The 288,358-nt window shown below is 40.5% G+C and overlaps 2 long non-coding RNA genes and 1 other non-coding gene across 3 annotated transcripts; 1 reads left to right on the top strand and 2 right to left on the bottom strand.

Annotated features, from left to right (window-relative positions):
* The first annotated feature begins 99,141 nt into the window (after positions 1-99,141).
* LOC119618395 (U8 small nucleolar RNA) lies at positions 99,142-99,274 on the top strand. The gene has a single exon (XR_005234707.1). It is a non-coding gene; the product is annotated as a U8 small nucleolar RNA (small nucleolar RNA).
* Positions 99,275-110,240: 10,966 nt separating this feature from the next.
* Positions 110,241-235,863, bottom strand: LOC103222616 (uncharacterized). Its single transcript, XR_012092847.1, has 3 exons — positions 235,448-235,863; positions 182,587-182,892; positions 110,241-110,289 (listed from the first exon to the last, which is right to left on the bottom strand). It is a non-coding gene; the product is annotated as an uncharacterized lncRNA (long non-coding RNA).
* A 21,610-nt stretch (positions 235,864-257,473) lies between these two features.
* LOC140711569 (uncharacterized) lies at positions 257,474-266,780 on the bottom strand. Its single transcript, XR_012092846.1, has 2 exons — positions 266,723-266,780; positions 257,474-258,312 (listed from the first exon to the last, which is right to left on the bottom strand). It is a non-coding gene; the product is annotated as an uncharacterized lncRNA (long non-coding RNA).
* Between the last annotated feature and the right edge of the window lie 21,578 nt (positions 266,781-288,358).

Genomic DNA, 288,358 nt, shown 5'->3' with positions numbered 1-288,358 from the left:
GAGATTTCAAGGAGACATCCAAACTATATCATCTGTTCATAAATTTGAGCTTTGGAATTCTAATTTCAGCCCCGCCAACCTATTACTTGTGTGACAGTGGGCAACATATTCAATCTTTCAAACTTAAATTTCCTGGCCAGGCATGGTGTCTCATGCCTGTAATCCCAGCATTTTGGGAGGCCAAGGTAGATGGATCACCTGAGGTCAGGAGTTCAAGACTAGCCTGGCCAACATGGTGAAAAATACAAAAATTAGCTGGGTGTGGGGGTACATGCCTGTACTTCCAGCTACTTGGGAGGCTGAGGCAGGAAAATCCCTTGAACCTGGGAGGCAGAAGTTGTAGTGAGATGAGATCACGACACTGCACTCCAGCCTGGGCGACAGAGAGAGACTCCGCCTCAAAAAAATTTGTTCTTATTTAGAAAACACAGATATTTCTGCTTCATTGAGTTTTGGGGAATTGAACAGGAGACAGCTCTAAAGCACTTAGCACAGGGACACTCTCTGTCTGGTATGCTCATCCCAGATATCTTCAACTGAGAGTTCCTAGCTCAAATGTCACCTTCCGTGACCACCTGATGGAAATCGGCCTCCCTGGTTATTCTCTATCACACCAGCTTGTTTTCTTCCTTTATTATAAAAGTCACAATTTTTAATTACCTTGAATGTTTGTTTATTTTTCTCACTCCAACCAGAATGTAAGGTCCATGAGGTTAGTGATTTTATTTGTTGTGCTCACCACTCTGTCTCACCCCTAACACAGTGGCAAGCTCACAAAAATTTGTTGAATGAATAAATTTTAAAAATACTGTGTTAACTACTAGCTGCTGTTGATCCTCTCAATAGCTCCATGCCGGGGAGACTAATGATATCACTCTCCTAGAGTGGTTGTGAGGATTACTAATCCCACTTTATGGAAGCTCAGAGCACTTAAGCAGTATGCCCAAAGTTATCTAGTTCATAAGTGGCAGAGCCAACATAGAAACCCATCCATTTCTTTAAATTCTGTTCCCTTAAACAGTGGACTATTCTAAGACAGAAATCTCTCGACTGGAGTTCATACTTACAACTCCTGCCTGGTTCCTAATGACATGCCTCAAATGACAATCATGTTCAGCCTTTCAATTCTACATTGCCTGAAACAGCACTAATGGGAAATCCTGTAATGAATGGGAAATCTCACTAATCTACGCCATAACACATTTCTCCCCTGCAGTCCCCTCCTGCCAACACTTTAAAGATCTTTGCTGGAGGCAGAAAACCGAAGATATTCTTGAGCCATTCAACAACACTTTGAAACATCCCCGTTGAAACTCAGAATTATTCACAATCACCAAAGAGCAAAAGTGGCTAGTTGTCATCTGAATATCACCAAAGTCAAAAGAAGCAGTCACACAGAAAGTCTTATTACATTTGGAGAAGGCAACAGAAGCAACTGAAAAGAAACGTTAACATCTTAGAGGCTGATTAATGGCTCACTATGTTGTCATTTTGAGGTTATGTAAAGTTTATGAGCAATGCTTGCCTTAATGCTGTTATTGTTATTGAGCTATTCAGCAATTGTAAAATTCCTGGCTATAAAGCACACAAAAATACAAGTAGCTGTAAATAACTCCTTTGTTTTTAGATAGAAGCTCTACCATTGTTTAGCAGAAAAAATCTTTTAGACACAAAGCTTTGGAGAGAAAGAGAGAGATGTAAACATTGTCTTGGCCAAGGCACCAGTAATAGGTAACATTGCCCCGAGAAGAGCAAATCACAGAATAAACATGCACCTTTTTTGATTAACCAGTTACACACATGTTTAGAGGTAGATGGCTTTGAATCCTAGGTTGAAACCATTCAATTAGAAAAAGCTTCCACATTTCTGTTTTGCTCTTTTACAAGGGAATGGGAAAATAATCATGTCTGTATGTGTATATATAGATAGGTTGGTGCACAAGTAACTGCAGTTTTTGCTGTTACTTTCATGGCAAAAACCGCAATTACTTGGGCACCAACCTAATACTTCCATTCTCCGGTGAACAAGAACTATGGCTTTGTCTTTACAAGTCAATGCATTTAAAATCTGTACTTAGGCCAAACATGGTAGCTCATGCCTGTAATCTCAACACTTTGAGAAGCTGAGGCAGGATGATCACTTGAGCCCAGGCATTCGAGGCTACAGGGAGCCATGATTGCACCACTGCACTCCAGCTAGGTGACAGAGTGAGACCCCATTTCTAAAAAAAATAAACTCACACACACACAATAAGAACAGCCAAATCTGTACCTAATTCCATCTCCAAAGAAATCAAACTGGTTTTGATTTTTTTTTTTTTTTTTTTTTTTTCCGGACAGGGTCTGGCTCTGTCATCAAGGCTGGAGTACAATGGCACAATCTCAGCTCACTGCAACTGCCACCTCCTGGGCTCAAGAGATCCTCCCACCTCAGCCTCCTAAGTAGCTGTGACCACAAGCACACACCACCATGCCTGGCTAATTTTTTGTATTTTTGGTAGAGATGGGGCTTTGCCATGTCGCCCAGGCTGGTCTTGAACTCTTGAGCTGAAGCAAGCCACCTGCCTCGGCCTCCCAAAATGTTGGGATTACAGGCATAAGCCACCACACCCAGCTTGGTTTTTACTTCTGTAGATTTTTCATCCTATTAAAAAAAAAACAGCTCAATGGGATGTTATTTTGTACACATGGAAATATGGTCACCAGTAGGAGCCATACATACAAATTATACAGATTCAAGCCACAAAATACACTGGCATCTCAATTAAATGGGTCTTTCAAGGACAGAGATCTTTAGTAACTAAAGAAAATGTCAAACAGCAACTAGTAGCTAAAATATACTATGATAGTGTTTTTCAAAATGTGGTCTGTGAACCACTTTTCTCACAAATGTCTGGAAAGCATCTGAAAGCACAAATTTCCAAGCCATGCCCTAGTCCTAGAATTCCAAGGAAGGCATCCATTACTACTATGGTACAAAAACAGGAACAAACAAAAACCCCTTCCCAGAGGGTGAATCTTTTACCCTCTAAGGTTTGAGAACTATGGGATTGTAAAAATGAGGATACCTGTTCAGGCCAAGGGAACTAGGCTTTTCACATCACACAATGTAAAGCAGGTTGTAGACGAAAGCAAAGAAGGGGATTATTTCTACTTTGGTGAAAGCAAAAAGAGAAAATTACATGGAGAATTATCAAAACTATAGCTTAAAGACATCTCATTCCACCTTTTCTTTCTCTTTCTTCGATAACACAGAGGGGTACTTTTTCAAAAGAGCAGAAAGCCTCACGCCTTATGCTATAGGAAATACATGGTCATTTCATGTACATAAAAACTAGTAAACAGTAAAAAAAAAAAAAAAAAAAAAAAAAAAAAAGCAGAATTGAATACATAGAAAAACAAACAAGTTCTGGACATTGATTTATAAAACAATAATTTATTAGTAATCATTTTCAGTTTGAACCGTATAGGGTCATCCAAGTAGAGTTTTCCTGTGGGCAGCTAAATATCCTGATCTCAAGCTCAAGGAGTCGTCTGGAGTAAACAGCATGAAAGTGACACTAGAAGCCTTGAATATAGAGGATATAGAACGGCAGAAGAATGAGCACAGAACCTTTGGAAACATCAGAAAGAAAAGTCTGCAAGTTCAAATAATGGATAATGAAGATGACTTAGGAAGAAGAGCTGAGAAAGTGACATGATGAAAACCAAAGAAAAAATGTAAATAAAAAGGAATGGTCAACAGTGTAAAATACAAAAGAGAGAACATGTAATATAAATCCAAAACGTCACTGCTGCATTTGACAACTGGGTCACTGGTAATCTCTGTAAGAGATGCTTTCATATACTACTATAGTATGAAGCCACATTGCAGAGAATTGAGGAGCAGCAGAGAGATGAAAGAGTCAAGACAGCTGGTGGGAACAATACTTTGAAGATATTTGGCTGGAAAGGAAGAAGGTGTAGTGTTAGGAGAGGGATTTTTAAGAAAAAATAGAAAGGCACTTATACACCAAGAGAAACAATTAGTGAAGAGGAAAAAAAAAAAAGATATAGAATGAAATGAGAATCATTTGTGGACAAGCTCTTAGAGAAAAAAGAAGTGTATTAGCCAGCTTGGGCTACTAACAAAAATCCAGAGACGATGTGGTTTAAACAATAGATGTTTATTTCTCACAGTTCTGGAAGCTAGCAAGTCCAAGATCAAGTTGCTGGCAGATTCAGTTCCTGGTGAGGGCTCTCTTTCTGGCTTTCAAATGGCTGGCTTCTTGCTGTATCCTCACATGAAGAAGAAAAAGAGGGCTTTGGCCTCCTCCTGTTCTTAAAAGGACACGAATCACTACTGCCCAAAGTGATCTACAGATTCGATGTAATTCTTATCAAAATACCTATGACATTCTTCACAGAAATAGAAAAAAAGATCTAAAATTCATACGGAACCACAAAAAAAAAAAAAAAAAAAAAAAAACACAAATAGCCAAAGTTATCCTGAACAAAAGGAACAAAGCTAGAGGCATCACACTACCTGACTTCAAAATACACTACAAATTAGAGTAACCAAAACAGTACAGTGTTGACATAAAGACACATAGACCAATGGAACAGAATAGAAAATCCAGATACGAATCCACATATTTACAGCTGACTGATTTTCAACGCAGGCACCAAAAATGTACATTGGAGAAAGAACAGTGTCCTCGATAAATGGTGATGGGAAAACTAAATGTTCATATGCAGAAGAATGAAACTAGATCCCGTCTCTTTCATGTATACAAAGGTTAACTCAAAGTGGATTAAATACTCAAATGTAAGACCCAAAACTATGAAACTACTAGAACAGAGGAAATTCTTCAGAACATTGTTCTGGACAAAGATTTTTTTGATAAGACCTCAAATGCATAGGCAACAAAAGCAAAAATAAACAGGATTATATCAAGCTAAAAATCTCCTGCACAGCAAAGGAAACAATCAACAGATCGAAAAGACAGCCTACAGAATGGGAGAAAATATTTGCAGACTATCCACTCAACAAGGGATTAAAATCCAGAATATGCAAGAAACACAAACAACTCAACAGCAAAACACACACACAAATAATTTGATTTAAAAATGGGCAAAAGACCTGAATAGACATTTCTCAAGAGAAGACATACAAATGGCCAACAGGTATATGAAAAAATTTTCAGCATCACTAATCATCAGGGAAATGCACATCAAAATCATAATAAGATATCATTTCACCCCAGTTAAAATAGTTATTATCAAAAAGAAAAAATAAATTCTGGTAAGAATGCAGACAGGGGAAATTCTTACATTCTGTTGATGGGAATGCAAATTAGTACAGCCATTATGGAAAAATACATGGGGGTTCCTAAAAATACATCTATCAGATTAACCAGCTATTCTACTACTGGGTGTATATCCAAAGGAAAGTAAATCTGTATGTAGAAGACATATTTACACTCCCATATTTATATTGCAGCGCTATTCACAATAATGAAGATATGAAATCAACATAACTGTCCATCAACAAATGAATGCATAAAGAAAATGTGGTACATATACACAATGGAATTCTATTCAGCCACTAAAAAGAAAGAAATCCTGTCGTTTGCAACAACATGGATGGAACTATACATCATTATGTTAAGTGAAATAAGCCAGCCACAAAAAAACAAATACTACATATGTTCAATCATATGTGGGAGCTAAAAGAATTAATCTCATAGAATTAGAGAGTAGAATAGTGGCTACCAGAGACTGGGAAGGGTGGGGGGAAGGAGAATAGGGAAATGTTTGTTAACAGGTACAAAATTACAATTAGACTGGAGAAATAAATTCTAATGTTCTTTAGCACGATGGCATGACTATAGTTCACAATAATTTATTATGTTTCAAATAGCAGAAGAGAAGATTTCAAAAGTTTCCAACACCAAAAAATGATAAATACTTAAGGTGGTGAATATCCCAATTACTCTAATTTGATCATTACACATTGTATGCATGTATCAAATTATCTCATGTATACCATAAATATGCACATTTATGTATCAATTAAATTTTTTAATAAAAAATCTTTTAAAAGGACACTAATTTCATCATGGAGGCCCCACCCTCATCATCTCTTCTAAACCTAATCACCTCGCTAAGGTCCCATCTCCAAATACACTGGAGATGCATGCTGAAGCCCTAAACATTAGAGTTTAGGGATTCGACAAATGAATTTTGGAGGAGCACAAACATTAGTCCATAACAAGGAGGATGTGTGATATAAAACATGAGGGAAGAATTGCCTTTAAACAGGAAAGGCAAATTTTGCTTGTATACTAGATTCAAGGCTACAGGAAAGTCAGGAGCAGATAACTGCAGGTTAAGAGGGAAGGAGAGAAATGGGTAAGGTCACAATTAATAATGTCAATGTCCCCTATGAAATAGAAAAAATAAGGTGTCTATTTAGACATAAAGTGGTGGGATTAGAATAGAACTGCTTGAGCAGATTAGAGGACTGAGAATGGCTATCATAGGACATGGAAACAAAAACTTACCTGGGCAAGAGAAAGGACTGATAAGCTGAGTTGAGATCCACTTAAAGTCTGAGATCACAAACTATTAGCAGGACCAAATGACAAGGTTATTCCATTTTCTCCAGCAGTACTTAGTATCCTGGCAATAGAAGTAGAGAAGGTCCTGACAGCAAGCACCTTAAGTAGGATAGAGGTGAAGGTCATAAAATACAAAAAGGCTAAATAATTCTAGGAGGCAATGTTAAATAGAAATTGAAATAAATCAAGACTTGGAGCAAAAAAATAACCCATAAGCCAAGTTGCACAGTCCTCATAAGTGTTTGATACAAAGTCTTCATAAAACCAACATTTATGATAAGGAGTGGGGAAAGTGGAATAGCTAGACTGCATAAAATCCAAAGGAAAAGAAATGTTTGCATGGGGAACTAAGAGAAATGGTTTAGTACAACACATAGAAATACAAACCCCTTCCTTGGCCCAGTAATGTGCAGTATATGAAGGAATGGCCTTCCTGGCCTCAAAAGGGCCACTAGGAATCAGGTTCCAAGGAGGAATAAATTTTAGTTAAAGCAAGGAGTGAAGAAAATGTTCTGTAAGAAACCTGGAATATAGGAAAGTTAATTTAAAATACAATGAGGCTCAGCTGGGGCAGTAGAGGGCTAGGGAGGGAAGAAACAAGATGAGTTAGTGAGGAGGGAGTCCATGTCAATGGGCAAGTGACTGAAAGTTCAAAAGGATGTTCTTGTTCTCAGCCCCCACTCCATTTGATTCTGGCCAACTTCTAAGCCTATGGTGTGCCCCTCCCTATCTGGCTTTAGCCCTACCATTGCCCCTTCATCATGACTGACCTTAGCTTCCTAGCTTAGATGGGAAGGCTTTTTTTCCTGCATGTTCCTGGCTACCCAGTCCAGCCTTGACCCACCAGGGTGCCCTGTTTCCAACAATCTCAGGATCTGAGTCCTGTTCTTTGTCCACCATACTTCCTTGACTTTTTAAAAATTATTATTACAATCTACGCTCCAAATTTTATCTTGTCCTCCCTGAAATATAATCCTTATCTCTGACCAAATTTCCCTGGAACACACCACATTCAACTCAACAGAGGCCTGCCTCAGAATGGCTTCCCACAAGTGTATCCTTAGGACTGTTGGCACAACCCCACACACATTCAAAGGACCATAAATGATGCCCTTTCCTGTATCCTGTTGAGCTGTAGCTCATTGCCTTACATCCAATACCCTTCAAGGATTTTTTTTTTCTCTCCTTTATTCGGCCTTCTAGCACCCATGGGGCAAAGATGTGAATCCCATGCTAACTATGACATTGAAGGAACCAGAGTAAGTCACTGCAATATAATCGATCAGGTATTGGAGACAAAATGAAACTCAAGAGATGTGGCCAGCACATTGAACTGTGTCAGGAATTGGGTAAGGAAGGTAATAAGTGGGTATAGTCAGATATGTGCCACAGGCTTTAGGAAGGCAGATTTCAAATCCTAAGATACCAACGTGATCACATTGTCTGAGACTCTTGATAGACAAGAATGAGCAAGAGGATTAGGAAACTTCTAAAAAACTAAATTCCAACAAGATAATTACCGATGCATGTCAACACACAAACAAGCAACTTGTGAAAGAAAAATACAAATGGCCACAAACATGAAAAGTGTTAAAAATTATTAGCAAAGAAAAAATGCAGATTATAACAAGACATGATTTTTTTTACCTAGAAAATTGACTGAACATTTTAAATTGTTGTGTTGAGAAGAATGCCAGGAAATCAGCAATGGTACTCTTAAATACTACTGATGGAAGTGTGCACTGTCATCTCCTTTTTGGAAAGCAAATTAGTGCCAGGCACGGTGGCTCACACCTGTAATCCCAGCACTTTGGGAGGCTGAATCAGGTGGATCACTTGAGATCAGGAGTTCGAGACCATCCTGGCCAGTATGGCGAAACCCCATCTTTATTTAAAATACAAAAAATAAAAAAAATCAGCCAGGCATGGTGGCATGCACCCGTAGTCCCAGCTACTTGGGAGTCTGAGGCAGGAAAACACTTGAGCCCGGGGGGCAGAGGTTGCAGTGAGCCGAGATCGTGCCATTGCACTCCAGCCTGGGCAACAGAGCAAGACTCCATCAAAGAAAAGAAAAAAAAGAAGAAGGAAGGAAGGAAGGAAGGAAGGAAGGAAGGAAGGAAGGAAGGAAGGAAGGAAGGAGGGAGGGAGGGAGGGAGGGAGGGAGGGAGGGAGGGAGGGAAGGAAGGAGCAAGCAAGCAAATTAGCAATATCTGTCAAAAGCTTGAAAATAATTTGTAGTCATTAAGAATAATGTTCTAAAAGAAAAAACAACATGAGAAACAATCAGAGTATATTTATAGGTGAAAAAAGTTTACAAAATGTCATATGTGGTATGATCCCAAATTGGTAATGACAGTGTATACTTACATAGATCCATGCACACATATACATAAACACATATAATGTTTGTACAGATATGCATAGAAAAATTAAAGACACCAAGCAAAGTGTTAATATTAATTATCTCGGAATCATGGAATTTTGGTAATTTTTTTCTCCTGGATGAGTCTCTCTACTTTCAAATTTTCTACAATGTAAATTGAATACCTTTGCATTCAGAGGAAAAAAATGTTTAAGTTGATATTTTAGTAAAGAAAGAATAAGAAAGACAAGTTTACATCCTGATAGAAAAAAGCGGGGGCAGGGGAGAGAAAAGATACCTCCAGAGGACAATACGGATACGAAGGGAACTTACTAATATACTGAGGCCTTTAAAAATAATTCAAAAGTTGGCCGGGCGCGGTGGCTCAAGCCTGTAATCCCAGCACTTTGGGAGGCCGAGACGGGTGGATCACGAGGTCAGGAGATCGAGACCATGCTGGCTAACACGATGAAACCCCGTCTCTACTAAAAAATACAAAAAACTAGCCGGGCGATGTGGCAGACGCCTGTAGTCCCAGCTACTCGGGAGGCTGAGGCGGGAGAATGGCGTGAACCCGGGAGGCGGAGCTTGCAGTGAGCTGAGATCCGGCCACTGCACTCCAGCCTGGGCGACAGAGCAAGACTCCGTCTCAAAAAAAAAAAAAAAATAATAATAATAATAATAATAATAATAATAATTCAAAAGTTGAAGAAAAGAGGACACACCCAGAGATGATTATAAAATGCTGAAACACAGGGTCAGGAGGTGGAAGCCCAAAGTAAGCTCAGGCTTGCACTGAATGGAATGACAACAAAAAGGACTATTTTACTTACGTTTAGTCTAAGAAGAACAAAAATGGTCTAAGTGCTGTTGGGACAAATGCAGTGAAACTAATAACAACTTGTATTTCCCACCCCATGCAAACATGATAATAACAATAAACACAAAATAGTATTCCCTTGGCTTCAACTGTACCCATTCTGCAGAATTTCAAACACATGCGCGCGCACGCGCGCACACACACACACACACACACACACACACTCACCCTTCACAAAGTTCCTTTCATATGGCTTTAGGAATGAATCCCTAAGGGTAAATAAAGATAATACCAAATCATCCAGGTTTCCTTGCTGTACTTACCATCTTTTTTCTTTCTTATTCTAACTCCATGTTTCGAATTCTCAAGTCATGGTCAACAACACCCAAGGTGAGAGCTACTACTGTTGCTAAAAGAGCAACCACCACTGTGGAGCTCTCTCCTGACAACACTAATGCCTACTCGCAGTTTGCATTCTCAAAGTCCCACAACATCTACTGAGAAATAGTCCTTTCGGCATTTACCTGCTTTTGTAATGGCCTCCTCACCCCTGGACGCTGGTGTGATCTCCCGGGGTCTAGATCAGAGGACAGTTGCAGTGACACATATTAGGCTGTGCTCAGAATCGCCGTTCCTTCTGATAACTGGCCGTTCTCCTGGACCAACTTCTTGGCCTCCACTCTCATTTCTTTCTGTTCTTTCTGGTAATTCTATCCCTGAAAAGTCCTCAGATCTTCAAGTCAAACAGCCCTGTCAGACTGGCCCCACGTTACTCTGGGCAAACAGGCTCACCTCTGACTTCTAGGACAACTGCTCTTTGGGCTACAGCCGGGATTCTTGCTATGCTAATGGAGAATAGTAGAAACAATGACATTTCTGCTCCAATTTTGCTTCTAGCTTCTTTGTCAAAAAAGAGCTTCTGGAATTGGTGGGATAAATCTCACTCAGAGGGAATTAGAACCCAAGGTAAGTGAAGAGATCATGAGATGTTACCTAGCTGTTCAGAATGGACCCTGGCTCCGACACATCACAAACTTCTTTTGTGAAAATCTGCAGATAAAATGACCATGATCAATAACCAGTGAGGAACCTCAGAGAACCACAGAAGAGGTGCTAGGGATAGCCAGTCCCATTTCTGACCAGGGAAAAGAAAAAGAATCTACAAATGAGAAACGGTGAATTTGTTCACCACACAGGCAATCGTCTAGATTGTTTTTTAATGTAGTAGCTATGCATCTCAGTCCACTGACTAAAGAGCACAAGAAATATAACTTCCTTGATTTTCTATAACAACTTAATTTCTCAGTCTGCGCCCTTATTTCCAGGCTAATGGAAAACCTTAACCTCAGTCCCTCTGGGGACTGCTCCATGATCCCTGAATCTTCTGCAGAGCCAAGATGTGAGCAACAGGGGAATCAGATCCTCTAGTTTCCTCTGAGACATCCCTTGTCCCTGTCCTTGTGGCTTCTTTGGATCCAAAAATGCTCATCTCTCAAGAGAAAAAAAAAGCACTGGTCACCAAAAATTACTCCTGCTGCACTAGCTTCATTGCATGTTTTCTGATAGGATTATGATCATGGTATCTCCAGTGTACCAAGATTTCAACAGAATAATTAAAAAGGTTATTTTGATGTTCCTGAAAAAAAAATGGATAAATGATATCTGGATGCTGGTATAGTCAATATATTTATAACCTAGTGAACCATGATAAAAGATAAGACACAGTCTAGTGCAGTTGCTAAGAGCCCAGATTCTAAAGCCTGACTGTCTAGATTCAAATACCATCTATTTCACTGCTACATAGGCCCAAGGAAAAGTCCTTAAACTTTCTGCACCTCAGTTTTCTTATATATAAAAATGCGAATAATGATTTTAACATAGTGACAGGGATTATTAGTGTTCACTAAATATTTGCTCTATCGGCTCTGGTACATTTAGATGAGGTCATGTGACTGATACACGCCAACGGAATGTGCGTTGAAGTGATGGGAGCCAATTCCCATCTTGGTCCTTAAAAACATCCACCAGGTTCTTCCTCCATCTCTCTCTCTCTCTCTCTCACTCTCACTCACACACACTTTGCAAAGGCAGCCTTGCCAGCCACATGTACCACATAACCTAGTTACAAGATGGAAGGAGCCTAGATTCCCACATCACCACTTAGAGGACACTGCCACACTGGAAAGCCATCCGACCCTGAAATACGATGTGAATGAGAAATAAATGTTTATTGTGTGAAGCCACTGAGATTCTGAGGTTTATCTACTGAGGTTGGTAGAGCTAATTATTCTGCCCAATAGGATAGTACAGAACTCACATCAATGCCTGCCACATGAAGTACACTCAATAAATGCAAGTAATATTTGGCATCATCTTCATCATCATTAGTTGAAAAGAACATTTAGGTTTCAGAATATTTGGGATTAAATGCTAATTTGTGTTGATGAAAAGAGTCAAACTCTGTAAAATATTTGCAGACATTTATTCTGGGCCAAATGTGAGTGACCATGGCCCGTAAACACAACCCCCAGGAGGTCCTGAGAACACGTGCCCAAGGTGATCAGGGTGCAGCTTGGATTTATGTACATTTAGGGAAACATGAGACTTCAATCAAATACATTTAAAACATACATTGGTTAGGTCCAGAAAGGCGGGACAACTCAAAGCTGGTGGGGGGTGTGGGGGCACAGCGGAAGTTCTTTCAAGTTATATTTCAGGTTATAGGTGTATTTAGATTTTTTCTGGTTGGCAATTGGTTGAGTTTATCTAAAGACCTGAGCTCAATAGAAAGGAAATGTCTGGGTTGCAATAAGAGGCTGTGGAGACCAAAGTCTTATCATGCAGACAAAGCCTCCAGGTAGCAGGCTTCAGCAAAAATAGATGATAAAGGCTTCTTATCAAACGTAAGGTCTATGTTGATGTTAATGCCAGAGAGGTGTGATGTGGCATGTTCAACCCCCACTTCCCAACATGGCCTGAACCAATGTCTCAGGTTAAATTTTAAGAGCTCCCTGGCCAAGGAGGAGGAAGTTCATTCAGATGGCTGGGGGACCTTAGAATTTTATTTGTGGTTTATACTTGCCACTTGCTAGTGATGAGATGACACTTCATGTCTCAGGATTTAATTTGGTAAATAGAGAAAGCAACACTTTTCTCTCAAGGTTGTGGCAATTGACACAGAAAGATGTGAAGACACTTTGGGAACTGTTACACAAATGATAAATACTTTTACCACATGACTTAGTGTTTCTAATTATTCACTGCCACTCATTCCATGTGAGTTCTGGAGTGTTCCTGCACACGTATGCACCCTCCTCCCATTGATGCTGGGATGGGTCACGTGACTTGCTTTGGCCAACAGGGGGTGAGGGGACTTGTATATTTGAGCGGAAGCTTACGAACCATTGTGTGTGTATGAATTAGTGAAACAGGAGAGTTCCCTGACCCCCTCGCAGGACGTGTGATGGGGTGTGGCTCATATGTTCAGCTGCTGCACACTCAAACCCCTTATGGGACGGGGAGCACACAGACGGGCAGATGCAAGAGCCAGGGTGAGCACTTTTGGGCTCCGGCCCTATGGTAGCATCTACAGGTGGGTGCCTGCAATTCCTGAAGCCCCAATGGGAATGTTACAGTCCTCCTTTAGCTCTTCCGATGGCTAAAGTGTTAATCAGTTTAGCGCCTTCTTCTACCCAGGCCCTTGTCCAGTGTCTGGAAAGAATTAGGTCACACACAGACTCAAAGGATGGTAAATGCAGGGGTTTTATTGAGTGGTAGAGGTAGCTCTCAGTGGGATGGATTGGGGATCTGGAAAGGGGATGGAGTGGAAACATAATCTTCTCCTGGAGTTTGGCTATCCCACAACCAATCTCCTCTCTGACCATTTCTAGTCGAACTCCTCTCAACGTTCAGATGCTCCTTCTCTTCTCTCCTTCTCTGCTGCGCCCTTCTTCTGCTCTTCTCCTCTGTTCATCTGCTCATCTGCTCACAGCACCTGAGGTTTGGGGTTTAAATGGGTACAGGATAGGGGGGTGTGGTGGGCCAAACATTCGGATGCAAAAACAGGAATGCCTGTTCCCATTTATAGGGCCATAGGTTTCCAGGCTTGAGGGTGGGGCCTTTGCTGGTGAACCACCCTCTTCTACCCAGTATTTCCTTGCCTCCTGTCCATACCATTAGCAATATCTCTTTTTCTCCCTTTAACATGAGGAAAGCATATCCCAGATTGGGACCTCTCCTTGCTGGCCCTGAAATGAAGACAAATGGAGCAGTGACAGCAGAACCACAGTCAGCACAAATTGCAAGAAATAAACTCTTGTTGTTGGAAGCCACTAAGATGTGGCAATTGTTTGTTACTGCAGCATAATGTAACTTAACTTTAGCTACGTTACATATTAACCAAACGGAATTGACTAATAGAATAATGTTAATGTAGACACAGGCACCTGGCAATTTGCTCCAGTTTTCCTTCCTCAACATTTTTTTCTAAAGAGCTTTTATTAAATATGAAGAGGAAATCATGCTAAGGTGTGCATATGACAAGCTCTTGAGGTTAATAGCTAATAGTTTGCATAACAGAATCGAGAGCCAAAAAGAGAGAAACAAACTGGAACAATGGTTTCCCAAGATGCCATTTAACTGGGAGAAATATAACATCTTCCACAGAACTGCAGGATAAGGAAGACAGCTGTTCTCATGAAAATAATGTAAATTTTATTTTATAACCAACAGAATATAAGGCAAGAGTGTGAAGTTGTTGCCCCCCCCAAAAAAATGGACTTCAGGCTATATTGACAGAAATGTGGTACCCCAAATAGTTAGTTTTAAGTATCTTCACAACTGCAGTCACTTTAATTTGTTGAATTCCCTCTTGGTTGTAGAACCTAAAGTGAAAATAATCGGATTTGGTTTAACTCCAAAAAAACAGTGACTAAATTGTATAAGGCATGTGTAAATCCTGTAGGAGAGGAAAGTAGGAAAACTTGAGAGGAAAAAGAGGAGGCTACCACCTTAGGAGAGTTTAAATAAATGAATTTAAGCATTTGAAAGCCTGTCTTTTAGAATAAGTATTAGAATTAGTCTGCATGACTTTGAAGTACAAAACAGACATGGCAGGGAAAAGAAAGGGATTTTCAACAAATAGATCCCAAATTGAAGGGGCTGCTTGGGATGTGTTGGAGAGGAGACCCACGTGTGAGTATGAATAACAATTAAGTCTCAATGAGAGCAGAAGTCTCTTCTAAATGTGAAGAATCCAAACCAATTTGCAGAGGGCAAGACAGGATTAGGCCAGTGGAATACCTTGGGGAGGCTATTAATAATTCACAATTTGCAGTTCATGTTGGAAAATGAATTTCACTTACGAAGGAGAAGTGCAAAATTGGTATTATTTAAGATAGTTCTACCCTCACAAAGCAGGGAATCACCTTCACTCCCCCACAGCCAGGACAGCCAATGTGCATTCGAATTGGAAATGGGCTGGTCTGTCACACGGGCACTTTCTTCCTCTTGTCAGCAAAAGAAAGACACATCTTTGGCAAACCCTCTGTTTTAAACCTGGCATTTCCATTTTTCATTTGTCTAAAACAGAGGGAGGGAAAATAGCTATGAGAATACAACTAGTCTCAACTGGTGAAAAGAAAGGCAAGTAGCCAACATAAATATTATAGCATAAGGCTGAAGCAGAGAAGAAATGAGAAGAAAAGATCAGCCCCTCTGAAAAGGTTCTCTCAAAATAAAAGGCCATGCCAAGAAAAGCCACAGGGGCAACACCACAAGCCCAAGGATAGCTTTAATCAGGAAAACCTGGCCTCAGGAACGCGCATGCAGCTTCCTACCTGCCTTTCTGTGTGCCATTTTCTGAAAATTAGGAGACAGGAGGTTTGTTCGTGGCCAGATGAAAAAGCAATGCACGCTTTCAATGGCAGCACTGGTAGGAATCATGTTTCTACAGGTTTTTTTCCTCTACCTCCCGTATATCTCATGCTATATAATCTCCCAGGGCCATCTCACCTGATCTTACGGTTTCAGTCATAAGCTATCCACCCCTAAATCTAAACCTGCACATTGAATCGACCAAAGGAATCAAAGATATTTATATCCTGTTGTTTATTAAGTAACTGTCCCTTGGATTTCCTACTGACACTCCACATTTACAAGGTCCCAAACTCCCATATTTATCCTCCTACTGATGCAAGACTTTTCCTTGACCCACTTGCAGAATAGGGGTGCCCTGTTTACTCAGCCCATCATGCCCAGCCCCTCGCAGGAGGGAGCATGCAAGTGAGTGAGTGCAGGAACCTGCTGGCCACTTTGGTGCCAGCAGAAACAAACTCTGTGCAGGCCCCGTGACAGTGTCCAGGTGGGGGTGCCTGTGACCCCAAGGCCTCAGAGGGCGTGTTACAATGTTCTCTTAGCTCAACCATCCATGGACAGCAGTGTGCTATCAGCTCAGTGGCCCCTTTGCCTCATCAAAGTGGGTGGCTACCTCCCGCCAGCAAGAGCAACGAGCCAGTGTGATAGCCTTTTTGTGTACCCACACTTGGTGGGTCCCAAACTCTTGTCCAGTACCCAAGAATAATGAGGTCATGCAGATAAATTGGAGGATGGTGAATGTGCAGAATTTTATTGAGTGATAAAAGCAGCTCTCAGCAGAGAGCGGAGCTGGAACGGGGACGGGAACTGTAGGTTGCTCTCCCCTGAAGCCAAGTTGCCTCTCTGCCTCTTCTTCTGAAGTCAAGTTGCCTCTCTCTGATGTCCCCTATCTGCACATCAGCAGAGAGGGAAGCTGAAACAGGGATGGGAAGGGTAGATTGCTCTCCCCTGAAGCCAAGTTGCCTCTCTGTCTCTTCCTCTGAAGTCAAGTTGCCTGTCTCTGATGTCCCCTATCTGCCTAGAGTTTCTCCTCCTCCTGCCTCTATCTCTACTCTATTTCTATCTCAGGGAATAATAGACAGTAGGGTCAGGAGCATGGAAGTAATATTCCTTATTTTCCTCTCTGCCTCATCATCTCCCCCATTTATATTCCACCTTTCCTCACCTCCCATCTGCCCATTCCCATGCAAGTCCTGTTAATTACAACTCCCAAGCATTTCTTCCATCCTGGTGAGCACTGTCTTGGTTCACCACCATCATCTCTAACTTGGATTGCTGAGACAATCTCCTGGCTGGTTTTCATGATTCTAATCTTACCACCCTCTAATCTGTTTTTCACATAACATCCAGAATAGTCTTCCTAAAAGTGTAAATTGATATTACTCTCCTATTTAAAACCCTTCAAAAATTCCCTTTGGCCATCAGGATAAAGTTCAAAATTGCTAATGTTGAATAGAAGACCTTTGTATTTCATCCCATGTGTCTTCCCTGACCTCTCTCTAGCCTTGTAGCCCTCTTCCCACACACACCCAAAACAGCTTCATCATGTCACTGAATTTATCATACTCTCTTTTAATCTTCATACATTCTACTCCTTTTGTCTGGAAAGGTCTATCTCTTTAGTGGTCACATACAACCAGTAAACTCTTACTCAAACTTCAGCTCCATTGAAAAGCCTAGCAGACCTCGTTAATGCTCCCCTCTTCCCCTACCCCCATACAGTACCATTATCATCTGAGCCCTCTGTAGACTGTACCCCCCCAGACACACCAATAGTTTCTTGCCTGTCTCACTGCCTAAAGGAACATTCTGATCAGGAGGTGGTGCTCCACCCACTTGTCAGGGAGCTACCCCAGGAGTGACCCTCAACTAATGAGGGTTAGAAGTTGCTGGATAACTTGCTCACCCCTCCATAGGACAGCTCTGAGATGTGCTCTATACGGTTTCTTAAAGGGTCCCTAGTTGGGCCAAGTCCTTTTTACCCATAGCAGAAACCGGCTCATTAATTCACCCAGTACTGGCTTCTCTTCCTTTCCCCTCTTACTTTCCCATTCACTCAACCATGCTTTTTGGACTCTTCCCTCAAATAAATTCCCATAACATTAGGGGAAACTGGATGAGACGTCTACAGGAATGCCCTGTACTATCTTTGAAACTCTTCTGTTAGTCTATAACTGTTTCAATATCAAAAAGAAAAAGAAAAAGAAAGTCACCTTTTTCCTGTAAATACCAGAATTGTAGTAGCATGCACCCCTGCTGGTTTTATTTGAAAACTCTGGCCCCTGGCCAGGCACAGGGGTTCACACCTGTGAATTTTGGGAGGCCAAGGTGGGAGGATCGTTGGAGCCCAGAAGTTCAAAATTTGCTTGGCAACATAGCAAGACCCTGTCTCTACAAATAAAAAATAAAAAGTTAGGACATGGCAGCATGTGGCCATAATCCAAACTACTTAGGAGGCTGAGGCAGGAGGATCAGTAGAGCCCGGGAGTTTGAAGTTACAGTAAGCTATGATCATACCACTGCACTCCAGCCTGGACGACAGAGAGAGACCATGTCTCTCAATATATGTATTAGGTCCCCAAAAATGTCCTCCAGCTTTTTCCAGGATTTCCTTCAGTTTTCTCTCACATGTACTCAGCACTGCTGCTGCCTCTACTGTAAATAATTCGTAATAAGTCTTTGCTTCACAGGACGCAACTACCATTCACCACCACCTGTTGCTATCACACCGTCGACCCTGGAAGAAAGAGAAGCTCTTCCCTTGGCTACGCCATCTCAAGGGTGCCACAAGATTTTTGCTTAATTTATCACAGCAAATTAGAGAGTAGGCTGTTTTCTTCTAGAAGACTTAAGGCCTTGAGTTTTATTTTTCACTAAATTTTTTCTCACTTCATATATTAACAATAATTTTTTAATGGGTCATAGGCCTAAATATAAAGCCCAGAACCAATAGTCTTGCAGAAAAAATAATAATAATAAGAGAATATCTTTGTGACCTTGGCACAGGCAAAGCTTTGTGGACAGAATGCAAAAAGTCATACAAGAAAAAATTGATATGTTGGACTTCAACAAGACGGAAAATTTCTACTCATTAAAGTATGCCATTAAGAAAATGAATTAAGCCATAGACCAAGAAATAATATTTGCAGCACACATATGTGACAAAGGCCTTGTTTACAGAATATGTTTTAAAATATCCTGCAAATCAACAATAAAATTATGTACAATTTAATAAAAAATTGGCAAAAGACATAACAGACATTTCATAAAAGAAGATATACGAATGGTCAATAACCACATGAAAAGGTGCTCAACGTCATTAGTCATCAGATAGATGCAAATTAACATATGTAAAATACCATTTCAACTCCCACTAGAATACCTAAAATTTAAAAAAATACTTGAAACACAAAATGTTGATAAAGATGGAGAGCAACAGGAACTTTGATAAGAAGGTAGAGTGGTACGGGTTTGGAGAACTGTTTGATAGTTTCCAATAAAATGAAGTGCATGTCTTAACTTTATTAGTAGTAGACAATTCTACTCCTAGGTATTTACTCTGGGTTGGTGGGTCAGGGAGGGACATGTCCACAGAAAGATTTGTGAAAGAATATTCATTCATAATAGCCCAAATTAGAAACAACTCAATGTCCATCGAGAAGAAAATGAACAAACAAATTGTGGCATATTCATGCATTGGACTCCTACTCAGCAATAAAAAAGAATAAACTACAGGGCAGGTGCAGTGGCTCACGCTTTAATGCCAGCACTTTGGGAGGCTGAGGTAGGTGGATCACTTAAGGTCAGGAGTTCGAGACCAGCCTGGCCAACACAGCGAAACCCTGTCTCTACTAAAAATACAAAAATTAGTCCGGGTATGGTGGTGCACAGTCGCTGTAGTCCCAGCTACTCGGGAAGTCCCAACTACTCAGGGGACTGAGGCAGGAGAATCACTTGGACCCAGGAGGCAGAGGTTGTAGTGAGCCGAGATTGCGCCTCTGCATTCCAGCCTGGGCAATAGAGCAAGACTCGCCCTCAACAACAACAACAAAAAAAATGAACTACTGATTCATGCAACAAGACGGATGAACCTCAAATATATTATGCTAAATGAAACAAGAAGAAAGAAAGACAATCAGTTGTGGAAGGCAGTGTTAGGGCACTACTTTATTTCTGAGCTTCTATCCTTGATTAACCCCAAGGCCAAAATAAGTGAAGTGAATTCATTAGCAAGCATGGCTAACACCCAACCAATACCATGTGTTCCACCCATTCAGAGCTTTGGACTGTCAGGAATTAACCCCCAGTGGGCATCATTCATCAAGTATTAATTACAATTGCTGCTTGCTCAGATTTTTCTGGAGATAGGATAGGACAGTCCAGATTTCATTCAAATCCCAGAGGAACATTTCCTCTAGAAACTGGACCCTGCCACATCAGACATGACAAAACTTCCAAGCAGTGGACAAGGCAACCATCCAGGAGACTGGCAGTCACTGGCTGGCTCTGCCAACACCCCACGCGGCTGTCAGCATGACAGGACAGAAAGGGGCAGCCCTCCCACAGCCCCCAGCAGAAGCCACACATTGTACGGTGGGGCAGGAACCACTGGAAGCAGGAGAGGACTATTTCAAACTATGAAGTGGGAGCAAACATGGCAAACTGTGGCCTCATTCCTAAGCAGGAGCAAAGTCATTCTGGCTACCAACAGTGCCCAGCCCCACTGCCAAGACTGCATAGGCTTTCAGTGGGAAGAGCCTTCTGCTTGGGGTTTTAATGGCCCCTAAGAAGGAGAAGGAAATACGCTAAGAGAATGGTCAGCAGGTTTTTTCCTGGCTGTCCAGGGAACACAAACAATGCCATTACTAGACTTCTTGAAAGGGAAATGGCCACCCAGGCACCCCTTCCTGAACCCAGGCCTGGGGCCTCAGGCCTGCTGGCCAGTGGGCGGCCTGCTCAGTGTGCTGCTTCCAAAGCAGTTTCCAAAAGCAACTGAAAGCTACAGCATGGGTGAGCCTGGAAGACACAGGACTCAGTGAAACGTGCTAGTCACAGAAAAGGACATATGCTGCATGATTCCACTTATACAAGGTACCGAGGATAGTCCAATTCTTAGAGACAGAAAACAGCATGGTGCTTGCCAGGGATTAGGGGTAAGGGTGGAAGGGGATGGGGAGTTATAGTTTATTGCCTATGGGGTTTCAGTTGGGAAGATGAAAAAAAATTCCCAGAGATGGGTGTTGGTTGTATAATAATGTGAATATATTTTATGCCACTCAACTGTATACTTAAGAATAGTTTAAATAGTAAATTTTATGTTATATATATTTTATCATAATTTTCTTTTAAAAAGTAGCTGGGGAAGGGATGTTCCCAATCATGTCTCCCATGCTATGAAGTCGTGTTGTCCATCAGTTCTGCTCCTTGGACTATGTCCTGACTCAGGTCTACCAGTAAGCAAAACTCTTAATTTTTCCAGAATGTGCATTTGGGCTTCGAAAGGCCTTTCCTCCTCATCCTTCCCCCAGCATAGCGCCTCACCACATACCTATCAGGGAGGTGAGTTGGTCAGTAGAATTATACTGAAGGATCAAGTCAAAATATTAAAAAAAAAAAAAAAATTCAGAAAGATGATCCTGACCAAGATGGCAGGAAGAGGGAGGTAGGAAGCCATCCCTGGGTGGTATAGCCAATAATGTTTTCTTACAGGATTCCTCATTCCACTACCTCCTTTCCTCACCAGATACCTCTTCCCCAAACCTGGCCTCAGGTCTCCTGCTCAAGAAAAACAAATCCTATTTTTAGGAAAGAAGCTCAAGACTCATTCCATGGAAATATAAAGTAAAAGTTTTAACTTATTACCTCTAGCAGGGCTATTGTATCTGTGAACATGGTGTTGGTAGGAGAAATCTAGCTGTGGGATTTTAGGGAGTAAACAAGAGGGTGGTAGGGCAGGAGGTACAAGAAGGTCTTCGGAAACTCCTGAAGGAGTATTTAAAGGCCGTCTACTCATCAACTACAGGCAGCCGTCAGCTTTTCCTCTGTAAAGATTTATCTCTATTGGGGCCCACTCCCAGATTCCTGCATAGGAAGAAGAAAAAGCAAAAACTCAGGAAAAGTAAATATGATAGCTACTTTTTGTTAAGCATTTAGTATATAAAATACATTATCTTATTTAATCCTTCCAGCTGCCTTGTGAGAACGTTATTATTCACATTTGACAAATATGGAAACAGACTTTGAAAGAGAAAACAACTGCCTTTTTAAAATATCTATATAAACACATGGACAGTCTTGGAATTGTTTATTTTCATTTTTGGGGGGGTTTGCCACATTTTCACATTTCCCTTTTCCTCCATTGACAACTCCTTCTCTTGGACCCAAAATACCAGCACCACAGGCAGGAGACTATAGAAGTCAAGAGCACAGTTTGGAGTGAGAGAACCCCATGTTTGAACTCATTACTTACTTGTTGAATTGTGTGTGTGTGTGTGCGCGTGCTCACACGCGCGCAACATCAGCTCATGTCTGAGAGAGCACGCATAAGTGTAAATCAACCCTATCTAAGGACCAGTCTTTATGTAACAAAATTGATCATCTTCAGAATAAAAATCTTTAAAAAGATATCTGAAAACATACATCAGAACTGAGCGCTATGAACACACTCGATCTGGTTAGGTCTTCATCAAAGAACATGTTTTTGCAATCCAGTTGTATATACCCCTCCAATATTTATGATTCTGTAAGCATTCATTTAACAACAAATACGTTAGGCACCCCCGTGGGAGAGCAGATAAAAAAATGAATAAGATTCCACCCTCATCCTCAAGTAGTCCATAGTCCCATAAAGGATATAGACAGGAGACATGTAAATGAATGGCACAATAATTGATAATACAGAGATGGACGCAGTGCTGTCAGGTCACAAAGAAAAGGATGCCTCAAATAAGTAGGAATATGCCAAGGGAAAAAGATGGGAGAAGCACTCCAAGCAGGAGGAAGATTGTGTGCAAGGATACAAAGGCTTCAAAAATATGTCACTCCCAGAGAACTGCAAGTAGTTCACAGCTGGGACACAGGTAAGGGCTGGGGCAGGTGACAGGACCCGTCCAGTAGGCCAGGGCAGCTGGAGTGCCTCTTCAGTCTCGAATGAGTTTGAATTTCACCCTACAGGCGACAGGAGGCTGTTGAAGATTTTTAACCCAGTGGTAACATGATGAAATGTTCACATCACAAAGATAGCTTAGGCCATCGCTGTGTGGAAAATGGACTGGAAGGAAGTGGAAACATGGAGACCCATGAAATCTCCTGCAGTCATTCAAGTGAGAGAATATTGGAGCTTGAACAACAAATTCAAGAGGCTCTGTCAGGGACATTGGGCAGAATTTGGTGGAGAGGGGTATTAAACAGGAAATTATTTAAAATGATTCCAGTGTTTTGGGCTCATACATTAGTCAACTGTCCGACAAAGAGAGGGACACACCTTCTCCACTGAGCTTAAGAGCACATCATGGAAGCACACAGATCACCTAAAGCCCCACGAGTCCCCCTCTACAAGGTTAGGGCACCACATAAAAGCAAACTTTCATTCCTGTCATCTGCTCCCCTTGCTACCTTGTCTCCCATCCTGCTTACAAGGGTTCATATACAAAAACCCATCTTGAAAGCTGGTCCTTCTGCACACCCTGCCGCCCATGCCAACCTGAAGGCACAGACACAAGTTTGGCCCAATTCATTTTTGTGTGCTTCTGTAGAATTCTTTTCTTTGGGTTTCTAAAATATAATTTCAAGCAACCTGTCATCATGGAGCAGCACACCTTTATTTTTAAAGCCACAGTGAGTGCATCTGGGCCTCTAAAGAATCCTGAAACCCATACATGTCCTTAATTGATCCAGCAATCAAGTGCTGCCAGGCAGCCCACATGGGTCAGCTGAAACACCCACATGTGGTTTGCCTGCCCCAACCTAAGCCGTGCAGTTAGCCAAGTCTGTCAGTGATACCCTCTGGGCTCAAGTGTCTTTGGGACTAATTGCCTGCCAGTCACAGTCAGACAGAGCACATTTATTCCTCCTACCTGGGGGAACATTGAGTTTTATGAATTTTTCATTACAACCTTTATCTCTAATAAAGATGTACATGAATATTAGCTATAAAAATGTTCAGCAAATCATTGTAATAGCAAAAAGTTGCAACTCATCCTGTTAGAAACAATAGGATACCATTAAATTAAAACCTATCAATACTAGGGAATAGTATGTGACTCCTAAAAATGTTGTTTCATAAAATGATCTACTAATATGAAAAGATGCTCACTACAGAATGCTTTTACTAGAACATAAGTTCCATGTAGGCAAGAGCTTTGTTTCCAACAGTGTACTCTCTGTGCCCAGAACAGGGCCAGGTACATCATAGGCATTCGTTAAATATCTACTGACTGAATCAATATAAGTGGAAAAGCAGATGACAAAAGAATATGGTTTCATTTCTGTAAAAAGAAATATACACGCACAGAAAAAAATCTAGAAACAGATACATCAAAATGTTAGCAGTAGTTTTCTCTGCGTGGGTGGGCCATTTTATCCTGTTTTGTCCCTTCTTTCCCCCTGTGAGCAGTACAAGGTACTATTACAACAAGGGTCAAAATACAAAAGAAACTAGCTGGGGGGTTAAAATGCCATTACAAACTCAATGCTAACTTTCCAAGGTCATCTATGAACCCATTGCCCCTTGCATGCCCGAATAACATTACGTTATCTATCCATAATCCCACATGTAACCCAAAGCACTCATTTGCACTCACACAGAACAGAATCCCTGTATCCTGCATCCGAGTTGACCCCTTAGCTTTAGCCTCATTCTTAACCTGGGTTCCACCCACTGCCCTCAGGACTCCCATCACTCTTGCTAGAGCCCCATCCTAGCCTCTCCTTACTGAGCTCTGCAAAAGCATCCAATTCCTCTCAAACAGGAAAAGGACATTTTACCACTCTCTTCGTATAAACAGCTTGCCCATGTTTGCAGTTGGACTCCTCTCCTTATTACACCAAGCATGAGAGTGTGAACACTTTTCACCCAGTTTCTCCACAGGCAATTTTAAAAGTACCCGAAGACGTCACCTGCTGGGGCCTAGCCCCAGTTAAACTGTGACTGCCCTGGAGGAAAATAGGGCGGCAAAAACACTGCAACTTCATAAAATCAGCTTATATCAATTGCCTGGTATCAACATCAGTGCACATAATCCTCTCCTGGCTGCGCTAATTGGCTTAGCTTGCTGATGATTTTACAGCACCAGAAGCTGTTCTCTGATTCTAGGAATGAAAGTTGCCAAATGATCTTAAACCACAGCCCAGACGGCCCAGCGCCACCAGAGGCATATCTGGGAAAAGAGCTATTTTAAACGAATGCTCCTGTGGGTATAAGGATCCTTTTCTGTCTAGACTCCTGCTAACACCTGTTGCTCACTCATCCTGCCCCAGTTCACCTCCTTTTCAACAGCCATGTGGCCAAGACAAGCCATGGCCACCTGACAGGGCCTGAAATGCGGCCACGTGAACAGCAGATCCAGGCAGCCCAGGCACCACATGCTCTGGCATGGTCTGCTGGGCCCCAACAGCTCTGCTGCCAGGTGTCAAGGAGCCATTTGCAGGCAGAGAGCAGACCTGGCAAGGCAATATTTTAAACTTTCAGTGTGGCCAGGGAAAGGAGACTTCTTCCAGAGACTCTGCCATGCAAATCAGCATCAAGCAAGCAGAAGGAGAGGATGGCTGCATTTTGGTTCAACCGAACCGTGCATACCTAAGGCCCCTTTACCACATCCCCAGTAGGTAGTTGTCTAGCCTATCCTTGAATCCTCCTGGTAACCAAGAAGCTCAGTACCTCATAAATAGCTCATGAGACAGTCTTCCTTACACAGTGCTGAATTCCTTCCTGTGGCCTTTGCTCCTCTTGTTACACTTTAGAAAGTTATATAGAATGAACCTCATATGTCACTCATGCAATTCCATTCAAATCAATCTATGTTTCTGCATAAAACAGTTCAGATTCATAGGAGTAAGTGAGCACTGGAACCCTGGGGGAGTTTTTCAATTCCTGGAAGCTTAAAGCCTGGGTTTTAATAAGACCTAGGGATAAGAGACTAAGCCTGGGCAGGGTTGGAGGTCAGATCTGAGATCACTGCATAAAGCCAGGATTCCAAAAGGGCAATCCTCAGAAGGATGAAAAAACAGTTTCATATCAAAATTCAGTAAAGATCCTGTTTGATCCAACCTAGATTCTGGACAGAACAGGGAAAAAAATATTTTCCCAAGCTTCCTAAACACAAGTTCATATTCTTTGAAGAAAGTATTCACACTACATATGTAGACTGAAAAACTCAAGCTGAATCTTCATTTAAAATGGTCCTGAGTTAGCCATGGAAAAGCAAAGCAAATCCACTCTGAAGGAACACACTTTAATCCCAAGCCTTAAAGAATTATGAAAGATAAAGTTTCAAGTAACATCAGCTCAAAATCAAAAACCACTAAACATACGAGGAATGTTAAAGAGTAAAAAGTATCTACCACAATACAGAGTAAAAAGAAAGAAAAAAAATGTAGAATCAGAACCATGCAGATTTCAGACATTATAATTATCAGATACAGAGAATAAAATGTGTTTAATGTGTTTCTTTTTAAGTTTTTTAAAGTTTTGGGTGTATGACAAAGGAAAAAAGAATGCTCATCAAAATTAACAATTCAAACTGGAAAAATAACAAAATAGAACTTCTACAAATTTTTTTAACATAAGAATTGAAATTATAAACTCAGTTGATGAGTGAGACTACAAAACTGGAAAGAGAATGAGTAAATCGGAAGACAGGTTTGAAAAAATCCACAAAATGAAGCACAGAGACCAAAAAGAATTGCAAAAGATGTTAAGAGATATGGATAAAATGAGAAGGTCCAACATATGTCCTATCTGAAATCTATAAAGAGATCACAGAAATAATGAGGTAGAAGCAATATGACTGGGAATGTTTCCAAGGAGAAATTCACAGATTCGAGAAGCCCAATAAACACCAAGGAACATAAGAAAGAAAGGAGAAAAAACAAACAATCTCAACCCATCATAGTGGAACTGCAGAACATCAAAAGCAAAGAGATATTTAAAACAACTAGAGACAAATGAAAACAGATTATCTATAAATAATTTATATTACACTGAGAGCTAATTTCTCAGTAACAACAGTGTAAGCCAGAAACCAGTAAAATAAGCTTAAAACACTGAGGAAAAAAAAAAGTCAACCTTGTACTGTATTTTCTACCAAATGAAATTCACTTTAATGAATGATGGTAAAATAAAGATATTTACAAATAAATCAAAACTAAGAGAGTATAGTATGAGCAAAAACTTACTAATGAATTTTCTAAAGGAGGTACTTAAGAAAGAAAATTATCCTAGGAAGTAGCTCTTAGATACAAGAAGTGGTGGGCAAAGAAAATGGTAAACACAGAGGTAAGCCTAAACAGTGACTATGTAAATAATAACAATTACAGTAACTAGAGGAACTAAAAATCAATGCATAACTAAATTTATGACCATAATAATTTATGATAAAAGAAAAAGAAGGAAATTAAAGTTAAGGCATTTGATTTCTTGTATAGAAAAAGAATGAAAATATTAATTACCTTTAGACATTGTTAAATTAAATGTACCTCTTAACATTTCTAGGCTAACCATTCAAACTATTGAAATAGTATATGAATTTCCAAACTAGGGTTAAACAATTTTGATCACTAGTGTTAATAAAAAATAAAAGTCAATAAAGGAGAAATAAACATTGAAAAAGTGGAGGGAAGTATGAAATAAGATAACATGAATTCAAATCAAGCAGTAATCATTATTTAATGTATACAGATTAAATTCACCCACTAAAAACAAATATTGTCAGTTTTTTTAAATCCAGCTATATGTGAACTATAAAAATAGAAAAGCATAAGGATGCAGAAATATAGAAAGTAAAAAGATAAAATATGCCAGCAAATAGTTAAAAGAAACCTGAGATTGCCAAAATACATTTTAAGCTAAAAAAAAATTATTTAGAAGCTAAAATGATCATTGCATATTGATACAAAGTTCTATTCACTAGAAAGATATAACAATTTTAAACCTGGAAACCCAGGATTATCATATTTATATCACATGAAATATATTTTGAGGCAAAAGGTACTATTTAGAAGCTAAAATAATTGTTGCATATTGATACAAGGTTCTATTCACTAAGAAGACACAACAATTATGAACCTGCATGCCCCTAAAAGGCAAAGGTTTGAAGGAAATACAAGAAGAAATTGATAGGTTCGCTATCATAGAAGGAAATTTTAATACATCCCTCTCAGTGATTGGTAGAGCAAATGGACAAGATTGTCTCTAAGGACATGTGGATTTTCTCACTCAACATCTACTCTAACCTCTCTCTGGTATGTCCTTGTGTACTGTGGGGCAAGAACACTCAGAAACTACATTTTCCAGTCTTCTTTGGACAACCCAGTTTTTCTGAGACAACCCTGGTTGATGCTCATTGCCCTGCCATAATTACTAACAGCATTCCCCTTTACCTTTGAAAATGTCTGGTATAGAATATAAATTTTATTATTACTCTACCTGTATGTAGAAACACCATAAATGCAAAAGGTTCTTGCAAGTGTGCCATATTGGTGATTCAAATATCAAAGCCACATTACCTTCAGTGGTGTAATTTTTCCAAACAAGTGAACAACCTTTCAAAACAAAACAAACTAGACTTCTCTTGGATTTACATGAGAGTGAGATTCCTGGAAAATTCAGTGTATGTTAAAAATATGCAAAAAATACTCAAGGTTTATACAGAAAAAGGAGATCAAGTCTAGTCTTCGATTATTTTAAACAGGTTTTCCACCTAAGTTTAGGTTCCACCTCGGTTTAGGTTTTCTAAAGTATAGAAACACTTTAGGAAATCATGCAGGCTGGGTGCAGTGGCTCACTCCTGTAATCCAGCACTTTGGGCGGCAAAGGCAGGCAGACCACTTGACCTCAGGAGTTTGAGACCAGCCTGGCCAACACGGCGAAACCCCCACCTCTACTAAAAATACAAAGATTATCCAGGTTTGGTAGCATGCACTTGTAGTTCCTGCTACTTGGGAGCTAAGGTGGGAGAATCACTTGAGCCTGGGAAGCAGAGATTGCAGTGAGCCGAGATGGCACCACTGCACTCCAGCCCGGGCAACAGAGGGAGAACTTGTTGAAAGGAAAGGAAGGGGAAGGGGAAGGAAAAAGGGAAGGGGAAGGGAAAGGGGAAGGGAAAAGGGGAAGGGAAGGGGAGGGGGAAGGGAAGGGAGGGGTAAGGGAAGGGGAAAAGAAGGGAAGAAGTGGGAGGGAGGGAAAGAAGGAAGGAAGGACGGGAGGGAGGGAGGGAGGGAGAGAGGTAGGAAGGGAGGGAGGGAGGAAGGAAGGAAGGGAGGGAAGGAGGAAGAAAGAACATCACACAGGATGAAAGCATAAGGGTGATATAATGGACTTTGGGGACTTGGGGTGGGAGAAGTTGGGAGGGGGTGATGGGTAGAAGACTACATATTGGGTGCAGTGTGCATTGTACCCAGTGTGCACTCAGTGACAGGTGCACTAAAATCTCAGAAGTCACCCTGAAGAACTTATCCATGTAACAAACAAACCACCCATATCCCTAAAACTATTGAAATAAAAAGAAAGAAAATTATGCAGGATGTATGACATGCCTTCACTGTATGCTGCTGTTCCACACCTTGCAGGACACTGAGCATTTACTGCTGTTTGCCCACAAGGCCCATTATGCATCCCCCAGTTGTTCTGACAAAATCAAAACACCGCCTATATTTCATATTATAGGTGAACATCAAGAACCTGAATAATAACATGCCAGGGGCTCTTAGGCCTTTCAGTACATACTGTCTTCCTACGAGTAAACTGCCTCCCCTCAGGCTCCAAAGTAAGTTAGACAGTGTCTGTGGGCCTGGATTTACCATATCTCAACCCCAACAGGCACTTCCAAAAGTTTCCTTTCTAAAATAAAAATACACTTCATTTTAGAACCATTTTAGGTTGACGGAAAAACATGGTAAAGGTGGTTCAGAAAGTTCCCATAAACACCATGCCAAATTTTCCCTATTACTAACTTCTCACATGAGTGTGGTACATGTCTTGCAATTGATGAACCCATATTGGCACATTATCATTAACCAAAGGCACAATTTCTTCACATTTCCTTAGTTTTACCTAATGTGCTTTTTCTGTCCCAGGATGCCACATTATATTTCATAGTTATGCCTCCTTAAGCTTCTCTTGTTGATGAATTTCTTAGAATGTCCTTGTTTTTGACGACCTTAACAGCTTTGTAGAGTCCTAGTCAGGTATTTTGTACTGAATCCCTCAACTGGGATTTGTCTGATGATTAGACTGGAGTTCTAAGATTTGGAAGGAAGACCCCGGAGGTAAAGCACCATTGTCAACGCGTTATATGAAGGATACGCACCATCAACATGAATGAATGCTGTTGATGTTCATCTTGATCATCTGGCCGAGTTAGTGTTTGTCAGGTTTCTCTGCTAGAAAGTTACCCTTTACTCCCCTTTTCTATGCTGTGCTTCTTTTTCTACTCTCACCCATTTGTTTATTTATCCAATTATTTATTTTTTATACCAGTATGGCGTCACATTCATGGATATTCATTTTATATTGTGTGTTATCATCCAATGCTGTTTTGTTGTTATTATTGTATGGTTTTCGTTTGGTTAATTGGTTGGGTTTTTTGTTTTGGGAGCTTGAGTATTTCCTTACTTTCTGGCACTACAAGATGTTCCAAGATCATATATCCTGCCCCAGTCCTGGAATCAGCTATTTTTCATTTTTTTTAATAGAAGATGGTGTTAGAAACCAAGACTTGGGTGCTACATGTGCTTGTTGCTACAGGGGTGTTGTTCCAGGTCCCTTCAATTAACAGAGTGAGGAAACATGTGTGTGTATACTAACCCATGTATACAAACATATCTAAAAAATGTCTACATGTATTCATCTGTGTCTATATTAGGCTAACCATGAGTTCATATTGATATCCTCAACTCTAATCTGTAACTACAGAGAATCATTCTAGCCTCTTCCCCTTGCTTATCAAAAATGTCCCACTGCAGAAGGGAGAAATCTGGCTCCCACCAGCCATCATTCGTTTACTTAATTATTCCATGTCAGCCAGGTGTGGCAGCTCATGCCTGTAATCCCAGCACTTTGGGAGGCCAAGATGAGAGGATCACTTGAGCCCAAGAGTTCGAGACCAGCCTGCAAAACTTGGTGAAACCCCGTATCCACAAAAAATACAAAAATTAGCTGGACATGGTGAAACGTGCCTGCGATCCCAGCTATTTGAGACACAGAGGTGGGAGGACTACTTGAGACTGGGAGGTTGAGGCTGCAGTGAGCCATGACCATGCCACTGCACTCCAGCCTAGGTGACAGAGTAAGATCCTATTTCAAAAAAAAAATGATTCCTTTTCAGTATACATGTGGTTTAATCATTGTTAAGCCATGCTCCTACAGGAAACACCTTTCTTAACTGGAGTACAGTGCTTATGTACACTTCCATTTGTCTTTACTTCTGCAGACTCATTTCTAGCATTACTTAGGTCAGTACCTTTTTTCTCCATCTCATTCATTGAGGTTGTTTCATACTTTCATAATGCAGCTAGTTTTATCACATCTGCATTGCATCTGGGGATCCTCTGACTTTCTAAATGATGTTTTGATTTGGACACATTGAGGTTCACTCCTTGTACTATAAAGTACTGTGGATTTTGACAAATGCTTAATGTCATGTATTCACCATTACATGATTACAATATCCTACAGAATAATTCAACCACTCAAAAAAGTAATAATAATTCCCCGTGCTTCACCTAGTCAACCCTCTCTCCACCTATAAATCCTTAGCAACCCCTGATCTTTCACCATCTGTATAGTTTTGCCTCTTCCAGAATGTCATATAATAGGAATTACAGTGTGTAGCCTTTTCAGACTGGCTTCTTTCATGGCAATATATGTAAGATTCACGCATGGCTTTTTGTGACTTGATAGCCCATTTATTTTTATCATTGAATAATATTATACCGTGTGGATATACCACAGTCTCCTTATCCATTCATCTATTAAGGACATCTTGGTTATTTCCAGTTTGGGGTGATTATGAATAAAGCTGTTATCAACATTCACATGTAGGTTTTTGTGTGAGTATAAATTTTCAAATCAGTTGTGTAAATACCTAGATGCATGCTTATTGGATCATATGGCATGACTATCACTAGATCAGTAAGAAATTATCATTCCAGCCTGGTGCCATGGCTCATGCCTGTAATCCTAGCACTTTGGGAGGCCAAGGCGGGCGGATCACCTGAAGTCAGGAGTTCAAGGCCAGCCTGGCCAACATGGTGAAACCTCCATCTCTAAAAAAATACAAAACTTAGCCAGGCATGATGGCAGGTGCCTGTAATCCCAGCTACTCGGGAGGCTGAAGCAGGAGAATCGCTTGAACCCAGGAGCCGAAGGTTACAGTGAGCTGAGATTGCGCCACTGCACTCCATCCTGGGCGACAGATTGAGACTCCATCTCAAAAATAAATAAATAAAATAGAAAGCATCATTCTATCTTCTAAAGCAGCTGTATCATTTTGTATCGTTTATCTTTCCAAAGTAGCTATATCAAGTGGAATAAGAGTTACCCTTGCTCTGCATCCTTGCCAGCAACTGTTATTGTTCATTTTTTTTATTCTGTCTATTCTATTAGGTGTGGAGTGCTATCTGGTTGTTGTTTTAATTTGCAATTCCCTCAGGACAAACGTTTACCATATTTTCATATGCTTATTTGCCATCTGTATATCTTTTTTGGTGAGATGGCTGTTCAGATCTTTTTTCCATTTTTTTGGTTGAGTTGTTTTTTATTGTTGGTTTTGAACAGTTTTTTGTATATTTTGGATACAAATCCTTTATCTGGTATGTGTTTTGCAAGACGTGTTTCATCAGGTATGTGTTCTGCCAGTCTGGTTTGTCTTGTCTTTCTCTTAATAGTATCCCTTTCACGAGCAGAATTATTGATAAAAAGTTCATGTCTTAGTCTATTTTCTGCTGCTTTAACAGTAGTACAGGCTGGATAATTTATAAAGAATAAAGTATTATTCAGCTCACAGTTCTGGGAGCTAAGAAGTCCAAGATTAAGGGGCTGTATCCTGTGTGGACTTTCTTACTAAATCATAACATGGCAAAAGACAGATGGGTAAGCACGTATGCAAGACAGAGAACACACACTCCCAAAGCCCCTTTTTAAAGCCATTAAACCCAGCCGTTAGTACAGAGCCCTCACAGACTAATCACCTCTTAAAGGTGCCACGTCTTAATGCTGTTACAACAGCAATTAAATTTCTTATGAGGCCGGGCACGGTGGCTCATGCTTGTAATCCCAGCACTTCGGGAGGCCGAGGCGAGTGGATCACCTGAGGTTAAAAGTCCGATACAAACCTGGTCAACATGGTGAAACCCCACCTCTACTAAAAATACAAAAATTAGGTGGGCGTGTTGGCACAAGCCTGTAGTCCAGGCTACTCAGGAGACCAAGGCAGGAGAATTGCTTGAACCCGGAGGCAGAGGTTGCAGTGAGCTGAGATTGTGCCATTGCACTTCAGCCCGGGTGAAAAGACCGAAACTCCATCTCAAAAATAAATAAATACATACATTTTATATAAGTTTTGGAAGGGACATTTAAACCATAGAAGTTCAATTTATCAATTTTTTTCTTTAATTGTGCTTTTGATGTTGTATTAAAAACTTATAACCAAAGACAAGGTCATCTAGATTTTCTCCCATTTTTCTTCTAGAAGTTTTACCATTTTGTGCTTTAAAATTAGGTATACAATACATTTCAAGTTAATTGTTGTGAAAGGTGTAAGGTCTGTGTCTAGGTTCAGGTTTTTGCATTTGGATATCCAGTTGTTCCAGCACTGTTTGTTGAAAAGATTATCCTTTCTCTATTAGGTTGTCTTTGCTTCTTTGTGAGAAATCAGTTGACTATATTTGTGTTGTTCTATTTCAGGGCTCCAATTTATTGATCTCTGTGTCAACCTTTTAGTATCATGTTAGCTATTCCATACAAATTCTAGAATCGGTTTGGCAATATATATAAAATAGCTTGCTGGAGTTTTGATTGAGTCTGCTTTGAGTCTATAGATCAAGTTGGGAAAAACTGATGTCTTAACAATACTGAATCTTCCAATCCGCAAACACACAGTATCTCTCCACTCATTCAGATCTTTTTTTATATCAGTCTTATAGTTTTCTGAATATAGTTCCTGTATGTATTTTGTTCAATTTTTGCCTTAGTATTTATTTTTGTGCTTTTGTAAGTGGTATTTTTATATTTTAAATTCAAATTGTTTTTATGTATGTAGGAGTACAGGTACCTCATAACAGAGAATTTCTAATTGCTCCCTTTTATCCCTTATGACATTGTAGCCATTCATTTTACTTATCCATGCTATGATTATCCAATACATTGTTACTACTAATACTTTAAATAGGTGGATATTTTAAATCAATTAAGAAAAATAAAAATATTATCTTTATTTCTTTTCCAGCACTCTTTATTTCTTTATATAGATCTGAGTTTCTGACCTATATCACTTTCTGCCTGAAGAACTTAATATTTTTGGCAAAGAAGATCTGGCAGTCATAAATTTCCTCAGTTTTTATTTCTAATGACTTTATTTCTTCTTCACTTTTGAAGGATAATTTCAGTGTATATAGAATTCCACGTTTGTGGGGTTTTATTTTCTTTCAACACTTGGAGATAGATATTTCATTCCACATTCTTCTTGCTTGCATTATTTCTGATGAGAAGTCCACTGCAATTCTTATCCTTGTTCCTCTCTACGTAAGGTGTTTTGCCCTCTGCTTTCTTTCAATACTTTATCCTTGCCTTTTGTTTTCTGCAGTTTAAATATGATACGCAAAGCAAGTATTTATCCTGCTTGGCATTTTCTGAGCTTCCTGGATCTGTTCTTAGGTGCCTGTCATTAATTGTGGGAAGTTCTTGGCCATTATTACTCCAAATTTTTTTTTTTCTTCTGATTTTTTTTCTTTTCCTGGTATTCCAATTACACACATGTTATACCTTTTGAAATTTTACCTACAGATCTTGGGTAATCAGTTCTAGGTTTTGTGTGAGTTTTTCTTTTCTTTGTTTTTTCACTTTGCTCTTCAGTTTGGAAAGTTTCTATTGCGCTATCTTCAAATTCAATGACTCTTTCCTTGGTTATGTCCAGCCCACTGATGAACCCATTGAAGCCATTCTTCATCACTGTAACATCTCTGTTACAGTGTTTTTAGTTTCTAGCATTTCCTTTGATTCTTAGAACTTCTATTTCTCTTGTTATATTATCCATATGTACATGCATGCTGTCTACTTTTTCCCTTAGAGTCCTTAATTATAATCATATTTATTCTTTTAAATTCTGTATCTGATAACTCTTAACATCTGTGTCATATCTGAGTCTGGTCCTGATGCTTGCTTTTTGTCTTCAGACTATTTTATTCTTGCCTTTGGCAAGCTTTGTAATTTTCTGCTTAAAGCTGGACATGCTGTATTAGGTAACAGAAACTGGAGGAAATAGGCTTTTAATGTGAGGATTTATGTTACTATGACTGGGAGTTTGATTGTGTTTAATGCTTGGTACAACTGTAGTAGCCAGAAGCTTCAATTTCTCCAGTGTCCTTGTTTTTGCCTCCCCTCTAGACTTGGGGCTTCCTTAAGTATTACTCTCAGAGGAGTACGTGAATCTTGCATTTATTTCAGCTGTAGTCCATTCTTATTATACTGGAGCCCTATTGGTGTAGTAGCAAGGTATGGGGGGAAGGGGTATATGGTTAAATCTCAGTTTTTCAATTGGCCTGTGTCTTTGGGCTGTGACCTTCACAAGCTCCAGTGGTATAGCTTCACCACCCCTACTTAGACAAGAAAGGAAGGCTGAAAAAGGCTAGAGTGGGAAGGATGTCCTTTCACTAGTGAGATAAGGTTCTGGTATTTTCCCTGGACAGTGGGCCTTTGTTAGGGAGAACGCTCTTGGTGTATATCACAATGAGTACGCCTCCCCTCCCCCTGCCAAGGCCACAGAGAATCTTTCTTGGATCTTTACCATGAGAACCTGGTGGACTTCCTGGAGGTAAAACCCACAAAAGTGTGAGTGTCCCCTGTAATGGTTAATACTGACTACCAACTTATTTGGATTGAAGGATTAAAAGTATTGATCCTGGCTGTATCTGTGAAGATGTTGCCAAAGATTAACATTTGAGTCAGCGGGCTGGGAAAGGCAGACCCACCCTTAATCTGGGTGGCCACTATCAGCTGCTAGTGCAGCTAGAATATAAAGCAGGCAGAAAAATGTGAAAAGACGAGACTGGCCTAGACTCCCAACCTACATCTTTCTCTTAGGCTGGATGCTTCCTGCCCTCGAACATCAGACTCCAAGTTCTTCAGTTTTGGGACTCTGACCGGCTCTCCTTGCTGCTTAGCTTGCAGATGGCCTATTGTGGGACCTTGTGATCATGTGAGTTAACACTTAATAAACCCCCCTTTATTAATATATACAATTTTTTTTTCTTCTATTAGTTCTGTCCCTCTAGAGAACCCTGACTAATACATCCCCTAAGACAACATAATACTGTGGCCCTACAGGTTACTCACTCTCGGCTAGCCCACAGTCCACCTCTAGCACTTCATCAAAATTATCATTTAATTACCAAAGTTATCAGTGGCTTCTAATCCAGGTAAGCAGGTTTCAGCTGCGGCTCTTTGCATTCACCTGTCTCTCTAGATTTCAGGGTGGTGATTTGTCCTGAAACTTCATTTCTCTAATGGGTCTGAGAAAAGTCCTTGATTTTCCATTTTTTCAGGTTTCTTCTTGTTGTAAGAATGGGGGTGATGACTTCCAATCTAAAGAATTTTCAGAGCTGAAATTGAAAGTCCAAAAATTATCTTTTTTAATTCGAAAAATTTAAAAACAAGATTGGAAATAGCTGGATGATAAACTCATAGGGGTTCTTTATAAAATGTCTACTTTTAGGTATATTTGAAATTTTCTATAATAAAAAATTATGGTTAAGAATCTGAAACAGGGTAGTTTTAAACAATAGGGACAGCAGATAAAAAAATTAGTCAGCAATATTTGAGTATCTAATATGGACCAGGGACTTTGCCAAGATAATTTGGATATAAGAATGAACACTACTATTTCCTGCCCTCGTGGAGCTGTCAGCTTTTGGGGAGAGAATGACATTCAATAAATAGTTATGACTTAATTACTTAGGATAAGGACTACAGCAGAGGCAAAAATGGTGCTGTGGGAGCAGATAACAGAGACTAGAGAATCTAACCTCATCTGGAGAGTTGGGGGAAGACAATCAAAGACCACCAGGGGACTGGGTACAGAAGGACTGCTGTGCCTATTTCCAGGAGACCCAGCAACCTAGATCAATGGTATAACCTGAACTTAGTCAGGCTAGACCCAGAGGCTGGCCTCCAAAGTTTACACATAATAACAATAATGTTAAAAGTAAGAAGAGAGAGAATGTTTCAGAAGAAAGCAAGTCTACGGAATCCCCCATAGACTCTTAAAACCCTGACCACCTGAATTTAGGTGAAACAACCAAGTGGGATTTTCACAATTCATTCTTACTTTCTATAATATTGACCATTTTCATGAATCCTTCTTCCCCACTCATTCGAATTCTCTTTGGATACCAGTAAACTCTGCACTTGTCATTTTGTTCCTGGAGTGACACCATAGGAGAAGGATTATAATTTATTGACAGAGCAAAAGAAACAGGGACCAGGCAGAAGGAAAAAAAGATGATCTTTTGGAGGTCTGCACTCAGATATGCCATGATTTCAACATATCAGTTCATGCGAATCACATGACTCTTGTAACATTTTTGCCATCAGGAAAACAGAAATGCCACTTACCAACTCTAGTGCAGATTGTTACTAAGCAAATTTCACAGTTATATCTACATAAATGTTTACTACTGATTTATTACACAGCTAATGATAATTAATGATGGTAATTATTAAAATACAGATTGATATTAGCATTTAGAGCAACATCTAAACTTTCCAAATTATCATCAATTTATAATTTTTAAAATAACAGCAATTAATCATTATGGTTAAATGATAATACTTTGTAATATATTATCATGTTTTCTACAAATAAGAAAAGCACTAGTCTATTATGGTGAAGATAATAACACTAACAATGGTAGAGTAATGATTGCTAATCATTTCCCATTATTGTTATTAAGATGTACAAATCACTCAAAATCACTGAAAATCTGTGAAATAGAAACCTAGTAAAGGCATATGATAAAACAAGCAATCTATAGTTACCAAGCCTACCAAATCAAGATTCTGGGTCCTGGTCACAACAGTGGCTCCCCATCAGAAAAGACTGGGGAATGTTCAAAAAATCCCAAAGCCCACCACCCTACCCAGAAAATCTTATTTAATCAGACTGGGTGTGTCTAATTTTGTTCTGAAAGTTCTCTAAGTCTAATGTGCATCCAGAGTTGAGAACCACTGCTCCAGGTGTCTCATTTTTATGCTTGAGAATAAAGACGTATTCGGTCCTGGGGCAAAACTGAATTGGGAAACCCACTTGCCCAGCCTCTGTCAATCAGTGCTGTGTGTAGCAGAGGAAAGAGTTGTTAGTTTTCGTTGTCAGGGAATTTTCTTCATAGAAAAGTACATTAAAATACCAAATTACAGTATTTACATATTTCATGTATTTTTCCCAACTGCGTTCCCATAGCAACTAAATCCATTTGCTCCCTACTTTCCTCTGAGTTATTTTCCATCATGAGCCATGCTTTATTAGTGAGGCAAGCAGTTTGCCCTCTGAAATGACTGTTTTGCTCTTTACTATTTCTTTGCCAGGGAATGCAACTCTGTTGTGTCTTTCTAACTCCTGTACTCCCTGAATTTGATAAAGTTGGCTTTGCTAGTTTGGGCAGAGACAGTGTCCCTGACTACTTTCCTCAGTCTGGAGCAGTCCCTGATTTTTCCGATGAGCTTACCAAAACCAAAAAGCAAATGGCGAGGAAAGGTTCCCTCAAGGAACCTGTGACTGGGAAAGGATGCGAGGAAGGGAATTGCTGAAATCCCAAACTGTGACGAGTTCACCTAAATCAGCAGTGGACAAAGGATAACCCGGCTCTCTGGGACCTCACTAGGCTTATCAGGTAGGGTCAGTGGTTAGACATCACGGCTTTGGAGATAGTCACCCACTAGCAAGCAGGAAGAAAGTCAGTCCTCTTGTAGCCTCTGAATCCCCAGAGAGCCCAAAAGAGCCACAGGACACTGAGATTTCTTTGTGATTTCACCCAGACAACTTGGCAGACTTTAGGGCTTGTTTGTTTGTTTGAAACTATGACATTTCACTTGCTAATGAGGCTCTGCCTTGCAAGGGGACAGGGATGCCAAAGAAGACTGCAGGAGGGAGGCAGCAGGCCCAGTGCTTCAGGGCAGCTCTCCTTGTGGCTGCCTGACGCCAGGATGGACTCGGGCCGCCAGTGCCAGAGGAGAGAGAAGCGGCACCAGAGACAAGGCAATGCTTCAAAATCATCTGTTCTCAGTTGCTGACTCAGACGCCTCCTTCTGTGCCAGCAGCACTAATGAAGAGGACTTGCTTCCTCCTCCCTCTCAGGCTCCAAATAAAAACCAGAGCTATGGTGCAACAGCTCCCAGGCCAGGGGGCAAGTGATCCAGGCAGTATCTCAAAATGCAGCAACAGAAACCACACGCAGCGAGAGTGTCCCTCCCATCCGCAAGATCTGGTGCAACTTACATAGGTACATCTGTGGCACTGCTTGCTGCTGGGTTCTGGGGGTCATGGCGAAGTCCTTCAGTACTCTTCCACCAATAGCATTTATTCAAGAACAACGTCTATCAGTTAGGGTTCCAGCAGGAAACAGATGGTACTCTCAAATTGGGTTATTTGAGGAGAGTTCAATTAAGGGACTATTTACAAAGGTATGGGCAGGATGTAGGAAAGACCATAAGACATAGTGTATTATCTCAGTGCTAGGAAAGCAGGGCACTGCTCCTACACTAGGCCTAAGCAGTGGAATCCAGAGACAAAACTGTGTGGAATGACAGGAGCTGAGACCTTCAGTTGTGGGAGAGAGCCAGCACACCACGACCACGCAGGGAGGAAGCCAGGAAATAAACACCTGGACCTCATTCTCCTCCCCGCCTTCGATCTGCTGCCAGTGCTTCCTGGTGCCAAACTCAACCAGAAACTGATGGCCTGAGAGCCCTCACTGCTGCAGTCCATACAGGTCAGCCTCCTGGGGCACAAAACAAGATGGAGAAGTGGGGACCTAGGAAGGCAGATAAAGACATCAAGCACCCTCTCTTACACATCAGAGCAGGTGAGATACTTCATGACTAGGGATATATTTATTCTGCCACTGCCAGAGCCCTCCCAAATGCAGCAAATTCTGAGATAATAGCGTCCAGGGGTTGGAAGATAACATTGAGAGCTTGCAATATGTTTAACCACAGAGAAGGCAAGTAGAAGCCCAACCTCCTCAAGAGCAGAGAGGTGATACTGAGGACACAGACAAACAACAAACATCCTAGCTCTGATTCAATGATACATCCCAGCCATGGATCACACGGTTGCTCTCCTGCTCAAAAGGAAATTGTGAGCACCATGAAATGCTCCCTTCACATGGAACATTTTGCCTGGTTACCTATTTGCACAGGCGAATGGAAAAGGAAACCTCCATTATTCTGCAGTTTGGCATCATTTGTGCTGAGAATGTGCAGAATTAGAAATAGACATACTGGCCAGGTGTGGTGGCTCACACCTGTAATCCCAAAGCTTTGGAAGGCCAAGGTAGGAAGATCACTTGGGGTCAGGAGTTCAAGACCAGCCTTGGCAACATAGTGAGACCCTATCTCAAGGAAGGCAAAAAAAATTAGCTGGGTATTATGGTTCTCACCTGTAGTCATATCTACTCAAGAGGCTGAGGCAGGAGGATTGCTTGATCCCAGAAGTTCAAGGTTGTAGTGAGCCATGATCATGCCACTGCACTGCAGCCTGGGCAGCAGAGCAAGAATCTGAGGAAAGAAGGAAGGAAGGAGGGAGGGAGGGAGGAAAGGAAGGAAGGAAGGAAGGAAGGAAGGAAGGAAGGAAGGAAGGAAGGAAGGAAGGAAGGAAGGAAGGAGGGAGGGAGGGAGGGAGGGAGGGAGGGAGGGAGAGGGGGGAGGGTGGGGAGGGAGGGAAGGAAGGAAGGAAGGAAGGAAGGAAGGAAGGAAGGAAGGAAGGAAGGAAGGAAAGAAGGAGAGAAAGAAAGAAGAAAGAAAGAAAGAGAGAGAGAGAGAAAGAAAGAAGGAAAGAAAGAAAGAAAGAAAGAAAGAAAGAAAGAAAGAAAGAAAGAAAGAAAGAAAGAAAGAAAGAAAGAGAAAGAAAGAAAGAAAGAAAGAAAGGAAGGAAGGAAGGAAGGAAGGAAGGAAGGAAGGAAGGAAGGAAGGAAGGAAGGAAGGAAGGAAGGAAAGAAAGAAAGAGAAAGAAAGAAAAAGAAAGAAAGAGTTTTAAGAGTCTGACAGGATATACTTGGTTATCAAAAGTTCAATGTTTGAGGAAAATCAGCAGGGTTGGTTTTCATTCTGATGGAGCTGGGAGAAGAGCAGATATGTGAAATGGATGCACAGAAGGCTAGGTGAGATAATAGCAAGATGCTCTTCTGCTACCTTTATGGGGTGGTGGAAGTTGAGAGGCAATACTAATTATAACATCTGTCCTACCTGATTTAAGAGTCTCTGTCACTTGGGAGGCCGAGACAGGCGGATCACGAGGTCAGGAGATCGAGACCATCCTGGCTAATATGGTGAAACCCTGTCTCTACTAAAAAATACAAAAAACTAGCCGAGCAAGGTGGCGGGCGCCTGTAGTCCCAGCTACCTGGGAGGCTGAGGCAGGAGAATGGCGTAAACCCGGGAGGCGGAGCTTGCAGTGAGCTGAGATCCAGCCGCTGCACTCCAGCCTGGGCAACAGAGAGAGACTCCACCTCAAAAAAAAAATAAATAAATAAGAGTCTCTGTCACACATTCTATATGTGGCATCTGCTTGTATTATAAGGAACCTGAAGAGTAAGTGCTACGTACAACTCAAAAAACAGATGATCTGACCAAATATTTATGGTGATGGTGGGAAGTATCACAGATTTTTAATCCAAGTTCATATGTAAACTTGATGGATCATTCTCTACTGCAATTTGTTCATAAAAATTCAAAATTTCATATACTAGATTCTAAAACCAACCCAAAGATTTATGCTTATATCAGTTCAACTCTAGAATTGTTCCACTCTAAGGTTATTAAAAAGAAGACAAAATTTACCAAACTGCTCAAAAGAACTGAGGTGGTAGCATTAATTTAACATCTCTGTGCTTTGCACTGCCTTTATTCAGTATATTAAATTTTTCCTAATTGTTTGCTTAATAAGGTACCCCATGCACTTGAATAACTTCCTTTAAGAATCATTTTCTTTGTAGTCTATAGCTGTGGTGATCATGTCAATATTTTCCCAAATCGACATTAAGTATTTTACCAAGTAAATATTACAACTTATCACCTTGACACATGTGAACCTTGAAAGCATATGGTCACTGTGGTTATAATACACATAGTGGCATGCTAGGGGTAACAGCATCCACAATAATAGCCAAAAATAGTCTCTCAAAAGCCTTTCTTTCACCCATGAACCTGTTCTCCACGAAACTTGATTCTTCTGATGACAGCGGTTCAGAGTAAATTTAGACAAATGGAGGCATTTGTCATTTCCCTTGCACTTTCACCCTTTCGCCTCCTCCTATCCAACAACCACCCCCTCCCGCTGCAAAAACAACATAGTAAACATGCAGAACACCAGCCAGTATGCTCCACTTTGCTCTTGAGCCATGGAATTTCTCCACTGTGCTCATTGTACACAAGCAACAGGATTCTTTTCAGAGTGATACAACACTTTGCCCAGACAGCTGAGGCCACAATTGTTCAGAAAGGCCCTTCAGTTTTCAGTCTTTCATCTGTTCTCTACAATAATTGATGTGCAGGTCCTCAGAGCTATAGTCTCCTTCTAAGACCCAAATTAGTAATAGGGGGCACTTGGAGAGCTCCCTGTTGTCTCCTGTGGCTGTAGAGCAGGTTTCAGGAAGGAAAAATAAGACTGGTCCTAGTTGAGAGGGAGAGAATCGATCATCCTCCATCCACTGGGTTTGTGGTTGATTCAAAGCCAAGAATTTTTTAACCTCTCCTATAGAAAATAGGGAGCTATCACAGTTTTGTAAGCGGGATGTGAATTAATCAATAATAACTGTGTTGACAATGTGAATGATGAAATGGGAAGGGTAGAGAGATAAAACTGCAGTAGAGACAGCAGATAACAGGAGTTTAGCTCAGACAACTAAAGCAGTGGTAGTAGCGAAGAAGACAAAAATAGAGAATATCTAAAAAGAAAGCCTTTCAACATAGTCAAATGCTATGGAGAAGTTAAAGGGAGTAAAGGATTAATAAGATTTCTTTGAATTTGGCTATTTGTCTTTGTGGTTGCTATTATGAAAGCTCCAAGGACATAACCCCTTTTCTCAGAAAACCTTCACTCTAATTGAGGGGCCCAAAATGTCATTGAAAAGTTAAAGTATCTAGAACACAGTTTATGCCCACGAAATATTTGTTAAGTGACTAAGAAGGTATTCTTCCATCTTTTCCTTCCACCTTTCCTTTCCTCTCTTCTTTACTTCCTAGAGAGTTGTTTTTTTCCCAGATGACAAAAAGTTGCCACAAAAACAGTATTTTAGCTTATGGGTTCCTAATTTAAAGTTATTTTTCTTTCTTTGAGCTAGTTCTGACCTCACCTGCCATGTTAAGTAGTGGGTTTGACTGTATTTCTTAAACAGATCATTCCACTATAGAAAAGATGACAGACTAGAGACAAAAGAATAAGGTAAGAGAGATTCTTCTTTCTGGTCATTCAAGATGGCATCTCATCTTCCAGGTGCCAAAGGATAAATATTATTCCTTACAAGGCAAACTCAAACTCCACTGGGTCAAAAACACAAATATGCAGCTACAGACAAAATCCTTTCCCCAAAATACAAGGCTTAGAACCAGGCAGTCAGTTTAATTCTTAGAAGGACAGAGTTCCTCAAAGGTGATCCCAAGGCTGCCACAGAAAGCAATAATAAAGCTCAACACATGCTCTGGCTTAAACAATTTGCAATTAAGTTCAAAATTCAGGTGCTCAGAGTGCAAAGACATTAAACTTCGATATTGATTCTACAGAACACACAGGAACAACGAAGAAAGAAACAAATCCTTTGTGATATTATGAAATAACTATCCCAATCTCATAAAATCCTCACAGTCTTCTGTTTTCTGCCATGAGCTTCATTTTACTAAAATACACCCCCAACCACTTTGTGGACATGTTTTACATGTCAACAAAGCAGCAAACAGTAACTAGAGTAGACAAAGACACATTTATCTCAGACTTACAGGTTTATATATAGTGTGGCCAGACATTCTTTTATTTTGCCCTTTGCACTTGCATTCTCTAGATGGTGTGTCTAATTGCTATGTTGCATGCTCAAGTGCCTCTGAATACAATATATTACCTTCTGTTGAAACCCACATTGTTCTCCCCCTGGTTTTTTGGTCATCTCCCATCCTCTATGACTAGTGTAGTGGTGGGGTTTGCTTTAATTCCAATCGGCTACATACCCTAAATTCCATCCAGAGAACTTATTCGCCTGGCTTTTTGGCATCTTCCCATGTGCGTCTGCATTCCTTTAAGGGTAACATCTTCATCCTTTTCCATTTCCCCTCTTTTCCATTTCCTATGGTTTTCTCTGTTTCTGTTCTTTGGCCAACTCTCCCTGCAGCTACATGTGTTTTTGAATCTTCCCTGTGTTTTTAAATTATCTTGGTATTCTTAGCCTTTGGGCTTTCAGGACTTATTCAAACTCTCTCATCTTTCCTCTGCCGCCTTTCCAATTATTTCTGGGTCTCATTTTGCCTGGCCTACCCATAGCTTCTTTGTAAGTAAAATTTACTTTGTAGGCAGTGAAATGCTTTACTAGGGTAGGTTTCTGTAACCTCTCCTTGCAACACAAACTTCAAAGTCTTTGAGATGAGTGATTCACATACCCATCTTGCTTCCAGTCTCACTTGTTCAGTGTTCTAGCTTCTCCTCTGTCATTCCTCTATTAGAAAATGTCCCAGGATTGGGAAACATGCTAAGAGTGAGATGGTGCCAATGGCCAATAACTTGGATGTCTTCTCCTAATGTCCTACATAATCTCATTATCCTTCCCCAAAGGATTTTCTAAACCTTGCACTAGGCACAGACACACACCACACAGATTCACATTAGAAGCTTGTTAATAAAAATTGCTGCTATAAAGACACATGCACACGTATATTTATTGCGGCACTATTCACAATAGCAAAGACTTGGAACCAACCCAAATGTCCATCAGTGACAGACTGGATTAAGAAAATGTGGCACATATACACATGGAATACTATGCAGCCATAAAAATGGATGAGTTCATGTCCTTTGTAGGGACATGGATGCAGCTGGAAACCATCATTCTCAGCAAACTATTGCAAGAAGAGAAAACCAAACACTGCATGTTCTCACTCATAGGTGGGAATTGAACAATGAGATCACTTGGACACAGGAAGGGGAACATCACACACCAGGGCCTGTCATGGGGTGGGCGGATGGGGGAGGGATAGCGTTAGGAGATATACCTAATGTAAATGACGAGTTAATGGGTGCAGCACACCAACATGGCACATGTATAGATATGTAACAAACCTGCACGTTGTGCACATGTACCCTAGAACTTAAAGTATAATAAAAAAAAAAAAAAGGAAGCTTGTGAATGAAAATTAACCAGTAATTATCCTACAATCCACGTGGTTTTCATTGTCTTCCTATTAGACTTGCTGATCATTAGTCAGTTATGTGAGTCAGCTACTTAGGATTCATCTTCCTTCTCCCCTTTGTGGGCTGACACATCTTGATGAAGGGCCTCATTTAGAAGGGACAGTCTACACATTTCTATGAGTACAAGATCATATTTATTTTTAGTCCAAAACACGATTTTTAAATGCCACAAAAAGCAAATGTATGGATCACTCCGCCTAATGCTCTGCTTATGATAATGAACTATGGGCATATTCTAGGATATTCCTACTTTAAAAAGAGACTATGAGAAAATTCACTGTAAGATGCCAATTTGAATATATGCATTAAATTTTCTTCCCTCCCACATTCCCTCTGAAATGCCCAAAATATTAAAATGGGGGAGAAAACATTCACATCAGCCCATGAAAACAGGAAAGTTATACAAATAATACGAAAACAGAAAGGAAGTTTTTCAAGATATGGCATAGGTGGACTGGATTTAAATACCAATATAGAATTATGGTTAATATTCTGAGAGGATAATAGTATTAGTCTTATGCTAAGAAATACATGCTGAAGTATTTAGGAGTGAAGTGTCATGATATCAACATACTCTCAAATAATTCAGGGTGAAAGAAGATGTATGTAGAGAGAGATAAGCCGAGTAGAGCAAAATGCTGATTTTTTGAAACTTGGGTTATATATGGATGTTTAATATACTACTCATTCTCTTTTCTGTATACTTGAAATTTTTCATAATTAAAATTTGCATAAAAAATTGAAGGAAGTACGGACATTCCTGTGACTCAATCCATGCCAAAGGAAAGCTACTCTGACAATATTTAGGCATGATCTATCCTGAAAACTATCACTCTCTCTCCCCGAATAAATAAACAAACAAACTCAGGGAGTCTGGAAGTTTGGGGAGGGACATATTGCAAATACAAAGACCTGGATCAAATGAGAACAGGTAACGAAAAAAAAAATCAGTTTTCCATCCTACTTTTACATATATGTTAAATATAAAAGATAATGAAGCAATTTATATAGAATTTTGAGGATAAGTTAAACATTGAAGACCACAATTATATAAGGAGCTAATCAAACATATAAGAACTCAGAAAGAAAATTAATCACATGGTCTTTTGACAAATTTATTTGGAAGAATATTCCAGCATGCTAGGAAATAAATTCAATAAACAGAATTCAAATATAAGTATGTTCCAATATAAAAATTGTGACAGTGGACAATGAAGCCAAATTCTATTAATTTACCATTAATATCTACTTAACCAATCTGCAGAAGATTTTGAAACTTAATACAAATGCTAAAAATAATTATTTTAGAAAGATTTGTTAATGTAGAAAAGAAGTTAATAAAATAATCTGCATCTAAAGGGTTTAACATAGTCAAATGCTATGGAGAAATTAAAGAGAATAAAGGATTAACAAGATTTATTTGAATTTGGCTGTTTGGATCTAAAGGGTTGCTGGGGTGAAAGCAAGAAGGAAGAAGGAATGAAGATGTGATGAATCATTCATTTTACATGGGGAATGTCATTTCACTCCTGATAGACAAATATGAGTTTATACTCTTTAAATAATTAAGAATAACTACTGGGAGACTAGAAATAAGTAACTTTCAGACAATGTACAGGAGGGGGGCAGGAAAAAGACCAGGGTTAAGTAGAACAATGTTAGGGAAAAAGAAAAAGAGAGCAGGAGAGAAAAAAGTCAAAAAATATATAAAATAAAATGACAGAAATAAGACCAATACATGTGAATGGGATAAAATCTACTGATAAAAGATAAAGACATACTGGATCAACAAATAAAATTCAACTATATACTGTTTGCAAGGCGCACATTTGAAGCAAAATGATATGAAACAGTTAAAAAAAAAGAGAGATGAGCAAGGATATACCAGGGAAATGCAAACAAAACAAGAATAATATTAATGAACAAAACAGCATTGAAGCCAAGAAGAATGATTAAATTAGACAAATTTGTCAAACAGAAAAAAGTAAAATCTACAATGAATATATAAAAGCTAAGTATAGCACTGAAATATTTTAAAACTATTAAAAATGCAAGAGAAAATTAACAGAACTATCAGCAGAGCAGAAGATTTTACATTCCACTGGAAGATCAAATAGTCAAAAGTAAATAAGAATATTTTAAAAATTGAATAATACAATTATAATTCCAGAAATTAAAAACAAAATAATAGACCAAAAAATCAAGATACTTAGAAATTAAAAAGTACTCTTCTAAACTCTTTGGTCAGTAAAACGGTACAAATTCGAAAGAAAATACTATTAGTATGACATCATATTTTCCATGGTTTATGTGACGTTTGGTCAAAGATACACTCAGTGGAAAATCTATAACACAAATATTTTCTTATTAAGCAAGAAACAGTAACACTTAAGCATTAAAACTTAAGATGTAAAAAACTGAGCATTATATAGAACTCTAAGCTATTTAATTTGAAAACTTTTTTAAATTGACCTTTTTTACTAGAAAAAAAATAAAATAACAAAATTGACTTAAGAAGTTTCCAACACTTTTTTGGGGGATATGTGGAACAGAGTCTCACTCTGTTGAGGGAGTAGACTGGAGTGGAGTGCAGTGGCACTATCTCAGCTCACTGCAACCTCCACCTCCCAGGTTCAGGTATTTCTCATGCCTCAGCCTCCCAAGTTGCTGGGATTACAGGCGTGCACCACCACACCCGGTTAATTTTTGTATTTTTAGTAGACACAAGGTTTTGCCATGTTGCCCAGGCCGGTCTCTAGCCCCAGGCTTCAAGGAATCTGCCCACCTCGGCCTTCCAAAGCACTGGGATTATAAGTGTGAGCCACCGTGCCTGGCAATTACTAATATTATACCTAAAGATATAATAATAAAGTCATCCCCATTAGAATGAGAAACAAGACAGGCATACACCTAATATATAGTATCATTCTAGAAATGTGTGACAATTAAAATGTACCCAGAAACAAAATAAGAGTATCAATATTGAAAAAGAAGAGGAAAATTATCATTATTTCTTGATGATTTTATTGGTTAAACTGGAAAACCTAAGAGAAACAATGGAAAAAAAGCTAGAATCAGTAAGAAAGTTTGTTAGGGAGACCACTTCAAACAATAAAATATTTTAAAAGCAATAATTTTCTTAGATGCCCTAAATAAGCAGCTAGAATAATGGGAGAAACCATTCACAATAGGAATAAAAAGTAATAATAATAATGCTGTAAACATAATCAAGTTAATAAGAAATGTGCAGAACAAATATTCATAAAATAAGAAAATTTTAATGAGACACATAAAGACTTGAAAAATGAAAAGATACACTGTTTCTAGATAAAATCACTGCCTATTGTAAAGATTTCCTCAAATTAATCTATAAACTTAATGTAATTACATTTAAGATCCAATGGGACATTTTTAAGTTGAGAAAAGTATTATAAACATAGAAGATAAACATATAGAAAAACAGAATTCTTTTAGCAGCATGGAATTAGTCAAGGAAATTATAGGATATCAATACAAAGCAACACGTAGCAGTCATTTGAAACGTTTGTGTAGCTCTAAATTTACAGACATGGAAAGAATATCACGAAATATCAAGTTGAAAAAGCAAATTGTAACTTTGCTTATCTTAGTTTGAGCCCATTTGGATACGTTAAATACATAAGCAAAAAAAAAAATAAAGGCTTGAAGACATACATCAAAATATCAAAAGTTATTTTTAAGAAATTATAGGTTTTTACGGGCGACAGAGCAAGACTCCGTCTCAAAAAAAAAAAAAAAATTATAGGTTTTTAAACTATTTTAAATTTTGCTTATATAATTTTTCTAATTTTTCTACAATATATGTTATTATTCTGATTTAAAACAAAAAGTGTGGCCTATTTCTTACACATGCCCACTACGATCCCTGCACCCTTGAGTTTATCTAAGCCCTTCTTAAATTCTACCATATTTTGACCCATCTCTTAGAATAATATATAAAGCCACACTTTTTCTTTTGTCTTAAAACTACCCTCAGTATGTGTCCCTTGCTCTTATTTTTCTGAGCTGTTTTTTACTAGGAAAATATTCTCACCTGATTCATTTCCTTCATGACACTGTAAATTTTTATCACATCCTACTCCACCTTCATCCTTCCAGATTGAGAGCATTAAGTAGTCAGCCCATCCTCATAAAGAAGCATTCATTTGCTCTGTCTCTATTTTTACTACATCATTAAAATGACCACATGGCCAGAACTGTGCAGTACATTCCCAATTTATTTTTCCCTAACTTCCACTGTGTAAGAGTTATTCTCCCAAATGTAAAATACCATCTTCAATACTATTTATAACAATATTCATTGAGTCAATTATGTCTATGGATTACTTCTGACTGTCCACTGGGAAAGCAGAATCTCTTAGGTCAATTTCAGCGACAACATCTATAATACTATAGCTTTTTACCTCCCAAATAGACATAGATTTGTCTAGACTACACAGATGAATTTGCATCCACATTCACAAGGAAGGCCTTTTGTGAATCAATAAGTGCGATCCTCATGTCATTTTTCTTGCTGTCAAAATGCTACAGTAAAGGAAAAAAGGTCCCAACTCAGCCCGTGTAAATTGTTAGTTTTAGGCTCTTCCCAAATTACTCTGTGTGGCCGTGTACTCACAGAATGCCTGAAATGGTCTGATTAAATGTGCAGCATCACCAGGAAGAAATGGAAAATCTGCTGTTTAAATTTGGATAAAAGAGACTGAGAGTGGGAAGGGAAAAGGGTAAGACCAGGTAGTGGGCAAACATGGAGAGCCGAGGGAAAGAGTAGAGGCCAGGATTCATCTGCTCATCAAGTCAATATAACAGTGCACCTGTATGGAGGAGGTCAGCTACACAGCAGTGAGCCATTTTGATTATCATTATGAGGCTGCTCACACAGACCATTTATATGTTCACTCTTTTGCGTCCACCATTTATTGTCACATGGAAAGGGAATATTGATATCACACTTCCCCTTCATTTCTTCTCACCCAAACTGTCACAGCCTCCCAGTACAGTTCCATTCCTCTCCACTTCATCTTACACATTGGTGTCAGAGTGATATGTTTAAAGAAAGTTCTTAGGTTGTCACTTTTCTGGTTAAAAAAAAGAAAAGAAAAAAGAAAGCTGTCTCTTGGTCCCTATTGCTTCCTCTGAAAACCTTTCCGAATAGAGGAAAATCCCATCATGTGGAACATGAAGCTCCTCTAAGCCAAGCCCAGCCTCTTTTCCGAAATGCACCTTATCCCAGCTCCCAAATTCTTCCCTCCTCAGTGAAGCCCTCCCATTTGCCTTTGCTGGCCAGTCCTTCTGTATGGATTCTCTGGCTTCCACTTCTACCTGTCCAAATATCACCCATTTTCAAGATCCTCCACAATTACACTAGCTGGCAACTACATCATTACCTTCTTCCTCCTTTCCTTTCTATTCTCCAAGGACTTTTGGTGAATCTCAATAAACCCCTTAGCACAATAAGAAAACAACAAGCACAGGAAGAGAACTCACTAAATACTGGGTAGGGTGCTAAGTGTTTGAAATAGGGGATCCTTTGATTGTAAGAAATAGAAATTTTCTGGAAAAAAGCAAAAGGGATTTTATTATTAAAACTCAAGGAACCCTGGGCAAAATGTATAATCAGGAAATCAAGGAGGCACTGTCTTCTCTCTCTCTTTCTCCCTTTCACTCCCTTGCTGTCTTCCAGCAGTGCCTCTTCCTTGTTGCTAGACAGTACAGTGGAGACACTGTGAAGACACTCCCTCCCTTCCTCCACCAGCCACTACAAAACCATAGAAATGACTCAACCTCTAATTTATGAATGTTGAGTGGATATTCTTTATATGTGCAGATTATTATGTATAAAAATGATTACTAGCAAAGAACAAAAGAAGATTATTTGTATTAGGTAAATATACCCTATTTAATCAAGTCTAAGACACCACTGATTGTGGGATACCTCTCTATTTTAGGTACCATCAAGAAAGAAAAAAAAAATGCCACCTTTCATAATGGTTAAGAAGCTGTCAATTGTAAGATATATCTTTATTTTTAGAGATGTTAAAATGTAAAACAATATGATTTTTTTTACATTTCCCATTTAATTATATTTTATAGGTCTCCCCAATTTTTCTCCCTATCAAACATGCAGATAACCCATCATTCTCCAATTTCTTTTAATCTCTAGCTGTTTTGTCTTGATCAACTAACTGTGTTTTTTTCTTTTATTGATATACAATAGTTGTACATATTTTGGGGTACATGTCACATTTTGATACAATGTATAATGATCAAGTCAGTGTAACTGGGATATCCATCATCACAAGCATTTTTGCTTTGTGCTGAGAGCATGACAATTCTTCTCAAATACTAGAACTTATTCTTTCCATTTAACTGTATTTTTGTACTCCTTAACCAACTTCTCTTCATCCCCTTCCACAATGTGATACTTGATGAAATGTTAAATGTTGAAAATAAATTCTAAACTTGCCTTTGTGCTTTACCTAAGATCACAAAAGGAGAGGTTGTTTAAACCACTTTCCAATGAGAAGCCCAAAATGACCAGCTTGCTACTACATAGACCCCCAAATGGACCCAGCAGGGAGGGCTCCTACCAGAAGCTCTCAGAAACTACTTTAACTCATCTCAAAGATGGTATCAATGACAGTAAATCAGTCATTAAAAGCCTTTTGGGTCAGACCATATACACTACACAGATAAGAACTGCAAAGAGCTGGTCATAGGTTTCCAGTCCTGAAGCAAAAGAAAAATTCCTCACTGTCTACTCCCTAGCCCTCTGAGCCAACTCAGTTCAGGAGTCCAGATGTTCAGGCAAAGCGTAGCTCTCAACCTCATCACCAAGATGAATATTTTTACTCTGCACTGCTCTCCCTTCCCTAGGGTGACTAATATGGTGGGTCTGGAACAGTGACTACTACTGCCCAGCTCAGCTTCTGCTCCCTGCTTGTACAGTGGCCTAAAAGTAGGCTGCTGTCAGGGCCAGTTATTGATCTAAAGTCCAAGAGGACAGCATACAAAAGTCTCCACAGAGTCCAACTGTTCCTGAAAATAGTTTATTCTTCCTCAATATTGCCTCTAAAATCTGTTCCCACTGTTGAATGTACCTGTGGCTCCTCCATATCCACTCCTGCATACTACTCTGCCGTGTGAATGCACAACGTAGTCACCTATCCTCCTATCAATAACACTTGGCTTACTTTCTTTTTTTTCCTTCCTCATCAAGAGAGACTCTGCAAGTCATTGTAAACGTCTGCACAGCACGTGAGCAAATGTTTTTCCAGCGCATATACCTAGACATGGAATTGCAAAATCTTAGGCTACATTCATATTCAGCTTGGCAAGATAATGCCAGATTATTTATCCAGAGTTGTTCTCTTAATTTACATTTCTATAGGAGATATGAGTTCCCATTACTTCAGACTTCACCAACAACTTGAGATAGTCAGAATTCTTAATTTTTTTGTCCATGTAGTGGAATGAAGAAGACAACATAGAGTATATTATTTATAAAGTTCATAAAACTGCTCAAAAATAAATTGTTGAGGTATATCTATACTTGTGATAAGAAATGATAAACACAAAATTCAGGATAGTAATCACCTCTAAAGAATGGTCAAGGAATGGGGTTATTGTGTTTATACATAGACATGTACATATATGTTGATTTTATTATTTCAAATAATGCATAATAAAATATTTTTCAACTGCTTTACTCTCTATTCCCATGACACTGAAACAATGGCTGCAGGCACCCTTGAAATTACTTGCTTAAAGCCTCATCATCCAAAAGAAAAAACGTTCTTCCCTTCTAGCTCCAGATAGAAAGAGATAAAATCTCAGAGAAGGAATCTGATTGGCCCAGATTAGATTCTGTGTCCCTCTCTGAACCAATCACTGTGACCAGAGGTAATAAACACTAACTGACCTATCTTGGGCCCACTTCTGTGGCCACAGGGATAGAATCTGTTGCCATAAAGTGTGAGGTGGCATGGAGCAGTGTGAAAAGGCAACGCATGACAAAATCTTATGAAGTGTCATTATCATCATCTTCTGAAGATCATGGAAATGATAGATGGCAGGGCTGGATTCAAACCCAGATCTGCATGACTCCAAAGCCTAGTCACTTCAGTTCCAGCTTCTGCTGGATGAAAATATTGAGTTTTCCTTAGTGTTATGCCAAGATTTCCTTAAAGGCCAGGATCCTGTCTTATTTATCTGTGTCCTTCCACCTGGCACTTTTTAGGTGTCTTGTAGAATTAATTAAATCACCAAACCACAGATTGCTTACTCGAACATATTCTTGTATCAATGTGGATGTGACCATGTCTGAGACCAGCTGTGTGGGTCTTGTGCTCACAAGAGAACAGATGGGGATTTGAAGAGTGGGAAGGGGTGGAACATTTTAATTTCAAGAACATTTTAGCATCACAAAATTCAAAAGAGAAATAGCAATACTAGAAATTTTATATTCAAAGTTGCCTGATAATCAAAAGTGAGCATAATAAGAGTAGCAAGGCATAGCTAGCATATATTTTTCTTATGGAGAAAATTATAACCTTCCAGATTGTTATTTCCAGTATGTTTTTTGATTAACTCTTTGGACAGGAAAGTGGGATTTGGTGGGGCCAAAGGAGGAACTTTTTCTTTGACTGCATCATTTCAATTGTTATTTTTAAAAAATGTATTCATGAGATACTTGCAAAATTAAAAATAAAGAAATAAAATGATTAAAAGTTTACTGCCTAAATATGTATTTTAAGTCTGTTGGCAATAATTACCAGTTTTCCGTCTCTTTCCACTTTGCCCAGCCATGATGTGAAGATATTGTTCAAGAAATGATCTTTATCATCATCTGTTTTCATTTGGGTAATGTTAGTTTCTATCTTTTTTCTTCCATAGAATTACATCTTTTCCTGAGACTTGTCTTTTACATTCGTTGTGAAGCCTAAAATAAGACAAACAAACACAAAAACATTTCTTTAAGTGCATTCTTCTCACTTCTCGTTGCTCATTCTGTCTTGCTTTGGAATGCTTCTAGCCTCCTCAGGATTTTGGATGCACATATCTAAACTTTTTATCTTCATTTTAGTCTTTCAACCCTTTTGTTCTCTTTTCTTTGTTCCAGAAAAAATTATGCCTTATTTTAAGTGACTCACCATTGTATTGCTTCCTTGGCTTGCATAGCCATTAAGTTGAACATAGTCTATTAATTCAGAGTTGTGTGTTGTGTTGGTTCAGGCTGCTTCTAATTTTGCTAAAGGATCTGTTATGTGGCTGCAATTAATTTATTTTTAAACATTTTCTTTCTTTTCTTCTGTCCTCTTCTCTGTATTATCCAATCTGATATCTACCAGAGCATTATACTCTGATCCAAATTTTGGCCCATTCCAAATTTCAAATTTTCCTTTTTTACGCCCTCCCATTAGACTCATTTTGTTTCTAATTATAATCCGACTACCCACAGGCTTGTTTCACCAGAGGCCATAACACCAGTGTTTATTCAAGGAATTTCTGAAGTGAGTTTTATCCTGCATTTACTAGGAAAAAGGAGAGGGGAAGGGAGTATAAAAATAGAAAATAATAATTGTTTCAATCTTGAATTCAAATATCCCCTATTGACTGTGTACACTGCTAGGATTCTCTGAGCCCTTATTTAATCCTACTATTGCTTTGCCTTTATTGACTTGTACATCTAGTGGGCTCAAAATAAGCAACGAAGACCCAAGAACCCTGACTCAAGACTTCTCATCCTTCCCCTAGTCCTTTTCCCTTATCTCTCATTTAACAAACACTAGGTCCAAATTTACTCTTGTTCTCTGGACAAAAGAAACGTTTCCTTTCACCTTCCTCTCCAGTCTAGAAGTGGTAGGCAAAAAGGGTATGGTCTAGCTGGACCTAGGACAATTTTTGACATAACATTACTGTCATGGCCCAAGAGCGAGATCTTAGCATACTTAACTCATGGAAAGCCACCGTGCAGGGAACAGAAAATAGTTATTTTGTGGGGTTAATTAAATCTCCAAACTACAGATTCCTTATTTGAACACATTCTTATATCAACATGGATGTGATCATGTCTGAAACCAGCTGTGTTGGTCTTGTGCTCACACAGAACAGATGGGAATGAGAGCTCCTTTCCTGGAATATCAGAAAGAATGGGACCTTCAGTAGAGTCCATGCTCAACATGGTCCTCTCAGGGCTACCTGCCAGATGTGGGGTTCATGTGACTACAGTCATGGGCAAAATGACTCTGCCTCCAAGATGAGATCGGTAGCACTGTGCATCTACCCTAACTATGAATCCAGTACGGTGCCTTCTCTGCTTCAGGTATCAGACTAAGAGAAAATTTGGGATTAAAAGCTTGCACAAATGTTTCCCTCATGTCTTGTGGAGACACACAAAGGCCTGTGGAAAAACAGAAACTTGACATCAGAGAGAAGTTGGGTCCTAATGAAAGGGCTCTGGCCATGTAGGCCTGGTTCACTGGGAGAGCCCCGACTGCGACACACATCTGCCTGTCTTGCTGGGCACCAGACGTCAGTGGAGGCTGGAGTAAGCAGATGCACTCAGTCTGTCTCCTAGTCACAAAAGTTTCCACCATCACCCCCACCATGATTCACTAACCCAAGTCTGGAAACCCCCAGTACAGGACCAAACCTCACAGAAAAGCATGAAGATGTCCCCAAGTCTTTTCCAGGCAAAGTTAACGCTTCCTGTTGGTTAGAACAGATGCCAGTGAGGCCAAGACTTAAGCAATACATGAAACAGTTCCTCACAGGGAAACATGCCGCTCCAGAGTCAGAAACTAAACCTGTAAGCCTAGCCAGCCAAACATTTTGCAACCATGACCATAATGAAGTCAGTTAATTTTCTTTTCAATTTTCTACTGTTTGAAGGGATATTGTCACTTTAAATTCTATGTCAGAGGCAGTCTCTAAAGAAGTTGGTTCCTGGAAAAAAGTAGCCAAGGGCTGTAGATGAAGAGCAAGATGGAAAAAGATTCCTTCTGAGAAAGCAGAAAAAAATATAAGTAGCAGAATCAGAAAAGCCTCCTATGATTACAGCAAGCCAGACACAGACGTATTTGAATATGTGTTCTATAGATGCAAAGGAAAATATATGTGCTTCATGGTAGATTCTAAATTCAGAAATGAGAAACTGAATTAAAGATATACCAAAAACGATTGATTGTTCTCCTCTCACTGAAAACCATCTCCCTCACAACCAGCTCAGGACATCTTCGCATGGATAAAGAAAGTAGGATACATAAGAGAAACTACCAGTGAGTTGAAGCCAAGATAAGGAGGGGCGACAGGTTAAGAATAGAAAATGCTCTCATTCACTGTTGATGGGAGGGTAAATTGGTACATTTCTGGAAAAGAGTTTGGTAACATATTTATCAAAATCCTTCAAAATATATATCACCTTTGACTTAGTATCCCTACTCCCAGGCATCTGCCCTAAGAAAATCATAAGAAAGGTAAGGAAATACGCATGTCACAGAATTATTTACAATGGTGAATAGTTAGACATCTATATACACAACAGGAGAATTCACACTATAGAAAATTATGCAGGTATTTAAATTGCCACCTTTTAGAGTAGTCAGTAATCTGTAACATGTTATGAGTAACATGCTCATAACATTTTAATGGAAAAGAATAGATGCAAAATAAAACAAGTAGAACTATCACAGGTTTTTACTTATTTTTGGAAGGAAATACAATATTAATAGTGGCTATCTCTAGGCAGCAGAATCACAGTTCATATTACCAATTTGCAGCATCAAACCAGTACTACTTTTACAATCACCGAAAACTTATTTTTAAAAGAAAATTTAAAGGTTTATGCTATAAACTTTTAGGGTAGGAAAGGGAGGTAGAATATAAAATTCTATAGAAAAAAAAGGCCTGAAAAAATACTTAAAATATTAATGTTTGTTATTTTTACATTATAGGTCACTGTATAACTTTTCGCTTTCTACTTTTTCATATTTTCACATTTTTCCTTGAAGAGAATATACCCCTTTTATACTGAAAGAAATTTTTTAAAGAAAAACATAATATAATAAACAAGAGCATGTAGAGATTCTCATCAAGAAGAACTAAACATCTAAGAAGTATAGAAGGGACTTGTTCTTTTATTGAAAGATAAATAGGATGAGAGGACCTTTTCATGTTGCTCCAAAAATTGGTTACCAAACCCAAAGCTAGTAACAAAGAACCATAATGACACCACATTTTAAAGAAAGCCAAAAATAAGGTGAGGGGGGTGCCTCTGATGAGAGAGGCTGAACTTGCTCAGCTACCCCATCAAGCCCCCCACCTCTCTCCAGTTTAAATACACAGACAACTATGAGGTATAGGGGTTTTAAGGAGAATCTTTGTAATCATGAGTCATTGGTGTAGCCCATGGAAGAGCCCTAGAGTTTGCAGGTGTGGTGGCCATGAAAATGTGCTCTCAGATCTCCTACTGCAGAGAACATAACAGCCCAGTTGCTGCAGACTGCCATCTACCACCGCACTGGAACCAAGATCATGCTTTCCTTTGGCTGAGGGACACGAAGGCAGGCTCATTCCTGGCAGCCTTGATGGAACTATCTTAGAACCATACTGTTGTCTAATACCATGCTTCTTTTTTCTTCCCTGTCTCCTTCACAGGGTTCTGATCAACATCACGACCTGGTAGTGCTCTCAACCTCCTCCATCTCCTGCTCTTTCTCCTTCACAAGCATTTTTCCCCCAATAAATCCCTTGCACATCTAATCCCATTTTGGCATCTGTGTCTCTAAAGACCTGGATGAATACAGGAGTACTCCACTCGCTAATATAGAGCCGACAGCAACAGAGAGTTTTCTCTGACTGGCAACAGAAGAGGAAGTCAGATTTGAGCATAATGGGGATGTACACTAAGGAATTTTGCTTCCAGCTTCGATGTTGCAAATGGGTCTGTGGATAGCCTGTGAGAAGGCCCTTGGCAATAGACCGTGAGAAGCTTCTAGAAGATGACAACACCCCCCCACTGACAACCAGGAAACTGGAACCTCAGTCCTACAGCCACAATGTTGTCCTGCCCACAGCCTGAATGATCTTGGAGGTAGGCTCTTCCAAGATCCTTTGGTAAGTACCCAGTTAGCTGACTCCTAGAGTGTGAGACCCTTAGCAGAGAACTCATTTAAGCCATGCCAGACTTCTGACCTACAGAAACTGTGATGTAAGAAATGGGTATTGTTTTAAGCTGATAATGTGTGGTAATTTGTAACACAGCAACAGAGAAGTAATACAAGGAGATTTGACAGCATGTATTTGATAACAGTAACTGAAAAAGAGTAAACCACTTGTGCCACCAGCAAGTTAAGAATGCTTAATAAACTGAGGACAAAGCTTTATTATTAATCTTGTATTGTTAAATGAATACATTCAAGTGTTTCATAAACAAATTATATCAATCATTGTATAATGCAGTGGCTTTAAAACTCATCGTAATCTCTTTCCTCAGATCATAACTGTTTAGAACCAACCTGATCATTCCCTATTGTGTTATTTTTAAATTACCATGTACATGCTACATACCTAAATTAATGGCATGATATTTAAAGTAATCCGCAATCTCCATACCACTGAATCTAAAATCTCTGTCCGTATCACATCATGGCTTGCGATATTGTATGGATTGCTCATTGAAGGCATACCCATTCCCGTGAGTGGGGAAGCAGGATTAGTAACTCCACTGTGATATATAATGAGCTGAAAAAGATTCTTGTCTTACCCCGGGTTTCTTAGAAAATCAAGCCTGTGAAGTAGAGCTTGTGTGCTGATGCTTTATTAAGGAGTGCAGTCTCAAGACAGCAAGAGTAAGGGGGAAAGGGAAGGGAGGCAAGAAAGGAGGGAAAACATGTAAGTGTGGTTCATCACTGGGCTGGCCACAGCATCACTAGAAAACACAACTCGTTCCTTTTTTATGCAGGACATCTCCAGAGAGGCCATGTGCTTTTCACAATAGTCCATTGTGGGGACAGAGGGGACAGAATGTATCTGCCAGGTCTTTCCTGTCTCCTGTCTGTCACTGCTCAAAGGATGCCTGACACTTCTAGAAGCATGAACCCCCCCAACACTTCTGGGTGTGTCAGTCCTGAGCTCTCCAGTCAGCCACTAGGGAGGTCAGATCTCATGCCACTTCCCAACACTCCTGAGCCTAGGCGTGGTTGAAAGGTCAGGGGTGGGCTTGCTACAGTTCTGCCCAGTGAGCATAGTGAAGTCATACAAAAGCAGGGTCCTGGCTGGACACGGTTGCTCAGGTCTCTAATTTCAGCACTTTGGAAGGCCAAGGCAGGTGGATCACTTGAGGTCAGGAGTTTGAGAGCGGCCTGGGCAACATGGCGAAACCCCATCTCTACTAAAAATACAAAACTTAGCCTGTGCATGGTGGTGCATACCTATAGTCCCAGCTACTTGGGAGGCTGAGGTGGGAGGATCGCTTGAACCTGGGAGGCAGAGGTTTCAGTGAGCCAAGATCACACCACTACACTCCAGCTTAAGTGGCAGGGCGAGACTTTGTCTCAAAAAAAAAAAAAAAAAAGTCAGGATCCTCACCTTGGGGAGGCTGGGACAGCTGACAATGTTAAGAGATGGGGGAAAGGGAGTGGTCAAGACTTCTCTGCTGAGCAAGTGGCCAGCGCCCAGAGGCAGCTGGAGCAAGCAACTCTGGAGAAGAACAGTAACACAGATCACACAGTCCCAAATCTTATGTCGTTTGCACTGCACCACCCTTCCTCTCATACTAGTTTCTTGACAACTAGGTAACAGAGAATGGACGCATCTTCCCCCACCTCCCTGCCCCACTGCTTCTAAGAAACAACTACTTCTTTCCTTTCATCATCATTCTTAATTTTGGGTTCTTCCATCTGGTTCACATTTCTTCCCAGAAAGCTCTTGATGCCCTTATTTCCAAATCCTTTTCTGTACATGAAGCTATTTCTTTCCCACCAATTTTTGTAATCCATTCTGGAAAACACACCCAAAGCCCCTGGGCTTCTGCCCATTCTGCTTTTCATTATTGCAATTGCAATGTGGTTAGACCAGTAATGTCAAAACCGTGTGTGTGTGCGCGTGTGTGTGTGTGTTTGCAAAGAAGTCTCCTCCAAAGCTGATAAGAGCGGACTTAAACACACACACACACAGGCACACACACACACTTTTCTCCTGGGTAGTGCACTATTTGGACAGAGATAAGATTACATCTCTTGGAAAGGAGAAAGGCCTTGGTCTGAGGGATAAGTCTTCCAATTTTAAAATGGGAAATATTTCAAAACTGGTTGCATTAAGCCCTTACATTCAGGAGACCAAAACCTTACGAAGGGCATGAAAAATTTAAAAATAGTCCATTAATAAAGAAAAGCATTTTTCCCACAGATTAATTGGGCTTTGAGTTCTTTATCCAAGGCCTTCTTTTGACATTTCAGGGATTCTTGTATTTATATTCCAACTCATCAGAAATGGTCTTCAGGTGACCAATCACTTCTTGTGATTTTTCTTCCTCCCTCTTGTTTAGTTTTTCTCTTCTTCGGGCCTTTGGCTCACTTCTTTGCTACTGTTACCAGGACTGAAGTTCCTACCAGGGTTAAAAGAAAGACCTGTGAGTAGCAATGCTGTGTTCTCACACTTTTTCATCCAGAGCAGGAAAGGACCATTTATGGATTGATCTTCAATCAGAGAACCATGTCACCCAATCTCCCTGCTCTGCAACTTGCCACAAGATTGATGGTAAATATAATACATATGAAAATGAAGGAGAAAAATGTATGCAAAGCCTCGGTGCTGGTGCAGGGGCTGGAAACGATGTTGTGCAGTACATCATTTCATCGGAATTTCTCATTTTCAGGACATTGACTCTAAAATTACTGCAGCCGTAGTGTTTAAAGTTCCTGTATTGAGATTCCAGGGTTTAAGAAAAAAGATTTGAAGCCAGAAAAGCAAGCCTGACTTATTTGGACCCATGATGTAATGTGACCAGAAAAATTGCAAGGAAATTTTTAAATGCTATAAACACAGATACACACATACAGACACACAAAGATTGATGGGGGGGGGGCGGGGGCTCAGTGAACTTAATACTGTGTCCAATACAGCATCAAGCAGGTTGCCAATAAAAGAAGGAACACAACATAATAGTAAACTAATGAAACTTAAGTTCACGTCCCTGAGAGGGGACCCAGCAATGGCCTAGCAACATGGTCAATATTTTTACAAGTTTTTGTAAAATTTAAGCTATTTTAACCAAAATGCTTAAGATTGCTATCTCTCTCCACTCCAATTTTCCTTCTGTATTGGGTGACATTAGACAGGCCATGAGCATTTGGGGGATCCAGCTAACAGAAGGTGAGTTGAGGATATTTCATTAGGGTTTAGTGGAAATCTAGGCTATATTTAGGTGGATCTCAGTCGCTTCTGTGTCAGTTACATGATTACCAGCGTTCTGGTAGAACACTGGCTTCTAGGAGTGCTCCTCCGGCTCCTGAGCCACACAGAGGTGCAGGGCAAGAGTCCACATCTCAGCATGAATATGAACTTCAGGGCCCAGCACCAGGAGTATGTTACGTAGTGGAGGAGAAACCAGAAGACAGCCAGAAGCTAATCATCTATGGGAAATTCTTGTAATCATCAGAGCCATTGATCTAGAGAATTCAAGTTTCACTGATGCCTCAAAAAGACAGAAGTTTTCTCCTCAATAAAGTCTTTTCCAAATTTGACATCAATCCTAAAAATTTATGTGACATTAATCTAACTTGGGACACTGGAAAAAAAATTACTGTAAACTATCAGTAATTTTTAAAAAATTCAGTCAACCATGCTAGAACAACTGAGTTATCTCTCTATTCTCTGTATGAAAAACGTATTACAAAATTGTTGTCCTATGAAGGGGCAATCAAAGATTATGAAACCAAAGAATGTATTTTTAATGTTCGTGATATTTGTTAGCTTTTTCAGATTTGTAATTGGTTGCAACTGTTTTCTCATTCTAAATACATGTTCTTTCATAACTTATTTAGTATTCATAACTGGTTACATATAATCTCATATTTTCTTCTGAAATATTTATTATCTTCTTGTTTACATTTAAATCTTCAGGGCATCTGGAATACACATATATATATATATATATTTTTTTTTTTTTTTTTTTTGTAGACAGTCTCACTCTGTCACCCAGGCTAGAGTGCAGTGGCACCATCTTAGCTCACTGTAACCTTCGCCTCCCAGGTTCAAGCGATTCTCATGTCTCAGCCTCCTGAGTAGCTAGGACAACAGGCCTGTGCCACTCTGCCCAGCCTGGAATTTATATTTGCATGTTTTGTGTAGTAGATCCATCTTCACTTTCTTCAAGAAAGATAGTTACACTGACAATATTTATTAATGATTTATAATGTTACTGTTTATTAATGAAATATTTAATAACTATATAATTTATTTCCTACTGCACTGAGGTACTACCTTTATCATATAGTTTTTCATATATACTGAGATATATTCTTTTATTGTAATTTTAACTTTTATTTTAGATTCAGGGAGTACATGTACATGTTTGCTATCTGGGTATCTTGTGTGATGCTGAGGTTTGAGGTACAATAGATCCTGTCATCCAGGTACTGAGCATAGTAACCAATACTTAGTTTTTCAATCCTTGTCCCACTCCCTCTCCCTCTACTCTAGTAATCCTCAGTGTCTATTGTTGCCATTGAGATATATTCTTGATTCTATATTCTATTCTACTGATTTGTTTATTCTGTGTCTATAACATATTGATTTTTATCATAGTAGTTTCATTGAATATACTGATCTAATAAGAAAAGTATCTATTTTTAGATACTTTTATTATTATTTTGAGGTGTTTACTTTTCTATATGAAATTTGAGATTATTTTATCCACTTAAAAATGGCTGAGAGTCTATTGGCATTATACTAAACATATGTAATAGTTTGGGGTAATTTGACATTTTTATGATATAATGTCTCCCCTTCTAAGAATGTGGTATGACCTTCTAGTTGTTGAGATTTATTTCAGGTTTCTTCATATAGCTTCTTCACTTTTTTTGCTAAATTTATTTCTAAATATTTCATAGTTTTATGTCAGTATCTTAAATTGAATACTTTTCCCACTTTCATTTCCACATTGTATTGATAGTATGAAAAACGTGCTTATGTTTTTTAAATTATTATTGATACAATTATCTTTCAAAATTATATTCTTATACATTTTTATTAGTGTCTCCTGGGTTTTCTGGGAATACTATTATATAATCAGCAAAAAAGGAGATAGCGTGATTTATCTCAATTTCTCTAGCACTGAGCACAGCGTCTACTACTGCTCAGGCACACCATAAATGTTAAGAACGAATGAACAAATGAATTAATGAATGAACAAAAATGTGGGTCAGAGATTATTCACATGGAACATCAAGTTCCTCACCATTGTAGTTCTCCAGTGAATTCTCCATCTTCCTTTTGAATGCCAGCACCATTTCTTTGATTGAAACTGCAGAAGTTTCCAAATCTAGTAAAGTAGAAGATGAATAAATATGATGACCAAAGGGAACACGTTCCTGAAGAGTGAAGGATCTTCCTGAGTGAATTGCAGGGTGTGTTCTTTGAGTTTCCCTTTTCATTCGAGCTGAGACAGAGAACACAAGGGAGGCTTTTTTATTCCACCCAGGAAAAAAGCAATGGACTGCCACTGCACTTTTGAATGAATTGGAAGGCATAAGGAGGAAAACAAAAAAAACATTTCTTTTAAAAAGAAAATGAGGCCGGGTGCGGTGGCTCACACCTGTAATCCCAACACTTAGGAGGCCGAAGCAGGTCGATCAACTGAGGTCAGGAGTTCGAGACCAGCCTGGCCAACATGGTGAAACCCCATCTCTACTAAAAATATGGAAATCAGCCAGGTGTGGTGGCATGCACCTGTAATCCCAGCTACTCAGGAGGCTGAGGCAGGAGAAGTGGCTTGAACCAGGGAGAAGGAGGTTACAGTGAGCGGAGATCACGCCAATGCACTCCAGGCCTGAGCAATAGAATGAGACTCCATCTAAAAAAAATAATTAAGAAAAGAAACAGGGAGCCAGTCAGAGGTTTGCCAGCAGAAGCATTTCAGAAAAGGGTCCAGGAGCACAGATAACAAAAATCAAGGCAGCCTGGGTAGCTTTCTAAAGTTCAGAGGAGAGTTTTTTTAAAACAAAGTCTGTAGGTGGTGATGAGGAGAAAACCAAAGTAATGCCAACTTATACATAGGTATTCATGTCCATTTTGGTCTTGATCCATATATTATATCCATACTTAAGCCTCACAAATGCTGTCTAATTGAACTAAAAGCGTGTGTTCACCAATCTAACCTCTCTAAGTCTCACATATGGTTATATGTGAGAAGAGCCAAGCCACTAGGCCTAAAATTACAACCACGGCCATTCACCTTATGGGAGCTATTAGAGTTTGTAGAATTGTAGGCATAATTTATTACTGAGGGAATTAGCCATTATGTTGCATACTTGAAATTCCAACTCAACTGAGTGTCAATCTGAGTCATAATAAATAATAAATAGGCCCCAAATGCTAGAAGCTTCTGACTTGGCGTCATAAGAGTATCACTTAATCCTGCAAGAGGTTTTCCAACAAACCACAATAGCTCCCTGCTTTTCTGCAAAATTAAAATACACATTTACAACAAATTTATGAGTGCACATGAAGAATTTTCCACTGTAAGAAACACCTTTGTTTTCAAAAACAGAAAATGATGATCGCCAAGCTGGAGAGCATGATGCAAAGTGCTCCCCATAAATTAGCAGCAAGAACACCATGTCCTAAGACAACCAGGAGAAAAGGGTTATGTTCGAGTTGTGGAAATAAATCCAAACTCTGGCACAGATTACAAAGGATGGTTATCTGAAGGATATCCAAACTGTTCTTCTAGGGAAAACAAAATGTTTCTATTAGGGAGTCCCTAATAGGGAAATCACTTGAGAAGGCAGCTAGAACACCAGCGTAGTAATTGGCTAGATAATCCCAAATACTGCACTTGAGCTGACAGCACAAGGCCAAATGAGGAGCAGCAGCTTTCACGCACATACCAGGCTACTAGGTAGGCTGATGCTTTGAAGCATCCCTTCGTGTTTTTTGTTGGTGAAAGGTTTGTAAAGAAAATGTGTCCCTCTAAATAAGCCTAGCCCTGCAAACACATTGAGTGCACTGGTGATGTGAGTGCATTGGTGATGTGACTTGGGTCTCTAATTTGCCTTGGATAGCAGCTGGCACCCTGCTGTTAGGCCTTTGCTCACAGCCTGGTCCTGATGGAAGTGCTCTTGCCCTTCCTCTCTGAGGATCTGCATGTTTCTCATCTACTGTGCATCTGCCAGACTTAGAATCACTCCCTTCCCTGAGACAGGCCATACTTCAATTCTTTTGATCACAAGATAGACTTTGAAGACATTAAGAGACAGACTTCTGAAAGAGTTTCCTATGACCTTAATTCCCTATCAAAGGCAATGCTAGGAAGATCCTGAGTGTTACCCACATTGTCACGCAGCCTGTGCCCAGCAGTGAAAATCTTCAATCATCCAAGTGGCCGTGATCCCTGGAGCCGGCCTTCTTCACTCAGTGGTTGGGATAGACAATAATGAGATTTTTCCCTGCAGCCCAAAACAGGGCCCCTGAAGATGACCAGAAAGGTAGACTTAGCAAGCAGAAGGAGTGCTCTTTATTTTCTCTGAGGCAGAATTATAAGTTAAGATTAATTGAAACCAAATTATAACATCACTTAATTTGTCTATAGAGTGACCATTAAGTCATGTTGCCTCCAACAATCCTGGTTTATACCTATTGTCCCTGAGTCATTATTTATGATGCTCTCCCTTGCATTCTCAAAATTGTTCCACTTTGAAAAATAAATGATATTGTCAACCCACTTATTTAGAATACCAAGGGCAAGTTCCTCCTTGATCCATACAAGGTAACATATGTATCAACAAGGACAAGTAAGCAGGATGCCAAAGTCAAGGGACTTTAAGCAGATTTAGAAACTGGGGATTTAGAAACGTTACTCATTCTCCTTTGGCACAGATATCAAGTTTATCTTTCTGTAAAGGGTGCAGCAACTTTGCATATCTTGCTGGAGAAAATCATAATCTGTTGGTTTCATCTCTTCCATTAAAATGAAAATGTGTTACACAGCTGTGTTGTAGCTTCCCAACAGAGAGCAGATGACCCACCTGAACGAGCATAATTCAAAGAGGACTTGTTTACAATAGTGTGGATGTAAGGGGACCACCATGAATAGTGCAGAAACCTGACAGTTAGTGCCAACCAAACTGGTATCACTGCAGGCCAAAGCAAGGAGGAGATGCAAGGCATCTTGTAAATTGGCTTCTGGAGAACAGGACAGTCTCCTCTCATGATACAACTCAAGTTTCCCTTCTTTTATAAACCAAACCCCACAATCTCAGCCCATAAGGATCCTACCCCAAAGCTCTATCACAAACTGCACTATGCATCTGGCACTCACAGAGATGAATGTGTGTTCTTACACCTTTTCACCGTACAGGTTGAGTATCCCTTATCCAAACCACTTGGGACCAGAAGTGTTTTACATGTCAGACTTATTTAAACTTTGGGATATTTGCATTATTCTTACCAGTTGAGCATCCCAAATCCAAAAATCTGAAATCCAAAATGCTCCAATGAACATTTTATTTGAGCATCATGTCCGCACTTAAAAACTTCTTATTCTGGAGCATTTCAGCTTTCAGATTTTCAGGTTTGGGATGCTCAACCTGTATTGTCTTTTAACTGAGATCATAAACGCCATGAAGGAAGGTAGAGACCACATTTCTTACCTCTAGATCTCAAGCATCACAGCACCAGTGTTTCTAAACCATTTGTTTTCTGGCTACAACACATGAAACCAATCACGTTCATATGCAAGACGTTCCCCAAAGGCATCCACTGGGTTATGCATCATTCCTACCAGGCTCCCTCATTTATCTCCCACTCAAGAAGGCATACCAGAATGCAGATAAGTGAGGTCAGGTTATTGTATAGGTAATGTCGAATCTACTCCAACTTTTTAATGTACATTGTATACAAACTATGTTGTTACTATTAACTGGTGTCTGACAACACATCTCACAACCTCCCTCGCACACTGTGTGTCATAATGGCACAAACACATGAAGTACTTGATGATAAGGAAAAAGGATTCACAAAGTGGATAAGAAATGTGGAGGAAAAGGCTGTCTCAGTCACTGTGGACACAGGCGTAGACCTATAGGAGAGACCCCAAGAACCAGCATCCCAGCATGCTATTGCTGGATCTCAGCAGATATTCCACTTTTACAGTCCCAGAAGAATGCAGCCAACTTGCCTTACACGCTACCTAGCGCAACTCTGAGTTTTATAGATGAAGAAATTGGGATATGGGATCTGAGCCTGATCATACAAAGTACTGATCAAAGTGATGTTGGAGCCCATAACTAAATCAAAGACATTCAAGGAAAAATAACAACAACAACACTTTTTTCTTACCTGGAAACCAATGAATTCATTTGTATTTACTGGTTCCAAATATTTTCTGATTGTTACCTTGTCCAAAGCAATGACACTGTTCTAGGTAATGATGATACATAGTAAACAAAACCAAAAATGGTCTGCTCTCATTTCTGTGGGTCAGGAAAAGCTTTCTAATGTGGTCACATTTGAACCGAGAGGTAAAGGGAGTGAGGGAGTCACGTGGTTCTTTAGGGTAAGAGTGTCCCAGGCAGACAAACGAACCAGAGCAGCATGTACTTGGCATGTTGCAAGTGAGGAGACCATGGTGGCCAGACTGGAAGGGGAATAAGGGGAGAGTGGCTGCAGGTGAGATCAGAGATATGGAAGGGGGTAGATCATGTAGGGTCTTGGGTTTTACCCTGGGTAAGATGGGAAATCACTGAAGGATTTTCATCAGAGGAGACCCGTGACAATATGTTTTTAAAACATCACTCTGGCTAGCTTGTGGAGAAGAGACTGGGAGAGCAAGAGAAGAACCAAGTGGGAAACTATTGCACAAATCTAGGAGAGAGACAGGCAGTTTGGACAAGGAAAATGGGCCTGAAGCAGAGTGGTCAGATTCTTAACATATTGTAAAGGAATCACTGACATATGAGGATTGATTGGATTTGAGCTGTGAGAGGAAGACGGGAGTAAAAATGAGGCCTAGGCTTTTGACCTAGGAAACTGAAAAATTAAAGTGGACATTTACCAAGAGAGAGGAGAATGAGGGAAGAGCGGGTTTGGAGAGGAAAGTCAGGAGTCTGGTTGTTTTGCCAAGTTAGATCTGCCTTTTACAAGGCTAAATGGAATATCCAGCAGGCAACTGCACACAGAGTGTACAGTTCACAAGAGAGGCTGGGGTTGTCTGCACAGAGGCGGTATTTTAACTCATAAGCCAGGATATGAGGGCAGACAGAGAAGAGGGCCCAGGACCAAGCTCAGGTTCAAAAACTGTGCTGCCCTTCCCATACATCACATTTGCACTTTAACTTAGATTTTCTGCCGATGTTGCCTCTTACTCTCCTTCAACAATCAGCTGAAGGACGATTTACTGCTAGAATGTCAACGAGCGTCACCGTCCTATTCAAGGAAGCAGCACTTCCCTTTTGGGCTGTTCACCCTTAGCAAGCAGCCAGTGGTCTTTCACAGAAGCGACACCAACAGAAGGAGTTGTGAAGGGGCGAAAGAAACCACGCTGGATGTGGGGGTGCTGGGAATGCAGGGAAAGAGAACAGGAGCACTGCCACTGTCAGAAGGTACATAAAAGAGAGAGATGCCACCTCATGGGCCCCTCCCAGACATCGCTCATGAAGCCATCCCAAAACAGAATGAGCAAGGAGAGAAATGGGCAAACCAAGTGGACAGCTGAGCAAGCTTTTGATGAATGGCACATCCGGGTGAGGGTGGGACTCTGACCACAGCCCTGAGTTGTGGTGATTATGTCCTTTGGGCTAGAGGGAACGAAGACTGGCTATGAGTAGAATGCAGGGCTGGGAGTCACAGACCTTGTGGGATTGAATCATTTTTGTGGCCAAGGAGAGAGGGAGGACAGCAGGTCCTACCATTCAGCTGAGGCAGGAGCTTGGCACTGGGAAACCTCTTACAGATTATTTGACTTCTCTGAGACTCGGTTTCTCTCCACCATGAATTGGGACTGGTGAACTAGACCACCTTTACAGGGAAAGTTTTTCAGAAATAACTTATGGAGAATTATTTTCCAAGTAAAAATAGCAAGCACCACCACATTAAGTTTTAGACAGTTAAAAATAGGTAAACTCCCATTGTGTTGAACTCAGGGAACTTGCCAATTATTTTAATGAAGTAAAATGGTTCTAAAATTAACACATTGTTAGAAACCATGTTCCAAGATGAGGAATCTGGAAAAGAAAGAATGCCAGCATCCGGCTTCTGCTTAATAAATCCATGAGCTAAGGAAACTCAGGCCAGCAGGAGGAAACAAAGGTCACAGATGCACAAGCACATATATTCCCCCTTACCCTCCTTAGGTACGGGACTTTTGTGATATGTGGGGTTTTTTAATCAATCATTTGAAACATGAGATGGCACCAAATTAGATGGCTAGCTCTTCCATGTGAAAAATAAGAGTTACTGAAAAAAATCTTTATGATTTTTTGAGACAGAATCTTGCTCTGCTGCCCAAGCTGGAGTGCAGTGGCACAATCTAGGCTCACTGCAACCTCCGCCTTCCATGTTCAAACAATTCTCCTGCCTCAGCCTCCCGAGTAGCTGAGATGACTGGCACACACCACCATGTCCAGGTAACTTGCAAAATGACTTCTACTGAAAAAAACTAACCTACTAGGAAGAGTTGAGCTATCTTCTCTAACCCACAATGCAGGAAACATACAATCATTTCTTTTTCTATTGGAGTGGCTACAATGTAGACAGGCATTCCATCAGATTGTTATTAACCTTAATTGACTGAAGCCAGACCAACAAAGCCTTGTTTGCAGAGTATAACACAATGACCATGAGCAATAATTTTGGAATCAGACAGAGATATGGGTCCATATCCCAGCTCTATAAATTTTCAGCTATGTGACCTTGGGCAAGTTACTTTGCCTCCCCCATGTGTTGGTTCTCTGTTCTGTAAAATGGAAATTACTCACCATCTCATATGGGTATAAGGGTTGAATAAGTGTACATCACTTAGCACATTCCTAAATGTGGCTATTAACCATCAATATTCATATAATGGATTATTTAGAACATGGACTTGACTTTATTGTCCAGAAAGCTTTTCTATAATAGTATTTCTTGTGATGGGATTTAAATGAAAAGGACAAGCAAGAAACATCTAAAAAGCCAATGCAGCTACCCAGGGAGTTCTCTGATAAGTGTTATTCTCTAACAGGCTTTTATAAAAGGAAAGAAGGATACAGAACTACAGCAAGCTGATTTTAGTAGCATTAACCTAGTGCTTGGCAAGATAACATAAAAATGAACTGAGGTTTATAAGGGAAAAGTGACAAAGACAACAGAAAAATAATGTTTAAAATTCTCTCTTTGAGAGAAAGAAGTATATGAGATTAATGAAGTACTCTAGGACACTATTAATATTCTAATTAAAGCTTACAACTTGAAATTTCAGAGATAAAATGATATAAAAGTACAAACAACAAGAATTGGAAAAAATGGTTCAGTGGCAGAAGTTGGACACATTTGTCCTCAAAATCCTGGAGAATAGTGAGGTCTTCCAGTCTAGAAAGGCTTGACGGTGCCTATTTCTTTTTCACATTCCAGCAAAGAAGGTCTGCTGGCTGCTGGGGAGAGGCTTGCATGGCAGGCAAAAGGATCAGTGCACTATGATGCATGCAGCTAAGATATGAGGATTTTTTTTTTGGTCATTGTGCAGCAAAATTATTATAGTGGGGAATCCATTCACTATTTTGTTATGAATTCTGTGTTGATTAGATTTGCCATATTTAGCAAATAAAGATAGAGGACAACCAGCTAAATTTGAATTTCAGATAATCAGGGAAATAACTTTTAGCTTAAATATATCCCATGCAATATTTGGCAATCCTAACTTTGGGCTATCAGTAATTTGTCACTTCAGCAAGGCTTGAATTTAGGAAAGAAGTGACTCTATTCAACTTTTGCAAAAAGCACATGTTCTCTTTTCCCCCTTGCTTTTGAGAAAGATATTCATCATTGATCATTTTTATTAATCTAATCCAGTGGTTTTTAAACATACACACATACAAAAAAAAAAAAAAAAAAAACCCCTCTTTTTTTGAGAATTTGTCAGAAAACAAATTCTCAAGTGGAATCCTAATACAGTTGACTGTTGAATAACATGGGTTTAAATTTCTTGGGTCCACTTATAGGCAGATTTTTTTCAATAAGTATATTGGAAAATTTTTTGGAGATTTGTAACAATTTGGAAAAACTGATGCATGAACCACATAGCCTAGAAATATCAAAAAAAAATTAAGAAAAAGTCATGTCGTGCATGCATAAAATATATCCATATACTAGCCTATTTTATCATTTACTACCATATAATATACACAAATCTACTATAAAAAGCTAAAATTTATCAAAACTTAGACATAAAAACACCATATATGGTGCCATTAGCAGTCAAGAGAAATGTAAACAAATGTAAAAATGAAGGATTAAATCATAAACTGCATAAAATGAACTATAATACACACTGTACTACTGTAATAATTTTGTAGCCACCTTCATTGCTATTGCAGTGAGCTCATGTGTTGCAAAATGTCTGCTTAAAATGCTGTGTGATGCTAATCATCTCCACATGAGCAGTTCCTCTCTCTAGTAAATTGCGTATCACAGTAAAAAGTGATCTCTTGCAGTTCTCACATATTTTTCATCATGTTTGGTGCAATACCGTAAACCCTGAATAACACCATGGGACCCATTTGAAGTGCTGCTAGGGGTGCTGGAAGCGCTCCCAGGAAGCAGAGAAAAGTCATGACATTACAAGAGAAAGTTAAATTGCTTGATACGTTCCATAGATTGAGGTCTGCAGCTGTGGTTGCCCACCATTTCAAGATAAATGAATCCATCGTAAGGATCACTGTTAAAAAAATAACATGAAATAAAATAAAATAAGAAGAAAATTCATGAAGCTGTCACTGCAGCTACACCATCAGGTGCAAAAAGCTTACAGTTTTTTTGTTATTATACTTTAAGTTCTAGGGTACACATGTACAATGTGCAGGTTTGTCACATAGGTATACATGTGCCATGTTGGATTGCTGCACCCATTAACTCATCATTTACATTAGGTAATTCTCCTAATGCTATCCCTCCTCTTGCCCCCCACCCCATGACAGGCCCCCATGTGATGTTCCCGCCCTGTCTCCAAGTATTCTCATTGTTCAATTCCCACCTATGAGTGAGAACATGCAGTGTTTAAACCTTACACTTTTTGTGAAATATCTTTTATCTCAGACTGAAAATGTGGGTATAAGATTGCTATAAGGAAAGCATGCCTATAGACTCTAATACAATTCAAGAAAAATAAAAAAGGTCATTATGTGACAACTTAAAGGAAAAGGGAGGTGAAGGATCTAAAGTTGGAGAATTTAATGCCAGCAAAGGATGGTTTGATAATTTTAGAAAGAGGTTTGGCTTTTAAATTGTCAGGATAACAGGAGAAGCAGCTTCTGCTGACCAAGAGACAGCAGATACCATTAGTTCTGAGTTCAAGAGTTCCCAGACACCATTAAGAAAATAATTGAGGAGAAAGGGTATCTGGCTGAACCGATATTTAATGCAGAAGTGCCCTATTCTGGGAAGGAAAATGCCACCAAGGACATTTATTAGTAAGGAATAAAAGTAAGCACCAGGATTAAGGCAGAAAGGGATAGGTTAACTCTTACTACTTTGTACAAATGCAGTTGGATTTGTGATCAGGACTGACATTATCTATAAAACCACTAACCTCTGAGCTTTGAAAAGAAAAGATAAACACTAGTCTTTTGGTGTTTATCTGGTGCCAGTCTTTTGGTTTACAACAAGAAGGCCTGGACAATGAAAACTCCTTTTCTGGATTGGTTCCATCGGTGGCTTTGTCTCTCAAGTCAGGAAGTACCTTGCCAATGAGGGACTGCCTTTTAGTGTTCTTTTGATGTTGGACAATGCCCCTGTCCACTCAGAACCCCATTAGTTCAACACCAAAGACAAAAAGTGGTCTATTTTTCTCCAAACAGAAAGTCTCTAATTCAACCTTTGTATCAGGAGGTTAAGGAGTTTTAAAGCTCATGACACACAGCATTCTGTGGAAAGGATTGTCAATACCATGGAAGAAAACCCCAATAGGGACAACATCATGAAAGTCTGGAAGGATTACACCATTGAAGATGATATCATTGTTATAGAAAGGGCCATGAAAGCCATCCAACCCAAAACAATAAATTCCTGCTGAAGAAACTGTGCCCAGATGTTGTGCATGACTTCTCAAGATTTATGACAGAGCCAATCAAGGAAATCATGGAAAAAACAGGTAGAGGTGAAGGGTTTCAAGATAGAGATCTCGGAGAAATTCAGGAGCTAAAGACACCACATCCAAGGAATTTACAGAAGGCAACTTGATGGAGATGAGTGTTTCCAAACCAGTGCCAGGGGATGAGGAAGATGTAGAAGAGGCAGTGCCAGGAAACAAATTGACATGAGACAATCTGGCAGAAGGGCTCCAATTATTCAAGACTGCTTTTAACTTATTTTACAACACGGACGTTTCTATGATATAAGCACCGAAACTAAAGCAAAAGGTGGATGAAAGATTAGTACCATATAGAAACATTTTTAGAGAAATGAAAAAGCAGGAAAGTCAGACGGAAATTATAATGTATTTCCATAAAGTTATACCAAGTGTGCCTGCCTCCACCTCTTCCACATCTTCCACCTCTGCCATCCCTGAGACAGCAAGACCAACCCCTTCCTCCTCTTCCTCCTCCTCAGCCTACTCAAGTTGAAGACAATAATAAAGACCTTATGATGATCCACTTATACTTACTGAATAGTAAATACATTTTCTCTTGCTTATAATTTTCTTAATAATTTTTGTCTAGCTTACTTTACTGTAAGAATACAGTATATAATAAATATGACATATAAAATACATGTTAATCAACCATTCATGTTATCAGTAAGGCTTCCATCAACAGAAGGCTATTAGTAGTAAAGTTTTGTGGAGTCACAAGTTATACATGGATTTGTGATGGTGGGGAGTGTTGGTGCTCTTAATCTCCATATTGTTCAAGAGTCAACTGTATATGATGGAATTGTATTGCAGTTCAGAGATATTATGACTCAGTTTTAGACCACCATAATAAAATGAATATTGCAATAAAGCAAGTCACACTAATTTTTTTGTTTTCCCAGTGCAAATGAAAGTTTTGCTTATACTGTACTGTAGCCTATTAAGTGTGCAATAACGTGTCTGAAAAAATGCACATACCTTAATTTAAATTTTTTTATCACTAAAAAATGCTAATGATCATCTGAAGCTTCAGTGAGTTGTAATCTTTTTGCTGATGGAGGGCCTAGCCTCGATGGTGAAAGCTGCTAACTAATCAAGGTGGTGGTTGCTGAAAGTTGATGTGACTGTGGTCATTTTTTTAAACTTTTATTTTAGGTTCAGGGGTACATGTGTAGGTTTGTTATATGGGTAAACTCATGTCATGGGGGGTTGTTGTACAGATTATTTCATCACCCAGGTACTAAGCCTACTAACCATTAGTTATTTTTCCTGATTTTCTCCCTCCTCCCACCATCACCTCTACAGTAGGCCCCTATGTCTGTTGTTCCCCTCTTTGTGTCCATGTGTTCTCATTATTTAGCTCTCACTTATAAGAAAGAACATGTGGGATTTGGTTTTCTGTTCCTGCGTTAGATTGCTAGGGATAATAGCCTCCTGCTCCATCCATGTTTCCACAAAGGACATGATGTAATTCTTTTTGATGACTGCACAATATTCCATGGTGATATGTACCACATTTTATTTATCCAATCAGCCATTGATGGGCATTTAGGTTAATTACATGCCTTTGTGATTGTGAATAGTGCTGCAATGAACATATGCATGCATGTGTGTTTATGTTAGAATGATTTATATTCCTTTGGGTATATACCCAATAATGGGATTGCTAGGTCAAATGGTAATTCTGTTTTTGGCTCTTTGAGGAATTGCCACACTCCTTCCACAATGGTTGAACTAATTTACACTCTCACCAACAGTGTATAAGCATTCTGTTTTTCTCTGCAACCTTGCCAGTATCTAGTTTGTGTGTGTGTGTGTGTGTGTGTGTGTGTCTTTTTCATTATAGTAATCCTGACTGGTGTTAGACGGTATCTCATTGTGGTTTTGATTTGCATTTCTCTTTTTTTCCCCCTGAGTATCTACTTTATTTTATTTTATTTTATTTTATTTTATTTTATTTTATTTTATTATACTTTAAGTTCTAGGGTACATGTGCACAACGTACAGGTTTGTTACACATGTATACATGTGCCATGTTGGTGTGCTGCACCCATTTTCTCATCATTTACATTAGGTATATCTCCTAATGCTATCTCTCCCCGCTGCCCCCACCCCATGACAGGCCCCAGTGTGTGATGTTCCACTTCCTGTGTCCAAGTGTTCTCATTGTTCAGTTCCCACCTATGAGTGAGAACACGCGGTATTTGTTTTTTTTGTCCTTGCGATAGTTTGCTGAGAATGATGGTTTCCAGCATCATCCATGTCCCTACAAAGGACATGAACTCATCCTGTTTTAATGGTTGCGTAATATTCCATGGTGTATATGTGCCACATTTTCTTAATCCAGTCTGTCATTGATGGACATTTGGGTTGATCCCAAGTCTTTGCTTTTGTGAATAGTGATGCAATAAACATATGTGTGCATGTGTCTTTATAGCAACATGATTTATAATCCTTTGGGTATATACCCAGTAATGGGATGGCTGGGTCAAATGGTATTTCTAGTACTAGATCCTTGAGGAATCGCTACACTGTCTTCTACAATGGTTGAACTAGTTTACAGTCCCACCAACAGTGTAAAAGTGTTCCTATTTCTCCACATCCTCTCCAGCACCTGTTGCTTCCTGACTTTTTAATGATTGCCATTCTAACTGGTGTGAGATGATATCTCATTGTGGTTTTGATTTGCATTTCTTTGATGGCCAGTGATGATGAGCATTTCTTCATGTGTCTGTTGGCTGCATAAATGTCTTCTTTTGAGAAATGTCTGTTCATATCCTTTGACCACTTTTTGATGGGGTTGTTTGTTTTTTTCTTGTAAATTTGTTTGAGTTCATTGTAGGTTCTGGTTATTAGCCCTTTGTCAGCTGAGTAGATTGCAAAAATGTTCTCCCATTCTGTAGGTTGCCTTTTCACTCTGATGGTAGTTTCCTTTGCTGTGTAGAAGATCTTTAGCTTAATTAGATCGCATTTGTCGATTTTGGCTTTTGTTGTCATTGCTTTTGGTGTTTTAGACATGAAGTCCTTGCCCATGCCTATGTCCTGAATGGCATTGCCTAGGTTTTCTTCTAGGGTTTTTATGGTTTTAGGTCTAACATTTAAGTATTTAATCCATCTTGAATTAATTTTTGTATAAGGTGTAAGGAAGGCATCCAGTTTCAGCTTTCTACATATGGCTAGCCAGTTTTCCCAGCACCATTTATTAAATAGGGAATCCTTTCCCCATTTCTTGTTTTTCTCAAGATTGTCAAAGATCAGATGGCTGTAGATGTGTGGTATTATTTCTGAGGGCTCTGTTCTGTTCCATTGGTCTATATCTCTGTTTTGGTACAAGTACCATCCTGTTTTGGTTACTGTAGCCTTGTAGTATAGTTTGAAGTCAGGTAGCGTGATGCCTCCAGCTTTGTTCTTTTGGCTTAGGATTGACTTGGCCATGCAGGCTCTTTTTTGGTTCCATATGAACTTTAAAGTATTTTTTTCCAATTCTGTGAAGAAAGTCATTGGTAGCTTGATGGGGATGGCATTGAATCTATAAATTACCTTGGGCAGTATGGCCATTTTCATGATATTGATTCTTCCTATCCGTGAGCATGGAATGTTCTTCCATTTGTTTGTGTCCTCTTTTATTTTGTTGAGCAGTAGTTGTAGTTCTCCTTGAAGAGGTCCTTCCACATCCCTTGTAAGTTGGATTCCTAGATATTTTATTCTCTTTGAAGCAATTGTGAATGGGAGTTCATTCATGATTTGGCTCTCTGTTTGTCTGTTACTGGTGTATAAGAATGCTTGTGATTTTTGCACATTGATTTTGTATCCTGAGACTTTGCTGAAGTTGTTTATCAGCTTAAGGAGATTTTGGGTTGAGACAATGGGGTTTTCTAAATATGCAATCATGTCATCTGCAAACAGACACAATTTGACTTCTTCTTTTCCTAACTGAATACCCTTTATTTCTTTCTCCTGCCTGATTGCCCTGGCTAGAACTTCCAACACTATGTTGAATAGGAGTGGTGAGAGAGGGCATCCCTGTCTTGTGCCAGTTTTCAAAGGGAATGCTTCCAGTTTTTGCCCATTCAGGATGATATTGGCTGTGGGTTTGTCATAAATAGCTCTTATTATTTTGAGATATGTCCCATCAATACCTAATTTATTAGAGTTTTTAGCATGAAGGACTGTTGAATTTTGTCAAAAGCCTTTTCTGCATCTATTGAGATAACCATGTGGTTTTTGTCTTTGGTTCTGTTTATATGCTGGATTACGTTTATTGATTTGCATATGTTGAGTCAGCCTTGCATCCCAGGGATGAAGCCCACTTGATCATGGTGGGTAAGCTTTTTGATGTGCTGCTGAATTCGGTTTGCCAGTATTTTATTGAGGATTTTTGCATCAACATTCATCAAGGATATTGGCCTGAAATTCTCTTTTTTTGTTGTGTCTCTGACAGTCTTTGGTATCAAGATGATGCTGGCCTCATAAAATTAGTCAGGGAGGATTCCCTCTTTTTCTATGGATTGGAACAGTTTTAGAAGGAATGGTACCAGCTCCTCCTGTATCTCTGGTAGAATTCAGCTGTGAATCCGTCTGGTCCTGCACTTTTTTTGGTTGGTAGGCTATTAATAATTGCCTCAATTTCAGAGCCTGTTATTGGTCTATTCAGGGATTCAACTTCTTCCTAGTTTAGTCTTGAGAGGGTGTTTGTGTCCAGGAATTTATCCATTTCTTCTAGATGTTCTAGTTTATTTGTGTAGAGGTGTTTATAATATTCTCTGATGGTAGTTTGTATTTCTGTGGGATCAGGGGTGATATCCCCTTTATCATTTTTTATTGCATCTATTTGATTCTTCTCTCTTTTCTTCTTTATTAGTCTTGCTAGCAGTCTATCAATTTTGTTGATCTTTTAAAAAAAACAGCTCCTGGATTCATTGATTTTTTTATGGGTTTTTTGTGTCTATCTGCTTCAGTTCTGCTCTGATCTTAGTTATTTCTTGCCTTCTGCTAGCTTTTGAATATGTTGCCCTTGCTTCTCTAGTTCTTTCAATTGTGATGTTACGGTGTCAATTTTAGATCTTTCCTGTTTTCTTCTGTGGGCATTTAGTGCTATAAATTTCCCTCTACACACTGCTTTAAATGTGTCCCAGAGATTCTGGTATGTTGTGTCTTTGTTCTCATTGGTTTCAAAGAACATCTTTATTTCTGCCTTCATTTCATTATGTACCAGTCATTCAGGAACAGGTTGTTCAGTTTCCATGTAGTTGAGCAGTTTTGAGTGAATTTCTTAATCCTGAGTTCTAGTTTGATTGCACTGTGGTCTGAGAGACAGTTTGAATGGACAGACTGCCTCCTCAATTAGGTCTCTGACTCCCAAGTAGCCTAATTGGGAGGCACCCCCCAGTAGGGGCAGACTGACACCTCACGTGGCCGGGTACCCCTCTGAGATGAAGCTTCCAGAGGAACGATCAGGCAGCAATATTTGCTGTTCAGCAATATTCGCTGTTCTGCAGCCTCTGCTGTGGATACCCAGGCAAACAGGTCTGGAGTGGACCTCCAGCAAACTCCAACAGACCTGCAGCTGAGGGTCCTGACTGTTAAAAGGAAAACTAACAAACAGAAAGGACATCCACACCAAAACCCCATCTGTACGTCACCATCATCAAAGACCAAAGGTAGATAGAACCACAAAGATGGGGAAAAAACAGAGCAGAAAAGCTGAAAATTCTAAAAATCAGAGCGTCTCTCCCCCTCCAAAGGAATGCAGCTCCTCACCAGCAGTGGAACAAAGCTGGATGGAGAATGACTTTGATGAGTTGAGAGAAGGCTTCAGCCGACCAAAATTCTCCAAGCTAAAGGAAGAAGTTCAAACCCATCACAAAGAAGCTAAAAACCTTGAAAAAAGATTAGATGAATGGCTAACTAGAATAACCAGTGTAGAGAAGTCTTTAATTGACCTGACGGAGCTGAAAACCATGGCACGAGAACTACATGATCAATGCACAAGCTTCAGTAGCCAATTCGATCAACTGGAAGAAAGGGTATCAGTGATTGAAAATCAAATGAATGAAATGAAGCAAGAAGAGAAGTTTAGAGAAAAAAAGAGTAAAAAGAAATGAACAAAGCCTCCAAGAAATATAGGACTATGTGAAAAGACCAAATCTATGTCTGATTGGTGTACCTGAAAGTGACAGGGAGAATGGAACCAAGTTGGAAAACATTCTGCAGGATATTATGTAGGAGAACTTCCCCAATCTAGCAAGGAAGGCCAACATTCAAATTCAGGAAATACAGGGAACACCACAAAGATACTCCTCAAGAAGAGCAACTCCAAGACACATAATTGTCAGATTCACCAAAGTTGAAATGGAGAAAAAAGTGTTAAGGGCAGCCAGAGAGAAAGGTTGGGTTACCCACAAAGGGAAGCCCATCAGACTAACACTGGATCTCTCAGCAGAAACTCTGCAAGCCAGAAGAGAGTGGGGACCAATATTCAACATTCTTAAAGAAAAGAATTTTCAACCCAGAATTTCATATCCAGCCAAACTAAGCTTCATAAGTGAAGGAGAAATAAAATCCTTTACAGACAAGCAAAATGCTGAGAGATTTTGTCACTACCAGGCCTGCCCTACAAGAGCTCCTGAAGGAAGCACTAAACATGGAAAGGAACAACCAGTACCAGCCACTGCAAAAACATGCCAAATTGTAAAGACCATCGATGCTAGGAAGAAACTGCATCAACTAATGAGCAAAATAACCAGCTAACATCAGAATGACAGGATCAAATTCACACATAACAATATTAACGTTAAATGTAAATGGGCTAAATACCCCCAATTAAAAGACACAGACTGGCAAATTGGATAGAGTCAAGACCCATCAGTGTGCTGCATTCAGGAGACCCATCTCACGTGCAGAGACATACATAGGCTCAAAATAAAGGGATGGAGGAAGATCTACCAAGCAAATGGAAAACAAAAAAAGACAGGGGTTGAAATCCTAGACTCTGATAAAACGGACTTTACACCAACAAAGATCAAAAGAAACAAAGAAAGCCATTACATAATGGTAAAGGGATCAATTCAACAAGAAGAGCTAACTATACTAAATATATATGCACCCAATACTGAAGCACCCAGATTCATAAAGCAAGTCCTTAGAGGCCTAAAAAGAGAGATTTAGACTCCCATACAATAATAATGGGAGACTTTAATACTCCACTGTCAACATTAGACAGATCAATGAGACAGAAAGTTAACAAGGATATCCATGAGTTGAACTCAGCTCTGCACCAAGCAGACCTAATAGATATCTACAGAACTCTCCACCCCAAATCAACAGAATGTACATTCTTCTCAGCACCACATCACACTTATTCCAAAACTGACCACATATTTGGAAGTAAAGGACTCCTCAGCAAATGTAAAAGAACAGAAATGATTTGAATTTCTCTAATGATCAATTATAGTGAGCTTTTTTTCATATGACTGTTGACCATGTGTATGTCTTCCTTTGAAAAGTGTCTGTTCATGTCCTTTGCCCACTTTTTAATGGAGTTGTTTTCTTCTTGTAAATTTGTACAAATTCTTTATAGATGCTGGATATTAGACCTTTTTTAGATGCATATTTTGCAAATATTGTCTCCCATTCAGTAGGTTGGAATGTGCACCTCTAAGAGATAAGGTGAATTCATATGGTACCTGCATATTTCTGTCATCTTTTCCAATCATGTTTCTCCATTCCATGAGTGATCACTGCAGATGTTCAAGTCCAGTTTCCCAAAGCCTGATGTGACCTCCCATATCAACAGTAACAACACTGCTTTTGTCCCACTCAGTTAGCAGCACATCTGTGTCTGAAATGGTAGACAGCCATGCGGTATATGGTGAGAGAGATTCTGGTCTGGAAAAAGGAATCCAAGTGAAGCTAAGAGACCATAAAAATAAAGCAGGAGGGATGACACTGCCCACTGTAATGTTATTTACTGTTGAAAAAGTATGCTTACACTACTCATTCTTTTATACCTGCTGTTACCTATGTCACCACATAGGAAGCTTATGAGGATATGCTATGAGCAAACGTTCTTAAACAAACATGACCATGGTTGATAGTTTCTTTTGCTGTGCAGAAGCTCTTAAGTCTAATTATACCCCATTTGTCAATTTTTGCTTTTGTTGCAATTGCTTTCGGTGTCTTCATCATGAAGTCTTTGCCAGTTCCTATGTCCAGAATGGTATTGCCTAGGTTGTCCTCCAGGGTTTTTATAGTTTTGGATTTTATATTTAACACTTTAATCCATCTTAAGTTTATTTTTTATATGGTATAAGGAAAGAGTCCAGTTTCAATCTTTTGCATACAGCTTGCCAGTTATCCCAGCACCATTTATTGAATAGTGAGCCCTTTCCCCATTGCTTGTTTTTTTCAGCTTTGTTGAAGATCAGATGGCTCTGGTGTATGGCCTTACTTCTGAGTTCTCTATTCTGTTCCATTGGTCTGTGTGTCTGTTTTTTAATGCCAGTATCATGTTGTTTTCATCACTGTAGCTCTGTAGTGTAATTTGAAGTCAGGTAGTGTGATGCCTCCAGTTTTGTTTTGTTCTTTTTGGCTTAGGATTGCCTTGGCTGTTCAGGCTCTTTTTTGGTTCCATGTAAATTTTAAATGTTTTTTTTCTAGTTATGTGAAGAATGTCTTTAGTAGTTTAATATGAATAGCATTGAATCTGTAAATTGTTTTGGACAGCATATGGCCATATTAACAATACTGATTCTTCCTATCCATGAATATGAAATGTTTTTCCATTTGTTTATGCCATCTCTGACTTGAACAGGTGTTTTGTAATTCTCCTTGTAGAGATCTTTCACTTCCCTGGTTATCTGTATTCCTAGGTATTTTATTTCTTTTGTGGTACTTGTGAATGGGATTGTGTCCCTGATTTGGGTCTCGGCTTGGTTGCTGTTGCTGTATAGGAATGCTAGTGATTTTTGTACATTGATTTTGTATCCTGAAACTTTGCTGAAGTAGTTTATCTGTTGAAGTAGCTATAGACCAAGACCATCAGATTTTCTAGATATAGAATCATGTTGTCTGCAAACAGGGATAGTTTGACTTTCTCTCTTCCTATTTATATGCCCTTTATTTCTTTCTCTAGCCTGATTGCTCTGGCCAGGACTTCCAACACTATGCTGAATTGGAGTGTGAGAGAAGGCATCCTTGTCTTGTGCTGGTTTTCAAGGGGAATTTTTCCAGCTTTTGACCACTCAATATGATGTTGGCTGTGGATTTCTCATAGATGGCTGTTATTATTTTGAGGTATGTTTTTTCAATACCTAGTGCATTGAGAGTTTTTAACATGAAGGGACACTGAATTTTATCAGAAGCCTTTTCTGCATCTTTTGAGATAATCAAGTGATTTCTGGCTTTAGTTATGTTTAGGTGATGAATTACATTTATTGATTTGCATATTGTTGAACCATTCTTGCATCCAAGAGATAAAGCCTACTTCATCATGGTGGATTAGCTTTTTGATGTGCTGCTGGGTTCAGTTTGCAAGTATTTTGTTGAGGATTTTTGTATAATTGTTCATCAAGGATATTGACCTGAAGTTTTCTTTTTTTTTTTTTTTTGTTATGCCTCTGACTGTGGCAATTTCTTAAAATAAGAAATAAAGTTTGCAGTATCAATTGGCTCTTCTAATACAAAAAAAAAAAATCTGTAGTATGCAATGTTATTTGATAGCATTTCACCCACAGTAGAACTTCTTTCAAAATTGAAGTCAATGCTCTCAAACCCTGCTGCTGCTTTATCAACTAGTTTTATATAATATTCTAAATCCTTTGTTGTCATTTCAACAATGTTCACCACATCTTCACTGGAAGTAGATTCCATCTTAAAAAACCACTTTCTTTGCTCATTCATGAAAAGCAACCTCTCATTCATTCAGGTTGGATCATAAGATTGCAAGAATTCAGTCACATCTTCAGTCTTCATTTCTAATTCTGGTTCGCTTGCTATTTCTACCACATCTGCGTTACTCCCTCCACTGAAGCCTTGAACCCCTCCAAGTCATCCATGAGGGTGGAAATCAACTTCTTCCAACCTCCTGTTAATGTTGGTATTTTGACCTCCTCCTATGAATCACAAATGTTCTTAATGGTATTTATAATGCTGAATCCTTTCCAGAAGGTTTTTTCAATTTACTTTGCCAAGATCCATCAGACAAATCACTGTCTATGGCAGCTATAGCCTTACGAAATGTGTTTCTCAAATAACAAGACTTGAAAGTTGAAATTGCTCCTTGATCCACGGGCTACTGAATGGATGTTGTGTTAGCAGGCATGAAAACAATATTGACCTCCTCGTACATTTCCAACAGAACTCTTGGGTGACCAGGTGCATTGTCAATGATCAGTAATATTTTGAAAGGAATCTTTTTCTCTGAGCAATAGGCCTCAACAGTAGGCTTAAAATCGTCAGCAAACCGTGCTATAAACAAATTTGCTGTCATCCAGTCTTTGTTCTTTCACTTATAGAGCACAGGCAGCATGAATTTAGCATAATTCTTAAGGGCCCTAAGATTTTCAGAATAGATGAGCTTCAACTTAAAGCCACCAGCTGCATTAGCCCCTAATAAGACTCAGCCTGTCCTTTTAAGTTTTGAAACAAGACTTCTCTCTAGCTATAAAAGTCTTAGATGTCATCTTACACCAATATAAAGTTATTTCATCTACATTGAAAGTCTGTTGTTTAGTATAGCTCTCTTCATCAATGATCTTAACTCGATTTTCTAGATAACTTGCGGCAGCTTCTCCATCAGCACTTGCTGTTTCCCCTTGCGTTGTTATGTTGTAGAGACAGTTTCTTTCCTTAAACCTCATGAACCAACTTCTGCTAGATTCCAACTTTTCTTCTATAGGTTCCTTATCTCTCTCATCCTTCAAAGAATTGAAGAGAGTTAGGCTCTTGCCCCAGATTAAGCTTTGGTTTAAGAGAATGTTATCGCTGGATCTTCTATCTAGACCACTAAAACTTTCTCCATATCAGCAATAAAGCTCTTTTTGCTTATCATTCATGCATTCACAGGAAAAGCTCTTTTCATTTTCCTCAACAATTTTTCCTTTGCATTCAGGATTTGGCTATTTGGCACAAGAGGCCTAGCTTTCAGCTTCTCTCAGCTGTTGACATGCCTTCTTCGCTAAGCTTAATCATTTCTAATTTTTGAATTAAAATGAGATGTGAGAGTTTTCCTTTCACTTGAACATGTAGAGGTCATTGTAGGGTTATTAACTGTACTAATTCTAATATTGGTGTATCTCAAGGAATAGGGAGGCTTGAGGAGGGGGACAGAGATGGAGGAATAGCCAGTTGGTGGAGCAGTCAGAACATTCACACCAGTTATAGACTAAGTTTGCTATCTTACATGGACTTGTCTCATAGTGCCCCAAAACAATTACAACAATAGTAACATCAAAGATCACTAATTACAGACTACCATAACAGATATAATAATGAAAAGTTTGAAATATTGCAAGAATTACCAAAATGTGACACATACACAAAGTGAGCACACGCTTTTGAAAAAATGGCCCTAATAGACTTGTTCAATGCTGTGTTGCCACAAATCTTCAATTTGGAAAAACACAATATCTATAAGATACAATAAAGTAAAATGCAATAAAATGAGATATGCCTCATTTTAGATTTTTTTCTCAAAGGAGAGGAAGGTCTTCTGGTTGAATGGAGAAATTAGAGTAAGATGGAGGAAGATGGAGAGCCTAGGCCTCTGCCCACTTGGCTTATCCATCATCTTTGCCCTCAATAGTACCCCCAAAGGATCTTCTTGGAACAAAGGGACTCTATAGAGGAGACATGAGACATCAATCATTTGATCACTCTCTTTGCCTATGCCAGGCTTTTTGTCACAGCAGACAGTATCATCCAATTCCCATTAAAGGAACACTGATATTCTATTTGACTCATTTCAATCCTTCCTTTACCATAATCAATCTGTTACTGCAGCATGCTGTTTTTTTATTTTACAGCTGCGCTTCTGTGATATAAAATAAGCAGCTAAAAACAGACAAAGCCACCCCAACAACTCATCTATATAAGGACAATAATCCAAGAATTGAAATAAATTTCTAGATGCTTTGACTAAATTTTCCAGTTATCATCTAGACATCACTATCATATAGATATAGCCAACACTCTTCCATGTCAGCCCTTCCTCTCCGGGTTGGTTCAGAAGAATGTTCTCACCACTGGGGATAAGAACCACTGCTGTGACTCATAAGCCTTCTCCCTGCCCCATTACTATGACTATCTGTAAGGGTGCACAGCACCTCCTGTAGCCATACCTCCATTTGGTATATGAGGAGTGTCCTTGGATAGACTTTTCATATTCATTCAAATTCTCATAATTCTTGCCCACCAGTGGATATCTCTGACATACTCCCTGGCTTCTATCTGGGAGTAATGACTTACTATGACTTTGCCCCCAACCATTCTCCATGAAAGACCCTTTATTTTGGAAGGATCACCACAGAGCCATTCCCAGAGCACATGGAGGACATCACTGATGAGAGGGGAAAAAAAAAAAAAAAAAAAAAAACCTCTAGACCAGTGCTGACAAAAGCTATATTTCACCCATAAACATAATCCTGACAAGTATTCTCATCAAAAGTTATTTACCTTTAAAAATGCTACCAAAACTAATAAGTGAGTTAAGCAAGGCAACAGGCTTCAAGATCAACATACAAAAATCAATTATATTTCTATATGCTGACAACAAAAAATCACAAATTGAAAAAAAATATCATTTGTAAACCATCCAAACAAATGAAATACTTAAGGATAATTCTGACAAAAGATTGTGCAAGGCCTGCACCAAAAATGATAAAACATTGCTAGGCTAATTTTAAAAAAGCTAAATAAAAACCATACCCATGAGTTGGAAGACTCAATAATGTTAGCATGCTAATTCTCTCCAAATGATCTAGAGTCAATGCAATTCCTATCAAAACCCCAGAAATTAGCAAACTAAAATTCATATGAAAGTGCAAAGAACAGAATAGCCTAAACAATTTGACCAAAAAAGAACAAAGTTAGAGGATTAACAGCACCTGTTTTCAAGGCTTACCCTAAGCTAGTAATCAAAACACTCTGCTATTCGTGCAAAGATAGACAAATTGATCAATGGAACAGAATAAAGAGTCCAGAAATTTGCCCATAAATATATGGATTTTTTATGGGCAAAGGCAATTTGGTAGAGAAAAAAATAGTCTTTTCAACAAAGGGCACTGGAATTATTGAATTACTATATGGAAGAGGAGGAGGAGGAGGAGGAGAAGGAAGAGGAAGAACTTTAGTCCATGCTTCACACTATATACAATAATGGTTCATATACCTAAAACTATATGAAAATAAACCTACTACTATAAAACTTTTGGAAGAAACCACATAAATTTTTTGTGATCTTGAGTTAGATAAAGATTTCTTAAATATGACACCAAAAGCACTATTCATAAAAGGAAAACAAATCAATAAAATAGACTTCATCAAAACTAAAAACATCTGCTCTTTAAAGGACACCGTTACCTGGGGGACAAAATAATATGTACAAACCCCCATGGCACATGTTTCCCTGTATAGCAAACCTTCGCCTGTACCTCCAAACCTAAAATAAAAACTAAATAAATAAATAAAAGACACTGTTAGGTAATTAAAAGACAAATCACAGACTGGAAGAAAATATTTACAGTCTGTTAAAAGACTTTTAACCAAAATATGGAAAGAACTCTTAAAATCAATAAGAATACAAGCAATCAATAAAAGGGGACAAAAGATTTGAACAAAGAAGATATATGGGTGGCAAATAAGCACATATTCAACATCGTTAATCATTAAGGACATAAACATTAAACCCACACTGATGTGCCACTACGTACCTATTTGAATGGCTAAAATTTAAAAAGCTGAGCATACCAAGTGCTAGTGAGGATGTGGAGCATATGGAACATTCATACACTTCAAGTGGGAGTGTGAGATAGTACAATCACTTTGGAAAACAGTTTGGCACCTTCATAAATAAACATATACCTACCAGATCATCCAGCAATTATGTTCCTAAGTATTTACCCAAAAGCACATGTCAATAAAAAGGCATGAACATGAATGTTCCTAGCAGCTTTATTTAAATAGTCAAAGACTGGAAACAACTCAAATATCTACCAACAGATAAACACTCTGTGGTATATCCACACAATAGAATACTACTCAGCAGTAAAAAGGGATAAATGATCTATGAAAAAAAAAGGGATATTGATCTATGAAAAACCACGAATTTCAAAATAATTATTCTGAGTAAAAGGAGCCCAGCCCCTACTCCTCAAAAAAGAGTACATACTGAATGATTCCATTTACATAAAATTCTAAAAAATACTAACTAATCTATAACGACAGAAATCAGATCAACTGTTGCCTGGGGACAATGCGACAAGGTAAGGGATTTAAAAGATTCAAGAAAACTTTTGAAAGTGCTGGATCTGCTCATCATAGTGATTGTGATAATGTCTCAGAGGTGCATACATGTCAAAATGCACCCAACTGTATACTTTAAATATGGGTACTTTATCTGCCAGTGCTACTGTGTCAACTATACTTTGATAAAGTTGTTCATATAAAACTGAAAAAGTTCAAAAGGAAGTATTTAGGAAGGATAATTAATTTTATTTCGTCTAGTCTCTGCAGTGTCATATGTAAACAGTTGTTTGATAGCTGAGAATTAAAAGACAACAGTCTTAATCTTTAGTGAGGCTGTTGAAAAACATCAAATGGAACCCAACTCATAACCTATAGCAAAACACCTTCAATTCACCATCTCTTCATCTTATTTATCTTTCATAGATGCCCAGCGCTGCCCCTAAAAGACTCTCTTTCCTTCTCTAAACACCTCAAATTCTCTCTTCCTCAGTCTTGCCCTGAAAACTGACTGTGGTCATTTTCCCCATCCTTCCCTTGCCTTCCTAGAGGTATTCTCCAGTCACTCTGTCGCTATCTCCCCCAGCAACTTTCTTCTTCTTAACTCTTATCTCCTACTCCTTCTAGCTCAGCATTTTTTATCCATTATCCTAAGCAGCATAACTGAAACCCCAGAGGCCAAAAAGTAAAAAAAATCTTCTTTGGAAGCAGAATGAGTAGAGGTAGAGAGGAATGCCAAGAATTAACAGCTGGGTGGTGGAGGGAAATCTCTTCTTTTAAAAAGAAAAGATTGGTCCCAATATCCTGGTCTCCTCTCTGCTCAGAGATCATCCTTCTGCTCACACCCCTCCTCATTCATTCTCACAGGCAAAGAGACTCGGTTTTGCTCCATTCAGTCTTCCCATTCCAACTCTAAATTGCATCCCTATCTCTGAAACACGTTGCCCCTTTCCAGCACACCCTGCCCATTCTCTTTCTGCTGCTGTTTGGTTTTTTTGTTTGTTTGTTTGTTCTGTTTTGTTTGTTTGTTTTGGTTTGGTTTGATTTGGTTTGGTTTGGTTTTTGGCCTCTTCTCAACCCCTCCCAAGCCACTAGAAGAGAAATGACCCATTTCATCATTTTAAATAGCTCTCTCTTCACATGTATCTTTGGACTTGTAGATGATGTAAATTCTTTACGAATTTAAAGGCTCTGTTTGTTAAATGTTTGTCCATTTGTCTGCACTGAGTTAATATAATTAACATGTCTCTCTGCAGCACTGCTCTCCATAGAAGACTGTAAAGTCTGTTGCATCACTTCTTCCAGGCTTCTCATCACGGTGGCTGCAGGGTTTGCCCACACTGAACACGCAACCGTCTGCCACCACTTCACCCGCTCCTCCCACTTGTCACACTCTCCTCCTCCTGCTTCATGTTCCAACAGTATCAAACCACCCATTATCCCCAACTTTACGTCCCTGGAACACCATCACCTGGGAATTACCCTCTGCCTAAAGCAGAGGTCAGCAAACTTTTTCTGTAAAGGACCATATACAAATATTTCAGACTTCACAGCCCTTGTGGTCTCTGTGCCAACTACTCCATACTGCCATCATCACACAAATGCAACCACAGGCTATACATAAATGAATAGGTGTGGCTGAGTTACAATAAACCTTTATTTCCAAAAACAGCCAACAGATTTGGCCTGTGGGTTGTATTTTGCCAAACCCTGATCTAAAACGTCCTCCCTTCCCAATCTCCACCTGGCTACCTCCTAGTTCTCCTACAAGACTAAGCACCTTACCTTCTGGAGAGTGCTTTCTCCTATGACTGGTCAGGTTCATCCTTTCTTTGTAGTCTCATAGGAATATATATGGAATATATTCTGTAGAGGCAGGAAAAGTTTCTTCCCAAAGACTTATAGTTTCTTCCATGAGGAAGGAGCTCTGCTATCATAACACTACTGGACCTTCTCTACTCCTACTTACCCCTCCCCGTGGGAGATGAAGCAACTTGGAGGAGTCTAGCTCCTTCTCTCACTCGTGGGAGCAAACTGGCCACAGGGAATATGTATTTCTCCTGCTTTTCCGTGCCATAGAGGGTACTCTCTGCCATTCCTGGGAAAAGCTTATCTGCCAGTGCTACTGTGCCCAGACACATAAGTCTGTCTTATTCCAGAGTTCTCCATTATCAGTTTAACCAGTAACAACAGTAATATTTTTATCTCCCTCTATCTTACTTCCTGATTATTTCTTAATTGGTTCAGAACTCTAGAGGGAAATAGAAATGCTGTTTATAAGACCCCACTGAACCCCAACATACACCAGTAGCCACAGTATTCAGCATGTTGCTTAGGAATTTTCTTTGTGTATCTTCTTTCACCTCAGTTCAGTGATTCCTCAAGTGGATTTCAGTTATCTGGAGAGTCCTTTCAATTGTCACAAACAGATCCAGAAATGCAAATCTTTCTTTCATACTGACAGCAAATGACACCATTCTGTTAGCTTTTATTTTTACCTACAATCAAATATTGCTTACTAATAACCTATTGAGTACTATAGTTTGGATATGTTTGTTCCCCAAACCTCATGTGGAAATTTGATCCCCAATGTTGGAGGTAGAGCTTAATGAGAGGTACTTGGGTTTTGGGTGTGGAGCCCTCATGAATGGCTTTGTTCATCCTGAAGGTAATGAGTGAGTGAGTTCTCACTCTCATTCCTGCAGGAGTTGGTTGTTAAAAAGAGCCAGCACCTCCTTTTTCTCTCTTTCTAGCCATGTGATCTCTGCACATACCAGCTACTCTTTTTCTACTGCCATATGTGGAAGCTGCCTGAGCCCCTCACCAGGAAAAGATGATGACTCCATGCTTCTTGTACAGCTTGCAGAACCCTGAGCTAAATAAACCACTTTTCTTTATAAATTACCCAGCCTCAAGTATTCCTCTATAGCAACACAAATGGACTAAGACAGTGAGTTAGCAGTAGTTTCTAAGTTGAAAGTACTAATAGAGTTTACTAAATATTTAATTACATATTCAGTTAAGAAATCTGGCAGCCATACTTTTGGAAATCCTGTAAAACTTTTATTAAGCATGAGTATATAAGACAGAATTTCAGTAGTTTTCAAGAAAGACAATTTGTGAATAGTGTTATCATTGATGCTGTCTTCAATTGGTCATGGTTTTCAACCACAGTTATTCAAAATTATCCCACCTGTTCTCAGTAGAAAACCACTCAGTAATAGCAAGTTGAAAATTCAAAAATATTTTAAATGACCCTGCAGTTCCAATTCTGTGGATATGCTCCAAAAAAAAGTTGGCAATGTTCATCAAAAGACATATATAAGAATGTTCATAACATATATATAAGAATGTTATGAACATTCTTATAACACATATATTCTTACAACATATATTCTTATAACTAAGAATAACATATTCTATATAACATATATTCTTATAACAAAGCTTCATAACACAGCTTTGTTTTATAACAGCTAAAAATAGGTAAAACCCAAATACCCATCATAGAATAATAAACACATGGTGGAATATTTATGAAATTGACTATTACACAGCAACGAAAAAGAACAAACTACTTTTACATATTTTTGTATGGAGCAACATGGGTGAATCCCACATACATGAAGATGAGCAATGGATTGCCAGCAAGATGGTGGAAGAGAAACAGCTCCAGGCTGCAGTTCCCAGCGAGACCAACACAGAAGGCAGGTGATTTCTGCGTTTCCAACTAAGGTACCAGGTTCAGCTCACTGGGACTGGGTAGACAGTGGGTGTAGCCCACAGAGAGTGGGCAGAGGCAGGGTGAGGAGCTGCTTCACCTGGGAAATGCAAGGGGTTGGGGAACTCCCTCCCCTAGCCAAGGGAAGCAGTGAGGAACTCTGCTGTGAGGAATGGTGAATTCCAGCCCAGACAGTATGCTTTTCCCATGGTCTTCACAACCCAGACCAGGAGATTCCCTCGGGTGCCTACACCAGCAGGGTCCAGGGTTTCAAGCACAAAACTGGGCGGCCATTTGGGCAGACACCAAGCTAGCTGGAGGAGGTTTTTTGTACCTCAGTGCACCTGAAACGCCAGCAAGACAGAACCGTTCACTCCCCTGGAAAGGGGGCTGAAGCCAGGAAGCCGAGTGGTCTAGCTCAGCAGATCCCACCCTGACAGAGCCCAGCAAGCTAAGATTCACTGGCTTAAAATTCTTGCTGCCAGCACAGCAGTCTGAAGTCGACCTGGGATGCTCGAGCTTCATGGGGGGAGGAGCATCCACCATTACTGAGGCTTGAGTAGGCGGTTTTCCCCTCACAGTGTAAACAAAACCACCAGGAAGTTTGAACTGGGCAGAGCCCACCACAGCACCACAAACCAACTGTAGCCAGACTGCCTCTCTAGATTCCTCCTCTCTGGACAGGGCATCTCTGAAAGAAAGGCAGCAGTGCCAGTCAGGGGCTTATAGATAAAACTCCCATATCCCTGGGATAGAGCACCTGGGGAAAGGGGCAGCTGTGGGTGCAGCTTCAGCAGACTTAAACTTTTCTGCCTGACGGCTTTGAAGAGAGCAGTGGATCTCCCAGCACAGTGCTTGAGCTCTGCTAAGGGACTGACTCTCCTAAAGTGGGTCCCTGACCCCCCATGCCTCCTGACTGAGAGACACCTCTCAGCAGAGGTCAACAGACACCTCATACAGGAGTGGTCCAGCTGGCATCTAGTGGGTGCCCCTCTGGTACAAAGCTTCCAGAGGAAGAAGCAGGAAGCAATCTTTGCTGTTCTGCAGCCTGCACTGGTGATACCCAGACAAACGGTCTGGAGTGGACCTCCAGCAAACTCCAGCAGACCTGCAGAAGAGGGGCTTGACTGTTAGAAGAAAACTAACAAAAAGAAAGCAATAGCATAGACATCAACAAAAAGGACACTCATGCAAAAACCCCATCCGAAGGTCACCAACATCAAAGAGCAAAGGTAGATAAATCCACAAAGATGAGGAAAAACCAGTGCAAAAAAAAAAAAAAAAAAAAAAAAAAAAAAAAAAAAAAAACACCTGAAAATTCCAAAAGCCAGAACAACTCTTCTCCTCCAAAGGATCACAACTCCTCGCCAGCAAGGGCACAAAACTGGACAGAGAATGAGTTTGATGAACTGACAGAAGTAGGCTTCAGAAGGTGGGTAATAACAAACTCCTCTGAGCTAAAGGAGCATGTTCTAACCCAATGCAAGGAAGCTAAGAACCTTAATAAAAGGTTAGAGGAATTGTTAACTAAAATAACCAGTTTAGAGAAGAATATAAACAACCTGATGAACTTCATGAAGTTCAGCACAAGAACTTCATGAAGCATACACAAGTATCAATAGCTGAATCGATCAAGTGGAAGAAAGGATATCAGAGACTGAAGATCAACTTAATGAAATAAAACATGGAGACAAGGTTAAAGAAAAAAGGATGAAAAGGAATGAACAAAATCTCCAAGAAATATGGGACTATGTGAAGAGATGAAACCTACGTTTGATTGGTGAACCTGAAAGTGATGGGGAGAATGGAACCAAGTTGGAAAACACTCTTCAGGATATTATCCAGGAGAACTTCCCCAAACTAGCAAGACAGGCCAACATTCAAATTTAGGAAATACAGAGAACACCACTAAGATACTCCTCAAGAAGAGCAACCCCAAGGCACATAATTGTCAGATTCACCAAGGCTGAAATGAAGGAAAAAATGTTAAGGGAAGCCAGAGAGAAAGGTCGGGTTACCCACAAAGGGAAGCCCATCAGACTAACAGCAGATCTCTCTGCAGAAACCCCACAAGCCAGAAGAGAGTAGGGGCCAATATTCAACATTCTTAAAGAAAAGAATTTTCAACCCAGAATTTCATATCCAGCCAAACTAAGCTTCATAAGTGAAGGAGAAATAAAATCCCTTACAGACAAGTGAATGTTGAGGGATTTTGTCACCACCAGGCCTGCCTTACAAGAGCTCCTAGGAAGCACTAAATATGGAAAGGAAAAACCGGTACCAGTCACTGCAAAAACATACCAAATTGTAAAGAATACCACCAACACTATGAAGAAACTGCATCAACTAATGGGCAAAATAACCAGCTAGCATAATAGTGACAGGATCGAATTCTCACAGAACAATATTAACATTAAATGTAAATGAGCCAAATGCTCCAGTTAAAAGACATAGACAGGCAAATTGGCTAAAGAGTCAAGACCCATCAGTGTGCTGTATTCAGAAGACCCATCTCACATGCAAAGACACACATAGGCTCAAAATAAAGGGATGGAAGAATAGTTACCAAGCAAATGAAAAGCAAAAAAAAAAAAAAAAAAAAAGCAGGGGTAGCAATCCTAGTCTCTGATAAAACAGACCTTAAACCAACAAAGATCAAAAAGGACACAGAAGGGTATTACATAATGGTAAAGGGATCAATGTATCAAGATGAGCTAACTACCCTAAATATATATGCATCTAATACAGGAGCACCCAGATTCATAAAGCAAGTTCTTAGAGACCTACAAAGAGACTTAGACTCCCACACAACAGTAGTGGGAGACTTTAACACCCCACTCTCAATATTAGATAGATCAACAAGACAGAAAATTAACAAGGATATCCAGGAATTGAACTCAGCTCTGGACCAAGCAGACCTAATAGACATCTACAGAACTCTCCACCCCAAATCAACAGAATATACATTCTTCTCAGGACCACATCACACTTATTCTAAAATTGACCACATAGTTGGAAGTAAAACACTCCTCAGCAAAAGAACAGAAATCATAAAAAACAGTCTCTCAGACCACAGTGCAATCAAATTAGAACTCAGGATTAAGAAACTCACTCAAAACGGCACAACTACATGGAAACTGAACAACCTGCTCCTGAATGACTACTCGGTAAATAAAAAAATTAAGGCAGAAATAATTAGTTCTTTGAAACCAATGAGAAGAAACACACAATGTACCAGACTCTCTGGGACACAGCTAAAGCAATGTTTAGGGGAAATTTATAGCACTAAATGCCCACAGGAGAAAGAGGGAAAGATCTAAAATTGACACCCTAACATCACAATTAAAAGAACTAGAGAAGTAAGAGCAAACACATTCAAAAGCCACCAGAAGACCAGAAATAACTAAGATCAGAGCAGAACTGAAAGAGATAGAGACACGAAAAACCCTTCAAAAAAATCAATGAATCCAGGAGCCAGTTTTTTTAAAAGATTAACAAAATAGACCGCTAGCCAGACTAACAAAGAAGAAAAGAGTGAAGAATCAAATAGACACAATAAAAAATAATAAAGGGGATATCACCATTGATCCCACAGAAATACAAACTACCATCGGATAGTACTATAAACACCTCTATGCAAATAGACTAGAAAATCTAGAAGAAATGGATTAATTCCTGGACACATACACCCTCCCAAGACTAAACGAGGAAGAAGTTGAATCCCTGAATAGGCCAATTACAAGTTCTGAAATTGAGGCAGGAATAGCCTACCAACCAATAAAAGCCCAGGACCAGACAGATTCACAGCCAAATTCTACCACAGGTACAAAGAAGAGCTGGTACTATTCCTTCTGAAACTACTCCAAACAATAGAAAAAGAGGGACTCCTCCATAAGACATTTTATGAGGCCAGCATCAATCCCGATACCAAAACCTGCCAGAGACACAACAAAAAAAGAAAATTTCAGGCCAATATCCCTGACGAACATCGATGCAAAAATCCTCAATAAAATACTGGCAAACCGAATACAGCAGCACATCAAAAAGCTTATCCACCAAGATTAAGTGGGTTTCATCATGGGATACAAGGCTGGTTCAACATACACAAATCAATAAACGTAATCCATCACATAAACAGAACCAATGACTTAAAGTAGAATAATAATAAAAAGATAAGCAAAAGAAGCCAGACACAAGAGATATAATATCATGTGATTCCATTTACAAGAAGATTCAACTTATATTAATTTATATGAAGTGTATTAGTTATCGACAAAAGTAGTCTATCGCTATAGAAGTCAAAGTAGTGATTATCTCTGCTGTGGAAATGTAAAATGGCAAGAGAGAGCCTTCTGAGATAAGGGAAATTGTCTACAACCTGATTTGAGTGATGATTCAACAGTGTGCACGTGTTTGTGCTGTGTGTGTCAATTAATTGAATTGTATAGTTAAAATCAATGCACTTTAATCCATATATATGTGTACTTATACGTATATTTAAAGAGAGAGAGAATAATTTCTGCATGCCTGACATTTAGCTGGGCCTTAGAGATATGTTGATTAACAAAACACATAGTTTTATTTCCTTTGGTGTAGTATATTCCTGGTACCAGTTCAGTCTCTATACTCAGTAAATGGTTGGTAATCTGAACTGAGCTTTCTTTTTTTATACTAACCATTTAAACTTTTAAAAATATATACTATTGCTGATGCTAATGGCAACAGTAGAGCTTCACCTTTCCTTGACAAACATGTTTTGTTTCATTTCAGGTTTTTTTAATCCAAGGTCATCCTGATGCCTTATTATGGAAAAATCCCAGAACCTGTCCTCCCTCCAGCAAGGAGCTACATGCACTTTAATCCTGCAGATTTCAGAATTGATTATTTGTGCTGCTAGCCTTCTCCATATCCCATGGAGTTGTGCGCTGAAATCCAGAGCAATGAATACACCTCTGAAAAATGATGCTTTCGAACCTGCCTCATGGTGCAGTAAATTTAAAAGTACTCTTAATAATAATAAGGATCAACATTGACTTTAATAGTCCTCAAGCCCATCACGTAATTTCATTAGCCACCCAGCACAGATGCAAGCAGGGGTGATGTCATACTTTTTCCCCTTGCTCTGAAACCTGAGTCAGGCGCCAGAGATGGAAACCAGTTTTACAGACTCTAATCGGATTAAAGCTCCTGGCAGCCTCTAATCAATAGGTGGTAGCTGGAGGAATCTCAAAATGTTCAAAGCCCTCTCTGGGCCCTTCATGGGCACGACCTCACTCAAGCAGAAAGGAGGTTCAGGTGATCTCTTTCTGTAAGTGGGGAAAGTCTAAATTGTATGTCCTAGGGCACTCTGTTAGTTGCAATTTTCCCCAGGACTCAGGTCCGTACAGGAGAGGGGGATTGTCACTAATGCAGCAGCCTCGAGTTTTCCTTTCTGATCTTACCTAAAGGAAACCTCTAACTGTTCACACAACTACCATATAGTAAATTAGCAGTTATGATCACAGGCTTTGGAGTCAGGCACAGCTTGATCTAAAACCTAGCTCTTCCACTGACTAAACAACCTCTAGCAAGCTAGACTACCTATGTTAGACTCAATTTTCTCATCTATAAAGTGGGGAATAATACCTACTTCACAGAAGTGTAGTGAGGAACAAGAGAGTTAATGTGTACACAAAGGGCTTATGACATAGTCCTTGCCCTGTGTAGTTACATGCTCAACAAATGATTGCTAATAAAAAGAAATAAGCTATGATTAAAAGCTACCAATTATCAAGATGATTCCTAAAACTCTGAAATTCCCTCTCACAATCAGAGAGAATTCTTTTTTGCCTTTATCATTTTACTTACCTGAACTTTCCCACCTCTCCGACTTAGCACAAGTGGGAAGCCAGTGCCTAGACATGCTCATAACCTCCAGGTTGCTTTAGCAAGAACTTCAATAACACAGCAAAATGCAATGACCTCATCATCCCAATGTTGCAGAAGTAAAAATCAATGCTACTTAAAAAGCCTGACAATCAATCAAAGTCTAGCCAGATATCCGTGGAAGTCAAACAGACCATATAAAACTCGGATTCACCTAGGGATCTCATTAAAGCTGGGAGTTTTCACTTGGCTTTTTTTTTTCTTTTCAAATATGGAGTCCCGGTGAGATCAGGGCTACATGTCTCCCCAGCAGCTGGCTCAGGAGCACTTTTATTGGCTGGATGCCCTCACTGGAATTACCAGTGCAAACGGTCATTCATACGTCAATGTCATCCCACCCTCCCATGGCGACACAGACCTTCTCCTACTGAAACCATATGCTGCTTTAGTCCAAAATAAGCTCTTGAAAAAGTAATAAACACACTTTTAATTTTATTTTATTTTATTTTATTTTGTTTTATTTTATGACGGAGTCTTGCTCTGTCACTAGGCTGGAGTGCAGTGGTGTGATCTCAGCTCACTGCAACCTCCGTCTCCTGGGTTCAAGTGATTCTCCTGCCTCAGCCTCCCAAGTATCTGGGATTACAGGCACATGCCGCCACACCCAGCTAATTTTTGTATTTTTAGTAGAGATGGGATTTCGCCATGTTGGCCAGGATGCTCGTGATCTCTTGACCTCGTGATCCGCCCCCCTCAACCTCCCAAAGTGCTGGGATAATCCTTACCTGTTCCTCCTTTGCAGGGCAGATAGAACATGATAACTGGAGATGCATGAAACGTGATTAACATCTCTGTGTAATCAGGACTTGGAACACACTTAATTTCTTTTTAATAGTGAAAATTTTATTGGAGATCATTGAAGCTAAGACTGATAAACACTTGCCCTGGGTGGATTACAACCATCTTTTTTTTTTTAATTTTTTTTTTATTATACTTTGAGTTCTTGGATACATGTGCAGAACGTGCAGGTTCATTACACAGGTATACATGTGCCATGGTGGTTTGCTGCACCCATCACCCCGTCATCTACATTAGGTATTTCTCCTAATGCTGTCCCTCTGCTAACAACCCCACTCCCCAACAGGCCCCAGTGTGTGATGTTCCCTTCCCAGCATCCATGCAACACACTTAATTTCTATTGCATAGTACTACAGGGGTTACAGAAAGTATAATTTTCAGATAATGCATTTATATTCTATGGACTTCTTTCTAAAATCTTATAATTCAAATATGTATATAAGACAAATCCCCTCCCCGAGCTCAGGTCATTTTAAGAGATAACACCTACTATGGACCACATATTCTTCAAGGCACTAGAGATACAAAGATGGATAAAGCATGAGCCTGCCCTTCTTCAGATTCTATGAGACCAGCAGGCACAGATCCCCCTAACTCCAGACCCAGTACCCAAAAAAGACCAACTGGATTAAATATACACCATTGAGTTAATGGGACACACCACTGAGTTAAAACTTTTTTTTTTACTCTAGCAGAAAAGAAAATGACTAAACTCTGGATTATCCACTCCAGAACGATCAACTTAGCGTGGAAACTTACACTACCATGAAAAAAAAAAAATGGTTGAACCGGAATAAGAAGGCCCAACGTTCCCAACAGCATTGGCAACCAATTCATTTAAAACTCAGTAAAAGTCAACTCAGAAGCCCACTTCTTAGCCAACTTCATGTTCCATGCATACATGGAGGTGAAGGGAACGAGTTTATACATTACAAATTATGCCTTTCAGCTGGGCACAATGGCTCACGCCTGTAATCCCAGCACTTTGGCAGGCAGAGGCGGATGGATCACTTGAGGTCAGGAGTTTAAGAGCAGCCTGGCCAACATGGTGAAACCCAGTCTCTATTAAAAATACAAAAATTGGCCAGGCATGGTGGTGGGTGCCTGTGATCCCAGCTACGTGGAAGGCTGAGGCAGGAGAATGGCTAGAATCCAGGAGGCAGAGATTGCAGTGAGCTGGGATCATGCCACTGCGCTCCAATCTTGGTGACAGAGTGAGATGCCATCTGAAAAAAACAAATTATGTCTTCTTCAGTCCCTCAGGAACACACTCTCATTTCTTTAATTCGCCTCCCTATTTATAAGTATAATATTAATACCTCCCTCCTCAGGTTGTTGTGAGGGTTAAATCAAGCAATATTTTTTTTTCAGTCTAAAAAAGCACCTGGCTTATACTAGGGACTCACTGAACGATAGCTGATAGAAAATTCAGTACCAGGATCCCCAAAAACAGTGTGACCACAGACACCATGTCCCCGGCTAGCTTCTGGTTTTTCTTACTTTGAAGCAGGAGAAGCAGACTTCTTTCTGGCCACACCAGCTAGAAAGATCTAAGCTGAGCTACTAGTACAAGAATATCATGGAGCAATGATTTAACCTTGACAAAAGATCTAGAAACATATCCAACAGAAAACGCAAAGATGACAGGAATATCAATAATCTCAACAACTGTAAACACGTTACATTCCCTTATTAAAAGAACTTTCAAATTCATTTTTTAAGGCAAGCTCCAGCTACATGCTATTTACAAGAGATGTGTGTAACACAAAATAATGCTGAAAGGTTGAAAACATGCACGTGCCCAAAGAGAGACCAAGTGCTATGGTCTGAATGTTTGTGTCCCCCCAAAATTCATATGTTAAAATCATAACCCCCCAAGGTAATGGTATTAGGAGGTGAGGGCCTTTCAGAGTTGATTAGAGCATGAGAGTGAAACCCTCATGAATGGGGTTAGGGCTCTTATAAAAGCAAGCCAAGGCAGACCCCTTTCCACCTCTACCATGTGAGGACGCAGTGAGAAAGCATTGTCTATGAACTAAGAAGCAGACCATCTACAGACACTGAATCTGCCAGCACCTTGATCTTGGAATTCCCAGACTTCAGATATGTGAGAAATAAATTTCTGCTGTTTATAAGCCACCTAGTTTATGGCATTTTGTTGTAGCAGCCTGAAGGGACTAAGACAGCAGGCAAATATAGACAAAAAGAAAACAATATAGCAATATGAATATCACCTCAAATAGAATTCAAGGCAAAAAGCTCTATATGGGACAAAGAAAATTGTTTTATATTAAGAAACAGTAGATTCATCAGAATATATAGCAACCATGAACATTTTCACTCTGAATATCATGGCAGCAGATACATAGAGTAATTATAACACATCAAGCACAATTCCAAGGTCATTGCATATAGCAACTCACAATCCTCCCAAGAACCCAGTAAAGTAGATGATGTGATTTTACAGTTGAGGAAATGTGTCCAAGGTCTGTCAACTCATGAGAGTGAAGCTGGTATTCAAACCAGGCAGCCTGGTGTTAGCATCAATGCTCTTAATTTTTTTACTATATTCTCTCCAAAAAGTAAAAAGAAGTGTTAGAAATTTTTTTAAAAAATTGGCCAGGTGTGGTGGCTCACACCTGTAATACCAGCACTTTGGGAGGCCAAGGCAGGAGGATCGCTGGAGCCCAGCAGTTCAAGACCAGCCTGGGCAACACAGTGAGATCCTGTCTTTTTTAAAAGGAAAAAGAAATTTTTTTAAAAAATTGTCAAACCCATAGGTAGAGTGGAAAAAGTTAGAAAACTATTCCCAAAATTTATTGTGTCAAGATGACAAAAATAAATATATAAAAGATGTTAATAATACATATTATAAGCTTGAATTCATAGCAATTATGGTCTCTCTAAAAATGAGACACATTTTAAATGTTTATGAAACATTCATTTAAAATTTAAAATACATCAGGAGAGGCCGGACATGGTGGCTCATGCCCGTAATCCCAGCAGTTTGGGAAGCCAAGGTGGGCAGATCACGAGGTCAGGAGATCGAGACCATCCTGGCTAACATGGTGAAACCCCATCTCTACTAAAAATACAAAAAAATTAGCCGGGTAGGCTGAGGCAGGAGCATGGCGTGAACCCGGGAGACAGAGCTTGCAGTGAGCTGAGATCACGCCACTGCACTACAGCCTGGGCGACAGAGAGAGACTCCATCTCAAAAAAATAAAAAATAAAAATAAATACATAAAGAGAAATCACTTACTAGGCCACAGAAAAATGTCTCCGTAAGTTTCTGAAGGTAGAGTTCTTATAGGGTTCATTTACTGATTAAAATGGAATTAAATTCAAAACGTCATTGTTCTAAATAAGTCTGTGTCAAAGAATAAATAAAAACTTAATTTACAAATTATCTGAAAATTAACATATGTCGAAACACCAAATAAAAAATTCCATGGGAAGTAGCCAAAGTTTACTCAGGAAAAAAATAATCATATCCCTAAATAGGTTTTTTTCTAAAACAAGAAATGTCTAAAATAAATATTTTTGGCACATTAGACTCAGAAGCTAGAAAAAGAACAACAAAAATAAACAAAAGAAACCAATGAATTAGGAAGTTTAAAACAACTAGAATTGTTGAGTAAAACCTAGAGCTAGCTCTTTGGGGGAAAAAAAGGATTAAGGGATGTCTGACAAATCTGACAACACAGAAAAAAGTTTGAGAACACATACACTACATTAGCAATGAAAATATATGTCTAACTACAGATAAGGAAGAGACTACTTTTATTAAAATAATACTATTTATACCCTTATGACAATAATGTCATAAGTCATAAAGTCATAAAGTCAAAAAAACTATTTTCTAAGTTACCACTACTGAAAAAAATTGAAATTGAAATGATCAGTGAAATCAACTCTCCTCAAAACTTCCAGATGTTGGGTTTATTTAAAAAGTTATATAATGCTTTCAAGAACTCATTTCACAAGGCTATTGCAACCCTGATAGCAAAAACTGAGAAAGTGAAAAAAGAACCAAAAGTCAAATCCATTTATTAATACATATATATGCAAACACCCTAAATATAATATTTACAAATAGAACCAACAACACATTAAAAGTACAATGCAACACCTTTAGGATTTATTTTAGCAATTCAAGGATAGGTAGTTAGAAAAAAATATGTCAATATAATTCACTAGATTAATAGATTAAAAACCAGATGGTCATTTTGATAAACGCAGAAAATGCAGTTGATAAAATTCTAAATCCATTCTGGATTAAGCTTATGGGTAAACTAGAAATAGAAGGAAACTTTAATATGATACAGATCTTTTTTTTTTTTTTTGAGACAGTGTCTCACTCTGTTGTCCAGGTTGCAGTGCAGTGGTGCAATCTCCACTCACTGCAACCTCCACTTCATGGGTTCAAAGTGGTTCTCCTGCCTCAACCTATCAAGTAGCTGGAACCACAGGTGTCCCCACCATGCCTGGCTAATTTTTTGTATTTTTAGTAGAGACAAGGTTCCACCATGTTGGCCAGGCTGGTCTCAAACTCCTGACCTCAGGTGATCGGGCCAGCTTTGGACTCCCAAAGTGCTGGGATTACAGGTGTGAGCCACTGCACCCAGCCAGTAACAGTCTCTTTAAAAAGTCACTATTATCTGGGGAAAAAAATTAAGGGGCCGTTCTTTATTAAAAAGAAAGTAGAGATCTAAACACCAAAAGCAATGGGTGAACCTTCATTGAACCTTTGATTTTAAAAAAAATAAAAGCAGCAACAAAATATATTTTGAGGAGAAAATATGTACCACAAAGAGTAGTAGAAATGTTAGTATCTCTATCTGATGAAGAGTTCTTATAAATCAGTATTATTTATTTATTCATTCATTTATTTTGATACAGGGTCTTACTCTGTCAGCCTGGCTGGAGTGCACTGACGTCATCACGTCTCACTCAACTTCGACCTCCCCAGACCCAGGTGATCCTCCCACCTCAGCCTCCTGAGTAGCTGGGACTACAGGAACACCACTACATCTGGCTAATTTACATATTTTTTGTAGAGACGGGGTTTTGCCATGTTGCCCAGGTCTCAAACTCCTGGGCTTAAGCAATCTTCCTACCTCAGCCTCCCAAAATGCTAGGATTACAGGCATGAGCCACCATGCCCAGCCATAAATCCGTATTTTAAAAAGACAAGTAATCTCCTCTTGCCCCCAAATAAGTAAAGAATCATGAACAGGACAATTTCAAAAAAAAGAAATACAAATTGCCACAAAAAAAATATTTAAAAAGTATTTGGCCTGATTAATAGCCAAAGAAATTTAAATTAGAAAAACAATGAAATATTTTTTTCAGTCTCAGATTAGCAAAGATTAAACAGAACAATAATATTCAAAGCTGGCAAAGGTGTAAAAATACTGTGCTGATGAAATGCAAACTAGTTCAACTTTTGGAGGTCATGAATTAGATAATGTGCAACAAAATTTTTAAATTAAACATAAATATTCCTTTTGATCTAGCTGTTAAACTTCTAGAATATGTGTAAGAGAAATAGGCAAGTAGGTAAAAATGAATCTATATTATTTCTTATTGCAGTGTTGTTTATAATTTTTTTTAATTAAATCTAAATGACCAATTAAATAAGTTGTGCCAGAGCCATATAACCACATACCCTTAAGCACTTGGAAAGAACAAACACTGTAACTCTATGTATTAGCATAGAAAGAAGTCTGAAAAATATTTTAAATTAAAACAGCTTATAGAAGAGTAGGTATGATTTTATTTTAAAAAAAGATACATATGTGCTAATACATGATGTGTTTATAGATGCATAGAAAAACTGCTGGAAAAGTATACAACAAATTATAACAGTGGTTTTATCTGTGGGGGTACAATTAAGGGGACTTTCTACTATATGTCTAAAATTTTAGTGTTTTATAATCAGCATATATTATGTTTACAATCAGAAAACTAATACTAGTACATTGCAGAGAGAGAGAAAGAGGGACCCTGTGTTCTCCTTAATGAAGACAAAGTCTTGGCTCCATCTTAATGGGCTCCTCAAGACATACCCAGGCACAGCCACTGGACTTGGGGCAAAAACTCAGCCAGCACTGTGAAAATAAATCTTGCAGTGTAAAGTTCCATACACCTGAGCCTTGAGTCATGTCAGAGATTGGGCCCTCTTTAAGTCATCCTTGTTACTACTGAAATAACTACTCCACATCTGGGAATGAGAGTACATTCCCCCAAGGAAGCCCCTGTTTCCAAATCTCCACCCTGGTTTACCATCAGCTGAGACTCTTGGCCCCTCCTGGACCATCTGCTCAGCAGACCTCTGATCTGGCTAACAGCTTCATTATTTTTAAACTGTCTCTAAGCACAGATTCAGAAGCAAGGGCAGCAAGAATCTCTCCTAAGTCTCCGAAATAAATCAGTCCCTGTAATCTGCTTCCTGTGGCCCTCTGTGACTACAGCATGATAGGAGGTGTCGTAATCATCATAACATCTTTGCTCTGAGCATCAGTACATAAAAGCAGGTGCTTAGCACGGGGCAGCTGCCAGGTCAATCGAAGCCAGAGGCTAAGGGAGGGCTTTGCCAAAATGACTCTGAGTGGCACAGAGCTATATCTGGGGGCTTCACCACCTGAGGGTGATTCAAGAAACAGGTCCAAGATGCTGGGTTAGCAAGGAAAGACAGACTCTGGGTAATTACGTTCACGACTTGAATGCCGTGTGTGAGTAATTAATAATCTATAAATGTCCTGAATGAGTGCACATATTGAGTTATTCCATCATTCGACACGTGCCAATGTGAATGCAGTTCCTCTGGAGGGTTCATTAACTGGACAGAGTGTCAAGTCAGAGTGAATTTATTTTTTCATTTCTTCCATTTATTTTTATTTTGTTCCCTTCCATTGTTCATAAATAGAAGTGGTAATTATGGGGGATGGAGGGGCAGCATTTTTCAATTCTTTTCCTGGATATTGTAGGGAAAGGTGGGAGTTACCTGTAATCATCTTGCCAAGTCTGAAAGAAAACTAAGTGAAAGTAAACAATTAGCTGGGAGATTTTGGATTTTCAGGTACTTTGAAAAGCCTTATTTCTAAATACTAGAAAGCTGTTGTTTTCATCGTGCACTGTGTAGATCTGACGCAAAGTGATCTTTAGGCTGGAGAAATCACTGTGCAGGAAAATTCAAAAGACATAAAACTCCCATCTTGCCATGGAGGGCTGCAAGTGCCTGGAGAAAAGTTATCCATATGTAAGCCTCACCTCAGAACACCACCTACTGCCCCAGCATCTCTGAGGATGAGCAGTCAGAAGGACCAGGGAAATGAGACTGGGTTCTAAGAAAAATGGAATATTAGAGAGATGAATAGATGGATGGAAAGATGGATGGGTGAAGAGATGGATGAATGACTAGACAAATAGAAAGACACAGACACATGGATGGATAGGTGTGCAGGTGGCTTCCTCCCTCCCTCCCTCCCTCTCTCCATGCCTGTCCAAGCAAAGACCAGGGAATGTCTCCTACCTCAGAGAAAGAGGGAGCCATACTGCTTCCCAGGACCAGTTCTCCTGTTGGCTTGATCACACTCCTTCTGCCTCCTCCCAAATCTTATTCCTCATCTATCCCATCTCAATTAATCTCTCTCTCCACTAAAGATTCATCTTACAAACACCTTCAGTTTTCCTGCAGGCTGATAGGTAGGTAGGTAGGTAGGTAGATACATACATAGATAGACAGACAGACAGACAGAGACAGACAGATAGATAGATAGATAGATAGATAGATAGATAGATAGATAGACAAACAGACAGACAGACAGACAGACAGACAGACAGACAGACAGATAGATAGATAGATAGATAGATAGATAGATAGATAGATAGATAGATAGATAGATAGATAGATATTCCCCCAACCAGCTTCTTGTCAGGCTAACTTCAATTTCATTCCCTCACAGGCTTCTTCTGGACAGAGTTCTCCACGTCCTACCGTCTATGCTCAGTCACCTCCACTCACTGCAACTTGGGGCCCATCCTCCACTCCATGCTCCTCAAAGGTCTCCAGCCCCCTTTCCCATCCTAAATCCCATGGTTTCCTCTCCTTGAAATATCTGAACCACATTATCTGCCTTGAAGCTTCACTCTTCTGTTTCTTTCTTTCCACATCTCCAGCAATCTTTCCTGATTCACTCATTCTTCAATATATTCAATAAATATTTATTGAGAACTTATTTTGCTCCAGGCACTGAGCTAGAGATGTAGGGAACCAATTCCTAGACCTTACTCTAGGTCATTACAAAATGACCAATTCCTAGACCTTACTCTCAAGAGCTTAGAAAGAGAGCTAGTTATGTATGCAAGTGAGTTACAATAACACAAGATCCATGTAAACATTCATTCGTTGATTCAAAAGGATTGCTGAGCACCTACTAGGTGCCAAGCACAGTTCTGAGAACTAAGGATACAACAATTAACAAAACTGATAAAGATTCTTCCTTTATTAAGTATATACTAATGGAGGAGAAAAACACTATATGAGTAAAATATAGAGTAGGTCAAAATATAATGTGTTATGGAGAAAAATAAAGTATGAAAGGAGCACAGGGAGAGGCCTGGTGGAGGGAGGGTTTGCAGTTTGCAATGGATTGATCACGGAAAAGCTTACTAAGACAGAGACATTTGCACAAAAACTTTGCTGGGCATGGTAGCTCACACCTGTAATCCAGGCACTTTGGGAGGCCAAGGCGGGCAGATCACCTGAGGTCAGGAGTTCAAGACCAGCCTGGCCAAAATGGCAAAACTCTGTCTCTACTAAAAATACCAAAAAAATTAGCTGGGCATGGTGGTGGACACCTGTATTCCCAGCTACTTGGGAGGCTCAGGCAGGATGAATTGCTTGAACCCAGGAGGTGGAGGTTGCAGTGAGGCAAGATCACGCCACTGCACTCCAGCCTGGGCAACAGAGCAAGACTCTGTCTCAAAAAAAAAAAAAAAAAAAAAAAAAAAAAAAAAGACTAGACAAGGTAAGAGAATAAGCCTTGTACATATCTGAGGGAAAGAATTCTGGCCAGAAGGAACAGCAAATGGGAAGGCCCTGAGGCAACGGGGTGTCCAGTGTCCTGGGACAGTGAGGAAGGTGAGAGTGGTGAAAGGCAAGGTCAGAAATGTAGGGCGGGGGAAAGGCAAGACTGTAGGGCCTGTGGTCCCTCAGAGGTCTGGGAGTTCTGCTCTGCATGAGACAGGAAACCACCAGACAGTCAGAACAAAGGAATAACATGATCTGAACTACACACTGAAAAGATACCTGTCCTGAGTGTAAAACAGACTCCTGGAACACAGGCAGAAGCAAGGAAACCCACCACAGTCATGCAGGGTAGAGTTGGGGGTGGCTCGGAGCAGGGGAAGTCGTGGAAGAGATACAAAATGATTGAATTTGGGGGACATTTCAAAGGCAGAACTAACAGATTTAGTGCTGGATTCCAAGTGAGAGCTCCGCAGAGGTAGGAGCCAAAGAATCCACCAAAGTGCCCCCAAGACAATTGGCTTCAAATGCCTGCCAGCCCAGGTTCTGCCGCCAGCTGACAACATCACTAGTCCACTAAGGCCTTCCCTGGCTGGACCCCTCTCTCCCTAGCATGTCCCACTTCTCCCTGAAAGACGATCCAAAATGGTGGCCTCATTCTGAAGATGAGGGAGGAGGGGTATGATGTACGTTGGAGAAAAAGAGAAGAGGCCAACCAGGCCTCCTTTTGCCCAATGCGGTTGGCCCAAGCTGGGGGAAGAGAAGAAGCATTAACATTGAATGAAATTACTGATTATATTTTTACACTGGCCTGGACATGCTAACAGGAAGACCTACTGTTAACTAAAAGTGGCCAGAAGCATTCAATGATTTGCCCTAAATTTTCTTTCAGTTAGGATCAGGAAAAAAACTAGTTCCATGGAATAAATGTCAAGGGACAGAAGATAAAAATACAGTTTTTATTATAATAAAGTCATGCTAACTCAATGAAACATTTACTTTGGGAAATCAAGACCGAAATAGTCAACAAAAGCTCTTATGGAAAGGCTGGTTTCAAAAAAAAAAAAAAAGCAACCTTATATTTAATTGATGATATATACTGCCAACCCTAAGCTGAGCCTTCAGGAGCCCTTCTTTTAGGGTTAAATCTTCAATAAAAGACACAGTCCACAGAAAAAGCCTCTCTCTCTCTCTCTCTCTGAAACGAAACTGCTAGAAGCTGGCAGGAAAACAAAGGGTTCTGTTGTTTTTGTTGTGGTTGCTGCTGGTGCAGTGCTGTTGTTCAGTAGAAGTCCTTAGGTTTTAGGAAGCAGAAATCCTGGGCTGAATTTATGATTTGAATAGATACTTCCAGAGTGAAGGTAATCCTTCATTTGACATTTCTTCACTTAGTTGTTTTTTCCATATTGTTCACATCGAGACTTGCCATTTGATTTATTCTGACCATAATGCACTGGTACATTTGCTGTTTTGATTATTATCTCATACTTAAAGCTGAGTTGGCACTTTCTTCCAGGGCCTTCATTTCCAGGGGCTTATAAATTTTATGAACAAATTACTTTTTATTTATCAACCCCTTCCTCTGCCCAGCAGTGAATTTTTTGGAAGGTTGGCAAGGAATGCACACATACTATTTTTTAAATGAAACATCCTAATGAAAAAGGCTGTGGTATTTTAGGAGGAATAAGCCAAGATAGTCCTTTCTTTTAAATTATTGCATTACTCTAAAATAAAGAAATAAATATAATTTAGGAAACATAATATAAAGCAAATACATGTGCTAGTCTCCAAAAGCAGAATGAATTCCTTGGAGGAGGTACTGTGTCAGGATCTCATTTGTTCTGGTATATAGCTTCTAGGCTGGAATGTTTCCAAAACAGTTATAATTCCATAACCCCATCAAGTTATGCAAAAAAAAAGTTGATAAGTTTATTATGATTTCAAGAATGACATTTGACTTACATAGGAGCGAGAGGTTGTCAGACTCTGGATTGACAGCATCCTCCATCAGCAGCACTGTAAAAAGATATTAAAGTCACCACAAGGGGGATAGGGTTGGTGCACATGAATAAACTCCAAAGAAGAACGGATTCGACATTTACTTAGGCTATACAAAACAAGCATTATTATCCCCACTTTGCAGAGAAAGATATTGAAATTCAGAGAGGCTAAATACCTTGCCCAAGTTCGCACAGTCAGTGTTACAGCCTGGTTCTAAACCAAAGATCTCTCTCTCCAAAATATTGCATTTTAATTTTAGATAATATTTTTTAACCTTCTCATCCTTCCCACCAAAATACACTATCCATCCTTCTAAAAATCAGAAAACTGGCCAATTTGGGGCGTACAGTAAATACTAAAAAGGCTGAAAGTCAAGAGTGTAGATGGTTTGATTTCTGGATGATGATTTTGGAGGTAAAAAGCACAACAGAGTCCAGGAGTCAGGAAATTCTGGGTTCCCCTCCATTCCACCTCTCCCCTCTGCCGGTCATCTCAGCCACTCGCCAAACACCTGAGAGTCCAGCCTGAGAAGAATCACTTCCATTCGTTAAAAAAGGAAACTGAGAAACATCAATTGCCCAGATTTACACAGTAAATGCTATTCTGACTTCTTAATAACTAGACAATGGTAAATTTGAATTAACCTATATCCAGAAATCTAGATCTCATAATTATCTGATGCTAAGGAAATTCAGCCAAAGAGAGAATCCCCAATTATGTCTGTAGTCACAAAAAAAGCAGCACCCATCTTTAAAGGTATATATCCTGAAATTCTACCAGATAACCAAAAAAAAAAAAAAAAAAAAAAAATCCCATAAAGCTAAAACAAGTAGCTCTAGGCACTAAAATAAGAAAATATTTTTAACAGTGCTATGAAGCCAAACTTTAATTATAAGAATATTGCAGATTTTTATTGAGGAAAAGAAAACACCCTAGGAGATTTCAGTTTTTACTCAGTATCACTTCTGCAAAAAGGCAACTACATTATGCTGTTAGCAATTGCACAGGCTGCACTCCACTTCCTTGAGGAAAAAATGAGGAATTGGGCTCATACAAAAACATATGCAAGAAAGTAAGTGTCAAGATTTGTCTGGGAATATTACACATTTAACCTAAAGTGGGAGCCTAATGTTCACCTTAGCTTCCCAATAGGAACCCCTTTCTTTTTTTTTTCTTCAACTTTTAAGTTCTGGGGTACATGCACACAAGATGTGCAGGTGACATAGGTAAATGTGTGCCATGGTGGTTTGCTGCACAGATCAACTCATCACCCGTGTATTAAGTCCATCATTCATTAGCTATTCTTACTGATGCTCTCCTTCCCCCTACCTCTTCCCCAGAGGCCCCAGTGTGTGTTGTTTCCCCCAACCCCCTGTCCATGTGCTCTCATCATTCACCTCCCACTTATAAGTGAGAGCATGCCATGTTTGGTTTTCTGTTATTGAATTTGTTTGCTGAGGATAACAGCTTCTAGCTCCATCCATGTTCCTGTAAAAGACACGATCTTGTTCCTTTTCATGGCTGCATAGTATTTCATGGTGTACATGTGCTACATTTTCTTTATCCAGTCTATCATTGATAAGCATTTGGGTTGATTCCATATCATTGCTATTGTGAATAGTTCTGCAATGAACATACATGTGCATGTGTCTTTATAATAGAATGATTTATATTCCTTTGGGCATATACTCAGTAATGGTATTGCTGGTTCAAATGGTATTTCTGCCTCTAGGTCTTTGGGAATTGCCACAAGGTATTCCACAATGGTTGAACTAATTTACACTCCCAGCAACAGTGTAAAAGCATTCTTTTTTCTCCATAACCTTACCAGCATCTGTTGTTTCTTGACTTTTTAATTATCACCATTTCGACTGGCATGAGATGGTATCTCACTGTGGTTCGGATTTGCATTTCTGTAATCATCAGTGATGCCGAGCTTTTTTTCATGTTTCTTGGCCGCATAAATGTCTTCTTTTGAGAAGTGTCTGAGGAACCCCTTTCTTTGGGGAATTCCATACTGTTTGAGTTTTGATGTGGGGAAAAGATGGACAGTCTCCCCTAGAGGAGCTGAAAATGTCACATAGTCCCTTGCCACGTGGGCACATTCGAAGCAAAGGTTCTGCCGAACCGCACGAAACTTGGTACAGAAAATTCTCTCACACTAAGCGATTTTAATCTTTCTTTTCTTCCTCTCTGTGTCTTCCTCTCTCTCTCTTCCTCCTTCTCTCATACTAGCAGCAGCAGCAGTAGCTGCAAGGCAAAGCTCCTTTGAGATATAGATATATAGATATATAGATATATCTCAAACAACTCAATAGCAAGAAAACAACCTGATTACAAAATAGACAAAGAAGATGAATAGACATTTCTCAAAAGAAGACATACAAATGACTAGCAGGTATATTTTAAAATGCACAACATCACTAATGATAAAAGACAAATGTCAGCTGAATTAAATTTAAAGTAGTTTAACTGAGCAACAAATGAGTCACAAATTGGGCAGCCTTCCTTGCCAGAGTGGGCCCAGAGACTCCAGCACAGCCACGTGGTGGGAGATTTATGGACAGAAAAAGGAAAGTGAGATACAGAAACAGCTGCATTGGGCCAGGCGCTGTGGCTCACACCTGTAATCCCAGCACTTTGGGAGGCCAAGGCGGGCGGATCACGAGGTCAGGAGATTGAGACCATCCTGGCTAACACGGTGAAACCCCGTCTCTACGAAAAATACAAAAAATTAGCTGGGCGAGGTGGCGGGCGCCTGTGGTCCCAGCTACTACGGAGGCTGAGGCAGGAGAATGGCGTGAACCCGGGAGGCGGAGATTGCAGTGAGCCAAGATCCCACCACTGCACTCCAACCTGGGTGACAGAGCGAGACTCCATCTCAAAAAAAAAAAAAAAAGAAAAAAGAAAAGAAACAGCTGGATTGATTTCAGTTTGGCATTTGCCTTGTTTGAACATGGTTTGAACAGTTGGCTACATTTGATTGACCAAAACTCAGTGACTGGCACAAGTGTAGGTTACAGCATGGTTACACCTCCACTTGTTATAGTTCTTGGTGTACAGAAAACCATTTAGGCTGAACTTAAAATACGTAAGGAGGCGGCTTTAGGCTAAACTTGATTTAACACTCATCATCAGACAAATGCAAATTAAAACTACAAGAAGATATTCCCTCACACCTGTTAGATTGGCTATTATCACAAAGATGGAAAATAAGTGTTGGCAAGCATGTAGAAAAAAGAGAACCCTCATATACTCTTGGTGGGAATGTAAATTAGTACAGCCATTATGGAAAACAATGTGGAGGTTCCTCAAAAAAATTAAAATAGAGCCACCATATGATCCAGCAACCCCGCTTCTGAGTATAGATCCAAAGGAAATGAAATCAGTGTGTTGAAGAGATATCTGTACTTGCATATTCATTGCAGCATTATTCACAACAGCCAAAATAGAGAATCAACATGAATGTCCATTGACAGATGAATGGATAAAGAAAATGTGGCATATGTATGCAATGGAATACAATTCAGCCTTAAAAAGGAAGAAAATCCTGTCATTTGCAACAACACGGATAAACCTGAAGGACATTATGCTAAGTAAAATAAGCCAGGCACAAAAAGACAAATACTGCATGATCTCACTTATATGTGGAATCTAAAAAAATTTGAACTCACAGAAGCAGAAAGTAGAACAGCAGTTGCCAGGAACTGGGAGCAGGACAGAGAGGAAATGGAAAGATGTTGGTCAAAGGGTACAAAGTTTCAGCCAGAAAGGATGAATAAGTTCTGGAGCTCTATTGTACATGATAATTATAGTTAATAATAATGTATTGTATGCTTGAATAGTACTAAGAGAATAGATCTTAAATGTTCTCACCACAAAAACACAAGTATCTAAGGTGACAGATACGTTAATTAGCTTGATTTAATAATTTCAGTGTATACATAGAGCAAAATATCACGTTGTACACACCATAAATATATATAATTTTTATTTGTCAATTATATATTAATATAGCTGAGAAAGGATTTAAAATTTTAGAAAACAAAACTGTACTACCCAGTGCTCAGTGGCTGCAGTGGTTGTGCTTTTCTTATAGGACCAGGCCTATGGCTGGTATTTAGACATTTTTTCTGGAAGATCAGCCTCAAGACTGGGTGCCTCCAGTCCTCTATATATTTCTGTGAGCACCCTCTATCCCTAATAAACCAAAGTCTATTTCTGCTGCATGCAACTAAGAATTCTGACAGAATCAAAACCCAGCTCGGACAGCACTTGCCTGTACAGTCCACCAACATTCTTTTAATGGATGACCTACATCATTAAGGAAAGTTTCAATTATATTTCCTACATTCTGATTACTAGGATATAGAGTATGGACTATCATTTTGGAAATTTCCTTTTAAAAAAGAAAGTTAGAAGAAATGGTTTTGCTAATTAAATCAAATCATCCAAAACAGCAATGCTATGGTCTGAGTATCTGTGTTCCTCCAAAATTTATATGTTGACATCTAATCACCAGTATGATGGTATTAGGAGGTGGGGCCTTTGGGAGGTGATTAGGTCATAAGGATAGAGACATCATAAATTTAGAATTAGTGCCCTTATAAGAGACCCCGGAAAGCCAGCTCACCCTTTTCCCCATGTGAGCATGCAATGAAAAGCCATCATCTATGAACCAGAAAATGGGCCCTTAGTCAACACCGAATCTGCTGCTCCCTTGATCTTGTGCTTCCCAGCCTCCAGAACTATGAGAAATTAATTTCTATTGTTTATAAGCCACCCAGTCTGTGGTATTTTTGTTATAGCAGCTTGAACAGACTAAAACAAACAATCATCCAAACACTTTATGCCCAATCATAGTAGGCTCCCATGGTGTTACTGTGACATGATGTATGGTACAGCGCATAACACATTCCACACTAAAGAAATGCTTAAGAATGCCCAGAAAGCATCTATAGGGCATGCGTTTTGTGTTTGTATCTGGGATGGGGGCGGGGGGTGTAAGAAGCAGAAGCAAGGAAATGCTTATAAACATCACCACTGTTGATCTGAGTTCATTTGAACAATTTTTAATAATTCCAAACTCAAAATGTGCTACTACATTGTGACTTGTAATTGCTAATAACTAACTTGAGGGCCAAAGTAGGATGGGAGTTTAGGGAAAGATTATGTCATTAATGTCTCTCTTTACAATTCATACTCTGGTTTTTAAAAAGAGATAAAGAAAAACATCTATTGACAGTAAATTATGTAAGAGTCTAACTGGAACATCAACCTTAACTTGATTATATGAAAAACAACTGGAGATCAAGGGTATTAAAAAAAAAAAAAACATGTTTTATGAATGTACACGTATATAGCATATATTAGGTTGGTGCAAAAGTAATTACAGTTTTGCCATTGAAAGTAATAGCAAAAACCACAATTACTTTTGCACCAATCTAATATAAATTACTTGTAATGGCAAAACTGCAATTACTTTTGCACCAACCTAATATAAATACATTTAAGATTTTTTTCATTTCAGCACATGCAATTCTACTAGACAGAGGGCTAGAAACAAACAAACAAAAAACCTCACTGTCCCTTCAAGTAGCAGGAGTCTATAATGTAATCTAGAACATATAAACTGCTACATTATTAAAGAAAAGGCCATATCTCAAAGAAGATGGATCAGTTTGAAACAAAAGAAAAGGGAAGAAATTGAATCAAAAGAAAATGAAGGAAAGTCAGGAGAAAAGGTAAACTTCCTTAAGACAGAATACAAGGCAGGTCACCACTGATGGCTGTTAAAAGACTGTTTTGACAGAATTGATTAATTAAATCGATCAAACAGTTCAATGTCATCTAAAAAAAAAAGATTTAACGCTTTTGATGAAATTGAATAGATAATTAATTACATAGACAGACAAAATAATTCATGCAGGTGTGTGCTGATACAGCAAGAAGTCTTAAAGAAAAAGATCCTAAGAGTAGGACAAAACCAAATGAATTTATTCCTGAAAAAATAATGCTGAGAAACAGAAAGAGGCAAGCAATAGAGCAATCGCCCCTCAAAGGCTGTAAATTGTATCGGGTAAATGAAGACTTCTGATTAGCTCCTGGCTGTGCTGCTAATAAAGGAAAATTCTTCAGATTACTGATGATTGCAGCAATTTTCAAAGCATTAGAATGTACAAGAGACAAATGAATGATGGGTTCGAGGGGGTGAATGAAGAAAAAGAGTTAATATATTTTTAATAAAAAATGAAGGTGGAAACCAGCCATGGGATAATGTCATGAAATAAAAAATGTGGTGGCAGAAGGGGTACCCTGCAGCCCAAAAAGGAAACACTTCCAGTAGCAAGAAATAGACTCATAAAGAAAAGCCTTCCCCCCACTCTTTTCCAGCTATGTTTCAGAACAAACACTTTAAGATAGTTAATTTGATTTTTTTAAATAAAACATGCCACACGGTTATTTTCTGATGGCAATGTCCAATTATATGACATCTAGAGATCACGGTGAGACTGATACTGCTTTTCCCTACCTTTCTTTTGCTGTGTCCTTAACAGGTTGCAAGATCCCCTTCATAGATCCACACAAAATTTACCAGTCTGCAGTCAGTCAATACATATGCATTGAGCGCCTACTACGTGGCAGGCATTCCTCTAGATGCTGGGATTTCAGCAGTAAACAAAACAAAAATCCCTGTTCTTACGGAGTGAATGTTCTAGTTGAGAGGGGAAAGACAGGCAAATAAATAAATAATACACACAGGAGGTCAGATTGTCATAAATGCTCTGCAGAATGATAGAGCAAGGTCAAGAGAACCAGGATGGTTGGAGTAAGAAGCTGCCTGATAGTCATACACGTGAACAGGAACGAGTGACTAGGGCCTGAGAGATGACCTTGGGTCCTGGACTTTTTTGTTGTTCTTTTTTAATAGTGTTAAAATACATATAACATAAAATGTACCATCTTAACCATTTTTAAGCATACAGTTCAGTGGTGTTAAGTACATTCACATTGCTGTGCAACCGATCTTCAGAACTCTTTTTATCTTGCAAAACTAAAACTCCACTCCCATTAAGAAACTCCCCATTTCCCACTCACCAACTCCCCAGACCCTGGTGACCACATTGCACTGCACTAGGTGCCTCACAGAAGTGAAATCAGACAGAATTCGTTGGGTTCTGGGCGTCTTGTGGTGGCCACTGGAAAGTGCAATACAGTGCCTACAGAGATCAGTCCTGAGATGCTCAAGATAAAAAGAAATGAGACTAATTCCAGCTCCTTAGGAGGCCAAAGCAGGAGGATAGCTTGAGCCCAAGAGTTTGAAATCAGCCTGGACAACATAGTGAGACCCTGTCTCTACAAAAAAAATTTAAAAATTAGTGGGGCCTCATGCCGTGCACCTATCATCCCAGCTACTCAGGAGGCAGAGGCAGGAAGGTCACTTGAGCCTGAGGTTGAGGCTGCAGTAAGCTGTGATCATGCCACTGCACCCCCTCCTGGGTTACAGAACAAGACTCTGTCTCAAAAATAAAACAAAACAGAACAAAACCATAGTGAGGCTCTATAGGTTAGAACTGACAGGAGACTTTTCCAGGCGCACTCAGAATTCTAGGACCTTTCTACACTCCTGCCTACGTGGCAGACTCCCAGCTCTCAGGCTCTTCCTTGGCCCCTGCAGAATAAAATGTGAAAAGCCAAGCGTCTTCTTACCTGAAGCAGGTGAAACTCCTGGGCTCCCTCTTGACTGCCCAGAAATCTGGCTATTGCAGGGCAGGCAAAACACTCCCATGGTGCCCAACACATGAAGTGCACCCTCCAGAATGTTCTACGCAAGGCTTACTTTAGTGTGAGTACTCCGACCTTCCTTCCAAAAGGAAGCCCTGGGAATCACTCTGCTCAACTGCCAAGGGGCAGATCTCCTTATATCTGCTCCTCAGAAAACCCAATGTGCCCCCTCGCATGAAGACCACAGGCCAGTGCACTGAGGCCACATGCTCCCACTCCAGGATCCTGCTGCCTGGGCTCAGCTCTGCTCCTTCTCACTCTTGGGCCACAGTTATTGCAGCATAGGCCCCTCAGCCACTCAGAGCAGGGCAGGCCTCTTCACCCACCCAACCCTAACACAGACACACCTCCCTTAGCATTCTCACTCACGCAAGAGTGTGGTCAGACACTCCCCTAGCCTCCTGAGCCACGTGTCGGCACACCATCAGTGACACTGGAGCCACCAATATTAATAAGTTTCTTACTGGTGGAGGGCAAGGACAGATGAATTGGGATGAATTTCAGATAAGTTGCCTTTGTTCATCACCCCATTTTGGTTTGTTTTTGTATCTTTAATAATTCTATAAAATGTAAATAAATAATGTCTTTATTTTTATTTCATAATTCATATTTGTTATAGTAAAATTAGAACATACAGGTAGATGAAAGGAAAAAGAACCACACCATTCAGAGTTAAACATCATAAATATTTTGACATTTAGCCTTTTAGATTCTGCCTATATTAATTACACAAACTGTAAAATAAAAGCAGATTCAACCTGTTTTTCATCATTGTATTGCGACCACCTTCATATATCCATAATTTTAATTTTACAATATCCTCTTTCATTAATAGCTGTATCATATTCCATCAAATGGTTACAACACAATTTATCCCAATTTCCCATTGTTGACTTTTCAAGTTGCTTCCAGAATTCTTCTTAATGTTGCTGTGAAAAGGCTTTCTCAAAAGTTCAGCTTCAGGCATGCTTAATACAGGTATTTAAATGATATCATCTGGAATCAGTCTCTCTCCAAATTCTTTGGTTTCCAGTGGGCACACTTTGTTATTAGTCAGGCTCTCCCCACATGGTAGCAAGATGGCCACCAGCAGCTCCAGCCCTGATTATCTCTGCCAAACAAGTCTCAGAAGACACACCCATTGGAGTGGGTGCCTTCGCCACATGCCTAGGCCTCACTCAGTCTGTGTGGTCAGAGAAATAGAACACTGATTGGCCAGCCCTCAGTCACAAACTCATCCCTGTGTTCTGGAGGTGAGGATCAGTCCCATCCAAACCACAAGAACAAAGAATTGGGGAGAAAGTGAGGAATGGAAGCTGAATAGCAAAACAACAGATATCCACTACAACCAGCTAGCTGAAAAGCACTCTCTTCTCCTCCCAGGAGCCACATCCTTCCACTGGGTCTCTGAGTGCTGAGGAACCACCTTCTGAGGGCTCTTACCCCTGTCACTGGCCCTCTCCCACCTCCCAGAACTGCACTGGGGTGATAAAACTGTTCACCTCCTCTGCCCTCTGAAGGTGTTGTTCATACCTCATGTAATAATCAATTTGCACTCCCAGAGGAAGCCTTGCCAAAGCTCCCAATTGACTGTGACCTTTCTTCCTCTGTACTAGAGTTTCTATTTAGCAATTAATTATGTAACACTCTGTCCATGTCTTACATTTTTATTTAACTGTATCTGTATGAAGCTTGTCTCTCCCCAGTTAGTCTTTAAAAGTGAATTTTTTTAAGAAAACACACACAATTTTTAAGGCCCACCTCCAAACTACACATTTTGCCTAATTAGACGTATATTTAATCTTTACAGTCCCTTCAGTGTGTCTCTTTTTTCCTTTCAGTTCTTTCCAGTAGAGTGAGCCACATTTGATTTATACTGGCTCACAAGAACTGATGTTAAACTTTCAGGAACTTTGCAAGCAGATTGTTAAATCACTGGCAGTTCAAAATCTGCCATGGCAGGACTATTTACACCACAGAAATTGGCAAATATTATAAATTTTTTTCAGAGAGGCGGTTGTTAAACATTTGCCAATACCCCACCAGTCCCTTCTAACAGTTGCCTTGCATTCGAATGATGTTTTAGATTTTACAAAGCCCCACGTCACTCCCATCAGATCCTGTGGGTTATGAAACATACAAGCTGAATGAGATTATAGCCAAAAACTAGCCAAAGCTCAGAGTAACAAGAATTCACACACACATATATGAGACATCTCCTTAGGCAATCTGTGGGTGAGGCTAGAGACCTAGATTTCTTGGTTAAAGCAGGTCTTCACATTCCAGTGTCCAGGGCAGGTCTTTGATGACTTGATAAGCCGAACCTCCAAAGCTGCAGAAGCAAGGCCTGACTTTACATTTAGCTTTTATTCTGAAGCAGTCTTCTATAACCTATCCTTCCTGTTACTGCTGATGTATCTTTTGATCTTTCTAGAGCCAGGCTTTGCTCCCAAGCTGCACATGTGGAATGTGATTACTTGGTGACTCTAAATCACTCTGGATTATCTGTATACTCCCTTCACTTTAGGTACAAATCTGTCTCTTTGGTATAAATCTGTCCCTTTCCCAAATCTTTTCTTAGTAACCCCAATCTTTAACATGTTTCCATGCCCTCATCTTTGACCTTTACATTTGTTCATGCAGAGTCACATCACACCCCTGTGAAATATGTAAGGCAGATTTACTAAGCCCATTTTACAGGTGGGAAAACTGACACCCAGAGATTTACACAGGCTCACATAACTAGTTTACAGCAGAGCTGGGACTAAAATTCAGGATTCCAATGCCTTCAAGTCATTCATTAACCTATTCGTTGATTTACTTATTCAGTAATATTTAATAATGCTATTAGAATGGCTATTACTCCTCAGTTGGGCTAATGAGATTCTTGGCTTTATTATTACAGTCTGACTCTTTCCCACTAAGAATTGTTTCAAAATTACATTCCATTCCTATACTCTGTATGGGAATTTTCCCCCTCATGGAGCTGACCTCTCCACCCCTGAGTGCTCCACATCTCAGAAAATCTCACTTGGAACCTGCGACCTAACCAAAAAAAGCAGCAGGCAATAATGCCATAGTGGTGCCAGTCTCTCTCTAAATCCCAATCCCCTGTAAATTTCCCAAGTATCTCTTTTAGAGCAGCATGGCTATAAGCAACAGAAAGCAACTCTAGCATCTTTAATAAAAATTGACTCCATTGGGAGGATGTGAGGTAATTTATACAATCAAAGAGACCTGGAAACCCAGGCCTCAGAAAGAACTCGAATCAGATCCAGGGATGCAGATGGCAGGTACTCTCACCACCACAACTGGACTCTAACCATCTTTAGTCACGGTTTCACAAAACTCAGTATCCAAATCCCAAAGCAATTAGTTTGCATACCTTCCCATGGGGGAAGGGAGCTTTCTAGTCTAGAGCAAAATAGGGATGTTGTCAATCCAAAGAAAGAAAGAATCCAGCATAGCTAATAACCACAGAGGTTAACATGTGTATAGTATGTTAGAGCCTACAAAATACTTCCCCAAACAATAGCTTTTATAAGGGCTCTGTGAGATTGGCTGGACAGGTGGTGCTTTCCCAATTCCAGAAGACAAGAAACTCTCAGGGAGGTGAAGCTGTTGTGCCAAATCACTTCTCATTCCTGTTCTCTTTCTCCAAAGACTTCAATCCAATAACTAGCCACCAGGCCACAAAAGTACACAAGTATTCGCTAAGCCCTCATCTCTCTCCCAGACCTCTGCAATAAGCTCCTTATTGGTCTCCCTGCTGTCTCCCTTTTTCTCCCAGTGGCATTTTCTTTACACAGCAACCAGAGTAATCCTTTTAAAAGACATCAAATTATATCACTTCCAAGCTCAAAACTTCCTAATGGCTTTCTCTCACAGAATAAAACTCAGAGTCTTACGTGGCCTACAATGTCTCGCGTGATCTGACCCACAGGTATCTCTTCTACTTTATCCCCTACCATCCTACCATTTTCTTTCATCCTCACTGCACTCCAGTCACATTAGACTCCTTTCTGGACTTCAGCAGGCAGCAGACATTATCATTTGAAGAATGACTCCTGCCTCAGGACCTTCGCACATGCAGTTCCTGCCGCCTGGAACACAACTTCTCCCAGACATCCAAATGGCTCTATGCCCAGCCAACAGAAGCCCTTCTGACTACACTACTGAAAATGCGTATCTTATACTCTCTGGTCTCTTATGCGATAAGTAATTTCTAAACCCAAACGCTTTTGAGAGTAAAAGGAGATGTTAATAATAATTACCCCCAAGTCGACATAGGAATACCTAAACCAATTTATTTCTCTTCATGGCATCTATCAGTATCTGTAATTACATTATGTATCCATGTCTTTATGTTTTCATTGTCCATCTTCTCCACTAAAATGTAAGTTCTTGAACATCAGGGCCTCTGCCTTGGTAATTGCTCTATCTCATAACCTAGAATAGTACCTGGTATATAACAGGCACTCAAAAAATATTTATTGAAGGAATTAATGAACAAATGACCCTTGTTTTCTGCTTAATAATATTTTAAGTGCTGTGGTAAAAATATCCAGACATCTGAAACATTTAGGAAACAATACAATTCCAGACTGGATGGTACTGACCACAGGTCTTATTTACAGCAACGCTGGTGGCTATTATTGAGACCCAATTGGTAATTTTGATAAGGGAGGATTAACTGTAGCTATTTCATAAAGACATTACAGAAAGAAGAGACTTGAGCTGGGCTTTAACAGGTAGGTAGGTTTTAAGCAAGAAAGAGGAAAAAGAATGTCTTCTCAGTCTGTTAAAAATCTTAAAAAGCATGGCATGAACAAATGACCATGAAAAGCCCTTCCCAAAGGTCTTCTTTTACCTCCATACTTTCTTCCTAGGAGTTTGATTTGAGACATGTTGGGTTTGAGGTGCCTGCAGGAGATGTCTAGCTTGTGTTTAGAAATCTGAGTTTGGAGCTTGGCCTAGAGATTCTAGAATTGGAAGTCATCCACATAAAGGTAATAAGTGCCATGGATGCCATCCAAAAAATCTCAGTTCTCCTTAAGACTTATTCTAATACCCTACAGCTTTGGAGAGTTCAAACAGAAGATGGTATTCATGTTGAGAAACAATCCACACATTCAATCTCAAATCCAGCCAAGTAGCCATATTGCAAAAGCAAGCAGATCCAGAATGTTCCTCAGGTTTGTGCCTGCCCAATCTTACACAAACACAGACGCCAGAGACTAGTTTAGACTGGGGGGCAAGGAGGCAGATGATCTTACAGCTCAGTGAGCCCGGGACCATATTAGTTTATACCTATTTTCCCAGTATAATTATTAATAGTACTCCTTTCATGCTCAAAACCATCCCAGTTTAGATGATAAATTATATGCTCAATCTATTAATTCTACAAATAACTAATTGTCCAAATAACTAATTTCTTGAATGACCCATTCCCTAAAGAACAAATTTGCCTAATGTAATTGTTTCTTGTAACTTTCTAGTTTAGTTACTTGGTTTTCATTTTGCTTTCATAATACCACTTTGAGAAAGTCTATGTTTAGACTGCTTCTTCCCCAGCTCCCTAACACTTTAGCTGGAAACTTAACTATATCTGTGCCTCAGTTTCCCCTCACTGCCTCTGATTCTGTCCCTCAGCCTCCAGCAGCAACAGCTGGGAGCTGGGGTAGAGAAAAATTAAATATGTTCTCCTTATGAATATATTATCCTCGTGAATATATTGTTTTATGAATATATTCAATGAAAATATTCTTTTTATGAATATACTCTTTATAAATACTGCCTTCTTACATATATTCTTAAATATGAAGAGTTCATATGAATGTATTATCCTAATGAATAATAATAACCTAATGAAAAATATATTTATAACAATTCTCCCTATTCAAGAATATATCCTTATGAATATATTTTTATCATGGTCCGCAAGGCCCCTCACTCTGCCTCTCAATTTCTCCTGCTTCTGTCCCTCAGGTTCCTGAGCCTGACTAATAAAAAAACTGTTGAAAAGTTCTCAAAATGCTATCAGAAAATCAAAATGAAAACCAAAACTCAATAGTGTAGATAACATAAACAAGCTTGGTGAATTTGTCTTTCAATGAATTGGGCCAGGTAACAAACTAGCTTTCAGCAAATTGACTTTCCATTAGTTGGCTTTTAGCAACCCGATCCATGGCCTTCGTGACCAGTCCCTCTAAAACAGATCTGTCATTACCCTACCCATCACCTCAACCCCACCAAAATTCTCTACCAGAGGATTTATTTCTTTCATAGTTTTATCAAAACCCAAAATAATTGTGATTCTTTATTATTTTCCATTATCCCCACTTGGAATATCCTCATGAGGACCAGGGGCCTATTGAGTTCTGGTCCCCAGTTATTCCACAGCCCAATCACAATCTCTGGCACTAAGTAGAGGGCTCAATAAATATTTGTTGAATAAATCAGCAATGAGTCAATGAGTGAAGGAATGCACAGGGAATCCCAAGAGGGTCCCTAGATTCATGATAAAAACAAGACGGGGAGGATCAACCATGTACTAATCCCTACCTCAGTGCTGACCAGCATTATTTCAACCACCCTCCTTATCCACTGAAAAATAAACAGAAGTAGTAAGCAAAACTTTTTTTAAATTGGGCATGAAAGGAAGAAGAGGAAAGTGACTCAAGAGATGAGCAAACTTTAAACCATTTTTTAATCAAACTGAACCTGCTTGACCATCTCAAATCAGAATATACCGGAGAAAATTTCTCCCCCAGATGTTACGACATTGCCCATTTAGTGCAGCGCTGCTTGAGAGCAGATGGCGATGAGTCAGGATTTAACAAAGACCTTAATGGCTCTTCTGCCAGCCCTGGGCCATCATTTGCATAGGAAGCAGATTTGGCTCGGCTGCTGATGGTGATCGCCTCTTACCCACTTGGGCGTGACCTCATTTTCACATCTCCATTTTCCATCTCTGCCATATGCACTCATAACCTTCTGGGAAATACTGTGCCACAAAATATAAAATAAAAGCAAATCCTAATCATTTGAAGCACTATTTTAATTATTATTTTACTGACATGCCTCCTCATTAGAAATTCATTTTTAATCAGTCTCACACATTTGAGTTAGTATGACATGGTTTCCCTTTCACCGATTTAATGTCGCAAGTCCAAAGTTTATAGCATTGCATCAGGGCAATTATATGAAGGGAGCCAGTTTTAAAGACACATATAATTTTATTGTGGATTCACACTGTTTATGAACTAGGTTTATAGGCCTCACCTCATCTCTAGACACACTTACAATCATCAAAAGAAGAGAAAGAAGACATTTCACACATGAAAGCATAACCTCTTTCCCATTTGGAAACAAATCACCCAACCCTAACAAACACAAAGGCGTTTATTTACAGTTAGACAATTTACCTGGGGGAGGGTGGATGGAAACAAGGTCTTCATTTATCTGCCATTTCAACTCACTGAGGTTCAGCCAACAATGTATTTCCTCAGGAAAGGACAGGAGACAGAGGGGCTGGAGAGTGATATTATTCATTGTACTTTCTGAGAGCGGGAGTTCAAGAGACACAGCAGGAATCTTGGAAAGTCTCGCTTGTTTTCTTTCAAGTCCCTCAGAATTCCCCAGCCCAAAGTTCCAATAACTAAGTCCCATCATTTTCCAGCTTTCAAATACTCAGTGTTCCATACCAAGCCCTTAAGCTTTAGCTATCTCCTCCTCTGAGTCTAGAAATCTTAAATAGTTAATTTACCAAGGATGAAGACTAAAATAAAAAATCGAACAATGTCCCCATTGCTGACTGCTGTCCAAAAGACTGTAAGATGCTAATGAATATATTCTGAAATTGTATATATTTCAATTCAATATATATTGAATATATTTTGAAATTGTAATTGAAAACCCAGGTAAGGTATATGTTTTTAATGAAATAGAATATAATAATAGAACATATTAGCATGTATTACACATAATAAATTTCTGTTTCAAATATTATGTGTGTAGAAGTATATGTGTACTGAGTCAAATATAAAAATATTAGCACACTCATGTAATGTTTAATATGTGCCAGGGACTGCGCCAAGTGCATTTACATGTATTAACTCATTTAATCTTCAAGATCATCCATGAGATGGGACTATTTTTAGCCTAGTTTTACAGTTGAATGAACTAGGCACTGAGAATTGAAGTAACACAGCCAAGATCATCCAGCTGGCAAGTGGCAGAGACAGGATTCAGACCTAAGCAGTTGGGTGCTAGAGTCTATTCTCTTAACCACTGCACCAGCCTGCCTCACCTAAATGTACTCTTTGCTATGAGTTTTAGTTTTTTTAAAAAAAAAAAGTTTGATAAATACCAATTTAAGGGGATTAGACATAATGCATATCCTAGGTTCATTCCAATCTCAAATACTCCATGCAACTGTCCCGATACCATCAGGCCATATGAGGTACTGTTTTGCTCAGGAAATGTGGTCCCTGTGTCATATATTCTAGTGTCACTGATGATACCAGTCTTGCCACTAATCATAAACCAGAGGTCTTCTGCCTTGATCACCTGTCCCTGGGATAGTGCCAGTTCTTATGTTCAGTGGTCCCAAGCCCTATGGCATCAGAGTTAATTAAAAAAAAAAACACACACACACACACACACACAGCTGCTTATATTATGGCAAAACTATTACTCCACCAGCAGTGAAAGCTGAGTTTTTGAGAGACTGGTCTTTGAAGGGGGGGGTGGAGGAACTATAGAATTATGTCATAAAATAACCACTGCAAAGTTTATTTCCCTTATCCTAGTTTACAAAGAACTGTGCTAACTACAAGCAGATCACATAATCCAACAATAGTATCCTTAAACTTACAGGCACAAAATCTGACCTCTATTCTGCCACAGTTATATAACTCAGGCAAATCACTTATTAACAACTGCTTACATGAGTTAGAATTTTATGCTTTCCATAGCATGCTCACATTCATGGTTTTCAGGCCCCAACAACCACTCTCTGAGGAAGGCAGAGATGGCTTTTGGAGACAGGGGTGTCTCTATCCTCCCTCCCCATGCTTCTGCCTCCCTCTCTTTCTTCCCTCCCATCCATCGAACTCCCTCCCCAAGAAGAGAAACAGTCACATAGGTCAGAACACAGCACAGTCACTGATGACAGCCAACACCACATGAGGCACACTCTTTCGCACTCCTTGCTCTGTGCAGGCAGTCCATGTGAAACATCCTCTTCTCCTGGCTCCTCCTCTCCATCCAGATCACCTTGGGTCCCCTGTATCAGTTCTGCGCCCCATCCTCCAGTTTCTCTGTGCTGCTTTACTCCTAGGATGGAGTCCACCACCTTCTTCAGAGGATTAGCCTGGAGCCACTCCACACGGATGTACATAGAGCCATGAGTGCCCAAGAGTTGATGTCCCACCCACCACCCCTGCCCCCGAGTCACCACCTAACCAGTGACTTGAACACACACATTGAAAACCACAATGTCCACACCTCAGGTGAAAACAACCTGAGATGTCAGTGACACTCCAGAGCTCCCCCACAATATCAGGCTGAGTCTGGGAGCTCATCTGGAATGTGCCCTTGCTTGGCTCTGCCCCTTCCCTAGTCTCTCCCTCCACACCCTTGCCGGTCTGCCCTGGGGGCCCTTCCTTAATAAGTCACTTGCATCTGTATCGTAGCCCAAGAGTCTGTTTCTGGAATCCTCACCTAAACTGTCCCCCTGTTGTAGGCCTAAGCCTGAGAAGATGGCCTCACCAGGCTTTCTACATCTCTGTGTGGTCTTCTTATCATCTAACCAGGTTAAGGTAGGGACCCCTCCGCAGAAATGGCGGCCATATCAGAATCAAGAAGGAGGGCATAGCAGCCTTGCTTAAGTCCTCATGCCTTAGCCGGATTCTCCAACTCAGCTTCTGCCAGAGGCATGCTTTGGAGGTCAGTGTTCACTGGTTAGCCATTAATATAGCAGAGATTTCATATCCATTTAGCTACGGTTCTTAAACAGCTCCTCACCTAGAAAACTGAGGGGAGGAGTGCTAAGTGGATTCAGGTATTCCTGTTTCCCTGGTCCTAAAACTAACATAATAGCAATGGAAACCTCACCTCTAACTTCCCATAGCTATGTTGCCCTGGGGATTCACTTCTGGATAGTAAAAGTCCTCCCGTATAACTTAAGAGCTGGAAGAGACCTTTGAAATCTATCCTTTAGTGTACAGATAAAGGAACTGGAGCTAAAACTAGGCATTTTCCTAACATCACATAACTGACAGTAAAGCTCTTCACTGAATCTGAGTCGCTGGGCTTAGAACAGAGTGGTGGGTACTGACACCTGAATGAGGCTGCAGAGGGAGGTGAGGATAGGTCAGCTGACCATTGTCCTCCCAACTCTTACCCTGAAAGCATCTCTGGGTATCTGTAAGCATAGTCACAGCAACTGACTGGTTTGAACTGCTTAATCTTTTGCCCATTAAGATATATAGCTTGAAACACAGAGTAACTCTCATCATCAGACTTGAAGAAAACTTAATCCATATATGCTTATGCCTCCATATCCACAGGGGATTGGTTCCAAGACACCTGAGGATACCAGAACCAGGGGATGCTCAAGTCTCTTATATAAAATGGCACAGAGTTTGCATATAACATATACACATCCTCCCATATACTTTAAATCATCTCAATTACTTATAATACCTACTGCAATGTAAACGATCAATAAATAGTTGTTATACTGTATTTTTGTATTATTTTATTGGGGCTTTTTAAAAACATTTTTAATCCTTGGTACATTGAATCCAAGGATGCAACCCCTGCAGATACAAAGAGCGAACTGTAGTCAGTTCAGTAAGGAGACTCAGACTATAAGGAATTACTCCAAATTTACTAACATATTATTATTTACATTTGACAGATAATTGAGGCTTAGAAAAGTTAAATACTTTGAGTATGTTTCAAAGTTATCAAATGAAAGAACTAGCATTCTACCTACCTTAGGACCTACCTAAGATCAACGTCTAATGTTTTCCCTACTTCCTGCAACCTCCTTATGTAGTCATGTGCTGTCTGCATAATACTTTGGCCCTCTTAGATCCTCCAGAGGACAACACAGAGACTATGTCATTCTCTCTGACTTATGGTCAAAGTCTGGATTGAGAAAAGGGGCCATGAAACCCCAAAGGAGGTACTTACGTCACGTTTGGGGTTTCATGCTCAGAGGATTCTGAAACCCTGAAACACCATCTTCCTAAATGCTCCTAAAGCAATGAACAGGTCTTAAAGCCTCAGGCTCCCACAGTGGGACACGTTTCAGGTGGCTCTTATGCTGGCTTGAGCTGGGACACTTGAAGGATCCAAAGAGCTAAAGGGAAAAAAGGGTGTAGGCTAGTAGTCCTGCTGTTGAATGAGGACCAGGATCTGTTAAGGTCCATGGGTGTCAGGGTTCCTAGTTTATGAAATCAGTCTTTTAGTTTTTGCTTATAAACTTCTTTCTATACAGCCTCTATGAGGCTGAGTTAGGGAAAAATTCAAGACAGCTTCTTCACCGGACAATGTTCATTCTCTCATTGCACACCAACTCTGCGGTAGGCCCTCTTCTAGCCGTGGGGCCTAGAGTAGAAATAAAGAAGAAAGAAGTCCCTGATGTTGTGAAACCTCCTTTCTAGTCAAGGAGAGAAAAGATGATAAATAAGCAAACAAAGGAATAAGTAAGATCATTTCAGATAATAAACGCCACAGAGAAAAATGTTAAAGCGTGATGAAGTATCTTTTTATAAGAGATATGGGGTAGGGAGAGCATCAGTTCACATAAGATGATCTGAGAAGGTCTCTCTGAGGAGGGAACTTTGATTAGAAGCACAAATCACCATCCCCTTTGGAGACCTAAGATTGGTTATCATGCCCGGTTGCTCCTGTCTTCCTAAAGAATCCCTTCCCCAAAGAATCCTTAATTTATAACAATCTTTTGGCAAGCCTGCCCTACCAATTCAACACATAAGCCCAGACCTGTTTAGATTCCTCTTAGACAAAAGCTGGCATCTCTTTTACAGCAGCAACTGCATCAATATTATAACTACTACTATTACTGCAGGGCTCCTACAGGACATCTGCCTCCCAACTACAATGAAGAAAGAAAAGGAATAAACCAGGAACAGCACATGGATGTGGGCTTCCTACAGCAAAATAAATAGTAATAAAAGCAGGTTTGGTCAAATAACTCAAGGTCAGCAAGAAGAGATCCACTCTTTTTGCATGAGAACCAAGATCTATGCTAGCAAATGATTCTTCAAGGAGATCCAGTAAGAAAATTCTCACAGTGTAAAATCTGGTTTTTTTTTTTTTTTAATATGTGGAGGAAATATTTTTAAAAAGCAGAAAAGGGAAAAGGTAAGCTGCCCCTAAAGTCAAGACTATCTATCATCCTTCCTCTCCTGCTCTCTCCCCAGGTCTTAGAGCTTCTACTCTCTCTACCCAGCAAAAGGAGGGCTTTGGAGAGACTAGCTGGACTCACACCCTGTGATAAGGGAATGAGGATGTTTGGGGCATACGAGGAGCAGGGACAAAGAGAGATGGAGACTTCTGGAGACAAAAGAGAGAAGAGGGTCTGGCTGAATACTCTAGCCTAAGAGAGTACTCTTGTGGGAGCGTCCCAAATGTCTGGTCAGGGAAGCTCTCCTTGTTTGTATAGCACAAAGATAATTTAACCAAAATAAAGCTGCAACCCCTCACATTTTGTTCTCATCCCTACGACACCCTTTCTTTATACTCTGGATACTCTATTATCATGAACTTGGAGTAAGGAACTGAAAGAAATTTCTTCAGGGTTTTGTGTGTTTGTGTTAGCTCACCAGGGAGAGGGATGTAGTCCATGCCCCATGATTCCCCACAGCCCCCAATCCCAGAAGCACCTGGAATATCTTCAGTAGCAAAGAGAATCATTCACAGCAGTCACCTGACCAGGGTAAACGGGATTTTCATGATCCACTTCTTCTTTCCACCCAGAAAAGACCCACAGATTACCACCCCTTCCCACTCCACTCTACCTCACCCACTCCCACTCCCACTCCAGTCCAGAATAGACCAGTGACAGGTAACATCATCTTTATTATTTTAATTCTTTGGCATCATCCTTTCTTTTTCCTGTTGCTTTTTCCATTTTACAGATTAACAGTGATTAGGGCATTTTCTCAAGTTCACAGTGCCAGCAGACAGTTGAACTGAAACACAAACTCCAATCATTCAATAATTCTTTTTCCAACTTCCTTATGATGACTATTTATATCAGATTTAAATCCATTAACATAATAGAGTCTCTTTATGTGGTTATGTTGAACTGAGCAGCAGTCTTGAGCAATTATTCTGCTACTTTATCTGCTATAACTCTGTAATACAATTTGTAGTATTTTTTATTTTGGTAATATATGCCATCATAAAATTTGTCATTTTAACTATTTTGAAGTATAAAGTTCAGTGGCATTAAGTATATTCACATTGTGGCTGGGCATGGTGGCTCATGCCTGTAATCCCAGCACTTTGGGCAGCCGAAATAGGCAAATCTCTTGAGGCCAGGAGTTCGAGACCAGCCTCCCCAACATGGTGAAATCGTATCTCTACTAAAAATACAAAAAAAAAAAAAAAAAAGTATATTCACATTGTTGTGAAACCACTGCCACCATCAATCTCTAGAATTTTTTCATCTTCCCATTCTTCCCAAATTGAAACTCTGTACCTATTAAACAATAACTCCTCATTTCCCAATTTCCCAACCTCTGTTCCGTTCTACTGTCTGTCTCTATGGATTTGATTATTCTAGGTACCTCATAGAGGTGGAGTTAAATAATATATGCCCTTTTGTGTCTGGTTTATTTCAACTTAGCATGAGGTCTTCAAGGTTCACTCATGTTGTAGCATGTGTCAGAATGTCCTTCCTCTTTAAGGCTGAATAATATTCCATTGCATGTATATACCGCATTTTGTTTATTCATTGATCTGTCAATGGACATGAGTTATTTCTACCTTTCAACTGTTGTGAATAATGTTGCTATGAACATGGATGTACAAACATTTGTTCAAGTCTTTGCTTTCAGTTCTTTTGTGTGTATACCCAGAAGTGTCATTGCTGGGTCAAATGGTAAATCTATGTTTAATTTTTTAAGAAGGGAAGAAAATAGCTGGCAAAATATTCTTCTGTTTGAGCACTACACTATTTTTAGTCATTCTGGTCCTCAATTTTCCACTGTAAAAAATAGGAGGGACAATATTTACTTTCTATTGTAAATTTAGAAAAAAAAATAATATATGTAAAGCAAAAAAAAATTCTTTTATTAGGAATTGCCATACTGTTTTCTAGAGCTGCTGCACCATGTGACATTTCCACCAGCGATGCACAAGGGTTCGATTCCTCCACGTTCTCACTGGCACATGTTTTCTGTTTTTTGATAATAGCCATTATAATGGGTGTGAAGTTGTATAATACATTTTAACCCAGTTAAAATACAGCTGCTCCTCGTTATAATTCTTTGTCAAAAAATATTTTGGCCGTTCTCTATTTTTTTCTCCAAGAACAATTTTGCTATTATGTGTAAGTCGCGAAAATACCTTACACAAATAATAATTAGAATTCTATTAAACATGTTTTTAAAAGTATGAACAGAATTCACACCTTTAAAACTTTTAACCCCAATCCCACCAAAGAACATAAGGTCTTCTCTCATTTCCCTTAGTAAAGTTTACAATTTTTTTCATATTGAACCTAAACATTTCTTGTTAAGATTATCCCTATTTCATATGTTTGTGCTATTGCAAATGGAATAATCAGTCTCATTTTAGAAAATCATTTTTGGAGGGAGAAGCCTCATAATCAACAATAACACTCGCTTATGAAACATCTGCTATTTTAAGGTCAGTGATAAAGGTCAACAGTGCCTGTCTTCTACGTGGAAATTTACTGTAAGAGAAAAAGAAAACATAGGTTAAAATTCCATTGGCTTACCTCTGTTAAAAGCCCAGGGTGTTTAAATTACTCCTAAGGAGGCATGCAAAATTGTAGATAATTTAATGTTTAATCAATATTTGTTACAGCTATCATTAATTTGGGGTCAAATTCATGATGCATGCGTTTTCTTGTCTCTTACATGTACCTTACATTACACTGGCCTCTCCTTGTGGATTTATACTCATTTTATTACTTTATTAATTTATCATCTATTACAGAATTCTACACCTATAATCTCTCCCTTACAATCTATTGATATAGCTGTGATTTTCTTACTGTCAACTCTTCAGTCAGAAAAGCAATCTTCTATTTTACTACATCTCCTAGGGGCAAATGTGAGTCACTTTATAATTTACGTAAGACACTCTAATTTACTATATAGTTTTTTTTGCTCATTACATAGAAAAGCTTCTATTGGCAAAATTCCTTCCTTGGCAAGGGAAAAAAATCATCAACTCTGCTCTAGGCATTGAGTGCAGAGTGAGTATATACTAATACCCATCAAAAATATAGAGTTTATGTCTTTGCATATCCATATCCTCAGGAAATATATGAAAATTTTCCTGTGCCTGTCTAAAAACAGCCTAAGAACGTTAAAAAAGAACAAAGTTACCACCTAATACATCTTCCTCCCTGACATTCTTCCCCTTCACGAGGGGATAATTTTGTTAATAGACGCAAAAGAAGCAAACAGCCCACAACATTTTGAGTCCTGATGAGGTTGCACACCAACCCTATTTGCCCCCATCCTTCCCTGACCACCACCACTGAAGGGCCCACGAAAAGCACATTCGTTGTGGCTCCTCTGTTTTTTAAGGTTGATGCTTTGGCCAACAAGAGCAACAAAGGATATTTTTGTATTATCCTACCAGAAACAAAAAAGGAAACAGACGCCCATCCAGGTGAACAGTGGGCCTCAGTCAACTCATTATACACGTTTTGGCTAATGCCACCTATTTTAATATACTTGTTCTCCTCCCCACCAGTAACTCCACTTACTTTCCAAGCCTTCATTTATGCACACAAATAGGCCAGGTAACAATAACATAAACTCCTCAAAGTTGGACGGAAAAATGTCATAACCACTGTGGGCAATTCCCAGCATTTTTCCATGCTGCTACTGGGTCTCTTCTGACTACTAAAATCTCTGTCCTCAGAAGCAGACTCATGGTATGTGAGACATGCATTCCAATTTTGGGTCTGGTAGATGATACGTTTTGTTTATCAGATGTGATACCATTATTTACTGCTCTGAGGAAACAGATAGTATACGTATTACTGGTTTGGTAAATGAACAAAATATCCAAGTCAAGCATTAACTTGTTTTTATTGCTCAATTCTTTCCAAAAATTACTACCAAAATTCTATCTATTGGTATTAGAAGGGTAATCTCAAACTAATGACCACTCAATGGAATAAACCAGGGAAGAAAGTCATATGAAAGATGTGATCCCATCTTCTCAATTTCCGACAATTCTAGTGAACAGAAAAATCTTGTCTCTGCTAAATTATGTTTCCATGCTCTGTTCTTGCTACCCAAATCCAATCAGACAGTATTCTCATGAAATGATCTTGGCTCTACATAATTTGATTTGTCTAAGAGCATAAACTAAATAGTAAAAATAATCTTAACTTGGAAAAAAAAGAATTATTGTTGTATAAAGACAAGCAAACAGTATAAATCTACCTTCAGGCTTGGAATCACCCATGAGCTTTAGCCATTTTAAGTCAACATCTCTCTAATAGACATTTTATACAGCCAAGGCCTCTATGCAAGTATCCTGCACCATCTCTGTGCCAATATGGATAAGCTAAGTTCTGCCGTGCTAACAAATAATCCTAAAATCTTGACAATAATACCTGCTAATTTCTTGCTCACATGGTATGTCCACCACGAGAGGCTGCAGCGCTGCCCATACTGTCTGAACTCTGGGAAAACTGAGTATCACAAAGCAGGAACTGACTTTTAGAGCTTCTGCCCCACATTTCATTGGCCCAAGCAAGTAACATACCACCACCTGAGTTCAAGAGGGCAAGGATATGTAGTTGTCCTCCCACAGCCTCTTAGCTGGTCTCTTTACCTCTAGTCTATGTCCTGTCAAAGCCGTTTCCCATCCACTGCTCTCACTGCTCCCTGGGATCCCTCTTCAAATGGGACCATATTCCTCCTCTGCCCAGAAATCTCCACAGCTGGGCTTCTGTCGGTATGCGTATCAACACTGGAATGTATGGCAATGTGCCAGGAGAGTTCCAGAATAAACACGGTGACTTTCCCAGAATGCTGGTTTTACTTGAAGACATGGAAATATAGATACTTGTTTAATAACATAAACTTGAATATATTATTAGACAAAATAAAAATGTCTTTCTCTCAAGAAACTTGGTGCTTGAATTAGGTCTCATTAGCTACCCCACATCTACTGATGCCACGGGTGCAGGCTCATCTACTCTCAAGGGTACTTCAGTGGAAGAGGTTGAGAAGTCCTGGGGCCTACCTTATCTGGCAGCGCCCACCTTCTAGAGCAGTACTGTCCAATACAGTAGCCAGTAACCACATGTGGCTACTGAGCACGTGAACTACGGCTAGGGTGACTGAGAGACTGAATGTTTAGTTTTATTCATTTTAATTGGTTTAAATTTAAATAGCCACATGTGGCTAGTGTCTACTATATTAGACAGCACAGATATAGAATGTTTCTATCTGTGGTAGGCAGCATAACGGCTGTCCAAAGATGTCCATGTCCTGATCCCCAGAACAGGTGAATATGTGGATACACGGCAAGAGGAATTAAGGTAGTGGACAGCATTAAGATTGCTAATCAAGTGACCTGAAAATAGATTATCCCGGGCTACCAGCCTGGGCCCAGTATAATCACAAAAATCCTTAAATGTGAGGAAGGGAAGCAGAAGAGTCAGCGTCGGAGTGACTCAGTGTGAGGAAGACTCGGCCAGCATTGCTGGCTTTGAAACTGGAAGAAAAGGGTTCAGGTCAAGGAACTTAGGCAGCCTCCTGGAACTTGGAAAAGCAGCAGAATTGATTTTCCATGAGAATTTCCCAAAAGAAACACATCCCAGGTGGCACCTTGATTCTAGCCCAGCACAGCGAGACCCATTTTGGACTTCTGACCTCCAGAATTGTGAGATAATAAATTTGTGTTATTTGAAGTCACTGATTTTATGGTAATTTGTTACAGCCTCAAGAGAAAGCAAATACACCATTGTTGCAGAAACTTCTAACAGACAGTGCTAGTCTAGAATCATTTCTCAACATCCTCAATGCAGTTAGTTACATGCAGCAACTCTAAATTATCTGTTGTTCTCCACACAAATCACGCAATCTCATGCTGTTCCGTCTGCCTAGAACTCCTTTCTCCCAACCCCTCTCCATGGATAACCCCCATTCATCATTTGGGATTTAACTCAGGTGTCAGCTCTTTAAGGAACTCTTTCACTACACCCTGGCCTAGGTCCGGTGTGCCTTTTCCATACTCTTGAAATCTATGCATAGCTCTGTAATATGTGTGAATTTCAACCAAAATCAAGTATACAAAAATATCTCTATCTTCATTTTACCTACATGAAATGAAGCCTAACTCTGAGCACGCACCCTAGTGGGCTGGCAGAAGCCTCAGCCTTTGTTGTGGCCAGGAATTGCCCTCCACAGTGTTAGCAAACCGTCAAGAGACCCTTCTCATTATCTTCACTGTACCCATATGGGTGTTGTCCCATTCCTCATGGCCCCTCTTCCAAGCCATGTTTGGGGTCCTGAAATCTGCAGCCAGACTGGATGGACATCCTGATGCCTCAAGCCCAAGGCCCAGGCATTCCCCAGGTGCACCACTCAGCCCAGCCTCTGAGACACCTGTCCTCCACATGGGAGCTGCCTCCAAGCCAAGCTCTGCTACCTGCTGTTCCAGGACCCACCCTCCTCCTCCCATTCCCAGTGCCTTCTAAGACTTCTCTGTGTGACCCCTCCTTCCCAGTCTCCTTATTCAGAGTTTCACGAAAAATAGGACCGTTCCTGAGACAAAGGGACAAAAAAGGGCTCAGTTTTCTGTTTGAAAGAGTCAGGGAATAGAGAGAAAAACACCATTTAAATCTAAGTATCTTGCCACATCTTCATTACAAATGGCATTTAAAGCATTGAATTGAAAATGTATCCACGCAGGAATCACAGGAACATTAACTCCAAGGTCAGCACCAACACACCAACCACCTTGCTTGAGTACTCACTACATTATCTCATTTCATGTAGCATCAGTTTCATGAGGCAAGTATTATTATCTCCATTATACAGATGAGAAAACTGAGATGCTGAGTTTTAGTGATTTTGCTCAAAGTCACACAGTTATAAAGTGACAGCACAGGGCTTCAAATCCAGATCAAAAACCCAGTACTGCCTCGCACCTGCATCTACAGCAAGCAGGGCAGGCGCTCAGTCGATTGAAAAGGGCCACTTGGACCCACATCTACAGCCCCCGGGTCTTCTGCCATCATTCTTCTCTGAGTCCAAGTCCAGAAACAACACCCTTTCCTTATTTGCTTTAATATAGCTGAGATAAGCAATTGGGTTCAACCAGCATTTCTTTAAAAAAAAAAAAAAAAAAAAAAAAAAAAAACAAGATACTGGTGAAAATGAGTAAAGAAAATGTAAATAGGATCAGACAGAGACATAAACAACTCTAATCTCAAAAATCTCAGTAAAAGCTTGAGACCTCTTTACTGAACCCCAAATCTCCTGCCAGTAACTGCTCTCGAACCACAGACCACTTAGTGCAATGTGCACCGTGTTATTTAGGGTACTTCTCTCTGACTTCCCTATCTTAGGTCAAAATTGCAGCTTATTTTTATTTCTCAATATGTGACGGCTATCTATGGAAGTCCTCCGTCTAAGGACACCATCTTCTCAATTGCAGAGGAGCAAACCCGATCTGAGTTTCTCCCTTGGGACACAGGGCACCCCAAGGAATGATCCTACACAGGCTGGTCAGTTATCAACTCCACCCACCACTCCCTGGCTCTGTGACTCATCTCTCAGGGCCGCACCCTTCCCCCTTCCCCACATGGTCGCCTCTCAGGGAAGTGGTCTTTTATAATTAGAGTTTTAATATTTAAAATTAGCTTATGTGTACGGTGACCATAACACAAATAGACTGCAGCAGGTTATTCTCTTACAAGGCCTTTCCTGAGTATTTATCCAAATCTTCCTAATATAACAGCCTGTTCTAACAAGGGTGGACCAAATATCTTTTAACCCCTTAAGACCCAGAAGTGTGCCTGGTACAAAGGCAAACACTCACTCTTACCCGTTATCTACAGAGATCCCCATCGGGCCTTACTTCAAATGAAATTTTTCAAATAAAATCTTTAGCAAAATATCATGAGGCACTATTCTTATTTTTGCATATAAAAATATGTTTATTTAGCTTTTTCTTACATTCCAAATTGACTAATTTTCCTCCATAGTAAAAAAAAAAAATCAGACTATTAGATCATACAGATCAGAAATTACTGGGTTTAGAAAAGAATATAATTTTTAAAAGAGCTAATAATATGCACTAACCCTTAATGTCAAAGCCAAAGATTGAGATCCCATATGAATGCATGAATCCATTAAGCAGAAGTCATTTTCAGTTATCAAGAAGAGATCTGTATTCTTTGCAGAAATTAGAAATGGCAGAAAATAACATAAACATTCATAACTGCTACAATTAGAACCAATAAAATTTTTAAATCAAATTAAAATCAGAGTGATGATAATAAGAGTAATGAAATTTATGTACCACCATGTGGCCCTGTTTCCTCAGAGAAACCCCCCAGTCTATTATTTTGCAGGGATGAAAGGAATCAGCAGTCACTGCTTGCTTTTTCCAGAAGACTGGACTAAGGATTCACCTGCTCCAATAGGGAAATGTACCAAATGTCATCACACAGCTGTGGCTACTGCCTCTCCAGCTCCCCCCATGACACCCAGTCCCCTCAGCTTCACTTGATTTATGCAGTTCTACCAGGAGCCAGGGCAGGTTGTTTTTTGTTTTGTTTTGTTTTGAGTTTTTTTGTGTACATTTAAGGGGTACATGTGGAGGGAGTTTTCGGGTTGTTTTGAAACAGAATTTTGCTCTGTTGCTCAGGCTGGAGTGCCGTGGCACCACCTCAGCTCACTGCAACCTCCATCTCCTAGGTTCAAGCAATTCTCCTGCCTCAGCCTCCCAAGTGGCTGGGATTACAAGCATGTGCCACCATGACTGGCTAATTTTTTGTATTTTGGTAGAGATGGAGTTTTATCATGTTGGCCAGGTTGGTCTCAAACTCCTGACCTCAAGCGGTCTGCCTGCCTTGGCCTCCCAAAGTGCTGGGATGACAGGCACGGGCCACCACGCCCAGCTGGAGTTGTTTTTACATAGAGATATTGCATGATGATGAAGTCTGAGTGTTTAGTGTCACCATCACCTAAATAATGCACATTGTACTCATTAAGTTCTCATCTCTCATCTCCTCCCACCCTTCCAATTCTCCAATGTCTATTATTCCACACTCTATGTCCATATCGATATATTATTTAGCTCCCACTTGTAAGTGGGAACATGTGGTATTTTACTATGTTTCTGTGTTGTTTCATGTAAGTTAATGGCCCTGGTTTATCCATGTTGCTGCAAAATGCATGATTTCCTTTTCTTATGGCTGAATAGTGTTCCATTGTATATACATTTTCTTTATCTAATCATCCACTGATGAACACTTAGGTTGATTCCATATCTTTGCTATTATAAATAGTCCTGTGATAAACATACAGGTATCTTTTTGATATGATTTCTTTTCCTTTGGGTAGATACCCAGGAGAAGGATTGCTGGATCAAATGGTAGTTGTATTTTTAGTTCTTTGAGAAATCATCATACTTTTTTTTTAGAGAGGTTGTACTAATTTACAGTATAAGCATTCTCTTTTCTCCTTCCTGTCAACATCTGTTATTTTTTGACTTTTTAATAATAGCCATTCAGATTGGCATAAGATGATATTTCATTATGGTTATAATTTGTATGTCTCTGATGATTAGTGATGTTGAACATTTTTTCATATGCTTGCTGGTCATTTGTGTGTCTTCTTTTAAAAACATGTTTTTTCATTTCCTTTGAAGCCAGGGCAGACTGAACCTAGGAAATGCCTGATCCTATGGTTCCACATATCCCCTGCATTCATTTGGCACTTGTGGATCCCTATCCCAGGTAACCTGACACATAAGGGAACGAGAATCAGAAGGGGCTTTAGAACTAAGAAGTCAGGCTGGGTGCAGTGGCTCACACCTATAATCCCAGCACTTTGGGAGGCCGAGGTGGGAGGATTGCTTGAGCTCAGGAGTTTGAGACCAGACTGGGCAACATGGCGAAACCCCATCTACAAAAAATATGAAAATTAGCCTGGCATGGTGGCACACACCTGCATTCCCAGCTACTCAGGAGGCTGAGGTGGGAGGATAGCTTGAGCCTGGGAAGCAGAGGTTACACTGAACCAAGATTGTGCCATGGCACTCCAGCCTGGGTCAGAGTGCGACCCTGTCTCAAAGAAAAAGAACTGAGAAGTCAGATTTGTATAATTTAGCACACCCATGGTGGCTATATTTGTTTTTAAGGACTTATCTTGAAGATCCCACCCTATCAACATAATGCACATTTTTCATAATCCAAAATCAATAATAGGTATTAATGTATTTAAGCCCATAAATCACCTTGAGAATCTGACAGATATCTCAAACCCTCTCACCAAAGAAAGTATACAAAAAGTATACAAAATACAAAAAAGAAAGCTATAAATATTTGTTTTTGAGGACTTACCCTGAAGATTCCACCCTATCAATATAGTGCACATTTTTCATAATCCTAAAATCCAGAATCAATGATAGGTATTAATCTATTTAAGCCCACAAATCACCTTGAGAATCTGATAGCTGTCTCAAACCCTCTCACCAAAAAAAAAAAGTACACAAAATTCACTCAAATTTTTTCATTCAATTTCAGCAGTTTCACAAGCCTACTAAAGCCCAGCCAGACCCTCAAGGGACCTATGAATTAATCCCAAGCTAAGAAACTTCCTTTAGGGTCTCTTTGCATGTCCTTAATACTCAGGATTAAAATTAACTGGCTTAATTTGAAGTAAGAAATTAAAATGCTAAACTCGTAAGGTTGTTGCTTATTAATGTTATTATGTATTTGAGGCCATGTCAAGACAGTCAGATATCTGGCCCCTAGTCTGGGATCACTCTTGAACAAATAGGAGCTTGAAGAGAAACAAAATAGCTCTATGGAATTGTCACCAGACTGAGCATTTAAGTTTTATTTTAATGAAGTAGGATGCACTGTCCTGATGCCTTTTCCTGAAACTAGCCTTAAGCAAACCTAGCAGAGAAAGAAGACACATATATAGAGAACATGTGCTCTAAGAGGTCCTCTCACTCTAGAATCAGAAGCATGATATGACACCCTGACAGTTTCTTCTTGCCTGCTGCCCAGGAGAGCCAATGCACTGAGAATAGCAGGTTTTGCAGCAAAGAGGAGTTTCATAATCACAAGGCCAGTCAAGCAGAAGGATGAGAGATAATTCTCAAATCCACCTCCCTGAGAGCTCAGAGTCTAGGGTTTTGAAGGATAATTTTGTGGCCGGAAGGCTATAGAATGGGTGCTGCTGATTGGTTAGAGATGAAATCATAGGAATGTCCCAAATGTCTTCATGTGCTAAGTCAGTTTCTGGGGGGTGGGGGGCAGAGGGGTGGTCACAAGACCAGATGAGTCATGGGTCCAGGTGGAGTCAGTCAGTTGCCAGAATGCAAAAGCCTGAAAAATATTTCAAAGACCAACCTCAGGTATGTTATCGATAGGAACAATTAGGACAGTTACAAATCTTGTGATCTCTGGCTACGTGACTCTTGACAGTAAACAATTTTAGAAAAGCAAGCTAGGGAAAAATAGCTGGTTATTGTTTATACCTACCTCTCAGCCGAATTCAGGCCCCTCCCATAATGCTAATCTTATTGCCTTTCATTAGTATCACAAAAGCAATTTTGGTCCCCAAGCAAGGAGGGAGTTAGTTTTGGGAAGAAACTGTTATCATATTTGTTTTAAAGTTAACAAAGGCAGTTAGCTTGTGAGTTTAGAAACAAGATGGAATCAGTAAGGTCAGATTTCTCTGTTACAATTTTTGCAAGGCAGTTTCAATGACAAGAGTACTTTATGAAGAACTGGACATACTACAGACTCTTAAAAAATAAATATAATAAGCCATGTCTAATTTGATGTTTAAAATATAAAGAAAAACGCCTTTTCATTGCATCTGAGTGTCATGGAGCCAATTCATACACAAGTTAGGCACTTCTCACCTAGAGCCTCTTTCTGAACTAAGAAATCATGGAAAACCATGAATTGATTCTCCCTTCTTTGTGGGCCTTGGTTTTGCACATATCTTTCAGCAGTCCACTTTAGTTCTCTTCCTCTTGTCCTGACACAGACATGAGCTACTGACAAAGAAATCATGAGTGATGGGATCACACAGAGGGTAGAGTGAGAAGATATGACTGTGGTACCCATTCTCTACAGCAATTTCTCAGCCCAGGCTAAAACTGTGAAAAGAGGAGGAAGAGATGGTCCTCGGGAAAAGTACCTTAGCAGTGGCGAATATCCAAGTCACCAGCAGCATATCCATACAGGTCTACAGCAACCTCAATTCTTGCCTCCTCAGTAGAAAAAATTTGACTGAGAGGCATAAGGCAGAAAAAAGAGACTGAGGCAAGTTTTAGAACAGAAGTGAAAGTTTATTAAAAAGCTTTAGAACAGGAATGAAAAGAAAGTAAACAACACTTGGAAAAGGGCCAAGCAGCCATCTTGGAGGACAAGTGCAAGGTTTGACCTTTTGACTTGGGGTTTCATATGTTGCCACTCTTTCAGAGTCTTACATCCCTTCTCTCTTGATTATTTCCTTGGGGTGGGCTGTCCATATGTGCAGTAGCCTGCTAGCATTTGGGAGGTGAGCATGCACAGTGTGTTTACTGGAGTTGTATGCATGCCTACCTGAGGTGTTCTTCCCTTTATGGCCTCTGAAAGGTCATAATATACCAGTTAAACTCTACCATTTTGCCTCTTAATGCTCATGCTTGAGCCCATTTGCCCAAGTCCTGAGATCTTATTGGGAAGCTGCTGATCACCAGTTTCAGGTGATTGAAAAGCATTTTCTCAATTGCTGAAAATACTGACAATGGACAGATTAATAGGAGAAAAGGCATACTAATTTATTGAATGTACATAAACCCAGCATGATTCCCCAAAAATCCAATGGGGCACAGATGCTTATATACCCTTCTTCACAGAGGATGGAGAAGTTGGGGAATGTAGGCAGTTCTTTAAAGGAGTAGTAAATGATTATTAGGGAGAATGAAAGGACCAGGGAGACAAAAATTATTGGGAAACTGCCTTTTCCTGGCACTGGCTGTGACCGATTGCTATTTTAGAGAGACAGCTTAACAACTGCCTGACCATCACCTGATGGTTGCCTGTCATTCCTGGTGGGGGCAAGGGCCCTCTCCTGCTCTGCTCATGTCTATCTACCCACTGTAACAAGCATAGCTACCAACAAGATTCCTTAATATTGCATCCTTGCTAATGTCTCCCTTTTTAACCATTAGATCTCTCCAAATAACTCCAGTTATTTACATTACTTTTTTGTAGCATTTCAAGTTGTTTGCAAGGAAACACTATATGTATAGGTGAAGTAGCCCAGGGAATTCCTCTCCAAAATATAGCACCCTGGTACACTGATATTTTAAATTAAAGGCCCTTGAAGGTCAGCAGATGCTGAAAGAGGTTCTCCTCTGATATTTTTCCACCTTAAGACTCGATCTGACAAAGAGAATGCAACTGCCTTCCATCCCCAGCTCTGAAATCTCCCTGTCCATCACAGAAAAGAAGACTGAGGAATGCAACCACACCTGGATGGACTTTTCCACAAGATAATGCATGCCTCTTGGGCTCATTCAAATTGCAAAAAGAATCATTTACAAGTTAATTTCTGTCTCCCTGCTTCATTCGTTCTCCCTAATAGTCAGTTACTACCCCTTAAAAGAATTGCCTACATTCCCCAACTTCCCCATCCCCTGTGAAGAACGGTATGTAAACATTTGTGCCCCACTGGGTTGTTAGGGAATCATTCTCAGGCAATTCCCTGGGCCTCTGCACCCCCGGGCTTCTGCACATTAAAAAAATTGGTACACCTTTTCTCCTATTGATCTATCCATTGTCAGTATTTTCAGCAAACCTTCAGAGGATGGAGGGAAAGCTTTCCTTACCTCCTATAACATAAGTCTAAGCATAAAACAAGAGAAAAAAGCAACAAGAGAGCTCAAGGAAACGCAGGTGAGACCAACAGGATTGCAGGAAGCAACCTGCTCCTCTTAGGTTCAGGTGATATTAAGAAAGTCCTGCTGTGAATGTTGCTTTGAGGGTTGGATTTAAAGTGAAGTCACTTGTGAAAGAATAAGACTTGCCCTCATATCAATAAGTCCCCTAACCAGAATTGATGATCCTTATGTATGGACTCCAATTACTTCCAGCCACATATTAAATTTCACCCCAAATTGTCAAAAGTGAATTCATTGCTTAATTTTAATAAGAATAGATTTTCAAGTTTTACATACTTTCATTTAGATGATGTCCAAAAACAAAAAAAAAGGGGGTATTGCCACACCCAAAGATTTTAGAATTCCAGGTCTAGAAAGCCCTTGAGAGAAGTAGTTCACAACCCTGGCTGCACATTGGAACCTCCTGGGACTCACTCCTAGAAAGTTTTATTGAATTTTTATGCCGTATACTCAGACATTAGTATTGTTAGGGTTCAGAACCAGTTCTAGAAACTTGTTATAACAAATATGTACTTTTTTTTAATATCCCAAGAACGGATCCCACATTCTTTTTGCTCTTGACTCCTTATAGCAGGTGTCTACGTCCTGAAATTATCAGTATGAGAGAAAAAATAAGAAGTATGGCCTTCCCAGATTGGTGAGGCAGGAGAAGACCTAGGGGCAGAGAATAAAATGCGTGATTTGGTCCTATAGAGTAGAAACACCTGTCAACAATAACTTAAGCATACCCTGAGAATGACCCTTATGGCAGATGCACCTGACAGCAACAATTTAAGAAATTAGGGCTGCCACCAGGAGGTTGCTAGGAAGAGGGTGCTAAGTGAAGGTGCTACATAAACTGCGTGTTTTTCACAAGTGGTTGTTTCTCCTGTGCAGCCCACTCCCTCTGGACCGACCCTATATATTCCCTGTATGTAAGTTCCCACAAATAAAACCTTATGTGTTGTTTGCTGGCTCCAAGTCTCTTCTTCAGCCTCTTGAAGTTGGTGCCATCCCTAGTAAAGTTAGGAGTCTGGGCATCTGGGATGACAGGTTCCTCCCCCACTCACATTCCTGCTCACACCTGTCCATAGTCTCAAAAAAGGATGTGATGACTGAAACTCATTTACATCCCCATTATTCCTGCATTATCATTGTTTGTAAATGCCATTTTTCTTTACCCTTGCCTAACAGAGAAATGAAAGCAAGAGGAGACAAAAAGGCTAATGCAACATTCCAGTAGAATCACAAAAGCAGGACATGGGACTGCCTTATTAACTTCATTGTAGGGATGTGTTATAAAATGCAAATTGCCAAAAAGGGGCAGTAATTTGTTAATAAATATGTTAATTAGGCAGAGTAAATGCCATACTGCATGAAGGGGGGGAAGAAAATCACTGATTGTAAACTCCATGCACAGCAGATTTCAGAGGGCAAGATGTAGTTAATAAAACTACCTTTATGTTTTATATTGCTGCTCTTTAGCATAAATAGCTAATAAGCAATTTACATTAATGGTGTGGGCACAAATGTAAATTAGCCTGTCTTTGGTTTATATTACTGCAAGGCGGTCCTAATGCTAAAGTGTTGCATTTGGCGATTTCATTAGGGGAAAGATCTGAGAACCCCAAACAGTCTTAGGGCCCACTTCAAGGGATTTTAATATGAAACCAAAATTACACTGCACATTCTTGTTCACCACGTGGGAATTTCCAGAAAGGGCTCTGCTATCAAATATTTTCCCTGTCCATGGCTATGTCCACAACTCTGAGCTCCTGTGGGTGTTCAAAATATCTTGCAGGCCAAAAATGTCTCACAACCCTGAGGCTGCAACAATATGGTCTTGTGCAATTGCAGTCTGGACTTCTGCTCAACTCTCTGCTTGCCGACTGGTAGCAGCCCTGACTCAACTACAAACAAAGAGACCCTTGTTATCAAAGGGACTTTCACAGGTCCAGGTGGCTGGAGGAAGGAACTGAGGAGGGCCTGCAGGGCCTTCTGAGTCTATATTCCTACTAGCCACAAAGATCGAATGCAAATGCTAGCAAATTCCAACAACACACATTTGTGCTGCTTGAACCCATGGAAGTTTTCCATTTCTGGCCGCATTCATCTGTGACCTCTCCTACTCATAGGGTCTTTCTTTAGTCATGCTGTGCAAGCAGCTACTGTATATACCAAAAGTTAATTTTACTACACACTTCATTGTGTCGCCGGAGGTGCAATAAATCACGAACCAATTTCCAATTTTGTTATGCCCTACTTGATAAGGACGTGAAGCATTCTTTCCCCCAGTATACATGTTTTTAAACATGAGGATTAGAAGTAGGAACACATCTCTCGATGCACAGTGAAATTTTAGCCTTCCTTTACAAGAGAAATTGGCCCCTGCAGGTTGTATTAGAATAAAACATCAACCTGGGTCCAGAAGCTGCCTACAGGCCTTTAGAACACCCTGTAGGAGAAGTTTTTATTTTGGTTTTGGTTTTGGTTTTTTTTTCCCCAACTTTAGCAAATACATTCCCTTAGATGAAATACAAGTTGTTGGGGCAGTTTTATTCTGAATTGTGCTGCCTTTTTTTAAAGGTATAGAACAAGTTATTGAAAAGTTCATAGAATTCTGTTCTTGGAGATGGATAAAGAGACTTTAGTATTCCTTCTACAAGTTTAACTTTTTTTAATTTGTAAGTAAAAATTGCTTACATGTTTATGGTATATAATACGATGTTTTGACATACTTTATGGAACGGCTAAATCAAGCTATTTAACATACGGTAACATATGACAACTAACCCTTTATATTAATTCCCCTGTTGCTGTCTATACTCACAATGACAATAAAGCATATTTTTTGAGGTGATTCTGAGGTTTAAATAAGATTATACATCACTAATTGGCAACCACCACAGTAATAACTGTGTTCAGTGGTAATCATCAATGGATGCTAAAACCAGTGGGTTAACACTTGGATGAGAAATGGGGTATTACATAGTCTTAAAAAATGTCCCTACAAGAAAGATACCCACCAAAAAGTTACTGGGTAGTTAATCTAGTGAGCAAAATGAGACTGGAGTGGAGAGAGTAGAACAGGAGACATGTATTACTTGGGTCTCAAAAAAAAAAATGGAGTTAAGATTTAGAAGAAGAAAGAGGAAAAGGAAAAGAAATGCTCCGTTACAGTGCAAGAGGAAAGAAATATATTTTCTCATCTATCACTAGATTCATGGCTAAGCTTCCTAGAGCAAAAGAGATTAACAAGAAAAAAGCATAGAAATCAATTTATGTAAGTTTTACGTGACATGGGGGCCTTCATAAGGAAATGAAGACCTGAAGAAATGGGTAAACCCATATGTTTTTTATGCTTGGTTTGATGAAGTGGACAGTTGTAGAGAAATACAATTGGACAAAGGGTATGATCTAATGGTAACAAACTGGGGGAAACTTAGCAAGACCTAGGGGTTAGATTCTTCTGTGTCCCTGTGTCTTTAGAAATATGGGGGCTCCCTTCCTCTGGATATAGGGAGGCTGCCTCTCACATGAGGGTCTTATGACTTGTTTCAGGGAAAGTTCAGAGAATCCTTATCAGGTTTATGATTTGTTTCAGAAGAGAAGGGAAGGGGAATGTGAGAGTGACCCTCCGGCTTCTGCTGTTTTGTCAAATGCCAAAATGCCATATTTTGGTGTAGTATGTCCCGAACCCCATCACCAGCAAAAGAAAGGGAGCCAAGGATTAGGGTCTCCTCCACAATCACATAAACAAAGTACCACCCGAGCTACACAGGAACTCATACTTTCACTTAGGCTCAAATCTCATATGCAAGGACAGAGAATGCCTTCAGGTAGAGGAGATAAACTATGAAGCAACAGAAAGTGCACAGAGTTTGAAGTAGAAGTCCTGTTTTCAAATCCCAGCCCCACCTCTTGCCAGAATCATACCTTTGGAAAGAAAAGGACATTGATAAATAAATCAGTACAATTCCAAAACCTGACTATTATACATACAAACCACTCTCAGTCAATAAATAAATTTTGAAAGGATACATACAATCACTTTGGAGAACAGTTTGGCAATATCTAGAGAAGTTTAAAATACACATCCTATGACTAAGCGATTTTCTTCCTAGGTAAATACCTTAGAGAAATTCACACACTTACATCAGGAGGCATATATAAGACTGTTCATTACAGTATTGTTTATGGTAGCAAAAACTGAAAGCAACATAATCATCCATCAGAAAGAAAATTAATGTATAGATTATGATATATTCATATAATTAAATACCATATAACTATGCAAACGAATGCAGTAAAAGGCTGTATATACCTATGAAATGGGAGAATTCTCTGACCCCTTCACAGGACTTACGATAAGGGTGGCTCATTTACTCTGCCACCACATTCAATTCCGTATGGAAGGGAGCACACAACTGGACAAGTGCGAGAACCAGAGTGAACCAACGCTGGAACCGGCCGCTTCTCTGGTGGGAGCAGGCTCTATGTGGGCCCCGTGGCAGCCTCCAAGCATGTTATGATGCTCTTTTAGGAGGGGGTGTCTGCAACCCCCAGAGCCCCAGAGGGCATGTGTTACAATCAGTGCTCTTTTAGCATTTGCTGTCTGCAGATGGCTAAGTGTTAACCAGCTCAGTGGAGTTCAGGGTGACGGCCTTTTACACCCTGCCCTCTTGGTACCTGAGTTCTTGTCCAGCATCCAGGAAAAACCAGATCACATGAATGAATTGAACTGTTGTGAATGTGGAGGACTTTATTGATGGTGGAATTGGCTCTCAGTGGAAAGGGAAGCTGAAAAGGGGGTGGAGTAGGAAGATAATCTTTTCCTGGTGTCTAGCCCTCCCTGGCCAAACTCCCCTCCAACCATAGTCTCTGACATCCAGCTGCTGCTTCTCCTCTCAACATTCAGACCCTTCTCTCCTCTGTGTGAGTCTCCTGAGTCTGGGGTCTGGGGCTCTTAAGGGCACAGGATAGGGGGCGGGGCAGAGTAAGCCAAAAGGCAACATTCAGGTGGAAAAACAGGGATAGTTCTTACTTTGGGCCACAGTTCCAGGCTTGAGAGTGGGGCCCTCGCTGGGAAATCACCCTCCTGCCTCTATCATGGTGTCATCTACATGAATGACTCTTATAATGCTGAATGAAAAATCATGATTTTCCATGCCACATGCAGTATGATTAGAATATGTACAATATGTATAATATATAATATGATTCCATAAATATATTATTTTAAAACATTACAGTTATGCACCACAAAGACATTTTGGTCAATGACAGACCACATATACAATGGTGGTCCCATAAGATTAAAATACAGATAAAAATTTCCTATCACCTAGTGACTTCTTCATCATCTTGACCCTATGTAGTCCTAGGCTAATGTGTATGTCTGTGTCTAACTTTTTAACAACAACAAAAAAAAAGCTTAAAAAGTTAAAATAAAACATTTTTAAATAGAAAAAAAAGCTGGCCGAGCACGGTGGCTCACGCCTGTAATCCCAGCACTTTGGGAGGCTGAGGCGGGTGGATCACGAGGTCAGGAGATTGAAACCATCCGGGCTAACATGGTGAAACCCAGTCTCTACTAAAAATACAATAACTTAGCCAGGCGTGGTGGCACACACCTGTAGTCCCAGCTACTCGGAAGGCTGAGTCAGAAGAATCTCTTGAACCCAGGAGGCAAAGGTTGCAGTCAGCCAAGGTCATGCCACTGCACTCCAGCCTGGGCAACTGAGCGAGACTCTGTCTCAAAAAAAAAAAAAAGAAAAAGAAAAAAACTGATGGAATAAAGGTATAAAGAAAATATTTTCATACAGTTATACAATGTGTGCTTTAAGCTAAGTGCTATTCTAAGAATCAAAAGTTAAAAATTAAGTTTATAAAGTAAAAATATTGCAGAGCTAAGTTAAATTTATTACTGAAGAAATATTTTTATAAATTTAGTGTAGCCTAAGTGTACAGTGTTTACTGTAGTAGTGTACAATAATGTCCTAGGCTTTTACACTCACTCACTACTCACTCACTGACTCACCTAGAGCAACCTCCAGTCCTGCAAGCTCCTTTGATGGTAAGCGCCATATACAAGTGTTTCATTATTTTTCATACCATATTTTTACTGTATATTTTCTATGTGTAGATACACACACATTTACTATTTTGTTACAATTGTAGTATTCAGCACAGTAACATGCTGCACAGCTGTATAGCCTAGGACCGATAGGCTCTACCATGTAGCCTAGGTGTGAAGTAGGCTATACCATCCAGGTTTGTGTAAGTACACTCTATGACATTTGCACAACGATGAAATCACCTAGTGATACATTTCTCAGAGCGTAGTCCCATTGTTAAGCAACTCATGACCTTCTACATATTGTGTAGGACACATAACTATATCATAAAAGTATCAGGAGTGAGCATCGGAACCAAATTCAGAAGAACAATTACCTCTTGGAGGAAGATGGAATCAGGAAGGGGCTTCAACCGTATTGGCTTTAATTATTAGAGGGTGAGAACACATATGCTTGTGACATTATTCTTCATACTTTTGCCTTAAATATTACTTAATAATTACCTACTTTTCAAACAAAACTATTTATAAAGAAACCAATATATTCATAGAAGATTTCTGCAAGGAATCAAAAAGAAACTAAGGAAAATACTTGCCCCCAAAGAGTGAACTGGGGGTCTGGGGTGGAAGACAGAACCACCCTTCACTATTATACAGTTTGAAATATACTGCTTGAATTTACACCACGTGAAATGTTATTTTCAAAACAATAACAATTTTTCTAATAGCTTAGCAAACAGGAGTCACTTGATACTATCCCTACAAGGGCTTTTGTGCTAATCGTGGTCTAGTTCCTTGCCTCATGTATCTAAGCAGCTAATGAATTCAACTCCCCTTCTCAGGAAATGAGATGTTAACTCTATAGAGTGATATGGGCCACAGATGTCATGAACTCAAGGCACATTAGTACCGCATTTCATTCTATGTGTAATATTTTGCCTCCATAAAATCCTATGTATGTGATCTTACAAATCTTCAGAAGAGCAAAAGGAGTAATTTCAGTATACAGTCATATTTCACTTAATGATGGGATATGCTCTGAGAAACACTTTGTTAGGTGATTTTGTCATTGTGTTCTCACACCAACCTGAATAGTGTAGCCTATTACACACCTAGGTTATATGGTGTCATGCCAAGTGTCAGGTTCCAAAAACTAAGGTCCAAGGGGAGTCAGTGGAGTAGTGGGTAGCTGGAAAAACACTCAAAGAATCGTAGAGAGTTTTGACATGGCTTTACTCTATCTCTAGGTGCAAGTAAGTCTGGGCACAAGCAAGCCATGGGCACAAGGCGTATGTACAGTATCAGCAGGGTAATTGTATCTTTTACAGACAATAGTGACTCCAAGCCAAGCATAAGCTCATGTGAGTCATCACCCAATGCACCTTATGTGGTAAAGTTACATGACATGCCTCATGTGGCATGGTTACATAACATGTGGAGTTGTGCCCCTGCACCCCAGAAAGCCACCTCAGACTACTCCTGACTAAAGCACAGCCATCCCCCTTACACTCCACCCACTAGGCCAAGGGCATCCTCCAGACAGGGACACATGCCCATAGGGTAGAGTCCTGAATTCATAACCCACAACAATACAGACAGCAACAGCTCCAGGTTATGGCAGGCAACCACTTCATGGTGATGTTACCCCAATGTTGCTTTATACATTAAGCCAGGTTTTTATTTCCCTACCTTAGAAGCCCTGGGGCAGTCAACAACAGGTTACGGTTCATTCCCATACCTGGTCAGAGGAAGTCATTCTTCCTCCCATAGGTTTTGCCACGTGGCTTGACCCCACATAGACCAGTGGCCAACTAGCCACTTTTGTAACTTCTAGGTAGTTAATCACAAGGTTAAGCCTTGATAAACTGCCCAGCTATTGGTGCAGATCATTATAGGTGTCACCTCCTTAGTAATCACCATTCATACTGCTCTAAATTCAGCCCATTGGCTACTTTGCCCACCCCTGGTTTCAAACCATATGGTGTCAGTACTAGGTTGGATGGCAACAGTGGTCCAGGCAGCAGTAGCACCTTGGCTAGACCCATCTGTGTACCACACCCCATTGGGAATGGGAGAACACTTCTTAAATGGTGAAGACTCAGGGTCTAGGGTTGCCTCAAGCCCCATGGCCTTATCTTGCATTAGGACAACAGGTCCCAAGACCTCTTGCAATTGTTCTGCTAAGGGACTTTGTACTCAGCGTACTCTGCTGCTCTAAGTAGGCGCCCCACTTTGCTAAAGTGGAATGCCTGAGGTGTCCCAGTCTCGGGGGGTCATTATCCATGAATACACCCATCCCACTATCGATGACTGCAGCCCATCCCATCATGCTCCCATGAGTCTGAAGGGCAGCATATGCAGTTACTAACTGCTTTCTCCATCCAAGAGGTCGTTATCCATGAATGCACCCATCCTGCTATTGGGTAAGTCATCCGCACAACTGTAGCCTGTCCTGCCATGTCCTCAGGGGCCTGAAGGGCAGCATATGCAGTTACCAACTGTTTCTCTATCAAAGAATATCAGAGATCAGCTCCCTTCCATAGCTGGGACCAAAAGCCCCCTGGCATTCTCAAGCACCCCATGCACTATAGGCTCCAACCAAAACTATCTGTGGTCACATGCACATCCAGCTTGGGCTCCCCTGGTCAACTACCTGTAGGGCTTGTGCCTGCTAAATAGCCCACGTGGCTGCCAGGAAGGTGGTCTCAACCACACCATCTTAATTCTAGGCAAGGGGAGCATTGCCACTTCTAAATCTGCAAGAGAATCAGAGGTTAGCATAATGTCACTAACAAGACCATGACATATGGTGGGGTTACGCATATAGCCCTGTGGCAACACTGTGAAAGTCCGTTGTTACCCTCCCATGAAGGCAAACTGTTACTGGCTCTCTGGAAAAGAATGTATTGGCCAAGTCCACTACACAGTGGTACTGTCCCAGTTCTGTCAAGTGGTCCATCAAGTCCATGATAGATGGCACAGCTGCCAAGCCATGTAAAATATCCAGCCCCAGAATGTATTTACACACCCAAAATGTATTTACACGTATTTGCAAAGATAAAGATTTCACTTTCATTGACCTGCTTTCATACCTGTCTATGCAGCCTTGCCCAGAAACTTATCCAGGTTCCCATAGACAAGGCTACAATCTGCGCTGGTACCTACCAGCGCCAGTGCCTGCTGTACAAATTAAACAGAAAAGCTCTACATCCCCACCTGGCTGCAGCATGTAGCCCTTGAGCTGAAGCACCTGGGTGGGACCAGATCAAGCAGCAATGTCCTTCTCCTCCTTGGGCATTTTCTGGAATTGCTGCTCCTGAGACAGCTGTCTCCACAAAGTTTAGAGTACTTCATTGGGCTGCTTATTAATTTTCTCTCAGTCAACCCCAGCCAAAATCAAATCTATCCACATTTGTGAGCATGTCACTCATTGGGGCCCCTTTTCTCCCATGGACAAGGCCCCCTGCAGGTGGGACATCTTCCCCTTCTTTACAGCACAGACTCCTTTGTCCTGCCAATGGCTTCCTCAACATCAGACCAAGTGGGGATCTCCGGCCAAGACGACAGACCCAGGCCTGCATTCACAGCAGCCTCTAATTCCTTTTCCAAGCTCTGTAGCCAGGCCTCCAGGAGCCCTGCCCGCACCTGAAGGTCCCCGTTCACGGCAGCTTCTAACTCTTTTTCTGAACTGTGTAGCCAGGCCTCCAGAGACCCACCTGTTCCTGGAGGGCCCCTATCTCTGCTGCATGCCTCAGAGAACCCATCCAGCTCTGCCGGCAAAGGCTTGCTCCTTCTCAGTGTTCTGTGCTTCCAGCTACTTCAGTGCCTTCTCTGTGCTCATGGAGCACCCATCTACCACTGCCCAGGTTTCCACTGGAGCCCATCTGAGCAGCACAGCTTGGGATCCTGTTTGTGATGCCAATTGTTAGGTTGTAACTAAGGTCAAGGGGAGTCAGTGGCGTGGTGGTAGCTGGAAAAACACTCGAGGAATCATAAAGAGTTTCAACATGGCTTTACTCTATCTCTGGACGTGAGCAAGCCTGGTCGCAAGCCTGGGCACAAGCCATGGGTGCAAGCTGTATGTACAACGTCAGCAGGGTAATTATGGTGTGGATACATCTTACGTGGAGTTGTGCACTTGCACTCCAAACCTACTGAGTCACGCTGTGCTGGAAAGCCGCCTCAGCCTACTTCTGACTAAAGTGTAGCTATCTCCCTTATATATGATATAGTCTGTTGCTCCAACCACCATTGTATATGTGGCCCATCGTTGACTGAAATGTCATTATGCAAAGCATGAGTATTATTTTGGGATAGTGACCATTAATATTTTTGGCCATACAATGTAGCCTACTGCCATTTCAAATTTAGTGCAATTTAATTCAAAAAATGGTTATTTAGTTCCTACAGTATTAGAGACTAAGGTAGAAACATGAATAAGACATAAGCCCTGATCTCTAGAACAGAAACTTGTATTCTAATGAAGTACAATTGGCCATACTTTATCTTCAAAACTAATAATCTGAACTTGTTTTGAAAGCAGATTCATCACCATTGCCTACATTTATCTTTCTTCAACCTATCAATGAATAGCAAGTGTCTTCTAATATTACTTCCTTGTTTTCAAGGTGTGAGAAAATGTCCATACTACGTGAGCAACTCACAAAGACTGAGCAGATGTGCACATTGATTAGCATTGCAATCAAATCTTACAACCAAGTTGATCTGCCACACGTTTGATGATATGCGTAATTGTTATCATGCCGCCTGGTAATTAAGGATAATTGGTAAATAATTCATGTAAATTACTGTAATTGTTTCAGCTCTGCAGTTAAGTCAAGCATTTCTAGGGTCAGCTGAGTGGAGTAAGAAGTAGTAAGTTGGCCCAACTCAAAACCCCCTGGATCAGCTAACACAGAGGAACCCATCCATGCCTTTACTTGCCCCACAAAGGCCTCCCACTATCTTGTTTCCCAGAAGCCCCAAGCTGATGGCTGCGCCCACCCCACTTCCCACCACAGCTTCCCAACTCTGACACTTCCAAAGTTTACAGTTGAACTTGGTTGCCTTTAGTAATGAAGTTTTCTCCTATTTATGAAGGGAAAAAAAGTCAACAAGATTAACTCAGACCTCAGGCTTTGAACTAGAAGCTTGGACAGAAGGCAAAGGAGAGGATTAACTCCTTTCTCCAGCATTGTGAGGACCAAACATGGGTTTTCTAAGGGCTATGGCTGCAGCTTCCTTTTACCACTCTCTTTTTTCTTCAAATTTTAAGTTCCAGGGTACATGTACAGGATGTGCAGGTTTGTTACACAAGTAAATGCGTGCCATGGTGGTTTCCTGCGCAAATCAACCCATCACACCTAGGTATACAGCCCAGCATCCATTAGCTATTCTTCCTGATGCTCTCCTCACCCCGTGACAGGCCCCAGTATATGTTGTTTCCCCAACCCCATGTGTCCAAGTGTTCTCATTGTTCAGCTCCCACTTAGGAGAATATGCAGTGTTTGATTTTCTGTTCCCACATTAGTTTGCTGAGGATAACAGCTTCCAGCTCCTTTCATGTTCCTGCAAAGGACATGATCTTATTCCTTCTTATGGCTGCTTAGTATTCCATGGTACCACTTCCTTCTTAAGGACAGGTCTTCAATAGGGAAAACTGTCAAAGAACAGGACAAAAAAAAAAAAGGCTTCTGCCTAAAGTTTCTCCTCTGAAATTCTCCAATTTGGGAAGCATGCACACTAGTACTCTGGAAGTGTAAAGGGGGCCCTCAGTCATTTGCACCTCACACCTCTGAGTGCTTTTGTTTACTCGGCTTGGTTTCCCTACCCAGCTAGGAGTAGAACAGTAGTGGGAACTCTGATGGGGTTCTTGTTTATGAATCATAAGTGGGAAATCATCCTGAAGGAAAGGAATGTGGCAGAGAATAGGACCTAGGTGAGAGCAAAGTGGTGACTGGGTGCCTTAGCAGCAGAGAAGCAAAGAGACTAAAAAGTAAAAGAGAAACTGAAACACACACACTCCTTGAAAAGAATATACATATTGGTACACACAAGCAGTAACAGAGTACGATTTCTGTCTTAATTGCATAGACTGAGCTTGTCTGCCTGCTCAGCTCACCATACAACAGAAAGCCATAAGTGTGTCCTGTTTGCTGAAAAAGAAAGGCCCTTAGCAGGCCTGGGCCCCAGCAGCACTGAGGCAAATGCAGGTCTTTCAGATCTGTCCCAGTGCTCATCTGCTAACCCTTGTTATTATCCCACACTGGGAAAGTCTCTGTATGGTTAATCCATCTATGTATATGGACAGGGTTCTAGGAAGATACTTCAAGTGCCTATTGCCTCTGGGCTCACGTCATTGATTATGCCAAGGAACATGCCTGTGTTTTTGATGCCTAATGGAAGAACTGCAGTGACCTAGAAGCCCATGGAAAGCCCTAAGGAAAGAATAACCTTTCCAGAAATGTTGGAAAGCACAATCTGAGAATGCTGGAAACGCAGTGAGATTGAGGGAAAAAGAGGATTCAGATGAGTTGAGCTTATAGGACAGAAACAAGCATTGTCCCTCCATGAGAAGACACCAGAACCTGGTCTTACGGTCTCCTAGGCATGGACAGTAGTGTGCTCACACAGAGCTACCAAAGATTTCCTAAAGAGCATTCACAAGAACACTAGTTCTATGGGATGTTAGTAGGTTCAGTGATCAAATAAATTTGGGAGCCTCTGGTTTAAACCAATTTAAACTGGTTTTCTTATTACAGGATGATATACTTTGGATTTGTGTCCCCACCAAATTTCATGCCAATTTGTAATTCCTAATGTTGGAGGTGGGGCCTAATAGGAGGTGATTGGATCATGGGGGCAGATTTCTCATAAATGGTTTAGCACCATCCTCTTGGTACCATCCTTGTGATCATGAATTCTTGAGAGATCTGGTTGTTTATAAGTGGGTGACACCTCCCTCTTCTCTCTCTTGCTCCTGCTCCTACCATGTGAGATTGCTCACTTCCTCGTTGCCTTCTGCCGTGATTGGAAACTTCCTGAGGCCTCCCCAGAAGCAGAAGCTGCTATGCTTTCTGTACAGCCTGCAGAACCATGAGCCCATTAATCCTCTTTTCTTTATAAATTACCAAGTCTCAGGTATTTCTTTACAGCAATGTGAGAATGGACTAACACACAGGACTTCTCAGTGCCTTTCCTCTGTCAATATACGTACACTGTGGAAATCCAAGAGAGGAATAGAATAGGCACTGTTTCACAAACTCATGTGATAAGATAATTTTGTGAGATATTAGTGCATATTTTCTCCCTATGCTTTTCATTTTCCCTTTCACCATTAGAGAAAAAGGAAGACTCTACTCTGTCTTGCCTCAGGGAGAGGGTTAGCAGGGCTTCTCGATTCTTATTCCCAAATCAAATAAGTTTGGAAGAGAGAGAAGGTTAGAGGTTTTAAGAGCAGAGACACATGCTCCCTATTCCCTAGTTTTTCCCAAAGGCAAATCTTTGGGGCTTCTAACCTCATCAAACACCCTGTGCCCCAAGCAGAGGACAGAGGTAGCAGCGAGCCCACCTGGAGGGACTGTGCAGGTTGGTAGAGTGAGCATCTCCACAACAAGCACTGTGGGTAGCATTTCTCCATTCCTTGGCAAGTGGTAAGACCACAGAATCTTGACACAACTCTTTGGAAGGAAAAGTTTGCCCAAGTTTGTCTGAGTTGAAATTTCCCATCAATCTAGAGGGATGGCAGATCAGAGCTAAAAATCAGGTTGATTCATGAAAATAAAAGAATGTGATATTTCCCTGTATAATTAAGTTTGTGCACCGAGAGTCATATTGGCAATGAGCATTGTCCATGGAGCCTTTTTGTTGTTATCTCACTAGTTTTTTGCAGAACATACATAAGAAAAATGCTGAGGTAGATTATCTCATCTAAAAAGAGACAACCACTGATCGATATTCCTGACTCAAGAACTGTTGCCTCTACAGAAAAGCTGTGATCTCTGAGTAAATCAGGAAGAGAATACCCAGAAGACCCAGAGGAAAGCAGGAGTCCCTTCAAGGAAATGTGTTGATGGAAATTGTGATGTTTGAGACCCCACTCTTTGAAGAAATAATTTTGAATGCCTACAGAACAGCCAAAATTTTTAACAAAACTCCTAGGAGACACCAAGTAGATGCATACTGTAAATAAAGGGAACCTTCAAGGTCAAAAGTTGCTCCTCCTAACTACCCACTGAACCAGCTCTGCTCAAGCCCATGAGTACCAGACAAGGAGCAGAGCTCACTCCCTACATGCACCGGGGCCTTTTGGCTGTGGCCTTCCCTCAGTCAAAATATGAAGATTGAATGTTGATGATCTTGACCACAGAATCTCTCTCCATTTGTTTGTCTATTGCAGCATTCTTCACAATAGCCAAGATAGAGAGTTGACCTAAGCGTCCATTCACAGATGAAAGAATAAAGAAAAAGTGGTGTATGTACACAATGAAATACTATTCAGCCTTTGAAAAGCAGGAAATCCTGTCATTTGTGACAACATGGATAAACCTGGAGGACATTATGCTAAGTGAAATAAGCCAAGTAGAGAGAGACAAATACTACATGCTCTCCCTTACATGTATTATAGAATCTAAAAAGGTTAAACTCTCAAAAGCAAAGAGTACAATGGCGGTTGCTAGAGGCTGGCTAATGGTGGATGGGGGAATACAGACATGTTGGCCAAAGGGTACAAAGCTTCAGTTAGACAGGAGGAATATATTTTTGACATCAATTGCACAGCATGGTGACTGTTGTTAATAATAATGCATTATATACCTCAAAATTGCTAAAAAAGTAGGTTTCTCATAGCAAAAAATCGTAAGTATTTGAGGTGATAGACATGTTAATTGGATAGATTTAATCACTCCACACTGAATAAACATTACATTATAATATGTAAATATATACAATTATAATTTATCATTAAGAATTTTTTATTTAACTGTTATGTTCAGGGATACATATGCAGGTTTGTTATATAGGTAAGCTTGTGTCATGGGGTTTTGTTGTACAGATTATTTCATCACCCAGGTATTAAGCCTAGTACCGATTATTTTTTCTGATCCTTTCCCTCTTCCCACCCCACCTCAACAGGCCCCAGTATGTGTGGTTCCCCACCATGTGTCCATGTGTTCTCATCGTTTAGCTCCCACTTGTAAGTGAAAACATGTAGTGTTTGGTCTTCTATACCTACATTAGTTTGCTAAGGATAATGGCCTCCAGCTCCACACATGTTCCTGTAAAGGACATCATCTCATTCTTTATGGCTGCATAGTATTCCATGGTGTATATGTACATTTTCTTTATCCAGTCTACCATTCATGGGCATTTACATTGATTCCATGTCTTTGTGATTATGAATAGTGATGCAATGAACATATATATGCATGTAATAAACATGCAACAAACACATGCATGCATGCTTTATGATAGAATTATTTATATTCCTTTGGGTATACACCCAGTAATGACATAGCTTGGTCAAATGGTTATTTCTGTTTTTAAGTCTTTGAGGAATCACCACACTGTCTTCCAGAATGACTGAACTAACTTACATTCTCAACAACAGTGTATAAGCATCCATTTTTCTCTACAACCTCGCCAGCATTTGTTATCTTTTGGCTTTTTAATAACCATTCTGACTGGTGTGAGATGGTATCTCCCTCTGGTTTTGATTTGTGTTTCTCTAATGATCAGTGATATTGAGCTCTTTTTCATATGATTGTTGAACAGATGTTTTGCAAAACAAGATATACATGTGCCCATGTCCTTTGCCCACTTTTTGTTTATTTGTTTTTGGTATTGCCAGACTGACCCATTGGTAGACAGTTTGCCCACTTTTTAATGAGGCTGTTTGTTTTTTTCTTGTAGATTTAAGTTCCTTATAAATGCTGGATATTAGACCTTTGTCAGAAGCATATTTTGCAAAAATTTTCTTCCATTCTGTAGTTGTCTAGATATAAAAAATATTTTTTAAAAAAATGTTAATGTGATGATCCTAAGGCATTTAGCAGAGTACTTTGTCTATAGTAAACATATCAGGGTGGTAGTGGTGGTAATGGTGGTAGTGGTAATGGTGAAACCACATATATTCAAAAAATAGATGGACGTTCTCTTGTAGCAAAATCCCCAGGGGAGCTAGTTATACTTAAGATGTGTTAAAGCGGGAGTGTCATTATCATTATAGGACGAGAGGGGAGTGATATCAGAGCTGGCAGCCCACCATCCCAACTCAGGCTCTGACTACAGAAGAAAGGGCACATAATGAAATTCCTCTTTTCCAAGAAGCATTTCAGGGTGTCAGACTGTAATTACTAATGACCTTAGATATTATCACTCATTTCTCAGAAATAAATCTTCCCTTGAGCACATAGAAACTGCAAATGGATTCAAACAGGGATTCTAATAGGATAAATTCCTACACTTCTAGATGACATATCAAGCCTGCATAAGCTGTGACCGCATAAACATTTCTGATCCAATGGCTGTATAACTTTTTAAAACTAACTTTTTGTTCTTTGAAATCCCCCAAGAGTACAATGTCTTGCCTTTTTCCAGATTCATATGACCGTGAGGAAATAGCCCCATTACTAAAGAGTCACTAAGTATTAATATTATTTTTTAATATGCATGTTCCCTATTTTCCACCTTCCCTTACTCCTCCCAGTGGTTTTTCTTGCCACAACAAGCCACCATTACCTACTCATTTCCATACAGGGAAGCCATCTGGAATGGAGTGCTAAGGGAAGATATTGCTCTTTCAGAAATGTCCCTCCCACACAAGATATGTGAAATGCAGAACTGATATTTTTAGCTTTTAAATCTCTTTATCAGGAGTCTTTCATTATCTAAGTCATCTGTTCCGAAAAACGTGCAGCCACATCAATAATTTTATGGCTTCCTTTGGAACTCAAAATATGTTTTAAACCCATAAATTTTATTTTGTGAATCTTTCTCCTCAAAACTAACAGCCTCAGAGTCATGTATGGATTATTTAAAAAGCAGTTCAACTAGCTTTTCCTTTGCAAAATTTCAGCCACAATACTAGGTTTAATTTAGCCTTGTCTATGCCTTGTTCTATTGAGCAATGGCTACTTCGTTGAAAATCAAACATGTAAGAAGGTAATGGATGAATACTTAACAAAAGGCGATCGAACATTGTGGTCAAGAGATCAAACCAGGTCTGGCCATATCCCAGCTCTGCTACCTACCAATTCAAAGACCTCAGCAAGTTACTTTATCCCCTGGACTTCACTCTCTTTATCTACAAAATGGGGCTATAAAATAACCCATTTCATACCTAATGTAGGTGACGAGTTGATGGGTGCAGCAAACTACCATGTCACATGTATACCCATGTAACAAAACTGTACATTCTGCACAGGTACCCCAGAACTTAAAGTATAATTTTAAAAAAAAGAAAGAAGAGAACACATTTCAAAAGATTGCTTCCAGGGTTAAACAAGTGCTAACTAAAGCACTTACAACAGTGCCTGACACATAGTAACACTCAAATTTTAAAACTGGAAAAAGCTATTTTAAAGTTTATAGAAACCCAAAAAAGAGTCCAAATAGCCAAAACAATCTGATAATCTTTTTGCTTAAGATTATCTTCTGACTTAGATAATGAGACTTAGACAACCTGACTTCAAACTATATTCTAAGGTTATAGGAACCAAACAGCATGGTACTATACAAAAACAGACACATAGACCAATGGAACAGAATAGAGAACCTAGAAATAAAGCTGCACACCTACAGCCATCTGATCTTTGACAAAGTTGACAAAAATAAACAACAGGGAAAGGACTCAGTATTCAATAAATGGTGCTGGGATAGCTGGTAAGCCATATGTAGAAGAATGAAATTGGATCCCTATAATTCACGATATACAAAATTTAACCTAAGATAGATTAAAGATTTAAATGTAAGACCTCAAACTATAAGAATCCTACAAGAAAACCTAAGAAACACCATTCTGGACATCGGCCTTGGGAAAGAATTTATGACTAAGTGCTCAAAAGCAATTGCAACAAAAACAAAACTTGGCAAGTGAGACTTAATTAAACTGAAGAGTTTCTGCACAGCAAAAGAAACAATCACCCGAGTAAAAAGACAACTTACAGAAAGGAAGAAACTATGCATCTGACAAACGTGTAATATTAGAATCTATAAGAAACATCAAGTAAAAAGCAAATAATCTCATTAAAAATGGGCAAAAGGCATGAACAGAAGACATACAAAAGAAGACATACAAACAGCCAAAAAACATATGAAAAAAAATGTTCCACATCACTAATCATCAGAGAAACGCAAATTAAAACCACAATGAGATACCATCTCACACCAGTCAGAATGGCTATTATTAAAAAGAAAAAAAACCACAGATGTTGGCAAGGCTGCAGAGAAAAAGGAATGCTTATACACTGTTGGTGGGAACATAAATTAGTTCAGCCGCTGTGGAAAGCAGTTTAGAGATTTCTTAAAGAACTTAAAACACAACTACCATTCAACTCAGCAATCCCATTACAGAGTATATGCCCAAAAGAAAACAAATTGTTCTACCAAAAAGACACATGCACATGCATGTTCATCACAGCATTATTCACAATAGCAAAGATATGGAATCAACCTAGCTGCTCATAAACAGCAGACTGGATAAAGAAAATGTGGTACATATACACCATAGAATACGATACAGCCATTAAAAAGAACAAAATTATGCCCTTTGCAGCAACATGGAGGCAGCTGGAGACCATTATCCTAAGTGAATTAACACATGAACAGAAAACCAAATAGCACATGTTCTCACTTATCAGTGGGAGCTAAACATTAGGTACTTGTGGATATGAAGATGGCAACGATAGACACTGGGGACTACTAGATGAGGGAGGTAGGAATGGGGGAAATGATTGAAAAGCTAACTGTTGGGTACCATGCTTAGCCTGGGTGATGGGATCATTCACACATTCATACCCCAAACCTCAGCACCATGCAATATACCCAGGTAATAAACCTGCATATGTACCCCCGAATCTGAAATAAAAGTTGGAAAAAATAAAAAAAGTTAAAATCCAGGATTATAATACACATTTCTCAAATTCTAACAAGAAATAGAAATATGAACATGTTCTTTTACGTTAGGTTTTTCAAAAAATAAACTGGGGTTAATTGTGGTACTCTAATACTTAATCAACTTGTGAAAATTAAACTGTACCCTTTGTAAATATTTGTTAATGAATGGAAGGAGAGAATGCACACAATAGTCACATATCAGCCTCTGGCACAGACTGGAAGTTCAATAAATATGGTCTAAGGATATTCCGATGTCAGAGTCTGCCCCCTTGAGATCTTGTCAACTTGGGTAGAACCACCGAGACCTATGAAAATCTGAAGTCCTCACCTGCTTTCTGCAAATTCCCAAGAGCTTTCATCCTCATGATCTCTGTCTCCTGGCAACTTGTGTCATCTCAACAATTGACTTCCACCCACTTCCACTTATAACACACACACAAAACCTAACTTTCTTGAAACACTGGTAAGCTTAGCAGACTTTATCAAAGACTGGACCAGGAGCAGAGGAAGTCAAGTAGACTCTCTCAGGACATAAAAAGCGAAGGTGAGTTTCCCTCACAGCAACACATACAATTTTAATAAATCAGGAATAAATCAAGGAGCACCACATTTCTTAAAATGCCCTTTATCCCACAACCACCATCTTGCCAATTCATTGGCCTCATCGCCCTCCTGTTTCCCTCCTTTTGACTGACTCCTCTTGCCTCTCTCCTCCCTTCTTTTCTCCTCACCCCATTCTTCTTCTTCTTCTAAAAAGAATGGAACTCTCCCAGTACCCACCTACCCCTCAACTCCTCTTGCTAGATTTTCACAACCAAACCCAAGGCACTAAATAAGAAAGGGACATTCCCTTTAACCAGACCCAGCCTCTTTCAAAAACGAATTTTCATTAAAACAATGAAATTTCTGTTCCTATAACATTGTATGTATAAATTCCAATGAGGATGGATTACCACCTTCATTTTACATACAAGAAAATTGAGACTAAAAGAGGTTAAATCCCTTGTTCAAGTCAAAGGGTAGAGTTAGAATTTGAACCCAGGTCTGCATAATTCCACAGACAGCACTCTCAAACACTGAACTACCAAAAAAAATCCCCAAGAGGCCATTTGGCAATATTCAAGTCTGTGGCAACAGTCTGTCCCATAATCTCAGCCAGCTGTCCCTCAGAGATATGCCAGCACTTTCAAGGGGCTTGGGCAAATAGCATGAATTATTCAGCACAAACTAAGAGTCCCATTACAGAAACAATGCAACAAACATAATCCGCCATCTTCTATGAAGGGTGATTTTCATAATCATTTGAGATGCCATATTCTTTTGATGTTATTTCTTTAGACAAGTTATTTGTGAATACAAGTTCTTACAGTCTCTTCTACTTGGAATTATAGAATGTAATAATTAAGTGCATAATGGAGTATGTGTTCAATGGGAGTTTGATGATTAACCAAATGAATGACAGTATTTCCATCATGTGCAGCAGATGCGGGTAGTAGGGGGTGTAGAGGCCGTGGAGTGGGTAGATATCTATTATTGAAGGGATTTTCATCTCAATTTCACTTCAGCCCAAAGAAGATGAATTCAATCTTCATTACTTAATAATGGTTCCACAGATCCAAACTCGTGTTCATTTTACCACTCTTCTGTAAGGATTCATTTATTCCAAAAGACAAAGTATTTGTTTCATTTTTGTCTTTTTTCTCAATGAAATTCCTTAGTCACTGAGTTATTTCAGGTCCTAACAGAAAAAAAGAAGGGACATTCAAATGACAGTGAACTGAAGGCTTCAGTAACATTGATCTAAGACCACTGCCTCTGAAAACATCAGGAAAGCAGCATTCCTGCCTTGACTAAATAAGATATTGGGGTCAACATCAGTTCTTACCACACATAAGTACTTTGCTCTGTGTTTAGAAGCAATCAACACAATTCTGGAAACATTTGCAAAGGAAGAAACATTCAGTGGGAAAATTTTAAATTTGGAGAGCCTAAAGTAAATTTTTGCAAAAGTACTTTTTTCTAAGGCCACTGTTCCCTAAAATATCTTCATCAGCCCCTCTACTTTGGTGAATTTCCCATTGTCTTCATCAGACACCCACCCCCTTCGGTAAACTTCCTGAGAATTGTAAGAACCTTTTAGACAGTTAGTGGCTTAAAAGAATTTTTCCACGATATTCAGTCTGCTTTTATCCCACATGTGCCACAAATCAGCAGCGTGACTTTAAATAAGCCATTAAATGGCTGTAGGCCTCAGTCTCCCGGGTAAGATGAGAGATTGGCACTCATGCTCTCTAGAGCTGTCTTAGTCCGTGCAGGCTGCTACAACAAAACTGTCAAAAACTAGGTAGCCTATAAACAACAGAAATTTCTTTCTAACAGTTTTAGAGGCTGAGAAGTCCAAGATCAAGGTGCCAATAAATTCTGTGTCTGGCCAGGGCCCATTTCCCTGTTCATAAATGGCATCTTTGTGCTCCATCCACACATTTCTCAGAGGTTAGAAATGTTAGTGGTGGGGATACCACACCTCCATCTCTGGACTCAGATTACCTCCTAAGTTAGAGAAGTTGGTCCTGCACAGGAGAAAGAGCCGGGGCTGCCATCTGGGCCTTGCACATGCACGGGCAGGCCACCCCCACTCAGAAGGACAGTCTCTTCTTAATTCACTTTAAAAAAAATGTGTTCTGGGCTCCTTTAAAACAAAAAACAACAACTAGATAAAAACATACCTTTACTGCCTATTTGATAAGAGAATAGAACACAAGAGTGCAAGAAGGCCTGTAATTTCTTCTTCATTTCTCTTAAACAACACTAACAACAAAAGCCAACTTTAAACAAATGGAAGATACCCCTTACAAAGATTCGTGAGAGAAATCAACACAGGATTTTAAGGACATTTGTTGAATGGACCTCAGAAGATACTGAGAACTGAATTTAGAGGATATCTCCTTAATTTCAAGGCTTTCTCCGATGCATGTCAGACCTTCTGAGTACCCGGCCTCCATGTCTCTCCCCTCAGACCTGCCATCACTCTTTCCTATTTTAAGCTTTATTCGTAAACTTGGGAGTACTCAGTAGTAGTCCCAACTGCACAGCGAATGGACCCAACCTGACCCAGCATAGGCAGGAGATATGGAGAAATCAGGAAGCCAAAAGGGAAGGCAGGAGGCAGCTGTCACTCCACCATCCACACTGCTCTGTTTAGGACCAAAGTAAGAGGAGCCTGATTCCCTCCTCCAAAACCATGCTCTCTTTTACAGGGTATCAGGGAAGGCCTCTGCAGGAGGCAGCATTTAAGCTGCAAATAAACTGATAAGGAGTCGGGCCTGGGAAGTAAAGGAACAGAACATTCAGGCAAAAGGAACAGCATGATGTACAAAGCAGCCTAGAATGTTTAGAAGCATAAAGAAGAGCAGTGCAGCTAGAAAGCAGTCTGTGGGGTACAGTGGCTCTAGAGGAGCTGGAGAGGTAGGCAGCCGAGACCAGACAAGACCAGACCTCTGGCTTATGTTGGGTTCCCTGAATCAGACGATGGGCAAGGATTTGAACACAAGTAGTATATTTTCGAGGAAGTACAGAAAAGGCACAGTAAAGTGAGGCAGGGTGGGATGGAAGGCAATACACAGTGTGCTAGCAAGCAGTTTACCACTGGGGGCAGCTGGGGCTCCATCCCATGGGAGACCGCTGGAGCCTGCACCAAGCACACTTCAGAGTTCTACCACCTGAGCGACAAGACAGTGGGGTTACTTATCCACCAGTTCTCGTCCATCACTGATTGAGACCTGCTCCTGGGGCATTAACTCCCAGAGACTTTTGTCTGCTACTAGCCAGAAAACCTCAGGTGGGGAGTTTTGAGTGGTCACAGTAGAAAGCTGCTGAGTATTCACCTACAACGAGCCCTGAGAGGAATATGGGTGGGGCATCGGCAGTCTTGCAACAGCCTTATAGACAAAGGGAAGGACTTTGAAGTGTATTCTAAGTGCAATAGGAAGCAACTGAAGGGTGTCAAAGCAGGCATAACACTTTCTAGTATACATGTAAGATGATTGTTACTGCTGCGTAGAGAAAGGTTGGAGGGAGGGTAGCAGCACAAGAGTGGAGAGGTCATTCATTCCAAAATGCTGTATTGTTTAAGGTTAAATAGTTTTCCCAGACCTCTCTCATACAGGCAAACCCCAAGCATCTCCTGACCTTCTTCCTTTGTCATCCCCTCCAGAAGCCCCTCTTCCCTTTTCTTTCAGACAATCTGGGTTCAAATCTTGACTTTCCCACTTAATTCCTATGTGACCCATGGCAAATTACTTAACATTGCCAAGGTTATAAAATGGGATAAAATTCTTTCCATAGAGAGTTTGAGCAATAAATGAGATATTAAAGGCATAGCTCAAGTACCAGCACACAATAAACAGTCAACTAATATATGTACAATTCAAAATGTTGTTAATACACTGTGAATATTCAAGTATGCCCTCACCACGGAGTAGTCCCTTATGGAGTCAGAAAGAAAATAAAGCTGAAATACATATGCACACACATGCGCACGCACACACACACACACACATACACACACACAACTTTGTTTATTCTAATGATCTGCCTGGTTTGAAGTAATCTAAGCCAAGGTTTTCTCCCATTATCCTGAAAACTTGTGTACTGGCGCTGTATGCATTGTTCCCTGAACATCTAAGAAATCATCTGACTTACTGTCTAGGCACTTCAGAATGTCAGCATGAAGAATGTCAAGCAAAATTTAAGGAATATTAAGCAACCACCTGATATTCCTAGTTCCAAAGCCAAAGAGGAACATTTTGTTCCTACTTTAAAGCTATCTTATAGGGAGAAAATAGTGATTTTCTCTAGAAATTCAAGTGCTATGAGGAAATAATATGATGTCAAGGACTGGGTCCCACCCACTCTTCCCCATGTAAGTGAACAGCATGACTTTGGCAGCAATTAAAAGCTAATGGTTTGCCAATAATGAGCTCTTCATCAAAAAGATAAACTAGAAGCTATTTGGAACTTTTTCTGTTTTGACTTACACCCATTCCCTAGTGCCCACAATTTAAAATGGACCAAATACCACATTCCTCATGTATTTAAATGAAAGTGGAAAATTACAATACTGACCCACATATAGACTGATCTTTTTTAACAGGTATTACATCTGAAAAACTAGGGGTGAAGGGAAGGCGCCTTAGTCCATGCCTCCCCGTTTTCCTGCCATACCCTGTTGATTACTAAGCATGCAGACTCTGTGGAGACACTTCTATTAGAGAATAATTTAAGAGCATCAAACCTGGAATCAGGAGACTCCATCTCTGGGCTTCAATTTTGTCATCAGTAAAATGAGAGTGTTGAATTACAGACTGATAAGAAATCTTTCTGGACTTCAATATTCTACGCTGTCAGGTTCTGGTAAGGCAACTAAACCAATGTTTCCCCCCGGGAAAATGCAGGTGGCGGGAGGTGGTTCCAAACTTTTCCAGAGAGGTTTAAAAGTGGTGGAAAAGGTGCAGAATCAAGGCACAAAGGAAGGAGGAAATAGTAGATATTGTTGCTAAGAGGATCTCCGGAACCCCCTGTGAAGAAGTACATGGTATAAATGAGGAATCAGTCATGAGACACAACCTCCTACCACCTATTGGAAATATGAAAAGTTGATCTTCTCTACAATTCTAAAATATCCAAACTTTACAGTGCATATTCAGCTTTCAAAGTAGTTTCAAAATCATTTCAATCCTTGTCAACACTCTAAGCATCCTTCTGAATATCTAATACATTTAGCAGCTTCTCCCAGAGTTTATATGTCTAAGCACATACCTCCCTTAGTGTTTTAGTTCAAGATGTGTTCTGTCTCTGCACACCCCTACATTACAAGGACTGTGTTCTTTTAGATTGTATTTGACAGTTTCTTCTATCAGCTCCATGCTCATGTAGACCCATGATATTCTTTTGCCAATTCCATCCCCTGTAGGAGGAAACACAGGACGTCTTAAAAATTCAGAGGGCCGGTCAGCTTTAGCAAATACTCTTTTCTCTTCTCTCATCAAATCCACAAAGACATGACAGATGTAGAGGTACCACCAATATATGCCTAAGACCAAGCTGTCAAAGAAAGAGCTGTAGCAGCCACGTTGTAACAATCATTATGCCTGATGTTTCCATAGCTGTTTTGTTCCCGCCACTTTGAAGTTAATATTTAGGTCGATGACTCTCAAACTTAAGTGTGGATCAGAATCACCTGGAGGACTGTTTTTTTTCCTTCAGCTTTTCAGTTCAGGGATACATGTGCAGGATGTGCAGGTTTGTTACATAGGTAACATGTGTCATCGTGGTTTGCTGCAGATCATCCCATCACCTAGGTATGAAGGCCAGCATCCATTAGCTATTCTTCCTGATGCTCTCCCTCCCTCACCCTTGACTCCAACAGGCCCCAGTGTGTGTTCCCCCTCCATATGTCCATGTGTTCTCATTATTCAGTTCCCACTTATAAGTGAGAACATGCACTGTTGGATTTCTAGAGGACTTTTTGAAACATAGATTGCTACCCTTCACCACCCACTAAGTCTAGGATGGGACCTAAGAGTTCGCATTTCTCACAGGTTCCTAGGTGCCTGATACCGGGTGGGTCAGCACCCACACTTTGAGAGTCACAGGTATGGAGAAATCTGTGAGCCATCAGTATGTTGGAACTTGCTCTTTCCTCAGCTCAAAAGAAGTCAGAGAAGGAAATCTGAGCTCATTTTATGTCTTCATTAAATTCAGATCCAATTAACATTTACTGAGTTACACAAGGCACTGGGTTAAATGCTTACCAACACTTTTAATTCTCATAAATTAAAAGTGCTGTAGCTATTATCATCCTCATTCTAAAGAAGAGCAAATTGAGGCTGCAGAGAGATTAAGTAACTTGCCCAAGACCACCGAGCTAATAAGTAGAACAGCCGGAATTCACAGTCAAGTCTATGGATTCCAAGTCTCTCAGGTAACCTCAGTGATGCTGTAAATTCCCACTCTCTCTGAGGCAGCCATGGGGCTTGGAGTAGGAGTTGTAAATGGCATTGATGGAGGATGGGGACATTCCTGTAGGAACTGCTGAGAGTCATTAAAGGAACTCTCTTCACATGCACATCTGGCTAAGTGGGCTAAGACACACCAATTCCTTTCCCTGTACCTCAGCTCTGCCAACTGTGAAACAGAAGACCAAAATAGTTGCCACCTACCCCCCAGCTTGTTCTCAAGAATGAGATAAGAGCTCCTAGCTATTACATAAGAAACACTTTTCTCTCCAAACTCTAGGTTCACTGAGTAGTCTGAAAGGCTGCAAGCTTCCTGAAGGACGGGGCTCACCCTCACCCTCTTGAACCTACTACAGTGGTCACCCTTTTCTCCCATCCTGTGGCCTCCACCCCTCCCCTCTAGCCCTGTCATTGACAGGCTGGGAACTCAGAGTTCAAAACGTGTTCCCAAAATGATGCATGTATTTCAGAACCTCCACTTGTTCCTGCAGAGTGACTGTTGGAGAATTTCTCTGACAGCCCAGTTGGATGCATTTTTAAGTGTTCTCCAGATTCTTCCCCTAGTCTGTACCTTGCAGGCCCCTAAGGCATAGTATGCTGGAGGCTTTGCCTGCTGGGGAACTGGCAGGAGGCATGTCACACCTATTTTGTAAGCTTAGAAGGGCCCCTGTCAAGAGCCTCATCCTCTCAGAATTAAGAATCCTTTGCTGTGCTTCACCAGTCCCATCTAATGAACTGAGAGAAACACTCAGGTTCCGCATTAGTCAACGACAGAACCATCCAGAGAATGCATAAGTGTTCTGGAGTCAAAGTGAGCAAACAAAAGATTGATTTCTTTTTGTTTCCTTTTCTTGGCTTCGTGTCTCAAAGGGATGGCCAACCTCCCTTCTCCCAAATCCTACCTTGTGGGTGTTTGTTTATTAATGGAGTGGAGTGAGACCCTGAAAGCTGTGCCCTTGCTCTGAAGTTCTGATTGTAATGGAAACAGTCGCCAGGGGGGTGAAGTGTCACCGAGGTTATCTACTGATCAAGGGCAGCATGCCTGAGAGAGAGAGCAGCCAGAGCCTCTGCCTGTCAAGACATGCCTCATTCCGCCTCCACTCGCTGTGCCCTGCCAGTGGCTAATTGATTTGTGAAAACGCTTGGAGGTAGTCTGAGTGAGAAAGACACTTTATATCTGCTTACAACAAATCCTTGGAGGAACAAAAAATCCATTTCATGCACACATTCCCCTGCTTGAGTCTTTCTTCCATTCAATTCCCAATTAGCTAAATCTTCAGCACCCAAAGAACTAAGTAGATGAAAAAAATCTTCTGATGGCCAGCTCCTGCCAAACAGAGAGAATGGTACATACAGAAAAGAAATCTGCATCAATGGTAATAAAATAAAATAAAAATGAGGAACAGAAAAGCAGGTAGTAAGGAAGGAAAATGGCCCTCTGGCCTTTAAGCTACAATTTAAGATAATAACTAAATCCAAAAGTCAAGTTCTAACAGTGACCAGTAACAAGAATAACTCTTGAAAAGCCAGAATCCTGTAGTGCAACCTCCTGGCAAACTCATTTAACACAAGTAAATTCTAGTACACTGATTTTCTGTTGATGTCCAGCAATCAGTCTAGTGTCTCTATGCATAGAATCAGAAGTACTGTCAGTCTTTTACAAACCCATTCCCCGCAAAATGGACCAAAGCGTTGATTTGGGATTTCCTGCTGCCCAACTGGGGATGGGACTTGCCTTCTGACTTTGCAGTTTAGCTTCTGCCTACAGTGTATTTGCTTTTCAAAAAGAGTTTGCCAGGGTTGCTGAAAAAGTTGAAGGAATCTTGATAACAGAACTGAGATTTTATCAAAAGCTGCTTCTTGTAAGTGAACTTGGCTCAAACTCCAAGTTCTTCCCCTGTTGCCAATTGATCCTTGGGTACCCTTGGGTAAAAACCAGTAAAGTCACTCCTGGGCCTTTTTTATGTGCAAGTGTTAAATTTTTTTGAACAGCTGGGATAATGAGGCTAACTTCACTCACTTCATTCACTTATTGACTCAGTCAGTATTTATTAATTACCAGAAATGTGCCAGGCTCATAAGTAAAACTTACTCTTTAATCACTAATTGTAATGTTTGTTCTGCAGAAATAACCACTCCATTGTTTTGGAGCAGCATACCATGAGAAAGTAGATGGAGAGAGAAAATAAAGGAATCTACTTTTTCCCCTTCTTCACAGCCTCTAAGTTTCAAAGGGCAAGGACAGTAGAGAGAGTTCCAGAGCATGGAGCTATTTTCAAACTACTAACTACATTGGATTACTTTGGCAACTCCTGTTCCAATGGTTTAAATCTGGTACAACACAGCACAATACGTAGCTTTCCAGAACCGTCTACATCCAGAACTCATTAAATACAACCTCACTAAGACATTTTCTAAAATACCCACTTATGCAGCTGAGATTTTTTTTTTTTTTTTTTTTTTTTCAGACAGAGTCTCGCTCAACCACCCAGGCTGGAGTATAGTGGTACAATCACAACTTATTGCAGCCTCAACTTCCTGGGCTCACATGATCCTCCCACCTCAGCCTCCCAAGTAGCTGGAACTACAGGCATGCCACCACACCAGGCTAATTTTTTATTTTTATTTTTTTGTAGCAATGAGGTCTCACTATGCTGCCCAGGCTAGTCTCGAACTCCTGAGCTCAAGCGATCCTCCCATCTCAGCCTCCCGAAGTGCTGAGATTACAAGTGTGAGCCCCTGCACCTGGCTGAGAATTTTTTTAGTGAATTTTAGAGATACTTGAAGGCTATTCTCCCACCCATTGTTGGGCTCTCTCAATCCCCACAGGTGTCCAGGCAAGACATCAAAAATAAGTCAAAAAAAAAAAAAAAAAAAAACCACCATGGCTGATCTTTTAAATCTCTTCCAAATTCAGTCTAATTGCCATCATTCTTGTTCTATAAAATTGATGGATCAAGTATTTCTTGTCCAGTCTCATAGGATTTAAATCTTTCATTGCTTTAAAGACAAAGTAATACAATTACAATTAAAGAAGTTGTACTTGTTTAATTACTTATTTAATTATTGTACTGGTTTTTAAAACATTTTTTATGGTTTACAGAGCACTTTTCATTTAATTAAAAGAACATTCAATATTCATTCAACAAACACTTTTTGACACCTCCCCCCATAGATATCCCCAGTGTGTAGCACAGTACTTGACAAATAAAGAATAAGATACATTCTCTGCCTTCAGGAAGTCAGAGTCAAGTGGATGAGAAAAACAAGTCAACAATAATTACAATAAGATATAAGTGCAATTGAGAAATATTAAAGTATAGTGGTAGGCAGAAGAAGGAAAATAGACATATTAAGAATTCAAAGTTCAAAATGGTATTGGGGGTCCAATTTACTTATAAGTGTCTAGGCTACAAGGATGTCTAAGTACATATGCATAAATAGAAACATAATAAAATGGTTTTGATGGTGGTGGCAAGGCTGAGGGTGGCCACTATTGTGGGGGAAGGGCTGCTGGTGATAAAGGTGATGATGATAGTGGGTTTCAGAAGACATGGATATTTATTGGGTGATCGGAATTGGTATCCTTTCTTGCTACAGTACCAATTCTCAACCATCCCTGAGACCTCTCTCTTCGTATATTCTAGTGGTTCACCATAGAGCCAATATCCATCCAGCCACAGCAACAACAGCCACAAAATGTTAGCAGCAACAGCCTATTTGGTAACAAACCATGTGCTGAACTGCTGACAGCCTGTGGTCACTTAGAGATGCACCCAAATGCCAAGAAATCAAAAAACAAAGCCCTCTGCTCAAACCTGCCTTAGATTAGTTGAGCGCCATTTGCATGACCAGGAGAAAAAACAATAACTTTGAGGAGGGTGAGAAAGCCAGGAAGGGGAGGAAGAAACTAAACATGAATTGAAAGCAGATGACACAAGCCCCTGGCTCACGTAACCCTGCAAGAAAGAGCATGAAACACGTTTCTTGCAGAAGGATGACTATCAGAAAGAAAAAAAAAAAAAATGACTGCAATAAATCCTAACCAAAGCCAACAAAAGAAAATGTTGGACAATGTGTTGGATAAATATTCAGTAAGGCTGATCTACCTCACTGAGTTGTTATAAAGAACAGCTAATAAAAAAAGATTGTCAAGGACACTGCAAACATAGAAGAACTAACCAATAATAAGAACATTAATAATAAGGGAGGACCTAGGAATGAAACCAATTCAATCAAGACCTACGATGTTGAGCAACTAGCACAGAAATAAAGAAAACAGATATGACTGTCTGGAGGTGGTCCAAACAAACTAAGAACCAAAACTACTTTTTTGCTCTTAATTTTTAAAAGAAGACAAGTTTACAGGGTATACGACTATAAATAAATATTGGCCAATGGGCTCTTGCTTTTCCCTGGACACAGCTGCCTTTGAAATGACTTCCTGGATGGAGAGGGTAAGGAAGTTGAAGGCTCCTACTCTCCTCCCCAGAGCTCATGGTCCATGACAGGAAGACTTCCCTCCCTAGTCTGACAATTTGGGGTTGGAAAAAAATGCTGGAAGGAATCCAAAGCTGTGGTTCATTTCGTTCTTTCATTCCCTGCTTTTGCCAAATGCTGACAATTACAAACAAATGTTTTCTTCACAAATACTTTCTTCTAGATGAACATTCTGCTCATTTTGGTTGCTTATGTATAAGTGGCTTGAGAAACACTTTCTAAATCCCCAAGGTGACAGGATTTCCACGTAATGATAATGATTATTTAATGTCATCATCACAATGGGCTGCCTGGGCAAATGAAATGCTTGCTGGGTCTAAAGCATTCACTCAAGTGAGGTAAATTAACGCTTTCCAGGGTACCAGATTTCCCATTGGGGCCCTAAAGAAGATAATTCATTACCCAGGCATTCTCCACCCCTAACACTGCTGTCTACCAGCAAGTTCTTCAGTTGCTTTAAACTGTCAGGCTTCTCAGCCAGTGCAGGGAAGCCCAAGAGAGACAAGAATACGCTAAGAAGGTCCACACTAGGTGGATATTTTTAGTCATCTGAAGATAGTCCAGGAGTGATCATCATCATAATAACCCATGTGACATAGCCCATCTTCCTTCTCAAAGCACTTACATCATGTAAATCATCCCCTTTGATCCTCGCAATAATCCCTGAGGTATGCAAAGCAGGTATTATTATAGTCAGCACCTGGCTATAGTAGCGAGAAGGACATAGACAAATGGTATGGAGGTAAGCCTCAAAGACACAGAAAAGCAAGACAGGGTGTAGCAGGAAGAGGGAGTAGGCCCCAAAACCACTAGCATCAAAAGCAGTGAGGGTCTGGGACCAGGGTCCCTGTGGAGTGAAAATGCACAATTAGCACATGGAGACAGAAACATGAAGAGGCTTAAGGGTCTGATTGGGTAGACTGAGTTTAAAAGATGATCTAGTGATTATTTACTGTTTAGAAGATTGTTTTCAGGGCCAAAATCAAGAAAAATGGAAATGAAAATGGACTAGGCATCCATTTTACTATTTGTACTATATATCAGGTGTTTTTCTATAAAATACTAACTGGTTCAATCTACACAACTAATCTATGCAAGACAGATATTATCAACCTATTTTATATTACAGATGAGAAGACTGAGGCCCAAAGAAGTTATGCTATTTGCCCAAGGTCACATATCTGCTAAGTGGTGCAGATGAGATTTAGGGACTAGGAGAAAGAAAGCAACAGAAGGTTGGAGGCACTGGCCAGGAATAACTGAGCCATAAGCTACAGGCAGCAATGATAAGAGCATCCAGATAAGCATTTAAGAATAAGGAATGAATGCTTCCTGAGCCCTGGGCTCTATGTCCTTCCTGCCCAGAGTATCACCTGCTCTTGAAGCGTATCAGAGGCTGGGCTCACAGAGCCTGGTGAGAGGGCCATCCGACTGAGGTGGAAGAGAGAGGATAACAGGCAAGATGATTCCTGGCCATTGGCCCGCTTTTACAGAGGGGGAAACTAAGTCCTAGAGAGGAAAGTTCACAAAACAGTTGGGGAGAAGTTGCTTTGCTCCTGCAGTAGCAAGGGGAAGGTATAATGTCTGAAAACACAGAAATCTAGGAGGATCATGGTAGCCAGCAAGAAGTTTGCCTAAAGGATTAGGTTAATGTTGGTGAGAGTCAGAGATGGTGGAAGGAAGTAGAACAACCAGAGCCAAAGGAACATAAGAGAAGGCGTAGAGTAGTGGAAAAAAATCCTCTACTTTGGATTCCTTTGCTAGGACACCTCGGACAAGATACTTCTCCAAGCTCCATCCGCAAAACCGAATCAATAAAATCCACCTCATCATGACTCTATATATATGCATCATCGTAATAATACATATAGTCTGGGTGACCGTTGTTATTCTTAAACTTTTGAAAGAAGTTTTGATGTCGAGGTAGACGGTCTCCAGGGAAGGTAATGGAACAGGTAAGAATTTGGACTTGGAGTGATCCTCTTTGCAGTTAATAAAATGTTTCTATTGAAAACCTACTTTTACCAATCCTTATGAATTTCAGCCTAAGTCATTAGCAAGACTTGATTCTAAGAAGCACAAAGAAGGCTATTTCAGTGACCTTTTCCTTCTTTGAGATTTATAGAACATGTTTCTTCTGACAAGCCATGAACCATCATATTTTAAATAAAAAGTTTCCTCCTGGAGGGAGAATTAATCAAGGGCAATAACATTCTGCCCAACCTTCTTAGCATGTAAGGGTCACCTCCAGTAACAGACAGTGAAAACCTCAAACAAATTACCTTCAGTCTCTCTAAAAGATCTGTCCAACAGAGCCCATTCGTGTTTATTTCTGCAGAAACTTCAGGCACCCAGAGAGCAGTTACCAAGAAGGAGATATAGCAATTGTAAGCAATGTTATTTATAGAATTATCTGCGACGGTGCTTAGAAAGGTGCATCTTACAGGCCTGGAATAATTCAGAGATTCTTAGAGGTGGCAAGAACCTCATAGACCACTAGGCCTAACCCCCAATCTAATCCCACTGTTCAGTGTCCTTCCAGAGCTAACATGAGGCTTCTTTGTATAGACCTGGGTTTGGGGAACTTATTTCTAGAAGTGCTCAGGGGACTCTTGGAGCTGAATATAACAGTACCAGATAGGCCACCATGTGCAAAAACATGGATGAACCTAGATGACATTAGGCTAAGTGAAACAAGCCAGACGCAGGAAGAAAAGTACTTCATGAGCTCACTTATATGTGGAAATGGAAAAAAGACATCAAGTGTATAAAAACAGCAGAAAAGTGGTTACCAGGGCTGGGAAAAATAAGGAGATGTAACATGATGGATACAAAGTTGTAGTTATGCAGGATAAATAAGTCTAGAGGTCTATTGTACAGCATGAAGACAATACTTAATAATATTCTATTATATACTGGAAATTTCCTAAGAGAGATTTGAGGTACTCTTATTACCTAAAAAAGTACCTGTGAGATAAGGGATACGTTAATTTGCTTAATTGTAGTAATCACTTCACTATGTTTATGTGTATCAAAGCATCATGTTGTACAACTTTATACAATTTTTAAAATATATAAATGCAATAGTACCAGGAGCCACTAAATGACTCATACTCTAATCCTCTTACTCTAGTATTATTTCTGAACATTTATATTTTATATTAATATAGTCTTTTTTTTTTTTTTTTTGAAACAGAGTTTCACTCTTCTTGCCCAGGCTGGAGTGCAATGGCGTGATCTCGGCTAACTGCAACCTCTGCCTCCCAGGTTCAAGCAATTCTCCTGCCTCAGCCTTCCAAGTAGCTGGATTATAGGCACCTGCCACCATGCCTGGCTAATTTTTGTATTTTCAGTAAAGATGGGGTTTCACCATGTCGGCCAGGCTGGTCTCAAACTCCCGACCTGAGGTGATCCACCCGCCTCGGCCTCCCAAAGTGCTGGGATTACAGGGGTGAGCCACCATGCCTGGCCCAATATAGTCTTATAATATGAACACAGCCTTGCAGTGCTTAGCGCCTCTGCGAATAGGCCCAGCATATCCTCTTCATCTTTTCCCCCTCTGCCAAGTCCCCTCCACAGGCCACAACACTGGCTCACCCTCCAAACACAGACCTAGCACGAGCTGCACTGAGCTGAGCACAATGGCCATGAGATGATCCTCCCTCCATGCCCTCCCCTCTGCCAAGTGAGGACAGCGTAGGGCTGATGCCTAAAACCAGACCAGTCAGTCTCCAACTCAGCCCTGTCCCTGTCCTTTGTCATCTGGCAACATTCTGTCACAAAGCATTGCAAGTGGACCTCAGTTTACTTAGGGTTCAGCATGGGAGGCCACCTGGCCACCAAAAGCTGGCAAAGAAATGAGGACTCCTGGCAGGTTATAACCAGACTGCAGCAACTCCCGAGGACCTGAAAGGGGCTGCAAAATAAACTTGGGCTTCCCTCTTTACAACATGATGTGGGATGCATGGTGCTTCTGTCATGGAGTCAGGCAAACTTTATGTGTGGCTGTTAAAGTAGGGAGCAAGCCTTATGCTCCAATCCATCTGATAGATTGGCCAGGAAAATATCACTAAAAACATTCCATGGAATTTATTTTAAGGTTCCCAGTCAGCACAAGCTATTAAAATGAAACAAAGTCATAGCTTGCTCCTCAGTAAGTCTCATCTTTCTGTTGTCTGAGGATTTCCCATGATATTAGGATAAGGTTTGTATAATGTTTGCTTCAGGTGATTTAGTCATCACTAGAAGTGGAGAAGAGGGAAGAACTCAGTGGGTTATTTCTGCCTAAATGCCCCCCAAAGCCGCCAACTGCTTGGCCTGGCTTAACTCGAACAACTAGAACAGTGGTTTCCTTTTTCTTTTACAGAATGGGTGGCTTTCCAAACTTGAAATGGGGAGAGGGGCCTGAAGATGCAGTGGTGTGACTGAAGCTACCAAAACTGTCAGCCAATACCATCCTCCTCTGCTTCAACACAAAAGAGAATGAGTTTTGAGAGCACAACCTTAGAATAAACTGTGTTAGACCTCAAGGTTGCAGGGAACTGGAAAGCCGAGCTGAACTCTCCCCAGCAGAACAAGCAGCTGGCTAAATCGTTAACTAGCAGTTCTCTCCTGCCCCCCAGTGCCCTTGGCTGCCCAAAGGCCCCCTGAGCCCGAGACTCCAGATCTTTCCTTTCCTCCAAGTCAGCTTCTTCTGTGTCCTGTTCCCTCAGGGCAAAGCACTGTATTTTCCAAGGTAACACCTAGTTAATCTAATACAATCTAATCTGAAAGACTTAGTATTATTGGATTATTATGCTATTCCTCCTAGAGAACACAATTTGCATTCTAGAGACACAGAGGCTTAAACTGAAGGAGTGGGAATTTCCATTACACTGGTAGAAGAGGAAGGGATGCAATTTTACAAGGGGTGGGAATTTCAAGACCAAATGTTAAAACTTAAAACAGCCTTGCCTGTTCCTACAGCTGGGAAGGTTTTGAGTTTCATTATTTAAAAGCTACCAACCCGTGCCTCTGTGTAATCTTTTTTCTAAAATTTTCCCCCATCTCTTCAGTATTGATGTGTTAAGAGGCTCTGGGCTTTCTTTTGACCTGAGTAATAGTAACGATTGGTCATGCCAGAGCTGTACTTCATCAGTGGGATTTTTTTCAATAATATTTTAAAATAATACTACCTCCCCAGTTATTTAAAAGTAACCATGCCTTACATTTAATTATTTTAATTTTGGTCTATTTTTTAATAAACCTAAAAAGCTACTTCAAAGATATGCAAGAACTCTTAGAAATAACTACCACTGGCTGAGTGCGGTGGCTCACACCTGTAATCCCAGCACTCTGGGAGGCAAGGCAGGCGGATCACGAGGTCAGGAGATCGAGACCACCCTGGCTAATATGGTGAAACCCCATCTCTACTAAAACTACAAAAAAACTAGCCGGGCATGGTGGCGGGCACCTGTAGTCCCAGCTACTCGGGAGGCTGAGGCAGGAGAATGGCATGAACCCGGGAGGCGGAGGTTGCAGTGAGCTGAGATCGCGCCACTGCACTCCAGCCTGGGCGACAGAGCGAGACTCTGTCTCAAAAAAAAAAAAAAGAAAGAAAGAAAAGAAGTAACTACCACTTATTGTATATATACTAGATGTCAACATAGTATACAATAGAGGCTAAGCCAATTATATGTGTTGTCTCATGACACACAACCCTATGAACTAGATGCTACTATTTCTATTCTTTAGGCCTGAAAACTGATGTTCTCAGAATTTAAACAAATGTAGCCAAGATCACAGTAGTTGAAGGGTTGGAGGAAGAATTCAAACACAGTTCTGTCTGCATTCAGAGCCTGCCCTCTTAATTACCACCTTTTCCTACCAGCTAAGGGGAAGGCACGATAGGGACAAACAACAATACTTCTATCTTGAGCTGAACAATCTTACAGTAACTGAGGTAGTAACTCCCAGGTATGGTCGCTGAAACAGCAGCATCATCATCCCCCAGCAAACTTGTTTAAACTGCAAAATTTAGGGCCCACCTCAGACTTTAAAAATCACAAACTCTGGAGATGGAACCCAGCAATCCGTGTTTTAAGACACACACTTAAGTTTGAGAACCAATAAACTAAGCGTCTATATTAGTCCATTCTCACACTGCTATAAAGAACTACCTGAGCTTGGGTGATTTATGAAGAAAAGGGATTTAACTGACTCACAGTTCCACAGTTTTAACAGGAAGCATGACTGGGAGGCCTCAGGAAACTTATAATCATGGTGGAAGGTAAAGCAGAGGCAAGCAGCTTCTTCACGGGAGAGAGAGAGAAAAGCGGAAGCTCCACACACTTTTAAACCCTCAGTCTCTTGATAACGCACTCACTATTACAGCAAGGGAGAAATCCACCCCCACGATCCAATCACCTCCCACGAAGCCCCTCCTCCAATTTCACTGAGATTTGGGCGGGGATACAAATTCAAACCATATCACCATCCGTGTGAATTGTAACTCCAGAGAGATTTGAACAAACATTGTTGCCACATGCTTGACAGGTGTGTAACATTGTGAGCAAAAAAGAAGTAATCAAGAGAAAACTATTTCTCAAACTCCTGTGAGGTAACCTAGTAAGACTGACTTTAAAAGCAGTATAACAGGTGTTTCTGAGTTTTAAAAGAAGATGAAGAGTTATCTAAGTTAGTTATATAATACCTAGTCAGTTCCCAGTAGTCTGCTCCCTGTCTCTGCAAAATTATAAGGAACAGTGTTAAAAAGCACCTGTAGGGCTCATTTGATGAGCATCTGAACAGCCTGCCTCACCCTTTCTCTTCACTCTGTGCTGCTTCTTTCTCTAATCAAAATAAGACAGGGGCCGGGCATGGCGGCTCATGCCTGTAATCCTAACACTTTGAGATACTGAGGCAAGTGGATTGCTTGAGCCCAGGAGTTCAAGACCAGCTTGGGTAACATGGCAAAATACTGCCTCTACAAAAAATACAAAAAAAATGAGCTGGGTGTGGTGCTGTGTACCTGTAGTCCCAGCTACTCAGCAGGCTGAGGTGCGATGATCACTTGACCTGGGGAAGTCAAGTCTGCAGTGAGCCGTGATCATGCCATTGCACTCCAGCCTGGGAGACAGGGTGAGACCCCATCTCAAAAAATAAAACATAAAAAAAAATAAGACCGAGAGGCCAGCTTTGGCCTGGGTGACACCACCAGTTTGGGGCCTTCCACTCCCTCTAGCTGGAGAACCTCTGGGCAATAGCCCAGGGTGCAGGTGCTCTGTGCACCTGCCCTAATGACTCAGGTCTGGGAATGGATCATTTTCCAAGACGCAGGCTCTACATTCAGTTTCTCAAACCCCTTGTGTCTTTCATTCCCTTGAAGTTTGTTCAATATTCACCTAGGTGTGCCCTGAATAAAAGAAAATAGAAATCATGGCATCATTTTATCTTTACCTGAAAAAGAAAAACGATTTGAGTTGGTTTTCAAACAGGACCACAGGTCAGAAGTCGAAGGACAACTTCCTTGCTGGGGCTGAGTCAGTGACTTCATCAACCTTCTCAGACCACGGTTCAGCCATGAGCACCCTGCTTCCTGCAGGGAAGGAGTTGTTCTGGTAGAAAACAGTTTGGATTCTGGAGTCCCATTGACCAGTGGTGCAATTCCAGCTCAGGAATGTGCTAGCTCCAAAGCAGTGGTTCCTTCGTGTCTGACTTTGGGCGATATACTTCACGTTCTTCAGCCCGGTTTCCTGAACTGCACTGTTTGGGATGGAAAGGGCAGGAGTAACATCAACCCAATGAGAATGGAGAGAAGCAGGACACAGTGGCCTAACCTCATTAGACTACCTCAGGAAATGCTAAATCAATGTCAGTACTACTGGCCAGGCATGGTGGCTCACAGCTGTAATCTCAACACTCTGGGAGGCTGAGGCAGGTGGATCGCTTGAGCCCAGGAGTTCAAGACCAACCTGGGCAACGTACTGAAATCCTGCCTCTGCAGAAAATACAGAAATAGCCAGGCACGATGGCATGTGCCTGTAGTCCCAGCTACTCAGGAGGCTGGGGTGGGAGGATTGCTTGAGGTAGAGGTTGCAGTAAGCTGAGATGGCGCCCCTGCACTCCAGCCTGGGTAACAGAGTGAGACTCTGTCCTTAAAAAAAGGGGGAGCGGGGGTAGTCAGTGCTTTTCCTCTTCCCCTTTAAAGTAATGAGATAGATTTTCACCTGACTTTTTGGGAGCACTAACCCGAAAGAGCAGTCACCAGGAGTCATATAAACAGGGGTTGAGGGCCCGATCATCTCACAAGTGTATCTCAGGAAACTGGGACATATGTGTGTGGTTTCTAATCCTGAAACACAGGACAAGGCCAGGATGCCTCATACCCTGAAGAAGGGAATAACTATAATCCCTGATTCTGGGTCACATCGCAGGCTTTCTCCTCAGACCTCTGGGAAATGCTGGACTCTCTTCCTCCCCCACAACACCCCACACATAAACACACTCGAAACACAGACAAATGCAGTATTCAGCTAATCCCTAAATATGCAAGGGAGTGACAGACCAATGCACTGCAGAGAAGAGAAACACCACACTCGGGGTCCGGGTGTGAAGTTTAAAACCTTTCCTGGGGACATTTGTATTGTATTTTTCCCAAAAGGAGAGAGCCCTCTGCTGGTGAGTGGACACCGTGCTGGGGAAGGGCCTGACCGGACAGTCCACGTTAGTCACACTTACCGGCTGTTTGCTCCTTTTCAGGCTGCAAATGTGTAAGTTATTACCAACTGGCTAAGTTTTCATCCGTGGCAGAAACAAATTCCAGTATTATTTAATGAATGTTGATGGTACAAAGCCCAAATCCCATAAAACCCTCTTGCCTGGACTAATTACAGTTGACTACAGCAAAAAGCGGGGATAAAGAGAGGATACAAGAACTTTTTTCGGCTCCTCCATAGTGCATGGATAATCTCCTAGAAATGTTTCATGCAGACAGCTCTGCCCAGTATTTGGGCTGTAAAAACATCGTGTCAGACAGTTTGGAAGACGTTGCAAACAACCTAAATGTCCGCCAAAAAAAATGAGTAGGTAAGTTATGGTGCATCCAAACAATGGAATACTATGCAGCTTTAAAAAAAAATAGTGAGGAAGTTCATTCTATAAGAATATAGAAAGATCGCCACATCTTTATGTTTGCGAAGGAAAAGCATAGAAACAATATGCATAATATACTGTCATTTGTGTAAGAAGGAGGAGATATGTTTGTGTTTGCTTCTACATACATAAATTTTTTTTTTTTTTTCTTTGAGACAGAGTCTTGCTCTGTCCCCCAGGCTGGAGTGCAGTGGGGCGAACTGGTCTCATTGCAAGCTCCGCCTCCCGGGTTCACGCCATTCTCCTGCCTCAGCCTCCCGAGTAGCTGGGACTACAGGCGCCCGCCACCATGCCTGGCTAATTTTTTTTTTTTTTTTTTTTTTTTTTTTTTTAAGTAGACACGGGGTTTCACCGTGTTAGCCAAGATGGTCTCGATCTCCTGACCTTGTGATCCGCCCGCCTCAGCCTCCCAAAGTGCTGGGATTACAGCATGAAGTATTTCTAAAAGTTTGCCCAAAGAACTAATTCCAGTGGTTACATGTTTATAGGGGTGTGAGGACTGCAGGAATGGAGGACACAGGTGAGAAGAAACGTTTCACCTTGTTACATATTTTGACCTTTGATGTGACTATTTTAATCAAACATTAAGTGGTTTTTAAATGACAGCCAGAATGGACTTGAAGTTTGCCTTTACCCAACACTTCGGTAACAGTTAACTTTTATTTAGCACTTACTATGTGCCAGGCAACATGCTAAATGCCTTAGGTGCATTAACTCATCTATTTAACCCTCACAACTACCCTATAAGGTAGGAACTAATCTTGTCATCCACATTCCAGAGACAAGGAAACTAAGGGACAGAAGGGTTATTTGCCCAGGTTCACACAGAGAAGGCCTCTCACCAGGCTGACTCCAGATTTCTGCACAAACACCGTTCTATGCAGCTGCTCCAGAGAAAGTGTTTCCAACACAGAAAAGCTGGTATCAGAGAATATTGTCGGCTAAAATTCCAGGATTCCTAAAGTTTGGAGAAATCCTTTACTAGTGGTCTCAAACATGAGATTTCCCTTGATTAGACAAACACGTACACCATTACTCACAAACATACACTCATAGATTCTCACACACTCAAACATGCGTACATTCTCACATTCACACATACTCACACATCCTACAACACTCACACACACACATCCTCTCACGCACTCACACTCATATATCTCACACACATTCACACTCACATCCTCTCACACACACATCCTCACACACACTCACACTCATATATCTCACACACATTCACACTCACATCCTCTCACACACACATCCTCACACACACTCATACATCCTATCACACACTCACATTCATACAACCTTTCACACACACACACAACCTCACACACTCACACATCATCTCACACAACTCATACATCCTCTCTCTCACACACACCTCACACACTTACACACACATCCTCTCACACACACTCATACATCCTCACACAAACACATCCCCTCACACATACATCCTCTCTCACACACACATCCTCTCACAGACTCACACACACATCCTCACACACTCACACTCATACATCCTCACACATATCCTCTCACACACTCACACATCCTCTCACACATACACACATCCTCACACACACACATACATCCTCTCATGCACACACATCCTCTCACACACACTCATACATCCTCACACAAACACATCCCCTCACACATACATCCTCTCTCACACACACATCCTCTCACAGACTCACACACACATCCTCACACACTCACACTCATACATCCTCACACATATCCTCTCACACACTCACACATCCTCTCACACATACACACATCCTCACACACACATACATCCTCTCATGCACACACACATCCTCTCACATACTCACACTCATACATCCTCTCACACACATCCTCTCACACACTCATACACATCCTCTCACACACACACATCCTCTCACACACACATCCTCTCACACACTCATACTCATACATCCTCCACACACATCCCCTCACACAGTCATACATCCTCCACATACATCCTCTCATGCACACATACATCCTCTCACACACTCATCCTCTCACACACACACATCATCTCACACACTCACATACATATCCTCTCACACACACACATCCTCACACACTTACACTCATACATCCTCTCACACACACACATCCTCTCACACACTCACACATACATCCTTTCATGCACACATACATCCTCTCACACACTCACACACATCCTCTCACACACTCACACATACATCCTCTCATGCACACACATCCTCACACACACTCACGCTCATACATCCTCTCACACTCATACATCCTCACAAACACTTCCCCTCACACACTCATACATCTTCTCTCACACACACATCCTCTCACACACTCACACATCCTCTCACACACTCACATATCCTCTCACTCACACACATCCTCTCACACACTCACATATATATCCTCTCACTCACACACACATATCCTCACACACTGATACTCATACATCCTCTCACACACACATCCCCACACACATCCTCTCACACACACACATCCTCTCACACACATACATATCCTCTCACACACACATCCTCTCACACACTCACATACATATCCTCTCACACACACATCCTCTCACACACATACATATCCTCTCACACACACATCCTCTCACACACTCACATACATATCCTCTCACACACTCACACACACATCCTCTCACACACTCACATACATATCCTCTCACACACTCACACACACATCCTCTCACACACTCACATAAATATCTTCTCACACACACATCCTCTCACACACTCACATACATATCCTCTCACACACACATCCTCTCACACACTCACATAAATATCTTCTCACCCACACATCCTCTCACACACTCCCACCTCTCACACACACATCCTCTCACACACTCACACATCCTCTCACACACACATCCTCTCACATCTCACACACACATCCTCTCACACACTCACACATCCTGTCACTCATTCATATCCTCTCACACACACATCATCTCACACACACACATCCTCTAACTCACACACACATCCTCTCACACACTGACGCATTCCCACATACACTCATACCCACTCCCACACCCACTTGCCGTCTCAAACACACCCTCACACCTTCTCTGGCTCCAGCCTACCCTCTCCTCTGTCCCGCCCCGCACAGCCCCAGAGTGTTGGTCCTGGTACACTCCAGCCCAAGGATTCCTGGGCCTCTCTCAGGCCCACTCTCCCTTTGCCAATCTCAGGATCTCCTCTCCATGCATTAGCCTCTCCTGACTAAAATGTGTGCGTCCATATTTCTGTTCCACACAACCCACTTCTATCTCCTAAACGTGCTTCACACACATTTGCACAAAGAACTAATAACACTGGTTACTATCATTAGTGCTCCATGCTATCCAATTCCAGCTTTATTTCTCCTGACAACAAGGACTTTCTCTTCCTCAGGACCTTAAGAAGGGAAGATTGTTTTTCCATTCTACTTATACTTCCAGCTTCTCTGCTTGCACAGTGAATGAAGAATTTCATGCCATTTCATTTTTGACAAGAAAGAGGTACCACCTTCCATCTATCTTAGGACAAGCTGCCGCGCATCTCTTCCCGGTGCTGGAGGACGCACAAGCACTGTGAGACCAACATTTTGTTCTGCCAACAAGCCATTTATTGTCCCTGGAGCACTGACCCGCAAATATGCTAGATGCAAAACCATTTAAAAGGGAGAATGAGATACAGCATTTGACACATGCACTTTTCATTTTGGGGGGATTGGCTTCCACTGTAGAACATAACAGTTCTTGAACATTTTACTGCAGCCCCAAACTCCCTGTTCTCTGCTGTTCCAAATTCTGAAGGCCAAAAATCTATGTCTACGTCTATGTCTGTGCTGTACATTATTTTATTATATAGTGACGGTAAACGGGTATCAAGGTCAGGCACAGAGGCTCCCGCCTGTTTTCTCAGCACTTTGGGAGGCCAAGGCAGGCAGATGGCTTGAGATGGCTGGGGCCCAGGAGTTTGAGACCAGCCTGGGCAACACAGCAAGACTCTGTCTCAAATTTCTCTAATTTTTTTTTTTTTTTTTTGAGACGGAGTTTCACTCTTGTTGCCCAGGCTGGAGTGCAGTGGCACAATCTCAGCTCACCGTAACCTCCACCTCCCGGTTTCAAGCGATTCTCCTGCCTCAGCCTCCCGAGTAGCTGGAATTACAGGTATGTTGACCATGCCTGGCTAATTTTATTTATTTATTTTTTCTTTAGTAGAGGTGGGGTTTCTCCATATTTGTCAGGCTGGTTTAAAACTCCTGACCTCAGGTGATCTGCCTGCCCAGCCTCCCACAGTGCTGTGATTACAAGCATGAGCCACCACACCCAGCCCTGACTCTAATTTTTTAAAAAAAGAAGAATATCAAAATGTCAGAATGCCAGGCATTCATCTGGAATTCTTCTATTTATAATAATTATTAACCTTAAAAAGTACTCTAGAGTCCATTAAAAGTTCATCATCTCATTTAATTTCCCTCTGTAACATTGAGGTTATTGTTCCCATTTTACAGATAAGAAAGCTGAGGTCACAAGAAGGAAAGTGATTGGTCCAAGTTGAAATTGATAGTAATTAGCAGAGCTAGAAGTTGAAACTAGTTCTGTTTTATTATAAATCCACACCAGACTTTGGATCACACATCCTCAGTGGCCCAAACTCTCAGCTCTTGCAAATGAAAATAAATCAACAGTTTTTAGTGTCAAGTCTCTGTACAACATGTGCTGGTCCCCATTTCATGCCTTGGGGCTAGTTATTGCCTTGTATTAATTATTATCTTTCGTGTAGACTTCGCCTCCTAAGTAGTAACTAAATTGCTAGCTCTTTATAGTCAAAACTATGTCTTTTCCATCTTTGTGCCCCACACTTAGAAGAGCTTTTTGCACATTTAGGTGATTTTTAGATCACCACAATAATGACAGTAGCTTTCTGCTTCTCTAGACTGCCCAGCAATCTCTGGACAAATCATGCCTCTCTGCCTACAAAGATGTGACGCAGGTTGACCGCAGTGGTTCATGTGTATAATCCCAGCATTTTGGGAGGCCAAGGCAGAAGGATCACTTAGGGCCAGGAGTTCGAGATCAGCCTGGGCAAGATAGTGAGACCCTATCTCAACAAAAAAATGTTTGTTTAATTAGCTGGAGTTCAAGGCTGCAGTGAGCTGTGATCACTGGCCACTGCACTCCAGCTTGGGTGACACAGTAAGAGAAAAAAGGAAGGAAGGAAGGAAGGAAGGAAGGAAGGAAGGAAGGAAGGAAGGAAGGAAGGAAGGAAGGAAGGAAGGAAGGAAGGAGGGAGGGAGGGAGGGAGGGAGGGGAGAGAGAGAAAGAAAGAAAGAAACAGAAAGAAAAAGAAAGAAAGAAAGAGAGAGAGAGAAAGAAAGAAAGAAAGAAAGAAAGAAAGAAAGAAAGAAAGAAAGAAAGAAAGAAAGAAAGAAAGAAAGAAAGAAAGAAAGAGAAAGAAAGAAAGAAAGAAAGAAAGAGAAGGAAGGGAGGAAGGAAGGAAGGAAGGAAGGAAGGGAGAGAAGGAAGGAAGGAAGGAAGGAAGGAAGGAAGGAAGGAAGGAAGGAAGGAAAGAAAAGAAAGAGAGAAAGGATGGAAGGAGAGAAGGAAGGAAGGGAGGGAGGGAGGGAGGGAGGGAGGGAAAGGAAAGAAGGGGCAAACATGTTTCTCACAGGATTCTTTACACAGGCAAATAGGAAGCAGCTCAAATACCCCACAGGAAAAGAGAAGTTAAATGAACTATGAACTATGGGACAACTGCACGAGAGAATGTTACACAACTACTTAAAATATGTTTTCAGAAACTACTGAATGAGAGGAAAATGTTTACCAAATATTGTGATGACTTTTGCATTTATAGCAAAGGAAAAAAATGCTTAGCGAAAAATACAACAAAATGTCAATTTTTATTATCTGTGGGAGGGAAGTAAAACACAGAGAACTTTTCTTTTCTCTTTCCAAACATTAACTTCTTTTCTGGTAATCCTTGGGGCCACTCATTTCAACCTGTGAGCTTCATTTCTCTTCACCTATAAAAGCAGGAGCAATATTAGTTTCCTTATAAGGCTCTTATAAATAGTTAAAACTTTTCCAATAAGAATCGGTTTGTAAATGAAAAACAATAGTATTAAATTATACAGTAAAATAATGGTATAATTGTATGCAGTTTTCATAACAAAGTCTTTAGATAGAGTAATGCCCTGTCAACCAAGAGTAGAAATTTTAGTGGAATTTTTCTTTTAAAACCCTACAAATGTATCCATTCTTTTAAAAAACTAAACCTGTGCCAGTCCTAGAGTCAGTGCATTATTAGAAAATGATTCTCCATTAATAATCCAAGGAAAACAGCAACCCACCTGCATCCCTAACCTAAATAGTTCTGCATCTCTTTGTATGGGATGGAGGCTAGACTTATTAGCATTATAACCTGGGGATCCCCTTGCTTTTCTGTTCACACAGTTGCGTGATCTAGATAGGGCGGACATGACCAGGAGCTTCTCCCCAGCCTGCTCAGGGTCCACTGCAGGCCCTACACAGAGCAGGGGCAGACCACACAGCATGTCTATGGGGCCAGCCAGGCTTCTAATCTAGTGGGACCCCCTCCAGGACCAATTGCCACACAAAATAGCCATTACCCAGGCAACCCAGCTACCACCAGCAGGTTCCACTGCAGGAGCCCTTCCCTTGCAGCCTCCCTAGAAAGACTTTTCCCTCTTCTCCCTCCCCCACCCTCCATCATATTCAGCTCTAGGTGTAACAGTCAGAGCACTGGGTGGGAGAGAATCAGTCTGGAAAGCAGTTCCCTTCAGTGCTATGAATATGCATTCAGCACCCACTCTGCACCCAGGACCAAGCACACCTGCTCTTCTCTTTAAACTCAATAAATTAGCCAGGCGCGATGGCACGTACCTGTAATCCTAGCTACTTGGGAGGCTAAAGCAGGAGGATCCCTTGAGCCCAGGAGTTTGAGGTTACAATAAGCTATTATTGTGCCACTGCACTCTAGCCTGGGTGACAGGGTGAGACCCTGTCTCAAAAAAAAAAAAAAAAAATTAGAAAGAGAAACCTCAAGTCATTTTTACAACAGCTTTTCCTCTTCTCTATTTCATCCCCTTTCCACACAATCCAGCCATATACATGACTTCATTGGTAAGTAGCCAATATCCACATATCTCATCAACCTTAGTGATTTCAGTTCTATAAACCCAGAGAAAAAACCAACCTTAATCACCTGGCCACACTTCAGCCTCACAGAATCCTTTGGGAAAAACCAAGCTTTCTAGATGATCACAGGTCTTTCAAGCATCAAAACTTCTATGACATCCACGGTTTTGAATGGAAATCCTTCTCCACAACAGCCTGTGCTCTCTGCTTTCTTCCACAGATTGCACTAAACTGAACTTCTCCCTGATGGTGTGTCCTCAGGCCCACCAGTGACTGCCTTCACAGGGCCTGTGGATGGGTAGGGCCCTTTGCCTTTAGGTTCATTAGCCCCACACTGCTGTCTTCTGAGATTTCAATGTTTCTGTCTCTTTCATTCAGGGGCTCCCTGTTTCTACTTCCTTCCACCTTCCCAGCTCCCTTTTCTAATCCATTGCTAATTATGTGCTGGATGTTTGGACCTTGAGAGCTTGTTTGGAGGTTCTAGCAAGCAGGCATAGCTACTTGTATACCCTTGACCAAAGACTGGTCCTCTTCTATCCAGGATGGTCATCTTCAACCGAGTGCAAAGATTCAGGAGGGACACACATGGAGCAGTAAGGGGGGAAAGGGACGCCCACCTAGCCAGCCAGATCAACCGAATCAACCCTGGCAATCAAGGGGATGACAGATGTCACAGCTGGATCACCGTCACAGGTATCTGCTGGGTGTTTGGAACCCACTGATCACACTTGTTGTTTTCAGTGCATACTCAGCGTGGGCTCCGAGGGCCTTTCCCGTGAGTAAAATGCCCACACCTCAGTTCATCAGCTTGATGCTGCCTCTTTTGCTCAGTCTTGTCAGCTCATTTCCTGGTTCTTGCTGTGTTCTAGGCAGATGATTCAAGAGACGTTTTAGACAGTCTCAGTAGAAGCTTTCACTGCATTTGAAGTCATACCTGGGAACTAGACTTAAAATAATAACTCTCCAATGACCCCTGGAGGAATGAGTGGGTGACTTGAGAGGAACACACTGCTGTAGCAAAGATTAGAAATTTTAAAAAAGAAAGAGAAACATAAAGAAAACAGGGAATAAGAGGAAGATTTTTATACTTTCTCTTTTTTTTTTTTTTCCTAGCTGGCTGGTTGCTCCAATTTTTCAAATATTTACCTCCTCACCTCAACCCTGTTCCATAACCTCAAGAGAGGATAAAGTAGACCACCAGAATACATGATGGAAAGTGTAATAAAGAGAGATAAAGATGATTCCAGACATAACAGTAAGCATTATATATTCTAATTCATTCAATCACTTGGACCTAAAAAAAAAATTCTATTTTGTTTCAGTAACTAAACTGGATGAAAGGGCGAGATTTGTTGCTTATGAAACATACTGCGAAGTTTTCAGAGTTTCACAGGACCCTTCTTTATGAACACAAAGTTGTGGTTCCAAGTTGTCTCCTCAGAGTCTTCAGAGCTGTTTTTTCATCCATGTTACCAAAACTCCTCATGCCAACTTTGACCTTTGTTCACTTAATAACATTTACCCAGGTCCTGCTACATGCCTGGCACTTCCCAGAGCATCGTCCCAATAGCGCTTCCCTCAGCTTTTTGTCTCCTCTTTGATTAAAGACAACGAAAAGGCCTCTAGAACTTTGTTGTTAGAATTCTTCCTAACAAATGAACATAAATATACATAAGCATGTTCACTGCAACACTGTTTAAATAGCAAAATGTTGACAAGAATCTAAATGCTCTAAAATGGGTAATTGATACAATGGAACATGCTGCGCTGCCATAGTTATGGACCCAGGAATACAGTCACCTTGTATTAATAAGTGAGAAAAGATACATTTTACAGAAAGACCAGTAACTACAGCATAATCGTTTTTATAGAACTCCATATTACTTATAAACATAGAGTTGCATTTTTTAGTTAGAAGAATATACACCAAAATAGGTGACAGAACTGTGAATGATTTTCCTCCCATTTTTGCTTGTCTTTATTTTCTAATGTTGTTCTAAGCAATTACGCATTTTTTAAAAATCAACCAAAATTTTTTTTTAAATTTTCTCTGATCAAGAGAAACAACTCCATTGCCTTTTCAGTCACTACAAACCTTACTAAAGTATGAGAAAACCTCTCCTTAAAACCAAGTGCATTAAATCCAAGAGACAGAAGCAGAGATGTCAATAATCTGCGTCAGGAAAATCCCAAATGTTATGGCACAGAACTACTGGAACTGGTGGGCAGAGAGGATGCAGGCAGAAATACAATAAGAGACACTTTGCCAACAAAGCAAAATAAAGAGGCTCAGGTCCCAGGTACACCAGCGGGCAGGGATGAGATACAAAACAGAAAAGAGAGGAATGAGGGTAAGGTGGAAGTTTCTGTAAGAGCAGTTGCTCTGCCTCTTCTCTTCCCACTCTCAGGACATAAGGCTCTGTACAGTACGAGTCAAGGCTCAGGGGTGAACCCACAGAAATTAATTGAAAGTATACACAGAAAATGATCTCACTCCAAATCTTTCCCTGCACTCCTTAGAACACGTCCAATGAGGCCAGGCACAGGGGCTCATGCCTGTAATCCCAGCACTCTGGGAGGCCGAGGCAGGCAGACCACCTGATGTCAGGAGTTCAAGAGCAACCTGACCAACGTGGTGAAACCCTGTCTCTACTAAAAACACAAAATTAACCGGGCATGGTGGCGCAAGCCTGTAATCCCAACTATTTGGGAGGCTGAGGCAGAAGAATCACTTGAACCTGGGAGGCGGAGGTTGCAGTGAGCTGAGATTGCGCCACTGCACTCCAGCCTGGGCAACAAGAGTAAAACTCCATCTCAAAAAACAAGAAAAAAAAAAAGAACATGTCTAATCAAAGGGCTATCTCCAGCTAGGCATTGTGCCTCATGCCTCTAATCCCAGCACTTTGGGAGGCTGAGGCAGGTGGATCAGGAATTTGAGACCAGTCTGGCCAACATGGTGAAACTCCATCTCTACTAAAAATACAAAATTAGCCTAGCAGCCAAGCATGGTGACAGGTGCCTGTAATCCCAGCTGATTGGGAGGCTGAGGCAAGAGAATCACTTGAACCCAGGAGGCAGAAGTTGCAGTGAGCTGACAGTGTGCCACTGCACTGTAGCTCTCCAGCCTGGGCAACAGAGCAAGACTCCAAAGACTTTGTCTAAAAAAAAAAAAAAAAAAAAAAAAAAAAAAAAAAAAAAAAAACTATCTCCCAAGTCGGGAGATCAGAAGACTCTCCTCTGAAGTACCAGTGGAAGGAATTCTTCTCACTGATGTGAGGGGAATCTCCCATAAAATAAGTCTCCTGGTACAATGATGTAGAAGCAAATCCGTCATTCAACAAGCTTTACAAGACTGCATGACTTCCAATTCACTTTTTAGTGCCTCATTCTTAATATGAAATGGTAACCTAGGATCACCAGACCTTAGGAGAAAACTCCTAAAATGAAAGGGTAGTACCTAAAATAAATGAAGTGAATAGCAACTCAGAAGAACCCAAAATGAGGCATGGGACGGGAACACTTTTTTAACACCCATTAATACCCTCAAAGAGACTTCATAGAGCAGAGAGGCAGGGCAAGATGGCAGAATAGAAGGCTTCATCAATTGTCTCCCAACCCCCACAAGGACACTAATTTGGCAACTATCTACACAGAAAAAATACCTGCATAAGAACCAAAAATCAGGTGAGCACTCATGGTAGCTAGTTTTCACTTCATATCACCGAAAGAGGCACTGAAGAGATAGAAAAAACAGTCCTGAATCGCCAATGCCACCCCTCTCCATCCCAGGCATCAGCTGTGTAGTGCAGAGACTATCTCTGAGCACTACAGGAGGGAGAGCATAGCAATTGTGGGGCACTGAACTCTGTGCTGTCCTGTTAGAGAAGAAAGGAAAACCAGACCAAACTCAGCTGACGCCTGCCCACAGGGAGAGCATTTAAACCAGACCTAGACAGAGAGGAATCGCCAATCCCAGCAGTCTGAGCTTGAGTAAACGTGAAAGGCAGTCTAGGCTATATGAACTGAAACTCTTAGGAAAGTTCAAGTGCTGAACTAGGCCCAGAGACAGTGGAATCAGGGGACACACGACATGCTAAGACACTAGCTGCAACAGCCAAAGGAGTGATGGCATCACCCCTCCCCTAACCCAAGCTGCACAACTCACCCCTTCCTTCCACTTGAGGAGAGGAGAGGAGAGAGAAGAGTGGGGAGGACTTTGTCTTGCACTTTGGATACCAGCTCAGCCACAGCAGTACAGGGGACTGGTCAGAGTCATGAGGCCCCTGTTCCAGGCCCTAGCTCCCAGACGACATTTCTAGACATACCCTGGGCCAGAAGAGAATCTGCTGCCTTAAAGGAAAGGACCCAGTGCTGGCAGCATTCATCACCTGCTAAATGAAGAGGGGCCCCTGAATAACCAGTGGCAATACCCAGGTACTACATCGAGGGCCTTGGGTAAGACTTTGAGACTTGCTGGCTTCAGGTGACACTCAGCACATTACCAGCTGTGGTGCATATGGGGCAAAACTCCCTCTGCTTGAGAAAAGCAGAGGGGAAAGTAAAGGGGACTTTGTCTTGCACCTTAGGTACCAGCACAGTCACAGTGGGATAGAACACCAAGTGGGCTCTTGGGGTCTCCAATTCCAGGACTTGGTTCTTGGATGGCATTTCTGGGCCTGCCCTGGGCCAGAGGGGAACCCTCTGCCCTACAGGTTGAGTCCCAGGCCAGGCATCATTCACCATAAGCTGACTTACGGGTCTTTGGGTCATAAGGGAATATCAGAGGTAGTCTGGCAGTACTCCTGATGGCCAGGGGTAGTGGTGGCTACAGGGTGAGGCTCCTCTGCCTTTGGAAAGGGGAGGGAACAGTGGGAAGTATGGCATCTTGTGTTTTGACTGCCAATTCAGCAGCAGTACAATAGAATACCAGATAGGCTTCTAGTCCCTGACTTCCAGACAGTACCTCTGAACCCACCAAGGGCCTGGAGTACCTCCCCACCATGAAGGACAAGATACAGGAATGGCTGGCTTTGCCACTGACTGATTGTAGAGCCCCAGGACCTAGAGTGAACATAGGCAGTAACCAGGGAGTGGTTACAGCAGGCCATGAGGAAGATCCAGTTGTGTGCTGGCTTCAGGTCTGACCCAGAGCAGTCATCGTTTTAGTGGCCACAGGGTGCTTGTGTCATTCCATCCCCAGCTTTAGATGGCTCGGAACAGAAAGAGAGAGACTCTATTTGTTTGGAAGAAAGTAAGCAAAAAGAACAAGAGTCTCTGCCTGGTAATCCAGAAAATTCTCTAGTACCTTGTTCAAGACCAAAACAGTACCTCTACGAGTCTACAAGAACCACAGCTTTGCTGGGGCTAGGGTGTTCCCTACAGCAGCTACAGCTTAGGTCAAAACAGTCAAGTCTTTTCAAATATCTGCAGAGCTTTCCCAAAAAGGATGGGTACAAATAAGCCCAGACAGTGAAGTCTACAATAAATATCTAACTCTTCACTGCCTAGACACTGAAGAACATCTACCAGCCTCAGCACCATCCGGTAAAACCTTATTTAGTTCACCAAATGAACTAAATAAGATACCACAGACCAATCCTAGAGAAACAGACATCTGTGATCTTTCAGACAGAGAATTCAAAATAGCTGTATTGAGGAAACTCAAATAAATTCAAGATGACATAGAGAAGGAATTCATAATTCTTTTTGGGGGACATTCACAATTCTATCAGATAAATTTAACAAAGAGATTGAAATAATCAAAAAGTATCAAGTAGAAATTCTGGCACTGAAAAATTCCATTGGCATAGTGAAGAATGCATCAGAGTCCTTTAATAGCAGAATTGATCAAGCAGAAGAGTTACTTAGTGAGCTTGGAGACAGGCTCTTTTTGAAATATACAGTCAGAGGAGATAAAATAAAAAAAATAAAAAACAACAAATCATGCCTACAGGATCTAGAAAATAACCTCAAAAAAGCAAATCTAAAAGTTTTGGCCTCAAAGAAGGGATAAAGAGATAGGAGTAGAAAGTCTATTGAAAGGGATAATAACAAAGAACTTCCCAAACCTAAAGAAAGATATCAATATTCCAAGTAGAAGAGAATTATACAACACAAAGGAGATTTAGACTACTTCAAGGCATTTAATAGTCAGACTCCCAAAAGTCAAGGATAAAAAATTAATCCTAAAAGCAGCAAGAGAAAAGAAACAAATAACATACCATGCAACTTCAATACATCTGGCAGCAGACTTTTCAGCAGAAACCTTACAGGCCAGGAGAGTGCGGTATAGCATATTTAAAGTGCTGAAGAAAAAAATGTCTAACCTAGAATAGTATATCCAGCAAAACTATCCTTCAAACATGAAGGAGAAATAAAGACTTTCCCAGACAAACAAAAGCTGAGGGATTTCGTCAACACCAGATCTGTCCTACAAGAAATGCTAAAGTGAGTTCGTCAATCAGAAAGAAAAAGACGTTAATGAGCAAGAAGAAACCATCTGAAGATACAAAACTTACTGGTAATAGTAAGTGTACAAAAAAAAAACAAACAAAATATGATAACACCGTAGCTATGGTGTGTAAACTACTCTTATCCTACATAGAAAGAATAAATGATGAACTAACCTAAAATAATAACACAACAACTTTTCAAGACATAGTACAATAAGATACAAATAGAAACAACAAAAAGTTAAAAAGTGGGAGGATGAAGTTAAGGCATAGAGTTTTTATTGGTTTTCTTTTTGCTTTTTCGTGTGTTTATGCAAAGTGTTAAGTTGTTATCAGGTTAAAATAATGGGTTATAAGATAGCATTTGCAAGACTCATGGTAACCTCAAACCAAAAACATCCAATGGATACACAAAAAATTAAAAGCAAGAAACTAAATCATGTCAATATTGTTATTGATAAGTAAGAACTTACATAATGTTATGTCATTTACATAACATTGAATGTAAATGGACTAACTTATCCAATCAAAAGACATAGAGTGGATGAATAGATGAAAAAGCAAGACCTATTCATCTGTTGCACACAAGAAACACACTTCACCTATAAAGACACACATACACTGAAAATAAAAAGGTACTTCATGCCAACAGAAACTAAAAAAAGAGTATGAGTAGCTACACTTGTATCAGACTAAAACAGATTTCAAGACAAAAACTGTAGGAGACAAAGAAGGTCACTATATAATGCTAAAGGGGTCAATTCAACAAGAGGTTACAACAATTTTATATACGCACCCAACACTGCAGCACCCAAATATATAAAGCAAATATTATTAGAGCTAAAGAGAGAGAGAGGCCCCAATACAATAATAGCTGGAGACTTAACACCCCACTTTCAGCATTGGACAAACCTTCCAGACAGAAAATCAACAAAGAAACCTCAGACTTAATCTTCACTATAGACCAAATGGATTTAATAGATATTTACAGGACATTTCATCCGATGGCTGCAGAATACACATTCTTTTCCTGAACACAGGGATCATTCTCAAAGTCCATATGTTATGTCACAAAGCACACCTTAAAACACTCAAAAATTGAAATAATATCAGGCATCCTCTCTGACTACAATGGAATAAAACTAGAAATTAATAATAAGAGGAATTTTGGAAACCATACAAATACATGGAAATTTAAAAATATGCTCCTCAATAATCAGTAGATCAATGAAGAAATTTAAAAGAAAATTGAAATTTTTCTTGGAACAAATGATAATGGAAACACAACATACCAACACCTATGGGATACAGCAAAAGCAGTACTCAGAGGGAAGTTTATAGCTATAAGTGCCTACAATAAAAAAGAGGAAAATCTTCAAATAATCTAATGAAGCATCTTAAAAAACTAGAAAAGCAAGACCAAACCAAACCCAAAATTAGTAGAAGAAAAAAAAAAAAAAAGATCATAGCAGAAATAAATGAAATTGAAATGAAAAATAAAAAACAATACAAGGCCAGCATGGTGGCTCACACCCGTTAATTCCAGCACTTTGGGAAGCCAAGGCCAGCAGACCATCTGAGGTCAGGAATTCAAGACCAGCCTGGCGAACATAGTGAAACACCATCTCTACTAAAAATACAAAAATTAGCTCTGCATGGTGGTATGCACTGGTAGTCCCAGCTACTTGGGAGGCTGAGGCAGGAGAATCACTTTAACCCAGGAGACAGAGGTTGCAGTGAGCCGAGATTATGCCACTGCATTCCAGCCTGGGTGACAGAGCAAGACTCTGTCAAAAAAAAAAAAAAAAAAAAAAAGATGAATGAAACAAAAAGTTGTTTTTTTGAAAAGTTAAACAAAAGAGACAAACCTTTAGCCAGACTAACAAAGGAAAAAAAGATACAAATAAATAAAATCAGAAATGAAATAGGAGACATTACAACTGATACTGAAGAAATTCAGAGGATCATTTGTGGCTACTATGAGCAACTATATGCCAATACATTGAAAACCCTAGAAGAAATTAACAAATTCCTAGACACATACAACCTACCAAGATTGAATCAGGAATAAATCCAAAACCTGAACAGACCAATAACAAGTAACAAGACAGAAGCCATAACAAGAAGTCTCCCAGTAAAGAAAAGCCTGAGACTTGATGGCTTCACTGCTGAATTCTGTTTTGTTTTTTTTTTTTGAGACGGAGATGGCTCTGTCGCCCATGCTGGAGTGCAGTGGCACGATCTCGCGATGGTCTCAATCTCCTGACCTTGTGATCCTCCTGCCTCAGCCTCCCAAAGTGCTGGGATTACAGGCGTGAGCCAACATGCCCGGCTTTCACTGCTGCATTTTAAATATCTGCTGAATAACCAAACATTTAAAAATGGACTAATACCAATCCTACCCAAACTATTGCAAAAAATACAGGAGGAAGGAATACTTCCAAACTCATTCTATGAGGCCAATGTTACCCTGATACCAAAACCAGACAAAGACATATAAAAAAAGAAAACTATAGGCCAATATCCAATTGAATATTGATTAATATTGATGCAAAATTACTCCACCAAATACTAGCAAACCAAATTCAACAATACATTAGAAAGATCATGCAACATGACCAAGAGGGATTTATCCCTGGGATGCAAGGATGGTTCAATATATGCAAATCAATCAATGTGATACACTATATCAAAGGAATGAAGGATAAAAACCATATGATCATTTTAATTGGTGCTGAAAAGCATTTGATGAAAGTCAACATCCCTTCATGATAAAAACTCCCAAAAGACAGGATAGAAGGAACATACCTCAACATAATATAAGCCATATAAGACAGACCCACAGTGAATAACATAAGGAATGGGGAAAAACTGAAAGCCTTTCCTCTAAGATCTAGAACATGACAAGGATGCCCACTGTCACCACTGTTATTCAACATGGTACTGGAAATCCTAGCTAGAGCAATCAGACAAGAGAAAGATATAAAGAGCATCCAAATTGGAAAGGGGAATGTCAAATTATCCTTGTTTGCAGGTAATATAATCCTATACTTGGAAAACCCTAAAGACTACACAAGAAAACTGTTAGAACTGATAAACAAATTCAGTAAAGTTGCAGGTTACAAAATCAACATACAAAAATCAGTAGCATTTTTATATGTGAACAGTGAACAATGCAAAAAAGAAATCAAAAAAGTAATCCCATTTACAATAGCCACACATAAAACTAAATACCTAGGAATTAACCAAAGAAGTGAAATACCTCTATAATGAAAACTATAAAACACTGATGAAAGAAATTGAAGAGGATACCAAAAAAATGGAAAAATATTCCATGTTCTCAAATTGGAAAAATCTGTACTGTTAAAAATGTCCATACTACCCAAAGCTATATACAATCTACAGATTCAATGCAATCCCTATCAAAATACTAATGACATTCTTCACAGAAATACAAAAAAAAAAAAAAAATCCTAAAATTTATACAAAACCACAAGAGGCCCAGACCAGCCAAAGTCATCCGAAGCAAAAAGAACAAAATTGGAGGAATCGTATTACCTGACTTCAAATTATACTACAGAGCTATGGTAAGCAAAATAGCATAGTACTGGCATAAAAACAGACACATAGGCCAGGCGCGGTGGCTCACACCTGTAATCCCTGCACTTTGGGAGGCTGAGGCAGGCGGATCACAAGGTCAGGAGATCAAGACCATCCTGGCTAACACAGTGAAACCCCATCTCTACTAAAAATACAAAAAAATAGCCGGGCGGTGGCAGGCACCTGTAGTCCCAGCTACTTGGGAGATTGAGGCAGGAAAATGGCATGAACCCAGGAAGTGGAGTCTGCAGTGAGCCAAGATCGTACCACTGCACTCCAGCCTGGGAGACACAGTGAGACTCGTCTCAAAAAAAGAAAAAAAAAAAAAAAAAAAAAAAAACAGACACATAGACCAATGGAATAGAATAGAGAACCCAGAAACAAATCCATACATCTACAGTGAACTGATTTCGACAAGGTGCCAAGAACAGACACAGTGGAAAAGATAGTCTCTTCAATAAATAGTACTGGGAAAACTGGATATCCATATGCAGAAGAATGAAACTAGACCTGTATCTCTTACCATATAAAAAATCAAATCAAAATGGATGAAAGACTTAAATCTAAGACCTCAGACTATGAAACTACTAAAAGAAAACACTGGGGAAAGTCTCCAGGATATTGAACTGGGCAAAGATTTCTCAACCAATACTCTACAAGCACAGGCAACCAAAGCAAAAATGGACAAATGAGATCATATCAAGTGAAGAGCTTATGCACAGCAAACAAAGTGAAGCAATCAACAAAGTGAAGAGACAACCCACAGAATGGGAGAAAATATTTGCAAATGACTCATCTGACAAAGGATTAATAATCAGAATATATAAAGAGTTCAAACAACTCTATAGGAAAAAAAAATCTAATACTCTGATTTTTAAATGGGCAAAAGTTCTGAATAAACATTTCTCAAAAGAGGACATACAAATGGCAAACAGGCATATGAAAAAGTGCTCAACATCATTGATCATCAGAGAAATGCAAATCAAAACTATGATGAGATATTATCTTACCCCTGTTAAAATGGCTTACACCCAATAGACAGGCAATAACAAACGCTAGAGAGGATGTGGAGAAAAGGGAACACTTGCACACTGTTGGTGGGAATGTAATTTAGTACAACCACTATGGAGAACATTTTGGAGGTTCCTCAAAAAACTAAAAATAGAGCTACTATGTGATGCAGCAATTCACTGCTGGGTATATACCCAAAAGAAAGGAAACAAGTTTATCAATGAGATACCTGCAGTCCTATGTTTGTTGCAGCACTGTTTACAATAGCTAAAATTTGGAAGTAACCTAAGTGTCCATCAACAGATGAATGGATAAAGAAAATGTGGTACATATACTCAGTGGAGTACAATTCAGCCATAAAAAGTAATGAGATCCCCTCATTTGCACAAGGATGGAACTGGAGATCATTTTGTTAAGTGAAATAAACCAGGCACAGAGACAAATATCACATGTTCTCACTTATTTGTGGGATATAAAAATCAAAACAATTGAACTCATGAACATGTAGAGTAGAAGGATGATTACCAGAGGCTGGGAAGGGTAGTAGGGGGCTGGGAAGGAGGTAGAGATGATTGCCGAGTACAAAAGAAAAATAGAAAGAATGAATAAGACCTACTATTTGATAGCACAATAGAGTGACTATAGTCAATAATAACTTTTTTTTTTTTTTTTTTTGGAGACAGAGTTTCACTCTTCTTGCCTAGGCTGGAGTGCAATGGCGTGATCTCAGATCACTGCAACCCCCGCCTCCTGGGTTCAAGTGATTCTCCTGCCTCAGCCTCCCAAATAGCTGCGATTACGGGTGAGTGCCACCAAGCCCAGCTAATTTTTCTATTTTTAGTAAAGACGGGGTTTCACTGTGTTGGCCAGGCTGTTCTCGAACTCCTGACCTCAGGTGATCCATCTGCCTCAACCTCCCAAAGTGCTGGGATTATAGGTGTGAGCCACCAAGCCAGGCCAATAATAACTTAATTATACAATTTAAAATAACTTAAAGAGTGTAATTGAATTGTTTGTAACTCAAAGGATAAATGCTTGAGGGAATGGATACCCCATTCTCCATGATCTGTTTATTTCACATTGCATGTTTGTATTAAAACATCTCATGTATTCCATAAATAAATACACCTACTATGTACTCAGAAAAATTGTTTAATTTTTTAAAGGCAAAAAAATAGAGACTTCATAAAGATGTTGCACAATAACATAAGAACAGGGATCTATGAAAAAAGAAAAGTAAAAAATTAAGAAAAACACCTGGAAATTTAAAATAAAATAGTCAAAATAAATGAATACATAAATAACCAAAAGAAATATTTCAATATAAAGTTTGAGAGAGAGGCCAGGCGCAGTGGCTCACACCTCTAAACCCAGCACTTTGGAAGGCCGAAGGGGGCAGATCACCTGAGGGCAGGAGTTCGAGACCAGCCTGCCCAATATGGCAAAACCCCGTCTCTACTAAAAATACGAAAAATTAGCTGGGCATGCTGGCAGGTGCCTGTAAGCCCAGCTACTCGGGAGGCTGAGGCAAGAGACTCGCTTGAACCTGGGTGGCAGAGGTTGCAGTGAGCCGAGATCGCATCATTGCACTCCAGCCTAGGTGAAAAGTGCGAAACTCTGTCTAAATAAATAAATAAATAAATTTGGAAGAGAAAGTCAAGAAATTCTCAGAAAAATAAAAGCTTAAAAACCAGAGGGAAAACATGAGAAAAAATACAATAATTGATATTTATTGAGTGTTTATCTTATGTCAGTTCTAAGAATTTTACATGTATTCATACATTTAATGCTTCACAGTTTTATGAGATAGGAGTTATTCTTCTTATAATCAACCCATTTTCCATATGAGAAAACTGAGGCATGGAGAGATTAAATAACTCGCCCAAGGCAAACAGCTAGTAAATAAATGGCACAGCTAGAATTTGCAACCAGAGCAGTCTGCCCCTTAACCAGTATGCCATACTGCCAGATGAAACATGAAGGTCAAAATGTCATGCTATCGTGATTGAAGCAATGGAAGGACTCGAAGTATAATTGCAAATGTTGTCGAAGAATGCATTGAATGATACTCTAGAGAAATTCAGCCATAAGAGGTTGTAGTGAGCCAAGATCACACCACTGCACTCCAGCCTGGGCAACAGAGCGAGACTCTATCTCAAAAAAAAAAAGAAAGAAAGAAGAAAAGAAAAGAAATTTAGCCATAAATTTCCAGCTGCAAAAGCCAAAACCTCTCTTTGAAGATGGCACCACTAAAGAGGATCTACATTATTTAGTAACCTCAAAAATCCAAAGCTAGGAAGTAAACACAAATAATGATTGAATTTAATTGATATCTAATAGCTGGATATTCCTGTATTGTAAGTCATAAAAGTTAAGGAAAAAAAAGTGTAAAGGCATTAGAATAGTAGTTGGTAAATAACATAATAGATACTGATTTCCAGTCAAGAGTGGGCAATGAGTTCATGCTTTGATTTTCCCTTTGTTATCCAAATATATGAAAACATGGGATAAAATATATAAAAGGAGAAAACGTGTCATATTCAAAAAAAGATAAACATCTCCGTGGAAGAGAGGTGCAAAACTGAGAGCCAGGCTAAAGCTGTGGCTGTGGTGGCCAGAAACTCAGCTCCATGGGAGTCAACGAGTTTTAAAAGTTCCATAGATAAGGCAGAAACCAGGCTTGCTGCTTAAGGAAGTAGACTGAACAAAACATAGACAACTTCTGCTTAGAGCTGTTGCAGTCTTTCCCAAGTTTTATTTTCATGATTATCCCTCTAAAAAGATAAATGTTATTTAAATTTTTCCTAGTGAGACAAATTAAATGCTAGGGAATATAATTTTTAGGAGGTAGGGTTGTGCTTTGAAGAGCCACAAACCATTGTAATATCTAAGATTATTTACCTTCAAGGAATCAAATTTTAAATGATCAGGAGCAACATTGTCCCTGTGGAGAATGCATACATTATAGCTTTAAAACCCACAGCCTTGCCACTAAGAACTGAGCCAAACTGCTCATTGGCCATATGACTGGCTCTTGGGTACTCTACCATCACTATAGTGCAGGAACTCCAACCAGCAATTAATTTAAAGCCTCATTATAGATTTAGGGTTCTGAAGGACATTGTAAGACAGAACTGCAAAAAAGTTGAACAGAGAGGCAGATGGGCAAAGATGGGAGAAGGAGAGACAAATGAAAAACAAGAAAAAAAAAAAAAGGCTTATTCAAAATTAGTGGTAAACGAAAATTCCAAAAAACAAAAATAGGTTGCTACGAAAGAAAGCCAACAAAATTAACAATCATGCATTCACTCTGGAAAATTAATTTTATATATTGGACAGCTGAACAAAGACTTTAAATTATAAACAGTGAGCATTTACAGAAAAGAGAAAACAAAAGAAAACAAAATTCTTCAACAAAAACATGTTTTAAAATGCCACAAGAATAAGTGAACGTTTAAAAGAAACAATTAGAAATTTAGAAAATGATATATATTGATTGAATTTTAAAATACAAAAACAGGACCAGACACCATGGCTTACACCTGTAATCTTACTACTTTGGGATGCCAAGGTGGGAGGAGCACTTTAAGCCAGGAGTTCGAGATCAGCCTGGGCAACATAGTGAGACCCTATCTATACGAAAAAATTGTTTTAATTAGCCAGGCATGGTGGCACGTGCCTGTAGTCCAGCTATCAGGAGGCTTAGGCAGGAGGATGGCTTGAGTCCAGGAGTTTAAAGTTACCATGAGCTATGATCATGCCACTGCATTCCAGCCTGGTCAACAGAGAAAGGCCTTGTCTCTAAAAAAAAAAAAGTAAATACAATAAACAGAACTATACTGCTCTCCCTTTTATAGATAGATAGATAGATAGATAGATAGATAGATAGATAGATAGATAGAGGATAGAGATAGAATTTAAGTAGCAATGTATGAAACGTGAAAGATAGACTGAGAGAGTCCAAATATTTTAACGAATAGAATTTCCAAAAGAAGAAACTAGAATGAATGATAAGGAACAAATATCTGAAAAAATTGTTGCAGAACAGGCATGGTGGTTCACATTCCAGCACTTTGTGAGACCAAGGCGGGCAGATCACTTGAGGCCAGGAGTTTGAGATCAGCCTGGCCAACATGACAAAACCCTATTTCTACTAAAAATATAAAAATTAGCCAGGTATGGTGGCACATGCCTGTCATCCCAGCTACCTGGGAGGCTGAGGCACAAGAATCACTTGAATCCAAGGAGGCAGAGGTTGCAGTGAACCGAAATCACACCAGTGCACTCCAGCCTAGGCAACAGAGTAAAACTCTGCCTCAAAAAAGAAAAAAAAAAATAGTTGCTGATCATTTTCCAGAATTAAAGAAAGAAACCTGATTAATTGTCAGATCAATATGACCAAATACTAAATAGAATAAATACAAATAAAACCAAGCTTGGACACACTGAAGTGAAAAGCTGAAATCAAGGGTAAAGAGACAGTCTTAAAATTCATCAGCGAGAAAAGACAAACAACCTAAAACAGTGTGACAATTGTCCTGACAGCAGATTCCTTGTTAGCAAAAGTAGATATAAGAAGTTAATGAAACAATATTTTAAAAGTGCAGAGAGGTGGTCATCTAAGATGTTAACATAAGGGCAAATATGGGTGAGGAGCACACAAAAACTCTGTATTATCTTTGCTACTTTTCTGTCAATCTAAAATAATTCCCTTAAAAGGTTTTTTTTTTTTTAATGTAGTGAAAAGGAAAAAAAAAAAACCAGTTAAGCTAGAATTTTATAGCCAGCTAATCCATCTGCCAAAGACATGAAAATAATTATATGAGAATATAGAAAAGCAAGAAGTGCATCAAACACAGTGAAAAGTTGTAAGATTACAAAAAAAATAAAAAGACAACTAGCCTAGAAACTGATTCCTGTTTCCCTTTCTTCCTCCTTCCTTCATGAATAATTCAGTCCAAAATCAACTAGGTAGGGCCAAGCAAGGTAGGTCTCTGGAGGCTGTGGGGAGAAAAGTAGCAGCAGCAGCTCAGCATGGGGTATCAAAGCTGGAGCAAAATGAGATCATCTGTGCACCCATTTAGCACCATGCTAAATCTGAACAACCCAGATTTAGCATTGGTTGTCCAAGCTAAATCAAAGGAAAAGGGTGTCTACTCAGTAGAGAGGTGGTCATAGCCCAGCACAAAGGGTCAAAAGTCAAGTAGAGTGAGATCATCTGTGCAGTGGGGAACAGTGGTGGTGGATGAAATGCTCATGGGAGCATTTCAGGTTTTGGATTTTTGGATTTGGAAAGCTCAAGCAGTAAGTATAATGCGAATATTCCAAAGTCAACAAAAATGTAAAAAAATTGAAACAAAATGCTTCTCAGTCCCAAGCATTTCAGATAAGAGTTACTCAGCCTGTAATGAATAAATACGTTGAGAATAATGAAAGCCAGGTTTTTTACTTCAGAGATGAGTTATAAATAAAAGGAGAAAAGTAGAATGAACTCCATAATGTTTGCTTGAAATTGGAAGCATGGGTGGGAACTCATGGTTTTCAATATGCGTGTGCAGGTGTATTGTGTATAGAGCTTTGACAATTGAGAGAGCCTAAGAAGATCAGCCCCCAAAAGGTTTGAACACACCTAGTGCCCAAATCTTCATTTCTGAATATCATTATTTGCTAAAAAGAATCAGTGTTCTTGGCCGGGCATGGTGGCTCATGCCTATAATCCCAGCACTTTGGGAGGTCAAGGCAGGTGGATCACCTAAGGTCAGGAGTTCAAGACCAGCCTGATCAACATCGTAAAACCTGTCTTTACTAAAAATACAAAATTAGCCATGCATGATGGTGCATGCCTGTAATCTCAGCTACTCAGGAAGCTGAGGCAGGAGATTCACTTGAACCCGGGAGGCAGAGGTTGCAGTGAGCCGAGATCACGCCATTGCACTCCAGCCTGGGCAACAAGAGTGAAACTCTGTCTAAAAAAAACAAAAGAGAGAATCAGGGTTTCTTGGGAAAATGCCTGTTTCCAAAGCTGGCAGGGGAAAGCCCAGAATATTGGTTTAGTCTACATTTAAGAAGTGCTCAAAAAAATGATGACAAGGGCAGGCTAACAATCTCTTCAACAAATGATGCTAGGAGAACTGGATATTCATTTGCAAAAGAATGAAGATGGATTCTTATTTCACACCATATACAAAAAATTAATTTAAAATGGATCAAATATCAAAATGTATGTGCTAAAACTATAAAACTCTTAGAAGATAAGGGTAAATCTTTATGACTTTGGATTTATCAATGGTTTCTTAAGTATGACACCAAAAGCACAGCAACGAAAAAAAAATAGATAAATTGGACTTCATCAACATTTAAAATGCTTTGTGCATCAAAGAGAGAATCAAGAGTGAAACTGCAACCTTTAGAATGGGACAAAATATTTGCAAGCCATCTATCTGACAAGGCTCTAGTATCCAGAATACAAAAGGAACTCCTATAATTCAACAACAAATAAAGAAACAACCCTATTTAAAATGAGTTGAGTATTCATTTCTTCAAAGTTATATAAATGGCCAAAAAGCACATGAAAACAGTCTCAACATCAGTAGTTATTAGAGAAATGCAAATCAAAACCACAATGAGATACCACTTCACACTCACTAGGATAGCAATTAAAAAGAGGGAAGGGGAATCAGTGTTTGTCAGGAAGTGAAGACATTGAATTGAAACCCTTGTATATTGGTGGTGGGAATGTAAAATAATGCAGCCACTGTGGAAAACAGTTTGGATGTTTCTCAATGTGGTAAACATAGAATTATCATATGATCCAGCAATCCCACTCCTAGGTATATACCAAAAATAACTGGAAACAGCATTTGAACAAAGCATGTCTGTAAATTTTTATAGCAGCACTATTCACAATAGCCAAAAGATGGAAACAGCCCAAATATTCATCAATAGATGAATAGATAAACAAAATGTGGTATATCCACGCAATGGAATATTATTAGACTATAAAAAGAAATGAAGTACTGATACAAACTACAGCATGGATGAACCATGAAAGGCATTACAGTAAGTGAAGGAAGACACAAAAGACCACATATTGTATTACTCTATTTATGTGAAATATCCAGAATAGGCAAATCCATTGAGACGGAAAGCAGATTTGTGATTGCCAGGAGGGCAGAAATGGCGAATGAATGCTTAATTATTAATAGTATGGGGTTTCCATTCAGAGTGACAAAAATGTCTCAAACTAGATATTAGTAGTGATGATTTCACAATATCAGCTGGGCACAGTGGCTCACGCCTGTAATCCCAGCACTTTGGGAGGCCGAGGAAGGCGAATCACCTGAGGTTGGGAGTTCGAGACCAGCCTGGCCAACATGGTGAAACGCCTGTCTCTACTAAAAATACAAAAAAAAAAAAAAAAAGAAAAGAAAAGAAAAAGTTAGCCAGGTGTGGTGGCACATGCCTGTAATCTCAGCTACTCAGGAGGCTGAGGTAGGACCCAGGAGGCAGAGGTTGCAGTGAGCCAAGATCGCGCCATTGCACTCAGCCTGACCAGCAAGAGCTAACCTCTGTCATTCTACCTAAAAAAAAAAAAAAAAAAAAAAAAAAAAAAAAAAAAATGAAGGTACTTAATGCCACTGAGCTGTCAAAACAGTTTAAATAACAAAAATTAGAATTAAAAAAAATAAAATGGTTATAATGGTAAATTTTACATTATATGTATTTTGTCACAATAAAAAAAAATTAAATGATCAAAATAAAATTATGGAGCCATGTCAAAGGACATAGAAACCAGCTTGAAGCACTTCCCACTGGCCTGTCTGGGAAAATTTGAACATCAATAAGTAGCAATAGAAATAGATTCATTGAATAAAACAGAAATCCATGAAATTCAATATAAGAGTCCAAAAGAGGAAAGATAAAAGTTTTCCTAGGGGCGGAGCAAGATGGCCGAATAGGAACAGCTCCAGTCTCCAACTCCCAGCGCGAGCGACACAGAAGACCGGCGATTTCTGCATTTTCAACTGAGGTACTGGGTTCATCTCACTGGGGAGTGCCGACGATCGGTGCTGGTCAGCTGCTGCAGCCCGACCAGCGAGAGCTGAAGCAGGGCGAGGCATTGCCTCACCTGGAAAGCGCAAGGGGGGAAGGGAATCCCTTTTCCTAGCCAGGGGAACTGAGACACACAACACCTGGAAAATCGGGTAACTCCCACCCCAATACTGCGCTTTAAGCAGACAGGCACACCAGGAGATCATATCCCACACCTGGCCGGAGTGTCCCACACCCACGGAGCCTCCCTCATTGCTAGCACAGCAGTCTGTGATCTACCGGCAAGGCAGCAGCGAGGCTGGGGGAGGGGCGCCCGCCATTGCTGAGGCTTAAGTAGGTAAACAAAGCTGCTGGGAAGCTCGAACTGGGTGGAGCTCACAGCAGCTCAAGGAAACCTGCCTGTCTCTGTAGACTCCACCTCTGGGGACAGGGCACAGTAAATAATAACAAACGCAGCAGCTCTGCAGACGCAAACGACTCTGTCTGACAGCTTTGAAGAGAGCAGTGGATCTCCCAACACGGAGGTTGAGATCTGAGAAGGGACAGACTCCCTGCTCAAGTGGGTCCCTGACCCCTGAGTAGCCTAACTGGGAGACATCCCCCATTAGGGGCAGTCTGACACCCCACACCTCACAGGGTGGAGTACACCCCTGAGAGGAAGATTCCAAAGCAAGAATCAGACAGGTACACTCGCTGTTCAGCAATATTCTATCTTCTGCAGCCTCTGCTGCTGATACCCAGGCAAACAGGGTCTGGAGTGGACCTCAAGCAATCTCCTACAGCTACAACCTACAGCTGAGGATCCTGACTGTTAGAAGGAAAGCTATCAAACAGGAAGGACACCTACACCAAAACCCCATCAGTACATCACCATCATCAAAGACCAGAGGCAGATAAAACCACAAAGATGGGGAAAAAGCAGGGCAGAAAAGCTGGAAATTCAAAAAATAAGAGCGCATCTCCCCCGGCAAAGGAGCGCAGCTCATCGCCAGCAACGGATCAAAGCTGGACGGAGAATGACTTCGACGAGATGAGAGAAGAAGGCTTCAGTCCATCAAATTTCTCAGAGCTAAAGGAGGAATTACGTACCCAGCGCAAAGAAACTAAAAATCTTGAAAAAAAAGTGGAAGAATTGATGGCTAGAGTAATTAATGCAGAGAAGCTCACAAATGAAATGAAAGAGACGAAAACCATGGCACGAGAAATACGTGACAAATGCACAAGCTTCAGTAACCGTCTCGATCAACTGGAAGAAAGAATGTCAGCGATGGAGGATCAAATGAATGAAATGAAGCGAGAAGAGAAACCAAAAGAAAAAAGAAGAAAAAGAAATGAACAAAGCCTGCAAGAAGTATGGGATTATGTAAAAAGACCAAATCTACGTCTGATTGGGGTGCCTGAAAGTGACGGGGAAAATGGAACCAAGTTGGAAAACACTCTTCAGGATATCATCCAGGAGAACTTCCCCAACCTAGTAGGGCAGGCCAACATTCAAATCCAGGAAATACAGAGAACGCCACAAAGATACTCCTCGAGAAGAGCAACTCCAAGACACATAATTGCCAGATTCACCGAAGTTGAAATGAAGGAAAAAATCTTAAGGGCAGCCAGAGAGAAAGGTCGGGTTACCCACAAAGGGAAGCCCATCAGACTAACAGCAGATCTCTCGGCAGAAACTCTTCAAGCCAGAAGAGAGTGGGGGCCAATATTCAACATTCTTAAAGAAAAGAATTTTAAACCCAGAATTTTATATCCAGCCAAACTAAGTTTCATAAGTGAAGGAGAAATAAAATCCTTTACAGATAAGCAAATGCTTAGAGATTTTGTCACCACTAGGCCTGCCTTACAAGAGACCCTGAAGGAAGCACTAAACATGGAAAGGAACAACCGGTACCAGCCATTGCAAAAACATGCCAAAATGTAAAGACCATCAAGGCTAGGAAGAAACTGCATCAACTAACGAGCAAAATAACCAGTTAATATCATCATGGCAGGATCAAGTTCACACATAACAATCTTAACCTTAAATGTAAATGGACTAAATGCTCCAATTAAAAGACACAGACTGGCAAACTGGATAAAGAGTCAAGACCCATCAGTCTGCTGTATTCAGGAGACCCATCTCACACGCAGAGACATACATAGGCTCAAAATAAAGGGATGGAGGAAGATTTACCAAGCAAATGGAGAACACAAAAAAGCGGGGGTTGCAATACTAGTCTCTGATAAAACAGACTTTAAACCATCAAAGATCAAAAGAGACAAAGAAGGTCATTACATAATGGTAAAAGGATCAATTCAACAGGAAGAGCTAACTATCCTAAATATATATGCACCCAATACAGGAGCACCCAGATTCATAAAGCAAGTCCTTAGAGACTTACAAAGAGACTTAGACTCCCATACAATAATCATGGGAGACTTCAACACTCCACTGTCAACATTAGACAGATCAATGAGACAGAAAGTTAACAAGGATATCCAGGAATTGAACTCATCTCTGCAGCAAGCAGACCTAATAGACATCTATAGAACTCTCCACCCCAAATCAACAGAATATACATTCTTCTCAGCACCACATTGTACTTACTCCAAAATTGACCACATAATTGGAAGTAAAGCACTCCTCAGCAAATGTACAAGAACAGAAATTATAACAAACTGTCTCTCAGACCACAGTGCAATCAAATTAGAACTCAGGACTAAGAAACTCAATCAAAACCGCTCAACTACATGGAAACTGAACAACCTGCTCCTGAATGACTACTGGGTACATAACGAAATGAAGGCAGAAATAAAGATGTTCTTTGAAACCAATGAGAACAAAGATACAACATACCAGAATCTCTGGGACACATTTAAAGCAGTGTGTAGAGGGAAATTTATAGCACTAAATGCCCACAAGAGAAAGCAGGAAAGATCTAAAATTGACACTCTAACATCGCAATTAAAAGAACTAGAGAAGCAAGAGCAAACACATTCGAAAGCTAGCAGAAGGCAAGAAATAACTAAGATCAGAGCAGAACTGAAGGAGATAGAGACACAAAAAACCCTCCAAAAAATCAATGAATCCAGGAGTTGGTTTTTTGAAAAGATCAACAAAATTGACAGACCACTAGCAAGACTAATAAAGAAGAAAAGAGAGAAGAATCAAATCGATGCAATTAAAAATGATAAAGGGGATATCACCACCGACCCCACAGAAATACAAACTACCATCAGAGAATACTATAAACACCTCTACGCAAATAAACTGGAAAATCTAGAAGAAATGGATAATTTCCTGGACACTTACACTCTTCCAAGCCTAAACCAGGAAGAAGTTGAATCCCTGAATAGACCAATAGTAGGCTCTGAAATTGAGGCAATAATTAATAGCCTACCAACCAAAAAAAGTCCAGGACCAGATGGATTCACAGCTGAATTCTACCAGAGGTACAAGGAGGAGCTGGTACCATTCCTTCTGAAACTATTCCAATCAATAGAAAAAGAGGGAATCCTCCCTAACTCATTTTATGAGGCCAACATCATCCTGATACCAAAGCCTGGCAGAGACACAACAAAAAAAGAGAATTTTAGACCAATATCCCTGATGAACATCGATGCAAAAATCCTCAATAAAATACTGGCAAACCGGATTCAGCAGCACATCAAAAAGCTTATCCACCACGATCAAGTGGGCTTCATCCCTGGGATGCAAGGCTGGTTCAACATTCGCAAATCAATAAACATAATCCAGCATATAAACAGAACCAAAGACAAGAACCACATCATTATCTCAATAGATGCAGAAAAGGCTTTTGACAAAATTCAACAGCCCTTCATGCTAAAAACGCTCAAGAAATTCGGTATTGATGGAACGTACCTCAAAATCATAAGAGCTATTTATGACAAACCCACAGCCAATATCATACTGAATGGGCAAAAACTGGAAAAATTCCCTTTGAAAACTGGCACAAGACAGGGATGCCCTCTCTCACCACTCCTATTCAACATAGTGTTGGAAGTTCTGGCTAGGGCAATCAGGCAAGAGAAAGAAATCAAGGGGATTCAGTTAGGAAAAGAAGAAGTCAAATTGTCCCTGTTTGCAGACGACATGATTGTATATTTAGAAAACCCCATTGTCTCAGCCCAAAATCTCCTTAAGCTGATCAGCAACTTCAGCAAAGTCTCAGGATACAAAATTAATGTGCAAAAATCACAAGCATTCTTATACACCAGTGACAGTCAAACAGAGAGCCAAATCAGGAATGAACTTCCATTCACAATTGCTTCAAAGAGAATAAAATACCTAGGAATCCAACTTACAAGGGATGTAAAGGACCTCTTCAAGGAGAACTACAAACCACTGCTCAGTGAAATAACAGAGGACACAAACAAATGGAAGAACATACCATGCTCATGGATAGGAAGAATCAATATCGTGAAAATGGCCATACTGCCCAAGGTAATTTATAGATTCAATGCCATCCCCATCAAGCTACCAATGAGCTTCTTCACAGAATTGGAAAAAACTGCTTTAAAGTTCATATGGAACCAAAAAAGAGCCCGCATCTCCAAGACAATCCTAAGTCAAAAGAACAAAGCTGGAGGCATCACGCTACCTGACTTCAAACTATACTACAAGGCTACAGTAACCAAAACAGCATGGTACTGGTACCAAAACAGAGATATAGACCAATGGAACAGAACAGAGTCCTCAGAAATAATACCACACATCTACAGCCATCTGATCTTTGACAAACCTGAGAGAAACAAGAAATGGGGAAAGGATTCCCTATTTAATAAATGGTGCTGGGAAAACTGGCTAGCCATAAGTAGAAAGCTGAAACTGGATCCTTTCCTTACTCCTTATACGAAAATTAATTCAAGATGGATTAGAGACTTAAATGTTAGACCTAATACCATAAAAATCCTAGAGGAAAACCTAGGTAGTACCATTCAGGACATAGGCATGGGCAAAGACTTCATGTCTAAAACACCAAAAGCAACGGCAGCAAAAGCCAAAATTGACAAATGGGATCTCATCAAACTAAAGAGCTTCTGCACAGCAAAAGAAACTACCATCAGAGTGAGCAGGCAACCTACAGAATGGGAGAAAATTTTTGCAATCTACTCATCTGACAAAGGGCTAATATCCAGAACCTACAAAGAACTCAAACAAATTTACAAGAAAAAAACAAACAACCCCATCCAAAAGTGGGCAAAGGATATGAACAGACATTTCTCAAAAGAAGACATTCATACAGCCAACAGACACATGAAAAAATGCTCATCATCACTGGCCATCAGAGAAATGCAAATCAAAACCACAATGAGATACCATCTCACACCAGTTAGAATGGCAATCATTCAAAAGTCAGGAAACAACAGGTGCTGGAGAGGATGTGGAGAAATAGGAACACTTTTACACTGTTGGTGGGATTGTAAACTTGTTCAACCATTATGGAAAACAGTATGGCGATTCCTCAAGGATCTAGAACTAGATGTACCATATGACCCAGCCATCCCATTACTGGGTATATACCCAAAGGATTATAAATTATGCTGCTATAAGGACACATGCACACGTATGTTTATTGCAGCACTATTCACAATAGCAAAGACTTGGAATCAACCCAAATGTCCATCAGTGACAGATTGGATTAAGAAAATGTGGCACATATACACCATGGAATACTATGCAGCCATAAAAAAGGATGAGTTTGTGTCCTTTGTAGGGACATGGATGCAGCTGGAAACCATCATTCTTAGCAAACTATCACAAGAACAGAAAACCAAACACCGCATGTTCTCACTCATAGGTGGGAACTGAACAATGAGATCACTTGGACTCTGGAAGGGGAACATCACACACCGGGGCCTATCATGGGGAGGGGGGAGGGGGGAAGGATTGCATTGGGAGTTATACCTGATGTAAATGACGAGTTGATGGGTGCAGCACACCAACATGGCACAAGTATACATATGTAGCAAACCTGCACGTTGTGCACATGTACCCTACAACTTGAAGTTTAATAATAATAAATAAATAAATAAATAAATAAATAAATAAATAAATAAAAAAAAAAAAAGTTTTCCTTACACTACAATTCAAAATAATATTTGTAAAAGGAATGATGAAACTCACTATTTGGTAAACATCATCATGAAAATTAATTCAACCAAGAAGCATCAATGGATAAGAGTCAATAAAAGTTTGATGAGGAAAGAAATATATACAGAGTCTCAAAGTGCCACCTCACAAAACATTTTATAATTACAAAAGGAAAAAGAATAACTTTATAGGAACAAAACCTGACAGACACCACCTTAATCAAGTGATCAAACTTAACATCATCAGTAGTGGGACAAACCAAAATCATGTACCACCTGACAGGCTGCAGTGAGAACATAGCATCTCTGCCATCAATCAGGTGTATGAACTTGGTCAAATAACTCACGTCTTTAGACCTCTGTTTCTTCGTCTGAAAAAGGAAGTAAGTAGAATTGATAATATCTAACATCCTCTCCAGCTCTAAATTTCTACTATTCTAACACTTATTAAACTCATCTAAATATATGTCTTCATGTTCAGAACTTGACAGGGGGAGGTAGAAACCTTTCTCTCAGTGTAAGTGGTTGATGTTCTTATATAAGCGAATTGGGTGTAAAGTGCACAAAATGGCATACACAGTAAAACTTTCAACTTGAATAGTTTAAATGACAGAAAAAAAATCCCTAATTTCATAGAGACTACTGGAAAAGTCAAAATTTAAGAGTTTTGAAAGCAATAATAATTATTCCTTTCAAAGGAATACCTGCGTTTAAACTAGTGTAGGAAAACAATTATATGGAAATAAGTGTTTATATAAATAAGTGCTTGAAATGCTTTTCTTCCCTTAAGAAAGGTGAACATGGCTACTCCAACTGGTCAACCCCATTAAGAAGCTTGGCAAAGTCTCTGAGGCATGGAAAAAGCTCCAGACCTTTCAAGCAAGGCACTCACACATCCCAATCACTAAGAGCATCTTCAATACAGGGAAGAACTCTCTACTTGGCTGAAAGTCACTGCTTTCTGAAGGGTAAGATTAATGTCATTTAGTTAAGCAGAAGAGAATGGTTCTGTAAAATAACTCAAGCCCTCACAGGGCAATTCAAATGATCAACAACCTCATAAATAAATGCAGTCATATCAATATTCAACTGGCAAACCATCAAAATGTGAAGTCTGAACCAATCTTATACCATTTGGCTTCAGCTCTCAGTTTTTCTGCAAACAGAAACACATTAATTGGTAATTACTAACCTTTTAAGGTTGGAAGAGCCAACTGATTATAATTATTTTTACTAAATTTTTATTATCCCTTCCGCATACAGAACAAAAGTATATAAATTGAAACTATCAGAGTTTGAACGGTTCTGGCAAAGAACAAGTTATTTTAACTCATGTTTGTTATTTTTTAATTATTCTTAATATTCACACACTAAAAACATAAACTAATTATAGTGCACTTGGATCATTTGGGCCTCTTTCCTCTCTGTGATCACCTATATCCAATCCGTTCACAAAATTATGCCAACTCTTCCTTCTCAAGTGTTTCTAGAATTCAATCCTCCATTCCCACGGCCACCCTTCTAGACCAGGCCCTCATCACACCAAGCATGGTTTAGTACAACAGACTTCTACATGGCTTGCCAGGTCTTTCAAATCAATCTGGTCTACTAATCAATCTGACATAAGAACTATCTCTCCATCTTTGTATCGCTTCAAATCTGAACAAATTCTTTCTACTCAGAATTTTTTTTTTTTTTTAGATGAAGTTTCGCTCTTGTCGCCCAAGCTGGAGTGCAGTAGCGCAATTTCAGCTCACTGCAACCTCCACCTCCCAAGTTCAAGCGATTCTCCTGCCTCAGCCTCCTGAGTAGCTAGAATTACAGGTGCCTGCCACCACACCTGGCTAATTTTTGTATTTTTAGTAGAGATGGGGTTTCACCATGTTGGCCAGGCTGGTCTTGAACTCCTGACCTCAGGTAATCTGCCCACCTTGGCCTCCCAAAGGCTGGGATTACAGGCATGAGCCACCGCGCCCGACCTACTCAGAATATTTTTAACCAGGTTCATGGGACAGGTGCAAGACTTGAGGTACTCTCCTACAGATCTTCAAGTTCCCACCAATCCATTCTTTGACACTATTTTGGTACACACAGTTCTAACCCACCTACCTGTCCTACTATCCAACCCACATTCTTCCATATTCTGTTCTTCCATTATAAATTATCCTATCAAATTACTTGCTAAGACCTCAGAAACCCACATTTTCAGAATACTCCCCAATAATAACTTCTGAGCCTCATTTGCAAGCACCCTCTCATCTGCCAGTCCTCCAAAAGATGGAGTACTCTAGACAAGACTCAGCCTTCTTCTCCTTTCTATTTTCATCCCATCCCTAGATGAGCTCATCCAGTCCCATAAATATCTTTATACTGACAACTCCCAAATTTACATCTCCAGGCTTGCTCTCTTTCCTGAGCTCCAGACTCAAATATCCAACTGTACACTCAGAATTTTTCCTGGGTATGTCAAACATAGCATATCCAAAGACTTCCACATCTCAGTACATGGGGAACCATCCACTCAATTAAAAAAGAAGTTTGGATTCACCCATTGCCCTTCCATTCATTTATCTCCCAACATCCATCCGACAATATATCTCTCTATCTCTGTGAAATATATCCGAAATTCAACCTATTGCTGTCACCATAGTCCAATTCATTACATTTCTCTTCCAGATTATTGCAATAGACTCCCAACTGGTGATGAGGTCTTGTCATTCATTCAGACACTCAGTCAGAACAACAGGACTTCTCAAAAAGCAAGATGTACATTTAATTAAACAAATTGCTGTTGGAAATGACCACCTTGTTTCTTCTTTTTCCCATTCTCTCTCTCTCTACTTTCCTATCATTCTTATTCTCTTCTTAACTCCCTCTCTTTCTCTCTCCCTCATCTTGGTTTTGTCTTTCTCTCTTCCTCTCCCTGTTGTTTTACTGATGAACTAGGTACATAGTATAGTAGAAAAACTCTAGGAGTTAGAAGTAAAAGGTTTATTCCTGTGGGCTGTTATGGTCAAGGAAGGTAATTATGATGAAGTCAGTTTCTATTTCTGGCCCTCAGCTGTCTCGTCTATTAAATAAAGAAATTATACTGGATGGTCTCTGAGGTCCCTTAAAGTTCTAGAAATCTATTCAAGGTATTTATTGAGTAAAGTGCTATGTTCCTTGTTCTTTAAAGTAGGTAAATTCAATATTTTATATTTCCCTGAAGGAAAAAAGCAAATTAGGTTTTTTTACAAGGCCTTTAATTGATCCTTTTCTATCAGGGGTCAGTGACTCTTGATAGAAAAAATGCACCTTTCCCTTGGTATAGTCTGAATATTCAATACCTCTGTAGTTATTTCTGTCTTTGGGCCCTTCTTGGAACAAGCAGTTTCCAAGAAGAGGCCAACAGTCCACTTAATATGAAGGTTGTCACTTATAATTGGGCACTTTTTCTGTTCCAGGCTCTGTGCTAAGCCTTTTTTGTTTGTTTGTTTTTTCATTTAATGCTCAAGAAAAGTCTACGAAAGGTAGATATAATATTATCACTCCTATTTTACAGAAGAGGAAACTAAGGTACAAAAAGGTTAAGAAATTTGCCTAAGGGCACCCAGTCAATAGATGGTAGAGCCAAAATTTGGACCAAGATCTGACTTAAAAGCCCATGCTCTCAAAGATGACACTGTACTTCCTCCTCCTGAAATGCTGGATCCCTGCAGCCTAACCTTCAGGTCTCTGTTACCTCCAGGACTGACAAAGCATATGGCCTCTGATGTCCTGGAGTTCACACCCTAGCCTCTGTAACTACAGTACAAAGGCTTTGAGAACAGAGACTCATAATTTCTCATGGTATCTGGTGCCAGCCATGTGAGCACTCAATACTCTTGACTGAAGAAAATCATAATGAGAATCAACTTATACAGCTAGGACTGCCTAATGCGAACTCTGGTGATACAAAGTAAAATGTCTGGATGGGGGAGAGACTATGGTGACACTAGCAATATGGTCAGGCATCCAATAAAGTCTAATTTCTATAATCTCATTACCATTCGCAGAAATTTCAGAGAGCTATTGATACACCTAGAGAATTGCTTTAGAAAATGAATGAAAATTGGTTTAATTAAGACTGAAGGTATTTCAGTGAAATATCAGGTCAGAGCATTTATGAAAAAACTTCCCTTTTGAAAAGGCTTTAAAAAGTCTTCAGAATTGGGGTTTAATTTGCATCATCATCTTCTGAGCAGGATCAAAGCAGAATTCATTCTCAGGGAGTCTTTGTACCTGAGGTATTTATGGGTTCTCTGGCCGAGAGGACCAATTGGCAATGCCTCTAAAACTCTACCCCAATCTCTCCTAGAAGCATCTTTAGTATAGGTAGAAAACCATCCCTGAAGTATGAGACTATTGAACACTGGATAGCTTCCTGAGACAGTGGTTTGGTGTTGATAGATAGGAAAGTCATTTAAATATCCTCAGCCCTGGGACTGGTCATCTAAAGCTTCCCAAAAGTTTAGAAGGACACAAAGATCCAGACTATTGTTTGGGGTGTTCTGCATTTAGAGAACAATAACTGGAGGAAAGAGAGTGAGGGGGTTCAGGACACAGGCACTGTAAGGCCTTCAAGGTGAAAGACATGAACTTCCACTGAGGCTACCAATCCCCAAAGCAAAGAGCAGCATTGGTAATAGCAGGACGGATGTTTGAGAGGCTGAGAGTCTCCAGGGAAAACATGTGCATCACCCCGGACCAGGCCAGAGAAAGGGAAAGAGCCTGGGAAGTGGAGGGGAAAGAGAAGGATTGATGTCCCAAGGATTCTGCCTAGTAAGTTCTCAAGGTCAAATCCATTTGTGGCCATCACCCTTACCCTAGCTTTCCAAGCCTGTCCCCTCAGATTGGTGTGACTTGGAAACAGCAAGTTAGAAACATTGTCAAGTAACAGTATTTTTTTTTTTTTTTTGAGACACAGTTTTGCTCTTGTCGCCCAGGCTGGAATGCACTGACGCAATCTTGGCTCACTGTGACCTCTGCCTCCCAGGTTCAAGCAATTCTCCTGCCTCAGCCTCCCGAGTAGCTGAGATTACAGACAGGCACCACCACACCCGGCTAATTTTTGTATTTTTAGTAAAGACAGGGTTTCATCATGTTGGCCAGGCCAGTCTCAAACTCTTCACCTCAAGTGATCCGCCTGCGTTAGCCTGCCAAACTGCTGGGATTACAGGTGTGAGCCACCAAGCCCAGCCAAGTAACAGTATTATATTTGCAGGAAAAAATTGTTGGTTATGGATATTTCTTCCTTCTTTTTTTTTTTTTTTTTTTTTTTAGATAGGGTCTTATCCTGTCACCCAGGCTGGAGTGCAGTGGTGCGATCATGGCTCACTGCAGCCTTGACCTCCTGGGCTCAAGCAATCCTCCCACCTCAGCCTCCCAAGCAGCTGGGATGCCACAGGAGCACACCACACCCAGCAAATTTCTTTTTCTTTGGAGAGCCGGGGTCTCCCTATGTTACACAGGCTGGTCTCAAACTCCTGAGCTCAAGTGATTCTCCTGCCTCAGCCTCATAAGTGCTGGAATTATAGACATGAGCCACTGAACCAGCTTCTTCCTTCTCTGATACTTCCTTGGTAAGAACATTTTTTTCCCAACCTATCTAAGAGTCTGCTTCTGATTTATCTTTGCTAGTTAACTGCAATACACAGCTGAAATAAAAAAATTCAACCAAAAAAAATGACAACAGACATTAAGTTCAGGTAAACAAACGTAGTTTTCCTTTCTCTTTACTCAAAAAAGGTAATATTACTGACCCGACCCACCAAAAGAACATTAAGCACTTTATCCGTTCCACAGAACTCTCATTTTCCCTTCCTTCTTTTCAAAATGGACTTTTAAGTTCCAACATGACATTCTAAGCAATCACTGAGAAGTGTAAAGGAGAGTGTAATCGCCATAATTAACACTGTTTATACCAGACAGACTTACATTTTGCTATAAATATTCCACACAAAAATCTTTGAAAGAGGAACAATTATGCTGAGAGGTTTATCTGTATGGCATTTGTCAAAAGGAGAAAAAAACAGCCTGCATTTCCTATTTGAAAAAAAGGACTGCCTGGAATAATGCAAGATTATACACTCACCAAAGGGGAAAAATGAGTCGTCATGTTGAGTTAAAATGAAAAAGCACATCCACTTTTTAAAGCTGTAGGCCTCTGCCCCTGCACGCCAAACTATCATTAAAACACACAGCACACACAAGGGGATATAAGCTCATCTCGTCTTCAGTTCCACACTAGTACCGGTCACTGAGAGAACAGGCAGAAACAGAAATCTCACTTTCACGTGGGCTCTGCTACAGAAAAAGTCCATTTTGCTCCTCACATTTTGCTCCTCACATTTTGCTCATTACAGCTCAAAATGAAATTACCATTTGAAACTAAAATCTTTCTTGCCTTTATAGTTCTTACTTAGAATATATTACATTCATTTTGTTCTTCCTCTGCCACTTGTCACATAACTGTTTATCTTAGTTTTGACGGGGAGAAAAACAAAATGTTTCAGTGTTCCTGTTTGCTTTTCTGTCTCTTTTTGCCCCCAAGGCTCTTGATTACAAATGTGGCCTTCAATCTAATTTAGCAGAAGTTTGCATACATTTTGCAGAGCGAGTTACAACTTCTAGGATGTGGTCCTTTGGGGGTCCTGAAGTCCTATTAATCCAATCTGGAAAATCAGTCCTTTTTTTTTTTTAGACAGCATCTCAATCTGTTGCCCAAGCTGGACTGCAGTGGTATGATCTCAGCTCACTGCAACCTCTGCCTCCCAGGCTCAAGCGATTCTCAAGCCTCAGCCTGTAGCTGGGACTCATGCCCATAGCTGGGACTACAGACATGCGCCACCATGCCCCACTAGTTTTTGTTTTTTAGTAGAGACAGGGTTTTGCAGTGTTGGCCAGGCTGTTCTTGAACTCCTGGCCTCAAGTGATCTGCCTGCCTCGGCCTCCCAAAGTGCTGGGATTACAGACATGAGCCACTGCGCCCAGCAAATTTTTGTATATTTAGTAGAGACGGGTGTCACCGCGTTGGGCCAGGCTTGCCCTTTCTGTCTTTATCTCGATTGATTTATCTGCAACATTTCCCCCTGTTGACCACTTCCTCCTCCTTGAAACTCTCTCTCACCATGTCTTACGACATTTTCTCTTGATTTTTCTCATATTTCTCTTTTTCTCCCTAATAACCTTTCCCTTTTTCCATGATCCTCTAAAACATTGTTAGCTCCCAGATCATTGCCTGTCTACACTCTCATTTAGGGTGATCACATCCATTTCTGTCTATATCAATGTACAATACTGTAAATGTGCAAAAATAAACTCAACTTTTCCTTTAAATCTGATACTCAGCCTGTTTCCGATTTCAGCAATGATGCCAGGAACCAGTCACCCAAACCAGAAACCTCACAATTGTTCCTGACTTCTAATTCCCCACTAATCCCCATAATCAATAACTCAACAAATAATTCCAGCCTGTTTTACCTTCTTGGTGTGTCCTGAATCTCTCACATCCACTCCCTCTTTACTGACACAGCTTCAGTTCCATCCCTAATGTTTCTCCCATTTCTCTACCAGCTTCCCAACTGGTCTCTGTTTTGTCTTTATTCTTCACACTGATGCCAGAATTACCTTCCTGAAATGACTGCGCGCGCACACACACACACACACACACACACACACAAAATCTAGGACTTGCTTTCTCCTATAAACACTCACAGCCCTCTGTGCATACCATTATCATGACACTTAAACAGTAGTCTAATGCAGAGGTCCCCAACTCCCAGGCCACACACCAGGAGGTGAGCCGCGGATGAGTGAGCATTACCACTTGAGCTCCATCTCCTGTCAGATCAGCGGGAGCATTAGATTCTCATAGGAACGTGAACCCTATTGTGAACTGCGCATGTAAGGAATCTAGTTTGCACGCTCCTTATGAGAATCTATTGTCTGATGATCTGTCACTGTATATATTACATGTAATGACATAGGCATATATACATGTATACATTATATATTATAATACAATGTAATAATAATAGAAATCAAGTACACAATAAATGTAATGTGCTTGAATCATCCCAAAACCATTCCCCCTATCCACATCCATGGAAAAATTGTCTTCCACGAAACCAATACCCGGTGCCAAAAATGTTGGGGACTGATGGTCTAATGTATTACATTGTTTGTGGTCTTCCCAACTAGACTATCAGCCGGTGGAGTGCAGCTTCCAGGTCTTAGTGAGTTTGCTGATAGAAGCCTAATGTAGCAGATGCTCCCTTAACTTTTGTTGAATGAATTAACTGGAAAACATTACTAATATTAAATAAGACTTGAAGAATTGAAAAGGGGAGTTTGGAAAGAAACGTAGAAACAAGGCTGCCTCTCTGGTACTCTCTGATGGAGGGTGGGGGAGAGAATGTAACGCACATCTGCCTGACCTTTGTTGCATCATGCATCCTTCTGAGAATCTGATGAAAATTAAGGGATCTTCCCACAGGGAAAAACAAAATGCATCTAAACACATCACACAAAAATCTGTGCACAATTTCAGGGGATTCTCTCTACAGACGTTCTAAGGATCTATAATTCCAAGATGTCACAGAGGGTGTATGGGATATATCAGAGGTTGAGTGCGTCTGAAATGATCATTTCTTCTAGGAAAAAGGAAAGTTTCACTCTATCACACGTTATACAAAACTACATATTGGATACATGAAAGGATTAAGTAATTTTTTTACCAACAAAGTCTTAGGGAAAATTTTTTTATAATCTGGGAGCAGGAAAACTAAGCCATAAAAGAAAAAGGATGGGCAGGTTTGATTACATACACTTCTTTACAATATAAAATGCCAGGGACAAAGAAAAATGGCTCAGTTGGTTGGGCATAATGGCTCATGTCTGTAATCCTAGTACTTTGGGAGGCTGAGGTGGACCACTTGAGCTCAGGAGTTGGAGACCAGCCTGGGCACCATGGTGAAACTCTCATGTCTACAGAAAAATACAAAAATTAGTCAGATATGGTGGCACACACCTGTGATCTCAGCTACTTGGGAGGCTGAAGTGGGATGATTGCTTGAGCCCAGGAGATGGAGGCTGCAGTGAGCCAAGATCACACCACTGCCTGGGCAACAGAGCAAGACCCTGTCTCAAAAAAAAAAAAGAAAGAAAAGAAAAGAAAAATGACAAATGTCTAAAGTGTATAAAATATGTGAAATACATAAAATCCAAGTAATTTGTATTTAGAAAATAGTGACTCTAAGTCAACAAAACAAAAAACAATAGAAAAAATGTGCAATGAACAAGAATAGACATTTCACAAACAAATGCAAATGGTCAATTAGTAAGGAAAATATGTTCAACACTTACTCATCAAGGAAATATAAAACAATTAAGTCACTCTTCTTTATCCCCCATATTGACAAAAATTATCAAGATTAAACATCCAGGGTTGTCAAGGATGTAGAAAAAATAGATACTCCTATACACTGATGGTGGAAATAAAAATGACTATTTTTTTAGATGACAATTTGGCAGTATCTGTCAATATTGTAAATATACATACAGTTCTACCCAGAAATTTCACTGCCAAGCCTCTCTTCTAGAGAAATGCTTACACCTGTTCACAAAGAAGCACAAACAAGGATCTTCACTGCAGTTCTGTTTACAGTAGAGAACGTTAAATGTCCACCTAAAGGAGAATAACACTGTAGTTTAAAGAATGAAGCTGATCTATCTGTACTAAGACATATGGCTAAACAACAAGTGTGCATTATCGTCCCAGTTACTTTCCACGCTTAAATGCATACATATATTTGGGTGTGAAAGTTCGATGTACACAGAAAACAGAAAGCAGTTGTTACCTCTGGGGAGGGGAGTAAAATTCAGGGGAGATGAGAAATTAGAAAATGTTTACTTTTTTGGAGGGGGGAGACAAAGTCTTGCTCTGTCACCCAGGGTGAAGTGCAGTGGCATGATCTCGGCTCACTGCGGCCTCCACCTCCCAGGTTCAAGCAATTCTCCTGCCTCAGCCTTCCTAGTAGGAGGTATTACAGGCGCACGCCACCACACCCAGCTAATTTTTTGTATTTTTAGTACAGATGGGATTTCGCCATGTTAGCCAGTCTGGTCTTGAACTCCTGACCTCAAGTGATCCACCCACCTCGGCCTCCCAAAGTGCTGGGATTACAGGCGTAAGCCACCACACCTGACCCAGAAAATGTTCACTTTTCATTCTATATTCTGTTATGTTGTTTGAACATTTTGCAGCCAGGCTAGATAGGGGTGAAGCAATTGTTTGAGGGGAACATTACACCATATTGACCAATTTCTCATTCATCCTGGCCTCTGAAATTCCTCACAGTTTTGTCTAATTTCTATTGTTCACTGACATTTCCTGTAATCCACAAATTGTGTGTGCCCTCTCTTGGTTCACACTAGAGCCTGCAGGCTCGTGTGGGCAGCCATCTCTAGCCTCGCCTTGGGGTCGGAGAGCCACATCACTGGCCAACTGCAGAGTCCTGGTGGCCTCATCAAGAAGCAGGAGACTTCAATGACACCTGAGAAAGCCCTATGTCCTGCTTCTGCCATCTATGTTGTTCTCTTTGAGGATTTTTCAGAAGAATCCATGATTCTGTAAAACTGGGAAAGGTCAGCGATGGATCTATATTTGGTTGTAAATTAAATGGCATTACTTCATGACTTGGCATGTGGGTGTGAAATAGGTATGTTTATGAGAATGTTCTCTAAACTAATGGGAAACAGAAATGAGAAAACAAACCAAATGATAAAATAAACTACAGGAGAGCACTGTGGTCATCTGCCATTAATCCTCAGCATCCTAGGAATCAGCCATGATCTTCATCTCTGGACTTCCTCAGGATAATCAGCTTCTAATCCGTGGGAGTTTTTCCCTCACACTTACTACTTCCAGGTTGAGTTTATGACTCTTAGGATACATTTTACAGAGAATGCTTTAAATGCCTAAATAAATGACATTGTCCTGGTCCACCCCACCTACTAATCAGTTAACACTGCAGCCTCCTAATAAGTTTAAATATATGTATATCTGCCCCGGTTTGTTCCTGTGATCAGACAGTTAGATAAGCGTTTCTGATCTACTATCTCTTTCAGTCAGCCAGATATCCTTAAATATTAATGCTTTTTTTTGTTTTGTTTTGTTTTGTTTTTGAGACAGAGTTTTGCTTTTGTTGCCCAGGCTGGAGTGCAATGACGTGATCTCGGCTCACTGCAAACTCCGCCTCCCGGGTTCAAGCGATTCTCCTGTCTTAGCCTCCTGAGTAGCTGGGATTACAGGCGCCGCCACCACGCCTGGCTAATTTTTGTATTTTTAGTAGAGACGGGGTTTCATCATATTGGTAAGGCTAGTCTCGAACTCCTGACCTCAGGTGATCTGCCCACCTCGGCCTCCCAAAATGCTGTGATTACAGGTTTGAGCCACCACACCTGGCCAATGCTTCTTTTTTAAAATCGTATTTCAATGTTTATTATTTTCAAAAACCCAGATATGTTTCATGTAAACAAAAAGTATTACAGTAATATATGTCGGGGGTGATGTCCCAGCATTTAGAGTAATATCAGTGTTGGCATCTTCATTTTATGAAGAGAAGACAGACATGGAAAGGCTTAGGTTCCTGAAATTCACAGGACAATGAACTTGGAGATCTTACCCGGTTCATTATTCCCTTTGCCATGTATAGAAATGTTGGTCACACAGGTCTCAAGTATATTTCCATGGTAATCAACCCAGATAGCCCACAGGCTCAAGCCAGGCCCTGCACCTATACATGGGTATTCACCAAGATATTTGTTGGATGTTGGTAAAGTACAGCTGATGCCCCAGGCTAGGAAAAACAGAACTCTAGGCCTTTCACCTTTGTTTCTTCTCCCAGACCTGGGCTCTTTCGGGGCAGAACACTGAAGGCAGTGCATTAACATAAAGGCAAACAGAAATTTCCCTTTTTCCATGTTTAATGCCAGTTGAACAATGTGTTCCCCCAGTCTACCCCCATAAACACAGCTAAACTGTGCCCTGTGGAGAGGCACCTGCGGGTCAGATGAGCACTCTGAGTCCTGTGTCACGTGTATCCAGGGCTTTCAGGCTACAGAGTGATTCATTCGAATCAGGATCCATTTTGCATGGTGCAGCTTTATGTATGCCTCATTGAAGAGGGCTTCTCTGCGCAGTGTATGTTATTATAAGTAATGCACCCACACACCACAGATTTTAATGCATCCTAGAAAGCAAATTACTGGCAATGATAAGTTATAAGACATCCCTGACCAAATTCGTTGGTTATTCATCTGAAGACCAACAAACTCAGCCTCTATTGAGCCATGAAGGAAAGAGAAAAACATCGAACAATTATATAGATATTCTATAATTGCGGGTTGGAAAGTGACTATACTGAAAGACTTTCCTTAGCATGGCTTAACAGCAAAAGGTCTGGGGAGGTCACTTGGTCCAGCTACTGCCTCATCCTGCTGCAGACTCCAGGGATCCATTAGCATAGTCCAGCAGAAAGAAAAAGATACCAAGAAAATGTGTGTCTTGTTGCACATTTGACAGCTACGTTTTTCCTAGGGCTACTTCACTGGAAGTAGAACAAGATGTCAAGAATAACTTAGGAGAAGTTTTTTTAAAAACTATCCTAGGGATATGTAAGAAAGTTGGCTAAGCCACAAAAAAAAAGAAGGAAAACAACAGAAGGGCCCCCATCAACCAGCTCAGATCACCCCTCACCTGGCCAATGCAGGCTACTCAGCCAGCAGATTCCAATGCAGTAGCTGGCAGATGAAGGAGAAAATGGGGACTGGGAGCTATTTTTCTATTTCCATACTTTTAATTACTCTTAATCCATACTCCCTAGATGGCTTAATCACTAACAGGCTGAAGCTATGGTCTGGCATAACACTGGGTTAATTATGCTCTTTGGGTTACAAAGGACAGAAATAAATTCACTTAGGCTACCTCAGGTAATGAGGGTTCACTGGTCAGTTACACATGACAATACATGTGACTTCTTCCCTCTCTACCTACACACGCCCCCCCGCCACTCTCACCAACCCCTAATCCCCAATCTAGCTGGCTGATCCTCTCCATATTTCTCAGCTCAAATTCCAGAGTGTCTGTTTCACCAACGTAATCACCTAATTCCCACTGGCCAGAGCTTTCCCTGCCAGACCACCCTTCAAGCTACTTGCCAGCCTATGAACTGGTTGCCCGTGGGTCAGGTGGCTGCCTCTGGTCCAATCAGCAGGTGCCCTCTGCACGACGTACAGTTTAGGGCTACTTCCTTTGGCAAGGCGCTGTGTACCAAGGCAGCTTTCCTTAAAAAAAGGATGTTGGAAATTTCAGGTGCATCTCTATGTCAAAGTGGCCACCAAATACTTAAGTACAGATAAACTACTGATTTAGAGGCAAGAGTCTTCATAGGAGCAGGACCAGCTTTGCAGACTTACCATCTGTGCAGTTACAAAGGGTCCCTGTGCTCAAAAGGGCCCACACTTGGGTAAATGCTGTGGCCATCTTTAAATATTACATAATTTTTGATCAGGGGACCTGCATTTTCATTTTGCACAGGGATTTGCAAGTTATGCAACTATTTCTGTATAGGACTTTTTATTACATTATAAAAAGTGAAAGGATTTTCATAGAATCAAATAATTTTGAATCCAATGATTCTTCTAAGATCATCTGCTACAAATATTCATTTGACAAATAAGAAAACTGAGGTCAAAGAAAGGATAATTTGCTAAAATCCAACAATGAGTACTAGCAATGTCAGACCAGAAACAGATTCTTACCCCTCCAAGTCCAGACTTCTCATTCTTTCACGAGACAGGCTTTCTTCTGGTGAGGACTACCTGATGCTAGTCCATTTTGCCAGGATATTTGGTAGACTACTTAGAAATTTCATAAAATAAAGGCTGATGGGCGGGGCGTGGTGGCTCACACCTGTAATCCCACCACTTTGGGAGGCTGAGGCAGGCAGATGATGAGGTCAAGAGATCGAGACTATCCTGGCCAACATGCTGAAACCCCATTTCTACTAAAAATACAAAAATTAGCTGGGCATGGTGGTGTGCATCTCTAGTCCCAGCTACTCGGGAGGCTGAGGCAGGAGAATCGCTTGAACCTGGGAGGTAGAGGTTGCAGTGAGCCAAGATCACGCCACTGCACTCCAGCCTGGCAACAGAGCAAGACTCCATCTCAAATATAAATAAATAAATAAATAAGTAAATAAATAAATAAATAAATAAAGACTGATGTTAAAACACAAATGTAGATCTTTTCTTGTTCAATCTTACAGCTTGTTTCTTAACCTTTGACTCCCTCAGAACAAATTCCACTGACAATCACCAGAATCTAAAACAAAAGCTGAGTGGCAGAATATAAACTAATAGAATCTCTACAGAGGATCATTTGTAACAGATATCAAAATTACAATGTTCATACTCCTCAATCCCACAATCCCATCCTAGATATAGTTGCACTTATGCAAAAATATGCATGCCTAAGACTAATCATTTTGATGTTATTCATAACAGCAAAAGATTGGAAACAATCTAGATAACCAGATAACCATCAATCAGAGACTAGTTTTTTTCTTTGTTTGTTTGTTTGTTTTTGAGACAGAGTCTCACTCTGTCACCAGGCTGGAGTGCAGTGGTGCGATCTCAGCTCCCTGCAACCTCTGCCTCTCAGGTTCAAGCGATTCTCCTGCCTCAACCTCCCAAGTAGCTGGGACTACAGGCACATGCCACCACACCTGGCTAATTTTTGTATTTTTAGTAGAGACAGGGTTTTATCATTTTGGCCAGGATGGTCTGCATCTCTTGGTCTCGATCTCTTGACCTCATGATCTGCCGCCTTGACCTCCCAAAGTACTGGGATTGCAGGCGTGAGCCACCGCGCCTGGCCGTTTTTTTTGTTTGTTTGTTTTGTTTTGTTTAAAAAAGAGGATGATGCAATAAAATACTATGTAGCTCTTGAGAAAAAAGAAGTTAATCTAGATTTACTGATACAGAACAATTTCCAATACATCATTTCATGAAAAAGCAAAATGCAAACCATATACAGTATGCTTCTCTTTGTGAAGGAAAGGGATATATAACCAAATATCCTACAATTATACATACACACAGAGAGAGTGGATATTTGTATATGCATAGAATTTGTCTGGAAGGACGGGAGATGGTGGCTCACACCTGTAATCCCAGCACTTTGGGAGGCCAAGGTGAGCAGATCACCTGAGGTCGGGAGTTCAAGATCAGCCTGGCCAACATGGCAAAACCCCATCTCTACTAAAAATACAAAAATTAGCCAGGCATGGTGGCATGTGCCTGTAGTCCCAGCTACTTGGGAGACTGAGGCAGGAGAATCACTTGAACCTGGGAGGCAGAGGTTACAGTGAACCAACATTGTGCCACTGCACTCCAGCCTGGGCAACAGAGTGAGACTCCGTCTCAAAAAAAGAAAAAAAAGAGAATTTGTCCAGAAGGATATACAATAAAGAGCAACTGTCTCTGAGGAAGGGACATGAGGGACTCAGGAATGGGAATTGGGCGGGGGGCGGATTTGTATTTGGTGTCCTATTGTTTCTTTAAAATTTGTACTATGTGCACAAATTATCTCTTCAAAAACTAGTTAAATTAGTGCCTGAAAGAGGACCCCATGATGCTGCCAGTATTGTATCATATCTACAATAATAAGCAACACACTATTGCTATCATTTTTGCTAAAGCTTTTGTTGAAATCGTGCATATCAAACTTAGAGACAAAGGAAATTAAACGTAGTTAAATTAGACTTTAAAAACCAAGTCTCTCCCCCTCCCTGCTCTGCTGTAGACAAAAGGAAAAACCTGAAAAGTTTTCAAAACCTGAATAATCCATTGCTTGTTTAGTCATTGGCACAGCTGCGTGATACAATGGAGAAAACGAGAAACGTTCCCAACTCTTCCTTTGGAAATTTGCTAGTATCATCTCCAAAGTATCCTTCAGACGTTATCCACTTACGTTTTTACAGTGCATCTACCAGCAGAGTTCCTAAGCACTTTAACAAGAGCTGTATCTTGAACCAAAAGCATGAAGGGGGATACAAACCTCAATATTGCCCTAGTTTTGCAAAACATTTGCCTCAGATGACAGCAGAAAAGGAAGCTTAGTCCTTCTGATTCCTAGCTAGGAAAGACAGGAAATGTGTTTCTCCCACATATTTTCTTTGTTGCTTCAATTCCACACATTCTATAGTTATGCAACCCTCATGTGGTGGATCAAAGATGGTTACAAATTCTTTGACACTCCTCTCCTATGGAGAAGGGATCTGTTTCCATTAGTCTTGATTCTGGGCTGTCCTGTGACTACTTTGACCAATGGAGTATCACAGAATTCGTGCTATGCCAATTCCAACCCTAGTCTCTAAAATAACCAGCAGAGTTCTGAGTGAACCGCTATGTGAGAGTCCAACTGGCCTTCTAAAGAGAACATGTAGAGATACTCTAAGACTACATCAAGAGGGAGAAGGGCCCAAAGCCTGTCAGCCATTTCTGTCAAGACAGTAGGCATGTGAGGGAAGCCATCTTGGATGCTTCAGCTCACACCAGACAGTTAAGTGACTCCAGTCAATGCCATGTGCAGCAGAAGAATCACCCAACCAAGCACTGACCAAATTCCTGACCAAGGACCTTGTGAGATAATTAAAATGTGGTTTTAAGACACTAAGTTTTTGGGTAGTATGCTATGCTGCAGTACATAACCAAGACACCACACTATCAAAACTTAAACATTAGCGGCCGGGCGCAGTGGCTCAAGCCTGTAATCCCAGCACTTTGGGAGGCCGAGATGGGCAGATCACGAGGTCAGGAGATCGGGACCATCCTGGCTAACACGGTGAAACCCCCTCTCTACTAAAAAATACAAAAAACAAGCCAGGTGAGGTGGCGGGCGTCTGTAGTCCCAGCTACTTGGGAGGCCAAGGCAGGAGAATGGCGTAAACCCGGGAGGCAGAGCTTGCAGTGAGCTGAGATCCGGCCACTGCACTCCAGCCTGGGCAACAGAGTGAGACTCCGTCCCAAAAAAAAAAAAAAAAATTAAACACTAGCATCTGCAAAACCTTTTTTACTCAAAATTCAATCTTTCCTGAATTACCTTAGATTATTGATAGAACAATCTCATGCCAGGCAGCCACAGCTACTCAGAGAAGGGGCCAGTTTTAAGTTAAGACAACAGAAGAATTTTCTAGCACCTCCTTTCCAGCCAGAGATAAGTCTCCATTGGCCAGAACTGCCAGACAGAACTCCAGAGATCATGGTCAGGGAGTCTGGAGTTTCTCAGCTCACACAGGACCAACATTTCTCAGGGTGTCGTTTGACCAGCCCGAACCACTCCAGTACTCTGCCCACGTCCACCAACACCATGTCCACCACCTCATAGGTGTCACATGTGATTGTTCCTGGAGGTAGGTTAAGAACCAGACCCTCAGCCAGGGGAGGTAGCTCATGCCTGTAATCCCAGGACTTTGGGAGGCCAAGGCAGGCAGATCACTTGAGGTCAGGAGTTTGAAGTCAGCCTGGCCAACATGGTGAAACCCCATCTCTACTAAAAATACAAAAAATTAGCCAGGCATGGTGGCCTGCACCTGTAATCTCAGTACTTGGGAGGTTGAGGCAAGAGAATAGCTTGAACCCAGGAGGTGGAGGTTGCAATGAGCCGAGATCAAGCCACTGCACTCTAGCCTGGGTTACACTCTAGCCTGGGTTACACTGCACTCTAGCCTGGTTACACTGCACTCTAGCCTGGTTACTGTCTCAAAAAAAAAAAAAAAAAAGAACCAGACCCTCTACTCCAGCCCTTGCCCTTTCAGGCTGGGCTGAGAGAAGGAGGGCTAAGTCTTGGAAGGAGAGATTCCTGGATTAACTTCCTCAGCCCACAACGACTGGCAGTTGCCACCCACTCCAGCCATGTGCCTGTTCTCACCCACCCACAGGGTTGCCAAGGCCTGAGGGAGGTGGCACTGGCAGAAACCATAATTAGGGATTTCATCATATACTTTAGCTAGAATTGAGAACAAATTCTTCCTTACAACATGCAAATCTATTGTTCGACTTTCAAATATCCAACTAACTTTCAAACACATTTTTGGGAACCCATTAGATACGTAAGTAAGATACTACCTCTTCTGAACTGTAGACATGGCCTTGAAATTCAGACAAGAGCATTTCCAGGGTTGACACAATAATGGAAGATTCAAAAAACACATGATGAAAGAGAACAAGGAGGTCAGCAAACATGGTCCAGCAAGGTCCAGGTTGCGCCAAGGCAAGCATAGACCCAGAAGCTATGAGGGAAGGAAAAGGGGAAGTACAAAGAGGGTCTTCATCCCTCCTGTGTCCCTGGCTTCAAAGGAGTGAATTCCAATTCAATTTCATAAAAGACTTTTCACCATTGCCTATATAGACAAATTAAAGCAGCAAGTTGACCATCTGAATAATCTATTGTGATAGATCAATGTCTGGATATTACTGGGGGAGAAAAGTGTTTGAGCTTTGAGCTTTTTCAAATTTTAGGATTTTCCCAAATTATCTCAATGATTTTTTCAACCCTTCACTTCAGACAAAATATTTAAGGAAATGCTATTTCCATAGGATTCTTGGGTCATATCTATACAGCCACAGCCAAGGGAGGGGCACAGGAGGGAAGAAGGAGGGGTAGAGTCACCCAGATTACCTGTCTGGTTGCTTAGACTGGTCCAATTTCACTAAGAATCACACAAACCTCTTCATTCCTTCTGCTTTGTTCACCTGACCTTTTTCAATTTCTTTTTCCTTTCTCCATTACCCTAAGGGAGTAATCTAGCCACTCTGGCTTTCTTTGCATGCAAAATGTAACAGTTCCTTCTTTCTTCTTTCAGATAAAGGCAGTCTTGGGGAGGGGAAGAGAAAAGCGCCTGGCTTCTTCAAATTAGCTCTGAAATAAAAGTCACTGCCAGATGTTATATAAAAGGTGACGTAATCCTAAAGTACTTCATTACATATGCAGCTCTGCTCTTCAGCCCAGGAGGAGTTTATTACATTTTGTCGATCCCATTTTCTATACCCACATCATTTTTACATAATTTTTCCTGCCTGACAGACATCTTCACATTTTCACAGCAACCCATCAAGATAGCATTACAACAGCACAGGGAACCAGGTTAGCAGTTTACAAATAACGGTGCTAATAAGTCAGATTTGTCCCTGAGATACAAATCAGGAGTAAATGGTCTATCCATGTGTGTGAGAAGCACATCAATTTTGGAATAATAGGGAAGAAAGCAGAGCACCGTTTCCACTGGCACCGTGTTCTTTCAGAACATGTACCAAACCTATTCGACAAGTAGGAAAATGGGGAATTGTCAATCTAGAGTTATTCTTGCAATTCTTTTCGTTTTCCTAATAAATTCTTGGCTCATAGTGAAATAGATGGCCATGGCAAATGCATTAAGATCAAACTTCCTGCCTTTTCGTATTGCACAAAATTTAGAAGAAAATACACCATTTGTACCAATGAAGTATCTAGCTACTGAGATGCTTTAAGTGCAAACACTGAGAGACACTTCCTCCCACTTGCCAGGTGCTAAGCATCCTTCCCTGTCTCCCTGGGCACTCATGGCCCCACTGCCCCCTGATGGTAAAAAGCAGCAGTGCAGGCTGGACCATTCTTCAAGGAGGATTGACAGACTGGAGTGGATGGTTCAAAGGCATTTGCCTTAAAGGTCAGTGTGAGAGGCCAAAGACACTGAGCTTTTAGTTACTATTCAGAAACAAACTTATGCAACTCAGAATTCCAGTGGGATAAGAAAATGTCTGTGAGTCCCACCCCAGGGAAACATACATAGAAGGAAATTTCATCTTTAGAACCTCCTTCAGATCTTAAGGAAAGATCCCTGTAAAAATGAACTCTATGTTTTTAAAAAGTAATTACAAACTTGGAGTAATGGAGGTTCTATTCTTTTGTAAGAGTGGGACTTGAATATAGGAGAAGGGGAGATATAAAGGCTTCATGGAGGAATTTTGACCCCCTCCCTTCCACCCCCACCCCCCACTGCCCAGAAAACAGAGGTACTAGCAACTAGCCCCAAAATAAATGTATCTAGTGTCATACTTTTATCTAAAGTCATTACATTCCGTAGTTCTACAAGTAGTTTGTTTCACAGGTTCAAATTTTCTTCTCCTCTTTAAAGCAGTTTTTCTTTATATCAAAGTAATTCATGCACATAGTATAAAGAGTCAAACTGTCCTACAGCAGTCCAAGCAGTCCCTACCTCCTGTTTCCTGCTCCAGAAGGCAGATACTTCCAGCTCTTTTAACTGAACCAGTTACTTTTTACCTCTATATCTCTAAATGTCATGTTCATGTTGCTGCCTCTTGATTTTTTAGTTTAAGCTTCATATATTGACTTTGCACTATGGAAGATGACTTCATAAGTACCCCCACACACATGCACAACCCCACCACACATATATACTTCCCAGTATACTATAATTTTGGTAAGAGCAATAATCAATATTTATGGAACTATATTAAATTATTGACCACAAAGCCATGCAGTATATCCTGTTCACCTTTCCTTTCCTGAACAAGTTTATCTTTTCCCTGGAATTTAAAAAAAAAAAGAAAAAGAAACAGTCTTTTCTTCACATGCTACTTTTTTGTTGTTGTTTGTTTGTTTGATTGTTTTGAGACAGAGTCTCGCTCTGTTGCCCAGGCTGGAGTGCAGTGGCATGATCATGGCTAACTGCAGCCTCAACTTCTTGGGCTCAAGCCATCCTCCTCCCACCTCAGCCTCCCAAGTAGCTAGGAGTACAGGTACATGCCACCACTTTCAGCCAATTTTTTTTTTTTTTTTTTTTTTTTGGAGAGACAGGGTCTCACTATGTTGCCCAGGCTGGTCTCAAACTCCTGGCCTCAAGCAATCCTCCCTCCTCAGCCTCCCAAAGTGCTGGGTTTACAGTTGTGAGCCACTGCGCCTGGCCTATGTGGCCTTTTTTCCATGTGTGTGTCTGTCTTCACATGGCATCTCTGCTCTACGTGTCTCTGTCTCTGTGTCTCTTCTCTCGTTATAAAGACACCAGTCATTTGGATTAAGGGCCTACTCTACTCTTGCATGACATCATTTTTAACTGACTTCGTAATTATGTCTACAAAGACCCTATTTCCAATAAGTCACGTTCCCAGGTACCCAGAGTCAGGACTTGAACATATCTTTCGTTGGAGGTGGCAGGAGAGCACAATTCAGCCCACGTTGATCTTCACTAATTTATCCCCAACTCTGCCCAATTGCCTAAGTCTCCTCTGAGTATATTCAAACATTATCTGTTTTCTGTCAATCAGGTTTCATCTTCTGTGTCAGTTCACTCTCAAGTGGGCTTTCTCTTTATAACTGGCTACAACTACAGCACATATCCTTTCAGGTTCAAGTGGAACAACAGGACATGTTTCTCCCTCAGTAGTCTCATTGGCTCCCCAGGATCACACGCCAATCTCCAACCAGTCACTACAGGCAGGAGAAAACCGCACGCACATGACTTAAGCGCGGGTTATATGCTCCCTAGATAGAGCTGGGCATAAGACCAGCTTTATTTGAGTAAATGTCCTGAGCCTGGAGAAGAGAGGATTCCATAAAGGGTGGATGGATGGATACTGAACACCAAAACTAAATTAGCATCCACTACTGCAGCCTGTTAGAAAACACTTTAAGAGGGGTCATGTTCTCCCCAAGACTGGAACACAGATTTTGTCCTTCCAGAGAATTTCATAATAATCTCTTCCTTCCGGGAAGTTACAGGAAGCAAAAAAGATATTGAACAAAAATTACATTCAGATCTACATTTTCTCCTTTTTCTGCTTTTATAGAGATTAATCTGGTAATATCTGAGGGAGAAAGTACATGTCACTTTAGTACATTTTTACATCCTAAAATGTTTGGAGAGAAGGTACTTATTATCCCAAATACAAAATGTCATACACACGGAGGGAAATATCCTCTGGTCAAATCCCCGTGATATCAAATAGAAAGACGCAGAAAATAAAAAATTCCAGCCAGGCGAGCAATAACCATCCTGTTCATAAAAACACTCTCCTGCTGAGATGCCACAAGAAGTTTTCTTCAAATGAGCTTTCACACTGCAATCTAGTTGTCCAACATCATCTCTTGCCATCTGTGAAGAGTTTGGGAAACAATGGCCTCATTCCCGTCTCCACCTGACAGCATCTGCCTCTGTGAAGGAGTTCGGAAATGGTGAACTTTGAGTTTTCTTTCCATCCGTTTTCCTATGTTTTTTTTTTCTGCTTTTGACCCAATTTTTTACATTTTTGAACTACAGATCACAAACTTTAAACAGTCACCTTATTCACTGGAACAGATTGCTTGAATCTAAGAAAAATTAACCATCTTTTCCTGTCAGAACACTTCGATCAAAGCAAAACAAAGAACATAAGAGCGAAGATGACAAAATCGAAAAGAAAAATAGGGGAAAATGGGAGAGGATGGAGTCAGAAGGAAGCTAGGAAAAGAGAAAGCCAGAGAAACCAAGAAATTAAAAAAAAAAAAAAGTGGATATGACTCAGAACCATTTAAAATAAAATTTTTAAAAGTGGAGGGAATACAAAAAGATGGGAAAAGCCCTAACCTAGGCTTAAGGACCTGCACGGTGGCCAATCGCTCCACCCCAACCCTGTATACCTGTCTGGGTGGCCTCTCTGGGCCTCAGTCTTCCCCCACTGGGTGGAGTGACCCAACACATCTCCTGAGCCCCTCCCGTTCCAAGACACGTGATCTTGAGTCCTCCACAAGGGCTATGGGAGAGGTGGGAGCCACCCACTCAGTTAACACTCACATGGCGAGTGCCTAACCGGGAGGGGCACCACCTGTGTGGGGATGACGATCGAGCAGCCCGTTGTAGGGGCTGGCTTTCACGCTGTCTTTGCCGACAGAGCTGTCTTCTGCTCTCTGAGATCAGAGGGAGATCTAAGTGCTGGACGTAAAGCTGCCAAACCAGCAGGCCCAAGGGAAGCACTCTAAGCAGAGTATTTCCTAAAAACGCCGCATTGGAAATGACGAATCTTGACATCCCATTCCCAGAACCCATCACCTCGCCTCCCCTGGGGTTTTAACAGTTTGAAAAACAGTGAGCTGCCTATTCCAGGTGATGGTAGCAACAGGGCCTAATTCCCAGACCAATGCCCTCAACCAAATACACCAAAGCAGAGATACAAGCTCTTCTACAATTTATTCTCTCTTCTATTTGCTGTGTTCCTGTATGTAAGCTCCTGAAATTTTATAAAGTATTAAGTATTGAGAAATTGGGGCCAGCAGTGATTTTTCAACCCTGAGACATTCAACTCAGCTAGAGAGGTGTGTGTGTGCGTGTGTGTGTGTGTGTGTGTGTTTTACGCAGATGTCTAGTCCCCTTCCTTATTTAATTGGTCTAATGGGGGATCCATGCATCAGCCTTTTTTAACCACTTCCCAGGTGATTCTAATACGAGGCTAGTGTGAGAACCACGGGGCAGAGGGATTGCAGTGTTTCCAGGGGGTTCCAAGTAGCAGGCAGAGCCTCAGACACATCTGCTTTACATTCCCATTGTTAAAAACTAATCACTCTTAGCAGAAGGGAAATTCCACCCACAATAGCAGTAGATGCTGTGTACTTTGGTCTGTCTTCTCTATCCCTCATAGAACCTTCCCCAAGCAAGCAAGAGTCCTAGAAAGCTACCGAATTCTTGCTAAACCAGCGCCATTTTAAACTTAAAGTTGACATCGCCACATCAGAACTTACACTAATAATCTATGTACTGCCACGTAAGGGAATGTATTTCAATGCCAAGCTCTTCTGGTTCTATAACATATTCATCGGCAAAGCTACATCTTAGGGTAGTAGAGAAACTAGAGTCAATATGTTCCTGAATATTAATCTTTCTCCAGCATTCCTAAAACTCTGCCTCTCTATGAAGCTTAAAAGAGCTATATCCCGCCAGGCACAGTGGCTCATGCCTGTAACCCCAGCACTTTGGGAGGCCAAGGTGGGCGGATCACCTGAGGTCAGGAATTCAACACCAGCCTGGACAACACGGTGAAAGCCTGTGTCTACTAAACATACAAAAATTAGCCAGGCATGGTGGTGCATGCCTGTAATCCCAGATACTTGGGAGGCTGAGGCAGGAGAACCGCTTGAACCTGGGAGGTGGAGGTTTCAGTGAGCCAAGAATATACCACTGCACTCCAGCCTGGGTGATGGAGTGAAACTGTCTCAAAAAAAGGAGAAAAAAAACAGTTATATCCATTTCTTCTGAGCACTATCTCACAGTGAATTTTTAAAGTAAATTATCTGGCTTCTATGGCCATCAATTTTCACTTTTTGAAATTTGGCAATGATAATCCTAACTGTAACCTACCAACCACATATTTGGCCCTTACAACATATCAGGTACCATATTAGGCACTCTAAGCTCTAGTATCTAGAGATGGAATAACCCTACAAAACAAGAACCATTTTCCCAAGTTTTCAATGAGATGCCTCATGGCTAGTAACCATTAGAACTGGGATTTAAATTCCAATCTGCCTGGCTCCAAAAACAACAATCTTTTCACAATGCTCTACTGCCCACAGAAAATCTGTTGGAAGGTCAGTAACACAACAATAAAAGTAAATATTTGTATAGCAAATAACACGCATCACCCCAACGTTCTTTCCTACCCTGAGCCAAAGAAAGGCATTTTAAAGTCCCAGCCTTCACATCCTCAATCATGTCAAAGAAAAGTTTGTAAAGCATCCAAGTCCTTTGAGAATGGAAATACTTCCTGGTTAATTTGTAGGGTGTGTTATAAAGTCATTTCCAAATTGTTGTGTAATCAGGTCCTATAGACATTGAATCATTATGACCAGTAGAGTGGGAACCGGAAGGTCCAAGAGACAGATGGACATATTTTGCAGTCAAGTAGGAAAGAAAATTATCACCAAGCAATGCCAATTCCTATGCAGGCCAGACTCCCTGAGAAGGAAAGGAGATTTTGAGCATATGTCAGCAATATTTATTCAGCCACATTCAAAGCCAGATACGCTCAGTCCCTACCCTCCCCAAGCTTTCAGTCTAATGGTGGGGTATTAACCAAATAATCTCACAAACATGATTATGTGAAAAGCGCTAGGAAGGAATAGCACAGTATTTTTTGACGGCATATAGCAGAGCACTTGATCTAAATGGAGGGCAGGGAGCAGTCACATATAAGGAAGAAAGCCTTCCCTGAGGAATTTTTATTTTCTCAATAAGAGTTAACTGTTCCCAAGTTAGCTGATGCTACATTCTGGGTTACGTAACAATGATGGCTAGACATGATCTACTGTCCTACCTGTACCTTCTTCTTTTTTTTTTTCTTTCTTTTTTTTTTTTTTTTTTTTTTTTGACAGAGTCTCACTCTGTCACCCAGGCTGGAGTGCAGTAGCACAATCTCAGCTCACTGCAACCTCTGCCGCCCAGATTCAGGCAATTCTCCCATCTCAGCCTCCAGAGTAAGTGGGATTACAGGCGTGCACCACCACACCCAGCTAATTATTGTATGTTTAGTAGAGATGGGGTTTCACCACGTTGCCCAGTCTGGTCTTGAACTCCTGGCTTTGAGTGATCCTCCTGCCTGGGTCTCCCAAAGTGCTGTGATTACAGGCGTAAGCCACCGCACCTGGCCCCACCTCTATCTTCAAAGCCATCAACCAGGCCCATAAGATAATGAATATGAGCCATTCAGGTTGTCCACACCTCCTGAATTTTCTGGCCTTCTCCTCTTCCAAGACTTGAGTTTCTAGGTTTTAGTCTTAATGACATGGATCCACACCCCTCCCTTTTCCTGCCCCCACTGTTCTCCTCTTCCTCACTCTTAACACCCAGCCTAACAACTGCATAGCCATGAGCTAATGGCAACTGTCCCATACCTCAAAGACAAGAATATTAGGGTTCTTGCCAGGCTTTTTGGAAAAAGAAAGTTGACCACAGCTCTCTACAAGCCAAGTGAATTGACTACGTCCTATAACATTTGGTCAGCTACATCCAGCCAGGCTTGTCTTACATAAGCAAGGAAAAGCATCATCATAATGTACAAGCCCCTACCTTATTGGGTATGTTATACAAACACTGGAGGGATGTTGTACTTTGAATATTTAGGTCCCAGTAGAGTTGGCCGTTCTCACAGAGTCAACCCAGACTTAAAGAAGGACTGTCCTTCTCTTCTCAGTTATTAGCAGGCAGCAGCCGCCTCGCCATCCCTTCCAGAGTCAGGAAAGGCTATTATCTGCCTCATGGATTTAGTGAAGCAAATAGAAGTTTGATTTCTTTTCAGATAAAAGAGATGATGCAAATGAGAATTTTATCTTGCATGGAGGAGTGACAAAGTAGGAGAATGAATCCTACTTGATTACAATCTTCCATCATTCTGATTTTATAATTACTGAATGGAATCAATCAGCTTTCAATTGTTACCTTGGTGAAAGATTAAAACATCATTACTTGTCCTACATATTTCACACTTTAGCAAATTTTAATAAACGGAATGCATAAGAAATGGTTATATTATCTTTCATGATATTGGGATGCTAATGACATTTCTATTGATTTTAATTCACATTTGTTGGTCAAAACGAGTCATTCTCCAGTGAGGCATGGCATCCTATAATCAACACTAACAAATGGAGACCACTGAACATTGAAATGGCCCAAATGAAGTCATTAATCAGAAATATCATAAAATGATTGCCAAAAACCTGGGGAGGTCTTATCTTCCCAATGAACATCTTTTACAGTATATTGATTCATTTGTAACTTTTGCACATTGGCGATTTCACTATTAAAACATTTTTAAATACATATATAAGTAGCATTTGAAAAAGGCAAAATTGGGAGCACATCAATTTATCGATGGAGGGGATCATAGGCACCTCCATATAAAAGGTGAAAACAACTCCTAAAGATCAAATAACTCTTCCTTAAAACTATTTTAGTCTGGAAAATCTGTAGCCCAATATGGAAAAAGACCACACAGAATTATCAGATAATGTTATACAGAATAAGAATTAAGGACATATGCCAGGCGTGGTGGCTCACGCCTGTAATCCCAGCGCTTTGGGAGGCCAAGGCGGGCAGATCACTAGGTCAGGAGTTCAAGATCAGCTTGGCCAACATGGTGAAACCCCATTTCTACTAAAATTACAAAAATTAGCTGGGCGTGGTGGCGGGTGCCTATAATCCCAGCTACTTGAGCCAAGATCACGCCACTGCACTCCAGCCTGGGTGACAGAGCGAGACTCTGTCTCAAAAAAAAAAAAAAAGAATTAAGGGCATAGGTCTTGTAGTTAGATATCAGGGCTTCAAATAACTTTGGCCACTTTATCTGTGTGTGCCTCAGTCCTCTCATCTGTAAAATAGGGATAAAATAATAATACCCACTTCAGAGTGCTCTTCTGGGGATGATATGTGATCACATTTCAGCATACTCCAGTCAAACTGCATTTCCACGATTAAAAACAGCATTACATTTCACATGTGAGACATTTTATTTTGATTCTCCCAAATTCTCTGTTTAAATTTTTTGCAATTCTTCTCAATAGTTAGTAAATTGGACCATACTTCCTAGGAGGCTGATCAACCATGGGAGGGCCAGGTATGCAGAGTTGAGACCTGCAAGAAGTAAAGAGTAAGGGTGATAAGGAGATGAGAGAGAGCAAATTGTTAAATGCTTGACAGTGTGAACCTTCACCCCCACAACCCCAGTCTTTAATAGTCCTATAAAAATCAAGATAGGCCAGGCACAGTGGCTCACGCCTGTAATCTCAGCACTTTGGGAGGCTGAGGCAAGCAGATCACCTGATGTGGGGAGCTCAAGTCCAGCCTGACCAACATGGAGAACTCCCATCTCTATTAAAAATACAAAATTAGCCATACATGGCGGTGCATGCCAGTAATCCCAGCTACTCGGGAGGCTGAGGCAGGAGAATCACTTGAACCTGGGAGGTAGATGTTGCAGTGAGCCGAGATCCAGCCTGGGCAACAAGAGCAAAACTGGGTCTCAAAAAAAAAAAAAAAAAAGTCATGATAAATGCCCTCTGTGGAATTCCATTTCTTGTAAAAGGTAGAAAAGGCAATGTATTACTCTGAGAGGACAAAATATAGACAGCCCTGGAAACACATGAGAGTGGAAACCAGGGATCCCAGTTGTATAAGAGCAAGGATCTGCAGAGATTTGCTGTAAGGGGGCTGGCAGCATGTGAGCTTGAGTCTGCTTGACTCTTCAGGAGACAGGCAGTGGAGGGACGACAATGCAAGTCCCAGGTGACACCACCAGGATTTCAATATAAAATCAATCCCTCAAAAGTCCCATTTTCTTAATTTTATATTCAATGGACTTCCTTTCCATTTGGGTTTTGAAAGAACCTCATAACACCAATTCAACACACTGTTCTTCAAATTCCAGTTAAATTCATTCTGCCATCCTTTTTAATCAGCTTTTTATTATCCCACATCTTCCTTTAAGATTATTTGAAGCTATCAACTATTGAGAATTTTTTAATCAAAGTGCTAGGTCAAAGCATCACTTGTATCTGATTTGGAAAAACATTGTGTAAACCATTCGTGCCTTGACCACAATGATGACAAATACAGTGGTTATTGTTTATGGAGTGCTTATTATGAACCAGGCATCATGCTAATTGCTTTACTTACACTATTATGCTTAACCTTCACAACATTCAGACAAAGTAGTTCCCGTTATTAGAGATGAGGGAACTAAAGATAAGAGAAGCACTTGTCCAAGGTCATGAAGTTAGTGGTGATACCAGGATTAGTTCATTCCTTTAGCAACTATATATTAGGGGTATAATGTATCAAATAGCCACTTTAAAAAAAATCTAGATTAAAGAAAAGAGAAATGCAGTTATATTTTTTAAGTATATTATCCACAAGAGCAATGCTCTCAACAAACTGAGAGCAATCACAAATAAATAGAGAGCTTCATATCAAAGACCTTGGAGTAGATTTTGTTTTTTAAAATGAACCACATCCATACTTCCTATATGACATGCCCTTAGTGTAATTTTAACTGTGCTCACATCAAGATATGGTGGTCTAGTTTCCCTTCCTTGTATCTAGGAGAGCTTATGACTCTAATGCAAGTGACACTAGGTACTTCTAAGACTAGGTCATAAAAGGTTCACAGTTTCTACCACATTCTCTTGGGATGCTGCTCTTGGAACCTAGCTACCATACTATGGGGAAGCTCAACTATCAAGAAGCCAGCTTCAGATGTTCCAGCTGATATCCCTAGCTGAGGTCTCAGCCAATAGTGAGCATCAACCTGTAGACATATGAATGAAAGAGCCTTTGGATGGCTTTAGATCCCAGTAAATAAGTTGTCCCCCAATCTGCAAGTCTTTCCAACTGAGGCCCCATTCATCGTGGAGCAGAGATGAGCTGTACCCACTGTGCTGACTCAACCCTTCTGAATTTCTGACCTACAGTATCCATGAGCATGATAAAATAGTTGCCATTTTACAACAAATTTTGGTGGTATGTTACACAGCAATAGTATCTGGAACAGCATTCAACAAACATCATTGGTGTTTACTAGTTAAGCACCAAAGAATAAAAACATAAAATTGCAGATAGCCTAGAGAGTCATGTTCACTTTTTCCTCAACTTTGGCCAAGTTACCCTTAGGTTCTTCCAAAAAGAAGAGCCTCTAAAGCTTAATGGAGAGTTTCTGAAATATTCATTAAAATGATCATGGTGGATACTACATTAAAGTAAGAAAAAGGTTTCTGGTATGATATTAAGTAGAAAGAAAGGAGAATGCCAATTTTCCTTCATGTTATGATTACTCTGGGTAAATATTATGTATGCACATAGAAGAAAAGTCTAGAAGCCAATATGGAAGCATTAAGATAATTGATCTGTTATTATAGTAAAATCTTATAAATTTTTTTCTCACAATAGACATATAACTTCTGTATTATAGATGGTAAATATGTTAAAATAAAATCATCAGAGAAAGCAATTGGGCAAAGTTTCACGTTCCTCCTGGAAACTCATTCACATGACTGGAAACAACTTTCTTCATTACCTGGCGCCTCTCTGCCTCACTTTCTTTTCCCATAAAATGATGATAATAATAATAGCACTGATTTCATACGGTTGTTGTGAGAAGTAAGTTAATTTGGTAAAGCCTTAAACAGTGCTTGCTGGGTGTGGTGGTGCACACCTGTAATCCTTGCTCCTCTGGAGGCTGAGACAGGAGGATTGCTTGAGCCCAAGAGTTCAAGACCAGCCTGGGCAACATAGCAAGACCTTGTCTCAAAAAAAAAGTTGGGGGATGCAGGGGGTCATGACACATGGAGATTAATAAACGTTAGCTTGTGTTATTCTCTAATTCAGCTTCTAATAATGTAGATTGAGGTTATCTCTGTTAATTCTGCCTTTAATTCCCAAACCCTGCCACCAACAAGCACAAGAGGATGGGACAACTAGGAATCAGGAGATCTTCGTCTTGTGTCAAGTAAGGAAAGGAGTTGTGTGACCTTGATCAAGTCTCTTGGCCTCCATTTCCTCTTGTGTAAAATGAAGCTTATGCCTACTTTTCTGAGTTCTTATGAAAAACAATTGATATAAATGTATAAGAAAAGATTTGGTCAAAGTCCAAAACACATGCTGTTTGTCTTTCTTCTTATTTTATCAACTGTATTAGTTTGCTAGGGCTGCCTAACAAAGTACCACAAACTGAATGCTTACACACAGAAATTAGTTGCCTCACAGTTCTGAAGTTTATAAGTTTAAGATCAAGGTTAACAAGATTGCTACCTTCTGAAGGCAGTGAGGAAGATTCTGTTTCCTGCCTTCTCTTCTTCTAGTGGTTTGCGACCATTTTTGGCATTCTCTGGCTAGTAGACACATCACGCTGATCTCTGCCTTAATGTTTACCTGATGTTCTCCCTGTGTGCCTATCTATGTCCAAATTTCCCTTGATTATAAGGACACTAGTCGTATTGGATTAGGGCCCACTTTAATGACCTCGTTTTAACTTGATTACCTCTGTAAAGATCCTATCTCCAAATAAGGTCATATTCTAAGGCACTGGGGGTTAGGACATCAGTATATGAATCTGGGAGGGACACAACTGAACCCATAACATCAATGAAGACACGAGGATCTAAAATGGGTAGCGAGGTCATTTAGGGAGAGCAGGACACAAATCCAGCAGACGATGACAACTTGCTTGACGTGAAGAGAGAAATGTGCGAAACACGTCTTCTGAAATCCCAGACTAAGCAACTCTGGCTGGATCACTTTATGAACCTCAAATTCATCCCAGATTCATAAATCCTTGAAGAAAATTCAAGCCAGTTTTGGAGTTTCTGACAAGCTCCAGAGGCTGAATGGATCAGGCACAATTTCACTTGGTATTTAGGATTATTGAGTCTAACCTGAAACTTAATGCAAATTCATGGAACACAAACTCCTTACAAATTGAATAGATGCAGATACAAAGGGCTTCTGAGCCATCTGGACTGCACATGCTGAATGTGGAGGTTTTTCCATCTCAATAATATGGGGGAGGCAGGGAGAACTAGGCTGGCAAGATCTCCCTATCACCGACTCTGCAACATAGTACATTTGCCGCTCCTGTGAATTTGCATTATTTCAAATAGTGCAATACACAAAGCAATAATAATAAAGTTTCACTTTGTGACCAAAATTTAAAACATATGAATCTCCTTAGATGCGGAAATTTGTCAAAATTTGCAAAATTTCAAGGTGGGCAGGCTGAGAAGTTTGTAAGCTGTGTTTTTGTTACTGCATTGGAAAGTGTCACTTTAACGGGTTACAGAAATACCTGCCATCGTTAATCAACAGGCACTGTTGTGCATGCACAACCACACCTCGGCCAGTGGTATTAGTGGCCATTGGGGTCTTATTTTAAATTTCACAGTGGTTAAGAATTAAAGTCTTTTGAATAGTCTATAACAGTGTCATCCAACAGCTCATATAAGTGATGGCCCTACTGCTGAAAAACAGGCTAAAAATCAATAGCTGTGAACTGGAAGTTAGATGTGATAAAAAATTATGAGGAAGGCCAGATATCAGCCTTGATATGCTCTATTGTTAAATTAAGAGGGAGCACTGTGTAAATGATGTAAGGCTGAGAAAACAAAGGCAGTTAAAGCAAAAATAGACCACAATAGGTGTAGGATTTTACACTTTGAAGACACATCCCTTCTACTTTACCTCTATTTCTATGGGAAAATTAACTTGAAATTATGCAAGGCTCAAATTAGGCAAGGTTTTAGGAGCATGTCTTTTGAGTTAAAGACCACCATCCCATATTTTCTTAATAACTTTAGTGAAACATAATTTATATGCCATAAGATTCACTCCTTCTACATGTATAATTCAATGATTTTTTAATAAATTTACTTAACTGGGTAACCATCCACATCGTCTAGTTTTACTTTTTTACTTTTTTTTTCTAGTTTTTATTTTTATTACACCACTAAGATCTCTCAATGCCCATGTACAATTAATCCTCATTCCTCCCTCCAACCCCAAGCAACCACTATTCAATTTTTTCTCTCCTTAGATTTGCTTTTTTGGACATTTCACACAAATGGAATCCTACAATAAGTGGGTTTTCTGTCTGGCTTCTTTCCCTTAGCATGATGTTTTTGAGGTTGAGCATCCATGTAATCCCATGTATAAGTATTTTGTTCCTTTTTGTTACTGAATAGCATTCCATTACATGGATCCTGTAGCAGTTTTTTGTTGTTGTTTGTTTGTTTGGTTGGTTGGTTTGGTTTGGCTTTTGGCTTAAAATTAGATGACCCAAAAGTATAGCCACTTCTTACTGTGCATCAGATGTGGCTATGAAAATGTGTGGTAGATACTAATCAAATATGGCCTCCAAAAATTCTTCCCCTCTCTGTATACAGATTAAGAGGTGGAGTCTATTTCTCCTCCCCTAGAATCTGGGCTGGCCCTATCACTTGTCTTGTCCAAAAAGATGTAGCACCAGCTGGTGGTGCATGGTGGCTCATGTCCGTAATTCTAGTACCTTGGGAGGTTGAGGCAGGCAGATAGCTTGAGCTCAGGAGTTTGAGACCAGCCTGGGTAACATGACAAAATCTCGTCTCCACAAAAAATCTAAAGAAATTAGCCGGGTGTGACGGCGTGTGCCTGTGGTCCCAGTTCCTTGGGAGGTTGAGGTGGGAGGATGGCTTGGGCCCAGGAGGCAGAGGTTTCAGTGAGCCAAGATTGCACCACTGCACTCCAGCCTCGGCGACAGAGCCAGACTCTGTCAAGGGAAGCGAAGGGGAGGGGAGGGGAGGGGAGGGAATGGAATGGAATTCTGGGACTTCTAAACCCAGACCTTAAGAGAACTGCAAATTCTGCTTCCTCCTCTTAGAAGCCAGCTGTCATGCTGTAATGAAGCTGGGGCTACCCAAAAAGGTATGTTGAAGTCCTAACCTCTGGTACCTATAAAAGTGAGCTTATTTGGAAATGGGCTTTTTGCAGATGGAATCAAGTTAAGATGAGCTTACTAGGGTGGGACCTAATCCAGTTTGACTGGCATCCTTATGAGAAAAGGAAAGTCATGTGAAAATAGACATGCACGGCAAAAATGTCACATAGTGACAGAGGCAGAGAGGAGAGTGATGCAGCTGCAAACCAACAAATGTCAAGGATTGCTGGCCACCACCAAAAGCTGGGAGAGAGGCATAAACCAGTTCTCCCCCAGAGCCTTTGGAGGGAGCATGGCTCTGTTGACACCTTGATTTCAGACTTCTGGCCACCAGAACTGTGAAAGAATCAATGTCTGTCATTTTAAGCCATCCAGTTTGTGGTGTTTTGTTAAGACAGCCCTAGAAATTAATATCCCTGTTCAGGAGCTGGCATTTTACTCAGGGTACAAGAGAAATGCCTGGAGCTCCAAGCAGGGGTGTGGCATCATTTGATTTGCACATGGAAAATGCATGTGTGTGGTCTCAAGAAGAGCTGATCAAATAAAACAAGGAAGCCAACTGGAGGTATACAATGTTGGTGACCATAACCAGCGTGGTGACAGTGACCTTGGAAAAAATGCACAGATTTGGAAATTATTTTGGAGACAGATCAGCAGGACCTGTTGGCGGATCAGAAGTGAAGAATGAAGGAAAGAGGCCTCAAGGACACATATAGATTTTTGGATGACATCTAAGGTTTTTGCCAATTCTCAAAGCTTATGGCATCCATGAGAACAGTGTTTCTTTGTCTGGAGATGCCATAGATGAATTACTGGATGATGTCAGGAGTGAAAGTGGGAGCATCAAAAAATGTCACCCATCTTGGCCCCACTGTTACCACTGTGAGCCAGTGCTGGCTGGTCTCCCACAGTCCAGCTGCCCAAAAGTAACAAATAATCCCTTCATGTCTGTCTCATCAGTAAATATCTTCTCTTTTGAAAAGAAGAGGAGGAGGAGGAGGAAGAAGAAGAGGAAGAAGAAGAAAAAGAAGAAGAAGGAGGAGGAGGATGAGAAAGTAGGAGAAGGAGAAGGAGAAGGGGAGGAAGTAGTTGAAGTTCTTGAGGCTAGACTACTGGATAAGATACCACAGGGAAAAAGTTCTGGACAATACGAGGCCATCTTGGATGTTCCAGCTCCAGCCAAGCTCCCAGTTGAATACAGCTGCATGAATGACCACAGCTCCACCACATGGAGCAGAGACACCACCGAGCTTAGCCCAGTCAACTCACATAATCATGAGAAATAATGCATGATAGTTGCTTTGAGTCACTCCATTTTGGTTGTGTTTGTTTGTTTGTGATGGAGTTTTGCTCTTGTTGCCCAGGCTGGAGTGCAATGGTGTGATCTTGGCTCACTGCAACCTCTGCCTCCTGGGTTCAGGCGATTCTCCTGCCTCAGCCTCCCGAGTAACTGGGATTATGGGCATGCGCCATCACACCTGGCTAACTTTTTATTTTTAGTAGAGATGAGGTTTCTCCATGTTGGTCAGGCTGGTCTCAAACTCCCAGCCTCAGGTGATCCACCCACTTCAGCCTCCCAGAATGCTGGGATTACAGGTGTGAGCCACTGCATCTGGTCAGTTTTGGTTTTTTATGGTTTGATATGCAGCAATTGGTAACTGAAGCATCATGATTTCACTAAAGTCTTTCTCTTTCCCTTAATTCTTGTTAATTATGTTCTCTTTTAATTTTTATAGTTTTATTCCATTCTATGGAGATTTCTAATGGATCCTAAATTTAACATGACTTTCTTGGCTGTTTATGGTACATTGAAGAGTTTTACGTCAATCTGCTTCCTTATATTCATATGCTGAAATCTTGGGACAACATTTTCTAACTGGTCTGAAGAGGATTACCTGGAGAGCTTTATAAAAATTGATTCTCCATTCTCCCCTCCACGCCCTCACCATGATGGATAAGAAATTGGTATCCAGCTGCTCCCGCAACAGTGTACAAGTTAATTTGATAATCTCACCAAGAAAGCTATTTCAATAACTCAATTAAGTATTTCCTGAATTTTGATTAAAGGAAAAACCAGCATGCTAAACCCTATGCATAAAGATACAAAAACTATCTCAAAATATAACCCTTACCCTCAAAAAGTTTATAATTAGATTGCAAAAAAAAATGCATGGCAATATATGATTAACATTGAGTCAACCCTTGAAGTTGACTGACATTCAATTGCGCTTCAAGTTTCACCCTCAGCCTGCCCTTTGAGTTGTCCAACTCTAGGGGGCACCATTCACAAAGAAAACCACATGTACCGTGACTCCCTAGAGCTGTTTAACAGACTACGTTCAACAGCAAAGATAAAAAGGGCTATGACTATTCCTGCATATCGTTCAAGAGTTGGAACTTGTTGTTCATCTTTGTTGATTCACATTCTCCACCCAGCACCTGGCACAACACGGGTGCTCAATAAAGCTAAGTCAATGAACATCACTGAGATGACAAAATTTCTACGGGCTTTGGTGGTCAAGGAAGACTTCATGAAGGAGAGGAGAGGAGACTGAAGGAGGAGCGGAAACTGAAGTTGGACACAAAGGGGTGCAGTGAAAGAGACATCATAGGAGCTAAATAGGCCTAATCAAGCTTTGCTTCAATGCAGAAGAAATCCTCAATGCGGAACTAGATGAATACACTGGTCAGCAAATACCACCGGAGTCATGCTTACCCAGGAGTCTTAAAAACTGCCTTCCTCAATTCCAATCATCTACATGCACCTCAGATAAGATGAAGATACAAAGAGGAAGAAGGTAAGTGCCACCATAACAACACCGCACATGGAAGGGTCTATCTCCTGCTTTGAGCAACATAGTTCTCTAGAATCACAGAGCAGGGGAGCCCAAGGACTCTCTTTACAGTTTTTTGTTGTTGTTGTTGTTTGTTTTTTGAGACAGAGTCTCTCTCTGTCACCCCAGCTGGAGTGCAGTGGCACAATCTGGGCTCACTGCAAGCTCCGCCTCCCAGGTTCATGCCATTCTCCTGCCTCAGCCTGCCGAGTAGCTGGGACTACAGCGCCCACCACCACCTCCGGCTAATTTTTTATATTTTTAGTGGAGACGGGGTTTCACCGTGTTAGCCAGGATGGTCTCGATCTCCTGACCTTGTGATCCGCCCACCTCGGCCTCCCAAAGTGCTGGGATTACAGGCATGAGCTACCGCGCCCGGGTTACAGCTCTTTAAATTGGAGTGGCAAGAACTACAGAGCTGCAATATTGAGCTATGTCTCCATCTCATTGTACCTCTGCTGTATTTGAGTGGGAGCTCCCAAAAAATGAGACTAATACTAATTTCTCATCTTCTGATATCATCAGTCTGTAGAGAACTTCAGATGGCTGAGAAGCCAAGGGAAGTCTGAAGAAGACTTGTGTTTGAAACAGGAGGCACCCAAAGATGGTCACACACCTTTAGTTGGAGCCCCCAGCACTCGATGGCAAAACATAATGCTTCCATGCCGGTTTGAGAGGCTGCTCAGGCATAGGTCAGAAGAAATGCATGCTAATTAAAATATAAAACACATCCCCCAACATGAACCCTCTGTCAGCAGGCTGATATAGACTGTTACCACATCCTATCAGTGGCTAAACTGTTAAGTAGGGGAAGATCTAAAGCAAGAGTGTCTTATTGACTCATGAGTTTACAGAGCTTTCCCACAAAACCAACAAGTCCCTGAGAAGGAAAAACAAGCATGACTTTCTACTGGTCTAAGACAAAGTACAACTCAGCCATGGGTGACATATTGTGCAAATGCCATGGACCAATTTCTACAGTGTTCATGAGTCTAGAGTGGGAGGAGTGGGTGGGAGAAGGCGGGCCCTGTGCAATTTGGATACTTCACAAATGTGAAATATTTATTTATTATTTGTCCCAGACAAACATGGCCAGGCCTAAGGTATCACAAATAAATATTTTAGAGAAAGTTGTTGTGTTAGGCACAGAGGTTGTGACCAGGACACCCACTGGAAGAAATGAAATGGGAAGAGAGGACGAAGCATGTATGACTGAGCCCCTTCTGGAGACTGCATCTTTCTTTCAGAGTGGCCCCTTCTTGGGAAGTAGGCATTGTCTTCCACACACAGTAAGCTGCCACCTTGCAGTGCTGGCCCAGATCTGCCCATGACTCTTTGAGTAAGTGTAAGTTTCATTCCCCAGTTACCTCTATTAGGAACAAAGCTGTTCTTCATCAATCTATTCCATGTTTTATTACCCAGGAAAGAGGGGTGTTGTATATGCTCCTTCCAAAGCCCCCAGAATGACCTTCTAGCCCTCCCATGCCTTCTGAGGAAGAGTCTGTCTTTGCTCTGTCTAGCTTCCGGAAACTGTTGCAATGATCTCGGTGTTGGGTAAAACAAAAAGCTGGAAGAGCTCAAGAAAGGTCAAATTAATTTACTTATGAGAAAGAGTATGGAGCTCATCTGGAAAGAATATAATAGACCTCGGAGGTGAGAGGAAAAATCAAAGGGCTAGAGTTTACAGAAAAGAGGCTGCAGAGAGACATTGAGAAGCAGCTGGAGTGTTAAGGCGGCCTTCGGGAAGAGAGATCTATAAAGATGATTCTGGGTGGTGTGGTTATCCTTTTGCTCCCTCTCCAAGAGGCATCTGTCTTGACCAGCATACATTGTTTTTCAAGGTGGGTGATTTTTTTAGCCAGACTTGGATTTCCTTTGGATGTCTCAGTATGCTGAGACTGGCATAAAGGACAGCTCTGTTTCACTCAAGTTATAATACATTGAGACTGGCTAGAAAGATCAAGAAAAGGGAAACATTTCCCAGAGTGCTTCTCAGAACACTGGTACCCACTTAGAGATTTACAATGGATATTAACATTCCAGTCAAGGTTCTGGAGAAATGGTCAGCAAAAAAGCTTATAAGTCTTTAATCAGCAGCTCCCAAATGTAATGTGCCACAGAGTTTTTTCACATAAGACACCTTGAGAACCCTGGCACAAAGGACCAACCAGTAAGACTCAAAATTACTGCTTGGTGATAGGAGGAGAGAGTACATTAGATGTTATTAAAAGAAAATAATAGCATTCATATGTCTGCCTATGAAGAAACTGTTTTAACTTCAGCTTCAGTTAAAAATTAACTGTTGGCCAGGTGCGGTGGCTCACACCTATAATCTCAGCGCTTTGGGAGGCCGAGGCAGGTGGATCACCTGAGGTCAGGAGTTCGACACCAGCCTGACCAACATGGAAAAACCCTGTCTCTACTAAAAATACAAAATTAGCTGGGTGTGGTAGCACATGCCTGTAATTCCCAGCTACTCGGGAGGCTGAGGCAGGTGAATCGCTTGAAACCTGGAGGTGGAGATTGCAGTAAGCCGAGATCACGCCATTGCACTCCAGCCTGGACAACAAGAGTCAAACTCCATCTCAAAAAAAAAAAAAGAAAAAAAGCTAACTGTTTTAATGTTAACTTCAATGAAGAAGAACTCCTGTCATAAAAGAAATTGGATGGAGGAAAGGAAGTTGGCGGGGAGGGAGGAGGTGACGAGAAATCATCTGCCATGGCCTCAAGAGAACAGGAGAGTGCAGCTCTTGCAGAAAAGGAGGTAAAGACACAAGACTCCTGCTTGTTGGAGAGAAAAGAAGCTTTGCACAACCAGGGCCAGTGGATGCTACGTTAGAGGGAAGCCTTCCATGAAATCAATAGAGGAAGACACAATACTTAAAGACTGCATAAGCAAAGATTAGAATTTACTAGTAAGGCCTTGGAAGCAAGAAAAGGGTGAGACAAGAACAAGACAATACCTGCAGAAGGAAAGCCAGACCAGGCCATAACTAGTCACACAAGTTAAATGCTATCTCCAGTTCCTCAGTGAAGCGGCCCTGGAAAATAATGTGAATAGCAAGACCGACCTTAGAACTACTGTGTATCATTATAGTTTATTGTATATTGACTGCTACAGGTGACTATGTTAAATAACCTATATATTCTTCTCGTAACAAAGTGCTTTTCTCAACTCCATAAAGTCCTGAGTTAAATAAACCTATTAGGTGACAATGTGACTAGATCAAGCATTGTAAAAAAAAAAAAAAAAAAAAAAAATTAAAAATGTGATCAATGATGTAATTTCTAAAGTAGCATCTGGCCTAAGAGAGTTGTATTCAATGAATTCCACCAAAATTTTAAGAAACAGGTGATGTTTGGGGTTTTTCTTTTTTTTAATTTTCACAAAGTATCAAAAAAAAAATGCAGGTAATCTGAGGACCACCACTGGAGAACCACTGTCTTTGTAGAATGCTGCCTTAATAAAGTTATTTTGATCTGGGTGTGTTTCAGCTACTAGAAAAGGAGAATTTGAACTCTAAACATGGAAGACAGGTAGTCAGGGCAGCAACACAGAAAGGAATTATATGAGGATCTCCTTATCACAGTGGCCTGGCAAATAGGGCATAATGAGATACAACATTAGATAGACCAGTCTTCCTAAAGATCCAGCTAAAACCAAAGAAGATAATTTGGAGTTGGGCCAGGGTAAGATCCAGAAATTAGGATTTCTCAGTTATTTAAAGAGCAGTCATCATATATGTAAAGTGCATATGAGATACATATATATGACAAAGGAAGGAGGTGGCTCAGATCTGTCTATTAGGGATTCCTTCAGCAAAGTCCCAACTAGGGTCAAGTCTTGTTCAAAGTAAAGCCTTCTTTCTAAATCCACCTACTCTGTTAACTATTGTTTTCTTCCCTCTCTTCTCAACTATGCTCTTATGGAAACATCAGCTTCTGGGACATCCCTTGTCTTGTTTCCCAGTTTTGTTCCTACCAATGTCTTGCCAGGATTCAGAGGAGTTGGGTTCTAGCCTTGATTAAAATCTTTTTAACTGTGTCATCTTGTTAACATCTTGTTGGTTATCTGTTTACACCTCTTCAGTATCAGATCTAGCCCAGATCTGATCCATTCCCCCATACTCATATTAAAATGCACCCCCACCTTCACCTGTGGAGGACCATCCTTGCCCCACTCCATGCGTTTAGCTCAGGAGTTATTGTCTCCATCCTGGCTAATCAGAGTTAACCACATACTAGGAAAACAGAACTGAGAGATGTCAAGGGAATCTGGGCCCTGATAGTATCAATCAAACATCTCTTTCAAGGCACACTGAAAGCTCATTCTAGCCCTGAACTTTTCAATTTTGTGAGCCAATACACAGAGACAGAGACAGACAGAGAGAGACATATACCTTTTATTGTGTAATCTACTTTGAGTTTTCTGTCGCTTGTAATGCATCTTTCTTGGAAGCATGTTTTTCATCAATAAAACAAGAATAATACTTGCTACCAAGCTTCAGTAGGATGTGAGTATTTTGGAAAGTCTAAAGCCTATTCAAATATAAAATATTATCCTACTTCCTCTTTTATGCTCTTGCCTGAGTTCCTTGCATACTAATACTTTTAAAGCATAAAACATAATACTATACCAAAAGAACATTTTCATTACCTGATATTCCTGTTCTGTGTTCAGGGACTTTTGATCCCATCTGTTCTACAGAATTTTTTGTATAATAGAATTCTTTGAAACCAGACTAGCAAAGTTCTGTTTCAATGAACCATTTGCTCCCTAAGCCACAAAAATAGCTCCCGCAAATAAATCCTATGTTTAAAATGGTGTTTGTGAAAACCTCATTTTACCTGTGATATATGTGAATGTACTTTGGAAATAAATTTGCCTTGTAAATTTGTTGTTGATGTCTAGTAAATTTTCATTACTACTAATTAGTTATAGTCTTAATTCCTTCTGATTTCTTGATCTTGGAACTTGCTGCTCAAAAAGGGCACTGCCTTTGAAGACCCAGCAGTGAAAGATCTCAGGTCTTTATTCGAACAGCAGACGATATTCTTTTCAGTGCTGCTCATTTTATTTCTGTGTTCTTTTTTCTTCATTTCTGCTTCTCTCTCCTTTTCATGACTCTTTAATTTGGCTTTGAAATTTGATTCTTTGATTTAATCCATCTGCAATATTTATTACTCATAGCCAGTATCAGTTCCTTTGCAGAAAGTCATCTGTTGCCTGAGGAATTAGAAGACAGGGAGATATTAGGGGTTTGAGTTGCACTCTAAAAAATTAGGGAACAGAAGCAATATATTGGTATGTGAATCCGATCTCAATAAAGCTGTTACTTAAAGAGAAAAAAAGCAATGAGTTAATACTGGCCAACCCCTCAAGAACCCATGCAGAGTCACAGACTGATCCTCCCCGAAACAAATCATTTTTCAGGGTTCATCAGCATGAAGAACGATGGCATTCTTTTCTCAGTACCAAAATAAAACCCAGCAAACCCTTCTCCAAGTGTTACCAATGAGGCATGTAGGATCACAGTAAGGAGATTCAACTGATAAAGGCATTTTATTTTCCAGCATTTAAATGTACCCTTTAAAGACTAAAATCAATTCCAACGTCCCTACTTATACTCTGGTGGCACACATGTGTATATATAGCAAACCAGCCATTAGGAAAGAAGCTTTGCATCTTTCCACATAACCCAAAATAATAGCAAATTGTGATGTGGTGATTAAATCAAGAGCTTCCATATGAAAAAATATACTGTGGACTGGATCTATTCAAAGCTACCTCCTTTTTCAATTTCACTTCCTATTTTTTATATTTTATTCTACCTTGCCAATGTACTTTCCTTATAATTCATTCTCTAGCTCAGCTGGACTTATTGCTACTTAGAATGGCACACACAGCAGTGAAGAGATGATGTCACCCTTTAGCCAAATTACACTATTATTCCAGAACTGCATGTACTCTCATTCATTTATCTCTGCTGACATCGCTCCACAGGAAGGTTTTCCAGGGCAGATGTGTTCTCCCTTGGCAACAAAAGTGGTGGAGATTGCGCATCCATTTTAAAATCCTGAAAGGTAGATTTTAGTAAATCTCGACTTTTTAAAAATGTGTTGTGAATAAAGGAGGCATCAGTTGTTGTCCTCAGACCTGTTCTGATTAAAAACCTCAAAGAATCTTGAATGTGAAACAACCTTCAAAATTTATTCTCATTATACTAATATTTGTTCATTTAAAGGCATGTTTTAAATGCTGAATTTCAAAGAATTGTGCAGATTAAAGTAGTCTATTTTGCAAGTCTGTGCATATATGCTAAGAAATAACTATACACTTTAGTGAGCATTTGATAAGGAGTCGGGGAAAAAACTACTGAAAGATTATTATGCAGGATTCCATCCGAGTGTGCCAGAACAGCTTGAAAATCAAACGCAAGCATTAGAGATGGGAAGAGACTGGGAAGAGGAAGACAAACAATTGCAGAAATGGTGTAAAACAGAAAAAGCAACATAGGAAGTAAGAGTGAAGAGAAAATCCAGGAAATATAGGGCTGGGTACGGTGGCTCAAAGTCGTAATCCCAACGCTTGGGAGACGGAGGCAAGAGGATCGCTTGAGGCCAGGAGTTCAAGACCAGCCTGGGCAATTCAGTGAAACCCCAGCTCTACAAAAAATTTTAAAATTAGCCAGGTGTGGTGCACACACCTGTGGTCCCAACTACTCAGGAGGCTGAGGCAGGAGGACGGCTTGAGCCCAGGAGTTCAAGGCTGCAGTGAGCCACGATCACACCACTGCACTCCAGCCCGGGTGACAGAGCAAGATTCTGTCTCTTTAAAAAAAAAGTGAGGAGATAGTTTTTAAAAATACATTTTATTATGTTTTAATCTTTTTAGAATGTAATCCATGCACATAGCAAAAATTCCAATAGCACAAAACGATATACAAAGAATAGGAATCTCTTTCCCACTCCTGACTCCAGACCCCTAGAATTCATCCCCCACCCAGGGCAAACATGTTACCACTTTCTTGTTCTCTTCATTTTTGTGTGTGTACCACAGACCCCTTCAGTATCCGATGAAGCTTATGGATCTGCCTCTCAGAATAATGTGTGAAAATATGTAAGCTAAAGTGCAGAGGATTACAAAAGAAACCAGTTTGTCTATAATACGGTTCTGTCTGTGAATCCCTTAAGGATCCATGGACTCCAGGATAAGAGCATCTACTCTTAGATTCCCATGAATGTACAAGCATATATAGTACGGTATCCTTCCTGCAGTGTGCCTTCTGCAGGGGGTGCTGCTGCAGCTCGGCCTAGATCCCCCGTGGAAGCCAGTGCACCCATCTCTTGACTGCTATGAGTGTTAGCAGCTAATGGTTCACAGTTGCCCCCTTCTACAGAGAATTCTCCATCCTGCGGCACATTGTAGCCAGCACAGGGGCACAAAAGGTTGGACAGCTTTACGGTGCAATTCATGCTCCAGAGCTCCCTGTAGGATCAGGCTAATGCTGATATCCACTGAGATCATCTCTTGCTTACCTTTTATCCACTGTTCTATGCTGTTCCCACCCCATCTCCTGGGAGCACCGTCTCCTAAAAACACAAGGATCTCTGTCTCAGTCTTTGCTTCCAGAGATCTCAGCCTAAGACACTTACTGTTTCTTACTTTACTTTTTTCATTTATTAATTTCTTGGAAAGAATTCCATATCTGTACTTTGGAATTGTTGTATTCTTTTAACTGTTGCATTCTTTTAACAGCCCCAATACTATTGTATTCTTTTAACTATTGCATTCTTCTAACAGCCACATACTATTCCATTAAATGGATTTACCATAATTAATTTAGCCCATCTCCAACAGAGCCATTTCCAATAGTTTCTCTCTGGAAACTCAGAAATCTAATTTTTACACATCTAAATGCAATTACCTGTACCGCCTTGCCACATTTTAAGTATCTAACTAGTTGCTAAGGACCTTTTCTTTAACCTCATGAGCTACAAAGCTTTAGTAATTTGCTTTCTTTTTAGGATAAAGCTTTATTCTCAAAAAAATTTATCTTTATATTTGACAAACTGTGAAGACTCAGCTGGCTGTTAGCCGCTCCATCTCTTAATCCCCACAGCCCCAGCCTCAGAGCATCAGATCAAGGATTGACCAATGGACCAACCTCCATTCTAAACTGAAGAAAAACAAGGACCTGTAAATGCTTAACTTGGACCCTCAAATCTCTGGTCCTCATCACTTGCGTCCCTGCTGGCGAGAGGAGTAGATGGGCCTCTTGATTCTGCTAGGAAACTGCTAGATCTCTTGCTCTGTCACACAACCCTCCTAATGACAAACATTAATCCCCAGGGACAGCACAGTATAAACCCCTAAAGGGAAGAGAAACAGTTTCCTATCTGCCCACACACTGAAAAGCAGTTTTGGCTGGACACGATGGCTCATATCTATAATCCCAGCACTTTGGAAGGCCCAGGCGGGCAGATCAGTTGAGATCAGAGTTCGAGACCAGCCTGGTCAACATGGTGAAACCACACCTCTACTGAAAATACAAAAAAAAAAAAAAAATTAGCCAGACGTGGTGGCACACACCTGTCATCCCAGCTACTCGGGAGGCTGAGGTGGGAGGATCACTTGAACCCAGGAGGCAGAGGTTGCAGTGAGCCAAGATTGCCACTGCACTCCAGACTGGGAGACAGAGCAAGATGCCATCTCAAAAAAAAAAAAAAAAAATTAAATTTAAAATTTAAAATTTAAAAAAATAAAAACAAAAAAGAAAAGCAGTTTCACCCCACGGTATAGTACTTGCCAAAGGTATTTGTTTCAGGCTGCCCTGCACCTTTTGAAAAGCCTTCCCGTGTTTAAGAACTTCCCATAGTTTAAATTCCACCTTCCCCAACACCGAAATCAGCACTCACCTCCCTTGTCTTGCAACTGACTCACACTTTGCACAACTGTCAAGAAGAGAGGAACACAAATAGGCAGGTGCTGCTGGAATTCATTTTCTGGCCAAAAAGGAACTGAGTGACCAAGGGAGCCCAGGCTGAAGGGAGGGTGTCCACTGGATTAGTTTGATGGTATAAGTTCTGTTACTTGCATCAGAGAACTCAGACTGATATCTTCCTACACATTCATTTCTCTTTCCCTCACAGGCTCCTCTCTCCTCCAGCCATAAAAAGATACTCAACTTCAATCAAAATCAGAGAAATGCAAAAGAAATCAAGAGAAATATCATTTTCTACCAATAGATTGGCAAAGATGAAACATTTGATGTAGTGAATGGGGGAGAGATATGGTTGATTCATGGGTATTAAAAAATAGTTTGAATGAATGAATAAGGCCTAGTATTTGATAGCACAATAGGGTGACTATAGGTAATAATAATTTCAGTGTACATTTTAAAACAGCTAAAAGAGTATAATTGGATTGTTTATAACACAAGGGATAAACGCTTGAGGGGATGGATACTCCATTTTCCACGATGTGGTTATTATGCATTGCATGCCTGCATCAAAACATCTCACGTACCCCATAAAATACACCTACTACCTATCCACAACAATTATAATAAATTATTTTAAAATTATTTAAATCATAAGCCAATAAAAAGAAAACATTTGATGTGCTACAACGGTGAGAACATGGTAAAGTATACTGCTAGTGGAAGAATAAAATAGTACAACCTCTACGAAAAGAATTTGGCCATAACTATCAAGTAGGAAATGCAAAATCCTTGACCCAGCAATTCTAGCAATAGGAATTTATCAGCTGGGCACAGTGGCTCATGCCTGTAATCCCAGCACTTTGGAGGCCGAGGCAGGTGGATCACCTGAGGTCAAGAGTTCAAGACCGGCTTGGCCAACATGGTAAAACACTGTCTCTACTAAAAATACAAAAAAAAAAAAAAATTAGCCACGTGTGGTGGCAAGCACCAGTAACCCCAGCTATGTGAGAGGCTGAAGCAGGAGAATCGCTTGAACACCGGAGGCGGAGGTTGCAGTGAACCGAGATCGCGCCACTGTACTCTAGCCTGGGCAACAGAGTGAGACTCTGTCTCAAAAAAAAAAAAAAAAGAATTTATCCTATAGCTCAGAGGCAAGCAAACTTTTGCAAAAGGACCAAATAGTAAATGTTTTAGGCTTCCAGGCCATCCATCACTATTACAACTACTCAACCCTGCTATTGTAGCATGAAAGGAGCCATAGACAACAGGCAGACAAATGGGCATAGCTGTGTTCCAATAAAACTTTATTTTTTTTAATGGCAGGTTGAATTTGACCCACAGGCTATACTTTGCCAACCTCTGCTAGGTATCCTAGCACATATAAACAAAAACATGTATACACATAATTATTATATTTATCACAGCAATAGCCTAAGAGCAGCAACCATCTTGATGTCCATTCAGAGAGGACTAGACAAGTAAATTACGGCACCTCTATTCAATGTAATACTTGCAGTCATTAAAAAGAAGGAGGTAGCTCTATGTGCACTGATAAGGGTTGGTATTCAAAATACATCAAATTTTTTTAAAAAGAAAGTAGAGAACAGGGTACAGTATGCCTCCATTTTTATTGAAAATTTATATGTGTGTATGTACATATTTGCTCATCTAAGCATAGCATGTATCTGAAGGACAAAGAGATTGGGGAGGGGAATTGGATGGCTGGGGGACCAGAGCATGAAGCCTCTTTTTTTTTCACTATGCCCTTTTGTGCCCTTTGAATTTTATATCATGTGCTTTACCAATGAATGACAAATAAATATAATTTAATGTTTTAAATGCGTATGTTCTTGCAGTAGTGTTTTTAGATTACCAAGTATAGATATAAAAATTAATTGGAGCTCTGGACAGCAGACTATCTATTTCCAAAGTCCTCTCTCATGCCCAGAGGCCATGTGGAATCCATCAAAGAACATCATAGTGGGAACCGGGAGACCTGGCTTCAAGCCCAGGCTGTTACCCACTCTCAGGGCTGCCTGGGGCCAGCCACCTCATCTCTCTGAACATCTCTTTCCTCCTCTGTAAAATGGAGGCAGTAGTACTTGTGAGCTATGTTATATAAAATAATATCACTGTTATTGGGGAAATCTCAATGCCTCCGGACCTATTTCTTGATCTGCAAAATCAGAAAGTTGGACAAAATGAGCCTGTTGACTCCCCTGTCAATAAACAAAAATGTTATTTATAAGAACTCAAGCAAAATCAAACTTGGTAAGCAAGTGAGGACTCTTTTTACTTTTCTCAAGAAAGTAATCTCCAAGGCCAAAAAGGAAATAGGAGACGTGTTTGGACTCAGACATCAAGTCCAACCTGGAGGTGAGGAAAAGCTGCCTTCCTCCAAGGACACCACTTCTTCTTTCCTCGGCCCAGCTGACCCAGTGATTGTCAACCAGGCAACATTTTTTGAGCTACCACTGGGTACAGAACACACTCTGTAGGAAAAAGTTTAGGAAATGTCACTCATAAAGAAGGATACACTAATAGAGTTAAATAATCGACTCATGAAGGCCAGTGGGACAGATGAATGAAAAGAATGGGTGAGAGGGGCCCTTCAGGGAGGGTCCTCTGCCCTGACCTGACTTCTGGTCTCTGCTAAGAGGCATCATTTGTGTTGTTTCAGGGACTCCAGGGAGATGACAGGACAGTAACAAGGAAAAGTTATGTTGCACTATTCTCTTCTTTTTTTTTTTTTTGACACAGGGTCCCACTCTGTTGCCCAGGCTGGAGTGCGGTGTCAAGATCACAGCTCACTGCAGGTTCAACCTCCCCGGCTCAGGTGATCTTCCCACCTCAGCCTCCTGAGTAGCTGGGATCACAGGTGTGCCACCCTGCCTGGCTAATTTTGTATTTTTTGTAGAGATGGAGTTTCACTACTTTGCCCAGGCTGGTCTCGAACTCCTGGGCTTAAGGGATCCACCTGCCTCAGCCTCCCAAAGTGTCCTCTTATTTCTGAGAATTAACAACAGGAACTGCTTACTGTTAAACAAAAGTTTGGGGTGAGTTAAACTGACAGGAAATAGCATACATGTTGAACTAGAAGGTGGGAAATGTGAAATCCATTTTCAGACAAAGCCAATTCAATGAGAATGTGCTGATATGACAAGGGGCAGAGCTCTCAGCACCGTGTCAACTGGTGGAAAACTCCTTCCTTTTTTTCCTCACTTCTGTGGGCTTGGGGGTAACTCTCCAGACCCTTTGAAAATAATGTTGCAAAGACTCTTTGTGTTCCTGACTCTAAAGAACTTTTTACACCCGAATAAACCATTTTTGCCCTCTCAACCTTAAAATTAAGGCAGCCAGTCAAATCTAAGAGAATTCAGCTGGAAACCATCATTCTCAGCAAACTATCGCAAGAACAGAAAACCAAACACCGCATGTTCTCACTCATAGGTGGGAATTGAACAATGAGATCACCTGGACTCGGAAAGGGGACCATCACACATCGGGGCCTATTATGGGGAGGGGGGAGGGGGGGAGGGGGGAGGGATGGCATTTGGACTTATACCTGATGTAAATGACGAGTTGATGGGTTCTGACGAGTTGATGGGTGCAGCACACCAACATGGCACAAGTATACATATGTAACAAACCTGCACATTGTGTACAAGTACCCTAGGACTTAAAGTATAATAATAATAAAACAAAATTAAAAAAAAAAACAAATCTAAGAGAATTTCACAAATCGTAGGCTCTACCTGGCAATACAGAGAGCATGGCAAGTGTATAGTCCCACAAATGATGGGATGGGGCAAGGGCGGGGAATGTGGTACCCTAAGTAAGCAGAAAAAGAGGGTGGGATTTCAAATGTGAATTTAAAAATACACTTTCTCTTTGAGAGGTGGAAGATAAATGTTTATTTAGGGTTTGGTAATAATTTTGGTGGATATGGGAACAAGAAGGAATAGGATGAAAAAGGGAAGAGAAAAAGGAAAACGAGGCCGGGTGTGGTGGCTCACGCCTGTAATCCCAGAGCTTTGGGAGGGCAAGGAGGGTAGATCATGGTCAGGAGTTTGAGACCGGTGAAACCCTGTCTCTACTAAAAGTACAAAAAATTAGCCGGGCATGGTGGCAGGCGCCTGTAATCCCAGCTACTCGGAAGGTTGAGGCAAGAGAATTGCTTGAACCCAGGAGGCAGAGGTTGCAGTGAGCCGAGGCTGTGCCGCTACACTCCAGCCTGGGCAACGGAGACTCCGTCTCAAAAGAAAAAAAAAAAAAAAGGGAAATGAATGAGTGAATTCAGTATGAGAAAAATTTGCTATGTGCCCACTCGTTGGGCTGCTTCATAAGGAGGAATCTCCTGAAAGGGGACTTTGTGCTAGAAAAGAACAGGCAAGCCTTGATGGGGCTGGGGCCTGAGAGAGAGCATTTGAAGGACCAGCAGCCAAGAATGTGAGAAGGGGACCCAGTGGGATGGCCTTTTTGCTCCCTCACAGTCTCAGTCCCCTCAGACTCCCAAGGGCAGCAGTCCCCAACCTTTTTGGCACCAGGGACTGGTTTCACAGAAGACAATTTTTGCACAGATGGAGGGCAGGGGGGTGGTTTGGGGATGATTCAAGCACATTGCATGTATTGTGCACTTTATTTCTGTTAGTATTACATTGTAATATATAATGAAATAATTATACAACTCACCATAATGTAGAATCAGTGGGAGCCCCGAGCTTGTTTTCCTGCGACTAGATGATCCCATCTGGGTGTGATGGAAGACAGTGACATATCATCAGGCATTCTCATAAGGAACACACAATCTAGATGTCTCACATGCATGGTTCACAATAGGGCTCGCGCTCCTATGAGAATCTAATGCCACCACTGATCTGACAGGAGGCAGAGCTCCGGAGGTAATGTGTGCAATGGGGAGCAGCTATAAGTACATACAGATGAAGCTTTGCCTGCTTGCCAGACACTCACAACCTGTTGTCCAGCCCGGTTCCTAAATTAGCTTATTCCACCATACCAATCCATGGCCCAGGGGCTGGAGACCCATGCCCTGTGAGGAACTGTTACCATGAATTAGACTTATTTTTTTTTTTTTTTTTTTTTTTTGAGACAGAGTTTCGCTGTGTCGCCCAGGCTGTGGGGCGGCACGATCTCAGCTCACTGCAAGCTCCACCTCCTGGGTTCACACCATTCTCCTGCCTCAGCCTCCCGAGTAGCTGGGACTACAGGCGCCTGCTACCAAGCCCAGTTGATTTTTTGCATTTTTAGTAGAGACGGGGTTTCACCGTGTTAGCCAGGATGGTCTCGATCCCCTGACCTCATGATCCACCCGCCTTGGCCTCCCAAAGTGCTGGAATTACAGGCGTGAGCCACCATGCCCGGCCTAGGCTTAGTCTTTCAGCCCATGTTTTGCTGCATATATACCTATCCACAAACAAAAGATGCTCCTCTTTGTGTGTTAATTTCTACCCAAGTTGAAAAAAATAGTGGCATCTAGTATACATCTTTCTGCAACTTGCTTTTTAAAAAAAAAAAAAAAAAAAACTCATTGCCTCCTAATATATGTTGATTGAGTTCATTCATTTCAACCAATTTGTATCACTTCATCATATAAACATACCTTGATTATTTATACATTCCCTTTTTGATGGACATTAACTTATTTCCAATTTTCATATTTTGCAAGCAGTGCCACAACGTACATCCTTTTCCATGTTTCCTAGTGCATATGTGCAAAAAGTTCTAGACCAATGAATATCTAGAGTTAGAATTATTGGATCCTGTGGCATGCTTACTTTCAGCTTTACAAAATATTGCCAAATTATTTTCCAAAGTGGTTGCACCATCTAGGCACAGTGGTTCACACCTGTAATCCCAGTGCTTTGGGAGGACAAGCTGGGATGATCACTTGAGGCCAGGAGTTTGAGGCTCGCCTGGGCTACATAGCAAGATCCCAACTCAATTTTTAAAATAATAAACATATAAAAACACAAAATATATATAAATAAACAAAGTGGATGTATCAATTTACACTTGTACCCACTCCCCAAAGACTATTCAATGACTTTTTTTACTTTTGCCCTTATAATGCATATGAAGTGCTATCTTGTTTTAGTTTGCATTTTCCAGATTACTAGTGAGGTTGTGCATCTTTTCATATACATTTTCCATCTGTGACTTGTCTATTTATACCCTTTGCCCATTTTTCTGCTTTATTTTTTGTCTGTTCCATATTGATTTGTAGGAGTTCCTTATATATTCTAGAAATTATTCCTGTGTTTCATATACCTGTTTTTTGTCCAACAGTTTGGAAACCAAAATATCAGTAATCATTTCTGGAATATAGCATTCAGTTATATAGATATTAATATGAGAAAAAATACCACTTGGTTTTCTAATCTAAAAAATTCATAAAATAGTTTCTCTCTTTGACTCTGATGCACCAAAAATTTTACAAAGGGTCAGTTACTGGACCATCCAATAATAGTTTATCACACTGTCCAAAAAAACTTGACACAATAGAAGAACTTCCTCTCACCCTTGTTTTAAACTTTCTGTATCAGTCCAGTTCTCTCCACCTCAAGGAACAAAAACAGATGGCACACACGAATTAGGAAAATTGGAGGAGGTTTTATTTACAGAGGGACTAACTACAAAGGGGTGAGTGGGGATAGCAGAGCCATAAGAGATAGTGGCAGTGGAACTGTATAGGAATAGGGTAAAAGAGAACTTGCCAGAACCCAAAAAGAGAATGGCATAGAGCAGGCCACCTAGATAAGAGCAGTGACATTCTGTTGAGAGACACAGCAACTTGTGTCAACCGCACAGGAAGGAACCAAGGAAATATATGCCCTGGCCCCATGCTCCTCTCTCTCTCCCTCCCATCTCCTGCAGAAAGCCAGAAGTCATGGGTGCCTTTGCTGTGATCCACAGCCTCCCAGAACAGAAAATTATGGAGAAAGGTGTAAAATGAATCTAAAAGGTCAAATTGAAGAAATCCAGCAAGCTTGCCTAGCCTAACTTCAGATTCTATACCACCCAAAGGAAAGGCAAATAAACTTTTAAATGTAAAGAGTGACTTAAAGCACTTTCTGGGCATGGTGGCTCACACCTATAATCCCAGCACTTTGGGAGGCTGAGGCATATGGATCACCTGAGGTCAGGAGTTTGAGACTAGCCTGGCCAATATGGTGAAACCTCGTCTCTACTAAAAATACAAAAATTATCCCAGCATTGGAGTTCATGCTACTTAGGAGGCTGAGGCAGGAGAATCGCTTGAACTCAAGAGGCGGAGGTTGCAGTGAGCCAAGATCATGCCACTGCACTCCAGCCTGGGCAATAGAGCAAGACTCCATCTCAAAAAGAAATTTAAAAAAAAAAAAAAAAAAAAAAAAAGAGCCCTTTCTGGAATTATACAAGAGTAGTGAAAGATGGATAATAGAGGCAGATACCACTTTATCTCCTATTTTCTCTCTTTAATTTCTGCCAAGGAGAAAGATTACTGGCCAGAAAATAATACAACAAGCATCCATATGAGAGATCTACAAATCCAAACTGGTGGAAAGATCATAAGAAAGCATCTGGGTTCTCTACATTGGTGCAAACCTCCTGGTCCCAACAAACTACATCCTAGCCTACACCTAGAAGAGATTGGTGATAAAATGAGCTGCTGTTCATTATCACAAAAGAATTCTAGAAACTGGAGCAGGAATCAATAGTGCAATTCTCAGGCAGGTTGTCCAATAGCACCTTGAACACAGAAAGAAGAAAGGGGAGCATTTAATTGTGCATAAGATTCAGATAGGGAAAGTCATGATTTAATGAATTAACAGGACTTTGGTTTTTATCCAAACTCTGCCAGACTGACTAATCAGAAGAAGCTGTCAATACACAGCTTCATCATTTGAACTAAGCATATTACAGAGACTTTTACCTTGTGAACAAGACAGAAGAATGTGGCCCAGATGATCACAAAGATAGGTGCTAATTATGAATCAATGTCAGCCCAGAGTTTCTAGTGTCAAGGAATTCTGTTTGCAGTCTTGTCCTGTTCATTGAGTAAATAGCTAAGCATACAGTTGGCTTGCTAATGCACTTCTCTGACTGCTGGGAAAGGTAGCCAATACATTTAATATGGCAGAGTGAAGATCCAAAGGCTTTAACGATAAGCCAAGCTTAATAAAAATTTTAACTGAAATAAATGTAAAGCCCTATGCTTACATTTCTTTCATGCATAAGAACAGAATCAGGTCTAGGCGCGGTGGCTCACGCCTGTAATCCCAGAACTTTGAGAGGCTGAGGTGGGCGGATCACCTGAGGTTGGGAGTTCGAGATCAGCCTAACCAACATGGAGACACCCCGTCTCTACTAAAAATAAAAAAAAAAAAAATTTTAATTAGCCGGGAATGATTGTGCATGCCTTTAATCCCAGCTACTCAGGAGGCTAAGGCAGGAGAATCACTTGAACCCAGGAGGCAGAGGTTGCGGTGAGCCGAGATTACGCCATTGCACTCCAGCCTGGGCAACAAGAGTGGAAACTCCGTCTCAGAAAAAAAGAGAACAGAATCAGAAAAACTTGACTAGGCCCCTAATTAAACATGGTGGGGTTTATTTCTTCTGTCCTCCAAAGCCTATCAAAATGATAATAGATTAATTATTGACAAAAAGTAAAACTCAAAAAAAAAAAAAAGAGAGAATGAGAGAGAAGAAATAGAAGACAGGAGATGTGAGCAATAATTTGAAAAACAGAAAGTGCATAGTAACTAATTTAGCAGAGCCTACCCTTAATGGGTCTGCAAAGAGGAATATCCAATGAAAGTGAAGCCAATTCACTCCCAAGAACCGTGAAAAGACCTAGGACTCGGTTCTGTCCAGGTGCTGCAGAAGGGAGTGGCGAAGCACTGAGTGAAAAGTAAAAGTGTGTGAAAGTATTCATATTAATAGAATGAGGGGCTTAGTGAGGGTGTGTTTTCATTCACTGAAGATGTTTGAGCAGAATTAAACATTAATCAAATATGTTATAAAAGTGATTCAAATGTTGGGCACAAACTTGACTCCAGTGACTTCTAAAGCCCCATCACTCTGAAATCCTATGATTCTAGAATTTACAGTTACTTATAAAATTGCGTAGACAGGACTTCAGCAGGTTTTAGGTACTTCCGGATGTATTTTTATCAGCGTCCAATAGGTGGCGCTGTGGTATAAGATGAGACTCAGCAAACGGCTGCCCTTACTTGATTCTCCTGTGCTCTTCCGAGTGTCTAGTAACGTAACTGGTAGAATGTTTGATTTTTAAAAAATCGGAAATCTAAACCCAGAGATTCAGAACACCTAGGTTTCATAGTTCTTCTGGCGCATAAGCCTTTGTGTGATGTAGTTTGTCATCCTTCTCTGTCCTTCCGTCTTATTCCTATCTAAGCCTTCATTGTATTTGTCGTTGTCGGACAGCAAAGTAAGTCAAACGCGAAACAAGTCCGCCTTCACATCCCGGAGGCCCTGCCTCATTGAGTGTACCCTTTATCTCAGGGCTCTGGGTATGTGGGGCTCTACCAGCATTATCTCCCTTGATTTAAAAAATAATAACAAATAAAAACAAGACAAAACAAAGAACTTAATGTTCCAGCACCAGTTTAGATCAGTATCAATCAGGAATACAATTGTCTCCGGCTGTACTCCCTTTTCTGCTGATTAGGAGATTCATGCTTCCCTTCTTTGTTTTGTTTTTGTTTTCCTTTTGATTTATTAAATGAATTCCTTCATATCACAGCCAAGTCCAATACACTTTGCTTTCTAAAAGCTAATTACTTAATATCTAGCTCTTCTTGACGAATTTTGCCACTCATCAAAGCTGTAAAACTTGGTTTCTTCATTTCCCTTTATCTGCTTCAGATTTACAAGGTCCCCCGGGGAATTTCTGCTCCTCATCAAGGAATATCTCTATCAACTCCATGTATTCAGATAACTCTGCTCCTACATTCAAAACTCAAATCCAGGAAAATTTCCTAACATGAGGCATCTGTAAAGCTGTCCAATTTACCCTCTCAGCATAAACTGTCCCGCAGGGTTTTTCAACTTAATGATTTTTTTTTTTTTTTCATTTTGGCTAAATGCCATTAGTCCACCCAAAAAGCAAGACAGGCTTTAAAAAAAAAAAAAAAAAAAAGAAGTTTCACTCTTGTCACCCAGGCTGGAGTGCAGTGGCATGATCTCAGCTCACTGCAACCTCCGCCTCCCGGGTTCAAGCAATTCTCCTGCCTCAGTCTCCCAAATAGCCGAGATTACAGGCACGTGACCCCACTCATAGCTAATTTTTGTATTTTTAGTAAAGACAGGGTTTCACCATGTTGCATGTTGGCCAGGCTGGTCTCAAACTCCTGACCTCAAGTGATCTGCCTGCCTCAGCTTCCCAAAGTGCTGGGATTACAGACGTGAGTCATTGCACCCAGCCAATGCTGCCTTTTTTAAATACTTGAGTCTAGTCTGACAAGAAAAGTGAGTGAGTTGAGTGGGGGGGGGAAAAGGCCCCTACTCACAATACAAAACAGTAACAAACCCCAAACAACAGCAACAACAACAAAAAACCAGCATTCTTTCCATGACCAGATTTTCAATAGTAATTGCATCTTTGCTCCTTGTGTAAGTACACATCCTAGCAGCCTTGCTCAGTTATATACCTGATTGACTCTGGTTGTTTGGTTTGGTTTTCTAAAATGTCCTCTGTACTAATCTGATCTGAACTCGTATATTCCGTCAGTTCTATACCAACTTTCTAGACTTGATCCTTCTGTCATTCTCTGGAAAGAACGGAAGTATTTAGAGAAGTTAATATGCACTTGTGGAAACCTCTCTGGGTTGTCTGTCTCACAGAAGGAAGAGTTACACCTGGCTACTTAGTCCTCCAACTACATCATTTCTATAGTTTCAGCACGTTCTCACATTTCCAGCATCGTTGGTATAAGTGAACGCCCCCCCACCCCAAATCACAAAATAAAAAACTTCCAAAGGAATATTATGCATTTGTCATACAGATTCTCATATGTTTATTTTAAATTTATCATGTTCATAACAGATTTAGTCTGTTAAGTAGCTTATAAGGTTGGGTTGGAAGCAGTGCTCTTAGTGGTCCTTGTAATCTGCTATCAGGCAAATTGCAGAGCCTATTGAAAAGGGAAGAATTTCAACTTTGTGGGTTCGAATTCAACATACAAGCCCCTACTCAAGCCGCATTCATTCATGTTGTGATGAAGCTGTGTACTGGGAGACCCTGGAACTGCCTAATGGGTTCACCTTGCCCGCCGCCTAGACAGAGCAAATTTATCAAGACAGGGGAATTGCAGCAGAGAAAAAGTAATGCACACAGAGCCAGCTGTGCCAGACACCAGAGTTTTTTTATTACTCAAATCAGTCGCCCTGAGCATTGGGGTATCAGAGTTTTTAAGGACAACCTGGTGAGTTGGGGTTAGCCAGTGAGCCAGGAGTTCTGGTTGGTTAGGTAGGAGATGAAATCATAGGGAATTGACACTGTCATCTTGCGCTGAGTCAGTTCCTGGGTGGGGGCCACAAGATCAGATGAGCCAGTTTATCGATCTCGGTGGGGCCAGCTGATCCATCAAGTGCAGGGTCTGCAAAATCAAGCGCTGATCTTAGAAGCAGTTTAGGGAGGATCAGAATCTTGTAGCCTCCAGCTGCATGACTCCTAAACCATAATTTCTCATCTTGTGGCTAATTTATTAGTACTACAAAGGCAGGCTAGTCCTCACACAAGAAAGAGGTTTGTTTTGGGAAAAGGCTATTCTTGTCTTCGTTTTAAACTGTAAGTTCCTCCCAAAGTTAGTTCAGCCTGTGCCCAGGAGGGAGAAAGGACAGCTTAAAGGGTATAACCAAGATAGAGCCAGTTAGATCTCTTTTACTGTCTGTCATAATTTTGCAAAGACAGTTTCAACCCTAAGGATGAGGCACACCAGTGTCTCTGTAACTCAAGCATCTTAAACATAGATGTGGTTTGCCTCCCACCAGGACAAAGGAGAAGCTTTCTAAAGCTGATGAAGGAGCTGCTTAAGAGAGCATACAAGGCCAAGCGCAGTGGCTCACCCCTGTAATCCCAGCACTTTGGGAGGCTGAGGTGAGCAAATCACTTGAGGTCAGGAGTTCAAGACCAGCCTGGCCAACGTGGTAAAACCCCGTCTCTACTAAAAATACAAAATTAGTCAGGCATAGTGGCGCATTCCTGTAATCCCAGGGAGGCCCAAGGCAGAATTACTTGAACCCAGGAGAGAGAGGTTGCCTGACCCGAGAGATGGAGGTTTCAGTGAGCCAAGATCATGCCACACTGCACTCCAGCCTGGGCGACAAGAGTGAAACTCCATATAAAACAAAAAAAAAAAGTATACAAGTTTTTGGTTTCTAAAGAAAAATAATAATAATCAACTTGAGCCTATACTTGCTTCAAGAAAATTTTCAGCGAGATTTAAAACAAATAACAACCACCAAAAAAAAAAAAAAAAAAAAAAAAAAACAGCATAACAGATGCTACAGAATTAATTTCTCATTAGGGAACCAAGCAGTCCAGCATAGGTCTCTCCAATAATCTACTCAAAGAAGCCTAGGAAAATTTCCCCAAATTGTGACAGTTGTGATATTCTTCTTCTGATGCTTCTAGTAAAACTATGGCCAGTTATATGAAGATAAAAACTGACTTGGCCGGCACAGTGGCTCACACCTGTAATCCTAGAACTTTCAGAGGCCGAGGCAGGTGGATCATGAGGTCAGGAGTTTGAGACCAGCCTGGCCAATATGGTGAAACCCCGTCTCTACTAAAAATACAAATATCAGCCGGGCATGGTGGTGCATGCCTGTAATCCCAGCTACTCAGGAGACTGAAGCAGGAGAATCACTTAAACCTGGGAGGCAGAGGTTGCAGTGAATCGAGATCGTGCCATTGCACTCCAGCCTGGGCAATAAGAGCAAAACTTCATCTCAAAAAAGCAAAAACAACCTGACTAGATTTCTATGAGATTATATCACCTAAAGTATGCCTTAGCTCAGGCTGCCACAACAAAATATCACAGGCTGAAGAGAAACGATGGAAATCTATTCTCTCACAGTTCCGGATGCAGTTCCCAGAACCGAAAGGTGCAATGCTGCCATAGCAACAAATAAACCCAGGTCACCATGGTGACTCTTCTGCAGCTGTGTTCATTGACCCACACCATCATGGTGACTCAGCAACTTTCTTTCTCTGCTCCTCCAGCTCCACTGCTACCATCCTCTTTGATATCAACTTTGAGTATCTTTTCTCTGCCTCACAACTAATGTAACTTCCACTAGACCATGGCTTTTACAATCTCTTGCATTTGTGTACTGCATCTCTGGGCAGCCCAGATCTACTGCCTCCTGTCCTTTATTCATCACCAGTACAAATTCTTGAGAGAGAAAACCTGATTGAGTTAGCAAGTAACTATAGGCTTCCTCACAGGCCTGCAGCCCAGTGGTTCTCTAATGTGAGCATGGAATCACCTGCAAGGCTTCTTAAAACATAGATTGCAGCCCGGAGTGGTGGCTCACGCCTTAATTCCAGCACTCTGGTAGGCCAAGGCAGGCAGATCACTTGAGGTCAGGGGTTCGAGATCAGCCTGGGCCAAGATGGTGAAATCCCATCTTTACTAAAAATACGAAAATTAGCCAGACGTGGTGGTGTGCACCTATAATCCCAGCTACTCGGGAGGCTGATGCAGGAGAATCACTTGAACCTGGAAGGCAGAGGTTGCAGTGGGGCGAGATTGCACCATGGCAGCACTCCAGCCTGGGTGACGGAGTGATTCCCTGTCTCAAAAAAAAAAAAAAGAAAAGAAAAGAAAAGAAAAAGGAAAAACACACAGATTGCTATGCACTACCCTCAGAAGTTCTAATTCAGCAGATCTCCAGCAGAGACCGATCACCCATAGTGCTATACATTTCCAGGTGATGCTAGTGTCTCTGATCTTGAGACCACACTTTAAAAACCACTGCTCTGGCCTGTAGGTGGATGGTCCTCGGCTGTAGGCCGGGGAATATGTGATGTGGTTGTGGATGTGGCCACCTATGGATAAGGATAATAAGCTTTCCAGGTGATTCCATGCTCACATTTGAAAACCACTGTGCTGGAGGCCTGTGAGGAAGCCTATAGTTACTTGCTAACTCAATCAGGTTTTCTCTCTCAAGAATTTGCACTGATGATCAATAAAAGACAAGAGGCAGGAATTGGTAATGGAAGTAGATCTGGGCTCTCCAGAGATACAGTACACAAATGCAAGAGGCTGTAGAAGTATCCATTTCCCTCAACAAAAGGCTCTGGACAGAAACATTTTAATATGGCCTGTGAACAGGCAAGCTGTTGTCTGACATTTTCCCTATTCTTTTAGTAAGAGAGGTCCACCAGGCTTTCACTGAGTGCCTACTACATGCCAGGCTTTCATTGTGCTAAGCACCGGAGATACAAAACTCAGCCATTTTAACTTGTAGTCACTGAGGACTTAGCTAGATCAATTTTCGTGACTTGTAAAAATTAAGATAAATGTTTTGGTTCCCTTTTAATAGAAAGACACATCAAAAGATAACTACAGGCCGGGCGCGGTGGCTCAAGCCTATAATCTCAGCACTTTGGGAGGCTGAGACGGGTGGATCACAAGGTCAGAAGATCGAGACCATCCTGGCTAACACGGTCCCCTGTCTCTACTAAAAAATACAAAAAACTAGCCGGGCGAGGTGGCGGGCACCTGTAGTCCCAGCTACTCAGGAGGCTGAGGCAGGAGAATGGCATAAACCCGGAAGACGGAGCTTGCAGTGAGCTGAGATCCGGCCACTGCACTCCAGCCTGGGTGACAGAGCGAGATTCCGTCTCAAAAAAAAAAAAAAAAGATAACTACAGAAATTCTCAGAAGTTTCCACTCAAATCTTGTGATAAAAACAGAAGTGTGAGGGGTGCATAAGTAAGAAAAGCACATTCAAAAAATAATAGAGTTAAAAGAATTAGTTATGAACTGCTCAGGATGTTTAACACAGAGCAAACCAATAGATTATGTTGAAAATAGACTAGCCTCGGTGCTCTCAAAATCCAGATTCATGCAAAGAAGTAAAGCCAGCATTTCTGAAAAGGAAGGGGTATTCAGGAGGTCTGCTAGAGGCAGGAAATAAGCCAAATGTATACTGATTTTTTGGTAAAGGCTAAAAACCTGCTTCCATCCCCTAAGTCATTCAGGTTTCATTGCCCACCCTTCCCATCTCTGAATTTTGGCATTTGGCCTGCCTAAATTCAGGGTGGATTGTGTTGTATTATGTCGTCCTCTAGTGGTTTCAAAAATTTCTTTTCTCCCTTCTCTACAGGCAGTGCCTATCACAGGGCCACACAGACACTTGATATGTCATGCATGTCTGTTAAATGGACTGATGGATGACATAGGTCCTACATCCTACTCAATAATAATGAATGTCTGTTAAATGGACTGATGGATGACTTAGGTCCTACATCCTACTCCATGACTGAACCTGGGTGACACAAACTATGTCAGCTTCACTAGAAGAATGAGCATACAAGTATTTTCGGCTCGAGCTACTTATGCCATCATTCATTGTCCTTAAAAATGGACAACAAAGCCAGGTGCAGGGGTTCACGCCTATTACAGGTAATATGTGTAATTCAGGCACTTTCGGAGGCCGAGGCAGGCAGATCACCTGAGGTCAGGAGTTCAAGACCAGGCTGGCCAGCATGGTGAAACCCCATCTCTACTAAAAATACCAAAAATTAGCCGGGCATGGTGGCGGGTGCCTGTAATCCCAGCTACTCAGGAGGCTGAGGCAGGAGAATCGCTTGACCTAGGAGGTGGAGGTTGCAGTGAGCCGAGATCGCCCCACTGCACTCCAGCCTGGGCAACAAGAATGAAACTCCGTCTAAAAAAAAAAAAAAAAATTATGTGACCTAAACTTTTTTGTTGTTGTTGTTGCCAGCTTGGTATATTATGCTTTGTGGTTTGAGGTGTTTTTTGTCTGTGTATTTTTTTTTCCACTTTATGTATTTGTTCAACAAGTGTTTATTGCTCCCGCTATGTGCAAGGGACCCTGATGGTCAGTTTGCGGAGCAATTGAGGTGCAAATGGGATACATCCTTGCCCTCGAAGTGCTGACAGCATAGGAAGAAAGCAGCGTAAACACAGATTCCACTCCAGCAATGTTTCAGGGTGCCCCAAGAGAGGAGTGGTTTTAACAGTTCAGAGAAGGGAAAGTTGCCTCTGAAATAATTATCTCTGGACATATGACACCTGTCTCTCTTTCCTAAATGAAGACAACTCAACAGCAAACAAACCACAGGATGTCATCATGCCAGAGCCAATGTCATAGTCTACACTGAAGCTGTGACTAAGTTCAAGACTCCATTCCTGTTCTTCAAGTAACAAAAATGCTGCTAGATTCCAACACAGAAATAATATTCACTCAGTATTTACTGACTTTAAAATACCTTACCAGTTACCATGAGGAAAGAAAAAACAATAGCTAAGATATTGACTCTGACATGAAGGAAATTATGATATAGTGGGAGAAAGTTGCTTAGGATTAATAATTAAGCAATATATCAGAACTGAGATCTTGTGATTCTCAGCTATGTTTACAGTTTATTAAAATAATTTATAACGTATCTAGTATTGAAACTGGAGGTAGAAAAAAGTTTTATCTTCTTTGCTGGAAAGAAATTTGCAAAACGTTTGTGATAAAGAAACGGTATAGGCAGAATATAATGTTTTCCTACAAGTTAGTAATAAAAAGACAAACCACCTAAACAAAAGTTAGATGAAATACTCAGACATTTGTCAAGAGATGACATAAAAAGGTGAGCACGTTTTCATGTGCTTATTGGTCATTTCTATTCGTCATCAGGGAAATGCAAAGTGAATGAGATACCACTACCCGTCTATCAGAATGGCTTATAATTAAAAAGATTGATAGCACCAGCTGTGATGCAGATCTAGAAAACCAGAACTCTTCAGACATTGTTGGTAGGCTTGTGAAATGATACAACTATTTTGGGAAAAGGTCTGATATGTTCTTATAAAGCTAAACAGACACCTGCTCTGTGATGTCACAATTCTACTCCTAGATATTTAACAAAGGAAAAAAAATACTATCTAGCCAAATGTGGCGGTTCCTGCCTGTAACCCCAGCTACTTGGGAACCTGAGGCAGGAGGATCCCTGGAGGCCAGGAGTTTAAGACCAGCCTGGAAACATAGCAAGACTCTGTCTCTACAAAAAAGAAAACAATGTTTCATTAGCTGGATGTAGTGGTGTGCACCTGTAGTCCTAGCTACTCAAGCGGCTGAGGCAGGAGGATTGCTTGAGCCCAGGAGTTCAAGGTCATAGTAAGCTACGATTACGCTACTGCACTCCCGCCTGGATGACAGAGTGACCTCATTTCTTTCTTTTATTTTTTCTTCTGTGAATTATAAATAACCTTGGAAGAGACCTTGTTTATTTAAAAAAAAAAAAAAAAGCCTATCTTTCCCCTAAACTGTATTCATCAATAAGGGAATTAATAAACTGTGCTGCACTTATGCAGTGAAGAAAAAGTAACAAAATACACATCAACAAAAAAAAGTAAATTATTGATATAACAGCAACATTGATACATCCCAAAAACATTATGTCGAGTGAAATAAGTCTTACTCAAAAGAGAACATGTTGTAAGATTCCATTTATATGAAGTTGTAGGACAGTCAAATCTACTGTGTGGTAGAAAAACGAAAACAATTGTTTCTTCTTTTGGGTGAGTGCTATCACCTGAATGTGTATGTTCCCTCAAAATTCATATCTTGAGACCTAATCACCAATACAATAGTATTAAGGGATGGGGTCTTTGGAAGGTGATTAGGACAGGAAGGAGGAGCCCTCATCAGTAGGATTTGGGCTTTTAGAAAAGAAACCTAGCCTGGCACTGTGGCTCACGCCCATAATCCTACAACTTTGGGAGACATGGATTACTTGAGCTCAGGAGTTCGAGACCAGCCTGGGCAATATGACGAAACCCCATCTCTACAAAAAACTACAAAAATTAGCCAGGTGTGGTGGTGTGCTCCTGTAGTCCCAGCTACTTGGGGGACTACGGCAGGAGGATAGCTTGAACCTGGGAGGTCAAGGCTGCAGTGAGCTGAGATCTTGCCACTGCACTCCAGCCTGGGTGAAAAAGTGAGACCCTGCCTCAAAAAAAAGAGAAACCCAAGAGAGCTGCCTTGCCCCTTCCACCATGTGAGGATGTAACAAGAAGTGCCATCTATGAACTAGGAAAAGGCCCTCACCACTCACTGAATCTGCCAGAGCCTTGATCTTGGACTTCCCAGCCTCCAGAACCATAAGAGACAAATTTCTGTTGTTTATAAACCTCTAGTTTGTGATATTTTGTTATAGCAGCCTGAATGCACAAGGACAGTGGGGGTGGAGATTGACTGAGATGGGACATGAAGGAACTTTTTGAGTTGATGATAATGTCTCATGTCTTGATGGGAGTTTGGTTAGAAATATATATGTATTTGTCAAAACTTGATAAATGTACACATAAGATTGTGTATTTCATTTTGCATAAATTTTATATCAAAAGAAAAATCTACAAATATTAAACTTCACTTAGTAGTATACATGCTGAAGTGTTTGGGGAAAGTGTATTGATATCTGCAACTTGAAATGCATCAAAAAATATAACAGAGTGGTGTGAGTGGTGCTTGTGGGTTAAAAATATACATGATGAAACAATTAATAAGGAGATGAACAGACATGACCAAACAAGCATAATATTACGTTAATAGAATCTATGTCATGGGTATGTGGATGGATGTTCATTATAATTCATTGTAAAATTCTTTCAACTTTGCTGTATGTTTGGACATTGTTATAACAAAATGTTGAAAATATATATATAATCAATAGACTTAAAAGGGGAGCATAATGGTATAAATACTGAGATAAGTGTATCTACAGAAATTTATTTTATTTTATGTATTTATTTATTTTTTGAGATGGAGTCTTGTTCTGTGGCCCAGCTTGAGTGCAGTGGCGCAATCTCGGCTCACTGCAACCTCTGCCTCTTGGGTTCAAGCAACTCTCCTGCCTCAGCCTCCCGAATAGGTGGGATTACAGGTTCATGCCACTATGCCTGGCTAGTTTTTGTATTTTTCATGGAGACAGTGTTTCACCATGTTGGCCAGGCTAGTCTCGAACTCCTGACCTCAGGTAATCCACCCGCCTCAGCCTCCCAAAGTGCTGGGATTACAGGCATGAACCACCATGTGCGGCCTACAGAAATATTTTTAAAATACGGTTGTAGTCAGCATTATTACCGTGATATTCTACTTTTTAAAAATCTGTCATTATTTTACACTGTTCTATGTTTATTCATTGTCTTCATATTTATCCTTTTAAGTGACTGCATAGTTGTACACTAATATCACTATGCCAAAATCAGCTTAGCTATGCCTCTACAGTAGATATTCACTATAGCAGAGGCAGGAGGAAAAGTCCTAGAGTAGAAGCCAGTTGTTTGGGTTCCGGTCCTCCTCATCTCGGTCTCTGCTGGTTACGCTGTGTCTGATCCTTGCTGGGCAGTTTCTCTATCTCACCTGTCCTCAGTCTTCTCCTGTGTTAACTGAGGTACCAAGATTAAAAGAAATATACAGCCCCTGCTAGCTCTGCACTTGGTGCTTTTATAAGGGTGATTTGTAGTTTTTACTTTGTTATTAATAAAACCATTATGAATAATTTTAGAGAGTTACTTTTCAAATTGTAAAAATAATAATATTGACTGAGTGACATAAGATTCAGAAAAATAAGAAAATGTTTAAAAGTTTAAACCAAAAAAAACTAATCACTCATGAGCCCTCTACCCAAAGATTATAATTGTCAATATTCCAGTGTATCTTCTTCTAGATTAGATTTGCAGTGAGCCATGATTGCGCCACTGCACTCCACTGTATGTATTTTCAAACATACAACAAAGTCAAAAGAACTTTAGAATGAATTACAATGGGGCTGTGTGCAGTGGCTCACGCCTGTAATCCCAGCACTTTGGGAGGCCAAGGAGGGTGGATCACGAGGTCAGGAGTTCGAGACCAGCCTGGCCAACATGGTGACACTCTGTCTCTACTAAAAATACAAAAAAAAAAAAAAATTAGCTAGTCATGGTGGCTTGTGCCTGTAATCCCAGCTACTTGGGAGGCTGAGACACGAGAATCGCTTGAATCCTGGAGGTGGAGGTTGCAGTGAGCCAAGATAGCGCCACTGCACTCCAGCCTGGGTGACAGAGCAAGACTCCATCTTGGGGAAAAAAAAAAAAAAAAAGAATGAATTACAATGAACATCTATCCACATACCCATCACCTAGATTCTATTAACATAATATTATACTTGTTTTGTCACATCTGTTCATCTACCTGTTAATGGTTCCATCATACATATTTTTAACCCAGAAGCCCCACTCACACTGCTACATGTTTTTTGATGCATTTTAATTTTTGTTTTTCTTTTTGAGAGAGGGTCTCATTCTGTCACCCAGGCTGGAGTGCAGTGGTGCAAAAACGGTTCACTGTAGCCTCGAACTCCCAGGCTCAGGTGATCCTCCCACCTCAGCTTTCCAAGTAGCTTGGACTACAGTTAGGTGCCACCATACCTGGCAAATTTTTTTTTATTTTTTGTAGAGACAGGGATCTCACTCTGTTGCCCAGGCTGATCTTGAACTCCTGGCATCAGTGATCGTCCTGCCCTGGCCTCCCAAAGTGTTGGGATTACAGGTGCGAGCCACTGTGCCCAGCCTGATTTGCCAATTTTGTAATGTGTTAGTTTGAAATTTCTCAGAAAAAATATCTTATACAAGTTGAGTTCTCCAGGAGCACAGTGATTTGGGATCTGCATGTAATATATTTATTCAAAATCAACACCCATAGAAGGAACAGAGAAGGAAGCAGGATAGGCCAGATGGAAAAGTGGAACGCCAATGCAGGGCTGGTGAAGTCTCAACCACAGGATGTGCTGTGGAGTATGTATGATGGAACAGAATTGCTGTGCATTACGACAAAATAACCAGGCCTTGTAACACGGCTTCAATCAGTCGTTGGTTGTGGGCTACCCCAGGAAGCTGAGGCAAGCCTTAAAGAAGCTGACAGTTGCAGGCTGTGAGCTAACAACTAGACAAGCTGCCCCTGGAAGTGGGATCCATGACACACATCTCTGTGTCCACCATGGCATATTTTCTTTTTTGATTTGCATTCCTTTCACTATTAGTGAAGTTTTAAAATATTTACAGATTAAAATGCACATTGAATCCTGCTTTAAAACACTTTCAGTTGAATGTACAACCCCTTCCCCAACAAGGGGCCGTTGAATTATTCCATTCCTTGAAGTGCCTTCAAGCCCCAGTGCAGTTGAGGCAAGAAAGGTAGTGACGAGGTTGAACAGGGAAGGAAGGATAGAACCCAGTTGAGGAGAGAACTTGGAACTTTATGTACTGGCAATAAGACAGTCACCAAATGTCCCTGAATAGGAGGATGTCGTGATGAAATTCTGGCCTATCACAGTGATTCTAGCAAAAGATGTCAGCACCACAATCCAGCCTTAAACGACACTCAGACAACTCTCCTTGAGCAAGACTTGACCTTTCTGACTTTCTGAGAGTTTGACCTTTCAGAGTTCTTCCATATCCAATTCTCACTGGACAACCACCCAACCATGGTAAGTTAAGGTTAAAGATTATGGTAAGCAGCAACAAGCGATGGATTAGAAAATAAAGAAAACATGGCCAGGCGTGATGGCCCACACCTGTAACCCCAGCACTTTGGGAGACCAAGGCAGGCCAATTACCTGAAGTCGGGAGTTCCAGACCACCCTGGCCAACATGGCAAAACCCTGTCTCTACTAAAAATACAAAAATTAGCTGGGTGTGGTGGCAGGTGCCTATAATCCCAGCTACTCAGGAGGCTGAGGCAGGAGAATCGCTTGAACCCGGAGGCAGAAGTTGCAGTGAACCAAGATCTCAGCACTGCACTCAAGCCTGGGCAATAGAGCAAGACTGTCTCAAAAAAAAAAAAAGAAAGAAAGAAAGAAAAGAAAAGAAAGAAGAAAGTAAGGAGGGAGGGAGGGAGGGAGGAAAAAAGGAAAAAAAAAAACAATGCAGAAGCTATACCTGAACATGGTCCAGGCAAGAACCCCACAGCTGGAATTAGAGTCAAAGGAGGCCAGATACAGTGACTCACGCCTGTAATCCCAGCAGTCTGGGAGGCCGAGGCAGGCAGATCACCTGAGGTCAGGAGTTTGAGACCAGCCTGGCCAACATGGTGAAACCTCGTCTCTACAAAAATACAAAACTTGGTTGGGCATGACGGCGAGTGCCTGTAATCCCAGCTACTCAGGTGGCTGAGGCAAGAGAATCACTTGAACCCGGGAGGCGGAGGTTGCAGTGAGCCAAGATTGTGCCATTGCGCTCCAGCCTGGGTGACTGAGCAAGACTCGTCTAAAAAAAAAAAAAAAAAAAGTTGTTCATTGTTATATTGTTATAAGTACATAATAGGTATATATATTTATGGGGTATATAAGATATTTTGATACAGGTATACAATGAGTAATAATCACATTAAAGTAAATGGGGGTATCCATCAGCTTAAACATGTATCATTTCTGTATATTACAAACATTTCAATTACAATTTTTAGTTATTTTATTTTATTTTTATTTTATGTACTTTTTTTTTGAAACGGAGTTTCACTCTTTTTGCCCAGGCTGGAGTGCAATGGCTCGATCTCAGCTCATTGCAACTTCCGCCTCCCAGGTTCAAGCAATTCTTCTGCCTCAGCCTCCCGAGTAACTGGGGTTATAGGCATGTGCCATCACTCCCAGCTACTTTTTGTGTATTTTTAGTAGAGATAGGGTTTCACTGTTAGTCAGGCTGGACACAAACTCCTGACCTCAGGTGATCCACCCGCCTCAGCCTCCCAAAGTGCTGGGATTACAGACGTGAGCAACCACATCTGGCCCAGTTTTTAGTTTTTTAAAATGTACAGCCCGGGCACGGTGGCTCATGCCTGTAATCCCAGCACTTTGAGAGGCTGAGGCAGGTGGATCACCTGTGGTCAGGAGTTCAAGACCAGCCTGACCAAGGTGGCAAAACCCCGTCTCCATTAAAAATACAAAATTAGCCGAGTATGGTGGTACACACCTGTAATCCCAGCTACTCAGGAAGTTGAGGCAGGAGAATCGCCTGAACTCGGGAGAAGGAGGTTGCAGTGAGCTGAGATCGCACTATTGCACTCCAGCCTGGGCAACAAGAGTGAAATTCCATCTCAAAAAAAGTACAATAAATTATTGCTGACTATAGACACCCCATTGTGCTATCAAATACTAAATATTATATTCATTCTATGTAACCGTACTTTTGTGCCCACTAACCATCTCCACTTCTGCCCACTCCCAACTATCCTTCCCATCCTCTGTTAAACAATCTTCTACTCTCTGTCTCCATGAGTTCAATTGTTTTAATTTTCAGCTCCCACAACTAAGTGAGAACTTGCAAAATTTGTCTGTCTGTTCCTGGCTTATTTCACTTAACGTAATGTCCTCCAGTTCCATCCATGTTGTTGCAAATGACTAGATCTCGTTCTTTTTTATGGCTAAATAGTACTCTATTGTGGCCGGGCACGGCAGCTCACGCCTGTAATCTCAGCACTTTGGGAGGTTGAGACAGGTGGATCACAAGGTCAGGAGTTCAAGACCAGCCTGGCCAAGATGGTGAAACCCTGTCTCTACCAAAAATACAAAAAATTAGCCGGGAGTGGTGGTGGGCACCTGTAATCACAGCTACACAGGAGCCTGAGGCAGAGAATTGCTTGAACCCGGGAGGTGGAGGTTGCAGTGAGCCGAGATCACGACAGAGCAAGACTCCATCTCAAAAAAAAAAAAAAAAAAAAAGAAGGCCGCGCAGTGGCTCATGCCTGTAATCCCAGCACTTTGGCAGGCCAAGGTGGGCAGATCAAGAGAAGGAGACCATCCTGGCAACATGGTGAAACCCCATCTCTACTAAAAATCCAAAAATTAGCTGGGCTTGGTGGCATGCACCTGGAGTCCCAGCTACTTGGAAAGCTGAGACAGGAGAATCGCTTGAACTGGGAGGAGGAGGTTGCAGTAAGCCTAGGTCATGCCACTGCACTCCAGCCTCAGTAACAGAGGAAGACTCCATCTCAAAAAATAAATAAATAAATAAATAAAAATAGTACTCCATTGTGTATATGTACCACATTTTCTTTATCCATTCATCCATTGATGAACACTTAGGTTGCTTCCAAATCTTGGCTATTGTAAACAGTGCTGCAATAAACATGGAGTGCAAGTACTTCCTCAACGTGCTGATTTCATTTCCTTTGGATAAATACCCAGTAGTGGGATTCTTGAATCATATGGTACCACTATTTTTAGTTTTTTGTTGAACCTCCAAACTGTTCTCCATAATAGCCGCACTAATTTACATTCCCACCAAGAGTTCCTTTTTTTCCACATTCTCACCAGCATTCATTATTGCCTGTATATTGCTTAAAAGCAATTTTTACTGGGGTGAGATGATATCTCATCGTAGTTTTGATTTGCAATTCTCTGATGATCAGTGATATTGAGCACTTTCTCATATACCTGTTTGCCATTTGTATGTCTTCTTTTGAGAAATGTCTATTCAGATCTTTTGCCCTTTTTAAATCAGATTAATAGATTTTTTTCCTGTAGAGTTGTTTGAGCTCCTTATATATTCTGGTTATTAATGCCTTGTCAGATGGATAGTTTGCAAATATTTTCTCCCATTCTGTGGGTTGTCTCTTCACTTTGTTGATTGTTTCCTTTGCTGTGCAGAAGCTTTTTAACTTGATGTGATCCCATTTGTCCAGTTTGGCTTTGGTTGCCTGTGCTTTGGAATATTACTCAAGAAATCTCTGCTCACACCAATGTCCTGCAGTTTCCCTGATGTTTTCTTTTATTAGTGTCATCGTTTGAAATCTTAGATTTAGGTCTTTAATCCATTTTGATTTGATTTTTTTATATGGTAAGAAATAGGGGTCTAGTTTCATTCTTCTGCATATGGATAACCGGTTTGCTCAGCATCATTTATTAAAAAGACTATCCTTTCGCCAACGTATGGTCTTGGCACCTTTGTCAAAAATGAGTTCACTGTAGATGCGGGGATTTGTTTCTGAGTTCTTTATTCTGTTCCATTGGTCATGTGTCTGTTTTTATGCCACTACCATGCTGTTTTTATTACTGTAACTCTGTAGTATAATTTGAAGTCAGATAATGTGAGTCTTCCAGTTTTGCTCAGGATGACTTTGGCTATTCTGGGTCTTTTGTGGTTCCACGTAAATCTTAGGATTAATTTTTCTATTTCTGTGAAAAATGTCATTGGTATTTTGCTAGAGATTATATCAGATCTAAGGACTGCTCTGGGTAGTATGAATGTTTTAACAATATTCATTCTTCCAATTCATGAATGTGAAATGTCATTCCATTTTTTTGTGTCATGTTCAATTTCTTGCATCAATGCACTGTAGTTTTCATTGTAGACATCTTTCTCTGCTTTCATTAAGTTTACATGTAGGCATCTTATTTTATTTTTAGCTATGATTAATTCTTGATTTCTTTTTCAGATTGTTCACTGTTCACATATAGAAATCCTACTGATTTTTGCGTTGATTTTGTATCCTACAATTTTACTAAATTTATTAGTTCTAATAATTTTGTGGTGAAGTCTTTAGGTTTTTCCAAATATAAGATTATCTCAACAAACAAGGATAATTTGACTTCTTCCTTTCCAATTTGGATGCCTTTTATTTCTCTTATCTGATTGTTCTAGGTAGGACTTCCAGTACTATGTTAAATAACAGTAGTGAAAGTGGGTACCCTGGTCTTTTTTTTTTTTTCTTTTTTTTTTTTTTTTGAGACGGAGTCTTGCTCTGTCGCCCAGTCTGGAGTGCAGTGGCCGGATCTCAGCTCACTGCAAGCTCCGCCTCCCAGGTTTACGCCATTCTCCTGCCTCAGCCTCCGGAGTAGCTGGAACTACAGGTGCCGGCCACCGCACCCGGCTAGTTTTTTGTATTTTTTAGTAGAGACAGGGTTTCACCATGTTAGCCAGGATGGTCTCGATCTCCTGACCTCATGATCCGCCCGTCTCGGCCTCCCAAAGTGCTGGGATTACAGGCTTCAGCCACTGCGCCCAGCCACCCTGGTCTTATTCCAGATCTTAGAGGAAAGGCTTTCAATTTTTCCCTGTTCAATATGATACTAGCTCTGGGTCT

Source organism: Chlorocebus sabaeus, chromosome 4, assembly GCF_047675955.1.
Source record: "Chlorocebus sabaeus isolate Y175 chromosome 4, mChlSab1.0.hap1, whole genome shotgun sequence".
Classification (NCBI taxonomy): Eukaryota; Metazoa; Chordata; class Mammalia; order Primates; family Cercopithecidae; genus Chlorocebus; species Chlorocebus sabaeus.
Note: the sequence above shows the minus strand (reverse complement) of the source record. Positions and strands in the feature narration are given on the sequence as shown.